This window comes from Zootermopsis nevadensis, unplaced genomic scaffold (assembly GCF_977971745.1).
Source record: "Zootermopsis nevadensis isolate Lab colony 2312 unplaced genomic scaffold, Znev_1.0 Znev_ptg000022l, whole genome shotgun sequence".
Lineage (NCBI taxonomy): Eukaryota > Metazoa > Arthropoda > Insecta > Blattodea > Termopsidae > Zootermopsis > Zootermopsis nevadensis.
In genome coordinates this window covers 9,210,185-9,498,542 of record NW_028259154.1, presented here as the reverse complement: position 1 = coordinate 9,498,542, position 288,358 = coordinate 9,210,185, and the positions used below count along the sequence as shown (strand labels likewise).

The 288,358-nt window shown below is 37.1% G+C and overlaps 8 protein-coding genes and 3 long non-coding RNA genes across 30 annotated transcripts; 6 read left to right on the top strand and 5 right to left on the bottom strand.

Moving 5' to 3' along the window:
- Window positions 1-63,989: 63,989 nt before the first annotated feature.
- On the top strand, window positions 63,990-76,055 carry LOC110832689 (protein amalgam). The gene is made up of 11 exons (XM_022069930.2): window positions 63,990-64,130; window positions 66,886-66,987; window positions 67,149-67,361; window positions 68,203-68,324; window positions 69,276-69,417; window positions 70,846-70,943; window positions 71,469-71,643; window positions 72,503-72,630; window positions 72,900-73,095; window positions 73,858-73,920; window positions 75,277-76,055. The coding sequence occupies exons 1-11, from the start codon at window positions 64,082-64,084 to the stop codon at window positions 75,375-75,377; spliced, it is 1,389 nt and encodes a 462-aa protein (XP_021925622.1). The 5' UTR covers window positions 63,990-64,081; the 3' UTR covers window positions 75,378-76,055.
- On the bottom strand, window positions 72,900-77,014 carry LOC110832690 (uncharacterized). Its single transcript, XR_002544012.2, has 2 exons — window positions 76,749-77,014; window positions 72,900-75,957 (listed from the first exon to the last, which is right to left on the bottom strand). It is a non-coding gene; the product is annotated as an uncharacterized LOC110832690 (long non-coding RNA).
- Window positions 77,015-82,593: 5,579 nt separating this feature from the next.
- On the bottom strand, window positions 82,594-98,776 carry LOC110832686 (serine/threonine-protein kinase Nek7). 5 transcript variants are annotated; one of them, XR_002544010.2, is made up of 8 exons: window positions 98,113-98,327; window positions 96,598-96,838; window positions 94,183-94,402; window positions 92,951-93,153; window positions 92,305-92,418; window positions 90,639-90,822; window positions 90,117-90,313; window positions 82,594-83,165 (listed from the first exon to the last, which is right to left on the bottom strand). XR_002544010.2 is itself a non-coding variant. In XM_022069925.2 (7 exons), exons 2-6 carry the CDS (start codon window positions 96,826-96,828, stop codon window positions 90,655-90,657), a joined length of 936 nt encoding a protein of 311 aa, XP_021925617.1. In that variant the 5' UTR covers window positions 96,829-96,838; window positions 98,556-98,776; the 3' UTR covers window positions 90,002-90,313; window positions 90,639-90,654. The 5 variants fall into 5 exon arrangements, 3 of the variants coding, with proteins under 3 accessions (XP_021925617.1, XP_021925620.1, XP_021925616.1); XR_002544009.2 differs by lacking the exon at window positions 82,594-83,165 and adding an exon at window positions 84,443-84,962; XM_022069925.2 differs by lacking the exons at window positions 82,594-83,165; window positions 98,113-98,327 and adding an exon at window positions 98,556-98,776 and having other exon boundaries at window positions 90,002-90,313.
- A 2,261-nt stretch (window positions 98,777-101,037) lies between these two features.
- On the top strand, window positions 101,038-105,552 carry LOC110832687 (uncharacterized). The gene is made up of 3 exons (XM_022069929.2): window positions 101,038-101,464; window positions 103,379-104,057; window positions 105,208-105,552. Exons 1-3 carry the CDS (start codon window positions 101,361-101,363, stop codon window positions 105,424-105,426), a joined length of 1,002 nt encoding a protein of 333 aa, XP_021925621.2. The 5' UTR covers window positions 101,038-101,360; the 3' UTR covers window positions 105,427-105,552.
- Window positions 105,553-108,654: 3,102 nt separating this feature from the next.
- LOC110832685 (uncharacterized) lies at window positions 108,655-220,480 on the bottom strand. Of its 5 annotated transcripts, XM_087353562.1 has the most exons (26): window positions 220,388-220,480; window positions 219,741-219,882; window positions 218,497-218,573; window positions 201,469-201,543; window positions 160,446-160,536; window positions 157,684-157,814; window positions 155,067-155,259; window positions 153,840-153,922; window positions 152,818-152,952; window positions 151,876-151,993; window positions 150,082-150,171; window positions 149,384-149,508; window positions 149,063-149,194; window positions 148,010-148,120; window positions 147,188-147,328; window positions 143,006-143,144; window positions 138,893-142,074; window positions 138,054-138,182; window positions 136,576-136,769; window positions 135,801-135,964; window positions 135,271-135,374; window positions 134,285-134,384; window positions 115,342-115,423; window positions 112,571-112,766; window positions 111,810-111,917; window positions 108,655-110,517 (listed from the first exon to the last, which is right to left on the bottom strand). In XM_087353562.1, the coding sequence occupies exons 2-26, from the start codon at window positions 219,829-219,831 to the stop codon at window positions 110,377-110,379; spliced, it is 6,132 nt and encodes a 2,043-aa protein (XP_087209688.1). In that variant the 5' UTR covers window positions 219,832-219,882; window positions 220,388-220,480; the 3' UTR covers window positions 108,655-110,376. The 5 variants fall into 5 exon arrangements, with proteins under 5 accessions (XP_087209688.1, XP_087209687.1, XP_087209689.1 ...); XM_087353561.1 differs by lacking the exon at window positions 220,388-220,480 and having other exon boundaries at window positions 219,741-220,087; XM_087353563.1 differs by lacking the exons at window positions 149,063-149,194; window positions 220,388-220,480 and having other exon boundaries at window positions 219,741-220,087.
- Window positions 162,691-170,732, top strand: LOC110832688 (uncharacterized). Its single transcript, XR_002544011.2, has 3 exons — window positions 162,691-162,824; window positions 167,016-167,090; window positions 168,520-170,732. It is a non-coding gene; the product is annotated as an uncharacterized LOC110832688 (long non-coding RNA).
- On the top strand, window positions 220,239-230,540 carry LOC110832169 (uncharacterized). Of its 3 annotated transcripts, none has more exons than XM_022068953.2 (4): window positions 220,239-220,371; window positions 221,496-222,331; window positions 228,140-228,812; window positions 229,749-230,540. In XM_022068953.2, exons 3-4 carry the CDS (start codon window positions 228,228-228,230, stop codon window positions 229,965-229,967), a joined length of 804 nt encoding a protein of 267 aa, XP_021924645.1. In that variant the 5' UTR covers window positions 220,239-220,371; window positions 221,496-222,331; window positions 228,140-228,227; the 3' UTR covers window positions 229,968-230,540. The 3 variants fall into 3 exon arrangements, with proteins under 3 accessions (XP_021924645.1, XP_087209702.1, XP_021924643.2); XM_087353576.1 differs by lacking the exon at window positions 220,239-220,371 and adding an exon at window positions 220,593-220,972; XM_022068951.2 differs by lacking the exons at window positions 220,239-220,371; window positions 221,496-222,331 and adding an exon at window positions 222,357-222,781.
- A 6,278-nt stretch (window positions 230,541-236,818) lies between these two features.
- Noc1 (Nucleolar complex protein 1) lies at window positions 236,819-272,083 on the bottom strand. Of its 10 annotated transcripts, none has more exons than XM_087353568.1 (16): window positions 271,676-272,083; window positions 261,410-261,537; window positions 260,651-260,759; window positions 260,187-260,378; window positions 259,229-259,512; window positions 256,423-256,568; window positions 255,461-255,596; window positions 250,993-251,195; window positions 248,809-248,956; window positions 246,768-246,935; window positions 243,828-244,098; window positions 241,587-241,824; window positions 240,800-240,978; window positions 239,480-239,706; window positions 238,288-238,429; window positions 236,819-237,222 (listed from the first exon to the last, which is right to left on the bottom strand). In XM_087353568.1, exons 1-16 carry the CDS (start codon window positions 271,713-271,715, stop codon window positions 237,071-237,073), a joined length of 2,763 nt encoding a protein of 920 aa, XP_087209694.1. In that variant the 5' UTR covers window positions 271,716-272,083; the 3' UTR covers window positions 236,819-237,070. The 10 variants fall into 10 exon arrangements, with proteins under 10 accessions (XP_087209694.1, XP_087209692.1, XP_087209696.1 ...); XM_087353566.1 differs by having other exon boundaries at window positions 239,477-239,706; window positions 271,676-272,082; XM_087353570.1 differs by lacking the exon at window positions 271,676-272,083 and adding an exon at window positions 266,825-267,013 and having other exon boundaries at window positions 239,477-239,706.
- Window positions 263,787-265,296, top strand: LOC147872999 (uncharacterized). The gene is made up of 2 exons (XR_015536418.1): window positions 263,787-264,523; window positions 264,952-265,296. It is a non-coding gene; the product is annotated as an uncharacterized LOC147872999 (long non-coding RNA).
- LOC110832163 (zinc finger Y-chromosomal protein) lies at window positions 267,068-269,857 on the top strand. Its single transcript, XM_022068929.2, has 5 exons — window positions 267,068-267,494; window positions 267,609-267,751; window positions 267,960-268,082; window positions 268,707-268,804; window positions 269,056-269,857. The coding sequence occupies exons 2-5, from the start codon at window positions 267,614-267,616 to the stop codon at window positions 269,783-269,785; spliced, it is 1,089 nt and encodes a 362-aa protein (XP_021924621.1). The 5' UTR covers window positions 267,068-267,494; window positions 267,609-267,613; the 3' UTR covers window positions 269,786-269,857.
- A 1,734-nt stretch (window positions 272,084-273,817) lies between the features above and the next one.
- Window positions 273,818-287,951, bottom strand: LOC110832164 (uncharacterized). The gene is made up of 6 exons (XM_087354063.1): window positions 287,383-287,951; window positions 284,642-284,730; window positions 281,378-282,287; window positions 277,816-277,971; window positions 276,271-276,359; window positions 273,818-274,738 (listed from the first exon to the last, which is right to left on the bottom strand). The coding sequence occupies exons 1-6, from the start codon at window positions 287,515-287,517 to the stop codon at window positions 273,889-273,891; spliced, it is 2,229 nt and encodes a 742-aa protein (XP_087210189.1). The 5' UTR covers window positions 287,518-287,951; the 3' UTR covers window positions 273,818-273,888.
- Between the last annotated feature and the right edge of the window lie 407 nt (window positions 287,952-288,358).

The following is a 288,358-nucleotide window of genomic DNA, read 5'->3' as shown; positions in this document are numbered from 1 at the left end:
ACTGATGCTTGAAAAAGGTACAACAGCAAACATTCAATTCTCTCTCATTTCCTGCTTGAATTTCTTGAGTGGTCCTGTTCTGCACATATTCAGCATTCTCTCCAGCCAGGAATCACACAGAATGGGGGAAAAAAATTACAAGCGAAAATCAAATATTCAATCCGGTCAATTTAATTAAAATTCTTGCTGTTCGTGTCCGTGCATCTGAGGCAATTTCTATTCTATTTCCTTTGTACCAACATTCGATAAAAATATTTTCGGCTGGCTTCAGTGCATCAGTTTTGTTTTACACAAGTCCCATTCACAATACGACGGCTACTATCGGTGTATGCATTAGACAGTTAAAATATCTATAAGCGATGCTGTGTCGTTAACTGAATAACATTTCGTTGCAAATTTGGTTTATGCATAGTACACAGTGTTATGTTATTTAGACCAGGGTGGCTCAACTATTTTCCTCGCTAGGACCTGAATAGTTTTCCTGTTGGACCCAAGGGCCAAAAACCCCTACTGTCATTAATTTTGCATTGTCGTTAACCCTAATGATACTTATTCAGAAATGACAAATTACGATTGCATATGCTGAAATATAAATTTCATTTAAATGTGCACAAACTACTATGGAGTTGTATATTATTTTAAATTTGCTCCTGAAACAGATTGTATCTCTCATAATTTACCTGGAAAACCTATATAAATTATTTGAACTCCGCTACTTTAACAGCTTGTATCTGATACAATAACAATTTATTCGAGCAGAACGTAAATCTTATGCTTTTATAAAGTCAATGGCTTTAGTGAGAGCACTTACCAGAATGTTCTTTTACCAGTGACGGAATATCAACTTCGAAAAAAATGGGTTTGTACTAACTAGTAATAAATTAACAAACACTTTCGCGGGCCGCCAGTTGGACCACGCTGATTTATACCATCAATACAACATACAATTTCGTCTCTTCCTTGCCATGAAGTTCCCCTGCGCCGAAGAAACAAAGAAGGCAAAGAATCAAACAGGAAGTACAGAATCGTCACTTCCTAGAATCCTGATTGTTACCACTCAGACAATTTAACGTCACGTTTTCCTTTAGTCTTTTATAGCTAAAGCTTAAAAAAGAAGCTGTTTGTTTCTACAGATCAAGCCCCACAAATTTTTGAACTTCCTAAAACACCAAACTGAATCAGTAACTAGTGGCCACACATGAAGATTGTTTGAGGGTGATAGGAAGAAATCTCGGCAGAAATAAGAATTCCACAAGCAGCTCATAGGGTTCCAATAACTAAGAGAATAAAAGTAATGATTCCGAAAAATACAGCAACGGTAGCAGAACGCCATGAGCCAAGAGTAGGCCTTCATATTCTTGGGTAAGTTAAAATCTCGTCAGAGCCTATCACAGCACCAGCATCGCTGGTAGTACTTCCTCATTCATCCTAGATTAGTTGTAAAAAAAGATCGATGGTGAGAATTTAAAAAAATTCAATGTCAAAGAACAGTAAGACTTTCAATGATGATTCACTCAACTGTGTTTCAGAAGGGATTGAAATTTTATTTATGCGCAAGATGGATTCTCGTGGTGCATAACGCATCGTTCATGTCTTCTAGCGGAGAAATGCCATAATTTCTATCTCTGGCTCTGACGAGTCTTGAGTATGCATCGAGAGGGAGAAGGACCAAGATTTCCCCACGGGTATATTCCACAAGTTGTGACGTTAGGCATGCATTGTTTCTGAAGTTCTGTTGCCTCATTTCGGTGATGTAGCCGACAACTTTTGACAGTATCCGCTGCATCCCTTCTTGCAGCAGCTAGAACACTTGCTTCTGTATCAAAATTCTTCCAGACTTTGATATTTCAGAAACTACTGTAATTCTTTACTGCTACACCACTAAGAAACTTCAGAGAGACATTCTGACAACTTCTGACTGTGTATCCAAACAATTTTTAAGACAATTCTAGTTCTTCACGACAATAAGTATAATTTTGTAGGAATCTATCCGAATATCCATAACCTTCTACCCAGTTTGTGTTCTTGATACACTGTTACATGTCACCAGGACAATTCTGTAGCCCGAAATTACTAATGACATAATAAGATAACATTAGACGACTTTCACAGCTTTGCAACCAAGGGTCGAAAAGTTATTTTCTGGAAATGGTACGTCACACAACTGAAAACATTATAATACGAACGCCAGTAATATCTGTTAATGGTAAGAACTGTATGGTAAGAACTGTATGGTAAGAACTGTATGGTAAGAACTGTAGAGTATAATGCCAAATTTTAAAAAATTGTATATCGTAGTCGCCACGGTGGTCTAGCGGTTAGAACGCTGACCTTGTAATCCTGGGGTCTCGGGTTCGATTCCCGGCGGTGCCCGAATTTATAACTTGTGTTGGGCAAGGCTGTGGTCTAGGCAACAAGGAGTTTTCCTCCGGGGGCTTCCCCGGTTTCTCCGTGGCATCCCAACAATTACTCCATTCACACACAGAAGAAGGCAATGGCAAACCACTTCTGGATCATCTGCCAAGAACGTATATGAACAGGTCCCAGTCCGAGAAAAGGATGGAAGGATCCTGTTCATATGGACCTGTCGTCAGACAGAACACTAAATAATAATAATAATAATAATAATATCGTAGTACTCTTTTGTGAGCCTTGCTCAGGATTTAGTACAGATATTTCATTGATGTTTTTACTATGTAATCTTCGATTTAGATTGTATGTATCTGCAACTTACATATCGTACTCTGTAAAATAAGATTAAAGTAAAAATAAATGCTTGTATCAATAACATCCACTTCACAAAACAAAATAACACATTTACTAACGTCTGACAGTATCAGTTCTAAGCTATCTTATGGGTTGTTGCGCCGTGTAGTCTGGTAGAAGTTTACCAACGATTCACAGGTCCTTGCTGCCTCCATTATCAGGGCTATCTTACTTGTGACTGCAAACAACGAGCAGGGCTTAAATGACGAAGCTTTATTCCAAACACTGTGAATCAAATATGTCACAACTTGCATTGGACGTTCAGGAACGATATTATGTATTACTTAACAAGTAACGTAAAAAGATAATTAAATCTGACAATCGATTTAGGGCGAACTCCATTTTCTGTAAAATTTTATTGGACTTGTCCATCGTCTAAATCACAAATTAAATTACGTTTTCGAAGTTCGGTTCTGTTCCGTACAGCTGTGAGGTTAGGTCAACCAGGGGGCTCAACAGATAGGATTTTTGTCCTTTTCCTTATTTTACCTGAAGACGGACGCATAATCCAGCTTTCGAAACGTCAGAAACCTTCAGACTTCGCCAAATTACACATTGCGCCACGTTCCAAATCGCTATTAAAATATAGTTTCTCACAGTTCGAACACGTCCACATTAAATAAACGTATTGCTACAGACTATGTACATTCCTGTATCTGTCAATATTTGTTCAGGCCGTACGTCTGATACCCCTGGTTCAAAACGCTCACGATATGCGCCAGAGGTAATCGAAAAGCAATATGACGACGGTCGTCATAAAAAAAGGATGATGTAAAGAGAGACCATTAACAAACAATTCATCACGACAGTTCTGAGCACACAACTGAGCAGTCCAGGTGGCGAGTTAATGACGTCAGGCAGCGACTAGCAACAAACAGTTTATATTATGAATGGCAATTATATATTGGCATGTGCCCCATCGCTGGAAGTACAGCAGGCAGATGTTTGGTTCTTGCGTTCTCAAACAATTATATCCCAGTTGCAACGAATTAGGTGGTAAGATCACAAATGGTGAGTAATTCTATATTTTCTTATATGCATATTATATTTTATACTATTCCAATCCAAACAACATTGATTACGAGATACTGAATACGATAATTCAAGTGTACATTTTTAACTCAATGTATAGTGACTTTAAAGTTAAAATTATTTACACTTAATTTTAATTTAATATGGTACGACGTCACAACAACTTAGTAATAAAATAACAATTCACATGTTGTAGTCTGAAGAAGGGCAACTTCGTCCGAAACATATCAAAGTAGATCAGATGACATTAAATAAGTGATGGGCTAATTACGTGCATTTATATGTAAATTAAACTATATCTAACGACGGTAACTAATACACATTAGAACCTAACTACATGACGTTAGAAAAGCTTATATGGCGAAGAGTACAAATTATGAGGTTCCTTACTACGAAATGTTCTCTACTCTGTTCATACGTTCTGTCTTTTATGTTCAAATATTTTCCTCAGCACTTTGTAATTAACGATCAAAAATAAAATTATTTTTTACAACTTTTCCTGTAACAGCGGACAGATTTAAAAAAAAATCCTTGAATCGCTTCGGAGAGCCGAGAGGTCCCTTTCCGCACGTATGCGCTCTATAGTACGATGATGGCAACTGTTCTGCGGATTGAGAAACGGGAAGAGTTGGAATCTACACGATCCATAACGGATTTACGTTCACACAAAAGAACATTCATGTAGGCCTACTGACACGGTGCGTGGTTTTGTATTCACTAACTGCTTTTCCATCCATCCAATGGCTCTACAGCCCACATCGGGCCTTGGTCTCCTCAATTTTCTGCCTCCATGAAGATCTATTATTTGCGGCCATTTTCAAATTTCGACATTGGATCAGATCGGCAGCATCCCGTTTCACAGCATCTTCCCACCTTCCTCTAGGTCTTCCCACCGTTCTTGTCCTTCAAACTTAGCATTCAGGACTTTCTTAAGGGTTCTTATGCCATCCATCCTTTGAACATGCCCCGCCCATTGCAGTCTTTTTAATTTATGCACGTTACAAGATCTGGATCTTTATATAACGCATATAACTCCTGGTTACTAACTGTTTTTACACAATGAAATTCCCAAAACTGTTTATCTTTAAAGTTTAGTTAAAAATATATATATAAGAGTAACTGTATTATAAACGGTGATGTTAGTGGAATAAGTAATTATGACATTAACATGACGTCACCATACGTGAACAGAGAAAGTTGTTTCGGATAGGAAGGAACTTGTTTATTTATTACTCTTCATGTTTGGACGGAGAAGAGATGAAACGGGTCACGACTGTACAACATGGCAAAGCCTTCCATTTACAAATTCAAATATTTGTACATCACGAACACAGGATGTCTCAACATTTTTATTCTTTTTCTCATAAGAGAATCAGACATACCATCTGTTTCTATTCTTCATTATCCGTAACTCCACAGACACGCAAGTGATTGAGTCCCTTACCTCTCTTCAAGACTCAAAACAAACGAATGCTGACTTTTTTCAGTATGAAAATATCCACCTTCAAACGAACTTGATCCTACACCTTTAATTCCACCAAATTCTGTGACAAAGGCAACACTCGAAATCCAAACAAATTTCTATGATAGTGGAGCGGAACCAACTGAGTCAAAGACGCAGTTTCTGTTCCTCGTATTTACATATTATTCGACCTGACTTCTCAGAGGGTGATTTTTTTTATTGCATGCCATTACCCCACAAGCTGTACCAACAGAATTTCACATTTCACCCTTCTGCCGGGATAGCTCAGTCAGTATAGTGACTAGCTACGGGCTGGACGACCGGGGTTCGATCCCCGACTGGGGCAGAGGATTTTTCCTCTAGCCTCTGCGTCCAGACCGGCTCTGGGGCCCACCCAGCCTCCTCTACAATGGGTACCGGGGTCCTTTCCCGGGGGTAAAGCCGGCCGGGGCGTGATGCTGACCACTCACCCCCATCTAGTGCCGAGGTCAAGGAAGAGAGGAGCTATACCTCCACTCACCCCAAACGCCTACATGGCGTACAGTGGGACAAACTTTACTTTACTTTACCACATGCTATATCACAAGTGAGCTTCTTTTCCGAGTATAGACATAATTTTTAAAGAATCATCACATACTGTACCCGGAGGATCTTCAACACGCGTATCAATCATGTAAATAAATCCCAATGGAGCATACTGCATCAGTAGAAGTAAAATTCCTATTAAATATTAAAATATTACTATAATTAACATTTAAATATTTAAAATAAATTAAAATGATGTTCTCTATCGAAATGTTCGATTTACATTAGAACATCACTTTTCACACGACATGTTTCAGTTCCAAATGAACTATCTTCAGGTGTATAAATTATATAAACTTAAATATAATTTCTTAAATGCAACTTTTAGTCAGATGTTTATCAGATATCAAAATGATGTTTTCTTCCAGATTTTATTTTAATATCGTATTCGAAGTTGTTCTGTATATGTACGTCGTGCTTAACATGATTTAAATGTTAATTATAGTAATATTTTAATATTTCATAGGAATTTTATTGTGATTAGACTGACAAGATTTAAACAAATATATATTTATCACAATATGACGCAACTTTATCATCTCAGTAGAAGTAAGTTAAAGTCATAAGAGTAAATAATTTTGGTAAAAGCTGTACCAGCCACATCTTCTATTTAGCGCATTCAGTATGCCTACCACGCTCTAGAGTTGGCGCTCCATTACGAGACATCCTCTGCGTCGCAACGTCTACCGTCAGATCACAGACTACCAAAAATCTTCCAAGAGAGAGCTTCACTAAACCATCCTACTTCTAAAGAACGGCTTTACAATTAAAACGTTTCCAAATACCAGTCACGCGGTCAAGGTTATGTACGATGCAATGGCATGCCTGTTCACTTAGTTCTCGTTAGGAGCGCTGTCTGTTCAAATAAGTAAACACTATGCTTAAAAACGAATTCCCATTCTGTATAAAAAGTAGTTATGAGTTTGCTAGCCTTCTGCACATGCTTCTCAGCGCAACAGCACTACCAGTCTTTTTAAGAGTCATTAAATGTTTAAACCGAAACAGTTGACAGAATATTCATTCATCTCTAATCAAGTTCTGATGAATGATATAATGTCTGTTTCTGTATTCGAAATTCTAAGGAATGTTTATTATTTAATACTTATAGACAAAAGTAGGAAGGAAAAAATACTCTTCCAAGTAGGTCTGAGTAAGTCTAAGCACAAACTTTTAAAAGTTCTTGTATGCCAAATGTCGCTAAAGACGTTTTGTTATATTTCTTGAAATTCAGTGTTACTGATATCCCAGTAAACATGGTTTAAAAATCGTATTTCGTCCAGATGTTAGCTTCTTGGGGGGGGGGGGGGGGGTTACTGAGGAGGTGAAAGTTGAGTGGACGGGATAGTTTAATGGATGCTGATCCTTGATTGACTGTTTGTTTGTTGGTGGCTTCCTTATCATTGGGTTTGTCACTTGCCAGTCAGTCGCTCAACTGTTTACGACATTAGATCATCTACTGACGTAATGTAGTGTCAAAAGAAGTAATAGAATAGTGACTATGAACCATAAAACTGGATAGAAGATTTGGTCCTGGTGTGATTCCGTAAACCAGCATGTGCAAACTATGATCCGTAAAAGAAATTGTTTGTCATCCATGAACCGGTAACTGCTCATGTCAAATGCATCTTTTCTTTTTAATTTTTTTTAGCAGCAGTTTTGATCCTCGTGTGTTTCGCTGCAGAAGCTCACACTCTTTGTTTCGCACTGTCTCTTTATTTGCAGTGACTATAAAGAAACCAGGGGTTCGGCTACGACAGGCCGAATTCCAAAGGCCATAACAATAACATGAAAGGCGGTGTCAGGTGTTCTCGACAACTTCTCTGGTCTTTAAAGACTCTCAAAATGCGAAGTGGGTTCGGTCCATTCTCCACAGCTAATTTACAGTTATGATAAAATAACAATGCCTTGTCTTCAGTCCTTACCGCCTTTCTGGAAAGTTTTGGGGGGATACAAAATTTACTATCCATTCTGTTCCTTGTCTGTGTGACAAATCCTTTATACTTCTGCGAGAAATTAGTTTCCATAGTAACCATAAAATACGTCAATGGTAATGATTAAGGCTGAGAAAGCAGATGACTGACACTTTTTATTTTCCTTTCAGAAGGGTTTGAATTTAAAACTCAGTTTTTCGTGAACTTTAAAGCACAACCAGTGGTTTTTTCCAGGTACTTTACGTCAAATAAGAGACCTAACATGGTTATTTGAATGCAACAAACTAATCAATTGGTGTAGTATTGAGAAGAGTTGAAATCCATATTCCATGACTACAGAAACAACCTCTCTTCCCATATTTACTGCACAATCTGAAATAGATATTGAGACAGCTCCACTTTTTGACACGCCACATTTCACTTACGTTAATTTTTTTTATGTAAGTACACGCATCTGTGTAAACTAGTTTAACATCTGAATTATTCCAAATCGAAGCGGAGTGAATTAAGAAGTACGCGTTAAATAATCAACAGGACATCTGCGACCAGTCAGACATATCAGTGCCAGATATCGCTTTAACGGTAATTTTAAACATTCCTACTGACCATCCAATAAGATCAATTAAATAATTTAATAAATTCAAACGTAAAATTTATTACAAATAATATAACCGTATGTAGGATTTGAGGTTATCACGGTGGTGAGTCTGAAGATGGCTGTCTTCTTGGTTGTTTCGCCTTGAAGTCTGGTAGAACTTTACCTCCATCATCAGGTCAGGTAGCATGGACCTCTGAAACGTCGGTAAACTTCTACCAGACTACACGGCGCAACGACCCAGAAGACAGGCCGTAGCCTGCAACACTCAGTATAAGAAATTCAAACTGGTCCATAACAGATTTTTGTATTTTCCAATGCAGCCAGCGCTCTGAAAATAATTTCCACCCTCACTTCACCTTTTTCTCTCATCCGTGAAATATATTCTACACTACTTCACTACAATGTTGAAATTAATCAAATACAGTACCACTTTACGTGACGCTTTGTAGACACAGGGACGAATCCTAGTTTTTAGGGGTTGTGGTTCCATTATTCTCGCAGCCTGGTTTCAGTCTGTCATGCACTGCCCTGTAAACACCACTGTGATCAGTGGAAAATATTTTTAGTGGCCGAGAGTGAAATAAGCCGGGTGACGTAGGCAAGAAGTGAGCGGGATAAACTAAGACGAGAAGCCGCCACATTCCAGCGCACTGACCATGCCCTCTTGTCACCTCATCAATTTCTCATGAAGGAATTCTTCTGTAGCTCCTGCCATCTGTTTCCAAACACACCGGGTTGGGTCGTGGACCTCCCATCAGCTCCTGGAAGGGTCCGAGATCTAACACATCTCCATTGTTAAAATCAGGGCCGTACAAATCTTTGTATTATCTGTGGTACAAATCTCCTCAAGTCCCTTAATTTGCACCAGCTGTGGGTAAAATACGGCTGACGGGCCAAAATATTAAATTCGATCTATTGTAATCGTCAAATTAACACGAAGCCTTGCCGCTGTAGTCTCGATACATAACAAGGAGGATGTATTTCGCTCGCAAAAAAAAAGTAATGTGGGTAAGACCGTGATATTAATATCGACGGTGCAGGGACACAGAAAACTATACCATATGCAATAGGGACCAGATTACTTGATAGCTGAGCTCCCTCGTGCTGTGGATAGTTGCACTCGGAACGGCCTGGTCGGTGCACTGAACGGCCGGGTAGAAAAAGCGTGGAGGTGCGCGCGCAGTGCTTATCACCTTGCCCTTCACCCCCGCGCTAAGTACTCGCAAGTAATCTGGTCCTTACTATACTCACAGCCATCACATGACAGAGGGCCTTACGCGAGTTTAATGTGTAGTGAACATAACAACGAGCCTTCTTATTAATCATGCAAGTCGTTATTCAAACTTCAGCAAACTGAACTAAATATCCAGGCGTGTTAAAGGATCAATACCGACAACGCTTGAGTGTACAGGCATACCTCGTTTTATTGCGCTTCGCAGATATTGCTGTTTTCTTTTTACAAATTCAAGGTTTGTGGCAACCCTGCGTCGAGCAAGTCTATCGGCGCCATTTCTCCAACAGCATGCGCTCACTTCGTGTCTCTGTGTCACATTTTGGTAATTCTCGCATTGTTTCTTAAGACATAATGCCATTGCACATTTAAAAGACTACAGTATAGTGTAAACATAACTTTTATATGCACTGGGAAACCAAAAAAATCGTGTGATTTGCTTTATTGCGGTGGTCTGGAACCGAACCCGCGATACTTCCGAGGTATACCTGTAGATAGTTGAATGCAGCAAAATAAACCTGAAGAAGGCCAACTTCACAGAAAAACTAAAGCGGCCACTGAGTCACAGGAAGCTTACTGACAGCGAGTGTATACAGTACAAATTTCAAAACAGAACCCCAAGTGGATACTGACACAAAGTTCTGGCAAGATCTGCAGCGGAAGAAGAAACTGGGTCAGGCAGACGATGTCTATTTCAGACATGATGAACGAGTGCCAGGGAGATCTAGCCCGCTAACAATCATCACCAGAAATAACCCACACTGACCACGTTGCTTTGTAACGACAGGGGTGGGGCAAGGGAGTGACCAAGAGGAAATTCATACTTTGTCAATGTCTGGACTCGTAAAATAAACACTGGAATAAATGACTGCAGAACACCAAAAAAGGTGGTCGTCTTGTAACGCCAACAAATCAAAAAACTTTATTAGGACATATGTTTACAATACCAGCGGTAAGTAAAAATGGAAATGTTTTTAGTACTGATACCACTACAGACTACAGACCGAGCAGGTAAACAATCTGAAATATGTATGTTATTTCAGAACTATACTAGTGACTACGAAAAAAAATTAGCTTCAAAAAGATAAACAATTACAATCTATTACTTCACGTTCCGAGTAAACACGATACACCTAAATATTCATGGCAGATGCATGTTAAAATTTCTGTACAGAAATAAGACTTCAGGATTGGGCGGAAGTTCCACTCCCCGATCTGTCCCAGGGATACGTAGACGCAATTGCAACACATTCCTAAGACACGCTGTAGCCTAGAACACCTTTTGTACTGTTCCCTCGTACGTAGTTGCCCACTGCAGGAAGTAGGAGCTGACGATAAAAGTCGAGTATGAATTACTGCCACACATTTTCAACTTGACGTTACTTCATAAGGAGGATGACAAGACGCATGTCCTCCGGATAGAAAATAGTACAGCAATCACGGCGTGTGACGCAGCTCCAGGGCACTGAACTGATTAACGCCGAAGTCTGCCGGTCCCCTGTCGTGTGTTACTACTCAGCAGAAATGTGGCCTCTGCACAAAGTGCAAGACTGAAATACATTATTGTCCGTCCGCATGTGTAATCTGCACGTAGATTCAACGGATTTCAATATTTTGGTATTGTAGGGAAGGTGTTGAGATATCTACAGTAAAAGCCACGGGGGTGAATTCATAATTTGGGGCAAACTAACCAGAAAATTGCTGTCCTTTTTCTGCATCGAGTACAAAAAGAACTTGAAAGCTCACAACAACTGCTCATGGTTCAAACAATACATGGCAATGAATACAGATCTCATTAACATGTACAGCTTCTGTAAGGAACGATTTCGAAAGAATTAATTTTTAATTACGTGAAAAGAAAATCAATTTCTGTGCAGTGTGGAATTTGAGTGATGTTGACTTTCCCTGAATAGATTAATTCTGTGTCTGCAAAAAATTAAGATCAAAGTCAATAAGGTATGCACAAATGGAAAAAAATGCATTTACAGAGATGAGTATTCCAACTGGAGTACCTTGTATCTTTCACTGCGGATTCGTCTGGTAGAAGACACCAACAGGGAACTGCTGTGAACAGGGTAATGAACCCGCGAGGTCCTTAAAAGACTGGGAAATTCCCTCAACTGAGCGGCCACTAGTTTCTCATAAAGTTAGTAATTTTGAAGCTTTTACCCCAAAAGAAGGTTCAACATATTATGATCAAAACTGTACCAATAACCCCTCAAGTTCAGAAGAGAACAAGAGGGGTTGAAAAAAAGACCCAGTCTCTAGCATTAATTTCTCTGTGGCTGTCACACAATTCACCCCCTACCCTTCACCATTAGCTTCCTACATCCTCTTAGCACATGACGCGACTTAATATGACTCACGCGAGGGTAGAGGCTGACTCAGACATTTGGGATCAGAGTTCGAGACCACGAGAAACACATGGTCACCAGTCGCGGGAAATCGTTCATCTTAAATGGAAGTCAAAATATTTGGAATAATTAAGTGTTCAGTTATAAGAACGCTAGTTTGTTTAGTATCGAAGTATTTTCTTGAGCAGATACTGAGAAATTCCTTGATTTTGTGCACCTCGAAGGTCACTACCGTGTTCACAAAGCGTGATCGTTGGACTCTATTCTTAGCTGACTGAACAGTCTTATCTTCACAGGATGTTATTCTAATTATATTTTCTGACGTTCTGTGAAATAGTTGATCTATACACAAATATAGTATTATATTGGACACTGTCCATTATCTGAGGTATATTTAGTATACAAGGCATTTCAAAAATTGGCTCTCGAGGTCTACAAGGGCCGAAATTTTAGAATTTTAACAGACCCGGCCAAAAAAACAGCCCAGCAGTGTCACGAGCAAGTGGGCTATGAACAACTTATTTCTTCTTTGTTAAAGAAAGTGGACTGAGAAAACCCGAAACTAAACTTCATCTGTGCTCCCAGGTCCGGTCGTCTGGTCTCCACGGACCCATTCCTAGGTCCGTGCAGATCTTCATTTGGCTCTACTCCCGTCTTCAGATGATAGTTGTCATTATAATTACAGATGTTTCTTGCTTTATTTTGATATTACTGACGACAGCTGGGATCAAACCCGGGACCTTCTGAAAACCAGGATAGAACGCTCACGACTAATGGTCTAGTGAAAACCGACCACGGGAAAGCACAACTCCCGAAACGTCAGTGTATCGAACATACCTCAGACATATAATACACAACGTCCAACGATATTAATGGCAATAGTTTACAATAAATGACGTACTTCATTCAAAACCCGACACGTTTGACCTTTAGCGGCAATCATCAAGAATTATCAGCATATTTTATAATTGTAATATGTATTTTTGCTATTAAGGTATAAACCGACGGTACATACATCATAACAGTAGAGTAATCTAAGACATTAACATACTTAAAGTTCATTATTTCCCGAGTCAAAACTCCTTAAGTAGACCACTACCTTTTATACATACATCCTTCCTAATCCACAATTCACAATCATTTTCCTATTAGACGTTATATAAACTTCGCAGCTGAATAGCGTTGTTAAAAAAACACGATTTATTTCTCCATCAATTCAAGTCATGTACCATAGTGATTCGTCAGTTTGAAACAAAAGCTCTGAATCTTCAATAACAAGGAGCGTGCCTCTCGGCTCATTTGTTTCGCCTTTTTATTTAAAAAGCTGAATGTCTGTACGGAGCAGCTGCAGACCCCAAGCTACAGTCCCTATCACTGCTGTATAAATACACCCTCATTAATGGGTCCTTCCCCAGCGTTCTATTATGATATAACCACGCGAGCTATCACAAGGCAGCTTCACTATAGCACTAATTAGACTGAACAAGCTTGAATCAGAGGTCGTGACTGTAGATTTTTGACAAGAACAACTGAAAACAAGCCGCAATAAACACATCGAACGTGCTGGTACAAAAACTTTACCTTTTAAACCTTTTTCATAAAGTTCTACTTGCGTTCAATAACATAATAATCCTATACGATTTCATCTACTCAATAATACCTACACAATTCTAAACGATTTCTTGAATCAGGTCTTTTCTTTACTGAAATGTTCAGTTTTTCAGCTGGTCAACACATTCCTTGATGGTTGTCTTCTGGGGTGTAGCGCCGTGTAGTCTGGTAGAAGTTCGCCAACATTTCAGAGGTCCTTGCTGCCCTGTGGATGGAGGCAGCAAGGATCTCTCAAACGTCGGTAAACTTCTACCAGACTACACGGCGCTGCACCCCAGAAAACAGCCATCTTCGTGCTAACCGCCGTGAATACCTCGAATCCTACTTGATACATTCCCTGATTTTATACAAACAAAAGGTTCGCTACTCTGATCACAGACGCCTGAAGCTGATATCTATCCAAATTCAGCTGAAACACACCCTGTACCTGTTATGACCAGTACTAATGATTATCAATTTATAACGCCGTCTTCCCCTGATGTTTCCCGATCAAAATTTCGAAGAGGAAACTTGTATCTTATGTAGTGCGCCTCTAATATGGAGTGAAAAAATAACGGGGAGACGAAACGCGACAACACTAATTAACGGTAGGTAGTCGCTTGGTTTAGATGACGCTGTATTCCAGTAGTGCTTGCTGAGGTCAGTTTTGTTCGTCATTGGTAGTCGATGTAACGTTTCATCACAAACACATTTCATGCAAGCAGTGGTGAAATGCAGAATTTAAAAATTCAAGAATGACAAGTCAGCATGTGAATTCTCGAACTAAGGTGATCAGAATCATTAATGTAACGTACCTTAACAATTTGCACTAAATTCCAAAGATGGACAAATAGAATTATTTTGGTATCTCATGTAAGTCACCATATTTTGCAGCGAACGCAATTTCTTTATGACCAATATATTTCAAACAAAAACTGTATAACACACTTTAACATAGGGGTGTTCTCAATTTTCATTTTCCCCCTGCGCCCTATACGTCCCACCCATCTCATCCTCCACGATTATCAAAGCCATATCCAACAAAATTATTTCCGACACATTTGACAGGTGCCTATATACTTCGGGTATCAAAACTGTAGTCTGAACAAGACTGGAGTACTTCCAACACGAGATGCACCAGTGAAAGGACGTGGCCTGTGTGAACAAGAGGCAGCTGAAATAACATCACCAAGAGATAGGAAACATGGCCGACGGATTGTCTTCTTTCGTACTTACAAAAACAACTCACAGGTCTGCTGTGGATTCAGTCTGCAATTTCGGTGGGAAAATTAAAACGGCTACATGGATTATCGATGAGCCGGGATAGCTCAGTCAGTATAGTGACTAGCTACGGGTTGGACGGCCGGAGTTCGATCCCTGACGGGGGCAGAGGATTTTTCCTCTAGCCTCTGGGGCCCACCCAGCCTCCTCTACAATGGGTACCGGGGTCCTTTCCCGGGGGTAAAGCCGGCCGCGGCGTGATGCTGACCACTCACCCCCATCTAGTGCCGAGGTCAAGAAAGAGAGGAGCTATACCCCCTCTCCCCCCAAGCGCCTACATGGCGTATAGAGGGACAGCTTTACTTTTTTACATGGATTATTGAGATGAGGGTAAAATTTTGTTAAATAAGGTGACATAATTTGTAGAATGGGAGGTGGATGGAAATGGCTCTGAACGGTGTCAAATGGATGCCTTCGTATTCGCGTTGTCGGAGCTTCGAGCTCTTTGTTGGAAAGCTGGTTATAGTTATTTATTTGCTACAGCAGTAAGGCTTTGAAGCCAAAGCTAACGTAAATAATTCCAAAAGAAATTCAGTGTCTACTTCAAAGAAAATGTAACGCGTCTCCATTACAAAAATTCCATTTTGGCTACATATCATCACATGAAACCCCATAATACATTCTACTGCTAAAACGTAAATTTATTAATTGTTAACGCAAGTGGAACTGGGTTTTAGAGGATTGAAGCAGTCACCAATCAGTTTTAAAGGATTAATCACACGTTAACTTAAATCTTAGTTTATATGTGCCTATACTGATCAGCTAAGACGTGAATCGAGGTCGGATGAATGTTTTGCTCAGCTACACAAAACTCAATTGCGACACTGCACTGAGTTCGCATTGTCTACGGCTGTTTGAAAACAATGTTATAGGAAGAACATTTGTAACCAGAAAAATTAAGCTATCGGGAATACGCAAAGGAAATTGCATAATAAAGGACTTCCCTAAAGTGCTATCTTCACCAGAGCGATCAAATCAAAGACGATGTGGAGGATCATATAGCATGTAAGGAAGATATCAAAAAAAGGATTCAGCATTTTCTTCAGAAAACCTCAAAGGAACACTTAAAGACGAGAGGATGTTGAAATAAATCTTAAAAAGCAGTCTCCAATTACGTACGCAGTTTGTGAATGTGATAACAACACCTCCGTATTCCCTAAGCTCATGTCTCTGACAACCCAACAATTATCAACTTTTCCTTAAACTCAAGCAGCAAAAGTTCAATTGTTTCAACTTCTCCATTCCAGTGGCAATTCTTATTAAACGTTGAAAGGTCTGCTGTCGCGTGCTCCTATATTCTGAATATCTTCACACGACAAACACAAACATTAACGGAATATTTTATCTCATTACATGCGCCTTGGGGCCTTTAAGTTTTTTTCGGAGACAAGTCATTAAAATAATGTTTATTTATCAGTGCTTGTGAGATTTATGCGCACAAGGAACAGAGCATTATGTAAACATGATCATCTACTACAGAGGTAATATTAACCCTTTAAAGCAGAAGCTCGAGCAAATAAAATTTAATAATTCAGTCCGTACCGCAAAGAAAATACCACACTCTGTCATTACAAAATCAACTGGTTAACGCTATTTTGGGAAATAATCTCTGTTTAAACTGAGAATCATATGAAACCATCAAATAAAAACACATACTTTACTGACTTGACTGTTAAAGCAGGTTGAACATAAAGTTACCACTGGGCTTCAAAGGGTCAACGAATTTAAAACAGAGCATAAAAGTGTGTTCCAAAGGACAGACACATCACCCACGCTAACCTATTCCCAAATCCTTATAAGTTCACTTACTTTAGTAAGTGAACAGTTTTCGTTTAAAACCGAAAGGTTACATTTACAGATTTAGTTCTTTTGACCTGAATAGGGACATAACAAGTAAAGAATATCGCCTCAGGAACCCCCACACCGCTTATTAAAAACAAACAAAGGGGAACCAACAAGAAGAATTGGGAATACAAAAATAATTTAATAAAAATTTCAGCTTAAACTAAAGACTACGAAGCAAGATAAAAATAAGGAAATCTAGAAACGAATGATAGTTTTATCCGCACTGAACTATAAACACGTTAAACAGTTAACAAGAATTGGGCGTACTGATGTTTTCTTACAATTTATAGCGTACTGACGAGCCATACGAAGAAAGAAGAATTTTATTTCTTTCGCAGTATTTATAGACAATGGACGTACATACAGTCCGCTACTATAATCTTGATACTTGCGGAAGGAGAAATGATAGTTTCAGTCTTTAAAGATTCGGACTTCCTGCATTCCTTATAAGTGTCAAGATTACAGTCGTGTACTGTACGTAGTTACGGGTCTGCGGTTAAGCACAATATTTACCTAACCTACAGATAGAGGGACAAATAGGATACAGAAAATTGCATAAAAACGCTTTAGAAGTGTATTTCGTAATCTTTCTCATATGTGCACTTCAATATAATATTAATAAAACTACTTTATTTATTTTATTTAGTGTTCTGTCTGACGACAGGTCGGTATGAACAGGATCCTTCCATCCTTTTCTCGGACTGGGACCTGTTCACAGACGTACGTTCTTGGCAGATGATCCAGAAGTGGTTTGCCATTGCCTTCTTCTGTGTGTGAATGGAGTAGTTGTTGGGATGCCACGGAGGAAAACTCCGTGTTGCCTAGACCACGGCCTTGCCCAACACAAGTTATAAATTCGGGCACCGCCGGGAATCGAACCCAAGACCCCAGGATTATAAGGCCAGCGTTCTAACCGCTAGAACACCGTGGCTATATCAAATCAAAATTTATATCAAGTAGCACAAATCTAATACGTGATAAATGTATATCAAACCAGGGCTGTGGAGTCGGAAGCAATTAATAATGCCTTGTAACTTTGGCTCCGGTACCTTAAGAGTACAAACTGTCTGCAAATCAACCGATTTCTGCAATAACCATTAGACGTATATTTAAATATAGGTTATAAGTCTAAAAAGTAGCCTGATGATTCACGTGGTGGTGATGAAATCTCTTATGGTGCCATTTACCATTTTAGTAGGTTTAACCTTATTAATACAATTATGAGCCTTTATGTAGGAGTCTGGGTCGGAGGTTTCAGTACCGACTCCACAGCCCTGTATCAAACTAAACGCAAAAGCTGAAGTCAAGACTTACATACTCATATTTTGTTTACTTAACGACACTGTTAAAAGCTCAGAGTATACAGCGTGAGATTAAATGATTAATGAGTAATGAATTGGAAAGGATGTTGAAGGACGCGATGTAGTCTAATGTGAAGTTGTACCCCGGCTAATGCGTTGATAGAGCAGTGTTCCACAACCTTTTTCGTCGCGGTACACCCGAGTTTGTCAAAGACAAGGTACAGTCCACAGATCAGGAGAAAATCCCTGCTAGGAATTCGATATACGCGCATGCGCAACATTTCGCGGTGAGTGACGACCCATCCTAAAAGCATTCGTTCCACAACCACTGAACGAACAACAGACGACAGGCTTTCATGTGTTCTAATGGGTACAGCTTTAAGATTACCTCACAGCGGCACAGTGATTTAATCTAGAATATTATCGCAACACCCACAGAACACATTAGAGGTCCACTCACTACACGCTACTCTTAACTGCTTGATGTTTTCAGTCTGTGTAGTAGCGTAAAACTCTGACGTATCACACTTCCCACCAATAGCAGCCCTCAAGTAACATTCCCCCCGCACCGCACCAGAAACGACTTCCCTCAGCAGGGTTTTTCTCGTGATCTGTGGACAGTACTGCCTTTTTTAACTATAACGTGGCTACAACTTCTTATAAAAATTCGCGGCACACATGAAATCTCGCGGTGGCACATCGGTTTCAAGACACTGTAATACAGTAAGGAAAGCTAGAAAAACTTTATAAGATAACCGGTCCAGTAGCCTAAATATCAGCCCAGGACGTCTCTCGACACAAAGAAGTGCTAACCACTCGACCTTGACGTTAGGTGTGAAGTAAAATAATCCACTTGTATATCTAAGTGTAGTTGGAAGGATAATAAAAATGGACCTTAGAGAAATTTAGCAAGAAGGTGTGGATGGTATTCATAAGACTCAGAACAGGGTCCCACGGCAGGATCTTATGAACACAGTAATAAAATTTAAGATTCCATGAAAGGAGAGAGCACTTCTTGATCAGCTGAGCTTCCTATAAAGACACTCATCTATGGGCTTGGTTGTTAGTGGTGATCCATATCACTCAATATACACACTGACGTAGAGTTCACTGAACATTAACGGCTCAGCACGGGAAATGTCTAAGTTAAATAATTTGCCACAGAGCAGCATCGCTAGCAATAACATACATCTTCACGAGTCCCCGAAGAAACAAATAATCAAGACTTCTGGCACCCTAAGCGTTTCATCAACTAAACATCCTTTTCCTCATCTCTCACCATCTGCCACTTTACCTCGAAACACGAGGATCTTATGCAACGTTAAGTGCTGGTTGATGGTGTACCAGAAGCAAATTAGGGCAGTCTGACACAGCTACTTAAACCGACTTTATTTATGAACTCTAAAATTAATCGAACCGCATAATCTATTAATTATTTAAACCCGACACCTAAACAAAATACTATTAATCTTTCTAACATGATTTCTCACGCAATAATACTGGCCAGTTCTAATATAAAAGACTTTAAGTGTTAAAAACATTTCTTCTTTTTCGTTTTAAATTGTGGTTTCGCAGTTCATTAAAGAAAGTTGATATTTATGAGATGATAATGTTGCGTCATATTGTGTTGAATATATACTTGTTCAATTTTATCAGTCCAATCACAATAAAATATTATTATTAAATATTAAAATTATTACAATAACATTTAAATATTTAAAATATTAAAATGATGCTCTCTATCGAAATGTTCGATTTTCATTAGAGCATCATCTTTTACACTACATGTTTCGGTTCTAAATCAACCATCTTCAGGTGTATAATCCATATAAACTCAAATGTAATATCCTAAGTGCAATCCTTCGTCAGATGTCCATTAAATATCAGAAAGTTTTCTGGTCTGGAAGAGGAAAACTTTCTGATATTTTTGATATTTCGATAGAGAGCATCATTTTAATATTTTAAATATTCAAATGTTAATTGTAATAATTTTAATATTTAATAATAATATTTTATTGTGATTGGACTGATAAAATTGAACAAAGTTGATATTTGTTAAAAATACAAGCGCCCGCATCCAGGGAATAGAATATCACACATTCCTACCAGTACCTAACTTTAATGTTGCGATGAGATAGCCTATGTCTCTGTGGAAATGGGCCGCTAATGGGCCCATTTTCCATCCGCCCGTGATACATGAGAAAGTACGAACAGCTGTGTAATGATATTCCTGAGGAAAACCGAAGGACTCGGAAAGAAACCTATCCTAGAGCCACTATCTTAATCACAAATCACACAAGGTCTGCTCTGGAAGCAAACCCGGGCCTCAGCGGTAAAAAGCCGCCAATACTTTACTGAACTTTCTTCCCAAGCGTGAAAGGAGGGTCTGTGACAATAAACATACGAAATCCATTCCAAGTCTGTGGCGTGGCCAGAAAGTGCCAAAATAGGGTACGTCCAATTGCCGGTTTAATGATCTCCTTGTTTATATGCTCACTGACATACATTTTGCGAGAAGAAACAGACATCGCACTGGCTTTCTCTTTCTTTACAAACATTTGATTTGACACCTGACTGGTCCACATGGATCAGTAGTAAACGCAACAGTGTTTATATTTCGGAAAAGATTTTAAGATTTTTTTTCAGACACAGTATTGATCCAAATTTACGCACATGGTAAATACAAAACCAATTTAAAACATAAAAAAACATTGCATGCCTATCTGTATAACAAGCAAGTGTTGGTCGGTGATCATTTGTTGTTTAAAGTTTTTAACTTTAAGTGTCGTCACATTAATAAAGAAACATGAACTACGAAAAACTTTTCGCAGTGTACCCGGCTAAAAAAAGTGACAGTGGAACCATGGTTCCGGAGAATTTGACGTAAATACGTCTATACGGAAAGAAAGTTTATATATTGGCTTTATTCTAAATATTTCCTTTATACATGCTTTACAATTGAGTAAAGTTTGATTAAGGCTTTGCTTAATCAACTTGAATTAGTTACGCTTAAAATGGGTCTGTGGTAGCTGAATATAATGTAAAGTAAAGTAATGTAATGTAACGTATTATTTATATTTAGTGTTCTGTCTGACGACAGGTCCATATGAACAGGATTCTTCCATCCTTTTCTCGGACTGGGACCTGTTCATATACGTTCTTGGCAGATGATCCAGAAGTGGTTTGCCATTGCCTTCTTCTGTGTGTGAATGGAGTAATTGTTGGGATGCCCCGGAGGGAAACTCCGTGTTGCCTAAACCACGGCCTTGCCCAACGCAAGTTATAAATTCGGGGACCGCCGGGAATCGAACCAGAGACCCCAGGATTACAAGGCCAGCGTTCTAACCGCTAGACGTAAGGTAATGTAATGAAATGTTTTATAGGTAACAACAATGCCGATTAAAGACGACGTTCCCTAGGTAACCATTGTTATCGGATCTTACAGATTTTCCTGTAACTTTTTCGTTCCACTCTTTTGCCAAATGACCCTTCCTTATAGACGTATTTACGTCAAATATGCAGAACGATATGACTATGCAAGAAATACAACAGAGTTCACTGTTCAAGCGCCAACACCAATCAGCTGATCGGGAAGAAGAACACGAAAACTGGTTTGGCTTCCAGCAGCATTACGTCACAAAAGCAATGGCATTTAACTGGTCTCGGAGTAACGTAGAAAACTGTTACAACAGGATGTGTCTGAAGCATTCACAGGTACCGTAAATTGTACGGATAAATACGCCCTGACTCAAACAGCAGTCTGCAGTCTGGCACTTTCACAAAACAGAAGGATTTGTGGTTCTGGCGGCGGTGAGTAGGAAGATGCTGTCTTCTGGGTTGTAGCGCCGTGCAGTCTGGTAGAAGTTTACCAGAGTTTCAGATGTCCTTGCTGCCTCCGTCATCAGGGCGATCTGGATGATAAAGGCAGCAAGGACCTCTGAAACGTCGGTAAACTTCTACCGGACTACACGGCGCTACAACCCAGAAGACAGCCATTATTTACAAACCCTTTCTCAATCATACACTAATGCTGTTTACTTTGATTCTAATGTAATTATATTTGGCAGTACTGGTCACGTTTTCAATAACGTCAAATTAATTTCTACCTATAACGTAAATAATTTTAAGTAATCACACATTCCCAAACGCATGAACAGGCTGGCATTGCGACCTGGAATTAAGAAAGATTTTTCTGAAGTTATATGTTTGGAAGCTAAACATGGTCAGTGGGAAAGCCAGAAAGAAGGAGGATCGAAGCATTTGAAATGCGGTGCTATAGAAGGGTGTTGAAAATTAAGTGGACTGATAAAGTACGAAATGAGCTGGTCTTAGACAGGATAGGCGAAGGAAGAAGTCTGTGGAAAAATCTTACGAGAAGAATAGATAGGATGGTGGGACACATTTTGAGACATCTAGGATTGGTTAATTTGGTAATGGAAGGAACAGTTGAAGGGGAGACAAAGATTGGAATATGTGACGCAGATTTTTGAGGATGTGGGCTGCAAGAAATATGTGGAAATGAAGAGATTGACGCAAGATGGGCGAAAATGGAGGACCGCATCAAACCAGTCGAAAGGCTGATGACAAACAACAATAAACAGAATCACACCATATTCTTCAAATCCCCACAAGATACGAATCGATTCTTTTTCATCCCCTCCACCATGTCTCCACGCATTGGCCTTTCAATGCTCTTATATGGGCTTCGTAACTCCATAGAGCAGAATGGATCTTAAGAAACTAATTGTGGCTCAGCTGTTCTACAAATTCCCTCCTTTTATTAAACCCGAAGGTTCAGTGTGTAAACAGAACCTTGATATTAGTTCCTGTCCTGTACCAAATCCGAATCATTTTTCTTTAACATCCAATTTACTATTATCCTCCCATCAACTCCTATATCACCTTCAGGTTTCCCAACTAAACTGCTAAACAACATTTTGTAGTCTCTCTCTTTATAAGTTGTAAATAAAGCAGCAACAAGCAAACACTATCTCAGTTACTGTTGAAAATTTTCAGGGATAATAAAAGTAAAAAGTAAAGCCGTCCCACTATACGCCATGTAGGCGCTTGGGGGGAGAGAAGTATAACTCCTACTCGTTCTTGACCTCGGCACTAGATGGGGTGAGTGGTCGGCATCACGCCCCGGCCGGCTTTACCCCCGGGAAAGGACCCCGGTACCCATTGTAGAGGAGGCTGGGTGGGCCCCAGAGCCGGTCTGGACGCAGAGGCTAGAGGAAAAAATCCTCTGCCCCCGTCGGGGATCGAACACCGGTCGTCCACTCAGTAGCCAGTTACTATACTTACTGAGCTATCCCGGCTCATTTCAGGGAAAATACTGATTATTAAGAAATACAATTCGAATTCAGACTGTCTACAATCAATGTCAATCACCCAGAAGGATGAAAGAGGATTAGACCTACGGGTTCAAATCACGTTAAAATGTCCGGTATAAATTACTTTTTCTTCTTAGAAACCTATTTGTGGACCGATGTTAAAGTCCATACATCTCATGCTGAGTTTTCTTTCTTTCTGTAGCGAGGGCAGAACCAATTTTCCGAAGTCTGAGAAGCCGCTAGAGTATTTTGGGAGGCATTGTCTACAAAGCCATATTTTTCACTCAACAAAACATACGCTGTTTTGGGAGGTACTTCTGACAGCTGCAGTGTTATATTGTCTATTGAAAAATTTACAGTCATTTGGCACAAGGCCACGATGTGTCTTGTCAAAAGAAAGGGAAAACTATGTTCTACTTGTCTTTACAGATATAGCAACTTACCACTGCCTGTACCTGCCTCAAAATTCTCTTTCTCTCACCAGTCTCTCATCTTTTCGTCTTGTACGTTTGTAATTATGTGCTCTCTGACCACCTGTTTCCCCCCCACCAATTCTACCCTCATGGTCTCTCCACCATTTGCAATTGTCTTCATCAACTGTCATCATCTATATTTAAAATGGAATAATATAAAAAAAATCGAAAGTGCTTTCAAATTGGGAGTTCAAATCGTAGTTCATAATATAGGGCAACTCTTCTGGAACACACTGCTAGTGTCAATCAACCCCTCTTTACTCTCATTTAGACAAATCCAGTCCACACCCAACCGCCCCTTATCTTAAGATCAATTTAAATTCCATCCGAAGATGGCTGTCTTCTGAGTTGCTGCTCCCGTGTAGTTTGGTAGAAGTTTGCCGACGTTTCAGAGTTCCTTGGTGCCTCCATCATAGCTTCTACCAGACTACATGTCGCAACAACCCAGAAGACAGCCATCTTCAGACTCACCACCATGAAAACTTCAAATACTTCAATTTTACCCGCCGCTCCATCTCTTTAAGGCCAAAGTGACCATTCTCGGGTTGCATAGACTTTAAAGCGTCCTAGTTAACAGCTGAAGAATACAAATTTTTATGTGAAGCTTTCATGGCGGCTGTTCCACCCTAACCTGCACACACGTACTCCACAGCACCCTGCTATTTAATGGTCTTACGTTACAAGCATTAACCGAATTTAATCTGCTGTTATCTCTTCGAAAATTCAATTTTCTGAACAACAAAAATTATTCGTTTCGACAAAAAGGAGTTCGGATTCAATTTATTTTTATTTTTCTTCAAATTATACTACAAATTCGACCCACTGAAACAAAAATCTGGCAGCTAGAAACGCTTTAAACACAAACGTAACACGATATATCATTCATAAATCAGAACTAGAGACTGATTATTCCACTTTTGTAGCGACAACGTTTTAACTGAAAAACAGGTTTTATCGGCGATTAAAATAAAAACATCATGCATTAGGAAGAATGCGGTAGAAGCCTATTACCGTCCTAACATTCACCCGATGACAACTACGAGGAAAGTCAGTCTGTCCAGCCGGGAACCAGGTCAAGATTCGAACGAAGCACCTACAGATACACGTCTACCTATCGCTACAACCGCTAGCGGCAAAGTAATAGCGGGTCGTGTTACTGGAGCTTTTACGATGCCTGCAGGACGTATCGCCTACCTCGAATGACCCAATTCGGATGCCTTGGGAAGAAAAATCCGTTCTGGCAGGCCACAAATGCCTGCAAATTCTGTTCATACCCCCAAAGAAATTAAATTACTCTTAACAATGTTCGAAGAAAATATATTTAATTGCCGTAACACATACATACCAAATTAAATCAGTGGACTTGCTCAGTTTTATAATGAGTTAATTCTAACCTACAAAAGCCGGAGTTATGGATTTCATTAAAGCAGAATTTGTCTCATACATAATTTCAAAAGAACTGTATTATTCCTAGTGAGTGTTTTATTTGGGTTAATATTATTCTTAATTTAAACTTGCCTTTTTCAGCTAGCAGACACATTAATAACGAAATCAGGAACAGCATCTTGGTTGAAAAGCGCGCCATTATTACACTTGACATAAAATTGTTTTCCTATATACACAAAATCACAAATTTTTCACCACTTCAACAAAGAAACTACCTATATTTTAGCCCCAAAATTCGATATCGGGCCCACACGAGAGTTCTAACAGCACAACCCACCACCTACGAAGCACAAACCTGACTGCAGGAAGGAGTCACCATTACCGGACGAGCAGCATGGCTTTACCAGACCGAACAAGGCGCATGCGGCCCGCGCAGTGTTACGTCACTCATGTGTTACGTCACAGACACATCAAACCGACGTTTATTATTTTGAATTATTCGGTGAGAGTATCGAATGATTATCGATAAATATTCGCTTCAGGGTTTGTGAGAACACGGGAAAAATATGGTCACAGATACAAAAAAAAATCTGTTGCGCATTCATAAACACCTGTTCGTTTCCTTCCCAAACTTGTCCATACCTAGGGCCATATTCATCCCCTCTTACTGACTTACAATTTACTGAAATTCATGGCAATTTATAAAAACGTAACAAGCTGGCTGCTGAACACAAATTTACATTACTCAAAAACTATATTTAGAATATTGACACTGCTATTGCCTGAGTAAACTTTAAGATCAGGATTAATGTGTTGTTGATTCGGCCCATAAAATTATCTCCAGCCTCCTTTACTTACTACCTTATATTTGAATATAAAAAGTTACAAACCAGATTAATATTTCTCATAAAGTAAGGAGCTTCGGAACACTCCCAAACAACCATTTAGAAGATTTTATCTCAAAACTTTTCAAATAAGCAGCTACAGAGATCAGAAACTGCGAATTTATGTGTGCTGATAATTCTCAGCTGTTTATTCTCCTCCTGAGTGGTAGAGATGCGTATTCCTGAGGGATCTAAGAGGAACTGCAGTCATGGATGACGTGATATTCGTGATAAGAAATGTATCAGAAGAAAACATATGCAAACAAAAATATCTAGCACCTACCCTAACCTTGACCGAGTAAAATCATGTCACTACAAAAAAAGTGGCTTTATTTTATGGCATAATTTGATAACAGTATCTCCTAAAATTTAATGATGAAGAGAAATATGTGTAAACAAAGTTGTCATGGAACCGATACAAAGGAAACCAAACTAACAAAACATGACATGACCTAACCTAACCTAACATATCCGACACTATAAAATATGACGTACATTCGGTGTCGTTATATAAATCACAAATAAAATAAAACAGCCTAATTGATCCTAAAAAGACAACGTTCAAACATCCCATATTAAAGCAACATACAAGGTTGAACAGAGTCGCAAAAGAGTGAAGAATAAGAATATCAGGACTACGACGTCATTACAGATGCAGAAGCTCTGGAAATCAGAAATGCTTTGTCGAATACGATTCAGAGCGGAGAAGAAGAACATAGAAATAAAAATGTACGTTGGCGTCAAAGTTAGAGTGGATGACGATGTTACGAGGATATCGTGGCACAATTTCATGCATACATATGTGAAAAAAAGATGTAATCTAATTCAAAGTCACATTATCCTACACTAATCCCATGTAGGATACCTTTACCTTAACCTAACCTAACCCAAACCAAACTGGGAACATAGCTGAAAGCTACGAGGCGCGTCCCAAAAGTAAGTTTCCCTGGGGCCGTTTACAGAAACAAAACACAATTTCATGGAAATATTTATTGCAACAGATACAGCAAGTGTCCAGCTATTTTTCAACATATTCGCCACCGGAATTGAGACATTTGTCATACTGTGGGACCAACTTTTGAATACCTGTGTCGTAGAAGTCTGCCGCCTGGGATTGGAACCACTGTGTGACAACCATCTCCGCCTCTCAGTCATTTTCAAAACGCTGACGCTGACCGGACAGGAATTTCTTGAGGTGTAGGAAAAGATGGAAATCACTGGGAGCGAGGTCTGGGCTGTAGGGTGAATGATTAAACACCTCCCAGCTGAACTCCTGCAGGAGACTTGCTGTCCGTCGAGCCGTGTGCGGCCTAGCGTTATCACTGACCGCACTTCACAGTCGGCGGGAGCTGGAATAAGAACCTCCATTTTCAACAGCTGCAACGATGCTACTGTGATAACGCGGGAAGTGCCGTTAGTGCATGCGCCATGCTACGTCATTGCTCTATCACGTACGCACAGTCGCTTCGCGCAATATAAGGTTTGCTAGCTGTGGGACGAGTGGGAAACTTACTTTTGGGACGCGCCTCGTATATTTACTGATGTATACTCTTGCTAACAGACGACTGTTTTGTAAAATATATTTTAGAATAAGACGTAAAAGCAGGGTCCAGAAATAACTATAAAATACTACACCAAAACCTAATCCGATTCTGGCGTCGAAAATTTCTCTGACGGTGTCCACTGAATGACATTATGAGGCCAGTGATAATACATGGGTTTAATGACAGACACGTATGCTTTTACGTGTTTAAATTAAGTCAATCTGATTAAATTTAAAGGCACTATATCCCACGCTATAGGAGCCGGGATAGCTCAGTCAGTATAGTGACTAGCTACAGGCTGGACAACCGGGGTTCGATCCCCGACGGGGGCAGAGGATTTTTCCTTTAGCCTCTGCGTCCAGACCGGCTCTGGGGCCCACCCAGCCTCCTCTACAATGGGTACCGGGGTCCTTTCCCGGGGGTAAAGCCGGCCGGGGCGTGATGCTGACCACTCACCCCCATCTAGTGCCGAGGTCAAGGAAGAGAGGAGCTATACCTCCACTCACCCCAAACGCCTACATGGCGTATAGTGGGACAAACTTTACTTTTTATCCCACGCTATAAATATGCACACTCAGTATTATGATTAAAATCATTCTTGGGAGGGCTGTTGACACCGAATTCCTTTCCAGTACTGGAGAAGCAACACTTTGCCTATCAGAACATCAGACATAATGAAATTAGCAAGGTGTTAACTAAGCAACGGTACGCATACATTTATAAAGTGTTTAATCTATTTAGGACAGATATTGGCGGTAAGTTGTGATAAGTGGCATTCAGGATTTTGGAAGTTCTTTATTACAACAGTCCGGTCATTACGAATTAACTTTTCGACTTATTACACCCGATACCTTTTCTCATTGTAATATATTTGGAAGTGCCTGAGGTAAAGTTGGTAATCGGCTTCCTTAGATGTTGGTAGTATTTCGTAGGATTTGCGGGTAAGTTGAAATAGCTAAGTATTTCAAATTTAGAAGATTGTCAGTTTGTAGATCCCCACTTAATGGTACCTGCACCTTGTCGTGGTGGTGGGGCTTGAGTACCTCAGTGACCACAAGAGCTATGCTGGCGGTAGCATTGCTACTGGTAGGGCCTCCCTAGCCAGATTGGTAGAGGGGGAGAGGTCAGACTAAGACGGGTACCCTGGTCCTTCAGGTTGGGGGTTGGTCGCAAGGCTAACAACCTTGCATCGTAAAAAAGAATAAAGTTGAGAATAATTTGATGAATGAAGCCGGACTGTCCTCACGAAGACGAACATTAGCTAGGAACCAGGATAAAAATTTGGTACTACATATTGGAACATGGAATGTGCGCACTCTGCTACAAGTAGGAGCGATGAATGGCATAGCTGATGAAATTATAAAATATAGAATGGAAATTGTCGCTATACAAGAAATTAGATAGAAAAATAAGGGAGTAATAAATAAGGCAAACTTCTCCATATATTATTCTGGGAAAGACGATAGGCAAGGAGAATGTGGAGTAGGATTTATTGTTACCAGGCAAATGCGTAAGGCTGTGCTGGCCTTTACGCCAGTAAGTGAAAGAATATGTACACTTAGAGTAAAAGGGAAACTCCATAATATAACACTTGTTAATGTCTATGCACCAACCGAGGGGACAGAAGAGGTGGCAGTAGATGGTTTCTATGATGAATTGCAGTCTGTATGTGATAAAATTTCGAAACATGACATGATAATAGTACTTGGTGATTATAATGCAAAGCTTGGGAAAGAAGAAGTCTATGTCAAACTATTTGGAAGGAATAGTCTACATGAAGAAACCAATAATAATGGCCTAAGGGTAGCACAATTTGCAGCTGCAAATAATTTAAGGGTCATGAGCACATACTTCCCAAGGAAAGATATTCATAAGGGTACTTGGAAAATTCCTGGAACAAATAATTTTAATCAAATAGATCATATATTGGTATCTAGGAGATGGGCGACAGATGTAGAAAATGTGCGCACATTCCGAGGGGCAAATTCTGACTCGGACCATTATTTAGTTGGGTTTAGAATGAAGCAAAAAATATGTATGGTTATGAAAGGGAAAATGGAAAGAATTAAAAGGTGGAATGTAGACAAATTAGAAGATAGGGGTACAGTACAGGAGTATCAATGTAATTTAAACTTAGAATTACAAAAGATAGAAAAAGGGCCTGATATTGAAGATGAATGGAACTGCATAAAGAATGCCATTTTAAATACAGCACATATAACTGTTGGAGAGACAAGACGATCAAAAAATGAAGATTGGTATGATGATGAATGTAGATCGGTCGTGGAACAGAAGAAGCAAGCTAGAATGAAATGTTTACAGCGAAATATGAGAGCTAATAGAAATCTTTATAATGAAAAACGGATATTGGCCACCAGAATATGTAGAAAGAAGAAAAGAGAAATGTTAGGAAGAAAGATCGACAGTATGATAGAACACCATCGTAGAAATGAGAGTAGAAAATTTCATAAGGAGCTTAAAGAAGTAACACAAGAATACAGACCGAAAGCTGTAGCATGTAAAGATAGTCAAGGAAATCTATTGACAGAGAACCGTGATATTGTTAATAGATGGAAAGAGTATTTTAGTGGTATCCTGAACGGAAATATAATTGAGACAGGGCAGCCAACATATTATACTGTGGATAATTACATTGAAGATCCTACGTTTGAAGAAGTGCAAAAAGTAATCAAATGTCTGAAAAATGGTAAAGCACCCGGAAGTGATGGGATTACTGCTGAACTACTAAAAAAAGGGGGAGTCAAGTTATGGGAGAGAATACATTATCTGATATTGTTGATCTGGAAAGAAGAAAAGATTCCAGAGGAATGGACCCTAGGAGTAATACAACCTATACATAAAAAAGGAGATAAAATGGAGTGTACCAATTATAGAGGAATTACACTTCTGAATGTAATATATAAAATCTTGTCAAGTACTCTATATAATAGATTGGTTGTATATGTAGAAGAGATGTTAGGAGAGTATCAGTGTGGCTTTAGAGCAGATAGATCAACGATAGACCAGATATTTGTATTGAGACAGATTCAAGAGAAAGCCTATGAATATAACATTGACTTAAATCATTTATATGTGGACTTCAGACAAGCATTTGATAGTCTCAATAGGGACCAAATGTTAAATGATATTCTCCTATTAGGGATACCATCTAAATACGTCAGGCTCATCAGAGCGACGTTGAAAGACTCCAAGGCTGTAGTAAGAGTAGATGGTGAGCTAACTAAACCATTTAATGTCAATATGGGAGTTAGACAAGGAGATGCTCTCTCGACAATGCTCTTTAACCTGACGCTGGAAGCATCTATTCGGAAACTTGAGATCTCAGGACATATAGGCATCAAATCAATACACGTGAGTGCATATGCAGATGATATAGCTATTATTAGCAGGAATAAAGCTGCACTGGAAGAAACAGTATTAAAATTGATAGAAGAAACAGAATTAAGGGGGCTAAAAATAAATCAATCGAAAACAAAATATATGAAAGTTACAAGAGCAGCAAGAAATGTCACAAATAAATTGAGAATAGGACATTATAATTTTGAACATGTGCAGAATTTTAATTACCTGGGTTCACAGATTAATACTATAAATTCAGTAACTAATGAAATTAAAGCACGTATTGTGAATGGTAATAGGTGTTACTATGCCTATCAGAATTTAATGAAGTCTAAAATACTGGGGAGGGAACTTAAACTGAGAATCTATAAAGTTCTGATAAGACCAGTAGTCACATATGGATGTGAAGCCTGGACATTAACTAGCTTTGATGAGCAACAACTTAGAATATTTGAAAGCAAAATATTGCGGAAAATCTATGGTCCAATACAGAATAGTGATGGCTCCTGGAGAATTAGGATGAATCATGAACTAGATTGTATCATACAGGGAGCAGATATCGTGAGGCTAATCAAAAGCAAAAGGTTAGCCTGGCTTGGCCATGTTGCAAGAATGGAAGGAAACAGGGTAACTAGAAGAGTGATGGAATGGAGACCGAATGGGAAGAAGGATGAGAGGGAGACCACGGAAACGGTGGATAGACGACGTGGAGGAGGATGTGAGGACGATGGGAGTAAGGGGGTGGAGAAGAATTGTGGATGATAGGACAGAATGGAAAAAATTCATCGAACAAGCTAAGACCCACACAGGGTTATAACGCTATAAGAAGAAGAAGAAGTCAGTTTGTAGATACTAATATGAAGAGTTTTATTCAATCTTCAAGACAAGATAAAGTAAAGTTGAACAGTAGGTTACTCAAAGTTAACGCTATAATTTCATGACCACCTGATGATGTGCCTTGGGGTAATGAAACTTATATATGATATCAAATAAGGTGGGGGTTTTTGGTGGGGTGAATGATCAATAGTCACAGCGAACCCACTCATGAGGATTGATCTCATTACAGGAAATCATAAAGGAAAGTTGTTTAATCACCACAAGAGGCAATATCAATTCCAGACCTAACATTAGCAACTACAACAAACACACACATGTGAAGGCGCTTTCATATTGCATCTGCTTAATATCAATATGTGGAATAGGGACCTCTGTTACACCATTCCATAGACTGAGACTGTTCCGTAGCTTATTTGAACAGACTGTATCAACTTAAGAGACTAACTTATACACTGTCGCACAAGATGTGAGAATGAATTTTAGTATTGAGTCAAGCACGATTCCGTGGTTAAGTCTTGTAAGAGACTTCTGAAAATATCGACGTACGAGGTGCGATCGGAAAGTTTCAAGACTGCGCCTATAAAAACCCGTACACTTATCTCAGGTATTAAATTCATCCATCACCCTCGAAGTAGTTCTCCTGGGAGTGAACACAACGATCCCAGCGCCGCTGCCAAGCCTGAAAGCATCCCTGGAAATCTTTCTTTGTCAGCCTGTCAAGCACCATCTGCGATTCTGCCTGAATCTCTTCTATCGTCTCAAATCTCCTTCCCTTTAGCTGAATTTTTATCTTTGGGAAGAGGAAGAAGTCACACGGAGCTAAATCCGGCGAATAAGGAGGGTGCGGGATGACGGCCATGGTGTTTGAGGCCAAAAACTGCCGAACTTTGAGGGCGGTGTGCGCTGGCGCGTTGTCATGATGCGTCGCATGTGGAGTTCTTCCTTTAGAATCAGCTGACAGGTCCCATAGCCTATCCCAACAATGTCGCACAAGTCGTTGATGGTACGACGTCGATCTTCGTGAATGGCCTGCCGAATCTTCGTAACATTTTCGGGCGTTGTGCTCGAAGATGGTCGTCCAGAACGCTCGTCATCATCGACAGAGGTTCGGCCATTTTTAAAACGTGAATGCCACACAAAAGTTTGTGCAAGACCCATTGCGGACTCCCCAAATGCTTGCTTTAGCATTTCATAGGTTTCCGTAGCCGTTTTGGCGAGTCTTTGGCAAGAGATTCAGGCAGAATCACAGATGGTGCTTGACAGGCTGACAAAGAAAGATTTCCAGGGATGCTTCCAGGCTTGGCAGCGGCGCTGGGATCGTTGTGTTCACTCCCAGGGGAACTACTTCGAGGGTGATGGATTAATTTAATACCTGAGATAAGTGTACGGGTTTTTATACGCGCAGTCTTGAAACCTTCCGATCGCACCTCGTACTGACGAAATCATTAGGATAGCTTAGCTTGTTCTCTGACACAGATTTGGAACGAGCACTTCATAAATATGGGTCAAATTACATATGACTACAGATGAGTTAACCATTTAAGGCCCAATTGCATTTTGTATTAATATTTATGGATTTTGTATGATTCTCAGCTTAAACAAAGGTTATTCCACTGAACAGCGTCAACCAGTTTATCTCTGTTACGGTTACGTGTGGTGTTTTCTTTGCGGTACGGACTGAATTCTTAAATATTAATTAGACTAGCTTCGGCTTAAAAGGGTTTCTGTGCCGATAAATATCTGTGTTTACAGAGCAATGATTTGATAGTGCACACATTACATTTAATTCTGTAATAAGATTATTAAATGTATCCTTTATTCCTCGCCATAAATTCATAATCCATTACTTACAGCTACGTAGTGGACCGCGTGACTTTCGCGCCACCAGACAGTGATATTAATGAGGCAATTTGCTGTAATCGCTGCGAAAATTCCAAAAATCATTAATGAAGACATGCACCAGTGGATGCAACACCTAGTGACAGATTTGCTCTCATACACGAAACTTTGTTTGTTTGTAACAGATCTCTGCAGAAAGTATAAAATAAAAGCATAACAGGGAGTTCAGATTTTCCGTCTCCAAAAATATTTAACGGATTTTGACGAAACTTGGTACTGGAGGGGGAAAATATAACAAAAACTGTCCCGATATAAACTCAGATTGAGATGAAGATGAAGTCGAGATTTGTTTTTAAAAAACTCGTAATAAGTTACAATGTTAGAAGCTAATATTCTGGTAGCATAACCCGAATTTTCAGCATCGCTAATACGAAAGCTTACAATTCGACACAATCCTGACCCGTCCTTATGACCAACTTCCCTAAGATCCACCTTAATGTTATCCTACAACCTCCTCTACTTTTCAAGTGGGCATGTCTGAATAAATTTTTAATAATCACGGTGGTGAGCATAAAAATGGCAGTCTTCTGGGATGTTCTCTTCATAACCCTGATGATGGTTGCAGCAAGCACCTCTCACTGCTGCACGAAGATTATAAAATTATTTATTGCATTGCGTTACAAGAATCATCAGAGAATTACGTGACAAGCAACTCGGAAGGAAACGTCTAGCGATGTCTAGACTCTAGTTAACACGCAGCAACCACACCCAGTCGTAGAAGGCTGAATATCACACCAGTAGACCATTTCTTGGCGTGACACTACGAAATTCTTGTATTGAAAACTGCTGGAAAGAACTGCTAGGTTAGAACCGTACCTCCCAGGAAGGAAGCTACTAGCGAGATCCTTACGGGGTTATGTAACTACTGAACGTTCTCAACAAGGGAAATGATCTAGATAGGTTGTCTTGTAGATGAACTAGCTTCGTTATCTGTTTTTTTATATTCTTTAAAGTTTTACAATTATATTAGTGTTCCCTAGGTGGATTATTTGTTTTTATTTATATTTCTTCATTTTTTGCTCTGTATTAATATTGTTTCTATTTTGGGTTTGCCTGTACTTGGCAGTTACATTTAATACTGTACATGTATAAGTTTAGTTAATCCGTTTGTTTACTATTATCCATTATTATTTCATTATTATTGTATGTATTATCTGTGTTTGCCTGTTATTGGCTTCTTGCTGTTGGCAAACACGTAAATAATTGAATTGAATTGAATTGAATTGAATTGAATAACCACAAACTTACCAACACAGGCCCTGCAACATGGGAATTTTACTATCTTTCTTCGTATTCTAATTACATCATCATATCTATTTATCACCTGACTGTCTCTCTATTTCTGTCCATAACACTTGTTGGTTGAACAGAAAGTTTATTTTAACTGATCTTAATTCAAGCATTGTGTTGTGTTTGAACAGTTTTGTTGGGCGAGAGATGTGAGATGTGATATTTTAAAAAGACTCTACAGGTGTTTCAGAAGGCAGTCGGCACAATGCATGAAAAATGTTAAGTACCTCCTGAGTGCACTTTCACTTATGACGTCACCCATCACAAATATAGCAAATCACACATCTAATACCATACTTATAAGTCGATGAAGTGTGCCTACCCTGTAAGGTCTCTTACGCGAGCGCTAACTGCAAATTGCCTGGCAGATGTTTAATGCGTCACGTGAACATTGTCCAGTGCTAAGGCACCCTGAGAGGAGTTAAAACCTAAGAGGGGAGAAGTAACAAGAGAGAAACGTACAATTGTGCTCATTCGAGTAAACAATTCAAGGAGGGTGAGATGGCACATGTAGCATGCACAGGTGAGACAAGAAATGTGCACAAAATTTTAGTCAGAAAACCTAGAGGAAAAACTTTGGAGGCCTAAGTTTATATGTTGCCTAAGGATAATATTAAAATGGGTATTAAAGGAGTACGGGTGGGGCTGAAGATCACGTAAAGATATGCAATCACCTCTTTGGCCAGTCCCAGAAGCTCTACGACAAAATGGCGCGAGCAGTCTTAGGAATTGTAGGTTACAATCCCGATTTGGAAAGAGCTATTTTCTGAGTGTTTTTCAACACCACAAATCTTTCTCTTCTTTATCACAATAACCCTCCTCAAACCTGAAGTACTGTAATGGGCAATATCTTCTCCCACCCAAATATAAAAGACGGAATGACATGAACAGAAAGCAGTTCCTGAGACAGCAATTGATCCTTGCTAGAATTCTGACAGCGAAATATCGGGCGAAACATCCAGAATGAATAAGGCGTACAAGAAAAACAACACAACATTTACATAAAGAAATCTTAAGGAAAAGGACCACTTTGGAAGATTATATTAAAGCTGAACTTAACATTCAAACAGAACAATTACTTATGAGTGATGTTCATGATGATGATCGTAACTTAGGTTAAATCGTCCTGAGGAAGGACCCCATGACCGCGTATGGGAGACAGCGTTAACGCTATATCATTTGATGTGAGGCTTGATGAGACCCTCAGGCGGTCTGAACATGACAGCAAAGAGAAAACTGTCCTTTTGCCAGGAATCGAAGTTAGCTAATTATCCCGCCGGTCGGTTAGTTTAATCGATAGTTACCGGTAACTAGTTAGTACTTCCTGTTAGAGGGCCATCATAACCGAATTGTGGTATAAGCTTGCACAGGTCTCATTCTGACATCAGTCCGCAAACACCGAGTAACTTTCAGTCATTTGTGGTGTGCAGATGATGAAATTCTACTTTATTAAAAATGCCACCGAAACAGTTCCATAAATCATTTCCTGACGTTTGAAATATGAGGCACGGAAGTGAACTAAGGTCATAACGACTTCTTGCCAACATTTTATTTCCCCAGAAAAGCAGGGCGACAAACTATACTTTGGTTTTAACCAGTCATCACTCAATTTCATTCCCTTGAAGCCGAAGATAATCTAAATACTATTAAGCTAATCAGTTCAAGTCTCAAAGAAAATAAGTTGTTAATTAGTCAAGCAGGTTGTACATATAAATGCCACTGGGCTTTAAAGGAATAAAGTTACATTAAAGTAATGAAGTAACAAGCTTAAAGGAACTTGCAGCATCTTCCTTCTGAACCCGATGGAAAACAAGTTTACTCAACAACGCCAATTCTGCTGTCAAGCTGCCTGCCCGATCTGTACTGTGGATACATCTTCAGATGCAAAGCTGGATGAAGAGCCCAGGGTCTAGCAGCTGAGGAGTTTACTACCACGCCCATAATATGCCTCCACGTGTGGGTGTCTAGGCACACTTGCAAATTATTTTGCAATTTTAGTATTGAAGATTTCCGTCTTCTGGGTTGTTGCGCTGTGTATATTCATCGCCCTGATGACGGAGGCAGTATGAACTCTGAAACGTTGGTTAACATCGGCCAGACTACACAGCGCAACAACCCAGAAGACAGAAATCTTCATACTCTGATGACGGAGGCAGTATGACCTCTGAAACGTCGGTAAACATCTACCAGACTACACAGCGCAACAACCCAGAAGACGGAAATCTTCATACTCATCGCCCTGATGACGGAGGCAGTATGACCTCTGAAACGTCGGTTAACATCGACCACACTACACAGCGCAACAACCCAGAAGACAGAAATCTTCAGACTCATCGCCCTGATGACGGAGGCAGTATGACCTCTGAAACGTTGGTTAACATCGACCAGACTACACAGCGCAACAACCCAGAAGACAGATCTTCATACTCTGATGACGGAGGCAGTATGACCTCTGAAACGTCGGTAAACATCTACCAGACTACACAGCGCAACAACCCAGAAGACGGAAATCTTCATACTCATCGCCCTGATGACGGAGGCAGTATGACCTCTGAAACGTCGGTAAACATCGACCAGACTTCACAGGGCAACAACCCAGAAGACGGAAATCTTCATACTCACCGCTGTGAGAACCTTAAGTCTTACAATTTTAGTATTATCTTCCCATTTTCGCTTAGACCTATCTACAAGAGACCTATTCCTTTGAGAGTTCTCAAACAAAACAATGGCGCATTCTGTCGGGTTTGTGTTACAAAGGCCATCAGCAAATGCACTCACGACGAATGCAAATTGACTTCCCATTAATATGAAGTCACCAACATAAGAATGCAAGATGAATCACTAATGATACAAGAAAATGATTGCATATGAAGAACATAGCCAGCAAATATAAAGTCCTAATTCGTCCTTGAAGTGTCCGGTTCTCATGCTAAGTACTGATATTGTGAAATACAAACTAAGTTGCACTTCCCAATGGAACAACACAAATAATACTCACGTCTGGGGACCTCATAAACGTGTAATAGTAATAATAATGGTGATGATGATAATAATAAATTAAGGGGTAAAGATAGAGAAGATTATTTATTGTGAACACATCCCGAGGGCAGTTGAGACAAGTCAGGATAACCAAAGAACTATTTTGTAAAATCAACAAATTAGAACAGATAGAACTATTTCAAATAACATCCAGATATTATAATCCGAAACAAAAATGTAACTTGTCTCTTAATTGATATAGCAATACCAACCGATATAAATGTAATTAAGAAGGAAGCGGGGAAGAACTTCAAATACAAGGACCTTCTTATTGAAATACAACAAATGTGCAAAGTGAAAGCAAAAGTAATTCCAATAATTACAGGAGCAACTGGAACTGTCTCCAAGTCACTCAAGAAATATTTGGCCAACATCCCCGGGCGATCACGACATTAGAGAACTTCACAAAACCGTCATTCTAGGAACATCATACAACATTCGACAGACGGTCATGTAAAATATTTTTACCTCACGCGAAATCTGTTTAATGCATGTGAAACGTATTAAAACACAAAATGTATTTCAGAAATAGCTGCTGCACTATGTATCTCAGGGGCAATGTTTGTCTCGGGTTCATAGAAGTAAATATCCTATAAAATGGTGAATAAATGGAATAATAATAATAATAATAATGTGTGGGCGCCGGTCACCCGAAACCACTCCAAGCGACGATAAGTCAAAATCTGCTTGCAATCAAATTAATTAAATAATTAAGAGACCAGAAAAAGAAATCTAAAAAAAAATTACGAACAACAGACATGGCTGATGGAATAAAAATATTCACTTTCACTGGAGAAAAATATACATAAATGCAAGAACATCGAACCCTACGTATGTTCCCAGACAGTATATGGCAACAAGACTTTAACTTCTGAATCTTAGAATGGGCTTTAAAGCATTCACTCAATTTCTCCTTATGAAGACAGAAAATCGGTTCACGTCTCCAGAAATTTCGAGCCCGCTCAATCCAATCCACCATCTATATCCCATAACCTACGTTCCTCTTGCTGTGTCGGTCCTGGTGTAAATTTCATATATGATAAATTTCAAGTTGAATACATTCTTCATTCACTATATTTAATGCAAGCAGATCAATCCTTTGATACAGAATAAGATACAAAATACCGCTAGAATAAGTATTCATTTTGAATCTACGTGACCCAGTTCAATCCAATCTTCTATGTGTGATCCTGTTCAATTCAATATACATCCTGGCAAATTATTTCATCACAAACAGGAAAGAAGAAAGTATAAAGAGAGAGAAAGAAAGACAGAAATGAATGAAGACATGGAGTAGTGAGGTAATCAGAGAAAGGACATTCAATAGCACATAGAAAAAAATGAGGCAAGGACGCAGTTTTATACGACATGACGTCATTTTATATCAGTGACGCCATTGAGGAAGGAAACATCAGCAGGAGACGATGGAATTTCATGTGACTTAATTTGTTTCGATTTGAAAATATCCCGTTGTATTACAAGACACAGCACATTGTTCGATACATGAGTGCTACAAGGGAAGATGTCGCATTTGTCTTGGGGTCGATCCTGAGGCGGTGAAGTCGCCAAACTGGTTTCCGACTGTCGCAGTTTAGTCGACAAGTGAATGTGGTCAGTGACCTTCACCTAAAGTCATGTAATTATTCGAAAATTGTGCATACAGAATAGTATCAGACCAAACGCGGTGGCCGTCTGGGCTTGGGCCTTGTTCTTTTGTACACAGGGGCCGTGGGTTCGAATCCCACTCAAGCCATGGATGTTCGTCCGCGTTTTTCTGTGTTATGCTGTGCTGTGTACAGTTAGAGGCCTTGAGACGGGCTGATCACTCGTCCAAGGAGTCCTACCAATTGTCTAAATAGATCAAGAAACTTCCGAAAGGAGGTCCTTATGCTCCACATTAAGAATTAAATTCAGTAGACGTCATAATTTTCAAAACCTGGCCCGTTGCGGTTAACTCTATAACTTTTGCAGATAAAAATTGTTTTGTTAATGACTGAAGCTCAATGTCTGAGGTCGGAATATATTCTGATTGAAGTAAACTGACGAAACATCAGCTTAAAAGATTATAAGATTCGATTTTGTATGGTACTTAAGGGGAAAATAAAGATTTGAATGGGAATTAGTATTCGAACCAAGTACCTAAGACATCCATAACAGTTTGACACCAACAAAAGACAGTGGACATGTGAACTCCATTGGAGTACCCAACATCTTAAACGCATACTTTGCAGTAACATTGCGGAAGAGAAACCCTCAACTTTTTAATAAAACATTTTGAATCATCCAGTTTATACAGCGTCAAAGTTACAGATTATGAACTATGAACTGGAAACGGTTTAGGAGGAAGCTGTCGTAGACTGTTTCAAGATCCTATCTTAGAATTTTACGATAGAAACTGAAGAAAACCAGAAATGGTCTCAGTGAGATAAACGGCCCCGGTCGATAAAAGAACATGATACATGAAGACTTGAGGTTCTCACTACGGTGAGTATGAAGATTTCTGTCTTCTGGGTTGTTGCGCTGTGTAGTCTGGTCGATGTTTACCAACGTTTCAGAGGTCATAATGCCTCCATCATCAGCGCGATGAGTATGAAGATTTCTGTCTTCTGGGTTGTTGCGCTGTGTAGTCTGGTCGATGTTTACCAACGTTTCAGAGGTCATACTGCCTCCGTCATCAGGGCGATGAGTATGAAGATTTCTGTCTTCTGGGTTGTTGCGCTGTGTAGTCTGGTCGATGTTTACCAACGTTTCAGAGGTCATACTGCCTCCGTCATCAGGGCGATGAGTATGAAGATTTCTGTCTTCTGGGTTGTTACGCTGTGTAGTCTGGTCGATGTTTACCAACGTTTCAGAGGTCATAATGCCTCCATCATCAGCGCGATGAGTATGAAGATTTCTGTCTTCTGGGTTGTTGCGCTGTGTAGTCTGGTCGATGTTAACCAACGTTTCAGAGGTCATACTGCCTCCGTCATCAGAGTATGAAGATTTGTCTTCTGGGTTGTTGCGCTGTGTAGTCTGGTCGATGTTAACCAACGTTTCAGAGGTCATACTGCCTCCGTCATCAGAGTATGAAGATTTGTCTTCTGGGTTGTTGCGCTGTGTAGTCTGGTCGATGTTAACGAACGTTTCAGAGGTCATACTGCCTCCATCATCAGCGCGATGAATCTTCATACTCACCATCGCCCTGATGACGGAGGCAGTATGACCTCTGAAACGTTGGTAAACATCGACCAGACTACACAGCGCAACAACCCAGAAGACGGAAATCTTCATACTCTGATGACGGAAGCAGTATGACCTCTGAAACGTTGGTTAACATCGACCAGACTACACAGCGCAACAACCCAGAAGACGGAAATCTTCATGATACATGAAGTTCATGAGGAGTTTCGTGACCAGTTCAATTATAATCCATAGTGAGGACAGCGTAGTAGAGAAATTAGGAGACAGACCAATGCAGCTTCCAGAGTTTCACACAAGAGCGCTTGGGAGTTTGTTTCAAACACAAATAAATACTAAGACAAATATATAGAATTCGTACCCAGAACTTTCTATCTGGGACGAAAAATATTACTGGAATGTGATATCAAAATCAGAGCGACGTATACGAAGAGGTTGCGATATTCGTCAGTGACTTAAAGATCAGTATAAAGGATGACATCATTCAACTGACATTTTCTCTAAATGGAAAATACAAACTCAACGTAGCAAAGAATTACAACGTTTCAGAGGTCATACTGCCTCCGTCATCAGGGCGATGAGTATGAAGATTTCTGTCTTCTGGGTTGTTGCGCTGTGTAGTCTGGTCGATGTTTACCAACGTTTCAGAGGTCATACTGCCTCCGTCATCAGGGCGATGAGTATGAAGATTTCTGTCTTCTGGGTTGTTGCGCTGTGTAGTCTGGTCGATGTTTACCAACGTTTCAGAGGTCATAATGCCTCCATCATCAGCGCGATGAGTATGAAGATTTCTGTCTTCTGGGTTGTTGCGCTGTGTAGTCTGGTCGATGTTAACCAACGTTTCAGAGGTCATACTGCCTCCGTCATCAGAGTATGAAGATTTGTCTTCTGGGTTGTTGCGCTGTGTAGTCTGGTCGATGTTAACCAACGTTTCAGAGGTCATACTGCCTCCGTCATCAGAGTATGAAGATTTGTCTTCTGGGTTGTTGCGCTGTGTAGTCTGGTCGATGTTAACCAACGTTTCAGAGGTCATACTGCCTCCGTCATCAGAGTATGAAGATTTGTCTTCTGGGTTGTTGCGCTGTGTAGTCTGGTCGATGTTAACCAACGTTTCAGAGGTCATACTGCCTCCATCATCAGCGCGATGAGTATGAAGATTTCTGTCTTCTGGGTTGTTGCGCTGTGTAGTCTGGTCGATGTTAACGAACGTTTCAGAGGTCATACTGCCTCCATCATCAGCGCGATGAATCTTCATACTCACCATCGCCCTGATGACGGAGGCAGTATGACCTCTGAAACGTTGGTAAACATCGACCAGACTACACAGCGCAACAACCCAGAAGACGGAAATCTTCATACTCTGATGACGGAAGCAGTATGACCTCTGAAACGTTGGTTAACATCGACCAGACTACACAGCGCAACAACCCAGAAGACGGAAATCTTCATGATACATGAAGTTCATGAGGAGTTTCGTGACCAGTTCAATTATAATCCATAGTGAGGACAGCGTAGTAGAGAAATTAGGAGACAGACCAATGCAGCTTCCAGAGTTTCACACAAGAGCGCTTGGGAGTTTGTTTCAAACACAAATAAATACTAAGACAAATATATAGAATTCGTACCCAGAACTTTCTATCTGGGACGAAAAATATTACTGGAATGTGATATCAAAATCAGAGCGACGTATACGAAGAGGTTGCGATATTCGTCAGTGACTTAAAGATCAGTATAAAGGATGACATCATTCAACTGACATTTTCTCTAAATGGAAAATACAAACTCAACGTAGCAAAGAATTACATCATTCCTAAAGAATGACTATAATTCTATATAAATATATAATGAGTAATGACATTACAAATCCAGTACGAAATGTGTAGGTTAAGTACACTCTTCATGGTTGCAAGGATTTAATTAACTGTGTTGCATTTCAATGACGTAACACTTTTGCTTGTCGAAGGCAAACCAGTCACAGAACTTATTGTTAAAAAGATATAGCCATTTGCTTCTCTTGATTACATTTTAGAAAATCCTGTGACTAAAAGAGCATACTGGTTTCCAGGGTTCGATTCCTGACTGGGATTTTGTGAGCTGTCTTGTATTGGGGTTTTGTGCATCCAAGAAGCTGCATCTAATGTACAGGACCGAGACAAAACAGTAACGAAAAAAAGGAAATAAAAAAATAAAAAAATGAAAGATAACAGGAAAAAAATAAGATAAAGGAAGAAGTTAACATTGAAGAAAGAAACAGAACACAACAAGTTAGGAATGAGGAAAAGCACGTACGATACATTCGGAATCAGATGTCATATTTAGAAAGCAAAATAGAGAGAGTAAGATAGTTTCGGGTGGTATTCAAACCCACGATCCCATAGTCCAAAGCAGCACACGCTGTCTGTCAGATGCCTTAAAATACAGGCTACTACCAAGACTGACTCATGTTTCCTAGATTTATTTAACGTAGATTTTTAAAATGGCTGTGTTGTAAAGTACAGAACGCAGTAACTGAATCGTTAACGATGAAAAGAAAATAATGTAGAAGAAAACGGTCACAACGGTGAGAAACACAAATAAACCTCAGTCAGTTGCCGACCTCCGGGTTGAGATTTGAACCTGGCTGCTCCCGAAAATGCGTGAAGGTAGTTTGGGGTCACACTGTAGCGTAGTTGCTAATTAAACCGTCTCCCACGGACGCGGTGACGGTGGGCATTGTGGTACCCGGAACGTTCCACTTCCTGGGGACGTACGCCCCACGCGATTTCACACAGCGGAAAGAAACCGCCCCCATTCAGCGTGGTGGCTTACGCCTAGAGTGGTGGAACGCAACCCAGAAGACATGGATTCAGCCCAGTCGATACCGGATACTTACAACTGGGTTAAAAGAGGACACAGGATGACTCAGTAACACGTAGACCGTGGTTCGATTCCCTGCAGGAATAAAACTTTTCCTTGTACCGATATTATGTTGGACGCAGTCCACTCAGGTTGTTGTATATTTTATATAAACGTTTCTTGTTTTAAAAGCTTTAAGATTTGGTTGTTCTGTTGTCTTTTGTTGACTGATGTCTTTCAACATTGGTGACCGTGGCTGGGATCAAACCCGAAAACTTTGAAATACGATGTATTCAAATGTTTGCTTTTCTTATCAATCTTTCTTGCCCGAAAGCTTTCTATGCCAACATCATACTCGGAGAACTAAATTGTCCCTAAACAAAACATCTTCACCGGAACTCAAAACCAAGACAGTTTTCGGGTTTGTGACCTTGGTTTCTGTAATGTCCTCGCCGAAACAAACCAACTTGAAACCTGTCTCAAACCGTCGAATGTTGAACTGACCCGTCGGCTTTCACGAAAAATTTCCCCGCAAGGCTGCAAGTTCCCACCTCTAGTGTAATGTTGTTCAATGTTTTCAGCCATGTAATGTGAGGTTGTCACAGATAATGTTCTCCGAAACGTTGATATATCTGTCTACGAGTCCACGTTGTTGTGTAAGATATTGTTTGTCAATACAACACGAAACCAAGTACTGATCTCAGGAAATGTAATGATATGCAAACAGGTGTTCGGCGTTAGCTTGAGGAGACAATGGAGAGTTCTTGGCATTCCACAACCCCCCCCCCCCCCCCGGTCCCATCCTCAGATCACCCGTTTCTATGACTCCTGCGTCTGCTATTATCTACAGCTAGAAACAATGAACATTGTTTAGAAGACAAAATTTCCCTCGCAATAACAGGGAATGTAATATGAGAGACTGAACTGGAAACCTCGATTCCACTTTGACACTCCCTGGGATAATAATTATAACTATAAAAAAATAGCATTTTATTTTCTTCTCTGGTTGCTGAACCTACCAGTGACTCTCAATTACTGTGCCGCGAGCATTTTCTAAGTGCGCATTGAGTCTTTGAACAGAAGAATAATTATATAAAATTAACTTACTAACTTGCTAGGTGGCTTACGGAACCCGAAGGTTCAACACCGAATTAACCAAAGCCCTCCACCGGACCCTGTCCTGGGCCAACAAAATCCAGTCTCCTTCAACTCCTATCTCCCATAGATCCCGCCTGACATTATCCTCCCATCTATGTCTAGGTCTCCCCAGCGGTCTCTTCCCCTCAGGCTTCCCAACCAATACCCAGTGCACACCTCTTGTCCTATCCATGCGCGCTACATGCCCCACCCATCTCATTCTTCTCGACTTAATCACCCTGACAATATTGGGGGAGGAGTACAGATTTTTAAGCTCGTCATTATGCAGTTTTCTCCACGCCCCATCGTCTTCTCTCCTAGACCCAAATATCCTCCTCAACACCCTGTTCTCAAACACCTGCTATCTGTGTTCCTCCCTCTGAGTGAGAGCCCATGTTTTACACCCATACAAAACAACAGCCAAAATTACTGTTTTGTATACTTTAATTTTCAGGTTCTTAGAAAATTATATCAAATTAAGTACGCAAAATTAAAAATATCAAATAACTGTTAATATCACATTAGTATCCGTAAATGAGTTTCTTTTTTAAACATAACAACAAATTTATATTTTAAATCTGTTAGGAAAAATTTGTGATAACAATAGTATCAGGTACTTTTTTGCAACAATGGCAAAAAGGTTCGTCATCTCCTTCCTCGCCGCAAATTTTTTTTTAAAAAATAGACTCCATTTGTTGACAAACTGTAGATATCTACATCTGTGAACGCGAGGTTCTGTGTAGCTCTGTTCTCAGTTGTGATGAGTGTAGTGATTGCCCTTTTTCGAAAATAATTTCCATTGAGAAAAGAATCTTTACTAGTGCCCTTAAAAGTGCACAGAGTTGTTAAAAGCAAACGTGACGGTGAAAAATGCGAAAGACCGGGATCCAGTAAAAAAATTAAAATATAAAAATTCAATAACTCGCCACAAATGAAATTCTGAAAAAATAACCAGCCTCCTATCGAATAGGTACCGGGGTCCTTTCCCGGGGGTAAAGCCGGCCGGGGGCGTGATGCTGACCACTCACCCCCATCTAGTGCCGAGGTCAAGAATGAGTAGGAGTTATACCTCCTCTCCCCCCAAGCGCCTACATGGCTTATAGTGGGACGGCTTTACACAATCAAGGATCTGAATTTTATCTCTCCACAAACACAGGAACAATTCGTCATATCCCTAAGTCAACACCTTGGATTTCACATAGCCCAGTCTTCCACGGAGCGGGACAGTTGGTTGCTCACGTAGCGAGGGAGTTCAAAGGAACTTCAAAGGGGCACACCCCGTCCTGCATGTCTTGGTGATGTCACTAATCGTGCCCAAAATACCTACTATCATCACCAGCCTGACGTGTCAAAAGCAATGCATTGCTCAGCTATTTAACATGGCCAGCAGATGTGTCAACGTGCGTGTCTTATCGACATCTTCATAAAAGAGTTGTAGAGGAGTGGACACAGGTTATTAAATCAGTAATAATGGTACCCGAAAGTTCAAATCAAAAGCCCACCATAGGAGATGGTTTTATCCAACCCACAATTTCACAATCTATTCGCTACTCTAAAATACGTTTTATACCATCCTTCTATTTCATTCTCGCTATAGCGGATGATGTAAAAGAGATTTCAGAGACACAATTATGCATGTATTCCTTACTTTTACATCAGACCTACATGTCCAGTCTATTGAAACACCTGTATTTAATTATCTTAATACTGTAATGTGGTCTGTACAAACAATCAAGTAAATATTTCGTAATATTCCCTACTTAATTACTTCACATCTAGTACAAATAACAAGGGAATTATCAACGCATTGTACAGTACACACGAACTATTCCTATTTTGTAAAAATCCACAATCAGAATGATAAAAGAGACACCAGGGACGTCGTGGCTTGGAAACGGTGGCGAATCTGGAAAGAACTTTATTTACATTTACTGTTCCAACAGGTCTCCCCAAGAACCTTCTCAGTACTGTATTAGAACTCTGTATCAACCTACATATTGTGCACCATCTAATAATAACGTTAGTAGAAACATATAACTAACTAACTAGATGGCTTAAGGAACCCGAAGGTTCATCACCGAATTAACCAAAGCCCTCCACCAGACCCTGTTCTGGGCTAACAAAATCCAGCCTCCTTCAACTCCTATCTCCCATAGATCCCGCCTGACATTATCCTCCCATCTACGTCTAGGTCTCCCCCGCGGTCTCTTCCCTTCAGGTTTCCCAACCATTACCCGGTGCACACCTCTTGTCCCATCCATGCGCGCTACATGCCCCGCCCATCTCATTCTTCTCGACTTAATCACCCTGACAATATTGGGGGAGCAGTACAGATTTATAAGCTTGTCATTAGTAGAAACATACAGTTTTTAAAATAAAATAGCACTTCGAATATACCAGACGCTGTGTTCGTGATTCCATTGAAACCTATCCTAGTGGCGAAAATGTAACACTACTGGGTGCTTAATTACAAATCAATTCACCCTTCACTCTAAGAATGAGACCACGTTTCACAGATGACCATAAAATAAACTCACAATCAAAATAAGTGTCATTACATATGAATGAGTGGCCTACGTACATATTTTGTTAACATTTTGTTACTCTGCGTGATGAAAGGTAGTTACGTAATAACAGAAGACAAATGTGTTACTGTTGTCAGTATCTGGCAGTAATTATTACTCTTAGCAACTGTTAGGCTAGTGACGAACGTCAAATCAAAAACTAGGACGCGACTTAATGTTGAGGAATTTTTAGGGATGTATGCAAATGACAAAACACTGAAATTAATCTTGATAGTAAAAGTATTACCAGTGTCAAACATCCCACTTTTAAATAAGTTTAAGTAAATTACTGAGTAATCTAATGTGTGACTTGTTTGAAATAATATTAGATTGCCGAATAGCATTTTTAATAACTACTCTAATTTAGGCCTATAACGTTCTGGCCTTCTAGTCGATAGGAGATGGTGAATGTGGCCCGAGATGGAGAATGTTGAGAACCCCTGTCTCACAGCGTGGAAAAATGAGAAATGTCTTCTTCCTCCATCACCAGGGCGACAACGAAGGCAGCAAGTTACTACCGAAACGTCGGTAAACTTCTACCAAACTACACGGAGCTACAACTCAGAAGACAGCATTTCTCCGAATCCGTTTAGTTTTCTACAACAGCTTTCAGTTCGTGAATCCCTTCGCCGATCTAATCCTTTAAAAGATCGAGCCAAATCACATGGGTCGAAGTTTAGACATCCCTGACACCGGCCGGCGACTTGGTCGTCATTCTTCGAACGCGAACGAACGCCGGGGAATTGACAAAAATTGAAACTTGTTGAGATGCCACAGCGGAACGTGAGCTTCAAGCAAAGAGGAGCGAGGTGTGCCGTAGGCCACCCACCTTACACGTCACTCAACATCAGGTTTATCCCAATGGCTAAACTTGGGTTATCTGTCCTAAGACGTCCAACATCTAAATCATCAAAATCACTATCACCATCATATTCTTATTCTTCTTATTAGCAAAAAGGTTGACAAAGCATCTGGCTTACAACCAGTGTGGACTGCAACTCTGAATTTTAATTCGCTAATCAAAGAACATGAATTTGTGATTTTCTAACATCGTCGTTACCCTACGTATATACCGACGTCCATGTACAATGTATGGTGGTCACTTAAATAGCTGAAATAACGTTTAGAATTATTTAAATAGCAATACTGAAGGGTAGCATTGAATAAAGTGCTGTAGTTACTTGTGAAATGCAGTGTTCCGTAGTAAAAAAAAGTAAAGCTGTCCCACTATACGCCATGTAGGCGCTTGGGGTGAGAGGTGGTATAGCTCCTCTCTTCCTTGACCTTGGCACTAGATGGGGTGAGTGGTCAGCATCACGCCCCGGCCGGCTTTACCTCCGGGAAAGGACCCCGGTACCCATTGTAGAGGAGGCTGGGTGGGCCCCAGAGCCGGTCTGGACGCAGAGGCTAGAGGAAAAATCCTCTGCCCCCGTCGGGGATCGAACCCCGGTCGTCCAGCCCGTAGCTAGTCACTATACTGACTAAGCTATCCCGGCTCCAGTGTTCCGTAGTAAAGGAAACAAATTAAATGAATCCTCCCACTACAAAATCAGAATGGGTTTACCGTCAAGTTACAGCCATATAATATAAAGATTTCGATACATCTGTTTTGAATAAATGCTCTCTTAATTACAACGAAAAGTGTCGTGTATTTATACTTTGCTCGACGAATCAGAACAATATTTACTTAGAATCTAACCAAACAGGCAACCAAAGCTTTTGATATCAGTCAGTACGCATTTAATAACTTGATATTATCGCTAAGGATTTTAATGATATCTGCTGTGGAAATTACACCACAGGCGAGCACTGCAAATTATTTTTATTTAACATTCTACAGTCCAACAACGGCTATATTCTGCGCATGCGCGTCACCGATGCAAGTACAGTCCACGACTGTAATCTTGAGACTTGCGGGGTGAGGAATTGGGGTGAAGGAGGAAAGCGTCTGCCTTTAAAGCTTCGGACTCCCTGCATTCCTTGCAAGTATCAAGATTACAGTCGTGGACTATACACGTAACTTTGCCTAACTTTCGCGTGACGTTACAAAAGTCACGTGCGACCTTCGGAAAGTGAAGATGTCACTCTAAGACCGTGACACAACATAAAATTGGACTGCGAAGTTAAAATTTACACAAAGAAATTCAAACAAAAATCATTGGCTGTGTTAAAAGTCAACGTTTTAAAACTACAGCAGCAAAGATGTTCTTCATTTGTTTCGTATGAGTGACAGTGAGACAATGCTAATTACTGCTAACTACTCGCTTGTACCGCTAATTCATTAAGCAAAGAGGTTCATCTAAGAAAAAGGCTTTCTATTAAAAAACATAAAGTAAAAGTAAAGTAAAGTTTGTCCCGCTATGCGCCATGTAGGCGTTTGGGGGGAGAGAGGGTATAGCTCCTCTCTTCCTTGACCCCGGCACTAGATGGGGGTGAGTGGTCAGCATCACGCCCGGCCGGCTTTACCCCCGGGAAAGGACCCCGGTACCCATTGGATTGGAGGCTGGGTGGGCCCCAGAGCCGGTCTGGACGCAGTGGCTAGAGGAAAAATCCTCTGCCCCCGTCGGGGATCGAACCCCGGTCGCCCAGTCCGTAGCCAGTCACTATACTGACTGAGCTACGCCGGCTCCGATTAAAAAACATAAGTAAACAAAAATGAAGAACAAAGAAAGTACAGAAACAAACAGCAAATCACGCGTAACACTACAAAATATATTCGGAAGCATGCAGAATAGCGAATCGTCTCAAGATTTGAAGAGGCGACTGCCACTTAGATTTACAAGCACGACGTTTTTTTCAGTCCTGAGGTGGAAACCCGGCCACACCCTGTTTAGCACGGAATCGATCCGGTTTGTGCAGGTCATATGAACGGCCACTAAGACTGAATGCCTTCTCGAAGGTATCACCACCTTGTCGAAGGCAATCTGCCGGGTGAGGAGGCTTGCGTGCTCAAATGACCCTTAGGGCTATGCCGGCCTGAGCTTCGGCTCATGGTAGGGTCACCCAAGCCGGACAGGTCTAAGGAGATGCGCTAGACTAAGAGTGATACCCTGGTCCTCCAGGTTGGGGGTTGGGTGTGGGGCTAACAACCTTTCACCTTTAAAAAAAAATATGTGTTACGAAAAAATCAACCAAGCCTCGGATCAGGACGGACTCTTTGGCACGACCACGGCAATTGAAAAAGGACATGAGATTTGGTACCTGGAACATTAGGAGCCTCTATAGGGCTGGGGCACTGAAATCAGTGTGTAGGGAATTAGGGAATTATAAGTTAGACTTAGTGGCAGTGCAGGAAGTGCGATGGGAGGGGGAGGGCACGATCCCAGTGGACAATTTTACATTTTTCTATGGAAAGGGGAATGACAATCATCAGCTAGGGACGGGTTTTTTTGTTCATAGCAGAATTAGGGCAGCAGTTAAGAGAGTAGAATTTGTTAGTGACAGGTTGTCTTACGTAATTTTGGAAGGACGTTGGTGCGACATCATTGTCCTTAATGTTCATGCCCCAACTGAAGACAAAAGCGATGATATCAAGGATAGCTTTTATGAAGAATTGGAATCAGTATTTGATACATTTGGCAAGTATCACATGAAAATTCTGCTAGGAGATTTCAATGCAAAAATTGGGAGGGAGGATGTCTTCAAACCCACAATAGGCAGCGAGAGTCTCCATGCACTTAGTAATGATAATGGCGTCAGAGCAGTGACCTTCGCTACGTCAAAAGATTTAATTGTAAAAAGTACAAAATTTCCACACCGTGATGTTCATAAATACACTTGGACTTCCCCAGATGGCAGAACACACAATCAAATAGATCATGTTTTAGTAGATAAGAGAAGGCAGACAAATGTAATTGATGTGAGATCATTCAGAGGAGCAGATTGCGACACTGATCATTATCTGGTGGTAGCAAAAGTGAGGGAGCGGCTTTCAGTAAGTAGACGAACTAAACAAAATTTTGACACAGAAAGATTTGATTTGAAAAAATTAAGTGAGGGAGAGGCAAAGGAACAATATCAAGTTGAAATTTCGAATAGGTTTCAAATTTTAGAGACAAATGAGGATAATGAAAGTGTGGACATCAACAGGGAGTGGGAAAATGTCAGAAACTGCATCAAAATTTCAGCAAAAGAGAAACTAGGATACTACAGGAGAAAGCAAAATAAACCGTGGTTTGATGAAGAATGTTCAAAATTAATAGATCGAAGGAAGCAAACAAAATTTCAATGGTTGCAGAACCCAAACAAAACAAATGCGGATAATCTATGTAACGTGAGACGTGAGGCTAGTAGAACCTTTAGGACTAAGAAAAGGGAATACCTGAAGGGCAAAATTGCTGAACTTGAGACAAATAATAAGGAAAAAAACATCAGAGACCTGTACAGAGGCATTAATAACTTTAAGAAAGGATATCAACCCCAGACCAATTTGGTAAAGGATGATAGTGGCAATTTGCTTGCAGATCCAATAAAAATTGTGAATAGGTGGAAAGATTTCTTTAGCGAGCTCTTAAATGTTCATGATACTGGTGATATTAGACAGATTAAAATGCATACAGCTGAACTGTTGGTGCCAGAACCTAGCTTAGATGAAGTGGAACTAGCCATTGGGAAGTTGAAAAGTTATAAATCTCCAGGAATTGATCAGATTCCGGCCGAATTAATTAAAGCAGGTGGCAAAGGGTTGCATATGAGGATCCATAAGCTTATTCAGTTAATTTGGGATAAGGAAGAGATGCCACATCAATGGAAGGAATCCATAATTATTCCTATTTATAAGAAGGGGGACAAGACTGAGTGTGGTAATTACCGAGGAATATCGCTGCTATCAACCTCATACAAAATTCTATCCAACATTCTTTTGGCAAGATTAACCCCATATGCGAATGAAACTATTGGGGATCATCAGTGTGGGTTCAGACGAAACAGATCAACGATTGATCAGATCTTTTGCATTCGTCAGATACTAGAGAAAAAATGGGAGTTCGGTGGGACTGTACATCAGTTATTTATAGATTTCAAAAAAGCCTATGACTCTGTGAAGAGAGAAGTGCTATATAATATTCTTATTGAATTTGGTATACCAAAGAAGCTAGTGGGTCTAATAAAAATGTGCTTAAATGAAACCTGCAGCAAAATTCGAGTAGGTAAATATGTATCTGAGACATTCCTCATCAAGAACGGTCTAAAACAAGGAGATGCTTTGTCTCCCTTGCTCTTTAACTTTGCGCTAGAATACGCCATCAGGAAGGTCCAAGGTAGGCAGGAGGGTTTGCAATTGAACGGGACACATCAGCTATTGGCATATGCTGATGATGTTAATTTATTGGGGGACGATATAAATACAATAAAGAGGAACGCAGAAGTTTTACTAGAGGCTGGTAGACAAGTGGGGCTGGAAGTAAATTCAGAAAAAACTAAGTACATGTTAGTATCTCGTCATCAGAAGACAGGCGGGCAAAATTATCTTAGGGTAGCTAATAAATCCTTTGAAAGGGTTACAAAGTTCAAATATTTGGGAACAACAATAACAAATCAAAATGATACTTGTGAGGAAGTTAGGAGGAGACTAAATTCCGGAAATGCTTGCTACTTCTCAGTCCAAAATATTTTGTCTTCCCGTCTGATTTCTAAGAACCTGAAAATTAAAGTATACAAAACAATAATCTTGCCTGTTGTTTTGTATGGGTGCGAAACATGGTCTCTCACTCAGAGGGAGGAACACAGATTGCAGGTGTTTGAGAATCGGGTGTTGAGGAGGATATTTGGGCCTAGGAGGGAAGACGATGGGGCGTGGAGAAAACTGCACAATGACGAGCTTAAAAATCTGTACTGCTCCCCCAGTATTGTGAGGGTGATTAAGTCGAGAAGGGTGAGATGGGCGGGACATGTAGCGCGCATGGATGGGACAAGAGGTGTGCACCGGGTACTGGTTGGGAAACCTGAAGGGAAGAGACCGCTGGGGAGACCTAGACGTAGATGGGAGGATAATCTCAGGCGGGATCTATGGGAGATAGGAGTTGAAGGAAACTGGATTTTGTTGGCCCAGGACAGGGTCCGGTGGAGGGCTTTGGTTAATTCGGTGATGAACCTTCGGGTTCGGTAAGCCATCTAGTTAGTTAGTTAGTTAAGTCTTCGACTCTCTCAATATGCAGTAAAGATAAAATACTTGCATCCTGAATAAACAGGACCGTTGATTTTAGGGTAAAATACACAGAAATTATTCCTATAATAAAGTGATATGTAGATTTTAACGCAGCGCGAAAAGAAAGTTATCGATGAATTTTAAAGGTGCGTTCGAGTAATTACTGTCCACAGACCAGGGGAAAAGCCCTTCGGGGTGAAGACATTTCTTGGGCGGTGCAGGGGGAATGTTACTTATCAGCTGGACTAGAGAGCTGCTATTGGTGGGAAGTGTAACACGTCAGAGACTGAAAACATCAAGCAGTTAAGAGTAGTGTGTAGTGAGTGCACCTCTAATGTGTTCTGCGGGTGTTGCGATAATATTCTAGATTAAATCGCTGTGCCACTGTGAGGTAATCTTAAACCTGTACCCATTAGAACACATGAAAGCCTGTCGTCTGTTGTTCGCTCAGTGGTTGTGGAACGAATGCTTTTAGGATCGGTCGTCACTCACCGCGAAATCTTGCGTATGCGCGTATAACGAATTCCTAACAGGGCTTTTCTCCTGGTCTGTGAACTGTATTCTCTTTGCAAAACATGATCTGTTGATTTAATCGAAATATAAAGAAAATCCCTCCAGTAATTCTACCCTCATGTTGCGTCCTCTGTCTTACATCCAAATACTCCCTTCAATACTTTTTCCACTTTTCTTGGTGCGATGAAAATACACGTTCTAGTATTTTGGGTATGTATACTGCATTTTGTGGACTGTTACTTCCACGTAATTGATCTGGACTACTAGACTTTACGACCAGGATTCTTAGCCCCTGGCCGCATGTAACCAACCACAAAGGCTGTCCTTTGTCGTCTACCGATGCTGGAAGGCAGCCTCCTCTGACCACAACTTAGGACGCGTCGTAGTAGTGATAGGGAGTCTTCTATTTCGTTCACGATGTCCACCGAGTGAATGAGACAGAGGAGGGGACTGGAGGAAAATATCGATCAAAATGAGCCGACGGTTAGGAAACTTTAACCACCAACCACGATTCTAATGGCAATAAACGTGTTTGATGCAACCCAGCGAAGAGTTTCTGCATTGACCAGAAACGGTTCATCAGACGAGGTAGTGGCGATTTGTTTGGCACGGGAGAATCGGGAAATAAACTCGTAAGGTCGACAATAAATACTCGTTACGCTTGTGAAGAAGACATCTTTGCACATTGACTGTTAAAACACAACTGACGGACTAGCGCGAGCAGGTTACAACATGATGTGATCTGCTTGGGCAATTGTAGTCACAACGGTATGTGTGCTTATTAATCCAATCGAATTGCAACTATCAATACATGTTTTAACATGGATTGCGTAACTTCTAGATTATCCTGTACGATACATAGGCAATTGGTCTGAAGCCAGGAAGAGGCCAGAATTGTAGAGCGAAATATCTGGCACTTCATAGTCATCCTGAACGAAGTACATTTACTTATTAGAACTTATGAAGCCTTTTGTCTGTTGTTCCTTCAGTGGTTGTGGAACGAATGCTTTTAGGTTGGCTAGTAGCAGCTCGTCACTCACCGCGAAATCTTGCGCATGAGCGTATATCGCATTCCTATCAGAGCTTTTCTCCTGATCTGTGGACTGTACGTATTATGTCGCTACACATGAATCTATGCTTTTGCACTGCCGGTGATAACCGTTCTGACTTCTAAGAGGGTAAATAGGTCACATCCTGAGAGTTTAATTGCTGTGGGGTATGAGATCGCGTGTCGGGAGAAGCAAGTGGATCAGGGCGTGGGAACAAGCTTTTCACATCTTGGGGAACGTCACTCTATACGAAGCAGGACTGCAGAGGCCAGCAGCCCTGCTTTGTATTCGAGAGATCCACGGTAGATTCTCTGCCTATAAAAATAGTGCATAAAGACAGAATTCATGGAACAAATTACGATTTAACTTATGGCTGACGTAATTGGTTCGTCGTGGGGTAAACGCGCTCTTCTCTTCAGAATACCTACATCCCCCCTCCCATCACTGGCACAGTTACAGTTTTAGATCTGACCAAGTATCATCACCATTCTCGAAAAATTACATGCTGTTCTATTTCGGGATCACAGGCATTTCATTTCCGTCTCAGCCCCCAGCCCCACATGACCCAGAACGTTCGCGACACCTCGCGCCATTTTACCTAAACGCCTGTCTCTGCTGGTCCAACAGATGGCAACACTATGACATTCTTATACTATTGTATGACCACCAAAACTAAAGACCGTCTAGTCCCCTAGCAACTCTCTTTTCAGAACGAAGTATACAGCAGTAACAACGACTATAAATGACACTGGCAATATTCAAGAAATATAATATTTATCTCTCTGTTCCTTGTACCTATGCCATCGTCCTAGTACCTGGGAAGACATCAGTGACTGAATTCAGAAATTTATGTTTCCGTGATCCCCTAGGGATTCAGTGGGCAGATACTCGCAGTACACGTCATTATGAAATAGTTTTATTATTTATTTATTTAGTGTTCTGTCTGCCGACAGGTCCATATGAACAGGATCCTTCCATCCTTTTCTCGGACTGGGACCTGTTCATATACGTTCTTGGCAGATGATCCAGAAGTGGTTTGCCATTGCCTTCTTCTGTGTGTGAATGGAGTAATTGTTGGGATGCCACGGAGAAACCGGGGAAGCCCCCGGAGGAAGACTCCGTGTTGCCTAGACCACGGCCTTGCCCAACACAAGTTATAAATTCGGGGACCGCTGGGAATCGAACCCGAGACCCCAGAATTACAACGCCAGCGTTCTAACCGCTAGACCACCGTGGCTACTATGAAATAGTTTACAGAATATTTATGTCTTTATACTGTATAACCGAAAATTGATTTTATCACATGAGACGAATCGTGGTTCGGGATCAGCATAACAGACCCAAGCCTATAAAAGTAATCTATAAAACTAAAAGTAAATAACCATCAACTAACAAACCCATAACAAAAAATTTGAAATTTCAAGAACGCTAGTATTTTAGCCACCATTAGAGGACATAATGAGTCAGTCCGCAGCGCAAATATTTCCTTAAATATATATTAACATCATCCCCGTGACCTGTTCATGGTCTTCCAAGTCGTCACTTTTCAAAAGTAAATTCGTGCAAACCACCACGTTCATTCATGTTAATTTCATACGAACCACGTTTTACATCCAAGACACCCAGGCCAGAAATTAATTATAAACAGGAGATGAAAGACGCTGGTATAAAGCAGCACCATATTGTGCGCTTTATTGCCATCTGTGGGCGCGTTGATGAACTCCGTAAGTAAAATATTCACATACAGATGCCGTACTATCCAACAACGACAATTCAGTTTACGAAGTAATTTCAAACAATTTACTTCAATCATACAAATTACAATAGCTCTTCCGTACTGTAATCCGTCATTAACGATAACTACAGGACATACTTTTTGGCCTACTTTCTTTCAATGAGAGGTCCAATTTTTAAAGAAGAATAAATTATAATACCGACCTTCTAAACACACACACCCCCGCCGTTCTAGCTTTTCTGACCCGTTCTTATTTCTTAGGCATTGGCGCCAAAGATGAATTTACATTTGGGCCAATCTGTCAAAAATCAATTCCCTTGGCAAATTTTGTGTATCAGACGAATGGTTTTAAGCTGTTTATTTTTTTTTATTCCAGAATTCCCATGTCCTCTCTTTTCCGTCGAAAGTGTTTCTGTATGATTAAAGGTGTTTGTAGAAATATTATCGATAATTTGCATTTACTAAATGCCAAATTCTACATTGAATATATTTAAACATGCGAAACACAAAAGAGGAAGCAATATCCAGACGCCGATATATAAATTACAAAAAGTGTGTGGTACTGACATTAACACTATACAGGGTGATTCAAAAGGTTAGGGCCAAACTGAAGGAGCGTATAGAGGGACTCAGAGAGAACAACTTTCGAATGGGAATCCATGTCCTCCGAAGTTATCCTGAGTCAGTCGAGGCCATTGAAGGTAGGGACGTCTGATAACATACCGCTGAAATAATCGTACTTTGATATTCTCCTACTAACTTAATTTTGTTTTTATTGATGTAAAACAAGCATGTCAAACTCGCGGGCCAAAACGAATATTTTTGCGGCCCAGCCAATATAACGATATGTAAGAAACGTTTTAATAAAAAATTCGTAACTTAATTTGAAGGCAAAATTCAGTGAAGTTGGCGTGCCTGGATTTTACAAATATTTACCTGCCAGGTTTGAAAATACTAGAAAATTCGCATATGAAATTATTTCCATGTTTGGAAGTACTTATCGGTGTGAGCAGTTATTTACAATTATGAAAGGAAATAAGTCTCCTGTCAGATCCAGAATTACTGACATTCACCTTGGATCAGTTTTGAAAATAATCACTGCGAACAAGATTTCCCCCGAAGTAGGAAAGATAGTAGCAGAGAAGAGATGTCAAGTGTCAGGAAGAAAACATTAATTTTATCGTTGTTCTTGTTCTTTTTTTTATACTATACTTTTCGAAATAAACCTACGTTTCTATGAAAATTGAAGTTTTCTTTTTCTTTCCGGCCCACATAAACTTAAACCTTGTTTATTTGGCCCGTGTTAGCCTTTGAGTTTGACATGCTTGATGTAAAAGTATTACTTTAGCAATCTTACAAACCAAATTATTACATTGTTTTCAAACCGACAAACAACATTAATCTGCGGACACGTAAACAAATATAAAAAATACATCTTGCACAGAAAGTCGATAAAAACGTGGACGGAACTCACTAATGACAGGTCTACTGAAGGACGTTTGTGGACACGGGAATTATCCCTTCGGGTTCACAAAACAAGTACTGTTTTAATGGAATCCTTTGTAATTTGTTAATTGGAAGGGAAGTTACGATGTCTATAATCTGTTCGTGTATAATCAGCCTAGACCATCACCCGGTCATGGGTCGAAAGAGTATCTCTCGAATACGACGTACGAGTGAAACACATTAAGTTATGAGACCAGGTATTGTCGAATTTGACCAAAAAATTGATATAGTAGAAGCCAACTACAATCTTTCTAGGTCTATTAAGCGCATAATGTTGGTACCCTCGCATCAGTTTTAATTGCAGTTGACGGTGACGAGATATTTTTTCAAAGCCAATTGAGGCTTTTTAAATAGGAAAGGTCACGGGGGTCACGTTTGAGCACTGTTTTTGAAAGAGAGAGTAAGGAATGGAAGACGGCGGGCAAAATTAACGTTTGTAAAAAGTAAAGAGTTTGGGTTTCAAGAACTGAGGTTCAGGCACTGCGCCTCGAAAGTTCAACTGCTAGATGAACATCGGATATGTGCGCTGAGAGACGAGTTTTATTAAGAGTTTATCTTATAAAATCGTGTACAATGTTTTACAAGCACGTGCATCGATATCCACATTAGTGAAAGTAAACGATTTACGTCGAGATGATGTTAACACTTCTGATTCGTGTTCATAATTTCCCCCGAGTTCAATTATCGAGCCAGAAACAGGATATTTCGAGGAAGATTCATATTTTAAAACACAACTACGATCATATATAGATTTTATAATTATGTATTGTACTTACTTTCTAGGTTTACGTATTATCCAGACACATATCAGCGTCGTCATATTGATAAACAAAACGAATAAATAAATAAATAAATAAAAACATTTGTTATCGCTCATCGCGTATACAACCTACAACATTGTGAGTACAGATAGACATCCTTCTAAATTCTCCAGTATAAAAATACATAAATTACTTCGTGTAAAATTATTTCTACTGCTAGTGTACCAAATAAGTATAATACGCGTTTTTTCGATGTTTATGGATAGAGAAAATTCTCCACTTACATTATATATATATATATCCACATGCAACATAAAATGTCTGACCTAAAACACCGGCATCCTCGGTGGTAATAGATAATTAATAGAGTAATTGCTTATTTGACGTTAATGACCTAAATGGGCCCCTTTTCAAATCCTGTAAAATTTCTATATAGCAGTTGTTCTCAACCTTTTCGCTGACGTACCACTAATTCTAACTTGTCACATTCAATGTACCACTAACCAAATGCGTTCATCGAAAAACTTATTTATGTTAATATAACTTTTGATTTTCTTACTTAGTTCGCGTGCCACCAGTGGTACCCGTACCATAGGTTGAGAAACGCTGTTATAGAACATACATCGTCTGTCCTAAAGCACTCTTGTGTATAAAAGTCTACACGCCTTTAGTGACAGCAAGCAAATGACTAATTTTCGTTTTAAGCCTTCGCTTATGAATTATCTTCGATGTCCTACCAACTTCTTTTCTTAGGATGTACAGCTCATACCGAACAAAAAAAATTGATAATCAGTGTCCAACACTGCCGCAGTTATTTTGGTGAAAACGTCAATCGTGTATAGTATATTGAAATTAAACAATTTTTTTTTGAATCGTTTAATTTATTTGCAACTTACATTTATTGAATACAGGGTAGTGATATGAGAAGTAGAATACATATGGCTCTGAAATTATTTGAATACCTCTTGCAAATGTCAAATCTATACAAGTTTTCCCTTGCGTGGTTGGTTTGTCCAAATCATTCACTAGTTCAAGTTTAAAGAATTTCTGAAGGTATGCACGTAAGAGTTCTAAATTTTCGTCACTCTCTTTGGAATTTTGTGCTCTACGCATTCGTGCCCGATTTTTGTAATTCTGGTTTTACTTTGCCCTCATATATCGCGACATTTTAAGAAAATCGGGAAATTTTCAAACTTTTTCAAATTCACAGCCTCGTATCTTTTTGAGTTTTTGAGATACACATTTGTAGGCCAGGATGAGTTCTAACATATACACTCCTCTTCAAAACAACACTTGGTTCACTCGGATCGGATAATTAGTCTCTGAGATATGATCCATTTTATGGACACGTGTCGAATCCGGAAAGTCGAAAATCGTGGGTTCACTTTGCGCGTGCGCAGTTCGCGACGTCCGGCCGCCACGAATATCGGAGCGGTACTGGCACAAACTTTCATCCTTCCTCTTTAAAACGAGACTAAGATGGCGGCGCTATGTCTATTTTTAGCCGAGTTATTGAAGTTTGAAATTACTTCGACAGAAACTGTCGCTCATTTGGGCGCGACTGCCTCGATTTTAAAGACGTTTTCACGTCAAAAGCCTATTTACTTGCTGATGGATATGATTAGTTTCATTAGTTTACATTAAATACGCACTCCAAGACTTACAAAACAGCTACTCTGCGATATGCAACTGGTACGGACTGGGTCTAATTTGCATCGTTTTCGTACAGCTATGTGAAAAGAACACAAATTCTATAATATAAAACGCCAACATACGCTAATGAATGTGGGAGTACATTGAGTCACTCCCAGGTGTGGTCGAGCAACGCACCGGACACCACACACACACACACACAAAACATAGTAGCGAAACGTCCTTCGCTCTGAATAAAACTGAGTTAATCTCATTTACTATAAAAAGACACGCTTCAGCACTGCTCATCTGTTCGTTCAGTGGCGATGACGTATCTTGGGTCAGCATTTGGCCTGATTCACTTCCTGTAATTCTTTCCTCTCTTCGCCCCTGACACTACTTACTGAACAACGCGTTAGTACGTGCGTAAAAAATGCCTCTTCATACATCACATTGATTTGACGTTCACCTAGGCCTGTCGCCAACAAAAATTCTTGCCTCTACAAGAAACCGAACCTCAGACGTCAGACCAGTCGCTGTAGTGCATAAGCTGTTCCGGTTCATTAGATTGTATTCGGTATAAAGCTCTAATATCGAATTTAATTGAAATAAATTCAGCACAAAAACGAAATATAGGCATATTGACGAACAGACTGCTTCAAGATGAATTCCGAGGTATGCAGACAGGAGGCATGAGAGAAACTGTTGAACTTTAATGCTCGTAAAATGGTTGAAATACAACACCCACATCGTCGTGAGGCTTTTACGTCTTCTGATAAAAGAACATGAATCCAAATAAACTGGCCTTGACCACATTCATTTTGTTCCATCCGTCATACACCCGGCGCTGTTTACACCGAAATATGAGTTTCAAATGAATTAACGATTCTGTAAACAAGTAATTATATCCTAAATAAGCAGCAAAAATTGTGATATTGTTTAATACTAGAGCAGAACGCTCCCTTCGGAGCTCCTCGGGGGGTTGGTCAAGTTTTTAAAACGCAACCAACTCCCCCTTCGGGGGGGGGGGGGGGTTGAGTTTTAAAAACTTGAGTAAGACACTAACCCCCCCCCCCCCCGAATGGGGGGTTAGTTTAGTGTCTTACTCAAGTCATTTGTTTACTCGGCATTGTTGTGTTGGTACAACAATGCCGAGTAAACAAATACGAGGTGCGATCGGAAAGTTTCAAGACTGTGTCAATAGAGGGCGAACTGGATGTAGTACGAGCTTCTGCCGCTAAGGGGTGCGGCCTACATTCATAGTGAATCAGTGTGCCAGCCGGCATCATCGAATTAGAATTTGTTTCTTAGTTACGGGCGTTTTGGTAGTGCATTACACCGACCCTCCTGCGATTTCGGAATGGCGTGTGCATCAAATTTTGCCAAAGACTCGCCAAAACGGCTACGGAAAGCTATGAAATGCTAAAGCAAGCATTTGGGGAGTCCGCAATGGGTCGTGCACAAACTTTTGTGTGGCATTCACGTTTTAAAAATGGCCGAACCTCTGTCGATGATGACGAGCGTTCTGGACGACCATCTTCGAGCACAACGCCCGAAAATGTTACGAAGATTCGGCAGGCCATTCACGAAGATCGACGTCGTACCATCAACGACTTATGCGACATTGTTGGGATAGGTTATGGGACCTGTCAGCTGATTCTAAAGGAAGAACTCCACATGCGACGCATCGCAGCCAAGTTTGTGCCAAGGCTCCTGTCTGAGGACCAGAAGCAGAATCGACTTCTCGTTTGTCAGGAGCTCAAAGATCTTGCAAGAACCGACCCCAACTTCCTTTCTAAGCTTCCTCTTCCCAAAGATGAAAATTCAGCTAAAGGGAAGGAGATTTGAGACGATAGAAGAGATTCAGGCAGAATCGCAGATGGTGCTTGACAGGCTGACAAAGAAATATTTCCAGGGATGCTTCCAGGCTTGGCAGCGGCGCTGGGATCGTTGTGTTCACTCCCAGGGGAACTACTTCGAGGGTGATGGATGAATTTAATACCTGAGATAAGTGTACGGTTTTTTTTATATATACGCGCAGTCTGTAAACTTTCCGATCGCACCTCGTATAATGTAACATTGTTTGATGACGTCAATTTTTGATAGACGACAAATCACGAATTTTTATAGTATAAGAGAAGCTGTGTAACTGAAAACAACAATAATAAAAATATTGAAAGAATAAAATCAGGAAATATCTGTTGGTATTTATTAGTTTAAAAACTTATACCATTCGTCTATTTCTAAAAATATCAAAGATCAGTATATTTAAAGCGATAATATTGTCAGTAGCTACGTATGGTTATGAAACATGCAGGTCATACGTACATTAAGCTTAAAAGTGTTTGAAAACAGTGTTTACGAATACATTTGGACATTAAACAGATGAATAAACGAGTAATTTGAACCAAGCACTTCATCCAATATTTATACACCTCACTAGCATTGTTATGAAAGTACAGTCATAGATGCACATGTGGTCTGGTTGAGACATAAATGCATAAACAAATTTTGATTGGGAAATATCTATAGGCGGTGGATGGAACTGGCTCAGGACTGCGTCTAGTGGTGGGCTTTGGTATTAGAAGTTGGCTCCTCAACTATGTAGTTGTTTGCAGTAAGTTACTTAGTTATATTTTTAAAATGTAGGGAAATTTTTTGACGGAAACAACGAAACCACTACAGCCATGACAATTTACAACGGGACGGATCGAACACAAATCTCTAAGGCAAGAATCGGGTCTGAAAGCGCGAACCGTGAAGTTAGATGAACACAAAATGGTATTACAGAATTGAATGGTCCCTCATTCACGGCTGCGTATGTAAGATCTAGAGGCATCTGCCTCCAACATACCCCCACTACTTTGTTACAATAAATGATGTCCTCCGAGGCTGCAGAGTGCCAGCGCCTCAGTCTTCATCCGACGATCATCCATGTGAGTGAGATATACCGCGAAAAGTTCACGGTGTCGATCGTAAAAGGGTTTTGTGCTGAATTCCAAGATGTACAGATTGGAAATTACACTCGCCGGTATTCTACTGTTATCGTCAGGTAAGTTAGGAACATAAAACTAAGCAAAGTATTTGAAACTGAAAGACAAAAAGTAAAATAAGATTGAAGAAACCGCATTATGCATATTTCACAGTTGGTTAAAAGAATTTTAGTGCAATTGAAACGTACAGACTTAGCTCTTTAAAACCCAACGGTACCCCCACCTGCTTTAACCACCAACATCTCTTAATTTTGTATTCATGCGTTTCTTACTATTCTCACTGTAAACAACAGGGGGGGTATGATTTTTTCCTATCCTCTGCGTTCAGGCCGTCTTTGGGGACCAGAGTCCTTTCCCGGGGGTAAAGCACAGCCGGGGCGTGACGCTGACAACTCACCCCATCTAGTGCAGAAGTCAAGAATGAGTAGGAGCTATACTATCTCTCCCCCCAAGCGCCTACATGGCGTATAGTGGGTCAGCTTTAATTTTTACTTTTATTATCCCTGAAAATTTTCAACAGTAACTGAGATAGTGTTTGTTTGCTGCTACTTTATTTACAACTTATAAAGAGAGAGAATACAAAATGTTGTTTATTTAAAACAATCCGTATAAATTCTTTAAATCAAGTGACGAAGGACTGGTCGACCAGGGTTTCGATTCCCGAAATGAGTAGTAATTGTTTTCTTTGCCATCACTTCAAAGCAGGCTCTGGGAACCATCTATCCTATCCAGTGAGTACCGCGGACTTTCTACCAGACCATAAATCTTACCACTCAAATAAATATATATGGAGTTTTACCTTCACGCTCCCTATACGCCGTTATATCATGGTGTTTAAGCAAAGGACCATCTTTATATTTTCTACGTTTTGCCTGAAACCTTTTCACAAAGCCTTTAGAAACAATGCTGCATTCCTAAGAAAATAAAACCTCGTTGTTGTTGTTGTTGTTGCTGCTGCAGGGACTTTGATTTGTTTAAACAAAAATTGTAACACTCAGTTACTTTCTACAATAATCTAACTCAGTGGTATTCAACCTTGGGTACGCGAAGACATCTTATAGGGTACGTGAAATTTAAAAAAAAAATTAGTTTATGATAAACACTAAATAATCAGTAATGTAATTTATTTTAGATGTAGATTATATACTATGTATAACTTGCATTATACACCAACGACTTTGGGGGTACAAAGTTGAAGAGAAATTATATCTGGGGGTACGCGAACAAAAAAGGTTGAATACCACTGATCTAACTTACTTAATTTATCTAAATCATTATTACAAATATACTGCTGTATTCAGTAGCAATTTGTCTTTGTGTATCAAATGTCCTATGCAATTGTGTAATTTTTTATTTTTCTTTGTTGGCATTTTGTATTTATTATTGTCGTTCTCTCTTGTGCTGTATCGGCAATTGACCTTCTGCCTCTTGATACAGCACACTAATAATAAAGAATTTAATTGAATTATTAATCCAATGTGCATTCTTCGGCAGTTGAATAAAAATTACAATATTAAATTAAACTCAAAATTCCAAAAATATTATAATTTTTAGGCTGCTCTGTTTTGGTTATCCCTGTAGATAAATTGTTTCATGTGTCTTTAACGTAACTGCTACTTCCATTGTTGCTGCTTCATTAACAAATACGACTCCATCTTCTGTTCCCCTATCAAAGATGATTATTTCAGTGAGTGCCTTCTATTGAGAAATAGCTCTCTTTTGTGTCACTGTAAACTTCCATTCTCAGTGGCTGATATGGGGTTCTATTACCCAATAAGTTGACCCACAAAAAAGAGAAGTCATTTGTAATGGTCTTATAATAAAATGTATATGAAGAGCCAGGATCTAGGGGGCTCTGGAGAGTATGCATAATAGTCTTCAGTGGATTATGGGACAAGAAGGGAATTTAATGATTCTGTAATTATGAAAAAACAAGTGCAACTAACTTACTAACAAAATGATAAATTCTTCTAATTAACTGCCACACATTGAGTGGTCATTCAGCTGCAGGAAGCATGTGGGTCAATTTATAGTTGCTTCATGTTGAAGTTAGGGTCTTAGATGGGGTATTATATGTCATTAATAGAAAAAAAAAAACTTTGTTGTAACCCTTAATAATCTGATAATTGTAGTGGTCTCTGTAACAGCCTATGTAATTTACTGTGAGAAGTCAGTCACATTTTCAAGTTAAGTCTTTAAAGAAATGAACTTCCAAACCAGACACGTAATACCAGACTTTAACGAGACTCATTTAGGTAATCAACATTTTTTATAGCTACTGCTACTACTGCTTCAAACAACACATAAATTTCGTATCTGTGATTGAATTGAAATAGGTGTTTGAAAAGTAACTAAATCAAAATTACCGACTTCATTGTCTTCCCTGGAAAACTGATAATCTCAGATGTTATTAATTATTTTGTTAATAAAAAGGGGTAAAAACAACTTTTGGTAATTCAGATATAATCCCTGCTTTATCATCAATGTGGTTATTTAAAAAGGAAGAAATTTTTTTTAAAAGCTCAGCCATAACACATTACACCGAGCCATTCCAATCATAAATTTCACACCATTTCATTAAGATCCATTTTAGTATTACCCCCTATTCTAACTGCCCATCTTTGTAAAAACAAACAAAACACTCACGAACGAAGAAATTAACTGAATCCAAACAACTTTCCTGGTACAAAACTGCTGAATCAGAATCATGCAGTATGTGATTCAACACATGACAACACACCAGTATTGACTGTCCAGTTATTTAACTGTCAGACCTTACAAAAAATAACTAAATGCCTGTTGTATTAATTACAGGACTATGCTCTGCAAGAGAGCCTTATTTCAGAAGTGTTCCAACCACAGTGAAGACATCTGAGAATGATACCGTTTTACTACCTTGCTACGTAAACAATTTGGGTAGGTGTAATTATTATCTATAAGACTGTCTGTATATGTGTCAATACGCGTGTGTGAATATTACCACACATAAAGTCCTGAATTGATAAGAGTTATTCACAGTCCTTACATTTAACGCTAATTTCCTCAGGTTTTAAATTACCAACTATTGACTTACCCAGGTTATAATTCTGTGCGATGGTGGTGGGAGAATCAACTGGTGGCAGATTCAAGTAATCCCAGGCTTTTGTCACCACCACGAATCAAAATGCTGCCCAACAACACGTTGCAAGTGTCAGACCTCCAAACTGAGGATACCGGAGAGTACAAGTGTCAGATAGTTCGACCAGAACCTTGGGGTCCTATCCAACAGGTTCATGCAATTGAGGTTCTGTGTAAGTAGAAGAAAAGTTTCATTTAACCGTCATGTAAAAAAAAGTTATGTTGACTGATACACAACAAAAACAAATTTGCCTCACAAACTTTTGTGTAGATACAACATGGATGGTTGACACCCAATATCAAAAATATGGAATAGAAAATGAGTTCTATGAAATTAATTCAATAAGTGAGAAGACTTTTCACAAAATATTTCCTATAGTTTAAAAGCAATAAATATACATTCAGTAACATGAGAAAAAAGTGTGTGCGCATGCGTGCACGCACACACACATACAGTGAAAGGTAATAACTTGAAAAATTTACAGTCCAAGGGGGGGGGGGGGGACAAACACTGGGAAGAAAAGAAGAAAAATAAAAAGCACTGCCGCTCAACACTTACTGGTAGAAACTGATAGCTTAGCTTTGTTGTAGCAAAAATTCATTATGCATACTTAAAAAGGTGTATTCATTTTTTTAAATTCATTAATCCAACATGTGTAAAACTAATAGTTTCAGTACCCATCACCAAATTGCATGCTCCAAAGCCACAGAAGGACTTGGACACCCCCCCCCCCCCCCACAACTGCACTCTGTTGGCTATGTCACCAGCACAGTGTTGTTAATTTTGCTATGCTGCAAGTTCTGAGCTGACTTGCCTAAGCTCTGCTTGTGTTGCAATGATGAATGATTTTACTGTGACCTTGAAGTATGTAATTTGGTGAATGGCTACTACAGTGTAAAATTTAACGAGTTGTTGTGGGTGATGGAATAGCATGCTTGCGAGAGTAGCAATTTCCATTCTCAGAGTGAATGCATGGGTTAAACAGGAATCATGAAATTTGTGTTGTATTTCAGATCCACCATCAGTAACTACCATCCCTGAAGATGGTCTTTTGGAGGTGCAACTAGGGGAAGAAGTGCTTATGGGCTGTAAAGCTTCAGGGGTACCACACCCCATTGTAACATGGTCTAATGAGGTAAAAATGATGGAAACAGGAATGACACTTCTGAGTCTCTTTTGCAATAGTCACTGATTTCTGGAATTGATCCCATGAACTTAACATATTCTCACAAAAAAATGATCAGGAAGAAAACGCAGTAGTATTTTCTGTTAGTGACGATCCATCAACCAAAACTGCCATCCTGTTCCAAAAACGTTTGGTAAAAGCTGTCCTATTTTGTTTCACTTAACACATATCTAATTTAGTACTTTCAAAATACATTAATTTGGACCACTAAATTTATATTTTAAAGGCTGAATATCTGTGCTCAATGGGCTATTCATTACAAAATAACTGTAAGCAATAACACCTATAATTTACAATTGGGAATGAATATTTCATACACAAATATAAAACAGAAGCCAATACAAAGTAATCTAAGCATATTTTAAATTTCTTCTAATAAAATGTTGTCTCCCCCAGGGTGATGAACGTAGACAAACGACATTCATGCTTTGCCCCTCTTTGAGGTAAATTTAAGAGAAGAGTATGTCGATTTATAGTATCTTAAACACTATTTTACTTATTATTAAAATATGTTCATGACTTTTCTTCAGTGCAATATAATATTTATAAATATAACTATACTTCACATACATAAATAAATTACATTAACTAGTTATCTAGCTAAACTAAATTAAACTAAACTAATTCTGTGGCAGTAGAATTCAAATATTAAACACTATTAATAAAGAAACCTGGTATGTAATGTCACCCTCAACTAATTCAATTTATATTGTGCCAACACAATATTTCACATCCATACAAAACAAAAGGCAAAATAAACTTTGATCAATTCCACCAGTAAAATAACTGCTTTCTAAAACAGAATTTTTTTGGTGGCAAAAATGCCCAAAGACTTAAAAGAGAAATATGAAAGAAAACAGCATTGGAGACATTGCTATACAAAGTTGTTTCTGTCTGCAGGGAGAAGAGATGCAACTTTTGGACAACCGGCCTATGCTGCGATTTCAGGCACATACCAGGCACTTGGCTGGACTGTACAAATGCATAGCTATGAATGGGGTTGGTAGCCCTGCAACAGCTACCATACACCTCAGAATATTCTGTTAGTAAAAGTTAAAAAACTGTGGGTTAATTATGTGAAGTTGATAGCAGTCATGCAAGACACTCTACAAACACACTAAAATATGTGAACATAACTAATATAAGAGGGAAACATATTTTCTAAATACGTTCTTTGTGAGAACTTCACTGACTTTCATGTTCACTTACCGCAGATACAAACACACAGCTCCAAAGCCAATCACACTACAGACATCACTGCTCAGTCATAAATTATTTTTATTCTATTTTATTCAAAATTCAGAATATTTAAAAATGCCATAGATTTTAATGAGATTTGTATTCCATTTTGGATACCAATTATCTGCATGGTTAGCCATTTATGAGTCAGTGATAAGACTGTGATATGAGCTTCATGCAATGTACTGTTACTATATTGAAATTGTTAAGTAAAACTGTCCTGCTATATGCCATGGAAGAGCTAGGGGAGACGGGGTATAGCTCCTACTTGTTTTTGACCTCAGCAGTAGGTGGGGAGAGTGGTCAGGATCACGTCCTAGCCCTTCTCTCTGGAACCCACTGCATACGAGGCTAGAAGAAAAATCCTTTGCCCTTGCCAGAGATTGAACCCTGGTCATCAAGTCTGTAGTTAGACACTACTGACTGAGCTACCCTGGTCCCCATACTGAAATAGTATGTACCATAAATAAAACAATAAAGAACTTTTTGTACAAATCCCCAGTCATAACTTTTATTCAAATCTGATAAGTAATTTCAAGGATCAAAAATGCACAGGAATAAAATATTCCTTTACATATAAAGTTATACACTCTGTGCAACGAATACATAAAAATATTTTATTATATTCTGTAAGAAATTTACAGCCATTCACATCATCAAATATTTCACTTTGTTATGGAATCTGAATGTTTACAACTCGACCATATTCTTAGCCAAGTGAGATTCGAGGTTCTTGCAGTGGTAAAGATGACATTGTTGATCTTCTGGGTTGTGATGACATATTCTGGACTTGTAAGTAGACGTTTCAAAGAAACATACTACTATCTCCATCCTTAGGGCCAAAGATCGCTTCTACCTACAAGCCCACATGGCATCAAGACAAAGAATAACAACACTGTCATATCCTCGGCCACTTTAATGAGGTTCACATATTCATAGCCTGCTTCTCCATTATCTATTTAACCCTTTTAATTATTAATTTTTTACCATAAAGAGCTGCCTTTATACATTATCACTGTAACTTAAAAAATTGAATTTAGGGGAAGCTAAAAATGCTGTTATTTCAAGAGATAGTAAGACATTCTCAGTCAGAATGTTCAAGTTTTAAAGTGACGTATCTCATTTGTAACATATATAGGTATTAGTATTATGTTTAAAAACTTCAACTCATGTATAAAAAATTCCTCTCTCAGACAACAGCTTGGTTAATATAATATTAATACCCTTTCAGTTCCTCCTGAGATAGAAGTGGAACGAGCATGGGTCCATGCTGCACCAGGTGTCAGATCAGAGTTATCGTGTAATGTCCTTGCTGATCCTGATGCTAAGGTTAGTGTCATGTCTCTTAACTAGTTGGTTTTTCTATTACACTGTCTTCATACCTGTCTTCTCTTCAGCTTTTCTGATTAAAATTTTACATACATTTATGATTTTCCCCATACATGCATAACCCTTCCATCTTCTCATTCTTGATTTAATCAGCTGAACTATATTAGGCGAAGAGTTCAGATAAAATTCCACATTAGTAATTTTCTCCACTGTACCGTTATTTCCTATTTCCCAAGCTCAAATACTTTCCTCACAACTTTTTTCTTAAACACCCTCAGTGTAAGAATAAGAAATTACATTTTATATCCACACAAAACCACAGGTAAAATTATAGTTTTATATACTTTAATCTTCATGTTTTTAGATAGGAGACAGAAAGAAAAAGAATTCTAAACTGAATGGTAGCAAACACTTCTCAGGTGAACCTATTTTAAATTTTGTTGCATCTACTACCGCTAATTAACTTCAAATCTCTTGACAACATATGATATAATAAAGCTTATATAGATATATTGATTATTTCAGGTGATGTGGCTGAAAAATGACATTCCAGTGATCACCAGTACACGTGTAGTAGAGCTGTCAACAAACAACAAACATACCCTTCTATTCCGCACCGTCCATCCATTAGACTTTGGGTACTTCAAATGTCGAGCCACAAATGCACTTGGTGCCAATGAACAAGTCATACAATTGTCAGGTAATTGGCTTAGTTTAATATACTTTCAAAAAACTGGAAGAAGTATTATCACCCTTTCAAGTCCCTCTTGGGAAGACAAAGTTTGAAATTACAGGTATCGGTGGAATTTGGAATCAGAAAACATAACTCCCATTAAAGTCTACAATTTCAAACATTATCAATATGGTTAAAACTTAAAAAAAATACAAATACACATATTTTTCTAACAAAGCTGCATGATATTGCTTTGGAACAAACAACTATATGTTCAAAACCTGAATCAGTTTATGGTTTCTTCATGCTTTAAATTTTACCCTCAATTGGAACATGCTTCATCCTCCTTGGATAAAATACCTTCCTGGGAATTTATTTTCAAATTCTTATTTAAATTACAGTAGATTCTGGTTAATTGGGTCATTGGTTAATCGGGGTAGCCGTTTATTTGGGACAAATCTTAAACAACAAACCTTTTTAACTCTTTACATGGAACTTCGCATAATTGGGGCAGCAGCTTAATTGGGCCAAAGTGTCCTAGTCCAGAGGTGTCCCAATTAACCAGAATCCACTTTATTCCCTCAAAGCATGGGGCTGAAGGAAAGTTTTCTTTTTAAGTATGAGTTTTTCTTGTGAGAGTGATATGACAAATAAACTAAACATTAGATAAAGACAGCCATCTTCAGACACACTGCCATGAAAACCTAAAATCCTACATCAGAATTAGATACAGGTCATACAGAAGACTTGTTTTCTTCACACACTGATATCATGAAACTAATATTTTATGATAAATGGCGATATTTATTTTTAATGTTAGAAAAACAGTATTTACAAGGATACCATATGAGCTGGCTGGACACTAATAAGAGAAATGCAATTTCAGGTGTTTCAAACACAGCAGTGTTTAAGAATGAGTCAGGTGTATCATCAGAAACAAACTACACTCTGGTATGGGAAGTTGACAGCTATTCGCCCATCATAGAGTACAATCTGCTGTTCCGGAGATATTTTGTAAGGCAACGATACATTGTAATAAATGCTGACATTAAATATCTGCATGAGACACTTTCAAAGCTGCAAATTCATGAACATTGTTATCATAGTTACTCTCAGTAAACTACTCTTCAATAAAGAGATTAATGCAGTACACAATTTACTATGTTATGAGATAATGAATAATATTTTAGTGTGTTGCCACATGAAAAAAGTTGATTAAAGCACTGATTTACCTGATGGTCATTTTGTTTTCTCTAATGTTACTGTGATTCTGTTCCTTGTAGCCACACACAAAAGGACACAACTGGGCAAAATTGGTCATTCCAGCAGACAGCTCTTCACCAGGACCTATCCACAGCAAATCCTACACTCTCACTGGGCTTTCCATTGCTACTATCTATGAGGCAGTAATTACTTCAAGAAATAGGTTTGGCTGGAGCAAGCCATCAGCGATACTGAGATTTGGTACTAAGGGAGCTGGTGGGTATAATTTCAGTGCATGAAAACTGGTGTACTCATTTTAGACCACTTTTCTTATCTGTAGACATTTCTGTAGTAACTCTGCAGAGTACCTATTAGGCTCACCCTGGCCCTCTGCCTATGCGTAAGACATCTCAAGAATGGTTGGAGAGATCTTAATAAAATTCAGAATGGGCAATGTGCCATTTGAGGCCAGTCCAACCTCATACTTTGCAGTTTCCTACAATTTGTAACATCACAAATGTTAAAAAGGCATGACATGGGAGTACAGTACTCTGTGATGATGACATCATGAGTCTGAATATGATGAGAACTGGTTTTTAGCATAACCTAGAAATAATGAATGATTCTTAAACAAATGATAATTCCTGAATAAATTAAAGAACCCATACTTTCACCTCTTATTTTACAGTCCCCTTGATTATTGACCACCAACTGTGGCAATTCAGAAAACTCACATAAACATATACTGCAGCAGACTAGAGGTCACTCACCAATTTGTCTGCTTCTTAATAAAATCTGTCAAGTTCTGTCTTTCAGAATTCTAAACGATGCATTGCAACAAGTATCAAAATCCTTTTACAGTTTCTTTGCATTACATTAACAAGTTTGTGAAATACAGGTCTAATATGTTCCTCCAGAGAAGAAACTTCAGACATAGAAATAAAGAATTGTATATAAACAAAGGCTATTTATTTATGTCAGTGCTTACTTTGGATCAAAATACTGTTTGAGTCTCACAGTGATTCCTATCTGTTACAGACTTTGGATACAATAAACATGTACTTCCAACAGGATCAAAGTCTGAAGATAACATTAACAGAGGTAAGGTTTAATGCAGATTAAAGATCTTTGTATAATTTCTATATTCTAATGTTTCAAACCCCATTTCAGTAAAACCCGGTTTATAATTTTGGGTATTAATCCCTTGTGACACCATAAATTATAAGCCTGAGGCTGTTCTCATTGTAACCTAATTACAGGTTTTTACTTTTAATTGTAGAATTAAACAATAAGCAGTTCACAAAGAAACAAACAAATGAACCATGGAAGTTACTGAGTTTTAATACTACAGCAAACAACTTATATGCATTTAATGTTGTTTTTATGCCACATAATTTTCTAAGTTTTGTAGAGAGGCATAGTTTGTACCTTATATTTTAAGCGGAGGGACTCAGGACTCCCTTCCCTTTAAGCTACACTGCCAATATTTCACATTACTGTCATTAAAATCATCAGGGCGGTGTCCTGGCACTCAGGAAAGCAACAGGTGTTACCCTCATCCATTCTGGCTTATAACTGTATACTTACTGGTTGTGCAGCTACAGGAAAAGAGAGAGATGAAAATGAAATTAATCCTAAGGAGATTAATTTTAAAAGTTCAACTGTAACTACATACGAAACAAAGAGAAACTTCTGAAAATGTAATGATGAATTTGCAGACATCAAAATGACAAGAAATTTCTTAATTAACTAAATAACTATCAAGAATAAATAATATCTGAGACTCACAATTTAGTAAAATCAGTATTTTCTATGACAACCATGATATTTAATATTATGTCATACATTTAATGACATTTATGGGCAGCCCTCAACAAATTTTATACATATCTAGGCCCCTAATTACTTGCAGGCAATAGTTATAAATAAACAACGCTTTCACACAAATTTGGCAAAATCTATATTTTAATCATTACTATTTACCAGAGTGTAATATGGAATAAAATGTAGCAAACTCAGATTTTTGATAAAGACTCAAGTAAACACCAGAGCAGTGTTCAGTCTATTTCTGAAGCAATTTATATATAATACTGTAAAAGTCTAATGGGAGACTCAATAATACATGTACAGATTTTCTTTGATAAAATATAACAATAAATCAGGCCAATCATAACATGCTAATACATTTTTCTGCCAACTGATAATACAGTTTGAACAGAATGGCTTCCAGTTTCAAAATACCTGTAACTATGATAACAGAACTGCAAGAAGGCCTATAAAACACAAATTTCAAAATACTTAAACACATATGCACAAAAAAGTTTAGAATACTGCTGAAAAACTAGATGCTAATATAAAGAATTTTGTGTCACAAAGACCTTCAACCTATTTGTTGGTTTTTCATTAACCACCACTAGACTTTGATTCATTTACATATGAGAAAATTTTATTTTTCAGCTGAGTTAGCTGCCATCCTGCGACAGCCAAACTTGGGAACACCTACACAGTCTTCATTTATTTTTACAATGTTATTCTTGATCATACTACTTCATGTATAAAGATTGTATTCTATTGTACTCATGACTGGTTATCAAATAACAAGGAAATATTAAATGGCTTCTTTATACAAGAGTGAGTCAAAAATTATCTGCACTCTGGCTGTAGAATTTATTTTAATCAACTTTTAGAAAAGACAAACACATCATTTTTCGACACAATCTCCTTGCTTTTCAATACACTTTGTCCATCTGTCAACTAGCTTTTGTATTCCCTTATCAAAAAAATGTTTTAGGCTGAGCTGCAAGCCACGAATGCACCGCTGTCTTCAATTCTTCATCAGAGGTGAATCTTCGTTCTCAAAGGGCTGTTTTCAGGGGACCATTCATGGCCGACACTTGTGCGACTTTCCTTGAATTTCTCTATACATTCATACACACTTCTTCGCGACAAAACACTTTCTCCATACTGTGCACAAAGTCTTCGATAAATATCGGCACCAGGCACACCCTCAGACCACAATAAACGCATCACTGCACCCTGCTCTTCTTTCGTGCAAATCACAAGTGGGGCATCCAATTTTTCTCGCACCGTAGTTACAAATGAACTGACGTAACACGTTCACACCTGCACAGCAGAGACCTTGAACAGAAAGTGCTGATGAGACAGAAGTTTTAATATAACCGGAGTGCGGATAATTCTTGACTCACCCTCGTATATGGCTAGCTAATTTCATTTAATGTCACTGGAATTTTTCGCTGTCAATGCTGTGGGATCTTGTAATTAGATACACAGATGTCTGAAGTAAATCCGGAAGGGCAAACTCTGACTTGCAACATTATAAAACATTATACATAAAAATATGATCTTTCTTCCACCAGTTACAGACGCATTTCTGATATCTATGGCATAATTGTTTGCCTGAGCATCACAGTTAAGTCCTGACAATAAATGATCTGAAGCTTTCACAGTGAATAAGCATAATAATTCTTCTTGGGTTACAAGCCATGTCAGGTGGTTCAAAGGGGAAAACACCGACGTTTTGGGAAATTAAAAGCAGTCGAGATGAAATTTCTGATTTTCATGAAGTCTGGTAAATGTTTCCAAACTTGTGAAGGAAGACACACTGGGGGAAACAAGCCTTCATTTCCTTACATGATAAAAAAGTACGCTAATCTAAATAAAATAAAGAAAGTTGGGAATACAGAATGGTGTAAGGCAAACAGATTGTGACCATGACGATGGAAGCGATACCTTCTTCCAAAATGTTAGAAACAATCCATAAGACCATAATGGATATCTTCACAGCCATAACCTCTAATTTCAGATGATCCTTTTTGTTATTGATATCGATACTTCATAACTGTTGTAATAGTCTTCAATTTCCCTTAATGGACTAATTATGGACTTGCTTATAATTAGAGATTACTCACGTCAAGAAGTACATTCAAACTGCTCTTCCATTTTCATACACAATGTATACAACGCACTTAATAGAAAATAGCTTACACTACTGCCAACAGGGGTAATCCCTCATTCATCAAAGGTTTCTTTACATTACCGGCGATTTTTGCAAAACAAAAAAAGTTGTTTTCGGAAACGCAAAAACTGCGATTGTAAACTCAAAATTGTTTCACCAAATGCAGATAATGTACCGATTCACAGACCACAAATTCAAAACACTATTTCAAAGTTTAATATTTACTTGCTTATAAGCACCAGACAACGAAACTACGGTTTCCAGCTTCTTCAGCAATCCATCGGGATCTCGTAACGCACCAAACTATTGGCGTCTGGTTCAATATGAATTCAAATTTAAATCAGAGAAGTAGTGATCTCCATTCCCTTATTTTATCAGTCGCCTTCTTCTGCAGTTTCTCTGACGATGCTGTAGAACGTCAGAAAACAACAGAGAATCGTAAAATGAGTAGAGAATTAACCTGTCTGATGGAAGTAAATTGTTATCATAGCCCTTATAAGTCGCATAAAAAAGTGGTGGTTTAATTTTTATTAGTTCTGTGTTCTTACGTTTGAAAAACTTATTTCCAAGTAATCCGAGGACGATGAAATATAAAATATCAAAATTAATTTTTGCTGAGCTAGAAATTTACTTTGATTACAAAATTTACACATTTCGTTTACGATTAGGTGTTAACTAGAATCAGAAGTATTTTTAACTGTCAAAAAGATACTTGTATTTCCTCATATAACGGGAAGGTCTCAGTCTCTTGCACACACGGTCTTTGCCTGTCGTCTGCCTCAATCGGTCTCTGCCGGACACGGACTTTCCAAAGACCGAGACCGAGTCCGGCAGAGAAGATTCTAGTAGGAAACTGGTGGGGAGAATTTTGAAAAAATTCAGAAAACCGAAAAATGCTGGAAATTGCCTAAAATGCGCACAAAATTAATAAAAATTGAAAATTTCAACTTCAAATTTTTTTTAAAAATATTTCGAAAATTTTTGGTTTTGTGGGATTTTTAGACAATTTCCAGCATTTTTTGATTTTTCGAAAATTTTGAATTTTTATTCTTCAAAATTCTCCCCACCAGTTTCCCGCCGGAACCTCTCTCTGCCGGACCCGGTTTCTGTGGTGACGGGCGAGGTCTCTGCCGGACTCGGTCTCTACATGATCTGGACTCTATGAATCCGTCTGGAAAGCTGGTTGCAGTGGGTGCATGGTCTGAGGCATGGGTTTTGTGCACTTGGACAATGAGACCGTAGGTTCAAATCCTACTCAAGGCATGGATCTTTGTCTACGTCTTTCTGTGTTGTGTTGTCCCATGTAAAGATATAGACCTCGTGAGGGGCTGATCACTCATCAAAGGAGTCATACCAAATGCCTAATAGATCAAGAAACCTCCAAAAGAGGCAGCCAAGAACCAAATGTGTTGCAGAGATACAGGGAAAAGAAAGATATACCCACTATATGTTTCAGCAATATGAAATCTTCAGGTGCTCGCATGCATTTAATGTCACCAAAGTAAATTTACCAAATGACCAAAACTCTGCAACACGAATTCAAAGTAACTGATAACCAAAAAAATCTTGTTTGAAGCAATTAATTTATAGCAAATCTGAACTAAAAGAAGCAAGTTTAAAAGCATCAAGCCAACGACACAATGTAGGAGGGCTTCTAAACACAAACTACTTACCTAATTAGATTAACGTATTTCTAGTAAATTAATTATATCCAGTGTATGTTTACTCACCTTGAGGATTGCTATGCCAGTAATTAAAAAACACAAACAGCATCCTTTCATATCTTCACTCTTCATCAGCATATAACAAACAATCATCATTGATGGACGATAGATTACCAATTCACAGATCAAAAATTAATGGCGAATCCCACTCCTGCCATCTAATCACAATCTCGAAATAACACAAAGATGAGAGGTGCCGGTAGCTGAACCTGCTCTGTCATAACATCAGGGGGAAACTAATGCATCATGGATGTATTTCAGTCATATAATTGTGTAAAGCATGCATTTCTCAGCTGCTTATATTGTTTTGTTCTACACGTTTGTAAATGCATTTCGGAGGTGGGTGGGAATTCTTTTCGGTTTCGATTTTTGCATAAAACATTACACCTTAAGATATGAACTGCCAGCGAGGAAATGTTAAATGGTCCCTGCCCCAGAACGATAGGACAGATTTAAAAATAAAAGACGGACAGGAAACGTTTTAAAATTACGCAGGTTAATAAAATTGAAATTGTGAATGTATCTGTAAAATGTAAGGCTATATTAGAATCGAAGATCAAATACAAGAATGCAACTAAGAAATGTACCAAATGTAGCCTAAAAAATGCTGAAATGCGGAACGTTTGCAAAAGCTGTTGGAACGTAGAGGAAATTGTTAAGTAAAACTGCTCTGACCAAGGAAAGTTGAACAAGGAATTACAGTTCATCAAGGATATATCAGAAAGAAAGAGAGGGGCTCTTTCTTCGTTATACATCTCAAAACAGAAAGAAGAGTGGTTAGTTTTTTGTGCAAATTATAGAAGTACGAAGCATGACTAACTATATTTGTTTCTTCCACCATTACTATCGAGGATGCGTATGAGAATTCGTTTACTTCACCTTCCATGCCCTACAGTGTTCTGTAGGTTCTTTAATCGTTTGCAGTTTTAATGTAACAAACAACATTAAAAATGCCTCAGAAGTTCTTTGCTTAGTGTAAACCCTATTTCCCATGTAACAGAAATTGTGATAAAGCAGATTAAAATGAAGAGTTGCCTGGCCCTCCAGTACGATAGAATTCATGCATTGGGTGTCTCATACGAAAATGAAGCTCTGCCCCCTTTAGAATTTCCAAACACATGACAATTTATGCTAAATATGGGCTAACTTGTTCTGGAATAATGATACGAAATATGGGCAAAATAGAAACCTGTACAATATTTAGTAACAAGTTTTCAGACTGGTATGCATGTTTGAACCATTTATCTTGGGTCCGAAATCATATTCCGATTGAATGACAGGTTAGGAAGTGACTTTTGTGATCAGGAAGGCAGGAAAAGCCTTAACACATTTCTTGGCTTCACACTTGTTGGTGTTGATAACAGAATGCATGAAATATATTCACATAAACACTGAAAGGGTCCAGATTCCATGTACTGATTAAGTTTCATTCCTTTAATGTTGCATGAATGACCCTAATGCTCCTCTTAAAGTTCATGTCATCATGAGTTTCAAATATCCATAGCTGCATAACCTTTAAGAATGAGACCATGTTCATATGACATTTGACTGGGAATGATGACAGAAATTAGATCCTGAAGCATTGGCATGATGCTGCCAGGTTTTAAATTCTTGCTAGAGTTGCATGGCACATATAAAAAGTGTGAACTGTGACTGCTTATACACACTACAACAAAAATAAAGCACTTACAATTTTCAGAGTCTGAAATAAATTAGTAATACCTTTATACAGCCTACCAAATTCCTAATGCAACCGTAAAGATGGAGGCAGCATGCTGCTCTGAAACATTGTAAGTGGCATAAGATTGCTCAGTGTGACAACATGAAACCATAAAATGAAAATGTAGTGGCTTTAAAATATTCTTTATGTAGAACATTGTGAAACTAGTTTTAAGGATGTTAAAATTAATCAGAATATAACTTTATTAAGCGTGGACACTGCTAACTGCCCTAAAAGTGCTGAAACATGTACGTAGTCAGCAATGTTAACATTTTAATAATTTTGTCTCAACATTTGATACCAAGAAGAAATTTCTGCTAGCATTCCTAAGATATGATGGTGGTAAAAAATGGCATGTGATGATATGCATAAATATTAAAAGGTTTTGTTGTACTCAAAACATGTGCATCACAAATAGTCGAATAATATCATACTTTAAGGATCCAGTGCAAAAGAATGTGATTTCTTTTTAACAGACTATTGAAACACTACAAAAACATGTTTAAAAATTCAAATTCTTACTTAAACCTCAATGAGGCATTCATTTTCACATAACAATGAAACTAATTATTAAAGTCATGCTATTCTTCCTCCCATACATTGAGTGATATTTTTACGCATGAAGAAACAATTTCAGTCAAACCTGGGGCCACCACATTTTTTCATTGGATCCTTCAACTGCAAGAGATGAACAGCTGAACACTTGAAGGGGACTACAGTGACAACATAAAACTTTTCTGAGATGGTTCTGGCAATGAATTAAAGAAACCCAGACGCACTGAAAAGTCCTTACGGCAACATTCCAATATACAGATAGACACAAACAGGATTCTGTTGTCTTACAAGAGGAGTGGGAAAATCCATCATTGCCGTCACATATGGCAGATAATGGTTTATGAATTTTTTGTGCTCAATTCAAGATTGTTCTTCACTCACAAAAATTCAGATTAGTATTCATACATTAATATTTTTTGAAAATGTGCATCAAGGTGCTTCAGTTGTAAAGTGAATTAGAAAAAACAATAATTTAATTGACTGGGACATGGGAATAAGAATAGGTAATTTAGACACCAATCACAAGAAACAAACAGGAAACAGAAGGGAGAAATGTTCGTTAAGGTGACATAATTTTAAGCAGTAGAGAGAGAAAAGGTAGCGGCATGATAAATAGTAAAAGACAAGATACATCATTAAGCTAGCAAGACAGAAGGTAACAAATGCTTATGAAACAATAAATTGAAGGATAACAATCCCTTGATGGTTAAAGGGAATACAATTAATGGGACACAGGTAAGAATTGAGAAAATAAATGCTACTAAAATCATAATCATTCTGATTGTGGAAAACAGAAGTTAACAGAAATTCAAGATTATCAGAAGATACACTATGTTGTATCTTGTGAAGTGTAAATATCATCATTTCTAGGAGATGATATATTAGAGAGAAAAAAATATATTGTAGATCTCAACAGTCCAGTTCAGAGATGTGGCTGCACAAAGTAATGTTAATGTAAGTAAATGTAAAGATGTCCTCATGCTTAATTAACCTTCATCAAGGCTTACGTTCTGCCTGACTGGCCATGTATTGCACTAAACCACAGCTAAATCATAAATTCCAAAGTTAAAGACTGTCCAGCAGCCCTATTAATTAGGGTTTAAACCCCTCTTCCAGAACTACGTATAACAGGTTAATCACCACATGACAATGTATGGGGGATGGAGGTACAGCACCACACAATCCTAAATTTGGAACTAGGTAGATGAGTGATCAGCTTTATGCTCTGGCCAGTTGGGAAAGACCATAAGATACTGATCCATTCTATAGGAGGCTAAAAGAAGTCCAGAATCAGCCTGGATGTGACGACAAACAGAAAATTCCCTGCCTTTGCCAGGAATCAATCCTTGGTCTTTATAATAGTATGAAAGTCAGTCTTTTAGCACAACTGTAAACTAATCTAGGAATTCTGTAAATATTGTTAAAGGATTTGGTTCTTATTTCATTTTTAAAAACTCACAGGGTCCGGTGGAGGGCTTTGGTTAACTCGGTGATGAACCTTCGGGTTCGGTAAGCCATCTAGTTAGTTAGTTAGTCTGTGAGTCAATGCCACATTATAAGCTAGGTGTTTAAATTTTAGGCAAGATGAAACTGCATGTCACTCCCGTTGGTTCAGTCAATTCTGAAGGGCAATTTCAGCACACGGAATCATTACTACCACCCAAGACTTCGAGATATTACCACACTACGTACTGTGCTCTATTCAAATATGTGGAAATGGTGTGGATCAACAAAATCAAAAAACAGCACAAAGAACACAATATCAGTAAATGTATATATTAGAAATAACAAAGAGGATACAAAACAGACAATAAAAAAATAAACACAAGAGCGATGTCCGCTGTATAGAACAACAGAGCCACAGCTTCGTAAAGGAATATAACTTACCACAGCGGACGTCCCCACCGGTGGACCACCTACACAGGGCTAACACCCCAAAGCCAAACCAAATTTAGATGGAAAAAGCTGAACTAGAATTTCTAAGATGTATGTGGGGCGAAAGCCTGCACAGAAGTGGTCTTCAAAGTTACAGGGTAACACAGTCCCAAAGAGTGGATGGGAAAGGTAGAGGGCTGGGGGCAAGGACAAATGTGCATGGCCATTAGGTCCCATTCACAAAGATAGTAGGTAGATAGTCGCTTCATTAGCCGTAACCTTTTGGTTATGGCTACCCATGGCACTCATGCTGCAACCAGGATGATGGAAACACGAGTGATCAGGCATGGTTCCTCCTAGAACAGTTCTCAGAGACCAGGTCCCAACAAAGGAAGCATGCTGGGGAAGGATCTGGGTGGTAATGCCCCACTGTAGTGTTGGTATCATACACCTATTCACATTGTAGCTTCCTGGTTATATCACAAAATGCACTGACCTAAAACAAAGTGTTCTGTGTCAGCAAAATTTATCTGAATAAAGAAGTGGTCATATTCCTTTCTTGCTCTAAATCTCCTGTTTGGAGTACTCTAGTTATTCCCCAATGAACATTTGGTTACTACTTCAAGTCAGTCTCACATTTGGAAGGTATTTGATTCAAGCCATGTTTGGAGATTGCTTTTATCACTTAAATTTTGTTCCTATTTCCAGAAGAATTCCAGTATATTACCAAATTTAAAATAGGCAACAGCAACTACCATGTATCTTTCTATGCAAAATGTAAAAATCAGGCTGCCACATCTTATTTGGCACTACATAAGCACTGCCTACACTTGAAGATTCATAAAACAGACCTATGTCCACTTCTGATTTGTTTCCTGTCTATCCATGCACTGTCCAGACAAGACATTTCATGATTTCCTAGGCTGTCTGTCGTTACAGACTTTCTGTTAGTGGTTGTGAGGTTGTAGGTTATTACATTTGGTCTTAACATTTCAGCTGTAACTTTGCTTCTAGGTGAACAGTGAACTAATATGCACAAATGGAAACTGGTTCATCAATCTCAGAAAAACAAAAGATTTAGGGTGTACATTTACTGTATATATGTACATACATATTTGGGATGTGATAGGTTAAGTTGCTCCACATGCGACCATACAGCCCCAGGAAGCATTTAATTATTCACATTATACACAATTAAATAACTATTTCAATTGACAATGCAAACCTATTGTTAATAATAAGAAATGTAAGAAGGTCCTGCTCCTAGGCAGTAGTCATTGTGACTACGTGAACGTCTTCACTCAGTCCTAAGAGATGAATATATGGTTACAAATATATTCAAACCCAATGTTACACTTGGCAATGTTGCTGGGGAACTAGAAACACGAAGCAAAGATTTCACTAAGGATGATCATGTAATTATAGTGGGAGGACCAGGAAATAGCCTTGACAGGGACCTAAATTACAAGATTGAAAATGATATGGACAACATTGCTAGGAACAGCTTACACACTAATGTTGGTTTTGTTGGCCTTCTCGAGTGTCATGACAGGCCTCATATGAGCAAGTGGATGAAGAGTGCAAATGTGAGACTCGAGTCTGTGCTTTGGTATGCGGACAGATCACACATTGGATTAATTGATGTATCATCTCTGAATAGGTAAGACCACACCAGACATGGATTGCACCTTAATTCAAGGAGTAAAGAGAAGTTTATGCAACTCACTGCCAGTGAGATTAGGTGCAAATCAAATACTGGTAAGATTCCTGTAATCACTGGTGTAAGATCTAGGCCTTTATTAGGTTAAAGCCCAAATTTATCACTAAATACCTGAAAGATATCCAAGTCACTGTAGATAAGCCAGTTCCAAATTTAGATCAATCAAAATAAAAATTTAGTGGTGTATCATAAGAACATTGGAGGACTTTCAAACAAAATTGATGAATTATCATTGTACATAAATAATACATATTCACCCCACATTCTATGTTTGACTGAATGTCTGTCATTTCATCTCATTTGTCTGAATATATATTTCACATCTTAAAACGTTGCTGACACATAATGAAGTATGAATTATACAGTAACACAAATAAAAGTAAAGCTGTCCAACTATAAGCCATGTAAGCGCTGGAGGGTATAGCTCCTACTCATTCTTGACCTCTGCATGAGATGGGGTGAGTGGTCAGGATCATGCCCTGGCTGCGCTTTACCCTGGGAAAGGACCCCTGTGCCCATTGGATAGTAGAGTGGGTGGGCCCCAGAGCTGACACACTGCTTTGCAAAACTTTCCTAAACATGAATTTAAATAAAGTACAATACAAGTGCATCACAAACTTTACATTTTCCTACAAATAAAGCTATTGGGCCAGTTGTTACTTCGCTTCCATTTATGGATAAAACAAATAAGAGAAAAAAACGCAATAATTTAAGATTTGAGACTTTCCCGGCGAGTACAATCAATAAAATATGAGTAACATGTATTTGTATGCATGAAAATGTTAATTATCAGCTGTGTGCAAGACAGATTACCCCAAATTCTTCCAAACACCTTTCCCCACTCTAAAAAATGGCGATCTGATCCAACTGACCAATCAGTATAATAGTAGCTGCGTGTACAGAGCATTGGCACCAGCCGCGATTTGTCGCTCTCTGTTAACGAGTGTAAACATAACGTAATGGAAATATAAACCGATAGTAAAGCAATAACATAAAATAATTTACTTGGTTTCATAGTTCTTCACGGTCCTTAAAAGAAAACTGGATAGAAATTCATATTCTGCGCATTTACTTTTAATTAATCAGGTTAGTGGGTTTATATTTTCAATACGCTGGGTTGGTTAACCACTTTGGGCTTAAAACATCGTGTGGCATTGACAATGTGTTCAGCACACTTGGTCTTTAACATAACACCGTTACATAACATAGAAAACACCCCTGATTGTTCTCATCACAGTTTGTATTACGGGGATGAGAAATTCGCGAACTGTATGCACACATATTTTGAAACAGTGGACACATATAGTACATTCTATGATGAGAAAAACATCGCCTACTTGCTTTCTCCCCCAAATGCTTCTTGACCCTAATTTCAGGAAATAAATTATAAAACAAATAAGTTATACATGCGTAAGTACGGTAATATTTAGGAATTGCTAAGTCTGCATGAAATATAATGCATGTGGTAAAAGAGTTCATGCAGTGTTAGACCTGAAATTCAAAGCAAGTGAATGCTTGTTAATATTCCTGCAGTGCTGGGCCGAATTCAATATATATGTGCACACCTTAGAAGAAAATTATTTTTGCATAGATGGCTGTCTGCAAACCTTGGTTTTAATACTGGGTAAACTCTCTCCTCTACATCAAACATATGTGAATTCAAGTTCAAGTAAAATTTCTAACTAAACTATCTCCATGGAGCAGTCCTTCTTAAGCTGTAAGTACACTCAGCTGGTCAAAAAATTCCCTGCATTTCATTGAACCTACAGGTTCACAACAGCATGTTGTAAGTCCCTCTCCTGAGTTCAAACCCCCCACACTATTTCTCTAAGATCCGTTTTAATATTATCCCATCTATACAACAGTAATCGGAAAACTTTGAGATGTATTGAAAATATGATAATTACTTTATGACTGTGTATTTGCTGTTGAAGTTATGCAGTGTCAAATGTAATACAGTAAAAAGGTTGTGACTGACAAATCAGATGGCATGTAGTAGGAAGAATTGACAATAATAATATAATTCAGTCAGGACAGCGAGACCATAATGAGGATTTCAACCAGATGTTACTCTGTGCCAAGCTATTCACTGCATGTACAAGTAAAATGTCTACAATGTAAATCACAGTACATTTGCAAAGCTACTACACAGTCTGCAAATGCAAAGGACACACAATTTGATGAATGTAAATTTCCTGCAACTAGAATGAGGTGTCTAAAACAAGAAACATTTATCCAGGTTTTGCTGTAGGGTTACAAAGGCCATAGCAAATGGTAGGATCATGACAAATTATGAAATGCTCTATGCTTTAAAGAACTACAATAAATTACTTCTGGTAAACTAAATCAACAACACACCTTTGTTTGGACCATAAGATCTGTCACTGACAACTTACATACATAAAAAAGTACAAAACTGAACACAATGTTACAGTGATTTGAAGAACTACTTCCAGTTAACTACTGGGTGAATTCTGCAAGGTGATCCAAATACTTTAAGCCATTAGCTTACGCATGTCAAGTCACTATATGCAGACAGAAAATCAGTGTTGAATATGTACATATGCGAGATAAGATTCTTTCTTATAACAACAAAATCCATTAACAGATTGCATGATGAGTTTTATACTGTTACAAAAAATAGAGTATAAGCTTACTGCTGAGTAAGTAAAGTTAATTCTTTGATCATTACAGTTTTATAGAAGAAAGTGAGACATGTAGTTAAAATGTTTTTAAACAAATCCACACAGAAATAAACAGGACAATCACAAGTCAGTGGATAATGATTGTACATGATACCTAATCAAAACAGTATTCTTGACCTCTGGAAGTCACAGGTGCTTGTCATACATAAATTCTACATATTATTTATCCCTTTTCATTTAATCACTATGATGAGGTTTAAAATACAACACCAAATGTGACTTCATGATATTCCGTTTGGTAACAAGAACAAATTTACCTTTTCTAACAAGACTTCAACCTTTCTGGATTGAACTGTAATGGAAACTTCATCCAATAACAAGGTCTGGAATGTGTGGACCTTTACCTCACCTCTGCATATCATCATCATACAGGGCTTACAAATGGACAATTTTACCTTTACTAACCAAAATCTAAATTTTCTGAATTGGTTTATGACACAGACTTTCAAAAAAAAAAAAATATAAATATAAAAATAACCTATCAGATAGAATATAGAGTAAGCAAACCAACAACTATTAACACTATAATAAGACACTGTTGCCATATGCGTTTCGACCTCAAGAGGTCATCATCAGTGGCATTGGGGAAATTAATACATTTAATCAAATGGTTCAAACTGGATTCCGAATTAAAAATGAAAAGGTATTTGACAAAATTTTTTGAAGTGATACTGCACTAGATGCTGTTATTCACAGGAGTAAAACTTGCACTTAGCTAAGTGCAAGTTTTACTCCTGTGAATAACTCCGGGTATTGGTTGGGAAGCTTGAGGGGAAGAGACCGCTGGGGAGACCTAGACGTAGATGGGAGGATAATGTCAGGCGGGATCTATGGGAGATAGGAGATGAAGGAGACTGGATTTTGTTGGCCCAGAACAGGGTCCGATGGAGGCTTTGGTTAATTCAGTGATGAACCTTCAGGTTCGGTAAGCCATCTAGTTAGTTAGTTATTGTTTTTATATATGTACACGTTTCATTTGTTTTAGTATCTACAGCTGGCTATTTGAAATAACTGATCCAGATAAATGTTTCTTATTTATGCATATATTTTACACCTTAAATTAACACTCGCAGTGTTTCAAACACGTATTGTACATGTAAGTGAAATAGTGGAAACTTCTAAATTATAAAAAGTTTTTGTTCACATGACATATCCGACGACAGCCAACTTCATACTTGTCTCCATGAGGACCTGAAATCTCACTTGTTAACTCTCTGTCTGCTTGTTAAATCAAACTTTAACCAAACTATGAATATTTTCTTATCATTAAAAACTTGTGGTAATTCAACATAGCTTACACATGAAAACATTTGGGTGGTGGTGGTATAATGGATGACACAAAGACAACAAAAATATTTACAGTATGCGACTGTAATCTTGAGACTTGCAAAGAATGCAAGAAGTCTGAAGCATTAAAGGCAGACTCTATCTTTCCTCTTTCCTTCTTCACCCCACTTCCTCACCCCGCAAGTCACCAGATTACAGTCGCAGACTTATACCTCTTAATATCTAAAGAGTGAAGAGATGCAATAAGACCAAAACTAAAGTTGTTGGAAATAGTATCAGCTTCTCAATTCTATTGATATTTTATGAGAATTTTAAAGGAAAAAGTCATTCTAACAATTTTGTTAAAAAAATTAGAAATCTTAGTAGAAGATTGGATTCATTGATGAAGGATCCCCTGATACTTGCTTTTGACAATATTAAAATTTGGAGATTACATTTTTAATTTTGTTGTGGTGATACCCCACTAGAAATATAAGGCATGAGTCACCACTAATCAAAACCCAGTTTACATCCCATTCATAATCTGAAACTTAGAATGAACATTGAAATCAAGATCATTCTTACATTTGAGGAAGATGACTAATATGGGCACCATATCACTAACCAGAAGAAACAACAAAAGTTAATGTGCTCTTCCTTTTTGGGCTGAACCTGAATAGCAACCTTTAAAGCTTTTGGGAACAAACCCCATTCTGCTGTCCCAAGCTTGGTCTCTTCCTCCACACCCTCCCATCCTACATGTACAAGTAAATTCCAAGCAATGATAGTATGGTGCTCTCAGACATTAATAACATTTCTCTTCTAATTTTCCACAGAGGTGTCAGAAATGTGAACATTAAATATATACAGGGCTAGTCTAAATGATGTTCCCGATTTGAAAGACATGCTACTCACGTTTAATGAAATTCAGATGCACAAAATTGGTACCGATGGAAAGAGAAACTCTCCAAGTTTTATTTCAGTACATCACAGGAGTTCAATGTGAGCCCCCTTGGTAACTTGGCACACATCCAGCCTGTAGTTGAGTTCCTCCCAGACATGTTGAAGCATATCATGATCGATTGCTGCAATGGCTACAGCTCCTTTTCTTAAATTCAGAATACCACTTCCGAATTGTATGCCCACTGGGTGGATCTGCTGTAAACTTGGTTCAGAAATGCCGCTGCACACTAATAACAGACCGGTGAACATGGAAATCCAGGACACAAAAGGCTCCCCTGTATTTGATGGCAGCCATTTTCTCTCATATCGCCCCAGGCGGCAAACAGTGTTACTACGCAGCCGCGAAGTATACAAACATACACTTGGAGAGTTTCTCTTTCCATCGGTACCAATTTTGTGCATCTGAATTTCATTAAATGTGAGTAACATGTGTTTCAAAAAAGAAGTGTAACAGAGAAGAGGGACTTCACACATAATAGAACACTAATCACAGCAGACATGTTAAACCTTAATAAAATAATCTTCGCTTTTCTCTTCACACCATTCTACCACTTAGCTATCAAAGATAATGCAGAAGCCTGAATAGTGCTGAATAATATGTGGATTTAGGAACTGACGGATGCATTGGAGATTATGATGCAAGGATAACTGGCTCCATTATTAACATGACTTACAAAATTGTGACTGTATATTTAAACATTTATTGAACTGATAAAATCCTTTAATAAACTAAATGAATAAACAACTCTAGTATCACTTCTAGCAAGGCACATATTACCCATTTATAACTCACCTTCTCTTCATATTCGTAGTAGATGCATGATATGGAATGACTGACTTTCAATTCATTTCACACGTGCTGCATTCAAATTTACACGTGCATTCAAATTATTCTGAAGTAGGAAACTGTTTAAATAATGCTTCCTTGAGCAACTTCAGTGTTGTACAGTTCAAAACTTGAGGTTATCTGCTGTCTCAATTCACATTACACTGGAAGACAGATAATGACAAAATACAAGATAAGCAGTTGATCAGTTAGGTTCACCCAAAAATAGCAAAGCCAAAATAATATTCACAATACAATTATAAATGTTAAATTCATGTTTATTATCATTCAATTCGGAACCTTTTGTTGTTGCTTTAACGATTCTTTTGTTTACGGAAATTACAAGTGATCTCTTTGCTTGTGTTATTTGTACCAAGGAAAATTTATAAAAAGTAAACTGTTACCATAATGATAATTACTGTAACTGATAAACATCTGGGAAAGAGAGAATGAATAGTTTAAAAAATGATTAGAAAACTGACAACTTACCTTCATTCTGAGTCAGTCAATCATGGTGTCTGAACATGGCCTTCTGGTGCTCATGTGCCATCGATACAGCACTACCAGTTACCTGATTGCGGGCATGCATCTCACGTGCAACTCCATACACGTAGCTGATGTCAGGTCGCCTAGCTGGCTCAGCATTTATACAAGCACCCACCAGGTCTCGTAACTGTAGAGAAAAGTCAGAAATCATATCAACCAGCAGTGTCCTGAATTATGTGATACCTGAGGGAAGATCTCTAGCATCTACAGCATAGGAAGCTAGGTGGGCTTCAGAGCCAGCATGGACATGGTGACAAAGAGAAAAGTCTGTCTGCCAACGTTAAATGCTAGTTCCCTAGGCAGTCACTATACTGAATCTGCTATCCAATCTTTATTAGTCACAGACAGTTACATGTTTGTCTCTGTGACTGACAGAAGGTAAATAAATGTCAAATTACAAGGGCTTCAGAAATTGTGACAAACCGAAAATTTAGTCACAAATCTAAAGCCTTAAAAGTACTCAACTGTGACCACAGGTAAGTACTGTAACTTTCACTGCCAACTTATAACACTGATTTAAACAAAGTGAACAGAAGGATTTTTGTATCTTAAACGATACAGCAACTTTAAATTAAAAAAATAGCAGAACCTAATTTTATTAAATATATATATAAAATATATAGTGAGTGGTTTACAGCCCTTTGGCCTTTTCCCACATCCTAGTCACATAGGATTTTTTGCCTTTCTGAGAAGCAGGTGGCAAGCCTGCTGCCTCCATATAATTTCTACTCAATCCTGATTTGTCTGCTAGAGCAATCTAGTAGTAAATCAGATGAGACAAGAAGTAAAGCCAGCGGTCCCATGTCGTAGATTTACGGCATATAACAGAACATCACGAGCATGAAAGAAATGCTTCAAAACCAAAATTCAGCGGCCAATGTTTCTAACCCACGTCTCTTCTGATTTTATTAATAAACTTTTATAAAATAAAATTTTATTTACAAAAACATTCTTAAACTACAGATATGAAAATAATATAAAGACAAATATTGACAGTAGCATGCTGCAAAGAAATAATACTTATTGTTGCCTCCATTCCCCTTTATATCTGCATGGTTTTCCTTTACCTTTGTGGAGAACTGGTGGCAGCTTCTGTTCCCAATGAACATAATAAACTAAAATAAAAACTATTACTTAAAATGAAGTACATGTTTATAGCATTCAATACCAGATATAGTTAGTTGCTCATAAAGCTTTGCATCCTACAGTAAAATGCAGCCTATGATCTATAAATATAAAAGATAATGGGAAAGTTCATTTTGGGTGAGCAAGCAAAACCGCACGGAAGGCCTGCAATCACTGCCAGTGCAAGTGAACTCTGAATTGGCTAGTCAGTTAATTTCAGTTCATGTTTGTTTCTCTAACTCCCTACCCACTTGAGAAGCAACATTCAACAATCAACATCATTTCAGAATGTTGATGATTGTAACAGTGAATAATCTGTTTTTAAAAGGTTATATATATATTAATTTGTCTGATTTGATTCTAGGGGTGCGTCTTATGCAAGGGAATGTTTTATACACCAGAAAATATGGTAGTTAACACAGAAAGATTTTAGTTACAAAATAGAAACATATGTTACCATGAGATCCATTAGAGAACCACCTACCTCTTGTGAGTAGATATCAGCTGGGAGAGGCGGATAGTCACATTGCTCTATCTTCATGCAGAGAGTGTACAGATTCATCTTCTCCCCATAGAATGGCGACTGTAGAGCAGCCATCTGTCACAAATAAAATGAAATACTCATAAACTATGATCAATAAAACACATCAATATCAATGCATATGTGGGGGGATAAGAACAGCAAGTAAATGCAAAGAAAATGTAAGTATACATTCATGTCTCTTCACCAGAAAGCAAAGCAGTATCAAAGATGTTAACAAATGTGATTACATTTTCTTGGGGAATCAGCTGTGTCAATTCATAGTAAAGATTGTCATTTCAGAGACTGCCTCCAAAACACTGTAAACTTTTGCTCTGAATTGGAATGGTTAATCATTTCAGATGATTTAATCACAAGTGAGGAAAGACAGGATGAAGATACAAAAGAAGTACTTATGGAAGGGCAGAAATTAAAAGAGAAGGCTTTATGACAGGACAGGTTGACCCATGCTGAGACAAATGTCAATAGATGATGAAGAGAATGACCACTCAAAATAAGGCTAAGATGTCAGAACAGTCTAATCCATGGAGAGGAGAAGTGGCAGAAATGAACAACATATTTAACTTCATAAAGTGCAACTTGTGCCTACCTCATAAAGCAGGCAGCCAAGTGACCATATGTCACTTTTAAAGTTGTAACCATGCTCATGTATTCGCTCTGGACTCATATAGTAAGGCGTACCAACTAAAGAATGCGCTGCTGTTGTCTTTGAGCTGAAAAACCGTCCAAGTCCAAGATCACCCAGCTTCACAACCCCCTGAGCAGTGATGAACACATTTGCTGGCTTTATATCTGCAACAACATATCACTTCAGTGCTTCCCTTGTAACATAAAGATTCCTGATCTCAGTTTGCTGAAGTAGTTTACAAACTTCAGAAAGAGACCCCAAGTACACAGCCTAAGGCCATCCTGAGACCTTTTACAGTTTATATTCTTACTTGGTTAATTACAGTTGAAGAATACAGTTTTACATTTACTTCAGTATGATTACCAAAGTGATTTGTAAGATTTCTGACAAACGTACAAAAGTGTCAAAGAGTAAATTGATTTCTGGATTATTTAATGGTGTGCTGTTAACTGCAGAGGTTATTTTATATGAAACAATACTGAAAATAATAATGAATGAAGAGTAGATTAGGATATGAAAGGAGGTGGTCATAGTCTCTTTGAAGGTGCCACCTCAGTATTCACTAAACCCCATCATGACTGATGCTTGATGTTCAAACTGAGCACATGTCTGGAGTATTACTGCACACCATTAGTATTCATAAGTAGTCCACTATAAATCTTGGTGGGAAAACCTGCTCTCCTAAGTTGTGATCGCTTTCCTTATTCCCTTCAGGAAATCTATAGCGAAACTTCATTAAATATGTCATAACATATTTGTCCTGCACCTTTACCAACTGCTTATTCATCATCCTGTTCCTTCTCAATGATGTTGTATAAAGTAAAGCTGTCCCCACTAAATGCCATGAGGGCGCTTGGGGCAAAAGACACATAGCTTCTACTCATTCTTGATCTCAGCACTAGATGGGGGTGAGCGGTCAGCATCACAGCCCAGCCACACTTTACCCATGGGGAAAGGACCCCTAGAACCCACTAGATAGGAGAGTGGGTGGGTCCCAAAGGCAATCTAGATGTAGAGCCTCTAGAAAAATCCTTTTGCACCTACTGAAGATCAAACCACAGTTATCTAGTTCATATTTTAACACTTTACTGACAAAGCTATCTGGCTCATAGCATTATATAACTTTCACAAGTAAAGAAACAAACCAGTAAACAAGCCATTGCTGGTGGTGGTAATAGTCTGTATCAGCTTACCTCGATGCATTATTCTCTTGGAATGCATATGCTCCAAAGCACTACATAGCTGCACAAAGTACTTCCATATTGTCCGTTCTGGGATGAGTCTCCGCTGCTTGCGGAAGTGTTTGATCATACGAGACAGGTCTCCAGCATCTGCTAACTCCAATACAATATTCAGTTCATTGTCTTCAATGAATGATGAGATATATCTTATTATATTTGGGTGGTTCAGTTGCTAAGGAATAAGAAAATATGAACATATCAACAACACAAGAAAGAAATGCATATAATACAAGTAAATCCTTGAACATAATACAAATAAACATGTAAGAAATTACATCATAAGAAAGAAATGTACACAATACCAGGAAATTAAATAATCCTTAATGTCCATATGTCTTTCATGAACAGAACTAATTTATTTCAGAACTTTGAATAGCCTCAGATTTAAAATAAAAATGAAAAACAGTATGTAGCATGTTTATGACATGCTTTACCAGGGATCCCATCAGACCAATCTTTCAACATTTTCCCAATTTCCTTTACATTGTTCTACAGATTATGTTACTGATGACATACATTTTTCTTTATTATTCCTGTATTTACCTCAAGAACACAACACAACACATTAATCTCTTATGAATCCTCCTTATGACTCAAGTATTGCTCCCATATCATAAATGCTTTATAAATTCAGCTCTTCACTATAAATGGTTTGAAAATGTGATTTATGAAACAAATGCTTTTGAAAAAACTGACTGATTTCACACAGATCATTTTTCTAATGCTGTTTCAAGAAATAATCACTGTTTATACTTAGAATCATATGAACTACATAAAAAATGCATGTTGATTGTTAAAGCAGATGGGGCATGTAGTTACCATTAGACAGATAGGAAATCCAATGGACCAATTAAAAGATTACATATTAGTTATGTAACACACTGCTTCACCAACAGCAAAACTCTGACACGTGATAAAAATGCAATGTCATCAAACTTTAATTGGAATGTAAATGAACAACAAAAAGAAACCCTGCAATAAAGTTCACAACCAAGCAGAAAGTTATCTTGAAATCAGTCTGCATAAAACTTCTAAATGTAAAATAAGCAAGTCATAACATAAACTAATCCAAAATTTGAAAATTTATCAAACTGCAATAACAAGTAAAACAAAGCTTCATAATGACATTAGTCACTTGCCTTACTAATTTCCAAATTTGTAGCCAAAAGAAAACATTGTTTTAATTCATTTTTGTGGCGTGTGAACATAAAGTAATGTAGGTGAGCCATTTTTCAACAAACTTTATAACAAAAAAGAATTTTCTTCATGTAAACAGCTTCATTATTATCAAAAGCCATTTCAGACTGGTTAAATGTTTTGTGTTATGTGATATACCTGAAATTTTCACTTCCATCCACCGTCAAGCTTGCTGTATTTTAAAGAAAACCTGTCTGAATCTGAGTCTGTTTTATACTTTTAAGAGTCACTGTAAGACTCATCAACAGAAATGTCTTCCACTTCACCACTATAACTGTCAGAGTTGCTTTTGTGTTCCACAATCGAAACAATAACTTGAAAATAATGATGATAAGCCAATACTATATAACTCATACCTGATTACTTGCAAACATGAAGGTATGAAGACAAGCATTATGACAAAGATAAAACAAATCTACCAGAGGTAGTATCTGTCAATGAATTACTGAATACGAGTTCCATCTGGTGAGAAACTCAAATTTTTTGCTAGGAATAAAAGAAATTCCAACTGCTGTGAGATAAAATTGGTTAATAAATTTAGAGTAAAAATTTTAATCAGAGTCAGTTCAGGAAAATAAGGGAAGGGGTTATCATATGAATATAGGAAACTTTTATTACTTTACACTTAAAAAACATGGCCATATAATTTCTTTCAAAAAAAAACACACACACACACACAAAGAATGATTACTGGTATTTTGTATATTGTTTCTTTGAAGGATTATCTACATAGCAAATTATCTGAAGATGACAAACTTCTAAGGAAAACATCTGGCCCTAAAAGAGCCAAAATATAAAATATAACTTATTGTTTTATACGATTTCATTCCGGTCTAACTAACTACATGGCTTACAGAACCTCAAGGTTCATCACCGAATTAACCAATGCCCTCCACCGCACCCTGTACTGGGACAACAAAATCCAGTCTCCTTTATCTCTTACCTCCCATAGATCCCGCCTGAGATTATCCTTCCATCTGCATCAATGTTCCCCAGCGGTCTTTTCCCCCAAGGTTTCCCAACCAATACCCGGTGCATACCTCTTGCCCCATCTATGCGTGCCACATGCCCTGCCCATCTAACTCTTGACCATTACAGTCTTCTTGAGATAATTAAATAAATAAATTACAACTGACAGGACATGTTCCTCCAATACGGGAAAAGACCTACCTGCAGTAAGTTGATTTCTTTCATGCAATCAAGACGTGCTTTGGCATCCATCATTTCAAATATCTGCACCTTCTTAAGCGCAACAACTGCGCCATCCGCTCGGCAACGAGCACGATATACTACACTGAACTGACCCTTGCCAATTTTCTTCTCCACATCAAAGATGGTCAATGACTGATATACAGATGCACCCAAGTTGGCTGTCAAGGCCAAGATTTCTGCTTCACTCATGTTACACAGTCTGTAAAAGAAGAGTATGGAAGTCTAAGATGTATGAAGCACATTTTTAAGGGTATCAAACTTTACTATTAACCTGATCTGCTTGTGGTGCATCCTAGTTCCTATATCAGGATGGTCCAAGACAGCATCCTAAAACTATATGCTCTAGTATTAACATGTCCTAATGTATGTAATTTGTTTTTTTCTTTGTGGGTTGTTTATTGTTTAATTCCGCATTTAAAAGTGTAAAGCTACCATTAAATAACAATGAGAACAGCCTTATATTATAATTCATGTTTACTTATTTAAAAATGAAACAATATGCCAGAAATAGAATGCCCCAGCACTCTTATTTTTAAGATTATACCCCTGGTTAAAATCCACCATTGGACACAACCCTGAGCCAGTTTTATTCATCTTCAAAATCCACTCCTTGATACACATCTTCATGTCCTCCTGCTTCCTTCTCAGGCTTCAAAATGGTCACTTTCTGAGAAGTTCCCCCACCAACAAAATTCTACATGTATTTCCCCCATATCCTTTGTAACCTTTTTGGTTTCACTATCATAACAATACTTGGTGACCTGAATAAATCACAAACTCCCTTTCCATGTAACATTTTCCATTTTCCCACTATCATCTCATCAATATATTTTCTATCACATTTTATGTTCTTCTCTCAAAGTAAGAGCCCAAAATGACCAAACTGAAGCATGCAGTTATTTCAGAAATGCAAAGTAATGGCACAAGTTCAAAGAGGAAGTAATCATGAAGTAGGGAGTAATGATTATGCTCTTTCTCTGTTTGAACTTCCTGGTTCTTCTATGCCAGACCTGTCAAGGCCAGGTTTAGCCTCATATTCCAGTGTTTCAATGCTCCTTAAAACATTTCTACCTAATAAAAACATTCTGACTTAAAAACATTTTACTCTTATTATCCAGTTACTAAATCCAGATTTTCTTTCTTGTCAGCAAACATATTATTTATTTCTGGATTAGCTAACAAAGCTCTTCAATTGCTAAGATTATACAGTGTCTAATTTTGAAACAAAAAGTGAATACAGAATTACAAAGATGTGGGAAAAAGTGGTTATGGCTCAATTTAAGGTACCACCCTGGCATTTACCTGAACAACTGGGGGCAATCTGTATATAGACTGAGATTTGTATGAGACCTTCTAAACATGGTGTGCTAACCACTTCATGATATTTGATGCCAGTACATAGTCATTTATCAAAACCTGCTAAAGGCCAGAATCATAAACTCGTTCAATCCTGTTTATATCCTAACAACTTACATCATAGTATACTTAAACCAAAATCCGGATCTGACCCGATGAATAAGATGCTTTCTTTCAGATCCTACTGAGATTCAAAGCTTTTCAAATTTTGTTAATTCCATCTTAAATAACACTTTATTTTCAGTTGCAATTATATTTATAATCTTTCGCCAATCGAACATCACTGGATAATTTACATAAGCCTACACTTTCCGTGCTTCTGACATTCACATTCGTATACGAATATCAAATGTCAGAAGCACGTGACGATAAATAACCATTCAAATGAAATAAAATTGTTTCCCTCAGTAAGATATCTACACACAAGGCTGTGTTCTCTTTACATGAAAATATGGAATTTAAAACAAAATATTTAATTATTACAAACATGACACATTCCTACATAACCAAATGCACATGACAAATCCTATTATTTCAAATTATAGAGCTAAAAAGCATACCAGTACTCCGCAGAACCGTTATGACTGTCAACCGTGCGTGATCAATATCATCACAAGGAAAGGCACATTCCAGGGAGGTGCAACAACTATAAATACAAATCAATAATTTCACATAGCTAACGCTCTTTACCGACACCCAGTCTACCATCATTTTCAAACAAAGTCCCACACCCAATGCCGAAATGACTGCCTAGCACGTGGCACTACGGAAGTATGGTCAGCATTCCATTACCAATGGAAATTTCCGTACGTTAAACCAAGAAGCTGACTGTAACAAACCAGTGGGAGGGTAACCTGCTTGTAGAATATTAAATTTAGTCTCATGGTATCCAAATATAATTTCTAAAAGCGAATCTGTAGTGAATGAAATGGTCTTTTAGAGTAGAGATGAAAGCATAAAGTCTGGAATAAGTCATTAGAAAAGAGACTGAAACAGCAGAGAATACTAAATTTTCCCTTTGGGGGGGGGGGGGGCATTGAAGCAGAGGCCATTTTATTTATGGCAGAAGCACACTTTCATGTTGTCAGGGTCTATGGTTCATGGATGCCAAATTAAAATAATAAACTTCAATTTTTGGGATCGGAATGGTCTTTTTATGACTTATTTATTCACTGTTTTTGGAAGTTTTTTCAATAGCTTGCACAATACAAAAAACATATTTGCAAAAATCTAGCTTTCAAAACAAATTCGCATTCAAGCATGACAGTGAACGCTGTCATGTATTTTGTAAGCAGATTCATGAAGTTACTCTGTATCTGTCTGTATAGGTCTTGTTGAAAGCTGTCACATAATACATCTGTGCTGTAGATAACGTGTAACAGCATTCCATTTACTCAATAAAATATTCTCGGCAATTAACAGCGTTAAATGGTTACACGAAGAGACAAACGTTTCGGGAATCATGACATCAGAACTCTGATCATAGGGACAGATATGGTTCTCGAAACGTTGAACTCTTCGTGTAACTATTTGACGCGGCTGATTGCCATATATTTTATTGAGACAAGTTACCTTGAAAGTTTCAAATCATATACCACTCTACTTAGCTCATAACCAACTTCAGTTCAAAGTTCTTCACAACATGTATGCAATTGGACAACCCTTCACTTTAGAAGCCATGCATTTTACCAGTTTTTAAATATTAGGTGTACATAATAGCTTGAAACATATTAGGGCAGCAGTGTAGTTACATCATTATTATGGCACTCTTTGACATTGTCTTACCTGGCCTCCCAGATTTCAGGATGCTTTAAGCAAATTGCCTTCCATAGCTTTGCCATTAATTACACATCTTTTCATTCATCAAAGCACCCTTTTTACTTGTTACTAAGCACAAGACGTATCCTAGGTTAAATATAGGTTTTGAAGAAAAATTAATTGTGGAAGTTGAAACAAACAAATTCCTTGGCTTACAAGTCGACAATACCTTAAATTGGAAGAAACACATTGAGCATATTGTTCCCAAATTAAGGTCTGCATGCTTTGCCATGAGAACAGTCGTACCACTCATGACAATAGATACTTTAAAGCTAGTTTACTTTGCTTACTTTCACTCTGTAGTGTCATATGGATTAATCTTTTGGGGAAATTCAACAGACAGTAATAAAGTTTTTTTACATGCAAAAGAAAATAATTAGAATAATGGCCGGTGTCAAAAGCAGGGTTTCTTGTAGAAAATTATTTCGTAAATTTAATATACTTCCACTTGCAAGTGAATTTATACTCTGCTTGCTATCATTTGTGGTGGAAAACATGGTTAAATTTAAAAGAAATACAGATGTACATAATTTAAATACAAGACATAAACATGATCTCTATGTGCCAAATGCTAACTTTACTAAATATCAGAAAGGAGTGTACTATACAGGTATCAAGTTATTTAATCTTTCACCAACAATTAAAAGTCTAAATTATGATATAAAGATATTCAAGCCTGCATTGAAAGATTACCTCTTTACTCACTCCTTCTATTCTGTATATGATTTCATCTCTGCTGAAAATGTTTAAGCTTTATATCAATAATCTACGTATATGTAAAGCAAGTTTTGTATTTATATTTAAAATTCTGAGGTTTATGCATATTAATTTGTAAAATTATTTTTCATACTTGAATTGCAGAATCTGAAATTTATGTACATTGATATGTGAAATACATTCTTGTACTTGTGTTGAAAGTTCTGAAGTGTATGTATATTGTATGAAATGACATGTTCTACATCCTTTGGTTGAGTCCTAAGAAGGATCTATGAAATGTAAATAAACTCTACTCTACTCTACTCTACTCTGCATTCTGCATCATTTCAAAGGATTACTTATTTTTGGTTTTGCCATTGTTCATTGCTGAAGTACATCCTGTTGCATGTTATATCTGCACAAGAGAAATGTCCTTCAAAAATGACGGGATTATGTAAGTGTACATAAACATGTTTATTGAAAATCAAACAAAGCAGCATATAAAAATTAAAATCATTACTTATCCTTGCTTAATTAAAGATCATAACATGATTTAATGTAGTACATGTACATAGTAGGCCATGGATGAACAGTCTTTTGTTTCAGTATACTATTTCAACAATGCAGCATAAACAAAGTAATTATTTCAACAATGCAGCACAAAGTAATTATTTCAACAATGCAGCATAAACAAAGTAATTATTTCATTTCCATAGTTGTGTGTGAGCTTGTTTATTGTTCTGACTGATCTCAGTTTGATGTAGAATCATTCTTTACCAACAAGAACTTTTACAGTGACATAAAAGTACAAAAGAATTTTGAATACGTGATAATTATTGAACTTGGTCACCATGAAGAAAGTTTTTATATTAATGTTTCTTGGATCTTTTGCATGTATGCAACAGTATGTTGAATCACGACCCCTTAATGTCCAACACAATCCAGAAGAAAATGAGTAAGTATAGTAATTTGAAATAAAAACATCAAAGTCTTGTTAAATATTAAAATATTTCATATTCAGTTGTTTCACACACAACCACCATACAAATATTATAAATGGAATGTTTATGGAATGGACCAAGGAACCAATTATAAATAATTTGTAAGTAATTAAATTAAAACCATGTGGTAAGAACAGAGACAATTCATAAAGTCTGTGATACTGTTGTATTTTATTCTTAGAACAAAGTATTAAATACCTAAGAATGTATGCCTTAAATACAATTCATTTCAGCCTGACCACAATAATATGCTTACACTATATTTTGGTTCAGAACAGTCATCTAAATATCATACTTGATTTATATTAAGTTTCTGCAGAGGTGTTATTGTAATTATAACATTTTCTTCACTACAGGCTCAAATGTATTTTTGATTTCATTTTTGTTTAAAAAGAAGCACAGATCTCATTGGTGTTATACATCTAATAAAATATTAATAGATATATTACTTTTCCTTATATCTGTGTTTATTACGTTCACATAATCAGTTTGTATAACCACTGAATTAATTCTTTAAAACCCAGTGGAAACTACATGTGCCACCTACTTTAAATGTGCATTTTTTTATTTGAGTCTTGTATGACTGTGTATAAGCAGCATTAACCAGTTGATTTTTGTAAAAATAAAATAGTGTTTTCTTTTTGGTAGACTGAATTCTTAAACATTATTTAAACAAGCTTCAGCTTCAAAGTACCAATGGAGGTGCAAAATGGAAATAATGCATTTTAAAAATTTGAAATATATACCTACACTCACTGGATGTGGTATGAGAAAACATTTGGAGCCAAAGAAATTTTTTTTGGATTGATCAATGTTTTGCATTAACATAATGTACAATCCAAGGCTATACAGTGAAACCTCTATCCATCGTTCCCGGAACTATCGTTTTCCCGGATGCATCGTCCGTTTTGTTCGGTCCCGAATACATCCCATATAAAATAATGTTACATTTTCCCGCTTCTATCGTTCCTCGAACTATCGTTTTATCGCATCGATCGTTCAAAAATCTTAGTCCCGGCCCACAATTTTCCCGCAATGATCGTTTCTGAGAATTTAAAATGCTGGGTTTAGAGATAAATTAATACCGAAAGACGCATAATGTTTTTGGAATACACAGTAGCGGTAACCTGTTATGTCGCCCAACCAGCACATTCTTTTGGAATGAGGGTCAGCGGTGCAGGGGTGATAGTTGGAGTGAATGGCGGTGCTCATTGTCAGAAATTTTACGATTTTAATTAGGGTGCACACATATTTCGTTCCAGCGATGCCAGATGGCATGTGCAGTGTGAATTTCTTCACAAATGCTTTTATTATAAGTACAAAGGAAAGGCTGGCGGCACTTTTCATTCTTCTGGTTCATCTCGTTTCCAGCGGTTCAGGGTCTTCTACAGCTACGTTTCGTTGAGTTCGGCAGTAATAGTATTTCCATTCTTCCTGTTATTGTCCGCAAAGGGGGTTGGAGCGGTGAGGAAGAGGAAGACGACTAATGCGAGCCCGAAGCTTTGCCGAGTTTTGCCGAAGCGCACGCTGCATTGGCGAAAGTGAAGTCGTTCTTTTATGCGCTTAATATTAGTGAACGTGACGAAGAAAACATTTTGAACGTGGAAAGTGCTCTGTTTGGTCTAAAACGTAAAGTTTCAACAAACCAGTTGTCCATTAAAGACTTTTTTGGTAAAAAGAAGTAACTTTGAAAGAGAAACATTGTTTTTTTTTAAATGTTTAATGCTTTCCCGCATCTATCGTTTTCCCGCATTCATCGTTTTTATTTCCCACCCCCGCCGAAAACGATGCATCGAGGTTTCACTGTAAATAAAAATATATAGCATATGTAGACAATTAGAAGTAACTTTTCACATTCTTGTTTTCAGAGTAAATAAACTTACCGACTACAAATATATTTCTAATCAACAACGTGCCTCTTTAAAGTCAATACTTGGATTTGAAGAGTATCTTGCAGATAGAATGATGAGAGAAAGTGTGTGGAGATCACAAAAGAAATATCCCAAAATTAAACATTTTCCAAATACTCAGATATCTGAAAGAAGCAAACCTGATGACACCATATATGTGCATAATGATAAAAATGAACAGAACTCTTTTTCTCATGAAGACACACCCCAATCAGATGATCTCAGGAATTATACTACTCATAGCGAACATGAAGAAATTCTGGGACATAATGATAATACTGAAGGCAAAAAGGCAATTAATCATCCAGATAATGGGGTAAAAGGAATTCTGAATCAAGTATCATCCCCAATAGTGATCAAAAATGACACAAGAATTAACAAACATGACCATAACTTTCATTCTTCTGAAAGTGAAAATGATAAAGTAAGAAGAATCACAAACCTGACAGATGCACACACTGAAGCTTTAAAAGATAACATAAAAAGAGAGCTTGGCATGGAGCAATTTATAAAAGATATTAACAGCAAAGCATATGATAATGATGTGCATCACACTAATCAAGATCTACAAAATTTAGGACATCTACATGAAGAATCATCTTCTCATGATTATGGTGAAGGGCAAAGCAAAGCTTCAGTAAGTATAAACAATTCAGTAGCATCTCTAATTAATAACACTGTACACAAAAATAGAAACCTGTAAACTGCCTACTGAGATGAAGGAAACTCACAAACTGTACTAAATCATGCAAAATGAATATGTTTTCATTATCACAGCAGTGTGTTCAATAGGCAGACAATTTTCTAGGCTTCTCTCAAAATCATAATCTCTAGATGTTATTCTACCTCTTCACCTCATGAGTTTTTTTGTTTTGTTAGCCATTACTTCCACATATTTCTCTAGCCTTTTATGTTATCCCAATAATGTTGTTTTTCCTGAGCATGTGGCAAAGTTCAGATATATGAGAAGGTTCATAACAAATCAAAATTACATTAATGAAGAAATGAGCAGAATGAATTTGCTACCATGCAGCTTAGAATCTTTTTACTTCCAGTATATTACCTAAAAATGCAAATAAAGATAAATGACACAAAACTATAATTTTACCTACTGTCTTGTACAGGAGTGAAACTTGGTCTCCTACATAAAGGGGAGGGGGACATAGATTGAGAATATTACAAAACAGGGTGTAGTGGAAAATATTTGGAACTAGGAGAGAACAGGAAATTGGAGAAAACTACAAAATGAGGAGCTCTGTAATTTGTACTCTTACCAAATTAAATTGGGGTTAGCAAATGACAGACTATGAGCTCCATGGGGCATGAAGTCAAACAGTAGGGGAAGGTAAAAGAAAAAACACACACAAAAAACATTAATCTGAAAACCTGAAGGAAATTAACCACACGAGACCTAGATGGGAGGATAATATTAATATGGTTCTTAAAGAACAGGATGTGAGATTGTAGACTAAACTGAAATGGGTTGAGACAAGGTCAAATGGCAGGCTCTTGTAAACACAGCAACAAACCTTCAGGTTCTATAAAAGGCAAGGAATATGACTAGTTACACAACTGTTAGCTTTTGAAGGATTCTGCTCCATGGAGTTACCATAAACCATTCTTACATGGTTTTTATAGTGTATACATTTTGCACATTTTATTGATATCTGCAGTCCATGGTGAATTTAAAAACATTTTATTTAAAACTGCTTCACTTAGGCCTATATTTCTGGTAATTTTTCAATATTCAACACTGAATATCATCTTTATTTTTATTCTGTTCATAGGACAACACAGAAACCAAGAGATGCAACTGCATAAATGGAAATGATAAACTAAAACATCCATCACGTACCGTCAGAATAGAGTTACCAGAGGACTGGATACCATCATTTCTTAAAAAGAATGAGACTGAGCCTGATGATGTACACAAGTATGATGGTGTGTTTGGTGGTTTAACTCATTCAAATTACAATAAAGACGTACCACGAATAAAGCGTGTGTAGTGAAAATGAACTCAAGAAAATTTTCAGACAAATGATAACAGGTCTATCTGTTCATGAAGTCCATGGCAAGGAAACAATTGTAATAAAGAAATTTAAGATTATATGTGAATAAAACTGTAAATAGTATTACTGTCTATACGTTTTTATTGAATTTTATGTCCAAATGAGTGGGATTCAATTTCACAATGTGTTCAAGCAGCACAAGACTGTATGCACCCTAGAAAATGTGGCTACTGCAACTGGAATAGATATAATTCAGAATCCCTAGTTTCATGATGGCAAATCTATATTATATGAACAAGAGATGGGGAAAGAATGAGTAAATTTTAAGGCCTACCTTAGTAAGAATATATTTGAAAAGACTTTCTTATTCAAATATCCCATATTTAGGTGGGTCCATCAACAAGGCACAGTGCATCCTCAGGATGTGAACAGAGGAACTGCCTCAAGTTGTGGAGGTTAGCTATGTATATATTGAATAAGCAGTCGCGGACAGCCGATAAGGGGTAGTCCTCCAGTTTGGGGGTTGGGCATAGGGCTAACCCCCCTCACATTTCATGCAAGAACAAGAGCTAGCCAATAAGGATAGGATAGAGTTGAAGATGGACCACATTGAAGAAGCCATTAAATCAACTAAATTAATCACCAGGACCTGGTAGAACCCATCCAGTATTAAGAAGGTAAGGACCACGTATAGAAATATTAAAAAAAATCTGTATGAAACATGTCTTAAAGGTGAAGATATCCCGACAGAACGGAGGATCTCACACACACAACCCCATCCACAAAAAAGGACCCGGAAGACTTCTGGGGGATAGCAGTTATACCTACAGCAGCCTGAATATACTCACAAATTCAGAGAAATATTAAAAACAAACAATCACACGGACAAGCAGAACTCGGAGCGGGCCAATCCATTATCAATAACCAAAAAATAGCTCTCGAGAAACATGTGCAGAGAAAAACACATATAGCAATTATCGATCTGAAAAAAGTGTACGATTGCGTCCCGATAATACAGCTATGGAAATAAATGCAACAAATGGACATAAGAGTCACTCTAATATACGTTACTATAAAGATAACTCCACAAAAATAAAATTCTTATAACACTTACAAGGCCATTTTACACAACGAAAGGCCTTAGGCAAGGCTACTCTTTTTCACCCACTCTATTTAAAACATATTTAGAGGGCACTACAAGGGTAGACACAGAAATGCAGCGGATGATCAAGCTGTGATCGCAGATGATTATGATTTGGGCTATACGAGTCAAAAAATTAAGGAAAAATACGAAAGAACAGGGCTAAATATGAACAAGTGCGAATATCTTATACGAATAAGTCAATGTAACAACTTGCCTTTGGACAATGGAATGATATAAGGTGTTGAAAAATGCTTATATCTAGTGGCGACTTTTAATAATCATAAAATATTAGTGACAAGAAACAGGAAAGAAATATTAAATACAGGAAACCTATTGGAATGAGAAACTCGCTCCTTAGGGAAAAGGGCATAAAAAATGAAACAAAGAATTTATGTAAAAGCATAGTTCAAAGAGCAATGATTCATGGTGCAGAAATCTTAGTAACTGAAATGAGTTATAAATCTAGACGTGAGATTTAGAAATGAAGAGAGAAAAGAAATTAAGGGCATGGAGCAGAACATACCTGACAAAATTAAAAAAGAAAACAATTGGTATGGTTTGGGAACACAAAGCGGATGGCCAAGAAAATACGTAAGTGTGTACAGCCGGAGCAAAGGCGGCCTAGTAGTACGAGAGACGAGCCAATTTAACATCTAAAGACAGCGATGTAGAAACCAGTCATGAGTCAAGTAAAAATTTCGAATAGGTTTGCAATCCTAGAAAACGTTGAAAAGAACACGGAAGTGGATGTCAATAAGGCCTCAGAAAATATACGGGATAACAAGGCCAGCTGTAGTGTAGGAAACCAAAAAATTGTGAAATAATGCATAATCTGACGAAGAATGCTCCATCTTCATAATACGGATGAAGCTGATTAGATTACAATAGCTGCAGGTCCGTACTCGAACAAACAGGGAAATGCATGTCAGTGTAAGGTGCGAAACCAGCAGAACTTTGATGAATAAAAAGGAGGAGCATATCAAAGACCAGACAGGGGAAACAAACACACCCGGGACACATTTGATTAAGGATGAAAATGAGGATTTTCTAGCGGACTCACACAGTAACATAGACAGATGTTAAGATTACTATAGTAAGTTACTAAATGTTCACATAGCTGATCAATTTAATGAGCCTGGAGTACATACAGGAGAGCCCCTCATCCCAGTCCCAAGCCTTACCCAAGTTGAAATTACCATTGGAAAATTAAAAGGTTTATAAATCTCCAAGCATCGGCTCAATTCAGAGCATCTAATCCACGCAGGTGGTAGGGCACTGCACCTAGAAATACACAAACTAATAGTCTCGATTTGGAACCAGTAAGTACTACCACAGCAGTGGAAAGAATAAATTGTCTCTATCCATAAAACTGACGAGGTATCTCTTTGTCGTCATACAAAATTTTATCCAGCATTCTTCTGGTATGGTTAATGATGGCGACAATCAGTGTGGATTCCACCGTAAAAGGTCAACTACTGATCAGATCTTTTGCATTCGACAAATACTAGAGAAAAAGTTGGTGTATAACGGATCAGTACACAAACTATTTGTGGACTTTAGAAAGGCATATGACTCCGCTAGAAGTGAGGTACTGTATGGCATTTTGAACTTGGAATACCAAATAAATTTGTTAGGTTAATCAAGATGTGATGGTTGGGTTATCTAGTAGAGATCGTAAAGGTAAACTTGTTGGATACATTCCCAGTGCACAATGGCCTAAGACAGGGAGATACTTTATCCCCAATGCTTTTTTTAAATTTTGCCTTAACACACTGCATCAGGAAGGGCTCGAACTGAATGGTCTGTACCAGGTACTTGCCTATTCTGATGATGTCAATCTGTTGGGGGATGGTGTGGGTACCATAACCAAGAATGCAGAAACTCTCCTACAGGCTAACAAGGAAATAGGCCTAGAAGTAAATGTAGACAAAAGTAAATACATGGGCATAATACAGGATCAACATCAGCAACAACGGCGGAACGTAAGTATAAGTAACACATCATTTGAAATAGTTTCAAAATATAAGTATCTGGGAACAATAACAAATAAAAATGAGGTCTATGATGAAATTACAGTAAAATACATTCAGAAAACGCTTGTTTTTATTCAGTTCAAAAGCTGTTATCATTCTGTTTGCTAACCATAACACTAAAGATCAGAATATATATATATAGTATGGTTGTTAAACATGGTCTCTTACCTTGAAGCAAGAACACAGTTTACAAGTGTTTGAAAACGGTGCTCAGGAGGATATTTGGACCTGGGAGGGATGGAATAAGTGGGGAATTTAGAATGCATGAGGAGAAGCTGCGTGAATTTTACAGGTCACCTAGCATAGTGAGGATAGTGAAATCTATGAAACTCCAATGGGCTGGACAAGTGGCACTCATGGGGGAAGAAAGGGGTGCATACAAAGTTTTGGTGGGAGACCCTTCTGGAAAACGACCACTAGGCAGACCAAGATGGAGATGGGAGGATAATATCAGGATGGATCTTAGGGAGGTGGACTGAGGATGGTAAATGGATGGAGTTGGCTCAGGATCGTGCAAGGTGGCGGGCCTCGGTGTTGGACCTGCAGGTTCTGCTACCAGGGAGGAAGTTAGTTAGTTACTATTCCAATAACATTTACACACTCAATAGTACACATATTACATAACAAAGCACCTCTCTGTTTGCCTATCTTCCTATGTAACAGAGGACATGTACAGTTTGGTAAGCTACAAACTTCTTAAACACTACAATAAAAATGACTTTACACTTCTGCTATCACTTCAGTTATCATTTACGAATGACTTTATGAAATTCAGAACTTTAATTTATGAACTCTGTTATTGCTTCATCTGGCATGAAGTTAATATGCCGACAGTATTTAAAACATGTGAAAACAATAAACACATACCCATGTGATACCAAATATCTACAGACACTCATAAAATACACCAACAGCGATGTCCATTCTTACAAATAAAGTTTGTTGCTCGCTTTCGAACTGCATAAGCTATCAGATCTCATTAAAGACAATACTTTTTCCTTTCTCATACACTGTATACTAAATAACAAAATAATACAGGTAATTTAGTGATTACACTAGCAAGATTTTGGGATATACTTTAGGGAAGTGCTGATACATCACATTCCAACATACTGAAAAACTGGTAACATTTTTTTTTTTGGGGGGGGGGAGAGAGAGAGAGAGAAATCCAGGTCACTGTGGAATCCAATTTGTAGTCTGTTTCAAATAAAGCTGATCAATATATCCTCTTATCAGCAAGGTGTTTAAAAGCCAAAATGTTGCATGCTTCCATCACCAAGTTGTATTCTCACGGACATCTTCACGCAACTATCAGGGTTACCATTCTGCAGCTACGAATACTGTTGCTTGGTATTTAATGAGAAGATCACATTGCAAGTCTGTGTATGAACATATAAAGGACACTGTTACTGTTTACATTAATAAGATGTTAAAAGCATATAGAAAATTTCAAGTGCTGTCTCTTTCCGGCCCTTTCTTTTTCATCATACATACATATTTATTTCATTATTTCCTCCCTAGTAACAAATCACTTAAGTGACAATTTCAGATACTGTAACAGCATTCCAGTCTACTATTATGCCTCTACACACACTTTATGAAATCATTTTTGGTCTATTCACAGTATAATGAATAAATAATATCAGACTGCATTTATTAAATTTGATACTTATTTTATTACATATTCATATATATCTGTGCAGCTTTTGAATAAGCAACTGTTGTTCATAATGGAGGTTTTTGGGAACAGGGCTACAGACACCCTGGATGTCAGCTGTCCTTTAAGACATCCTTGAGGATACTGCTGCTGTTCCGGCTCAATGGAAATTGGGTGAATGTTGGAAGATGTACTTCAGACAACAAGAGAGGTGACCGACGCTGTGAACTACCAGCAGAACTCAAAGGGGAATCCTGTGACAAACAAAAGTGGAATTTCACTTCAATGCACTGTACTAAATTTTGTGTAAGGTTGACACTTTTTGAGAAATCCAAAAGTTACATTTCGGCTTCATGCACAGCACGACTATAAATGACCAGTACCCAATAAAACCCCACTTGCTTGACACATTTTAGTGTTGATCCACAATACCAAATTTCATCAAAATTTACTACATTGGTTTGGAGACGAACTAAGTAGATGGACAACTGTGCACTCTGTTCAAAAATCACAGTCAACCCTCAATAACATGAACAATGACCTTCTGGAAAATCTATTGATATTCAGATCACACAAAACATACTAAATGAAGGAAAAACGGACTATAACATTTTGTTTATAGTTCACAAAATCCAAACAAACAAAATTACTAAGAGTCTAGACAAATGGTGGGTCAGAGGTGAGGATGAAGGTTAGAAATTGAGATCAAATCTATTAATTTTAATTTTGACAACCATAATTTCTTCCTTACACTTGACTGCTGGAGATGGCCTGCCACTGCAGATTCTATCTTCCTTACAATTTATGACATACTTGATCATTACTAAAGCAGCCTAATTAAGTTAACACCATGAAGCAGAGAGCATGTTGAGAAGCCAACATTTGCTAAGCCAATAAACAAATTCTCTACCTTTTTATGGACTCTTGAAGATGCAATACTGTCTTCACAAGAGCCAGAATAATCAAGTCCAATAAATTTTAATATTATCCTCCCACACATGCCTGGGTCTCTCAAATGGTCTCCCCCTTCAGATTTTCCAATAAAAATTTCATATACATTTCTAATCTTCCCCATGCACACTGTATGACTCATCCATCTCATTGTCATTTATTTGTGCACTGTAACAATATTTGCTGAAGAGAAAAACATAAAACTGGCTGCTGAAATAAAGGGATCTTTAGTGCATTCTATAAATAGGAGCTACAGGAAAGGTGGATGTAAAAGCAAAAGGTTGAGTGATGAGAGATAAGGTAATTAAAAATAGTACCAGTATTAAGGGCACTGCAAAAGTTGAAAACTCATGTAAATGCACAGGCAGTAGAATGTAGCAGACAAAACATATATTGCTGATGTAGATTGTAATGTTATTTAGACTTGTAAGTAGACATCAGCATTTCAGAGGAATATACAACCTCTATTTTTTGGGCAGAAGATGGGATGTTGGTATCTGCTTACAAATCTGCATAGCATCACATTACAACCCAGAAGATCAACACTGAAATCTTCAATGCCATGAGAACCTCACATCACAAAACATATACTCACTGATCTGCTATTAACCTGGGCTACTTCTTGCACTTCTGGTAATAGGCGCAGTTGTGGCTGAGGCCGTGATTCATTCTCAAGAAATCGTACAAAAGCTTCTGACAAAGACTGCAAAAGAACAGTTCATGCTTACAAATTAACAATTTCATGAAGATGGAAGGACTTCTACACTTCACCAATTTTAATGGTATCACTGGGGTAATTTATTTGGAAGTTTCAGAAGATAGCTACGTCTGCCTACATCTGTGTGTATAAATATAAATATAAATAAAGGAATTTACTCTGTAAGGTCTGTCAAATCAAACCTATTCCTAGCATTAGGCACTGAAGGCAATAGAAATTATTATATTAATAAAACAGGGCAGAACTTTCAACACCAGAGGTAGGTAAAGAGCAAAACATTAACAATAAACCATAAAATGTTGAAGCTGTATGAAATGGAAAAATTAACAGAAAAACACATTTCAGGAAATAATATCAAAACAGAATATAAAAAGAAAGGAGAATAAACATTCTTCATTAACTACACTGTTTGTTGTCCAAGTTCACACTAAGCACCTACTCCTGGTGATTGTTTCTGAAAGTAACTGACTTCCTTAATAATGGCAGGAGACACAGGGTTGGTGGTGCTTTCATCACTAGAATAGTACAGAGAGACAAACCTTTGGTAACACAAAGACAGATATGTGCTCTTTCAACAGTCTAAATCACTCTTCCTCACAAGAGCCTAAAACATTAACTACAATAACTTTGTTATGTACCTGCATGTTGGTGGGGCCTTTACCCGGGTGTAGGAGACTCTTGAACCAGCCAGACGGTGATGAACCTGCCTCCAGTCCTACTCTGTCACGCTCTTCCTGATTAAAGTCCAATACAGTTGCCACAATGTGCAACACCTGACTGCGAGTGTTTGGTGTAGCTGTGAAGTACCCCAGAACCAGATTCTTCACAAGATACCTGCACCATTCACAAGCATAGCTGTAGCACAAGTATCCCATACTCTGTATTTCATACTCCAAAAGATTAGTATGCTGAATACCTCAATAAATACTCATCCACAGTAACTGAAAAATTGTACCTGGTGGTCAAAAGTAATTAGATCATCTTTTACAAATAAATATATCAAATTTATTTCATGATTGCTGTCACTGGTGGTTTGTAGTTGTGGGATTTTAATTTTTTCTACTCTGTTGTAAGAATATTATTTGGAAACTCCATTGTCTGAGGCCTGTTTGAAAAAAACTTACACTTAGAATCATACGAAACACATGAATATAAAACGCAGCAAAGATACTGATTGTTAAAGCAAGTGGTACATATAGTTACCACTAGGCATTAGAGTTCAATAATGATTACAAACTAACATATATTTATGCATACACACATATGCGAGGATGTTGGACAAACAAGTTCTGAGGATGTGACTGGATTCAGCTGGATCAGGTACAGTCAAATGACAGACTTTTACATTCTCATAAAAATTAACTAATTCATAACATTTTCCTTCATCACACTCGGCATACCTCCAGCCAGTTCACAATGTATGCATCACCTAAAATGTTCCCCCTGCCCCGGATAAATCTTTATATAACTTATCAAAGACATTTTTGACCAATGTCCTAAGCCACTATTTAATATTCTTTCCATTTTTCTTAATAACACCACAATATGGTGGACTGGTTGATTTACCCTCCTGACTTCATTATCACCACACAGCCACCAATCATAACTCACTTCAGATGAATGCTGGAATATTATCTTCAAGTAGATCACAAATGTCTCTTTTGATACACCTAATGACTGATAATTATATAATGTCCCCATCTCATATGATGGTATACAACCTCTGCTAAATAATATAAAAACAATCAAACTTGTTATGTCTAAATATTTTCAGAACAGCTCATTTATCAGACACTTTCTATTCACATTAAATACGAGGCGCGTCCACAAAGTAAGTTTCCCACTCGTCCCACAGCTAGCAAACCTTATATTGCGCGAAGCGACTGTGCGTACGTGATAGAGCAATGACGTAGCATGGCGCATGCACTAACGGTACTTCCCGCGTTCTCACAGTAGCATCATTGCAGCTGTTGAAGATGGAGGTTCTTATTCCAGCTCCCGCCGACTGTGAAGTGCGGTCAGTGATAAAGTTTTTGAATGCACAGAGCATAGCGCCGATCGAAATTCATCGTCAGCTGTGCCGGGTCTATGGGCCGGTATTGTCTTCCTGCACGATAACGCTAGGCCGCACACGGCTCGACGGACAGCAAGTCTCCTGCAGGAGTTCAGCTGGGAGGTGTTTAATCATTCACCCTACAGCCCGGACCTCGCTCCCAGTGATTTCCATCTTTTCCTACACCTCAAGAAATTCCTGTCCGGTCCGGTCAGCGTCAGCGTTTTGAGAATGACAGAGAGGCGGAGATGGTTGTCACACAGTGGTTCAAATCCCAGGCGGCAGACTTCTACGACACAGGTATTCAAAAGTTGGTCCCACGGTATGACAAATGTCTCAATTCCGGTGGCGAATATGTCGAAAAATAGCTGGACACTTGCTGTATCTGTTGCAATAAATATTTCCATGAAATTGTTTTGTTTCTGTAAACGGCCCCAAGGAAACTTACTTTGTGGACGAGCCTCGTAGCTTGCTACTTTCAAAAATAATATAAAAGAAACTTTGTATAAGTGCTGTGGCAATGTTTCATCTTAATTTTTCATTATTCATTCTTACCACTCATGTAATTACTGATACTTAACACTATACCATCACACAGAGTCAAGAAATTGCAGATAAAATGAAAAATGTCTTCCAACCCAGCAATAAACTTAAATACAAGAAATACATTGTGACTGGAATGTCTTCATGTTCTCAAAGGGAGATAAAGTAAATAATAATGGAGAATTATTATACAACATCCACACAGAATGCCCCCTTCAGTGTTCTGGGCCTTCTATGAACCAAACACTTGTAAAATATAATTAATGTTTAATTATTACATGCAGAACTCCACAATTGTTTCCAAAATGAGTCACATTTACTGACCAGTTTTTAGGTATTCAATGATGCTATTTAAGACTTAAAACTCAACATTGTCATAATTGATTGCCTGAGAGAATTTTATATTATTTAAGGATGCTATTTTAGAGGTCATGTATGAGTGAATGATAAGCAGGTATGGCATATTCATTATTTAAGCATTCACCTGGAAATATAAGGACAAGGAAGAAAACCTAAGTTAGGATACCTGATAACCCAGTCAAGATTTTAACCTGACACATCTTGAGCACACTCTTGCGCCCACCCAGCCTCCTATCCAATGGGTACCAGGGTTCTTTCCTGAGGGTAAAGTGCAACCAGGGCATGATGCTGACCACTCACCCCCATCTAGTGCAGAGGTCAAGAATGAGTAGGAATTATACCTCCTCAACCCCCAAGTGACCTACATGGCATCTTTAGCACTGCCACTGAACACCTGCTTGGTCAAAATTATACAAACAACATATAAATGTGAGGACACAGTGCTGACCTCACCTGTCAACTTTTCCCTCTGCACTGAGACTTGCAGATTGAACTCTGGTCTCAGTTTCTTGCAGCTGGCTGCTTAGTTGGGCAACTGTAACAAAATTTGATATAATAAATTACTGTTCTGTAAAACTTCAAACACTGAAGAGCCACTACATATGTATGACACAGATATAGCTTTGTATATATATCTGCCAATCCATATATACATAAGAAGTTTCATTTCTGAGCTGAGGCTGTTTCCATTTACACATATATGAAGGATGGGGTTTTGTGACATTCACAAACTCTACAATACTGGATCAGGTTAATGAGACTGATAGTTTCAAGTATCACAGTAGCAGTCACTGCTTTAATTAAATTTCATTGTAAGTAAGGTTAGATGTTTGTGACAGACAAAATTTCAGTGAACTCCATCAATATACTTGAAACATTTTTGTTTACTTATTTTAAAATATTATTTCTCATTTCCACAAATCAATAATTCCAAATATAATTACACTTAGTAAATATAACAATTCTTATTAGGAATGTAGCGATTAAAACAGCCTGATATCTAAACTCTAGAAAATATATACAAATTAACAATGTAACAAACTTGCTAAAAATATAACTTTATAATACACACCAGCTCTGATGAATGAAAACTGTTTAACACAGGAACAGAAAGGGAAAATAAAAAATTAAAAAACTTAACAATTTGCTTGAAGGTACTTTGTTTTATTTTTTAATACTGTTCTTCCTAGAATTTACCCTAGACTGAACATTGTTGTCACTAATGGAAAAGAATTAAGTATAACACTGGTAAAGTAATTTAATGAACTAATTGAAAAATTAATGAAAGAAATGTACTGCACATATTTATTTGAACTTGTGTTAAACAAGAACCCATTTGAAATGTAAAAAGTATTCAGCATTTACTACAGAAACAAATTGCTCTATACTTGAATGTACAGATGCTTCTATTGAACCACAACACTACAAACACATCAGAAACCTTCAACACCAAATACAATTATGTGGTGTGTGGATGTGGTGCAAAAGTTTATGTTAAATAATAATGGTATTGATGTATGTGGAGTAACCAAGATATACAAAAGAATTTTTATTCTGACCTTACAGAACATATGTACATCTGTCTGTCCCCTTACATAACTGTAACATCTTGTTCAAAAAATAATAGTCAGGTAAGAATATACAGTATTTTGTAGGTTAGATGATTTCCATTTGCAGATTATAGCCAATAACAACATATTGTTTCAATTAATTAATGAAGTGTGTGTAAAATGCTTTCATTCAGTGGTCTCCATTCCTGTGTTTTCATCTCACTGCTGTGCAAACACATCCCCTTTCATACTACAAAACTAATCTATGTCCATAACTTCTTTTTAATTTTCTTGTTTTCTTGTGCATGGTAACCATTTATGCATATCCATAAGCAATCCATGTCCACCACTGTTTTGTTTCCTGGAAAGTGTTTAGTGCATCAAGCAATCATTATATAGCACCACGGTAGTAAATAAAATAATATTGGGGAACACAAAAACATACTTGTAAGACTGTCGTAATAAGTCAGAATTTCTATTATGTATGTCTATAATTCATGTTAAGGAAAACAACACAAAGAATTAGTATTTTCATTAGTACCTAATAAAAAGCTAATGTTTCTTGTTTATTTAAGAGTTATTTAATAGCATTGTCAGTAGTTTATATTATAAAATGTCAAATAAGAGGAAGACTGACAATTTTTCTACCATAATGCAGCCAATCCCAATGCAGAATATGTTTCCTTTTCAAATTCATCATGCATCTAGAAAAATGGTTACCCATTCTGAATAACAGAATCATCGCAGAATACAGTCTTGCAATAAGGGATTTAGAGACTTTTAATACAGGAGATCTCAATGTATGCATTAATACAGACATAAGATTCTATGTGCACTGTGATGAAATTTCTAGTACATCTATTGTTTCTTAATTAAATTAATGATGCCCTCTCAACCATCCAGATTATAGCGTTAATAAAAGGAGAATTCAGGAAGGCTGGAAAAGTGGTTGTCATATTTAAAGCATTCACCTGGAAAGACTAAGAAAAACCACAAAATTTTACAATGACAGTTTTCAAGCTGAAAACAAAATCCAGGGCAGCCTGAATATGCAGCAGGAGTAATAGCCACTTAAACTGCAATGTTCAGTCTCCTCAGCATAGTGCTGATTAAACTTCATCAGAGTCCAAGACCCAAGTCTACAATTTATTTGCTATATATTATGCCAGAAGGAATAGGGTGTAACATACTCAAACCAGTCAAACTCTTTTAAAATATCTTACAATTTAATGTAGTGGATAAATCTACAGGGTCAGGGATTCGCATGCTCCATGTCAACAAATGTCATACCTAATACATTAACAAACCATTTATACATTTGTTTCCATAAGCTGTCGCACGGGTGCATAAAACAGCAATTTCGTCATGCAAGCTTTGTTCAAACTGAAACCAGCAAATGGGATTAATTTGGTCACTGGGATATGGAGAAGTATAAACTGAGAGACAGAATTACTGTCAATTATTTACAAAGGAAAATATTACAGATAACAGAGAAAATAAATTCCATGTACAGAACATCAAAAATTATATATTTCCTAAAGTATGAACCATACAGGGAAAATAAACATAGGAATGGCAAGAAAGAGATGGAAACCAAAAGAGGCCATAAACTTACTGCATAATGAAAAACAAGACTAGGTTAGTCTGGATTAATTATATTTGTTTCAGCTGCTAAATAAATACCTTAAAGATATGGTAACTATGTGCAGGAAGTGAAGACCAGATAGTACCATGTGTGAACTAAATGTCAGTTTGAATTTCAGACCAGAGATCAACTATCCTGCCTGAGGTTCTGTGCTTTGCCTCATCCCTGCAGACAAATTCTGGGGCATTATTACCACTTCCTTCCACAGCACATCCAATGCATCATTCAGAACCATCCTACTATTCAATACTATACAACACATGCAAATTATTTAATAAATAAAGAAAAATAATAATGGTTACAGATTTTATAAATAATTATTTTGGGATGTGTAGATTTATTCCCTTAACGGATGAAGCCTTCACCTTTGTCAAACCATCACATATGTAAATTTTGGAAACGTTTCAGATAATGTTTTTGATTTGTCTATGGTTTATTTAAAGATAATGTTACTACCTAAGACTGTATAGCATCAGATGATAGGACGTTAACTGAATAATGATTTGAAAATGTTATGGACGGACACATTCATGGCCTAATTTAAAGTACGATCATAGTATCTGCCTGGTGGGACCAAGGAAAAACACAGAAAATACAATCTCCCTTTTCTGCAAAGAAGGAAAATGTAATGAGAAAGATACATTGTGAAACCATCCAACTTCGATCAATACAATCTGGTACTAAGAGAAATCAGTAGAACCAATAGAACTGTCATCTGGATAAACAAGACAAAAAAACAATAAGTGGTATTATTACTGAGGATATGTCAAGTATAACTGTCAACAGAAGAATAAACCACAAAATACATGCAATACCATGGTTATCACAGCTGTTTTATACACACCACAAATGAGTCAATCCGCAGAAGTGGCACTCCCTCAGTCCTCCAACATACGTAACTTATGTCTATAACACCACTGAATGGCTCTGAGTCATTACTTCCAGCTGGCGGGTGAACAGTCGAGCATGAACGGCAAGGCGGAAGTATGACACAAGCACTGGGTGGTTTAGTAAGCTCACCAGTACCTGATGTAATACTCACGCCTTGACGCCCGCCACAAGCATCAAGGCTCCATGCGAGGGGAACATTCACTACCTGATGCATGCAGCTAATCATTCAAACCAAACCTGCAGTTGTGTTGCTGCTGCCTGCCACTTTCAATCTTCTTAGCTACAGTACTCATAACACATAATGCATTCATGACTCTTTTAACAAAATATAAAAAATACCTCATGCAGCACAGAACATTCTAACTTCTCTAATTTATTACAGAGAGATGCAATGAATTAAAATACTATATTTTGCACAAATAAGCATAAATTTTAGTCATATTTAATTTCATCTACTACATCTAAATAAACCCTATGGACATCAGAGATGTTAGTGCATACCTCTCATAATTATGCAATTAATATGTATTACAAACACAAAATATATCTTCACTGAATGTACAGGTACTAAAGAAAATTATGATAAAAATAAATATAATGTGAGTACAACATACAAGTGAATAGATCAATAACAAGTAACTTCAACAAATAAAATTTAAGTTGCACAACACAACAAATAAATTTAAATTAAAAAATATGAAAATTAAACAAAGAAAGATGGTAATTTATGAGACTCCTTTTAATGACTTCAAATTTTGGCAGAACAGGAAATAAACTTAAGAGAACAGCAATAAACTAATATGAACAAGAAAGATGTGAAGAAAATGGACAATAAAAATATATAAACACTATCTCACAACTGCAAAACAAAGAGAACTCCAGCAACAGAGACTAGTTTTCACATTACAACTGACTTACTCCCCCTGACCTCAATGCAGTAATCTATGTTCACACCCAGGACAGTTCCAGTGGGATTTGTGGTAGACAGTGCTACTGGAACAGCATTTCTCAGAGTTCTTAAATGCTGGCACCAATATAATTCCAACACTGTTTTATTTTCACAAATAATGGGCTTGTTAGTGGCTGCAGTTTCATTGTGATATACTGTCTCACTCCATCACACCAATAAGCAAACTTATCCTTGATACTGGTGGCTGATAGGTGTTCAAGAAATGTATTACTACAGAAGTCAAAGATTTATCATTATTACCATAAAAGGCAACCACTGGGCCCTTCCCAAGCCAGTTTAATAGAGAGGACATTTCTGCAATAAATTCCCCTCGGTTTCATAAGCATTTCCAAGGCCACCGTGGAACAAACAAAACTAAACTAGTGTTAAACATACAAGATGCAGACTGAAATAAACTTACAAGATATAAAAAAATTGTCAGCTTACCATCTTATGTAGCTGTTTTAGCAATGTTCATTTCAGGTAAAAAAAATTACAGTAAAACAATGGTACTAATTAAATGAACTGAATTAAGACAGAGATCATTAAACTGAACACTAAGGACATGAAATAACCAAATAACAAACATCTAAATGGCATGGCACCTCCTTAGTTTGGCCAACATGTCTAAAAGACCAATTTCCCTAAGTTACATTTTTTTTTTGGAATCTGAAAAGGCACATATTCTTTAATGACTTCACACTTTCATAGATGTAATTTGCCTATAGAAATGATGATTTAATCTTATCATGGAGTACTTACCATGACTACTTACTAATGGAGTACAATAATTTTAGAATTCCAGAGGCTCCACTAAAAATGATTTAGAAAACTTCGGCATAAAAACAGAAATCTGAAATCCAATGGAATACACATAGTCTCCCACTTCAATGACTCTGACATTCTCTGACATCAAGGACTCCACATTAAGAGCAAAACCAACTTAGTATTTGTGCAATTAACAATGCAATGCACATTTGAGACAAAAGAGACCTATAAATTTAGGGGGTTATGGAACCACTTACTGATATGTGATAGCAATGACATTGATTAATACTTCATGTCTGATTAAATCTCATATTTGTAACCCTCCTTTCTTGGTTAAAAAAATCTGGGCATCTTGCCTTTGGTCAGGAATGTTACCAGAATTTTATAACAATCTGTATACGGCAGAACTATCCATTTTTTTCCAGGATTTCTAAGCCACAAATATGTCCTGAAAACCGGGACTACATGTCACAGTATAAATGAGGAAATCCCAAATGATATCTACTACATTTACCTGGCAAGAGAATTGTAAGACGTATTTAGCCACTCGATTAAGAATAATTTCATATTCCACTCTGGGAGTAAAGAATTTTATTAAATATATTATGTGGAAGCCAAATTTATTTATTTCAGGACAACAGAAAAAGTTGTAACTTAACAAAGACAAAAATGTTACTACAAAACAGAACTACATCAATCCTCTGGAACCCTAAACACATGCTTAGTTAACGCTAAAAAACTTTTAATTCAGAACACATTCATATACATGCAATACCAAAACCTTGTTATATTCCTCATTATGAAGCAACGGAACAGCCATACTGTCCACAAATGTTAACAAGATGAAACCTGCGTGAATATGTACGACCACCCCTCAATTACTAAAGAAAGTTAAGAAGAAAAACTGTGCAAAATGAGAACTACTGTGTTGAAGAAACATATCAAACATAGTAGAACCTTGTTATACTTTCAAGACCCCAACTTCTTTCCTTTATGCTAAAACTACATGTTTGTGACAACGGTGAGTCATCATAAACATGGGATTGAGTGGGGGAAACACCCCCCCCCCCCCAACTGATTGACAGAAACAAGTAGTTTCTGAAACATTGTGTTTGAAAACATTAAAGATGATGGTCAATGTCCAAAATAACAAATTATTTTTTTTAAGCTCTAGTTTGGCACTAATTATTGGCTGTTGTTCCAAATACTCGATAACAGTTGTAGAAAAGTTCTCACATTATCAGTTTGACCTTGACTACAAATTTAATTGTCTTCACACAACAGCACAGTTATGACAGCATGAAATATCCAGTTTTATCTGAAATGATTCACATTACAGCACAAAATCTATGACCATCTAATTAATATTAAACGGTACATAAAAAATCAATGTCCAAAAGAAGAGAAACAAGGGGTTTCACATAAATATAAGCTAGGTTAAATGGCAACTTGATAACAAAGCAATAACCACATCACCTAAACTTAATATTGAACATACATATTTCCTTACTAGTCCACAGAGGTGAGATAAGCAGAGAATTAAACATAATATTTATGTGGGTTGGCCTGAGACACTGTTGTGAACACAATGTGAAACAGTAGAAGAAAGAGTTTTTCCACTTCAGAGCAGTTTCAAAAAATTTTATCTGTATTTTTTAAATTTATGTACATCAATATTTTATGTACATTTATTGGAAATAACTTAGGAAGAAGATGAATATTTTGTTACAAAAGTTAAACTTCAGTAGAAATATTACACTGAACAGCCCCTTCTTCCTCACACTATATTAATATATATATATATATATAAGTTGTTCCAAGAAAAAGTTATAGATCATATTTTAAGCCAGTTACCACGTTTTGTGTTATATATTACGCATCACAAACCTATTTTAAAAATTAGATAAAAAGTCAGATTTGAATTTCATACAAAATAAGAACAATGACGAAGTGATATGGACTAAAATTAAATTTTTCTGACAATTTCTAGTCCCTGCTTTCCATACTGAATGTCAATGAACTTCATTACGTAGCTTGGGAGTTGAAAAAACATGATGAACGTATAAAAATATAAATGTTATATTATTCTACAATACTAGATCAACTCTTAATATTATTTAACACAGATACTAATAATGAGTAACGAACAGAAAGATGAGGAAATAAGTAGCTGGGGTAAATATAATAATACAAAACTACATTTCAATCTACCTACATGTCATAATCCCAACCCACATAATGTTCAAATTTCAAGATTGGGGTTCTCACTTGGAAAGATTTATACATTATTTACAAGGTAACATCAATCTGAGCTACAATTTAAAGAACTTTGTTTCAGTAAAAAGGCAAAGTCTTACAAATTTCCATTAATTTGCACTAATGAACAGTATGGGTGTCCCTATTTCTTCACAGTTTATAACTGTGTGTGATTCTCTAAATGTTTGCAACAACAGTTGAATCATTATAAGAATACTATGTTGGACATTGTCTATTGTCTGTCTGCAATATCTAATACACAACGTTTCAAGAGTTGGCTCTGCTCTTGCCTTCAACTGATTGGTTGTCATTATACTGACAGATTTCCAACTGCTTTCTTTTTAATTATTCTCAGTGAAAGTGACTGGGATCAAACCTAAGACTTTTTTAATAGTCTAATATGATAACCATCAGACCACTGAAGTTGGTTGATCCAAACCACTTCACAACAAATAATTAAAAATAAAGTGATTAGAAATGCCAGTAAAATGACCTGAATAATGGAACAAAGACAACTCTCGAAACGTTGTGTATATCAAGAATATCTCAGAGATTGGACACAAACAAGAAATCTCTAACATCATCAGACATCTACATTTCAAGCACAAATCATGTCTTACATTGCAAGCTATCATCTACTTAACAGTTGTAGTACTGTACAAGTAAAAATTATCCCAATTTTGATTCAACAGTGTGAGAATGTCACTCTTTCAAATTAACACAAAACTCATACTGACAAGACCACAAAAACACATACATTTATATATATATCTATTTCTTGTAACATCAAGTTTAGATATTTTACAAAAGAAAGTTTCCATTAAATTCATAGTAATTATTCAGAAATGTAGTTGCTGACAGCCTTGGTATACTTTTGTTGTTTCCAATTTGAATCCTTAATTACTACCATGGCATTTCTATTACTATTATTATTTGTTTTAGAAAAACTGAATTGGAAGAAAACATGTCTATGTTCTACATTTCCATTACTAATAAATCCATATTTCCATGATATCAAATATTTTACTGTCTTCCTCCAAAAGGTAGTGTATGTAGTATGGTGTAACATAACAATTAATTCTGAGGTGGCAACTTAGCAATTAGCAGAACAAAAAATGTAGCAATTAACAAATATAAGATACATTAATAATACGACAATTAGTTTATACATGTACCTATTTGTTAAAAATATGTTATCACAAACAGGTAAATTTCAATGCATTTACACCTCTCCTTACAATAAAAGAGAGTGTAAGTATTGCCACCATCTGCAATAGGGGTTCTCAACTCATGGCCTGCAAGCCACAAGCAGCTCTCCAATGTATTTTTTGCCACCCACATACATTTTTCTAAGACCTACCGTGTTCATCTGTGTGTAAAGAAACAGTTCATCAATATCACAGAAAATGTCCTATTAATGTTGTCAGAATCAGAATGTGTCTTACTGCTAAATATTGGCAAAAGAAATTAGAGTGGATGTTGAAAGACTACTCAGATGTCTCACTAATGACAGAGTTTGTTATATAAAATTAATGAGAAATATATGAACCTGTTTAAAATAGCAAGGTATAACAGTTAATAAATGGCCATAAATTGGCCTGATGTTAAAAGTTGCCTGAGAGTTGATAAACTAGCATGAATGTTGCCTTTGGCCTTTAAAAGGTTGAGAACCCCTGATCTAAAATTATGAACGAAATATAATAATTTTTTATAAATCAGAGAGTAACTGCAAAATTATATTAACTCTGCAGTCAACTTATGCTGAACAACTAATGGTTGGTGCTGTGGCAAACACAACGTAGTTATTTAAATGGGAGTTAATCAGAATGATCTTGGTTGTACTACCCAAACATATTAAATTTCAATGTTGAAAGAATAAACAATTTCAAGACCTTGCAAAGTGGGAAAGAAGAGGTCGCATAGCTAGTGCTGAGTGTAATGTCACTGATAGGCATTTACATTCTTCCTTGTAGACTATCTGGCACCAGCAAGATCAAATAACAGAACTATTTACCTCTCCTCACAGCTTATAAGCTAATCTTTTGAGATTTTGTATTGGAATAGTCAGCAATCCTGACAAATTTAAAATTAAAAACAAAAACATATTTAACAATTTAACAACTGTTCAGTGGGTTCCTCTGTTCAAAATTTGGAAAATGAAGTTCAAATCCAATGTTGGACATAGTATTACTGGGACAACCCATTCTACAAGTGCCTGAGCCCTGCAGGTCCCAACTTTTCGTTGGCTTCATCTATAGACATTTTAGGTAGGACTCCTTGGATAGGGATTGGCCTGTCACAAAAGGCCTCTACCTGTACAAAGGACAGCACAACACAGAAAAGCGCGGACAAACATCCATGGCTTGAGTGGGATTCGAACCCATGGTCCCAGTGACCAAGTGGCACAAGGCCCACGCCTCAGACTGCAAGGCCACTGTGACCCCCTGGACATAGTATTAGAGTTTTGAAATATACAGTAAATAAACTGGACTTGATAGAGTGTTGTATGTAAAACACAAACTTCAAACGGATTAGAAGTCAGACAGCACAGTGAACTAGGAATCAGTTCTCTGACCACTGTGGGGTAGACTGGCGTGCCTTGCATCACATGTAGGCTGGCTATGAGGTTGCACATGAAACCCCACATGGCAATCTGAGTTAGTACAGATCACTCACAGTTACCACATGAGATTACACCAGCAACACCACCACATATATTTTAATATCCTGGAAATGAATGCCACACCTCTTTGTTAACTCTTTTGATTTGAAATTTATGAGTTATTATTTATAAAACACATCCAAACACAACTTCTCTAGCTATATCTTTATAAATTATTAAAGGAAGTATAACTACTAAATACTATATAACTATAAACCTACTAAGTGTCCATTACAAAGCATAACTTGGTATAAAATGAATCTACCTTGAGCTCTAAATACGGCTCAATAATGGAACACCTTTAAAGGGACCTCATTAAAATTCCATCTCACTTACACTATCGTGTTATATTGAATCCATAGACCACATTCTAGTGACAAAATTAAGTTGTACACTGGTGGCTGTGTGTCTATGTGTCTGTGAAAATGTAAGTGCATGCATGTGAGTGGTGGTGGAGGAAGAGGTGTTGTTGGGCCTATGATCAATGCTCTGTTTGCATTCTCATTCTTTATGTTGCAGAGACCTACAGACCTTCTTAAGAAAGGAGCATTTTAATTCTTTTCTTGTTAAGCATTAGGCCAAGTTTAGACTTTCAGACTAAAGACGTTCATCCATTCATAGATTTTCAGTAAACTTAGAGAAGTTACTGAAACAATAGAGAAAATTACTAAATACCAAGACACCTACATCTAATATCTGCATGGACTTTAGCAATTCTACTCCCACGTTCAATTCACAAAACAGGATAAAATTACCTTCGTATCTCCAAGTTAACATTGAGGTGGTACTTTTAAAATATGCTATGACTATTTCCACATCCTTCCAAATTAATATTTTGTGACAATTTTTACACTTGACACTACATACATGTATATATCATTAAACAAACTACAATATTCAGAAACTACTGACTGTATAAATTAATTTGTATCAATTGAAAATCCTTCAAAGGCCACTGCTGAAGACAACTAAATTAGACTATCTTTGATTAAAATTATTTAAAAGCCACACAGATGATTCACGAGTCCAATGAGGCTTGTAGTTTATCAATCCATGACAGAAAGAAAGGGCTGAACTGTGACAGGGTTAAATATAACTAAAATAACAGTTCCTAAACATCGCACTACTAACTTAAAGAAGATTAAATGATATGCTTATCTATTCACAACCAGAAGAATCACATTAAAAATTAAATTATATAAAAATGTAAAAACTAACTAGTACAATTTTAAACTGCATATTTATAACGCTCTTTTGAAAGCAAGAAGGGTTTCATTTTTAAGAACAAAATACAAAAACATAACTAAGGAAACTGTAAATGAAAAAAAGTGGCTAACAATAACATCCATCACTTTACACATCAAATCACATGACAAGGTATACAATAAACAATCTCTTTGTTCCCCTCATTCATGTACCACACACACATACACACACCTAATACAATAAAGGCAAGGCAGGAAGGGTCAAAACAATTACAAGCATCAAATGGCAGTCTTTCCATGCATGTTCCATAGTGTGTACGTATATATATATATATATATATATATATATAAACACATCCACAAAGCTGACTGACAAATAGAAAGGTATAGAAATAAATATTCTACTACCATAATTACTTTACTCAGTTTAAACTGCAGTTCAACCCCATATATCAGGACTTCATATGACAGTCAAGTGGCTAGAACTAGTTTTGTATTTTGAAGTATTTGGTTCCATTCTCTGTCCAGATGATAACTACCCTAACTTGAGGTGTATCATGATTATCCTCAGCCCCTCCACGCAAATGTTGGGATAGTACCTTAAATTAATTAAACCATGAGTACATCTTCCACGTAATTTCAAATGCATCATTCTCTATCATCCAATCATTTATCATTATATAATCTGAGATAATGAAAGTGATGTCAAATAAATAAATCCTCAGTCCCCCTGATGTAAATTCCAAGACTACCTTAAAAGAAGCCAAGATCACTTAATTCCACATACTTTCCAATTTATCATTCACCAATCATCCTATCATTAGAGACTATATTAACCTATGCAACTGAAAAAGGATTTTTTAGTAAACCTAGAATGAATAATGAAGAATCCATATATCAGGAATTACCACAATGTTACACCAAATGTAAAAACTTGCTGAACTGTGTGCAAGGATGGTAAAGGTAAACATAATGAATGGCAAACTTAATTTCATTTACAGTCCCTTCCTTTAAAAATCATACAGATTACAATCAAAATGGATAGGGATATATATAAACAAAACTCTGAAGCTGGCTACAATGGCAACCTATTGACCCAGTTCCTCCTTTTTAGGAACATGATCTTATTAGGTACTTTGATGATAATAACAAATGTACAGTATTTTAATTTCAGTGAATTTCTTTACATAGTAAACAAACTATGTGTCAAATAGGAATCAAAGCTCTAATATTTCTTTCTGACATCAAAGACACACAATTCATAGCATTGTAGGACACCTCAAGAAGTTGTACAAAATGACTTAACAGTCTCTCATTAATTCAACATAGTGCCTCCAGATTACAAACAGGTGGATGTCTCAAGTTTATGCTGGATTTGGCCCTCATCCAATACACATTAGAATACCCTACACTCTATGCCAAAAGTACATTTGCAAACAATAATTAGTCACATGTTAGTTGCTCCATGGCACACAAAACACAAATTTAAAAACTGTTTCATGAAAGTCAATCATCTGAAGATGAGAATATATCATCCATATATTGAAATACTTCACTACAACTGTCATATGAAATATAGAATTTCTACAAATTAAATCCCCAGTTACAATTACATAAAAAAAACTTTTCATGTTGGTCATTTCCAGGTATGTCTGAAAGTGACTGAGGATGTAGAAAACAAGAAATAGTTTAAATGCATTATACTCCCACAAGAAAGGTTTACACGTACAATTTGAATTATGCACAGTTAACATACTAAATTTTCTGACCTACAGAATCAGACATCCTTGTCAAGAATATGTTGAGAGCCAGTGCCAGTTGAAAAGTAGATTCTTTATGTTCTACACCTTGTTACATTCTAATGGATATAAGACTGGGTAAACTAAAGGGCTATTCTCGATATGGTAATGGTGGGAGAAACTTGTGCCCCTTCTGGGAGTCAATCCTGGGTAAAGAATCTCACAACCAGTCAATTTTCTGAGATACACTGGTCTAAGACATATCTAAATTATAAAATGGTGTCATATTTTTAAACCAGTAATATATGACTTATTTCATGCTGGTGTGAAAATTCAATTTAGAATATGCATATTTTTTCATAACCAGAGAATAATGTTTTATAGCATGAAATTTTTTTGTTTTTATTTCCTTTCAGTGACTGAATATGACCATTTTTAAACTCTCTCTATGCTGTTTCAATTTTAATGCCATATGAAGCCTTCAATTATTCAATGGATGATAAACCCGCAACTTTAAGAATCCAATATTTAAGTGGATCCTCAATAATCAGGGTGAAAGGGTGTGCAATGGATTCGTCTGGCTCTGGATACGATACAGCAGCAGACTCATCTGAATGTAGTAATGAATCTTCAGATTTTGTAAATGAAGGAAATTTCCTGATTAGCTGAGTGACTATCAGCTTCTCAAGAAGGACTCTGCTCCACAGAGTTAGTTTTCTAGATGTGCTACTCTCAAAATAACTGGCACTACAGAGGGACTGTCATAAGTATAAATGTAGAAAGGGTGAAAAAAATGAAAGGAAGACAAAGTTTGAAATTAAAGGTTAACAGTGTATAAATTGACAGTTTTATGGCAGTCCACTAAAAATGTGGTCAATTTAAGAGCTAATAAACATACACATATGTGACAAACTTCACAGGTTTCACCGTGCAATTCTACAGTAAATATCAATGTGAGTTATTTGCATTTGTTACGAAGTCCTTTGGAGGGAGGTGATAACGTACATTAACCAGTTATGATTGGTAGCTGCTTGTTTCAATGTCCTCATTTTCACATGCAGGCATGCTTGTACTCTTCCACACACAAGCAGTGATAACTGTCAAGCTGAAATTGCTGGATAAAAGCCTGATATCAACAAGCAACCTGGGTGATTTTAATCATGCAACCCCAGTATTTACCAGCTGATATTTGACCATAAACCAGCTATTTACTGTTCTACCAGTGGCATCCCTTGAGAGCTACATAATGCTACAATTCAGTATCAATTCAATCAATCAATAATTGTAAAGTAAATACATCTATAAAGAAAATTAAGAGGATAACACTTTCCTGTTTTGAAGATTTCAGGTGTGTGTTAAAATATGCATTTTAAATCAAAATAAAGTGGATGGAGTTTCCATTCATGTTCTATATAATATTAGTCCTATCATGCACAAGTAACAGACATTAGCAAGATAAATATTTTATTACATGTACATATCCTTTGTTTTTGGAAGGAGGCAGGGAAACAAGGGGTAAGATATTTTGAACCATTCTTTACAACAGAATCTTGTACCACAAGATGACAACAGGACTACTGCGAATAATGTAAAGAATACCTATGAAATACGACTAGAAGCTTTTATGCCAACTAAACTTTATAAAATCTTCTGAAACACTAGGCATTTGCCCAACATTGACGTTGTTTGTAGCCTGAGAATATTTTACTGAATACCTTCTGCATACTCCTTCCATCAAGTATGACCTTAATTTTCATTAATACAGTCACACCCACTGCAACTAATTTTTAAAATTAACCTTTTTTAAAGATGATTGGCTTCTGGGATCTTGCTCTGTGTAATCTGATAAAAACAGACTGACATTTCAGAGATACTTACTGCCACCATCATCAAGTACCTCATGATGGAGGTAGTAAACACCTCTGAAATTTCAGTCCATTTCTACAAGACTGCAAGGCATATGACAGTCATCTTCATACTTGTAGCAATGAAAACCTGAAATCCCCAATTAACCACTTTTAAACTTAGTATGAAGTTTTCAGTCCCTACATCAACAAGCTGCGAGTATGTAACTATGTTCTAGTTAATGCCTCCAGTTACAATCTGTACAACCTTCCAAGTCTCTGCATGCTTGGCATGGATAAAGAGCCTATTTCTGAGATCTGGACTTTGATACCCCATCTGTATAATAATAAGGCATTGTTTGTCACACGAAACCTACAGTTTAATGTGAACACCAAACAACAAAGGGTCTCTCATTCCTCAGCTGCAAACTTCTACCTCTGTCATACATAAAGAAAAAAACGTATGTAGAAATATTTGCATGGATCTAGCCATTATTGATTCAAAAACACTAAGCACTAATTCCAGTGCCTAATCCCAGACTAATACAGCCTCCACAAACAAAATATTCAATACATCTACATTTTAAGGTATTACAGTTCATTATGCAACCTTCATAGTTTGTTCGTGACAAACAGGTAGCTTCTCCCACCCTCTTAACTTTTGTGACTAAAATGTGTGAATCAGCTGCTTCAGGCTGGTGAAGCTAACTGATGCAAAGGTGGACAAACCAAAATTCATCGGCCATGTGCAGTCAGAATATGTTTCTTCAAGGACAATGGAGTGTTTCAATATTGCACTATGTCCCTCTGCTATTAACAAAACCACTCAACTAAATGATTGTTACATGAACATGAAGTTCAACCCTCAACAGATGTTCTCAATTATTGGATATGTAAGCTTTTAACATATAGTTTTGCCATCATAACATTACTGCATGGGTGATATGACTAAAATCACAGCTCAAATTTTTATGGTGCTAGTGTAGTTTCAACAAAATATTAGAACTCAAACTGTATAAATATGGTTCTCACGGGTCTTGCATTTAATCTACTTACCAAAAGCATCTCAATAAATATGCCATAACAGTTTCTGCAATGCAGGGCACGTCATGCTAATGTGTTTGCTTTGTTACTGGTGCAAAATAGTGAGGAAAACACTTAAGGTTTGCTGAATATGTTTCATGTAAAAAATCAACAGTAATTTAAATTTTAATCCCAGTTTTATAATGTAACAACAAATGTGTGTGTCCAAAATTTTCATAAACACAGTTAAAAGTGGCCCAGATCAGAGTCTGTTTTCTTTTGAATTTTATTCAGCAATCTTTTCTGGCGTGTATAGAATAGTGAAAATCAGCCGGTGCACAGGGTTCATCCAGTACCTATGGCTTTAGCACTGTAAATGTTAATTGCAAACACACCTAAAAAGTACAAACTGTGTATGTGAATACTACGTTTATGCACCTTAGTGTACTGACTTCAGAATATCAAATTTTTGTACTGTAGTACAAAGTTGTATAAAATCTACCAATGCAATAATCAAATTAGGACATACATTATAGGTTTCACAACACAAAAACAGATCTGTAGCAGACAACAGAAGCAAACGAATGACACTATGGCACACTTTAATCATTACATATTTTATGGAAAAATTTCTCCATTAATTGATGCGAAGTCCAGACCAAGGTAACTACTACATGATTTTATCCAAACATCGACTGGGATGAAGCAACTGAGGAAGAGATATAATGGTAGGATTTGGAGTAAATGGTTTTATAAATCTGTCCTCTTGTAGACAGACAAATACCACCTAATTACAAGACCTTATCAAGCCTCATATAAAATATGTAAAAATATAACTTTAATTATAACTTATAATTAAGAAACAATGCTACTTCAAATCAACAAACACAAATGTTTAAACACTCTGAATATTAAAATGAGAGACCAAGGTCCAAATGGTAAAGTTAGTTTCATATATTTTAAGAGAACATAAATTTCTATGGTTGTAATATAATTTATCCATTGTTCGTAACGGGTGGATTTCTTTCTAACATGTCATTACATTGTGTGAACCTTCTGTTTATTATATATGAAATCTTTATGACAGCATAAATTGTACTTTTACAATATATACCATATTATAACGATTTATTTCACATCCCACTGTCAGACTAATTACGTATCCATGGAATGAAATAAAGATGTGTTTAAAAAAGTTTATGTTAATGTCCCTAACTGATCTATATCCCCAAATCCAAGTTCCATAAAAGCAGTGTCCATCCCACAACTCTGGTACATAGAAAAATATACTGGGGGGGGGGGGGGGGGGGAAGTAATTGTAAGAAACACATTTACTGCTGTTAATAAAATGTGTAATCGGTGAAGGAATTTACTACATGACTTCACAAAGATGGCACATTAAACACACCAATAACTTTCAAAGTCCACCATGTTTGTAATGTTCGCTTGTTTCTCATAGCATGCAACTTCACGTGACAGAGGCAGCAAATTACAAGCGTAATACACAATGGAGAAGGGGGAAAAACCACATGAAAACTGTAAAATACAGCAATACACATACCACCTATGAAACACATAAAAACTGACTACAAATATTAATATTTTAGCCAAGACTACACTTTAAAATTTTTGTGCTAATACCCAACAGAAGAACTCGCTATTATTTAAGATCCAGAATTAAATCAAACATTTGTGGCATCATAACAAGTTATATCTTAACATGTGGAGGGCTTTGGTTAATTCGGCGATGAACCTTCGGGTTCGGTAAGCCATCTAGTTAGTTAGTTATATCTTAACACAGATATGGTTACTCATTCAAGTAACAAAATTCTGCCACTACTGACTTATGAAATATTTAAAACAATACAATTTTTATGTTCATGACTCATCACCAGAATTCAGCATAAAATCATAATATAAAAATAGTTAATATGGTAAACTATTTGAAGATTTGGTAAATTTCAATATTTGGAAACAGTATCAAATAAAAATTGCAGTTTGTATGAAATGGGAAAAGTTTCATGTGAGAGATGCTTGCTACAACAGAGTTCAGAATCTTTTGTCTTCCCATCTCTTATTCAACAACACAAAACCTAAAACATACAAAACTATATTTTTACCTGTTTTGAATGGATCCTTCAACAGACAGGAAAAAATTCATTGAGAGTCATTAGAGAAGAGGATGCTATGGAAAATATTTTGATCTAATACAGTGAAAGTAATAAGAGGCTGGAGAAAACTGTGCAACAAAGAGATTCCTAATTTGTACTTTTTGTCAAAGATTATTATAATGATCAAATCAAGGAGCATGAGATGGAAAGGCATGTAGCAGAGAAATCCATACAAAATTTTGGTCTGAAAACACAATGGAAGAAACTACTTGCGAAAACTAGGCACAGATGGGAGAATAATTATAAAATGAATCATGAAGAAATAGTACATGAAGATGGACTAGGTTCATCTGGCCTATTCATCCCAAAGTATCTGTGTGGTAATCAACTATATAAGGTTAAGTGACTTCAGTAATATTATTAAGACTCGTTTATATTCTAGTTTCATAAAAATGCATGAACACAATCAGTTTTTCAGTACTATGTTTCACAAGAATAACTCACAGAACTCAAACTTAGACAAGGTAAGGCTGGCATTTAACAACAAATACATGTACCTACTACAGCCTGATTCAAGGATACCGAAACACAGATTACAGAGTTCCTATGTTGTTATCTGATAGCAGTTTTACAGATTTTTCCCCCCCTCCATAAAAGGGTTTCATGAATAGTGATTCCTTTAACCCTGATCTGGTATGAGGTATACAATGTAACAAGTTTAATTAATAAAACAAATGTAAATTTCATTCTTACCTTCTTCCTTCAGATCAGTAATTATTTCTGACTTCTTATCCAGTTGCTCTCCCAGTCGAGCGGCAGCGCTAAGACCGTCTTTTGCTGCTTGTAACTGAACCTAAACACCGAAGGTTAAATAAACAAAAGTATAAAAATTATACAAAATTAGTATACATTGTATTTATCCCTATTAAAATGTGTCAAAACTAGGCCAGTGACCCTTAACAGCCATAAATCAGCAAGACGTTTTAGATGTTTCATGTCTTGTATTGTTAAGGTGCCATTAATGGCAGTCTGTGCCTATGAAGTCACTATCCATGTTGGAATGTTCAATGGTATTAGTTTGAACTTGCAATATTGTTCTAATGGTTGTTTTCTGGTGCTCACATGCCTTTAAAGTAAATAAGAAGCCTCATCAATAAGATCATTTGGGAACATACATACATGTTCTGAAAAAAACAAAAACATTTAATCGGACTTCTAATATGGCCCAAAAATAGATTTCCTCAAGAAACATTAGTGGTGAAAGAAAACATTTCATGAAAAAACTGTTCAGCCAAAGTACGTTTCTTGAAGTGTACAAATGGGCTGTGACAACTGCATCTTTGCGAGAGATTTAATGTTCTCATGGCAATGATGATGTCGATATTGGTCTTATGGGCTATATGTCATATGGTGTTACATGCTAGAAGACCAACTTTAACAACAAAGAGACCATTACTTTGCACTTAAACTGCAACTCAAATCTACCTATAACTTGTATTAATGTTGACTGTAATATTACTGAACTTCAATTAGGTATGACGTTCCATGCAACATTCCTCTGGAATCATGGAATCAATCAATGCTGATTATTTAAAACAGATTTACTGTCCTTCCCAATATTTCTTTTATTTTCCTCATGGCACATGTATATATATATCCCTAAGAAACACGTTCATTAACCTGGCAATAATTCTGCAAGACATCTGGAAGTGGAATAGAATTTATGAACAGACTCTTACTTTGAGTGCAAGTATTTCATCACACAGTACATCGTGCCGTCGATGTGCTTCTTGAAGCTGTTGCTGCAGTCTCTCTGTTGCTGAATCTATTTCCCTCTCTTTATCTGCCAACACACAATTATGATTACATATTTCATTGCTGCAACAGTATAGCCCAGCCACATTATAACAGATGTTGAAGTTCTAAATTAACCCTTTCTGAGCCACAATGTATCATGTATATAGCCTAATATACCCTCACAGAGCACAACACAAATATTTGTCACTTAAGATTCAAAAAGAACTATGCATCAAAAATCTGAAAAGCTATTGTTGCCTGTAAGATAATCTGCTTAATTTTTCATTATTTACAATGCAGCCACCCCATCCCAAACCTCTGTCATCCCAATTGGCTTTGTGCCAGTAATGATGCAGAAACCAAAATACACAATGGGAAATAAAGTTTAGAGAAAACAGAGTACTTATTTACTAGAACTGTAGCTAGCAGTCTACATCTTACTGGCTGCATGATGGAAATGATTAGCCCTCACCTTTCTGGAACTGTTCCAGTACGATCTGTAGATTATGTAGTGCCGCAGAGTGATGGTGAATTTGATCCTCAGCAGCTGACAATTTCTGCTGGATGTCATCTCTCTGCTGAGCAATTAGCCGAGCCTGGCCCTGTAGGGACTCCACATGCTGATTGGCCCTGATACTGGTAAAATATCATAAACAAAAAACTCAGTACCCAAAATTAATTCATGCTAATCTCCACCTCAACATGCTCCACAAAGCCATATCAGGTCTGTGGAAAATGTTATGTAATACTGAAAACAGGTCAGTGTCAAGATAGTCACATAGGTTCAGGCTTCTGAAAACAGAATTGTACATGACAACATTTTTATGTTTAATCAACGCCAGATGGGTCACTCTGATTTTCCTTTTCAGCTGTAGGAAAAGTGAACTAAATGGTGATGAAATGGGTTTACACTTGACTCTGCCTGTCATCTTTCATAGCTCAATGGTTATCCTTGAATTCCCTTCATCCAACTAACTCTCACTCAGTCTTCCTTCTTCCTGACGGCATCCACTCCAGCACTTGTTTCGGTCATCTGTTATCTGCCATTCTTTAGACATGTATAAAACATATTGTTTGCTTTAAATTCACCAAAAACAGAAGTTTGTAAACCCTTTTCTCAAAAATAAAATTTAGGCTTTTGTCATGATATTCATGTTAGCAATTTCAAAAAACCCATTTCCACTGCCAATAATTTTTTTCTTTCTTAAAACATAATTACAACCCCAAATTATAAATAATGTACTAACCTTGCAGATGTGTATGCTGTAGAGGAATTCTTGATTCTCTCTTCAGCTTGTGCCAATTTGTTCTGTAGGTCCTTCACCTGCTCCTCACTTTTCAGGGCTTCTTGGGTATAACCCTCCTCTACTGCCACCAGATGAAGCCGTAACCTCTCAAGCTTCTTCAAAAGCGCACTCTCCTTTTCATATTGTTCTTGTACCTGATAAATAAACATGATTCTACAGTAACAGAGAGCTATTAACCCTCTTCTGAGTGCTGTAATTACTTGATTGCAAGCCAACATTTTGTCTGATTTCATAACTTTTCAAAATGCCACTCAGTTTAGACCTTGTAATTCTCTGGAATTGACACAACAGATAGTAAAGATAGAGCAGTGTACATTGCCATGATAGCAGTACCAGTGTATCCACAAACTAGAAAAGCAATGAGAATATTCAATGTCACAAATCAACAAATACAATTATGCAAACACACTAATTACATCAAACAAGAATCAAATAATAATATATTGCAATATAAGTACCACTGCATTCCACACCAGGCATGGTATCATACATGACAGCAAATTAAAACCCACCTGGACTGATGAGAAAAGACTGGTATATGTGGAAATGAATTTAAAAATAGACACCTTATTACAATCCCTTGACCACACAAGAAGTTGGATTCTGTAGGGTTCTGACGATGGTGTGATACAGTCGGGTTTATTGGGTTTTTGGACTTTGTCCATCGTTCAAGGTTAAAATGTGCATAATGTTTAAAAAAATGGACCCGTCTCAATCACTGGACCAGTATAGCAGTGACTGAGATTAACTGTTTCTCAGAGACACAGCAGAGTAGGTGCCCCTGCCCCACATACCTGAAGATGAAAATGGATTCAGTTTTCGAAACGTTGTGTACATTTTAATCTTGGACGATGGACAAAGTCCAAAAACCCAATAAACACGCAAAAAGTGTTTTAATAATAATGATGACAATTATAAAAAACAGAATTACAAATTTCATTCACCACTAATAAAAAAAATAAGAAAGAACTTATTGAAAGAATAAGATATGACAGCACCCCCAAAATAATAAATAAAGTCTTTAGAAAGATACCAAAGAAGACAGATTCTAAAGTGTAGTCTAGGATAAGTACATTCCAAAAATTATTAAATTCCCCTCTTACTGCAAAGTAATACTACAGCTAATGCCAGAATTTCTTGACTGTTCTTTAAAAACTTAAGAACACTTATAACAGAAATACCTATGAATAGAATACAAACACAAAGGACTGAAAATAATATATTTTGCATGTTAAGATCACTAAGTATGCATAATTGAAAAACAAGCCTCTAAGCCAAAGGCAGAGAAATCCTGGGCCAAGATTTGAACCTGGGACCTTCTGAATGTGAAGGAGTAGTGCTAATCACTAAACAATAAAATATGGTCCTTCAGATAAACGCTAATGATACCACAATGTAGGAAGAAGTCAGCATATCACCTCATTTTGCAAGTACTTGTTTCGGATCTGCTCTTGCAGAAGACTGTCTGTCACACGCTTGCATTCAGCCTGTAATGTTTCTAGCTGCGCCTGAATATCCTCAGATAATGAAACAAGCACATTCCCTTCCTGTAAAGACACAAAAGAGTACACAGATTACTTAGAAGCAGCACTTCTATAAATGGGGTATAAAAGGAAGTAAAGAAAAGCTGTCCCACTATGCGCCACGTAGGCGACTGGCGATATAGCTCCTAGTCAATCTTGACCTTGGCACTAGATGGGGGTGAGTGGTCAGCATCACACCCCAGCTGCGCTTTACCGCCAGGAGAGGGCCCCAGCCCATTAGATAGGAGGCTGGGTGGGCCCCAGAGCTGGTCTGGACACAGAATCCAGAGGAAAAATCCTCTGCCTCCGTTGGGGATCGAACCCCCATCATTCAGTCTCTAAACAGTCACTATACTGACTGAGCTATGCCAGCTCATAATCATGGGATATAATGTTCAGAAACGATAAAGAAAAGGTTTTAAATTGACTGATTAAACTTATTTCTATAAATATTAAAATTTAACAAACATGTTATTCTATCACTGCTACAAATCTTAAAATTAAAACTAATAAAAATATGCCAGTATAATGACAACCGATCATCTGACGATGCTAGTTGAACCAGCACCTAAAATGTTATGTATATGAAATAATCTGACAGTGGACAATGTCTACTACAGTTGTTGTGTAATGAACCAACCATTTTTAACTAACCTTGAGAAAAGTGAAATAAACATGATAAAGTACATCATACAATGATCAGTGATGATTTATGACCTGACATTGCTACTCACCTTGTTCTGTGAAGGAGAGACTGGTTCAGCATGTTTGTGTCGAGATATAAGAATTAACTGATTCTGCAGGTCTGTGACTTGTGAATGCAGTATCTGGATCTTGTTTTCCCTTACTTGCTGTTCTTCTGCATGCCTCTGAACAAGCTCAGACATTCTCCATGCAGCATCAGCATCAGTAGCTGAATTCATCTGTCCCATTTCCAGCTGCTGAATTCTCAGATTTGCAGCAGTCAAATCAGTCTGCATGTTAAGCACCAACTTCTGTTTCTCCTCATACTGGTGAGCCAGTTTGGTATGTTGGTGTCTTATCTCTTCTAGCTTCTTCATCTCCTGGCTTAGTAAACCACTTAGTCGCTGAATTTCACTGTGGTACTGAACACTTTCTTGATGCTTCACTTGCACAGTTCTTATTAACTCTGCTCTCTCACTGTTAAGTCTGCCTAGTTGTTCAGAGACAGCCTCTTTAAATTTCATGAACTCTTCATCGTTAGAATTTGACTCATGACGACGTAAGAGGGTTTCTTTATTTTGATTCAAAGCTTCAATTTCCATATCTTTATCCATTATGATCTTTGAGAGATTTGCAATCGTTTCCTTAGCCATTTGTACTGCTTCATTACCCTCCTGATGGTTCACAGCAACTGGTACCTGATCTGAAATAATTTGCAGAAACCGACTGTTGTCTGCTTTAAGTTTAATATTTTCATGTGTCTTCTTGTCCAGATCAGATAAAAGTTTCTGTTGCTCACTCTGTAAACTTTGGATCTGCTGTTCCGTTGCTTTCATCACTTCCTGAGTGTTAAATGTTTCACTTTCCTCAGGGTTTCCACTATCTGCTTTCTGAGTAGTGACTTCACTCTTAAGCACTTTATGCATTGTTTCCATTTTCTTGTAGTCATCCTCAAGTTGCAACTTAGCTGTCACAACTTTATTCAGTTCTTGTTCAACAGCTACTAACGTTTGTCTCAACTCATTCAATTCCAGTTTCAAACTGTCTTGTTTTCGAAGCTTTCCCTCTACAGCAAGCAACCTCTTACATTCTGTCTCCAGCTGGCATTTTGCTGACATAACTTCACTCAACTCCTGTTGGAGACCAAAGTTCAAGTCTTTCTGCCTGACAAAATCTTTCTCTAGATTCTTAAACTTCTCCTCAGCAGTATGCATCATCTGGCACTTTGTTTCTAATTCAGTTTTGTCATGCAGTACATCCACAAGTCGCTGTTCTGCATCTGTTGCTCTCTCTTTTACCTCTTTCTCTATATCTTCTAGATTATGAAGTCTGTCTTTCAAGTCTGCACACTGCTGTTCCAATGATAATTTGTCAGTCAGTAACTGATTAGAGTTCTGTTCCATTTCTTCCGACAACTTCTTCAGTTGTTCTAATTCCCTGTGTAGATGTTCTTGATTTTGTACTTGAGTCTGAATCAAATATAGTCTTTTACACTCTTGTTCCAGCTCGTCTCGCACTTGCAGTGCCTCATTCAATTGTCTCTCAGATGCCTCGGCCATTTGCTTCCATCTGTCTACTTCAACAGCTGTGGCCTGAAGACCCAATCTTTCATAGTCTATCTCTGCTCTGGCAGAATGGAGTCTTTCAATCTCTTGTTCTAATTCCAGCTTCACTTTCTTCAAATTCAGTATTTCCACACCCTTGGCATTAAGTTCAGAAAGAAGATCTTCATACATACTCTCTGAATTTGACTTGTCACTAATAGCATGCATGAGGTTTTGCTCAATCAGTGTCTTTTCATCTTCCAATTTAGAAATTTCTTTCAACTTTTCATTGAGCTCTTCACGCACACAACCTAATTCCTTTTGCAATGATACTCTACTATTCAGTACTTCGCTTAATCGAGTGTCTGTATCAACCAACTGTACTTTCACAATGTCCAGGTTCTCCTTACAATATTTTAGTTGTTGATTCAAGTCTTGAGAATGCTGCTCATATTCAGAGATCTTCAGTGAGGCATCTTCCAGCTGCCTTGTTTTAGCTGTCAACTGTGCCTGAAAAACAATGCAGGCCTCTTTTGCTTCTCGTGTTTCAAAAAGCTGCTGCTGGTGCTGCAAGTGCTCATGAGAATTCAAATCTTCAACCTTCTTCTGTAATTCCTTTACCTCATCTTCTAATTTAGACTTCTCCAAATTGCAGAGAAGCAACTGGTCTTGTGTGTATTTTACTGTATTCAACAAGGCTTCTTTCTGGTTCTGCATATCTTCCTGGTCAAGTAACCTTTCACGTAGCTGTGTAATCTCTTCCTGCAACTCCTCTAGTGTCCTCTGCCTTGAGAAAACTTCATGTAACCTCTCTACCTCTTCCTCTAGACAAGATTTTGCTGCCAAAGCTTCTTGTAACTGTCCATCAGCACTAGTTGCAGCCTCCTGCCATTTGCTGACCTCTGTCTGCAGATTCTCTTGGTTCCGTTGCATCGCATCTGCAGCCTGCATCTTTCTTACAAGTACCTGGCATTCTTCCCTCAGTCCCTTTGCATCAGCCTCAAGGTTTGATCTGGCCTCTCTCAGCACCTCTATCTCATTCTCCAACATCAACATTTTTTGCTCCATTGCTTCTGTCTCCTCACTATTTTCAGGAATGGGGGCCAAAGCCTCACCACCACCACTACCCTTACTCACCATTAACTCTTCTATAAGTGTTTCAACATTGCCCTTCAGCATTCTGCACTCACAGTCCAGCTCATTGGCCGTCCTGTTACGTTGCTCACACATGTGCTTTGCTTCTCGCAACTCCTTCATGAGCTCCGCTATTTTACGTTCCAGTGTGTCTCTTTGCCACTTGGATTCTACACACATCTTGACTAAAGCTTCTACTGTCCCTAGGGGAACGACATCATCTTTAACGTTGTTGTTAAAGCCAAAATAGCATTCTGGTATTTCAAATGTTATAAGCTTCAAAATCTTCTCTTGAAACTCTACCTCAAAATTCTGTCTGCATTCTGTGCAAACCTCATCACTGTTTTGAATATCTTTGCATGGTTCAGTCTGGGTTCCTTTGTATGACTCTGCAGGAATCAAACATTCTGTTCCTACATCAATCTTTACAAAGTTTTCACTTCTCACTGTACACCCATGTTCCTCAAAACCAGGTATCTGCTTGAGGGTTGCTAATTCACACTGCAGTGTTTCATACTGATTCAGAAGTGACTGCTTTACTTTGAGCAACTGATCTGGAAAATATTAAGCACAGACAGTAAGGAGTCACATAACATGTAAATAAATTTGCATTATTTTTGGTTCATATACTTCTGCATAAAGAGATAATAAATATGACATCTAAAATGAATGTTTCATTTTTTATCTTCACCTTTCTTACCACTGTGTGGACAATATGTACAAACAGCAGAGAACGAATATTTATTTTGCAACAAATAAACCAATTTTCATACTGAATTGTTCAGAATTTTTAGCACATGATCAAAAATGCAACCTTCATTTAGTTCTTTAATGGCTTACAGAAAAATATACTACATGAGAATCAATATCTCATATGAGAGGAAAGATGAATATCTGACAAAGTTAAATATAACACCAAAAATGTATGTAAATATTCACTAATATATTCAAATGTAAGTTAGACAAATAACAATCAATTTACAATTGTAAACTACAGCATTTTTACACAATAATTAGGCACATTTTACTTTCTAAACACACTTCCGATTTCTTGTTGAAGATTAACATTAATGTTTTCAAACCTAAAAAGTTAATTTGGTACTTTTCTCAAATACAAATCAATGGATGGTACATGGCACTACTTGATCAGTTATACAAAGACAAAAATCAGTCATGTCAATATGACTCCAATTAATAACATGTAAAATTCTTAACTCTTATTTCAAAGTATACCCATACAAAATATACCAATGTTTATTTCAAAAGACATATTTACTTAATTCTTTTACTCTAAGACATCATACACACCTCCCAAAGTTATATACAAAACTTTGAAGTATGTTCTAATTCAAATGATTTTACGTAGAAATGCCAGCATAAGCAATATTCATAAATATACATTACTGAAACTGTGGCCATTATCATGTTACACATGTTTAAAGCTCCTTTACCTGAAGATAACCTTGCAGGTACAAGACTACTAACCAATTGCATCCTGATGCTGCTCATCCAACTCTTCCATGCTCTTGGTCAGCCCTGCATTCTCCTCTTGAGATTTCGCAAGCTGAGATTCCAAATCCTGAACTATCTTGGCCATAGCCTCCACCTCAGATGACAGAAAAATCTGTAAAGGAAAACAGTTCACTACTGAAATAGTGTATGTTCACACAGATCCATATATGACAGTTACTGCAAGATTCTTATGCACTATATTCAGTCTAATGAATAAAAAATTGATAAAGGTCTCTTCCTTTTGAATAGCCTTACATGTTGGTGTGCTTCATGTAACAGCACATGTGAAAATTACAGAGTCATGGCTGATTCAAAGCATCAGAAATAATGTACAAAGCACACCTTTGACTTTAGAAGATGAGTCACACCAAATGTTGAGAATTATCAAACATTTTGGGAAACATTAGTTGCCACCTTCAGGGTAAATGAGCAATGGATGGAAATTTTTGGAAGCTGTATATATGGCATGCAGTAGGTGGCAAGTTGTATTTCATGGTGCTGATTGGTAGTGGAAAAACTATACATGTGAACATAATTTGATGAAAACAGTTCTGACATTCACCAAGAGATACAGAGTTAACACTTTGATCAGCATAGCTTGCAGTCCAGACATAATTCAAAGCCCCAGATACAAGAAAAGTGTTAACTGCTCAATCACTAATTTCATAAACATCTTGAGTCTATAAATGTTTTGAACAAACTTATATTTTATTTAGAATGTTTACTTTTAATAGACACAAATATATTCAAAGTAACAACAATTCATTGATTTTTATTCTTAGCAAATGTCTATTTGTATGCTTCACAAAGCGAGCACTACACATTTCTAACAACATACACTTCACATCATGACAAAACTAAAACAGTTAAACTTATTCTTGAGAGCACTTGACTGAGAAAGAAAACATGATGCACAAAGGGAGGTGTTACATTTTGTAAACAGAACAATAATAATCTGAAGCAAAATCTGGTAACACTTGTCCAAATGAATTGCTTCACTGCTATTTTACAGACAAAACAAATACAATACTGACCAGTGAAAAAAGAGAAATGGAAATCGTGACTTCATCAATGGTGGCAGCACAGGAAAGAAATATTGATAGCAAAGTAGTACGACTGCTGTACAAGAAAGGTGACAAAACCAGTATGACAAATTACAGGCCAATTTCACTTAAAACTACTTTTTCTAAAGTGCTTGAGAAGATTATGTACAATAGATCAAGTCATCATATGCATACAAACAACATATTATCCCAGAAGAATTTGGCTTCAGGAAAGGTGTATCCACTGAAGATGCAGCTTTCAAACTAACAGACAATGTGCTAAAATCTGTTAACCAAAAATGCATGTTGAAGGAATTTTCTGTGATTTAGCAAAAACTTTTGACTGTGTAAATCATGAAAGTTTGTTGGATAAATACATTTTTATGGCATTCAAGGAATAGGAGCGCAATGGTTCAGATCCTATTTAACAGATAGAAAACAAAAGGTCGAAGTAAAAGCACCTAAAAACAAATGAAATTTGTTCTCAAAATGGGGAACAATAAAACATGGAGTTCCCCAAGGGTCAATTTCAGGGCCCTTGCTTTTTATAATATACATAAATGACCTTCCTCCAACAATAAAAACAATAATACTTTAACAGAACCCATAATATTTGCTGATGACACAAGTGTCATAATTTCTAATAAAAATTTTGATGATTTCTATTCAACATCAAACATAGTTCTGTCTCATATGAGTAAATGGTTTACTGCTAACAAGCTGGCCCTAAATCTAGATAAAACGAATATAATAAAATTTATAACAAAAAACTCACCACAATACGCTTAAGTATTGGTTATAATGGTAAGTATATACAAGAGTAAATAAATACAAAATTCTTGGGTTTGCAAATTGATAATCACCTAAATTGAACAAATCATATTGATAAACTGATATCTAAGTTAAGTGGTGCATGTTACACAGTTAGATCTCTGTTGCATGTCAGTAACACTGACACACTCAGATCAGTATATTTTGCCTATTTTCACGCTATAATGAAGTATGGAATAATTTTTTGGGGTAATTCATCAAACAGTAAAAAAAATTCACTTTACAGAAGAAAATTAATAGATTATTGGTTGGTGTAAAACCTAGAAATTCATGTAGAAGTCTATTTAAGAGATTAGAGATCTTAGCTGTACCTTGTGAATACATATTCTCATAATTAACTTTATTGTAAATAACCAAGAACTCTTTAAAACTAATTCTGCTGTACACCATGTCAACACAAGGAATAACAATCAGCTTCATAGACCAATTGCCAACCTCTCATGTTTTCAGAAGAGTGCATTTAATGCAGGAATCAAAATTTTCAATAGCCCACCATCAAGTCTCACAAGTCTTGTAAATAAGGAGCAATTTAAGGTAGCATTAAAAAGATACTTAATTACACACTCCTTTTACTCTGTCAATGAATTTATGTTATTTACAAATAAGTGATAAACTTTCTTCTGTGTGTAATGGGTAGATCTATAGGGTGTCCATAAAAAACCTTTACAACTTCAACGCTAAATAAAAAAATAATGAGACAAGATAACTGGATATTTTTTGCATGTTAAACGTCTCTCAAAGTTTTTAACAGAATTTTGTTTAGTGTTAATAACATAACTTTTGTTAATTGCAGGTGTGCATGTCGACTGACATTTAACATTACAGGAAATGGCTACTCCACAGGAGAAGGCACAATGTGTATCCTGGTTTATTGAGACAAGATCAGGACCAAATATGGAAGGGAACCGCCATCAAGACCCACAATTCGTGAGTGTCACAGGAAATTTATGGAGGCTAGCAGTGTTCTGCAGCAAAAAGGCAGTGGCTGACCAAGCACAAGCGTAGCGGATATTGAACGTGTGCATGGTGCATTTGTTCGTAGCCCTGGAAAGTCCATTCGCACCTCCGCCAGACAATTGGAGTTGCCACGTTTGACCATCCACAAAGTTCCGCACAAGAATCTGAGACTGTACGCATACAAAGTGCAGGTGGTGCAAGCTCTTGAGCCAGATCATGAGCCACGCCACACAGTTGCTGTCGAAATGCTGGCTCGAATTGGCATCGAGGAAGGCTTCCTTGAGCGTCTTCTCTTTAGTGACAAAGCAATGTTCCATGTGTCGGGGTTATTTAACAGGCACACCGTAAGGATATGAGCATCCGAAAACCCCCATGCGGCCAGAGAACTTTTGCGCGATAGCCCGAAAGTTAACATGTGGTGCGGACTCATGTGTGACCGAATAATTGGGCCATTCTTCTTCGCCGAAAAAACAATCACAGCCAGTGTATCTGGACATGCTGACGGAATTTGCTGTCCCATAATTGGAGGACATTCGACAACATGTCATCTTCCAGCAGGATGGAGCAACACCCCACAGGGGCTTGGCGGTTCGTAGTTACCTTAACGAACAGTTTCCTGATAGGTGGATTGGGAGAGATGGTCCAATACCGTGGCCACCTTGTCGTTCGCCCAACAAAGCGAACATGGAGGGAAATCGAGTATTGGCTTGATGTGCTGCGTGCAACTAAGGGCGCACATGTAGAGGTGTATTGACTTACGTGCATAAAACTTTGAGAGACACTGTTTAATAAGCAACAAACCCCATACAGTTATCTTGACTCATTAATTTTCTATCAAGTCTTGAAGTTGTAAAGGTTTTTTATGGACACTGTGTATTTGTAGCTTATCATTTCTTTAGCTGAACCCTGTTTTATATTATGTGAAATTTATATAATAGTATGAATTGTACTTTATATGTTTTGTATTATTATTATGACTTTTTCCACATCCTACTGTCATCTGACTGTCTTATGGATCCATGGAATGTAAATAAATTATTATTATTATTAGCATTTACTTGTGAATTATTATTCAATATATGAACTGATTTATTATTATTATGGTACATTTATATATTTAGTTTCATTTGTTTGTTTTTGTATTTATAATGTATTACTTTTATTATTATTGAAATGAATGTAATTATTATATTTTATTTTATCGTGTACTGTTGTTCACTGCTTGGCTGTTATTGGCGTTATCTGGCTGTTGTCAAGCACTTAAATAAATGAATTTAATTTAATTATAAAGATACTCTATCCTAAAAGCTGCAGACAGGTATACCTTTCCTTGATGAAGCTGTTCTTTATCTTCCTGGACCTGCATCAACTGAACACTCAGCTCTTCTACCCTGTCCTGCAGCACCAAGTGTTCTTCAGATCTGCCATTTTGAACAAATGCCTGCTTCTTTGCCTCCATCAATCCCTGGGGCATAACAAGGGATAAGTTAGCTCAGAATACACTTACAAACCTGCATAAATACATTCTTAATAACATTTTATAAAATATTTATAGGACTGTCAGTAAAATTTTAAACTCAAACCAATCTTACATTAAAAATTGACAGTGGAACCATGTTTCCGGAGAATCTGACGTAAATATGTCTCTGTATAAAGGATATACATGCTTTACAATTGAGTAAATAGTTTGATTAAGACATTGCTTATTTAACTTCAATTAGTTATGCTTAAGATGGGTCTGTGGTAGCTGAATGTAATGTATTGTAATGTAATAATTCTTATAAAAGTACTTGTGATTTTCTAAAACATTTTTAACAGTACAATATTATCTACTCTACGACACACTTCTTCTACAAGCGATTCACAGCTCAGCTCTTTCCGCAATAACGGATTGTTGACGGTAGTAATATAACACAACAATGCAGAGTAAACATATGATGTAACAATTAGTTTCTTAGGTAACAACAATGCACGCAAGCTGACCACTGTCAGTCCATATTTACACATTGTTGGTATGGATCTTTCACATCTTCGTTACGCTCTTTTGCCGAAAGACCCTTCCGTATAGACGTATTTACGTCAAAAAAAATCAGCTGTTAAAACTTGTACAAAAGAGATAAAAGCAACTGAAAAAACACACACAAACCTTCTGTGCAGTAACAAGACTTAATTCTTCTTCTTTTTCTTTCAACTGTTCCTTCAAATCAGATAAATGCTGTTCCAGCACCTTCTTTTCCACAGTCCAGTCAGACTTCATCTACAAAGATAAAAGTTGTTAGTCAGAATAATATAATTTTGTACCTCTAAAATATAATACTGAATATTATCACCTCTTAAAAAGAAAAGAGCCACTGGTAGTAGCAGAAACATGTAAATCTCATACCAAAGGAGGAAACATCATGTCTTGATTTGAAAAGCTGTGGGTTCAACATCTCAAACTGCAAGATTTAAATGCATCAAATGATTTTAAACTGTTCAATTTGTAAAAAATTGTTAATGAGCTCATCAAGTTTATCCATTTGCAGGAAAACCTACTGAGATGCCAATGATTATAGAAAAACATTATTAAATACTTTAATCACAGACACAAGTAGATTACAAGTTGATATGAAATCACTACAAAGGTGGTTGGTTTACAAAACACTGTACATAGAACCACAGAGAATAAAGAGTCTGAAGATTACTATAGAATATGAAGAGAAAAACAAGGAGATACAATCCAAAACCAGGACATTAGAAAAATCTGGCAACAACACATCAAAAATTGATAAAATGAAGGATACAACGGCATGGGACTGTGATATATATGGATAATGAACAATTTTTTTCAGAGTTTCACATATGAAAATGTTGAATAAATCATCACTTGGGAAATGAAGGCTGTGGTGGAGAGATTAAGTTTGGGAAGCTACCCAAAAGTAGAAAAAGTGTGGATACATATAAGGGTAGTTATGGGAGGGCAGAGAAGACAAAAAATGGCTTGGTTATAGGATGACTCATTCTAGTAGAAATATTGGTGAGTTGTTATTGTTTTTGATGGTTGCAGTATTATTAAACAATGATGTACTGCTTTTAAACTATTAAAAAACCACTATTGGTGCTGACAAATAATACTGGATGACTGGTTTCAGCAGTTTCCATGAAGCCCTTAGTTTTAAGTATTTATTTCTTCATTCCCCAAGGAAAAGGTGCTGCTTACCGCTTCAAAGCATTCTATGTCTCTCTCATACATTTCAGCTTTCATTTGAAGCTGGGATATCTGAGAATCCAACTTCTGTTTCAGTAGTGAAAATTCTGATATTTCCGATTTTAAGGACTCTGTCTCGAAATCCTGAAAACATAATAATGCATAACAAAGGGTGGGACATCCTTACAAAACGATTAATTGAAAGAAAAAGAGAAAAGCACTTACCAGGACAAGCACTGAAAAACATTTACTGCTACTGTCAGTGCTTTTCTCAAATGATACTTTTCTCTTTCTCAAATCATGTACGGTTTTGCTGTGTAAGGATATACTCACATCTGTCTTCTTGCTACTGGTATCCGAATATTTAGAGTTAAGGTCCATGTTATCTCCACAAAGCAATTTCTTTTCATCATCCCCAAAATGGAAATCAGCCTTACTATTAGATTCATAACTGTTTCCTGCAACAATTTAAGAACAGCGTTACTCAACCAATTAATGAAATTATAAGAATTACTTATAACTTTATATTTAACCAAAAATCTCCATGTCCACTACAGTTACATGACTGTGAGTCATTACTACCTCAAAAGAACAGAAATATATGATTTACGTTGCATTGAAAAACAAAAAATCCAGTTTTCCTTATTTTAGTCTAAGCCAAATGGCCATTGTTGAAGAAATTTCCAAATCAAAAATTCTGTATTGATAAGGATAATCCAACAAGGCACTCTGATATAAGAAATGTTGAAGTTTTTGGTCAATTACCAGAGCTGTTGGTCAGTCAGCAGGTTAAATAAATGAAGTTTGTCACATCATTTCTTTGTAACATGCAAGATTTCAAGGCAATCACTTATCAGACATTCAGTAAAAATCTGACTTTCCTCTACATTAACGTACACAAGTGATTTATTGGCTGCACCAATAAAGACGGTGGGATGTAATTAAAGGTAAGTATATGTATTGGTTTCACTGAAGATGCATTACTGTAACAGATTCAAATCGGAAATTTATTACAAAGACATCAAACCAACCTTTCAGAGTTTCTGTATTCCCGGCCAATTCTAGCTGAGCATTTCTTAACTTCAAAACTTGGTTTTCAAGTTCCAAAGCCTTTAACACACCTGAAAACCCAATTAACAACATTAACATTAAAAAAATCATAAAATAAAACACAAAGTTTACAAAAGAATGGAACTATTTACATCCAGTCTATAAAATTAATATTTAAGAATCTCCTCCTGAAATAGCTTGGACCTTGAAAGTCGTTAAATATATTCGGATGGTAATGCCAGAAGTATTATAACATTACAAACCCTTTTATTTCTGTAAGGCTTAATAAAGAATGAGATGGACGAGAGACACAGAACACATGGGAAGAAATAAGAAATTAATAGAAGATTTTGCTTGGAAACACCCAGCAGAAAAGACAAGTTGGGTGACCTATAATACAAATATATACACAATGCAAAAATGTGAACTGGGTAGGACTAGGTAATGATACAATCCATGGGCTTTTGTAAGCATGGCTCTATAATGGGAGCATATGTTCAGAGTTGTTAATCAGCACACCAAGAAAGACCCTGAACCTTACAAAAATGAAACATTTTGCATACATGTATTGTATCTCTTGAAGACTTTTAAATATTCTCTTGCTGTCTGTCAGTAATAAGCAGGGGGAAATTCTTTCATCAAGAAACATCAATGATGGAAAAGCAATATCAGGGCAAGTAGAATCGCAGCATGTTGGCTGACTACCTATCACTGGCATTGATAAGGGATGTCCTAGAGACAGTAAATCCACATTTAATTTTCAATTCACACAAACTTTGTGGGTAATAGACAAATTCTGAGGTAATTCAAAAATGTGGCACAAAAAAACAAGGTGCACTAACTTCTGTACGTGACAAAAAGAATTAATTTCTATCAGCAAGGTAGGAGCAACCATAAATGCCTATGGCAGACAGCATCAACAAAATAGTAAAGCCCAAAAGGCTCAGAAAGGATGCAGGTACTGATCTATTGCGTGTATTAACTTAGAATTTCCAAGGAGAAAATAAAGGATTCTGTTATGTTAACTAGCCTTGTGTGCTGAATCTTGGACCTTCTGGACACACAATTCTTGTTCAGTTAAAATATATACAAATTCCTTTAATTTCATATTACGAACTGTAAAGTATCGAAGTGAGGCATATTTCAGTGAAAACTTCCAGACAAAAGTTTTACCATTTGCAACTAGAATGACATTACAAAAATAACTCACCCTGTCACAGGAAAATTAATTTCTACATGCCTGAAGCATAAAATAAAAAATCTAGGATGGAAGTCTGAGAGAGTGGCAAATTGCAGAGTTCCTTACACAGCTTTCTCAGTACCATTTTGGATATGACAAATCTCATACTGGACAGCACTTTTTTGTGATGGGCAGGATCACCCATTTCCAAAGTCTGCAAATTTTAGTTTCTGTTTCAAACTCTCAAGCTACATAAACATTGTCCCACACATCCTTTGAAATTCTAATCCTTTCAAATACATTTATTTTGACATATATTGCAGTGTTCAAATTATTATGTTTGAATTTAAAATATTAATAGTATGTTGATTTTCCAAATGGACTAAATCCAACAGCACATGACAAGCCATTAATGCCTTCTTGTTTTAAGATTGCCAAGTTTGTTGGATTAACTCCATCAGACTGGCACATTATTTCTGAAAATGTTGCACCGAGTCTCACAAAGTATATGAAAATGTTAACGAGTTTCTTTCATCAGCTTGCGTGTTGGCAATCAATTACTAGCAACAGATCAGTGGTTTGTGACTATGCTCACCATGAATAATCTCCTGCTGTTCTGGATCACCCAGTTTGTGGATGATAGCTAAAATATCTGCAGTCAAGTGTTTGCCATCTAACTGCAGCTTCTTCATGTTCATCTCTACCTCTCGGCTCTACAAAATACAAATACTGCAATGTTATATACTCAGCCTACCTCCAGCAATCAGAACAAAGATATTTTTTGATGATGTATGTCTTCTGGATTATAGCACCATACAATATGGTAGAAATGTTGGTGAAGTTCTACCAGACTACATGACACTACAACCCAGCACACACCCACCTTCATATTTATCGCTGTGAGAGAGTAAATTTGTCATCCCTACGAAAATGCACAGTTAGTTGGAAGAATGGTCTAGTTGAGAGTTGTGTGTGAACTGGTAAATATCCCACATAAAAACTTACTCATAAGCTTATTAACAAGAGTGGACAGATATACTCTGATCTGGAGAAAACATATTTTGTAGATGTATTATTTTCAATTTAGCATGGTTTTATGGCTTTCATATTAATGTCATGCACATACAAATATTTTGATGCTGAGCTCATCACAAGACGCACACCATACACACAACCATATATTATTATTTCTTGCTTTTAAGTAAATGCAATACTTTAAGATATTTATATTTCTGAGAAACATGAAAGTTTGATTTCAACTTCATGTTAAGAGTATTTACACTGGTCTCAAATAAACCAAAACCACCAAACAAACTTTGGTGTAAACAATACCAAATTTAACCAAGATTTATTCAGTAGATGGAGAGATGAAACATATAAAACCATACCACTATACTTTATATAATACTTTGTGCACAGAATGTAAAAGTGATATTACAAACACTTATCAATTCCTGACAAAATCATAACAAGGAATTATTGTTTCCACGAGTTTCTTTTGCACATGTACAAGCTGAAAAATTAACTAAAGAAGTACCTTTTCTCCCATTTGGATGATCCGATTCACCATATCCTGACGAGCCCTGAGCAACTCGGTCTTCTGAACTCCAGATTCCTGCAGCAGCTGCCATCTAGTCTGCTCTACTTCCCCTCGGATTTCACTCGTGTTCATCTAAGAATAACATATAATAATCAATTTCTTCTGAACCAACTCCATGGTGTAGAGTCCTGGTCAAGAAATATCCTGCTCTTTATGAAACCTGAAGATTCATTCATTATCATGTGGATCCTAGACTGAGCAAGATTTGTCTTCATCCAGTCCACAGCCTCACTCCAAATTTCTTAAAATACAATTTAATACTACTCTGACATCTACAAGGAAATGGTTTGCATAACCAAAGTTGCAATGGAACATATTTTCTCCATCATCAAGGCTGAAATGAGGGGTGTTGTACAAGTAGATGGTTCATACATGAACACAAGATAGATTGATTGGATAGATGGACATGGCAGTTGCATGAAATCTGTATTCAGCATTTGGATTGATGGTAATAACTAGGAGAGCACTGGAGGTAAGCAAGTCAAATTTTATATGAACATAGATCATAAACATATGAATTAATACACGAACTAGTCATCAGTAACTATCAGTAAATCAACAGTCACTAACATTACAACAGTTCAAAACAGTGAGATTACATCCAAAGTCCTACAATTTCTTCCTAAAAACATAACAGATAAAAATTATAGTAATAATATTCTGCAACATTTACACTTGCAAAGAATAATAAAGAAATGTGACCCAGGTGGAAACAGATGATATGACTATCTACACCCAAGCCCAGAATGCTAACTCATAATATATTTACTACATTATACCCTTACAATACCTTCTCATAGTGGTACAGATGTCAAATATGGTCTTCTGTCTTGTGACACTGGAGTCTTTTAGGTAGTTACCAACAAGTCGGAGGAACTATCACCTCCATGTCTACAGTGTGACAAGCCAAAAGATAACTTACACTCAGCTGTAATCTATTAAATTGTTATGCTAAGTACCTGTGAGTCACTGAGGTGTTCCAACATCTGCTGATGTACTTTCAGCAATTCTTTCTCAAGTTCCTCAATCCTGCATTCAGCAGCTGTGGACAATGTCAAGCAGTGAATTCAACAATAAACAAGACACCTCACCTCTTACTGTGCTATGAACAACGTATCTCTCACATAGCAACATTGGCCACATGCACCAACATATTCTAATGTTCAGTAATGTTACTGAAAATATATTTATCTTGCCCTCTCATTCACAGTTCAAGCTATATACTGATTTCTTTTACGACTGAAAATTACAAGGGTAGATCAGATAGGTACTTTCACAAATGGATTTCAGACAAGTCTTAATTTAGATATGAACAGTGAACATGGCAACATAAACAAGGGGGGCAGAGGTTCACATGGTATTCAATATCTGGCGGTAGCTGCCCACAGAAAGCCGCAACAACTGTTTCAAGCAACAAGGGTAGGGGTCCAGACACACAGATTCTCCAAGATGGCATAAACAAACACGTATACGAGCAGGATAAGTATCTCAATGTGCAAATGTAAATGACAATTATGTTAGACTCCAATATGGACTACAATCCTGAGTGTAGTATGCTGGTTTGATGTTACAGCTTTGTGAAATAAATTCCTATCTGCTCTCGTATATCTAACTGACCACGTGTACATACAAAGAAGTGAAAAAGCCCTGTGCCTCAGCACCATGCAATAAATACATGTAGACAGCATGAAGTTATAATATCATTCTTATTAATCTCAGCACCATGTATCCAGTAACCACTGGATAGAAGACTGGGTGAGACCAACAGCTGGTGTGGACATGAAGACAAAGAGAAAATGTCCAGCCACTTTACAGACTGCATTAACCCAGATCAGCACATACAAATAAATAAAAGACAGCATTCTAAGACAACCACAATGGAGGTGCAAAAATGTGTCTGCAAAATCTGTCACACAAAAACTTGAGAATAACAGAATGCTTCTTCATTAAGTTTTATACTGGAGAATATTAATCAAATACGTCCACACATTCCAATTTTGGTTAAAATCAGATAATAATATAAATGGAAAAAAAATATATTATGATCGAAAGAATAAATCAAAATGGTTCAAGAAACAACTTCAATGTAACTGTTAATTCTACAGAATAAGCATAACAATCCTATGTTCCAAAGAAATTGCAATAAATTTGGGCATATACGTGAAACACACAGACAAGCACAGTACCATTTAACTGTTCTTTTAACACTCCTGTATTCTCATCTCTTGTCTGTGCCAGCTGATCAGTGGTAGCTCTCAACTGGCTGTGAAGTTGTTCAAGTTCACTCAATTCAGATGCTGTTCGCTTCTCTGACTCATTCTCAAGCTGTCTCGATAGCCTCTGCACTTGCTGCTCCAAGTAAGTGCATCTTGTGCTGATCTAAACACAGAAAAATTAACTACTTAAAAACTTGAATCGTCCAGAATTCAATGGACTTTACCATGATGTCATAACATCTGTACAACAAAAAAATTAAATATTTCTTTCATGTAATTTTGTCCTGTCTTGGAAAGAAGAAGAAGAAAAGTGTAATGGAATCCTTCACAGCCAGATCATGTATCAGTATCAGACAGGTCTTTGTTTACCTGAGGTACTTACTGCTAGACAAGAAATACTGCACTATACACATCAATCATACTTACTTATGACCAAAACTATAAATACACTATATATTACTAATACACATTTTCAGCTTTTTATTTCCTTCATTCTCTGTTTCCCATTTACTTAGTTCAGCAGTACATAAAAATATTCTGCATAAACAATATTTTGTTGACAACTGGGTTTAATTCTTTCTTATTCCCGATAAGAATGATACTTTTCAGATATATTCCAAGAACAGAAAACAATAAAGATTCAAGCTTACTATTTTCTGTTTATTCTTGCTTTTACTTTCTGTTTTCATATTAAACAATTTCCACTTATCACAAGTAGCATTATACAAATTTATCTGTCCATATTCTCACGACCTGAAGTAATATTTAATCCAGGTTACATTTTAGATGTTTTACTGCTCGTATCATTCAGACATTAAATACCAAAGGTGTGCAGCATGTATGCGTCAGTCACTGGTACATGGAATTCTATTAACAATCAGTAGTTACTAACTACAAATAACTCCTATTCTGAACCCATGTTATTACACAAATTCAACAGAATACCACAAATGATCAAATGCAGTTTCCTTACTAGTGCCAGTCTACAGCTTAATTTATACCAGTCTGCAAATGAAAAGCACAATTACTTTACATGTATATTTCATAATCATAGATATTTTTCATCTTCTATTCCTATTACTGGGACGAAATAGTTTGCACTGAACATTGCTAGTCTTTTGCAAGGAATTCTTCAGGGGTAAATAAATTACAATTATCTTTATTCCATTATATATCCACCTGATTAATCTAATACAGTAAAACCTCTCTAAGTTGGACACTTGGGGTTCCACGAAAATGTGTGCAACTTACAGAGGTGTCCAAGATAGATGGAAAGACAAAAATCAGATTGTGGTCTAATGACAATATAATCTATTTACTTACATACACTAACTGCTGTAGGCTTACTTGAATTAAGAATTAATGACAGTAGTATTGATAATAATCTTTTGAAGCCCACTCCCATGCATTGCACATTACACCCCAGCCTCAATAACATTTTCTAAAGTTAATTCCACCGATTTTCGCTTCCCCATCGCAAAAAGAAAATTTCCATTTCTGTTAACACAGTCTGAACTCAAATGCAAGCGCAGAACTGATGGAGTTAAAACTGTGTCTTCTGCAATACTGTAGTCCAGTTAAGGGTTCAGCAAAAGAATAGTTAAACACTTGCGATGCATTCCGATGGGTTCAGTGTCCATAATATAATCCTCTGGAGGAGGCATTCATCAGTCAGAAATTCAAAATAACAAAATATGTAACTGAAAAAGTTTCCCTGAAAAGCATCAAAGATAAGTGCATGAACCTGTCCAACTTACAACAAAAGGGGAGTTCAAGTTCCATAATAAAGGGGTATCCAAGATATATGGTATTGTGGACATGTAAAATTATAGGATATTCACCGGTTCCAATTAAAAATGTCCAATATAAAGTGGTGTCCAACTTGAGGGGTTTTAATATGCCACATAAGACACTAAATTTTACACTGTAAATAAACATGTATAGATATGCTAGTAATATTTAGATTTATATGCTATTATTCGCACCACAGAATGTAAATCAGACTAGAAAGGCTCAGCCCCAGTATGCCCACTGTTGTTTTGTTACTGGCCCATAAATCCTAAAATGTTGGTTACCTCTGCTCCAATGGATCCTAACCAGAGCCACCACTCAGGACCATGAATTCATCTCCTTTTATAAGTATTCCAACCATACATTTTACACCATTCTTGCTTACCCTATCCAAGCTACATGTTCAATTCTTTTCAGAATTCTTGATTTAATGAAGTCAACAATAATAGGTAATGATTGCAATCATGAAGATTCAACATAATTTTCTCCTGCACCATTCTGTTTGTGTTCGAAATGTAAATGTAGAACTATAAGAAGAAACATTCATACAATATGGACCATACTGATCAATGAAACTCAAATGTTATGTAATATCTGATCCATAAAATTAGATCTGAACCAATACAACTATAAGAAATCAATGTTAAACAATGTAGCATATAGTGGATATTAGCACACCACAATCAAGCTGCATATACAAAATTGATTGATTCCAGTTAATCTTTTGGACATGGTCCCCAAATTAAATAAATATAATTTCTTTACTTTAAATAAGTTGAAAACTAATTCAACTTACATGCTGTTTCTCAGTTTGGAGGCTTTCAAGCTGTTCCTTTAACAACAATACAAGTTGTGATTTCTCTTTCAATTCTTGTTTTGCACTTTGTAATACATCCAGAACTTCATTAGGACTGTCTGGAGCTGCATCTGTAATGAGTCAAATCTTTCGTTATGAACATATAAATTAATTTTTAATGAGCAAACAAAGATAGATAATACAGAAAAGAAACCCATTAGGCTAATTAATTGTGTTTTACCAAATGTCTGTGTGCATTTCTTATTTCCCACACTCAAATTATACAACTAGTCTTTGATCCAAATACCACACAGGGAAGGTACAGATTAGGATTCAGAGTAGCAAAATATAGTGTCTGACTACAAACTGGGCTATCAGGGTTCAATCCCCAGCAGGGGTAAATAATTTATCTTCCAGCCTCTGCATCCAGAATGGCTCTGGTGCCTGCCCAATAGGTACCAGGGGCCTCCCCCCCAGAGACAAGTGCAGCAAGAATGTAATGCTGACCACTAAACCTCATATAAAGTTCAGGTCAAGAATAAGGAGCTTCCCCCCACCCCCTCCATTCCATGTAGTGGGCAGCTCTACTAAAAGTATATATCATAAACCACAACCAGTCAACTTTATAACTACAGAGAGAGCCCCCAGTATGAGAACAGTACGTTTATTTTGGCCCAAAGCCAGTCTGGCCAAGGTGGTGGGAAGATATCTAGTTGGGGAATCAAACCCTGGTTACCCAGTCCATAGTCAAGCTTGCCAAGCTCATTAACATACATCAATTACTACAGCATAACAAATGAGAATTTGCAATTAATGCCACTGGAGGGCTCTGTCATCTATTCTAATAAAAAATTATGAATATAAAAGTTTAATTATTTACAAAAGATTAGATTTCTCCATACATTTTTTTAATTTTTATACGACCCGTCCTTCAGTGCCTGAGCATCTGCGGGTCCCAACTTTTCATAGATTTGATCTTAGATAATTGGTAGGACTCCTTGGACGAGTGATCGGCCTGTCACAAGGCCTCTACCTGTACACAGGACAGCATAACACAGAAAGACGTGGACAAATATCCATGCCTTGAGTGGGATTCGAGCCCACGATCCCAGTGACCAAGTGGCACAAGGCCCACTCCTCAGGCCATGCAGCCACTGTGACAGCTCTCCATGCATTGTTATCAGCATTATTGCCACTTTAAAATGGCTTATTCTACTTGTTGGTATTATTAAGGAAAACCATGATGATGTAACCTTCATTGACACACGTGAAAAACTGGGTTTCAAACGTTTTGAAACATTCATATGACAAGATATACGAACAGCACAAGTAACTTACCATCCATGCAAAGTTTCCTTTAAGAACCTAGTCTAAAATGATCAATTATTTAAGAACATAAGTTCTAACTTGCCATACATTAAAGAAGGTCATGTGTACATATTTCCTCCTTGAGTCAACAACATTATTTAAACAGAAAGTTATGTTCTACACAAGTGCTGAGCTCGAAGGTGGCCGACTGAATGTCAAATAAGCAGCAGTATTCTACGTAACAATTTCACATCTTTTTCAATGCAATTTCTTTTCAGACAACGCACACAGTTTCACAATTCACAATATTATACAATGTATTTATTCCATACAAACACACTTTACTACATAACAGACATGCTGAAGAAAGTGCACCCAGTACATAACAAATAAAGATCAGAAAATGGTGGAAACCCCCACCCCCCAAACCTCAAACACACTTACAAAAACTTCCAGTCAGATTATGTAGGATTTTAAACTCTTTACAGTTCTAGCTGTACACAAACCCCATGACACAAAGTGCATTTAAATTAAGTAGAAAAGAGTTAAGATAAAGATTTTATCAATATATCAAGTAAATTTTGTAAAATAACTACTTACATGGCAATATAATTCAATCAACAATCTTTATCAATTAAACTATCATTATTGGTATAGAATATTTAGCCTGTCCATAGGGAAAAGTTGATATGGTATGTGTTTAGTTTTTCTGTGGATAAGTAACTAAATAACCTAACATATTATTGACTGTTTAGTATAATGTACCTCTTGTATAATAATTTATACACATGTGCAAAAACAGACTGAAATAGAAATACCTCCACTAAAATCTGAAGGAATTTAAAAAACATATTCCAAATAGAAGCAAAATTGTGATTGATAAAACTTTTTAGGATAAGTAAATTTGTAAATATAAAATATTATAAAGAGAAAAAGGGCATAAATAAAAAACAGGTGATTTTTTTTGGAAATTATACAAATTGTAAACAATGTTATGAAACCAAATTTAGTTCAAAGGCAATCCCGATTTAAATTAGCAACCCATCATAATTATATGGCTATGAATCTGAACACTGAAACAAAGGGATATAAAAATATCAGACAGCGGAGATGAAATTCATAAGATGCACAGCAGGATACAGTTTATATAAGACCACTGAAGAAATTAGGATATTTTAGAAGATTTTGATATGCACTGAATAAAAACAGCACAGTACGAACTAAACTGATTACAACATGTCGGAAGGGAGAAAAAATATTAGACACCCAAAATGACATGACTACTAATCAGTCAGACGATTCTGATGTAGATGACCATTAAAGAGACTACTAGTCCATTACAATGTTGAATCTAAAACAGGTCAGTTATTGGCCTAACTTTTTGGTCATAGAAAGAAAAATAAGCAGCAGCATTAACTGCGTATCTTGCATACAAACTGCTTGTTCAACAATACCTGGACTGTGAAGTTCCACATTGGCAAATTTTGGTAGTTTGTCCTGAATCTGTAAATACTGTGATGCCACATTTTTGCAAGCAGCAGTGTCCTGAAAACAAAGGAAACATTTTTAAATAAAAAATAAGATCGGAATAGACGCATAATCATGGCGAACAGGTATGTGGAAAAAGGCAAATTTTCAAGGTCTCTGCACAAAGGGCATAAAATGAAAACATATGGAGACTATCTTTAGCAATGTTTCATCTCAAAAATTACCTGTTGGATACCAACTGAAACTGGTATCAGTGGGTCAAAGATTAAACAATGCTGGTCCATACCAGCCCAATACAACCCCTACTTTACAGTAAGATCAAATGAGAACATATCAGTTTTCTCAAATACATTATATATTTTCATATAAATAACCGACAGGTCTCATTAAGGTCCATAAATTTTATTCAGAATAATATTTGATATGGCGAAGATTTAACTAAATAAAGAGAGAAACAGTTTGACTCTACGTGTGTATAATTTTGTAATTGTATATAGGATTTTCTTTCTCAACCACTGAACTCTAACTTCCTGTATCACTACAGTAATAATCACCAACGTTATACGAGTCCAATACACCTACACTTTTATCTAGACCGAATTTTTACAGTCAAATGGGGCAAATACATTAATCCCTCTGTAGGAGGCCCAAGGGGGTCATAGGACTTGACATGTTTGTCATCAGTCTTTCGACTGGTTTGATGCGGTCCTCCATTTTCGCCCATCTTGCGTCAATCTCTTCATTTCCACATATTTCTTGCAGCCCACATCCTCAAAAATCTGCGTCACATATTCCAATCTTTGTCTCCCCTTCAACTGTTCCTTCCATTACCAAATTAACCAATCCTAGATGTCTCAAAATGTGTCCCACCATCCTATCTCTTCTTCTAGTAAGATTTTTCCACAGACTTCTTCATTCGCCTATCCTATCTAAGACCAGCTCATTTCGTACTTTCGTACTTACAGCATAGGAAATACGAAGACAACTCTACAATACCACGGCTGACAGTGATCAACACTCAGCAGCGCAAAGCAGTCTTATCGGTGGTCGTAAGACATCAACAATAAGGGGAAAGTAAAATGAAGTTCACGTTGCACGAATACTGTGATTTGTACTTATTTGATCCCTGGTGCTTGTGGTAACTGGGCCTACGCTGCAGCCATAGCTTATGCAGAAAGGTATCCAGCACGCACTCATCCAGACATTCATACGTTTCCAAAGAATGTCAAGAGTTGTCCGTGCAATATACGGAACAAGATTTACACTCCTCAAGGCCTTGTCAACGCAGCTACCACCTTTTACTGACGTAACACTTTATATTAGAAGTTGTGTGCTTGTAAGGTATGATCATGACTGTGTTGTCTTGAACGATTTGCTGTGATCGCGCTTTGCTTCTAGATGACCAAGGCACGCCAGGGGTTCTCGTCCTTTTTCAGACCACAACCACGATGATTCACGTTTATAAAATGTAATTTCGTACTGTTATACAATTCATACAAAAGTGAACAAATAAACATTTTAGGAGAAAAACAAATTATGAAAGTGACAGGAAAAATTATAAATTATTGCTCTGTAACGGATAAACAGGAATATAAACTAGTGGAAACGTCTTTGAAAAGGGAAGAAGATAAATAACACTTAACTACTGGAACTGACAAGCGTGAAGTACACTACAGTAACATCACAAAAACACAGTATTTATTGCATTTCATCATATGCATGAACACGTCAAGATATTTGCAACCAAAGCTTTATTTAAAAAAAAAAAAACGCATGGGCCTACGAAATCAGGGGTTCACTACTTACCAAAATGTGTGAAGTATTTCTAAATTCATTTGAATTAAAAACGTCCATGATGCGCCAGATGAGACACTTGGGAGTACAGTATAGCGTTCTTAGCCGGCTGGGTTGGTGCTACAACTAGATTAATTAATTACACTTTACTTCTTTTAATTGGCCACACGTTGTGGCCCCTTACGTACGAGAAAACCACAATATTTTTTTTAACAGACAACTGTTGATGTAACTTTTAAAATGAACATAAAACCACAAACACTGGCTTAACTACACTCACCTAAGTTGGTACCTCAATTTCTCGAAACTCCTAATTGGAGAACGTACGGCGTGGCAACTCGTCGGGTCCGATAACATTTTTTAGCAACGGAATTGAAGCGCTACGTCATCGACTGTCTGCACAAAGAAGACCTTACATGTTGCAGTAATGAATTATTATTTACTGTGTCTTGTCACGTGATGTGGTGAACAAATGGCGGGCACTCTTTATCAACAAACCAGCGGGTGTTGCAGCCAACCGACCACGGTTGGATATTGTGCGAGGAATTCAGGTATGGGAACAAAGTCGTGACGCACTACGCACTTCAGTTTTTTCAGACGAGCACGCTGCATGCGTTAAAACCCGTTACCTCGTAGGAAACGTGCGTATTTCATACATTAACTTAACACCTTCATTAACGTATGTAATGAGCCGAACATTATACACTCTTACTAGTAACTTCTGAGAATACCTTGTTAGTTATTCCACGACGTAACTGAGGGGCGTTCAAAAATAACGAGATATTCACGAGGTATTTCACATATTAACCGAGGTTAGCTAAGCTTAAGTTAAGTTACGTCAGGTTAGAATAATTACATTATCACAATAAACAATACAACTGAAGCGGAATGAAAATTAATAAGCAGAGATAACCTAACGCGGGCATCGTAAGCAACATATTTTCTCACTTTGCCTACCTAAAATGCAAAAACCACAATTTCATTTTAAATATTACCTGTTATCGATTAGTTATTTTATGGATTACCTAGCTGAAGTATATAAACATGTTCTTGCCTCAAATGGAACATTATATGGAAGTGACTTGGTATTCTATGAAACAACGAATTATATACTTCTGCGGCAACACATGCATTTCTGATTTCACCAATGTGCTACATGTCCAATAGTTGCTCCAACAATATTTGGCGGGGAAAAAAATACGCTCGTCTTCATTCAGTTGTCTCGAGCCTACTGTGCTAGCTCAATACTGTTTGTCCTCAGCACCCTGTCCACAAACACATTCAATTTACAGTGCGTTCACTGATAAAGTTGAAAGCGATTGTCACTTCCCAGCTCCCGACAGGAAATGTTTAAAAAAGAGAAGTTGATTTTATTGTTTTTATGGAGCGATACTTGTATTGGCGGTGAGTCATGCAGTTCCAGAAGTCACAGCTGCGATCAACTTAGCAGTGAACGCACTGCATATGAGATAATGTGAATATTCACGGTGGCAAAAATGTCGTTTGTGATCGTTTGGGCCGTGACGTCGTGCAGTCTTGTCGAAGAAACATCGCCTCCATCTCTAAGACAGAAGGAAAAGCATCACGAACAGTCTTTAGCCTGCGGATTTATAGTTGTTAGCGAGATGCTCGCAACGGCAGGCAATAATTAAGTTGGGTCGCCGAGAAATTTTTAATGAGGAAAACCACAAAATATCAGGATTTCCGGCCTCGGAGTCGATAACTGAACCAAATACGCGTTAACGAAGGAATACTTACGACTCAAACTTATCGTTCGATCCGATAAAAAGTCGTTGACAAGGATCGTCATTACATGTTTTACAATTATCTCTTAAGAGTGAATGCGTATGAGTTCTCAGTATTAGAGGTTGATCAGTCAAAAGGCCCTATCAAATTGCATTTAGCGCAGCTTGTGAATTCTGTGAATTGTTCACCCATTATCTATTTTGCAGGAACCGAATTGTAAACAGTTCTTAGGTATCACACCAGTGGATGGGTGTATGGATAGTGTTCTGTCGACACTGCATTCTCAGAAAGGAAGAAAAGTAAAATAAGACAAAAAATAAAAAGGAATTCCAAAAGAAAAGAAAAAAAAAGGAAAGGAAGAAAATATACTCTAGAATCTACTGAAACTGATATTGACACAAGTTTGAGACGAAGACTGTTGGAATTCAGGTTGGGGGACCTTTTACGTGATCTTCCTCGGACCCTCCAAAAAATTAAAACAAGCTACGACAACTCTCTGCTATGCTACACGCCTTTCTATTCGTCACTCACAATCAACATGTCACATCTCATCCGAATTTACGTAACTTAAGCACTTGATACAGCGTGATAAATTAAACCAATAACCAACCAATTACTGAAGTCAAAGCCTAATAACAACTGCTGGACAAGTTGCTTGTGACTCTCCACAAAGAAAAAAGTTCTAAAAGTTTCGGTGGGGAAAGGGGAGGGGGATTTGAAGACTGGCTAGACATTAACGCCATTCCAACCTAAATACAGCGGATTCCGGTTAAATGGGACACATCGGGACCAGAACACTTGGGGCCCAATTATGCGGTTGCCACAATTATGCGAAGTTTCACGTGAGGAGTTAAAAAGGTTTGTTCTTTAAGATTTGTCCCAAATAATCGGCTGCCCCGATTAACCGATGACCCAATTAACCGTAATCTACTGTATACTGACGGAGAACACATCTTTGAGACATTACATGCCTCATTAGAATCAGATAATTTTTAGCAGACACACAACTGTTTTGTTTAGGTGATGAAATCACTAAAGTGCAGATACTTAGAATGTGTGGGGCTTTGTGTCCATATTTCTTGTACACCTTTGACACATTTACCATTTATATCAAAGATATAAGAGATGAGCGAAAAGCCCAAAAATAAACTATATGAAAGACGTTCAGTCCTGAATAATAAGATTATGCGATATGGGGTTAAGCTACCGGGTTTACAATTTATGAACCTGCGGTCGTGCTTACATTGCATTATCGGCCGCTGCTGTTGACGTAGGCGGGTTTTGTACGCGTGAGTCACGGGCGAGATAGTTTCGGTGCCGCTAGTAACAGCGAACTACATTAATACATGTTATTACATTAATTGTTCTTCCCTTAAATCACAAAAGATGTTCAAAGTGACTTACTTCCTTGTGCTTGCAAGCTAGCTTCACATCTCGTTAACATGTTTCGAAATACTCGACGAAGCTCTTCTTGGGAAATTGTCGAATATTTTCTTTTTGCGATTTAAGGTAAAAACAATTAATGTAATAACATGTATTAATGTAGTTCGCTGTTACTAGTGGCACCGAAACTGATTCGCCCGTGACTCACGCGTACAAAACCCGCCTACGTCAACAGCAGCGGCCGATAATGCAATGTAAGCACGACCGCAGGCTCATAAATTGTAAACCCGGTATTACTCCTGCACCAAAAACGTTATTTAAAAAATACCTACATTATCAACCACTGTGGTTCTAGAATTCGAAGGTGTAACGCCACTAATAGGAAGGCCGCCATTAGACTTTGCCATGAACCAGTTCCATCCACACCCATTCCTTGCATTCTGCTTTCCTTTGATCTTGTTTAATATTATCCTAAACCAAGTGTCCGTCTTCTAACAGGTTTCTCCACCAACCTTCCGTACGATACATTTGTAGTTCATCGCAACCTCCTTAATTTCAATATCCTAACATTACCGATCTGTATAAATCCCGATGTTCCTCGAAAAACAAAATAATTCCCAATGTACTTACTCTGTTTATAAACACTCAAATGTATGTCCTACCCTAAAACATGTTTCAAAGCACACTGGTGTTTCGGAACGCATGAGCGTCACAGGCAAAAGGAAGTAATACTTACCCATCAACGTGTCTCCCATAAGAAGAACAATTACGGTTTTCTGCCTTCATGAAATAACTCAAGGTTGTTAGCTGTTCCCTCATTACAACCGCCACACGCACCTGCGAGGCCAACAGATGACATACGACCTACTGAACTTCCCGTTCTACTCACGAGGCAGAAGTTTACAGACGTTTCAGAGGTCTTCATCGCCCTGATGACGGAGGCAGCAAGGACTTCTAAAACGTCGGTAAACTTCTACCAGACTGCAAGTCGCAACGACCCAGAAGACAGCCATCTTCACTGTAATGGTAGTTTATAAACTAGAAAATTGGTTACGGGTAGCATTACAGCCGTGACTCCATCACAAGTGGATCTCTTCATACGGATGCCACCGACTTTCCAGATACATGTAACTACCACAGTTGGCAAAACTGGTTAAGACAGAAATGAGGAATATTGTCATCAAATTGATGGCTGGCAAAAAGTGACAAATAATTTTCACTAGAAATTTTGAGGAAAATGTAAGCATTATTCTAGGGAAAATGCTATTATAGTTTAAACCACAAGCAGACTTTTGGGGTGAAATTGCATATCACTTAGCAAATCAGCTCAACAGTCACGGTTTGCTGCAGCCAATAGCTGAAGGTCGTCTCGTAAGCAACAAATGCAAGTCCCGCTGGTAGATAACGGCGTTTACAAACTGCCCGTCCTTTACAAACGACAAATTAAATAGAGATATTTAATAATATATGAGAAGAATCGAGATATGTACTCAAAAAGTGGCAAATATGTATGATATGGAACAACTGGCAATTCTAAATCATTTAGTCCAAATTAAAATGCGTCACCTAAGCTAAGGATTCTCCCGTTTCAAATGCGTTTTTTTAACCACTAGGAATCGTCGTGCCAACTGGAAATATCCCAGGTGAGAAGCCAATACTTCTCGTTCTACAGTCGTCAAAGAACAAAGGTAGGCAATGGTGATGGCAGTTTGTTTAATTCTCTGTGAGGGACTCCGGAATCAGAGAGCATCCTGAAGAAATACAACTTAACGTGCATGATTAGTATAACGGGTATAAAATCAGTACTGAATAATGATTTCATGTTTACTTGCGCTCACAGGAGACATTTAATGGGCGTGGACTTCGTACAGAAAGCTGTGGTTACGTTAACACACAACACGGACAAATGAAAGTGGTGAGAAAGGGATACGGGAGAAACGATGGATGTAGATAAAGAAATACAAAAAATTGTCATTTACTTAGCTGGTAGATATATTGCCACTTGTTTATAGGAATCGAAGGTTCATTACCTAGTTCAAAGACGCTAGCCACTGGGCCCATCTTGAGGAACAGTCTCCATAATATTTCTCGAACATCCGCTGAAATATTATCTTCCCACTGACGCCAGGTTTCTTGGCTAGTAGGCTGTACGGACTTCGGTGGCTATCTTCTGGGTTACAATGTCGTATAGTCTGGCAGAGGCTGATTACATCACCCTGATGATGGAGATAACAAGGACCTCTGAAACGTCGGCTAACTTCTACCACACTACACGGCAATGCAACCTAGAAGACAGCCAGCCATGTTCATACTCACCGCCGTGAAAACCTCAAACCTTCCTTGTATGCATTTATCATCCGTCATTCGTGCTGCATGTCTCACCCATCTCATTATGATTTGAACACCGTAATTAAAGGTCTGCTCGAGTTACACAAAAGGCGGAAATTTACTGACCAGGAAAATACTGTGGAGGAAACGGACGTGGCCAATTTCAATTTACCAATCAAGCATTCGCTTGCTACAATGGAAGGAAACCAACAAAAGCAGTGGATGCTTTGGCCGAGAGTAAAATCGGGGACTTACTTTAATTCCTGTCTTAATTCTGTATTTTATAATGAAAGTAAAACGATATGTTTTCATGACGAGTAATCCACAAATCATTTCCGAATCAACTATTACGTTTATGTAAATCGGTATTAACGTCATATCGTGTTTGTAATTTAATCCCTTTCCATCAGAAATACTAGTCATGGCTGGCCTATAAAAATACACAGCCGGCAAGTAACGGCAGTCTAGCACAGGGGTGTCAACCTTTTCCAGACCTGAGGTCCCGTTCATTTCTTATCTACGCACGGGCCGCAAATTTAAAAACAACGGAAACTCCTTGAAACGACATGACACTTTCTCTAAAATAAAAATCCATTAAGAAGGCCAATTGTTTCAAACCGATTAACGTATTACACAATAATATTCTTTAACAAAATCAGACATGTTTCTGTTTGAGCAATCTTTTAACAAAACGTTTAATTTCTCTTAATGCGATTCGTATCCATCCTTCCAACTGTTCATCTGTGAGACGCATCCCAGTTCTTATCCGACGCGCCTTCTTGTTATCAGGTAAAAGTACTTCACAACAGAATGACAGTAACAAATATCAACGCGAAATACGAAAACGACAGCGGGTTGATAATGGCTGATCAAGAAATTTCATCCAAGTGAACGGCGCCATACCTCCATACTACAGTACCGCCACCATGATGGCAACCAGAGAGTCTTCCACACTCGCAACACCAACTCCAGCGGACTCAATCGAATACACAACCGTGGGAACTTCTGTGCGTTTAACATAGTAAGCAACAGGTTGCAAAACCGACCGCAGAGCGCGTAATAAAAATACCACAACTTGCTTATGTTCGGGGAACCTTGCGCTGTAGTGTTATCGCTCCATCGATTGTATCACAAATCGAATGCTGTCCTTTGCAATCCAATTCATAATGAATTAAACTCCCTACAAATACATGTCTGTGACTTGACTGGTACGTCTTCATTACCCAAGAAAAACATAATTACAAGGAGACATTTCAATTGGATTTCATATAACAGCATTCATGTGTGTTATTTTTTCATGACGTCGATGTGAAATGCTTTGCGCGGCCGCCACACTAGAAACGGCTGACTTTGTAGGGGGTTCTGTGGTGATAAACTCTTTCCCTCAAATTTTCTCCCCCTTTTTCCAGTTCTGTACAGACTCCTCATGTTTGGTGCTCGACACGGTAATAGGAAGACACAAGAATGCGGCAAACAAACCAAACTAATGACGAATAAAAGCACACACCTAGCTGCACTATATTTTGTCGAAAAATCGTCAGGGCAGCCTAACCATAAATGGGAAAATTAGGTGGAAATATGTGGATAAGATTCAACTAGCTCAAAACACGACGAACCCACACGTGAAAATTGATATTTTTTGACATGCCGGATAACCCTAACTATTCAAAGATGGACGATCCTGTGACACAGTTGCGTGGTATTCCACGGCAATCGCGAGGCATAATTTATTAGCCGCATCATGGCACACATGCAAATAATGGCCAACGATTCATCTGACGTAAGACAAAATATTCGACCCAAATTCAGTTAATGCGAAAAACATTAAATTCGCACTATTTATTTCCTCGCAATATCTCACGAGAAGTTGCTTTCTATTCGCTCACATGTAATATCTCATATTTAATATTATTTAACCCTTTAAACCCAAAGTTCACCTGAACATAATAAGAATTCAGTCCGTACCGCGAAGAAAACACTAAACTTCACCATTACAAAGGTTAAACGATTAACGCTGTTTAAAGAAATGGTTGTTAGATCAGGTGGTACATATATTTACATACATACCAGTGGACTGTAACGGGTTAAAGCTCCACCACACATTTCTCTAATATGTTGTGTCAACTCTTGCCAACAGGAGAATAAAACTTCCCGTTCTACAGGAGATTAATATTTTTTTTTATTGGGTGAATGAGTTTTTGGATCTCAAATGGAACTCTGATTCATGCCATCAGTTATGTTACAACAGCAACTGGCCACATAACTGCTAACACAAATATTGAAATAAATTATTTACCTAACAACAGGAGTCTAGTGATCATTTTCTGTCTGCACACTGCCAGTAAGTAAACAGATTAATGATGGTAAACTGCCGTTTAATTCGTAGTTCTTCACTTCAAGCCCACCTAAGAAATTTATCAATACATTTTGTTTAACTAGTATAAAAGTAACCAATGTGACGTTTTAAACTAAATAAGGTATTATTTAACATTTCGGCGCCAACCCCTCATGAACTACAAAATCAGTCGGTTAATGACGTTAAACTAATTCCATTCAGCAGAATCCTTTATTCACAAGAACCCACCACTGGTCCTTACAGTGAACCAAATAAATTCAATCGGCACCATAACACCCCATTAATTTAAGATCCGTTTAATGTTATCATTCACATGAACCAAGATTTACAAAGCGATGTCTTCCTTTTAGGGTTTCCGGTTAAAACCTCATTTGAATTTCTCAACTCTCCCAGATTAATAAAACAGGAAAATATTGTTTATTCAAAGTACTAACCTAAAACCATAAATAAAATACAAGGTAAAAACTTACCGCACGCAAAAGGAGGTACCACTGTGATTTAGACAAAAGAGTGTGGGATACTACAAAGATGTTCGCCACATAATTACGAAACAACAGGTGTGATAAAAAAAATACGAGTAAGCAACCAAAAAGCAGTAGCATTTTGTGTTTCGTTTCTTCTGACTACCAAATATGTACGAATACCATCATCAACTTCCAACACATCACAGTGAATAAACGTCGTTGTGTCTAATAAAGTTCACAAACTGTGTGTGTGTGTGTGTAACAATTGTCAATGTAACGCGAAGGTTCAAAAACCGCCACTTCCAAAGACTCTAGACAACTCCACGTTCCCACAACTTTCCTTGTCCGGCCAATAACCACTCAGCTACTTCCCTTCAAGCTGCCGTTTCCCCACCAAAACGTCCTGTGCATGTCTGACTTTATTGATGAACATTAGGTTATGATCTGCCACAGTCATGCACTTGATTACGTTATTAGTGTAAACGGTACACGTATCGTCGTACTGATGCGCAACGCTAGAAGCACAGCTTCCAACAAATTCATTAACTCGGTCGCAGATGGAGTAAGCAGCCAGTCTCACGTTCCCGCCATGGTAATTCCTGGTACGGACAACCTATAGGCTTAAGCCGTTCAAGTTACTAAAACTAATAACTGTTATTAGCGTAAATGTATGGCACCCAATTGCAACTATAAACACATGCTCGGCAAATTTATTTGGGTATCATTATCATGGTTATCCTCAGTCCATCGAAGATTGTCTGCATAACATTAAAATAAGTCACGGCTGCTTCCTTCTACACAATTCTTCAGCATTCATAATAATCTCGCTCGACACAATTACCGGCTGGCTGGCTAGGAAGATGGGTAAGTTCGATTACGTAAACATATAATGTTGTAATCAGTAACTTAGATACAACCAGGAAAAAAAAACTCGCTCTAGGATCAGAAAGTTTCAACACCGCCTAGACCAGCGTAGCACTGGTGGTACGTGAGTCAATGCTGAGTGGTAGGCGAAGTTAGAAAAGAAAAAGATAATATTAACATAAATAAGTTTTCCCTGAAAGCATTTAGTTAATGGTACAGAGTGTGTTAAATTATAATTAGTGGTACGCCAGCGAAAAAGGGGCCAGAACCCCTGGCCTAGACGAATGGCCGCCATTAAACACATCCTCAGCAAAATCAATCTCATTTTCAACTTCAAAACCTATAACCCCCTTGAATATTTTACTCAGATCGGTCCTGGGCCTTCCGACAGAACATTTCCAAAGTTCCCTTACAAAATAATATTTGATTCCCCCAACCGTCACAAGTACTTCAGAACATTAACTACACCGAAGAAATTTTAACCGAGACCGGATATGTGGTTGAAAACAAGTCTTACTTTCCAGTAGCGGCATATGATGAAGCAACCAACACAAAGTACCAAATGTAAATGAATAAAAGAACCAAGTCATACAAAACTTGGGTAATATTTACCTTCTCCGTCCCCAGCTACATGTATGTTGCGCCACTCTATTACAACCAATGACACTGGACTGAAGATGACGACACGGCGACATTTTCCACGTAATCATGCATTCATAACTAACGTTCACTCACACACCCGACCGTCACAGCAGTCAGGGCGCGACTGGGCCCGCATCACACGCACAAACGCACAACCTCATGGCAGGTGCGTCCTCATGCGCCTGCACGAAGCCCACCCGCTTATCACGAGGGTTGCTGACTTGTGGCGTGGTAGATATGAGTAGAGGAGGGAGGGGCTATGCTGGGAACAGCGCTCCCTTTGGAAATTACGTAATCTCCCTGATACTGGAAACTCCTTTTTAGAGGGGCGTGAATATGATATGATACTGCTCGAATTTACAACACGCTATGGTTCTATGGGACACTATTTTCAATGCCGCCACCACAACAACAAATCTTAAGTTAATGTTTTCACACACTGGGCTGCAACGTTCGAAACAATTCTTCCACAAGAATAAATCAAAAACAAGTTTCCTTGTTCGATCGAAAGTTTTAGGTCGTATTTATCACTACGTAATCCTTCATCACTGAAGTTGGAGGCAGCATGTTCCAACAAAACGTCGGTATCTACAGCCCAGATGACCAACATAGACAATGCGCTTCTTTTATGCAGGTCTTTGCCTGCCAGTCTTGTCCGTCAACTTGACGGTTTTAAATTAAAGCTGGCATTCGAAGATCCACGATAAAAGTTGTCGGGCGAATTTAATTTTAGAGAATTCCGGTAAATAAAACCTACGTTTCACACGAAGCACCTTACAAATATTCCGAAAACGGCTCAGCGCACAAAAAATATTACATGACATAAAACAGAGACCTTTTTAGGATCAAAAAGTTTTACTCATCAAAAAAAAAAATATTCAAAAATTTTCCAGCATGGTAAATATTTAACTAAACAAAAGAACAAATACGTTCTATGCGCATTGCAATATCTGTTGGGCAGCTAAGCGACAACAGACTTGTACCTGCATTAAATTAACATCTGGGCGATGGCGAATGCAAAATGGCAAAGAACGGCATGACACTCCGGTGGCTGTCACAAGCCTTTCGCATCTCCTGTTCAAGCTGTGGGGTTAGAAACAGATTATTTTACTCCATAAAGTCTGGGCCCCCAAATTAACGACAAAGTTCTGTGACCTATCGGAATATCTTGCTGTACTCAAATCCATTCTCAGAAGACCCACCAGTGACCTTCATAGAAGCCTAAGTGTTAAGGAAAAAACGTTTCGGTGTACACTTTGAACTCTTACTTAAATCAGCAGAGTTAATGACAAACTATACAGGATAACGCTTAACAGCCTGTTCTTAAAATGTTCAAGGTCATATAACATTAATGCCTGTTAAACACAACAGCTTCCACAAGTCCACCTGCACAATCACATAACGCACAAAGTCAGACCAGCGATTCCTTAAACTGTATCTAGTAGATGTGCAGATTTCCTGTAATGTCGTGTTTATAAAACGTGGCTGTGCATGCTAGTGTTAAGTGTTGCACCTGGACAGTCAGTACAACGCCTCTCTGTACCATCTAGCTCCAGCTCCTGACCTTAAGAGCAATGTTCTATTCTAAATTGTGGATGGACTTCAGTACACATCGCGGCAACATCACCGGGACAGTCTCTGAATTATTTATTATTTTATATTTTATTTAGTGTTCTGTCTGACGACAGGTCCATATGAACAGGATCCTTCCTTCCTTTTCTCGGACTGGGACCTGTTCATATACGTTCTTGGCAGATGATCCAGAAGTGGTTTGCCATTGCCTTCTTCTGTGTGTGAATGGAGTAATTGTTGGGATGCCACGGAGAAACCGGGGAAGCCCCCGGAGGAAAACTCCGTGTTGCCTAGACCACGGCCTTGCCCAACACAAGTTATAAATTCGGGTACCGCCGGGAATCTAACCCGAGACCCCAGGATTACAAGGCCAGCGTTCTAACCGCTAGACCAGGTCTCCAAGGTGAGGAGCCTCTAGTCGATAGACTAATGTAGGTAGGGTTTCTCTGAATTAGTTGGCATAATCTCCCATTTTCATTTATTAGTGGTTGTTCACAATGTCGATACACCAATTTTACTTGAAAAACTTTGAGAGGTCATTTCTAGGAGTGAAGAATACTACGAAATGTGAAATATCCGACCTAACTGCATATTAACATTGGATGTGTTGAATTCTAAGAATCTCGGAGACCGATTATTTCAAACATCAAATCGCTTTTTCTTTTGATCTGTTTATTAGGTCCACGTCTTCCTTCCGTTCTTTGTTAGTTCTTTCTTCTCTTTTCCGTTCTTTCTTTGGATATTCCGCAACTAAACGGCGATCGAGATAAATCGCTTTTTTAACAGCACACTGTTTCAGCTTTATTTTACAGAACATTCATAAACATATATTTTGGCCTCTCAAACTATAAAGGCCAACATGACATCATCCTGGCTCAAACTTTATTATGCAACCCCACAAAACTGTGCTTCTGTACAAAAGCGCTTGGTAAAATATACGAGAATTTAAGACAGCATTTTCTACGAATAATGTACGACTATTAACAGTAAAGAACATGCAGAATATCATGAAAACAGATGAACTGACTGGTTCGATAAATACCTTAATAAAATATTTACTTAAAAAACAGAATCTGTATAAATAAATTCCCAACATGACCTCAAATAAGTTCAAATAATTATTCCGACTACTGTAGTATATCAACTGTTATTACTACGTGGAAGCTAGACAGAAGAATCAAATTTCAATATTCTTCTCTTAGAATAAATCATCCAAGTGTCTTGAAACGTCGGTAAACTTCTACCAGACTACACGGCGCAACAACCCAGAAGAAAGCCATCTTCAGACTCACAAATCCTACAAAATAAAAATTAAACATATTCTGGCAAAATAATTAAACTGCAGTTGGAAATAGCTTATATTTATACGCAATCACCGTGACATGTAATACACTCAGACCAAAAATCCACAAGCTTACAGATTTCGTAAGAATAAAATATTTCAGGCAAGACTTTGAGCACGTTGTTCAATGACTGATGTTAATTTCGAATGCAAATTACCCTTGGATTTTTACGTAGTGATTATTTTCCCAAAAATTAAAAAAAAATATAATTTTTTCCTAGCTCAATAACAATTCTTGTAATAACGTTTCATTGGTTTCTTAATAGCGTGGTAGATCCCTCCTGGATAGCACCCCCTCCCCAAATGCCCCCACTCCACTGTTCTCGTTCCAATCACTTCTCACTGCCTGATCTGTAAAGGGCCTTCCGACCCCCCCCCCCCCAATTACTCTCTATCTTGACTGAAGTTTTCTGTGCTTTTCCTTAGTTGTAAGGTAAATGTCAGGGTTAATTAAAATTTGCCCCCTACCAGCCTACCCAAATTATGTACGTCTTCAGCCAAAATGATCGCAAAATGAACGCAGAAGCCAATCCAAAGCAGTCCCAAACCTTTTGGGTTAACCTCCCAGACATCCAACTAATCAAAAACAATTTTTTTTCGTAAAGGACAAATTGCCTGATGTGATCATTCCTCTATCTTAGCAACAGCCCCTAGTCTGAACATTTCAATCCCGCTAACATAAGCATATCCCAAATTATAGTTTTAAAAGGCACCGATTACCAACTCCAGCCAAACCATTCCTGCGTACGAAAAGTACACATGAATGGTTTGACCTAGCATGGGGCGATGTATCGTGCTTGTTTATTCCCAGAGGCCTATGTTACAGCTATTAAGACCTGTGTTATGGCGTTATGGTCACATAACGTAACAAAATAGCTGTCGACCACGTGTTAAATACACGTGATTTAAAGGTAAGATTCCGAAACAGGACATGGAGGACAATTCAACAAGAAATCTAGAATGTACTACAGATATAAACGATATTAATACAAGTTAAAAAATACACGATCTGCGAAGAAAAAGGAGAGAAATTGACTGAATAAATACACACATTTTTGAAAATTAATAATTTTTAACAAGCAATGATACAGTATTATAATTTAAAAACGCAAGTCTATTATAAAGTACAGTAAAGGTTTAAATCCAAGTTCTAATCTACACTTGTTGGAATGAAGTTATTTTGAAAATTGTATTAATTTAAATTTCATGCAAAATGAACTGAAACCTGTCGCGAAGACAAGAATTTGAGTCTGTTAAAAGTGATGACACGAGAGAAAAAAGTGAGTTTAGGGCCTCAAGAACATTCAGTTTCTGGCTTCTTATTCTGTCGTTTGGAAGTATGTGAGGGCATTCATTATTGAGAATTGGGCCTAGGAACTACAAGCAGCAACAGGATCGATTGTAACGTCGTAAACAATTCAAGAGTCTCTGCGTCTTGGTTCGTTCGATATCGCCACAACATGGGGATGGGGGTCACTGTCGCCATAATCATTACAAAATAACTATCGAAGTCGGTGTACCTACAAACAGCAGTGGAAATTCAATTTAATTATTTAATTTAACGTACCGACAAGAAAAATAATAAGCCAACAAATAAGTATACGAATCTGGGACAAGAAATTACGTAGCCTATAAGCGACATGGAGGTGGGTGATAATTAAACCAATCACAACATATGTAACACCAAGTACACTATCAGAACTACTTGTCAGAAGAAAATTTGTTCTTCTGGATACATTCCATAAGATAATCTCTAACTTTATCAGATATTTTATCTTGTAAATAAAATAACAGGCCTTATTATACCGTGTTCCTGTCAAAATTCCTATCACATGTCTATAGACGACGGTGTAAAGCTGAGAAAATAATGATAATCAGTGAGAATAATACACTGCCTAACAACATAGTCCAAATATTAATAACACTCACCAATAAATAGTAACAATTAAATAATAATAACTAACTAACTAGATGGCTTACCGAACCCGAAGGTTCATCACCGACTTAACCAAAGCCCTCCACCGGCAGCTCGGTCGAAAGATCGGTATGAAAGAACTCTGTATTTCGCGAATACGTTTACAAATAAAAATATAACTTACTTACTCGATGGCTTAGGAAACCTTAATGTTCATCACCGAATTAACTAAAGGTCTCCACCGGTTCCAGTCCTGGGCCAGCAATTACAGTCGCCTTCAACTCCTATCTCCCATAGATCCCGCCTGACATTATCCTCCCATCTACGTCTAGGTCTCCCCAGCGGTCTCTTCCCTTAGGCTTCCCAACCAATACCCGGTGCTCACCTCTTGTCCCATCCATGCGCGCTACATGCCCCACCCATCTCATTCTTCTCGACTTAATCATCCTGACAATATTGGGGGAGGAGTACAGATTTTTAAGCTCATCATTATGCAGTTTCCTCCAGACCCCATCGTCTTATCTCTTAGGCCCAAATATCCTCCTCAACACCCGATTCTCAAACACCTGCAATCTGTGTTCCTTCCTCTGAGTGAGAGACCATGTTTCACACCCATACAAAACAACAGGCAAAATTATTGTTTTGTATATTTTAATCTTCAGGTTCTTAGAAATCAGACGGGAAGACAAAATATTTTGAACTGAGAAGTAGCAAGCATTTCTGGAGTTTAGTCTCCTCCTAACTTCCTCGTGAATATCATTTCGATTTGTTATTGTTGTTCCCAGATATTTGAACTTCAAATAACAATAACAGCAGCATTAATACGAACGGTGACGAAAGCCGATTTGTATGACGATTCTGCAAAAATTGTTTTTAGTACTTAAAACCATTTGCCCTAGTTACTTGAAAATAATCTTAAAACCTCCATAGGCGAACTGTTGCAGAGCATTATGAAAGTATGCCAACGAAATGTCTGATTTCAGGGAAATGAAGTGGACTAAAGTAAACACATGTGCAGTCAAAATTGGAGTTATTCGAAGGACAACAAACTTATGGACGTTTTTCAAAATCAGCCCTTAAAAAAGCAAATAATATAAAATATAAATTTCGTTAATATCTAAGATTCCGGTACCATGCGAACAAAGACGCATGTATCCTAAAGATATCACAACTTAAAAATCTTGTCATTATGAAATATACAATTTTTATTTCAAAGAAAAAATCGACAAGGCCAATAGGCTACAGGAAAAATAATTTCCGGCTCCGTTTTGTGTGATACGTGCGTTTAGTTTTGTAACACTGGACATGAATGTTCAATAAACAAACATCAAGGCCAATGTGATATACAAACAGTAAAGAACGCTTTTGAAATCATAAAGTCTGCACTTATATGAACTAATAACACAGACTTCTTATATTTATTCTTCACTTAATTTCTAAATCAGCATAATTCTTGTTTCTTATTTGTTTTCAGACATTTAAATTCTGAAATACGAGATATTTACACAAAATATAAGAACTGTACAGTACCTGACTCCTTACCTGGAAACCGTGGGAATTACAGATTTTCTAATTTTAAATCTTTATGCACAGAAATTTTAATACAGACAAAATAAAAAAATAATTTTTTTGTTGATGTATGTATGCTCAATCTACTAAATTATACTTTTTGTTAAGGCAAGCTTTATATACGAAATTATACAAAACAAAAATTATTCTGTTTTCAGATGCATACGAATTTTATACATCCAAAGTACCTCCTAATTAATATCTTCTATCTGTAAATGATTACGTCTTAAAGACTGGGGAAAAGCACGGATTTTAGGTACTTCCGGCTTTTAGAATGCGGATAGGACACTGCGCTTAAAGGAGGAAACTTATTAAGACTGCACTTGTGTACGAACAGATGGTGAATGATCTGCAATGACAAAGCACGTTTTACCTTATGAGCCTTCCACTGTGCCAAACCTCACAAGCCGTCACTGCATTATTTATTTTCACGCACTTAAAAAAACCAATATTTCAAGCATTTAACAGACTGCCACGTGGAGCTGTAAAAATAGCAATTCTTATACAACACGACCTTCAAAACAAAGAATTTTAATTGCCCTTTGCGGGTTTTAAACTATTTCAGTCCTCTGATTTTTGCATTCAAACTGCGTTCCAATCGGTGATATATCTTCTCACTATCATCCATGTCAACCGAGTCCATCTTCAAGGCAACAAAAAAGTAACTTCCTTTGTGCCAAAGCACCAAGCTATGAACATCTGGACCAATTAACATTCCCAACCAAATGAAACGACAAACAACCCTGTTCTCACGGAAGACCACATACATTCATCCCTTTATTTCTTCATAACATCAATGGATTGTAAAATTAATTCCTCATCTTCATCTGAAGACAGGGTAGGAAGCCATAGCACAACAAATTTCTGTTACTCACGAACAATAAAAATATATATACAGGGTGATTCAAAAGGTTAGAGCCAAACTGAAGGAGCGTGTAGAGGGACTCAGAGAGAACAACTTTCGAATAGGAATCCATGTCCTCCGAAGTTATCCTGAGTCAGTCGAGGCCATTGAAGGTAGGGAGGTCTGATAACATACCGCTGAAATAACCGTACTTTGATATTCTCCTACTAACTTAATTTTGTTTTTTATAAATGCGCAAGGATTACATTAGCAATCTTACAAACCAAATTTACAACAGGTGTTCAAAGTGGCGTCCTCCACATTCAATGCAGGCATTGCATCGGCGAACGAAACTCTGGCGCACCCTTTCAAATGCCTCAGGAGTCTCACGGACCACGTCAGATGCAGCAAGTATTCTGGCCAAAAGTTGTTCTGGGTCGTACACTGGTGTCTCGTAAACGAGGCTCTTGACATGCCCCCAAAAGTAATAATCGAGAGGTGTCAAGTCTGGGGAGTGGTCTGGCCATTTAACAGGCCCTCCTCTCCCTATCCAACGCCCGGGATAAAAGTGCGATTCAAAATTAAGCCAGTAGGAGAATAGCAAAGTACGATGATTTGAGCGGTATGTTATCAGACTCCACTAACTTCAATGGCCTCGATGACTCAGGATAACTTCGGAGGACATGGATTCCTATTCGAAAGTTGTTCTCTCTGAGTCCCTCTATACGCTCCTTCAGTTTGGCCCTAACCTTTTGAACCACTCTTTATATACAGAGTGAGTCAGAAGTATGTTTACAGACTTCGTGTGAGTGTTCCTGGATCAAAAATAAGAAGAAATGTTCCTATGAACATGGGGTCGCAAATGTTTCATTTTCCAAATAATAGCCAAAAATAAGTTTCAGTGTATGCATCTATTGCCAAGTACAAGGACAGGGATGTTTCTTTATAACAGATGCTCAAAGGTTGCTCCTCCATTCTCCACACATGCCCGAGCACGACGTATCTAAGACTGACGAATTCGTTCGTACACACCAGGGTTTCATCGAATCATCTGGCATGCATTCTGCACACGTTCCCATAGGTCGTCATCATTGTTTATGGGTGTTGCATAAACGACGGACCCCACAGATAAACGTCCAATGGAGTCAGGTCCGGTGACCTCGGTGGCCATGCTAGTGGGCCACCACGCCCAATCCATGGCTGAGGGTACTGTTCATTGAGATGATATCTGACGCGATGGGAGAAGTGTGTTGGGGCTCCGTCGTACATAAACCACATTTGTCTTCTTGTATTCAGTGGTACATCTTCAAGGAGACGTGGCAAGTGTCTTCTTAAGAATCAGCGATATGAAGGTCCTCTTAGACGCGATGGATGCATGTGTGGACCAATAAGCATGTCGCCAACAATTCCTGTCCAAACGTTAATTGAAAATCTTTGCTGGAAGCTGGATTCACTTTGACATAAAGTCATTCGTTGAAACTTATTTTTGGTTATTATTTCGAAAATGAAACACATGCGACCTAATGTTCATAGGAATATTTTTTCTTATTTTTGATTCTGGAACAAGAACACGAAGTTTGTAAACATACTTCTGACTCATCCTGTATATATGTATGTATTTACGTACATTATATGAGCGTAAGGGCAAACAATCTCAAAAAAATATTTTAATGGAACAATAATTTGTAGATGTAGGCCTACAACGTTGAAATAGCTTAACTACGAAAAGTTACATCGTTCTGTTGTTCATACCGTACGAAATTTAGTAAAACAACATGAAAATTATTGTGGTATTAATAACTGGTTAATAAAAATTACTTTACATCACAACTGTTTGTATGCTAACAAACAACGACACCTTCAGAATAAACTCAGTTGTGTGGACTAATACAGCTTACTTCCGTTTTCACTCTTTTAAGTTAAAACAAATAATGTCGCTTATTGTCCACGAGATTCTTTTCTGCGGCCCTCGACAAAGATATGCATAGCCAATGCGAAGTGTGCCGATCCCTGGTAGAGGAAGTGCTGATGGATGCCGGAGCCGGTCTGGATGTGGTAATAACAAGATTCTAAACGTCCCTATCGAGAACAGAACTCGAGCTATCTTGTTCGTAATTCGTAACTGTACACATATTTTAGAATTCTACCCATGTCTTCAAAATTAAGGTATTATATATTTGTCTTTGTAGACGATGGGGTCTGGAGAAAACTACATAATGACTAACTTAAAAATGTATACTCCACCCCCAATATTGTCAGGGTGATTAAGTGGAGAAGAATGAGATGGGCGGGGATGTAGCGCGCATGGATCGGACAAGAGGTGTGCACCGGGTATTGGTTGGGAAGCCTGAGGGGAAGAGACCACTGGGGAGACCTAGACGTAGATGGGAGGATAATGTCAGGCGGGATCTATGGGAAATAAGAGTTGAAGGCGACTGTAATTGCTGGCCCAGGACTGGAACCGGTGGAGACCTTTAGTTAATTCGGTGATGAACCTTCAGGTTTCCTAAGCCATCGAGTAAGTAAGTTATATTTTTATTTGTAAACGTATTCGCGAAATACAGAGTTCTTTCATACCGATCTTACGACCGACTGCTGATATCATATTGTTTGTAGATCCTGGTTACAGTATGGAATCAGATGGGTAATAGCGACCTATAGTATTTAAGTATAGGCTAGGTTTCCTTTTAGTAAAGAAGGTCCCCTAACTGACGATGGGGAGTGGGGTGTAGACATGATAACCTCCGGTATACTGGGCGCAAATTATTTACAAGCCTGAGCCAAGTCATAGTAAGGGTGGAAATGAAAATGAAGAGGTTAAAGGGCGGGGAGAGCAAGACGCCTTGTGCACTTCAGCTTCCCTAACCTCCCCGTACCTCGGCTGGCTGGCCGGAAAACGTATCGGTCAACGAAGCTCGGAGATATCTTGCGACAAGTCCATCGATTCCCGTAAAACGACAAGATTGACGGGTTACAAAGCTTGATAAATATGACGGAAAAAAGAAAAATATACCCGTGCTAGGAACTTGACTGAGGTCATCCACCCAGAAAAAAGTGTTTACTTCATTTTCAGGCATCTTCAACATTTCGCTTAGAAGAAGAAAGCGGAAAACCTACGTCTTGATCCAAATAGCTAGCTTTTGTCATTGTATTCAAACACTGAAGACGCTAAGTGGATATACAAGGACTGCATACATGCATCCATGAAAAATGCAAATAAAAGTTACAGAGCTAATGAACATTATTATAAAAACCTATCGGGGCAGCTGTCATTGGCCTTCGTGGCCCCATTCTGAACTTCCTTGTTCATTACGTATGTCCATTTCCCATCCTGTATTAACAACACGGCATGACAATATGACGCGTAAGGGACGTCCAAAATATTCCAAATTTGCTTCGGCAGTGAAAACAATCGACAGGAACATTGTGAGTCCACGAGCCTATTATCGGACGAATGACGACTGGTGTTATGCGACCTTTTAAAATAAATAAAGCAACATATAATGTCCGACCGTCTGCCTAACAATTGCATCTGCCATACCGTCTGTTTTCATGCCATAAATGTTGATATTAGGGGTCCAATCACCTCTACTATAATTTATCATAATAAGTAGTTTAACTTTCCTGAATATTCTCACACCTTTGATACCATACAAAATTCCAGTATCGAACTCACACCTACGTTCTGGCCATAATCACTTGAAACAATTAATTGTATCTTAGAATGTTAATAGTAATGATGTCACATTTACCAGAAACGACCAGGCAATGTATGAAATTTAAGATAAAAACAAGGGAAAAAAGCGAAAAAATCGAACCTCGACCACACAGCCCGCAGTCTACCAGTATACAGACTATGAATAGCTATTTATAAAAACCTTTAACACAGAAATACGATTTCAAAATTGTTCCGTTGAGGCGTTGAGAGAGTTTCCAATAGCTCCAAGGACACCTACATATTTCTGTTGTAAGGCCAGCATAAAAAAGTATTAGAATCAAAAATTCAAAACTGATTCTGTACAATATTTAAAAACAGTTCTGGTTTTAAAGAATTAAAAACAGATTTTTTGTCAAAACAAAAATACTGATTTTATTTAGGTTACGTAGAATTTGGTGATTCGCATTCGAGACGTCCCAGGTTCAAACATCGACCCGGAGATCGGCTATCCGAACCGATCGTTTTTCGTGACCTCCATCAATCCTTTCGAGCAAATACGCTAACAATTCTTCAAGCTAAGCCATTACGGCTTGCGTTCACAGCCTTTCCAAGTAACGGTGTATGGCGAATAAAATAAAGCTCCAAGCATTCATAACCTCCTAGGTATACTGACGTATGGCAGCTTCCCGCTCCGGCCATTTTACCTCTGGAGAAGTACCGGATTCCTGTACAACCTCTTAAAGAAATATAAAGCCTCAACATAATATTAAAAATAAATCGATTTGGGGTACACAGTTTCATGGGTTCACGAACCACATTACTAGCAACTAATTCTATGGTATAGAGCAGTGGTATTCAACCTGGGGTACGCAGAAGACATCTTAGGGGGTACGTGAAAAAAAAAAAAATATTATTTTATGATGAACACTGAATAATCAGTAATGTAATTGATTTTAGATGTAGATTATATACTATGTATAACTTGAATTATACACCAACAACTTTGGGGGGTACAAAGTTGAAGAGAAATTATATCTGGGGGTACGCGAACAAAAAAGGTTGAATACCACTGGTATAGAGTTTTTCTTTAAAAAAAATAAAAAGGTGAAATTCCTAATTTTATAGGAACTCCAAGATTCATTACTGCGTTCCGAAAATGACCACGCGACGAAAACAGTAAGTGTAAAACGTCTTCGCCTTGACTTCAACCGGCACAGTAATAGGTCACGGAATTACGGAAAGGACAAGGCGGGGAGCAAGACGCCTAATGCACTATCTCTTCCCGTCCCTCCCCGTACCTCGGATGACTAACAACCAACTTGTAACGATCAACGAAACATGGAGGTATCTTGCGACAAATATATTAAATTTTTAGAATATTTAGGAACAATGGCAAAAAGCGATATCGTATCGTTTCTTATTCGACGAAAGCCGGGCAAATTACCTCTGAGAGAGGTTCACGCCATGTTCCTACAATATAACATCAATCAGGCTGGATATTTTGAAAACTTTGTTTGCGTCGTGTGATTGTGGACTACGTATGCCACGTGCCTGTCCTTTGTTCGTCTGTTAACCAGCTCCCACCGACACCGCCAGACAATTATTTTTATGGCTGTGGTATCAATGACGCGAAATACATTGGCACCAGAAAGTCACTTTTTCACCGCTGTCAAATGCGCCACGAAGTTAACGGTGGTCATTTTGAACACCTATACTAGATTCGCTAACTCACTATGGTTTAGTTTATTACAATGTTTTTATTTCATTCATTTAATGTGTGTATATATATCTTTTTGGAACATTCTGTAGATGGGCACTCGGGAGTCGCTTGCACATTGGAACCAGCAGTGATCAAACGTAATAGCGTTATTAAAAACGCTCCTCTGTGCGTGTGTAGTGATTATCATATTAGATGTAGTCTACAGCGTGTTTATTTTTGTACATTTATTGAATTAGCGTTATTTTCGCTTTAAGTGAATACATTAATTCACAAAAAAAATGTATTCAAGATTATCATTCTATTATTTGTACGTATTTATTTACCTCCTCATTTAAACACAATAAGGAACGCAAAAACGTTATTATCCATTATCTGCCCACCTGCAAAAAGACTGGTCACCCCTGGTTTGATGTCAACCGTGAACTAAACAAAATGTGTTAGCCTTCACATACCCGCCTTTTCGTTTGAATTAAACACAAATTCTCCACCAATGAAAGAACTGTCTCAGTGCAATGTATGCAACACACTCGACAACACCGTGTTCTCGAAATAAAATGTAATGTGGTAAAATAAAACAAGCAAGGGTTCTTATAACCGGTTACAAACGAGGAACGTCATAACTGGTTCAATTGGCAATTACAACTTGCATTACCTTCATTACTCACGTCAACTTAATATTTTCTTACAAAAGACTGACAGCACAAAAAGTGTGGTCGGTGTTGTTCGCCACATCGCCTCCTGTGTCGTTATTCTGTGCGGCCAAGTGCCAATCTGTTTCTCGTCAGTTATACTGGGGACCTACCACATAAAACGCGGTCCATACAAAGCCTGGACTGCTGACTGCAAATCGGCCCTTTTAAGGGTGTTACATAAAAGAAATGCAAAAGATGGAAATAAATGCCTTTCATACGCCAAATCCTTCAAGTCTGTGGAAGGCTGGTTTCTTACCCACGTAAAGATGATTTGCTCTTGCCACCAGACTCTCATAAGTTCGGTCGGTGATAACAAAACCAAGACGAGAACTTTCTTATTTAATTCATTCACCTACTTAAATATTTAAAAGACGTTTAATATTTTGTTCCAGACTCTTATACTTACTTTAATAACGTACGAACGACATTCCAACATAAATATTTTTCGTAATAATTATTCAATTCAACTAGATCTGCAACACACACCCCGCAACACCCACAAGCTCCAAAATTAGCAGCCCAAAATGAATAAAAAGGATAGGGAAGAAGGTAAATAAGAATATTCCACAATAACTCGTATAATTTTAACGAAAAAGTAATTGGTAGCAAGAACTCAATATCTGCACAAGGTATCAATTCATAAACCTTCCTAAAATTATGAGAATGAACGGATAGTTTGACCATATAAATGGAGGTGGGGACGTTACACTATGAACCATTACGTGACGAAGTCGATACATCCAGAAAAACAAAAATTTTCAATAATCTGCGAGCTTTTGAATTGTTGTAGAAAGCGCCAAACACAACCCGGGATACCATTTCCCATCATTTTTGAATTCTGTAAAGGTCCTCTTGCAACTCTTTCTTTTACAGTCGGTGAACTCTTCAGAGTTCCAATACATCAAATGCGAAGAGGTGTAATTCCAACATGTACGAAGCGTCTCACAACAAAAAAAAAAAGCTGTCAATCAGCTGGGCCATTTGTTCAACCGGAAAGTGTTAGTTGTTGAATAGTGGCAGTGGTTTCTCTTCTTATTCGTCTGTACTTCACCACTAATTTTGGACGTGTCTCTCTCTCTGCATTCATTCTGTGGTAAGCACGTACAACACAACAGTGCGCTTTATCTGCATTAAGTTAAGCAGTAACGTATATAAGACTCATCTGAACTTCGTTAAAACCAGATTATACTGCAGTTCGTTTTTCAAAGTCGTGTAGTCGCTTCCCTTCCCCAGGGAAGCCGTTAACGCGCCATAATGACTTCTATTGTCGTGCGATACCATGCACAGGAAACGGTTGCATCAATGTCGGAAGTCTCGACCAAGGGCGTCTTGCATATTTCTTTTCTTTACCGCCCCGTCACCCTTCCTCCAACACTTTTGCTCAGCTGATACTGTAGGCCACACGTGCTTCTGCGTGTGACAAAGTCCCCTTGTGGAATTTCAATGCATCGGCCCTGGCGCCAGGAGTTCTGAATCAAGGATGTGACCGGCTTCAATTTTCGTGTTTTTTTTCCGGATCCGTTCTGATGCTATGTGATCCCAGTCTTCAATTTGCATGACAACCAATCAAATGCAAACGGTACGAGAAGTATTAGTGGAATGAATCACACAACCCCACAAATGTGTAAAGATCTTCAGGAACTAGAGAACGGCATTCCAGTAAAGATGAGATGTGATATCAATAAAGTCGCGTACGGAGAAGTGCTGTTACTGTTCCTTAACCTTGTCCCTCATCCGGTGTCGTTTCATAGAACTGTTGTTTCTGTTTTTAATACTAAAATAAATATATTATTCTTTGCAGCGATAACGATTTGGAGAGTCATGTTCGCATCTGTTACATAAATAATGTTAAATGTTACAATTATAGACGCTGCTTAAGTTCTTTCTGTACATACGACTTGGGGTAAGTGCACATTTATTGGAACAGCGCGCTGTGGCCAACAACTCACGGACCAACGCTGAGGCGAACATTCTTTCGTGTGTTATGTGACACTCAGCTGCAGTTATCGTTGTGTCACAATTATCAAGTATGAATTTGTTTGTTCGTGAATGTTGAGAACAACTGTCTGCATATTTATGGTGTAGCAGGCATACAAAATATCAGGCAAAGAGAAAGTATTAGAACGATTAACATCTCTACTACATAGTAGGATTTGTGGTTTTCACGGCGGTGAGTACGAAGGCGGCCATCTTCTGGGTTGTAGTGCCGTGTACACAAACAAGCAACTATCCTAATTCAGTTTCTAGGTCTCTGTCCTCACACGCACTGTCCCTTCGAGCCGTTCTGGTCCCCAAGACCTCGGCTCGTAGCACCCCACCGGACACACGCTGGTTCCTCAGCCGCCACGGTCCACGAACCCGGTGTTCCACAGACGCAGCCTTCCGACCTCAGATCAGGTGAGACTACCAGCTGAATTTAAGCACAGTACTAGGCGGAGGAAAAGAAACTAACAAGGATTCCCCCAAGCGGCGAGCGAACAGGGAGGAGCCCAGCACCGAATCCCGCGCGGAGACGTCGTGTGAGTGAGGTCCCACTCTCCCGGGGCGCGGTCTCCCTTGAACGGGGCCATCGCCCGCAGAGGATGCCAGGACCGCGGCCGCTCCGGGGTGGGGACTCACCTCAGAGTCGTATTCCTTGATTGTGGAGCACTAAGAGGGCGGTAAACTCCATCTAAGGCTAAATATGACCACGAGATCGATAGCGAACAAGTACCGTGAGGGAAAGTTGGAAAGAACTTTGAAGAGAGAGTGCGTGGACCGTGGCGGCTGAGGAACCAGCGGGTGTCCGGTGGGTGCTACGGGCCGAGGGCTCTGTGTCACGTGTAGAGACAGACCTAGAATCTGAATTAGGATAGTTGCCTGTGTGTGTAGACTCTGTAAACTGATCTATTCGTCGCTCGACCTCCGGGCATGGCCTTCTGCAGAGAGCGTCGGCGTCACAATACGTATCAAAATCTCAAGATGGCCGAGTACTGCAGCCAACACTTGAAACACAAAGCTCTCGACCTCCAATGGACTACACAACAGAAGTGTTTAAGTGCCGACACACAGTCATGGGCGTTTGTTACAATGGAGGGAAAAGGAATGCACGTAAAAGTACTAATCGAATCACCCAAAATTAAGAATTTGGTGTCACGTGGCAGAGATTAGGATATGACTTTTGCACATGGCTGTACGTGATAAGTACCAAAGCACGATAGAAAAAGATAGAACAATTAAGAAACATTACAAAAATAAAGAAAGGATGCGGAGAAAGAGAAGCACGGAAGACGGGGAGGAAAATAACAAAAAATAAAAGTAAAAAAGACAGATACAAAGAAAAAACGCTGGTAACATAAAAGGAAGAAATATATTACTAAAAAGGAAAGAACGATAAAATTAAAGACGACAGAATGAAAGCAAGAAACGGGAACAAAGGAAAAAGAAACCAAGGAAAGAAGAAGAAGAAGCAAGACTTAAATTAATAAAAGTCTTTGCTAACTATCAAAGTAATTAACTCTGGTAATACTGGTATCAACTTCAGGTTTAACACTAAAGCTCCTCAAAAGAAATGATCTTGAACCAGTTCACCTCCGTCTACGCTGTTATCATCATGACAATCACTAATGTTATCATCACCATCTACACACCAGTAATAGCTGAGTAAGTCAAGTTTCGAATCCCAACAAGGATCTGCCAATGCGACGTCTTTTTCCAAATCAGTGGAACAAAAAATAATACCCAAGGTGTTACAGGAAGGCTCCACGCTTTTCATTTCAAACACATAAAGTCGGCAAGAAACAAAGGCTCGAGCATCGTTGTAGCCATGTAACACGTTGATAACAATTTTGTAACGAGTTAAGAAAGCATAAACCTGACAACAAAGCGGCACTCTGGATTTAAGTATTGCAAAGACCGTCAAGGCTTTGTTAGCATTTGTACTCCTATTATCCGCATCACTTATCTAACACAGCTATCAAGATATCAGGCAGTTTCGTCTGTTCTGATTCTGAAACATTCCGTTGGACATTCGGCAGAACGCCTTGGACGGAACATCGTCCCATCGAAAAGGCTCAACGTACACATGACTACAAAACAGCGAAACACGAAAATAATCCACGCTCCGCACAGGATTCAAACCAACGATTCCAATGTTACAGCGGCCTCAGATCATACACATCGAAAACAAAATGGTCACACACACACACATACATTTATTATTATTAGATTTACTGGAGAAATATTGTATTTATTTACAGTAATGTCCCGATTATCCGACCTTCACTTTTATTCAACATGCCGTGTCGGAACGGTCCATTTTACCAATAGTAAACCCAACACGTAACGGGATGAATCTCACTCCCCCACCACAAACGCACCTTCTGCATTTTAAACTCAGCTGCAAAGACGTACTACTGTTCAGGAGATGGCTTGACCTTGCCACAAAGAAAAGGAAGGAGACTCAGAATAAGATACCCATTAATAACTTCTTAAAATTCATTTACAAATTTACATTACGTCAAATACTATCTTTCGTTATGAAATTTTTTCGTAGTTCAATAATATCGTAAAGTGAGTTGATATTTACCCTCATTATTAGTCTTCCGTATTATCCGAAACTTTCGATTATCCGACCGTCCTTCGGCCCGTTTAGGTAAAATATTCAGAAGTACACTGAATTATTATTATTATTGAATTATTACTTAAATTTATTTTTATAAATAAAGGAAAAAGGAAGAAAAACGCCAGAGAGAAATAAAGAAGGAAAGAAAGAATATCGATACACGACCAACGATTAATGAAAATGGCAGGTGAACAGCACTAATTTTTCTTGCTGAAACAGTTCTGTGCGTCTTGCCGAATTCACTAGTTTAGAAATTAGTTTCTTTGTATTTTTATAATGAATTAACACAAAGAAAAGCGTTTAAAATTTGTAGATCTGAAAATGTATAATTTAATAGTTGAAGTTTCAACAAGAAATGTGGAATGGTAAATAGTGTACGATTTCCCCATTTCGCAGCAGCCAGAAAACTCGATCGTGTATAAAAAACATGTAGCAAATCTTAACGCTCCTGTGTAAAGTGTCGTTAACATTGTCCTATCTAAACTAAAACAGCTCGACAATTTTTCGGAATTTTTTGTTTACAAAACCAGTTTTATTCAAACCGGTTTATCCGATCCTAAGTTACTTCATGCAGACAGACTGACGGACCGATTTTAAAAGACGCTCCACAGGGTTGCGAACGTCCAAAATCCGGTCTCGTAAAACACGGACGTTCGGAGTCTCTCCCACTTCCCCTGAGCCTTATCGGCATGAGAAAAGGGGGTACGCAAGTTGACTGCTAGACGAGTTTGGACATCCCCTATATATATCAGTGCACATATGTAAGCCAACTCCAAGGTTGTTGACTTGAAGCAACACAATCACTGAGCTTCTTTGTAGATAAGGAGGAACGTGTTCGCACGGCGTTCTCTGCTTCTAGCCTCGCACAGGGAAACGTGTAATCGATTAATCGACCCTGCATTTCTTTATTCACACACCGTATTCTGTCCTTTCACGTTCCACAGTTTTGTTTTTGGTACAGATGGAGACATAATTATGTGGTACACTTCAAGAACAACGATCATAATTAAACAAAATTACAAAGCTTTTGTAAGAACCAGAAATAAACAATGTACACATACCACTTCCCCCCCCCCCCCAATGAATAAAACAATTGCTGAATATAAACAATACAACCATGTGAGCCATATAGCCATATCGAAAGTGAGCCTCTGATTAGGCCACACGCCTCACATTCCTGCCAGAGAAGTTGCCGCTACAAAACGGCGTTTCGCAAACACGACTTCCTGCCTCAAACAATGCCCTGATAATGGAGGCATTAAGAACCTCTGAAACTTCTCTTAGTTCCTGCCAGACTACAGAACGAACGATCCCAAAAGACAATCATATTTATTTCCTTCAATGTTCTCCGTCTTTCGGTCTGTCTGGCGTGGATGGTACGCCATCAAGTTCATGGCATGAACTGATCTTCATGTTTTCAGACAGAATTAAACAAAAGATCCTGATATGAACAGTAATACGCATTTCCGGAAAGTTATATTAATTTCTAAACAAAAATCATTTCGATCTGTTACTATAGTTTATATAGCCACGGTGGTCTAGCGGTTATAACGCTGGCCTTGTAATCCTGGGGTCTCGGGTTCGATTCCCGGCGGTGCCCGAATTTATAACTTGTGTTGGGCAAGGCATCACGGAGTTTTCCTCCGGGGGCTTCCCGGTTTCTCCGTGGCATCCCAATAATTACTCCATTCACACACAGAAGAAGGCAATGGCAAACCACTTCTGGATCATCTGCCAAGAACGTATATGAACAGGTCCCAGTCCGAGAAAAGGATGGAAGGATCCTGTTCATATGGACCTGTCGTCAGACAGAACACTAAATAAAATAATAAACTATAGTTTCTAAGGGCTAAAACTTGCTACAATTATTAGTACATCAAAAGCGTAATGCTTTCGATCAATGTTCCGTGGCAGTCTGTAGCAAACAGTAGAATTACAACAGTACAATACTTATTTAATAACCGGGCTGTTGCAGTACACATAAGTCTTTATGAAACCGATCAACAATAACAGTGAAACCATGAACTGAGTACTGCATCAACTGCTATGATTATTCACAGCCACGATTTAATGGAAATACATGTTCCTTGAATGGTTACTTTTACTGCAATGCCGTATCCCTGTATTGTGCTTAAGTTAAACAACGCCACTTTAATTCGACAAAATACACATAGCTGTAAAATACTGGCAATGATTCAAACGTGTCTGCAGCAACATCAGACACCTGGGAGACCTAGGAAAAGTGACGTGTTATGACTAGTGCGTTAGCCAGTAGGCATTTTTCTCTTATTCATATTCCGACCGACTGTCAGATACAGCCAGTCTGCTGTCCAATGAATACCAGTGTTTATTTACCCAGGATAACGCGGCTAGAATTACAAGCTTAATTTCCTTCTAGCACCAAAATACATAATGAGCAAGGACGCCTGGGGTATACACGTAATTCGGGCGGCAGAAACAAGAAATATATACAGAATGTTGGAGGTGGAAGTTGTTGAAAGCACGTAACTTGGAAGACAGAGAATATGAACAGGTAATGATCAACTGGTGTAGGAAACGATAATATGCACTTTAAACTACGTTATTAGGGTGTAATGAAGACGTGGAGATATGATACTAGTGGAAATATATCTCTAACTCTAGTAGTTTAACTACCGTGGAAGAACCACCCAAGAGATCCCAGAGCTCATCTGAATGGGAAGCCAGAAACGGGTTTTACTATTACGCTAAGTCTTGGAGTGAAAAACCAAAGAGTAGATTCAAATACTGATGACTCACGTTACAAACGGGGGTTGAGTCTCAGCGAATCGCCGCGTATAATAAACACGCGTAAAACGAGAAACGTATTACAATCGTCACAGCTCGGAGATGCATCACATTCCGTGACAAGCCTGGAGAAGGTTCGACGCAGGTATGTGGCTTTAACACTTGGCCGCGGATGGGATACTGATGCTCGTCATAATACTGAAATAAAGCAGCATATGGAGAGAAGAAAAAAAAAACGCGGACAGTAAAAGCGCGTATAACGAGATTCACCTGCACTTTCAAATTGTGAATACGACAGTAGGTTTTCGTGTGGCACAGTTGGAATGTCGTGGTTCTATTATACCATATAGTTCCTGCTTTCATGTCATTCTAGACACAGTAATAAGGCTTTGTTACAAATAACTCACTCGTAACCTCGCACCTGAACAAACAAAGGATCACGATAACCCCACCAACCAGTTGATACGACGGGAAACAACATCCATGCTCTTATACCTGTAACGTGTACCCTCCTCTTCTCTTCTCACCCTTCTACCTGAGACAAGGACCGATTTATACATAAAAAATAGAATACCGGTTCTCAAACTGAAATTTCCGACTCCAGTTGAAAAATCGGGATAAGAGAGCAAATATCAACTTCGTTTCCGAGAATTTCTCCTTCCAGACAGAGAATTCCACGAAGCTGAAACTTTACACTGTGTTTCAAAAATACTGTTCTTCTTAAAAGGAGAAGAAACTACTATAATAACAACTTCAACAACTCGACAAAAGAAATTAAACAAGAAGCGACATATTCTAAAACAAACATGCAAAGGAGCAATACTAACGCATTCAATGTGGAAAACACTATGAGAACACACGGAAAGAAAGAGATAATGAAGAAAGGATGTAAATAGAAAGACGGAAAATGGAAAATGAAAAAAAAAAAAAACGAAACAGGAAAAACACACAAGAAAGCGAAAGAGTGAATGAATGACAGAAAGAACAAAGGACGAAAGCCAGAAAAATAAAGACACAGAACAAGCAACAAGTGTCTTTAACACCTGCTCTCTCCAGCAGCGTGATTCATTTCTAGACGCGATGCAGCAGTTCACGTGTCTGGACACTCACGAGTAACGAACTGACTTGGAGATGCCAACGGAATTCGAACTCATGAGCCAAGGCGGCAGTATACATGACAGGGGTGAACAAACCTTTGAACTACATTTCATCGACTCAACATAGCCGGCCAACTTACGCGTTCATCTCTGCAGGACACTGGATTAAAAAGCCGCCCCTAAATTTAATCAAAATCAATCATGAAACAACGTATACAGCTGACATGCTAACTGGATGCAAGGAAGATGACCGATCAGTACAGAATATTTCGCACGCAAATTCGTGTCTTCATACACCGCGCTTTCAATGACAAAGTTGAACGCAACTGTCACTTCCCGGCTCCAGGAAAGGTAAGTTGATTTTATTGTTTTATAGACCGATATTTGACTCGTATCGGGAAAACCTGAAAGCGCTTGGCGGTGAATCATGCAGTTCCAGCCGGGAAGTAACAGTTAGGTACAACTTAATCAGCGAACGCACAATATTTCTTTGGCAAACAAGTAACAGATCTGATGATAGCTACTTTTCTCAGTTGAGGCTTTCAGCCACTTACTGTCCACAACCCTACTTCTAATTTACTCCAATGCCTAATTATTTTCAGACAACTTTATCTACAATAAGTTACAGGCCACACTGTCTTTCCTTTTTATCTTAAGACTGAGACATTCTCTGTAATCAATGAAGTCTGTACATTTTTTTATCAAGATAGACTGTTCAATGATAATACTTTCCCGTAAGGAGTCAAGACCATCGTAATGTCATAAAGGGCTAGAAAGTTCAAATTTAAGATGTTCACGGCAGTGTGTGAGATTCTGGGTTGTGACGCCGTGAAGTCTTTCACTCACCATGTACAATAATGTTTAAACCTTTCTTTTACACGAGTGTCGAGGGAAAATAGCTTGGAGACTAAACACAAAAAGTACATAGACGAACAACTTCACTCACAACCGGTAGAGGGATCAGTATTTTAAATCAAGAAGGGCAAGGCAACCAGGGTATATATATATATATATATATATATATATATATATATATATATATATATATAACAAAAGACAAACAGGGCATGCGTGGAACATTTCTGACGGAAAACCTCACTGCAGAAGATAGCTTGCGAAACATAAGTGTTAATGCATCATAACAAAGATATCAGTTATGTGAATGTGAGGATAGTTAAAGATAGGACACAACGCAGGGCTTTTGTGATGACGGTGGCTCAAGATTTGTAATAAAAGCAAATCTTTTGATCAGCTCAGTAACTGTCAATATTTACTAATGACCCTTAACTAGACCACATAACTTCACAGCTGTACCTTTATAAAACACCGCAGGAGTGATTAAACGAAGGAGAATGATATGGGCAGAGAGTTAAGCACGCACGAGGAAACAAAGAAACGTTTCAAAATTTTAGTTAGGAAACCTCATAAGACGACACCGTCAGGTAAATACTAGTAACAATAATTTATACACTTTTCACATCAATCCGTAAAGGCGACTGAGTCATGAATGATTCAATTTAATGGAAAACAAAAACAAATAATTGAAGACATAAATAAATACAGAGTCTGGTCTGGAAATGCGAAAAGACGACTTGAAATGCCCAGTACGAATTCAAATATAATATTAGGATGGATGTTTAGAGATTTAGATTGTCAAGATGCGATCTGAAATGAATCAACCCAGAAGAGATTTCACTGGCAGGCTTATGCAACAACGACGAATTTCTGGTTCAATAACTGCAGGGAATCAACTTTCCAAAGGAAAACCAATTTAAGCGAGTTAGTTACCACGCGGGGCGTGCTTGGCAACATATTGCACCAACAGATGGAGGCTTGAAAATCTCGTATCTCCTGCAATATTAAACCCTCCTGTTGACTTTGCACCTCAGTCATACATTATTAGTTCTAAAGGAAGCCACGATCACACAACGTGTTATCTTATCTTGAAGGTACCGGCATTGACAAAGAATGATGAAAGAAATAATCGGAAATGTCAATTAAACAAGATTATGCGCGGGGGAAATGGTTTATCGCCATTATTATTTCATGTGGGCAAAGCCATATTACGGAAGATAGGTGTTAAATGGGGCAAACCTCTACGTCCAGATAATACAAGCGATTCCGTATTAGACACACACACTTAAGTGGTGAGTTCATGTGAACATGTGTCCGCAAATTCTTAGTTTACAATTTACAGCAATTCTTACATGATGCAATTTGACGGACAAAAACAGATGGCGCGAACTGCACTACCCTTCCTCTGAATATCATGACCATGTCAGATATACGGATGAAGACTATAGTGAGAGTAACTGTTAAAGACACAGCAGGGCTAGACAGACAGTACCACCTACTTACTGCACAGCACACTGTCCGTCAACAACATCTCGTGCACATAATGCTCTGCGTACGAAGTTTCAATAATAATAATAATGCCACCACTGTACTGTAGGCAATTTGACGTACAACCGCGCAATGTGCGTACGTCTATTGCTACGCTCTCCAGGCGCTTTGTGCGTCAAATTTCAGCACCTAAGAAGAGCCCCAATTTGAAAACCAAAGATCTGCGGACCCACGTTTGTATGATATTAAATCGTTGTTTTTGGACGTAAAATTCATCACTAAAAACTGTACGTCATAGAATCACCCTGAAGATGGCTGTCTTATGGGTTGTTGTGCCGTGTAGTCTGGTAGAAGTTTACAGACGTTTAAGAGGTCCTTGCTGTCTCCATCATCAGGGCGATGTTTCGTCTGAAACGTCGGTAAACTTCTTCCAGACTACACGGAGCAACAACCTAGAAGACAGCCATCTTCAGACTCACCGCCGTGAAAACTTCAAATCTTACATAGAATCACCCTGTATGGACCCACAAGTGAAAATTTGAGAAGACAGAAGAGAGATTAACTGAATATACGTAAAACAGCATTTGCGTTGATATTATGCACACTTGCCCTCTAACCATCTGCTAAAAATTTCACTGGGTCGTATTATTTTAACAAATCTTCATTTCTGTTAATATTTTAGTAGAAGCTACCATACAAATCTGGATATTAGATTGAAGTTAAATTTCTAAGTTGCCACAGCAACGAACGATTAATACACCGACAGATTTTGTGTTTAGAAACTATTACAAAAGTTTAGTAAAACTCTAGTGTTTATTTATTCTCGGTTCATTTAACAATGATTATAGAATAATGACTTTAATGTAAACGGAAGTGGTCGTGGCCTAATTTAAAGTACCATTACGGAATTTGCCTTAAGGGACTAAGGAAACCACAAAAAAAGTCAGGACAGCTGGTCTCCGTGTAGAGATCTGAAAATGGGCCTTGCCGAATAAGAAGTAAAATTTGTAACTAATCGACAGCGATGTTCTGTAACTGATGTTTTTTCTGCAATTTTACCTTTCAGAATATGAATATGAGAAGAAATAAGGTACAATACAGTCCCGATTATCCGACCTAAACGGAACCGAAGGACGGTCGGATAATCGAAAATGTTGGATAATACGGAAGTCTAATAAAAAAAAACTAGGGAAAATATCAGTTCAGTTTATGATATTAATAAATTAAGAATAAAATACGACATCAAATTAAAAATCCCACAAACAAAAATAGTATCCAACAACGTAAATTTCTAAATGAAAGAATTATTTTTTAAAAAAAATTATTAATGGGTATTTGCTTTCGAGCATCGGATAAAACGGCGAAATAATTAATTACGACTAATTATGAAGAATGTGGAAGTAACAGGTCGTTGTCTATTAAACCCGTATAAATCCCTAGGATCTGGAACACTGCTTGAATAAGAGAAGAATGTTTGTAATAACCCGCGTCGCTTTGCGTTTCGACGAAGTCAAATGCGTCCTGCTAGCATATGCTTGGAAGAACAAAGGAAACAACGCACCTTACAATCACGGCTGGTCACAGGGACAAGATCGAACTCAAGATGTAATAAACAGTGAGGTTAGGTTAGGTTTTCACAGAGCAGTACGCAACGACCGAAGACAACCACCAAAGACTACAACAGACGGCCTCAGCTCCACGTGTGTCAGTAAGAAACCTCACCGGTGTCCGCGAGAACACACTTGATTTGTACAACAGACCTACGTATGGGGACAACTCCTAATTTAGATTGTCATAGACAGTCGATTAAAGAAATCTTCCTAACGAGAACGATTCTGCAAATCAGCCTGCCACAGTTATCAACTAGGCCGGGCGTCTCGCAAACAGAAAACGCGGTGATTCAACGGACACAAAATTTGGCGTATGGGCTACGAAAGAATGCATGTTTGCTTGCTCTGGGTTGGAAGGTGTGCCGTTTCCAGCGATAACGCGATTCAAACACACTACGAAACTATTTATATTTGCAGAAGGAGGAGGGGCCAACGGAAATGGTATAGCAACGACCAAAAAGCTGCCACCATAATCCCATCGGACACTCCTCCCCATCCTGCCTGAAGAAACTAAGGGCTTACGAGAATTACATAACGACGATCTTCATAATCTGTTTATATCGTTAGAGCGATTAAACCAAGGCCGATGAGACATGAGTGTGCAGCACGCATGGGAAAAATTATAAATGATTACAAGAATTTTTGTCGGAAACTGCAAATGAAGATACAGTTTGGGATAATCTAGCGCAAATCATAAGATAAACTTTCTTAATAAATCTCTAATTACACCCAAAATTAGTTCAGCGACAGCGGCTTCAATACACGGAAATGGTGAAGCGAATAGCCTCTGTCTCCTCTAAAAATAAGTAACTTCAATTTTAATGTCTTGCTACATCGATGTCTCCTACCGACACACCTTAAGAAGCACGCGTACTGTGTGATCTTCCGTTCTTTGCACAAAGAGAACGCATACAGAACATGCGACAAGTCCGTATATTCGTCCGTCCACGCGTTATATCTCCGAAACTGCAGAAGTCCTCCACAACTTTGAAACCAATGCGACGGCCATATTCTGGGTTACCATTAAATCATTTGCCTCCAGTTGGCTCCTTTCTGCTGTGAAACGCTGCAGTGGCGAGTTCCACGTAAAATGGGACATTCTGTACTGCTACTATTATTATTACAAGGATATGGACTGAGATCTTCTAGCTCGTGGCATCAATGTCTTGCAGGTGAATATCAAGGTTTGTCCGAAATGTTTCGGAGAAACAATGTTGACCTCGAACAAGACTACAGAGTGTTAGAGCCCAGAAGACCAAAGACGTTTTCACCGTCATGGAAATCACAAATCTTGTAATATATAAGGATTTCGATTATATTTGATATTGGACGTCTATACTTGAAAGTTTCAGGGAGAATTTAATTTTGGAACATCGCTGGAATATTACCCTAACTTTCCCTGATGTTGAAATCAAACTTCATTGAATATCCCTTTCTATTTTGTCATATTTGGTACATCAGGGCTTGCTAGTATGGTTCTGCAGTGCTGAGACCAACACCATCTGCTTGCCCTCATGAGGGAACACAGCTGCCATTGACACAGCTGACACATGCAGATCTCAATAGGCTGTTGGCCTTAGACTTTTATTCCCTACTCTAAAGACTCATTTAACAGAATTTCACTTTACGATGCATACCTTCAATGAGCTGACGATTATCACCTGACCAAGAAATTTGTTATGGAATCTGAAAGAACTATTATCGTCACAACTTTTCACGAAAGGAATAATAAAGCAAATAGGTAAATACAAATATTTAAGAAAAGTATTGGAAAATAATGCCAAGGAATCCATATTTGACAATACCATACAAAATACGTGGATACATGTGTGACAATGACAAAAGACGAATAACCGATTAAGAAACAAACTTCAAGGACATGTACAAGTTAGAAGATTTCCGTCTTCTGGGTTGTTGCGCTGTGTAGTCTGGTCGATGTTAACCAACGTTTCAGAGGTCATACTGCCTCCGTCATCAGGCCCTGATGATGGAGGCAGTATGACCTCTGAAACGTTGGTAAACATCGACCAGACTACACAGCGCAACAACCCAGAAGACGGAAATCTTCATACTCACCGCTGTGAGAACCTCAAGTCTTACATGTACAAGTTAAACGGAGGAACACATACTGGAATATGTGATATACCTAAATTTTGAATATATTATCATACATGGAGGGAAAAAACGTGCAAATGTCATGAAAGTAACGGAACACAGCGAAAGAAGCTCCTATTTCTTTTTCGGGAGGTTCCGAGTTAAAATATCGGCTCGGAGACAGACTATCATGACTGAGAGTTTTTGTGGTATTCCTCACACACTCCACCCACGTAAAATACGGCAGCAATTGATTTCAGAATAAGTTTGTCCATTTCTTTAAATGTTTTCATCAGTCTTTTAGTGAAGGTACGTCCCCAAAAATAAACAGACCAAACAAACCTATAAGTAGACCTTCAATTATATCGCAGAAATGTACCTGATAAGCTTGGATAATATCATCGAGACTTACAATTATTTTGGAATATCGTTTGAATTATATCAGTAACTCCATTATACCATAAGATATCGGGAAAATTTATCATGGTTCTACGTTAATACGTATTTTACATACGACTACATTAAAAAGTGTATTAATCAATTCATCCACATACAATGATTCTAATTTTTTAAATTTTAAGTAATTACAGTTTAAAATTTGTAGATATCACCAATGTCCCTTGCATGACCAACACACAAATGAAATTTACATAAAACTTCCAACTTTACTGATTGTCTATTACAATTATTCAATATATTTAAAATAGGTCACCACAGCAGAAATATTAACAAGTAAAGAGACACCACTTTCATTTCATATAATTTTTGAGCTTTACATACGAGCACAAGGACTACAAATAAAAATCTTCCTTAACACTGTTATGGTATAAACCCGATCTACGCCAAAATGGGCAAATAATGAATTCTTCATTGTTTCCTGCTGCCTCGAACAAAATCACGTGATATAAAACCGTAAAAGCAGCTATAAAATGCACGAAACGGGGAATGAACCTGCTTTTAGCGTTCAAAATACATGTACAGAAAATCAGCTATCGATTTTTTTTCTTTTAGTGTTCTGTCTGACGACAGGTCCATATGAACAGGATCCTTCCATCCTTTTCTCGGACTGGGACCTGTTCATATACGTTCTTGGCAGATGATCCAGAAGTGGTTTGCCATTGCCTTCTTCTGTGTGTGAATGGAGTAATTGTTGGGATGCCACAGAGAAACCGGGGAAGCCCCCGGAGGAAGACTCCGTGTTGCCTAGACCACGGCCTTGCCCAACACAAGTTATAAATTCGGGCACCGCAGGGAATCGAACCCGAGACCCCAGGATTACAAGGCCAGCGTTCTAACCGCTAGACCACCTCATCCTATTATTATTTAGTGTTCTGTCTGACGACAGGTCCATATGAACAGGATCCTTCCATCCTTTTCTCGGACTGGGACCTGTTCATATACGTTCTTGGCAGATGATCCAGAAGTGGTTTGCCATTGCCTTATTCTGTGTGTGAATGGAGTAATTGTTGGGATGCCACGGAGAAACCGGGGAAGCCCCCGGAGGAAAACTCCGTGTTGCCTAGACCACGGCCTTGCCCAACAAAAGTTATAAATAGGAGAAAATAAATAATAAATCGTGAACCTTACCGTATTTTGTGCTATTCCTTCATCTACAATCAGCTGCCTCTCCAACTCTGTATTTCGCTGTCGGAGTTCAGTGATCTGGAAACGAGATGTACGTAGTTAATTTCACCTGCAGAAACACGTGGGCGAGGGTGGGGGTGGGGGTTTGGAGGAGGTCATTTGCCGGAATGGAGCCCTTGATATCGGGACGTACAACGCCTTTTCATTTCTTACATAATGGATTTCAAGTTGACTCAAATGAATTGATTATTCACGAATGCCAGTACATTAAATAAATCAAAACCAATACAAACAAACATAACCTAAATTTTCATAGTGGCATTTCCTTCACTCGAGATGCAAAATGATGGTTATGCAACCATGACCTGATCTGGAATTCTGTTGTGGAGTACTCAAGTTCCAAAAGTATTCTCCGAAATTTGTTTATCGTTCCTTGGTCTTGGTGTTAATTTACTGTAAATACAGAAGAGCTACTGGCAGGGATAACAACATAATTATATACAGGGTGATTCAAAAGGTTAGGGCCAAACTGAAGGAGCGTATAGAGGGACTCAGAGAGAACAACTTTCGAATAGGAATCCATGTCCTCCGAAGTTATCCTGAGTCAGTCGAGGCCATTGAAGTTAGGGAGGTCTGATAACACACCGCTCAAATCATCGTACTTTGGTTTGTAAGATTGCTAATGTAATCCTTGCACATTTATAAAATGAACAAAATTAAGCTAGTAGGAGAATATCAAAGTACGATGAGTGCAACTTAATTTCAGCAAGACGGTGCACCTCCTCACTTCCATACAGATGTCAGAGCATGTTTGGATCTCCACTTCCCAGGTCGGTGGATTAGGTGAGCAGGTCCAATCGCTTGGCCACCTCGTTCACCGGATCTCACACAAGCAGATTTTTTTCCTGTGGGGATATATTAAGGATCACGTTTACCACCCACCCTTACCCAACGATCTTAGAGAATTACGGAAGAGGATTCGTTTGTTCGAACCACAACACACATTGTGCTCTTTCATCGCCACTATAAGTCTCCATTTTTTTCCCCGCATTTCACAAGCGTTCTCAGCGGCAATGTGAAGAACTACAACAAACAAACGAAACTTGAGGTTACGCTCTACAGACACCTGCTGATATCAGCACATTTTGGCTGCAGGTAACACGGTTACAGTTCACCAAAGTTGTACAGCTACTTTTGACTTACCCTGTATTACAATTCATTTTATGAATGAGGATGCGACGATGTGAACTTGATCCATGACGCTCAAGAAGGAACCAATGACGGTATATTGTAAAAAGTATAATGGACTGTTTGATCCCATAAATGACGGGTAATTTCTTGACAAACTAAGCGACTGACAGCTTCTCAAGGATTCTGTTCCATCGAGTTAAGATAGAACCGGATTTATTAAATTAAGTAACAAATTAGTTCAGCTTCAAGTAAGACGTATGTTTTGCATACTGATACGGTTCAAAACAAAATTCACCTGACCGGTGGAACTTAACGCACCAAATTTAATCTAAATCAGCTAAGTGACCAACTTCACTACTTATTTGTATCCCCTTTTTCACGAAAGAGGATAAAGGGACCCAGTTACAGAAGTATAACCATAATATCTAGTATGGAGGAAACGCTACTACGTGTTGGAAGTGTAGCTAAACAAATTAATAAACAAACTATATATTGTTAATGCCACAAAACAACACAAATAATAACACTTATACGCAATGTAATGAACTTACTGCGTGTATAAACTACACATAATTTTATTCCGGTAAAACCTTGCATGTACCCGCATAATGGGGCCAGCTTTCATTCGTGCAATGAAGTGGGCTAAATTACAAAACAATGGGCATTATTTTGACAAGCAAGCGTGTGGCCGAATAAATAGGCGATGACCTCTCCCTGACATCGTTGTTGGTTCAAGGTTTTTGGGTGGGGGGGGGGGAATTTTCATTAACAGTCATATTTAACCCTCTAAACCAGGATAGCTAGTAGAATGTTTCTCTTCGTCACAGCGTCCTAAGTTATGGAAAGACCTACTGGACGGAGGGGTGAGAGGTCTTCCTCCAGAGGTAAAGGCGAGGGAGTGGTAAGGCTGACCGCTCCAGCCTCATGACAGACTGCTCACATGTTACTGCGGGGTAATTCGACAAATGGTTATATTTTTTATAGATTTTACTACCGGAATGCTCATCACAGGCCTGATCATTCGACATTTATCTTCGAATATGAAAGAAAAATACTATTATATTTAATATTATTATTCCTAGTCCACTCACCCTCATCTAGTGCCGAGGTCAAGAATGAGTAGGAGCTATATCTCTCTCCCCCCAAGCGCCTACATGGCGTATAGCGGGACAGCTTTACTTTTTTTACTCAAATATATTCACCGAGACTTGAATTCAGGGCAGTTTTCGGGTTTCTGACCTGAGTTCCTGTAATATTCTCCTCGAAACGAACAATCGTGGCTACGTTCTCAATCGTACCTAGTTTCTAAGATACATAAACCACCCTCACCGAGTTTCGAAGCCAGGACATTTTCGGATTTCTGAACTCAAAGTCTCTTTCCGGTTCCAAGGATAAGCATGCCAAGTATGGTGAAAATAGGTGAAACCGTTCTCGAGCTACAAGCAAATATACACACAATTTCAACTGTATATATAAGATAGAATACGAACTAAAGAATACAATTTCTACAGCATCATCATGCTACCCACATATAAATCTTCAACATTCGTACGAGCGATATACGATGTCCTGAATTTTACATCAGAAAACATGGCACGAAGCAGTGGTTAGAACGCCGGCTTCATATTGGAGAGCACCCAGGTTCAAATCACATCTATGGACATCTGACTTTTCTCGTGGTTTTACTCTGTCATTTCCGACAAACGTCAATTTCCTTCCATACTCTTCCCAATGTATAGTTCGACACTAAATAACTTAAGCATTCGACAAAATGTCGTTGAGACTAAACAATGCACGCACGAGATGAACAGGAGGACGGGTGTAACAAGCAAAATATTTCCTGTAAGAAGCTTCGTTTTGTAACTTGATTTTTGGGCAGTAGATGTGAGTTGTTACTTACACGGAGGTTATATGAAACCCACCTGCGGGCGACTACAAGAAATCTATTTGGTCTCACCACGTGTCATCGTAAACACAAAGACATGCATCGCACCGATTCACCGAATGTTGGAAAACGTTTTCTGTAGTCAGATGGCACAAAGCAATCTCGCAAAGCCTGTCGCACTTTCAGACGGGCGTCTACTATTTTATGGGCATAGATATTTTTAAAAACCAAATGTTTGGTGGGTCCCTGTCACCACGGCATGGCGCGTCCTCCGGTTCCGGATTTAGGAACAGCCTCCAGTTATGTATGTTAGCTGCGAATATATTGAATAAGCAGTCGCGGACAGCCGACGAGAGGTGGTCCTCCAGCTTGGGGGTTGGGCGTGAAAAAGAAACTGTATTGTTACGAATAATTATACCAAGCTGGGTTTTGTTGGCACAGGACAGGGACCGGTGGAGGGCTTTGGTTAACTCGGTGACGAACCTTCAGGTAGTTAGTTAGATATTTTTTTAAAAAAATATTAAACTTCTATTCGGTCAATTCTTCAGGAAAATGGAAGCCAATGGATCAGCCTGTACGGATAGATAAAATGAACTAAACTATCTCTTCTCGGAGACCAGTTAAAGTTCTGGGTCAGAGATGAAGCCCATTCGTCAGTATCGACAGTCTGATAATGTGCTACGGTCAGGGCTGTTTTATTAGCTGGTAAACAATCTGCTCCAGTATCATTTCGTCTACCACAAATCTCAAAGGCAAGTGACGCAAACCAACGTCTACCTGCCCGGCTATAGTACGGCGTTTATGAAATATAAAATTTAAAACGCGCCTAAAAATCTGCAATCCAAAATGCAAATATAAACGAAACAATCAATGAACTCATGTTCATAGAGTGATTCTGAGAGAGACCGAATGGAAAATAAAGTTTAGTCAATCTCTGGCGTAGTGAAGAAGTTGCAGGTAGTTGAAAACAGAGAACGTACATGACTATTGTGAGGAGTCATTGTAACACGGCATGTGACATTTAAATGGTGACACGTTTACAAACGCATCTACTAATAAGAGTTAAGAGCGCGGCTTATAAGACTTTACCATTCCCAACCGTAAGATGCACCAAGCCAAAACGTTTTAAGTACAGCAGTCCCGATAATCCGACCTAAACGAGACCGAAGGACAACCGAACAACACGGAAGACCAATGAAAAAGACGAGGGTATATATCAATTCAATTTATGATATTAAATTACGAATAAAATGCAACACGCTATCAAACAAAAACAGTACTTACACAATGTAAATTTCTAAACGAAAAAGTTTCTTTTAAGAAATTTGTGAGTATTCGGATAACGGAAGGTATGACAAAGGGATTCTACTGTACTTATTTAATAAAGTGAGAAAACTACAGAGATCAAGCAGATTGGAAATCAAATGTACGACGAAGGAGTTACCGCTGAGTTAAACAGCAGGGTTAAGAGAGACAGTTTTCGTTATTATCTTGCTGTAACCGACATGTTGATCCAACGTAAATGGTGAATTTTTTGATCCAATATTTGTTCAGTGATAAAACTACAATAATTAAGAGACGAGATAAACTTAGCAATCCTTTCCCGAAAAAAAACACATTAAAATGGTGGTTCCATATCTGACAACGAAACAAGTTAGGGAAAGGTAAAGAACATAAAGTAGTCCCTGTTGCTTAACTAATCACCGTATCATGCAGACGTATGGGTGAGTGGAGGCTCTAGCTTAGAAAATAGGGAACTCCTCTCTTGGCTGACACATTGTTCTATCCAGCCATCAATTAACACAAATAAAATTCTAAGAAAGTAAACATATCAAACGTTGGACATAAGCTGTATGTTGAAACCGCATGTTTCGAAGGGATATTACAAGCTTCCTGTAAGAGTAAGTTATTTCCAACATTGGCTTGTTAGATTTATCTATTATAAGGTTCTACCAATGTAGTCGTAACAAATCTTCACAGATTGGATTCAAGATCTATCTTAATTTTACCTAGCTACAAATCGAAAGACTAAAATTATACAGAATTTGAGATTTTCACGGAGGAGAGTCTGAAGATGGCTGTCTTCTGGGTTGTTACGTCATGTAAACTGGTAGAAGTTTACCGACGTTTCAGAGGTCCTTGTTGCCTCCATCACCAGGGCGATGAGTAACTCTGAAACGTCGGTAAACTTCTACCAGTTTACACGGCGTAACAACCCAGAAGACAGCCATCTTCCCTAAAATTATAAATTTACATGTTGTTCGTGTGTATGTTAAAACTGGTCTCTGACTGTACAGAAAGAACACAGATCGAGTGTTTTTGTGAACGGAGTTCTGAGGAACATGAGACCTAGTAAAAGTCAGAGCTGCAGAAAATTCGACTACATAATAAGAAACATAATGTGTAATCCTAACCAAATATCAAGGCGGATAAGATACGATGAAACGAGAAATGCATATACATTGGCCAGAAAACTTCTTGAGTGGAAAGCTGACAATCAGTTGGATGGTAGGGGTATTGGCCGTCAGTGTAGATTGTTAATATTAATTTCTAATAATCTAATCACTGTATTGTTGAAACTGGATGTCAGGTAACTGAAAAAGTTCTACGATCACTTAGGCACAAATAGGGAGATAATATTAAAACTGATTAAATTTGGCTGGTTCAACGGTGTCTGTAAAAAAAATTAACAAATCTCAGGGTTCTAAAACAAAACATTTCCTGACCGACTGAAGTACTATAAATCATTCACAAAGGACCCTGAGCCATGGACTTCGTAGGTTCCCACAATATGATCAAGGAAGGTCGATCAGTAAAATAACGTAAGATAAACGTAGTGGAGTTTGCACAATGGAAATTCTGGAAGTAAGAGCTGCCTCCAGTTTATTCCTATGAACGAAAACAAATACAACACAGCACGAAACCTAATGTGACAAGTTTCCATTTATTCTGACTCAACATTAATCGTTCGCATACTCGCCGTTTAGGTGCTTTTAAGCACAAACAAAATTAAACACATTTTAAAACGCCTGAACGCGATATAATCTTCCCAAAAATCAAATTTAACGTTCTTGAATGACAAGTTATAACCACAAAAACAAAGTCTGCAATAAAATTGAGTTCTAATTTATAGGTTTTAGACAAATATAAACGTTGCATATTTTTGTGCTTAAAGAGAATTAAATAAATAAATAAACGAACCTCAAGTTGAAAATTTGGCACTGTTGTCAAATTGGAATCAGTAATACTGGTATTAAATTGTTTAAAATCTTACCAGTTTTTTTTAAAAATCTTCAAAATGGATTGAAAGATATCAATCGAGGACACATGCTGTGACGTATGCCGCATTAAACACGTTTTCTTTTCGAAAAAACAACGCCATCTTCAAAGCGGAACCATCTTACTATACTCAAACCTACAATGAACACCCCTAAACCAGTTCCTTATCACCAGGCACTGCTCTACAAATTCTTAACTTTCAAAAGCCTAGAACTTTCGCTCGGATGATTATCTTTACTGTGAAACGGAAGTTCAACTCGAGGAAGGAAGTGCACAAACAATAACCACCTCCCCCCTCCAACAACTGCACTATCTGTGACGTCAAAGGCAATACGCAAGAAGTTTTACTAATACCGTCATTTAGATGTCGTACTCCACCCAAAGCACACACCTGCGTCAGGATGGCCAAACTTTCTCCTAAAATATGCCACATCAGATAACCCCTTTCTACCCTACAAACTTTCTGAATTTTTTTTTCTGTCGAACAGTAGTTATAAACCAACGATCCGCCGACCTTAATCGATAAGCACACAATTCTTACTGACTCACTGAAGGAAGTGACTACGAACCGAACGATCGGGGTTAGATTCCCGAAAGGCGCCGTGAACACTTCTGCGTTCATCGCAGTGTCTTGTATGACCCACAGGCCTTCCTTGCCTTCCATAATGTGAATCTGTGAAATCGGGGGCCAAAGCATCAAGTTCAACATTAATCGGCGAGCAAAACTTAGAACCTTAGAAATGAGTGTGGTTTTTACATTTGTTATTCAGTGTTCTAGTGGCCCTTGATGGTACAATTCGTTTCTCTGTGCAATGAACTTCTATTTCAAGCCCATCATTTGTTATAAGGGCTTAAAAATACAGAAAAACAAAGAACATCAAAGCTTCAGGTACAATAGATATATTGTGGAAATGTTTCCATTTCTATGGAAATTCGTTACATATCAATGTAATACACTGAAAAGGAGACTGAGTTTGATAGCAGAGCAGAATAGTTCCGTTACTGAAAAACCTCTGCTGGTCGGAATAAAAATTTCTCCTGCGCCACGTTTACACTACTTGCCACAGGCTGTGTCGCGTTGTAAAGAACTAACTGTACTTTCCAAACACATTCTTTGTTACCTTTTACACTGCGTTGGCCTTGATGTTCATTTATTGCAGAAGCGTATCTTCTTATCAAATATAATAAACAACAAAATGGCATGTAACTAATTTACAAATTTCATGGAGAAGAGTACTTCTTGCGGAGCCGTTAGTCGCTTAGACAGTCAAGAAAATACATGACTTTTATGTAATCAAAAGGTTCACAAGAACCAGCCACTGGATCCTATATAGAGTCAGCTGAATCAAATCGAAATCCTCACATTACATTTCTTTAAGATTTGTTTCAACACTACCCTCTCATGTACACCTAGGTCTCCCAAATGTTCTCTTCTCTCATAATGATGTAAGGTGCAGAGTACAAAATATGAAAGCTCTTATCACACAATTATGCTTTTCAGTTTAATTTTTTGTTTCTGAAGTGTACACTTCTCAAAAGCCTTCCCCAGCAAAATTCTGTCTGTATTCATTCCAGTCTTCCCCATCATAGTCATATGAATACCCCAACACAGCCTTCTAATGACAAACTGTGTATGAGAAAATTAAAATTCAGACTTTTTAAACTATCTGATTCCTTGTAAAAACATTCAGTTCCATCAGGCAGTAAGTAACAACTGGGTGACTGACAGAAGACACAGATGAGAAATGGATACAAAGTTTGGTCATACATTTCGTAATGCAGCATCCCATTGTGTTTTTAGCACATGTTTCGTCAAAGCATCGTCACTTCTACATAAATTCACAGCACTTATCATTACAGTACACTGATGTACCTTTAAGTGAAGTAATTCGTCAACAAACTACATCTTTTGGTTACATATATAAAATCATCAACCACAATTTCAATAAAAGTAATAATATGTTAGATTAAATCCCCATATAAAACTGCTGTGTAGTTTCTGTTGTTGGTGTCTTATGTGACCTGTGTTGCACGAAAATGATGGCGCTCTGATGAATGGTTTGGTCACAAAACCTGAAGAGAAGAAACCACTTCAAAGAACTAGGCATGGACAGGGAGATGTTTAAATGAATCTTAAAGAAGAGTTTGTCAGGACGTGGACAGCATTTATCTGGCTCACAAAAGGGTCAACTGGCATGTTCTTGTATACATGGTAACACACTTTCACATTCCATAAAATGTGTGAAATTTCTAGACAAACTCAGTGACTTATAGCTCGATAAAGAATTAGTTGGTTACATATACACATGCTACATAATTTAAATGTGAAATTTAAAATTACATTTGCTGTTATTACTTTATGAGAAGAAATAACAAATCTGGAGCAACAGACTAAATTTCCCATGCCTCATCATTTGATCATTCCTAAGAAACGTTATCACCCGATATTAGCTTATGGGCACCACGGTGGGAACAAATTGCTTAATATCTACATGACCAAATGCCAAACCCTGAGTGCACATCAAACAAAAACACAATATTGCACATTGAATACAGATGGCAGGCGTGTTTATACAATGACACAACCAATCAAAATGTAGGAGGTAAGATACTAACGGTTATGTTTGAGTTTCAAACTGATACTGGTGTGTATTTAGAGCAAACACCAGTATATTGGGGTAAACAGTTTCAATACCAGGTGCTATGTAATACACAGCATGTTGCATAAAGTGGTAATATAACACCATTTTCACAAAAATCACTTTCAAATGCAAAACATGTCCAATGGAAACCTCTACTAGTGAGTAGTGAAGAAGATAAAACAGCAATTTCTTGGCTTCAGAACTTAAAATGTTTGCACTTGTATAAGAATTACAGCTGAAGATAATTAGCTCCATGGTACAGGGTCTTTCTTGAAAAGTCAAAAGTTACTCAGTTGGTCAAGATGTTCTCTGCTTTTACTAAACCTGAAGATGAATTACAATGTTCATGACAGCCCACCAATGGGTCTTATCCTGAGCTAGCTTAATCCTGTCCACACTCAGCCACTTTAAAATTTATTTTAATATTATCATCCAATATATGCTCATGTCTCCCTAGAGGTACTTTTCCTTCAGTGTTTTCAACTAAATCTGTATATACATATATAACTTCCTCCACATATGCTACATGCCTTGCACATCTCATCCTTCTTTAATTAATCAACAATGGGTTAAAAAGTACAAATTATAAATCCTATTACTGTGCAACTTTCTTCGGTCCTTTATTACTTCACCCATCTGAGCACCTTTTCTCAAATATCATCTACCTATAAAACAGCCTGCATTTTCTAAGGGGTGCATCAATAGTTTAAGTGCTCTGTATCATAAGTAAAAGATCCTGAATGGTGAAAAAGTTATTGAAATATGTAATACATCCTTCAAGATTAGCAAGATCTTGCAATTATCTCTTCAACAGATTCCTGAATTAGCAATGACTTTCAGCTGTGAACCATGGCACTGTCACTCTAAAAATGATATTGTTAACATGTGAGACAATCAGACTCAGTAAATGTATGTCTTGTTGTAGCCATTCTGTCTGAAAGTCTTCTTGTGATGTTGGATTTGTCAATCTAGGCTGACTGAATCAGAAACAACCTTGGCCTGTTACAAGAATATAGAAAGAACAGCACATTTCTGTGACAAGTAATGATCACAGCTGTAATAAAAGTACATGTGTGTGTGTACGGGATTTCTGTAGACCAAATGCCCCAATAAGCTCTCAGGTTTCCATTTTACCAACAAATCAAAAAATGATAGTGAACTGTCTTCCTTCATCTCCATTTTGAATGTGATGTTTGGATGCTGCTGAAGCGCAACTGGAACTTCTCTAATTCGTCCCTGCCATGGGACCAGGCTACAAAGGTGTTGTCAATATAACTGAACCAATGGGCTGGTTTCAGTGGAGCTGCACTTAGTGCCTGGTGCTCAAAATTATCCATGCAGAAATCAGCCACATCTGGAGCAAGTGCTGAATACATGACAACCCCATCTTCCTGGTCACAGAAATGTCCAAGAGACAGTAAGTTTATGTCAGACCTTTCCAGAACAGGTTTATGGTTTCAAAATGCTGACCCAGTGATTATAAAGTATTCTTCACTGGAACCTTCGTGAACAAAAAAACCACATAACTGACCATAATATCAAAATTATCCAAGTTTATGTTGTGGAGTTTCCACATGAAAGCCTCTGAGTTTCTTCAATGCTGTTCATAGAGACACTATTGGACTCAACATTACAGTTTTTGTGGGGCTGTTGAGAGTATTTTTTACCATCTTTCTATAAATGCAAACACATACTCTTTCAGTTACTTCTATTTCACACATAGTTTCAACCTGCCAGTTTGTGAAATTCAGTAACCCCAGGAAACCAACAATTACCCCTACTATCTTTCCTTAGATTCTAATTTTACAATTGAACAATGAGTATCAGTCACAAGAGACTTCTGGTTCTCACAGTAATGAGCATGAAGATGATCATCTTCTGGAATGTTGCACTGCATAGTCTGGTACATACTGACTGACATGTCAGAGGGCTTACTGCCTCCATCATCAGGGTGAGAAGACCTCACTCACTCATCACTCTGATGATCGAAGCAGTAAGATCCTGTAAAACATGAGTAAGAAACACATTACACACACAGTTTACATGGCCATCATTAAGTAAGCCAGTGTGTACAAGTGTTAAAGTGGCAGCAGTGGCTGTACTAAAACGTTTTATACATATGCAAGGGATTTATAAAAAGAGCTGGTCAGAACAAGTACTTAAAAACTATCCATCAATTTATTTTATACCACAGTTATGACAAAACTGTTCTAACAGTACAAAATTTAAATTAACAATAATTTATAACAACCAGAGTTTTTATTTATAAACAGTGAAAATATATAATTAAATAAGATGAGTAGAATAATGAGCTAGAGTTCCTATAAAGACCTGAAAGCAGTGTAAATTACACTATCAAATTCATGTTCATATGAATGCATATTATTTATTCTACAGTAATATTTTCTGCTCCAGAAATTCCTGTAGTAAACAACACTACCTTGTAAGCACACACAAAAGCTTCCACTGCATTATTCCCTGAATCATATGTCAATGACCTCAAACCTTTTGTGTTACTGACTTGTATAGGGAATGTATGCTGCTTGCATGGGAACTACTAAGATAACTAGACAGAGGGAAAGAGAGAGAGAAAACTGACCCTGTGCCTAAGCACCACACCATGAGAGCACATAAGAGGCATGGAGGTAAAGGTCCATATACTGTAGATTAGACACTTTTTTGGATCCAAAGAATCATTCTGGTCAATTAACAAACCCTGAAAAAATACTGGTATTTGTTCCATAGGGGGCCAGATGTAACTTATGTAACAACATACTTGGAGATTATCCAGATCAAACACAGGATAAAAAATGACTATTCTGACTGAGGGTTTTTGTACTTTTTCTTGGTAAAATGATAGAAAAGTACCTTAAAACAGGTTATGGCTGCTTCCATCCACACCACTCCCAAGTCATCCATTAATAATCAACCTCACATCTCAATCTCTGCTACACAATCTTAGCAGTTAACTAGCTTATACAGTACTTTAATATATCCTATGAATCTATCAAAAACTAATTATCCACAGTCACAGTGAGTGAACTGAAATCATTGGTGCTCTATTACATAGAATACATTTTTGAAGTTAAAACAATGTTTTACATCCCACATTGTGGCCATTGTGATAAAAATAAGGTATTCAACTTCACACAGAACTTGCCACAACAGCATGCTGCAGTGGTATCAAGTGAACTACCAGGAAATGAGTTAGTCACAATGCAGAACACAGCCATTCCATGCTAGCAGGTGGGTTCCAAGCTAATGGAACTCCCTTCATTAAATTAAAAATTTGCCAGAACATGACTTCTAATCACATGATATGCTGTCTTTTCACTTGTTAGCTTGTCATGTGTGTGCTGTAATAATATCAGGGGTTATTTATTAAGATGAAAGAATTATAACATGATGGGTTCAAAGTACTTGAGAAAAGGCAGCATTCCCTATTTCAGGACACTATCCAGGAATTTAATTGGAACAACTGAGAAAAATCATAAGAGACCTCTCAGACAGGATACCTAGCACCTCAGCAAAGACTCAAACTGGGTACTTTCTGAATATAAGTTAGCTGCATTACTGCTTGAACTAATCTTCTCACCATATTCTCATTTAACAAACCACTCTTCAAAACGGATCTCAAAGCAATAAATAAAATTAAAATATGTTGCTTTAGAAAACAAATGTGTAAAGTTTTAAGTGTCCAACAACATTTTTTATTTTGCTTATTAGACCCAGCATTAACACGATATAAATTAAACTGAACTGAATTGAATTAAATTATATTAACCCAATATAACCAAACCTATTTCTCTGCATTAAACTTACTGTATATTACCATCTTTGCATATGAATAAACAGCCACTGATTTTTTTTGGGGGGGGGGGGGGTACCATCCGGTCGGAGCCGACCCCTGGTGACATTATGAACAAGTTCCCTCTTATAGGGACCTGTTCATATGTTTCCTCAGCAAATGATCCAGAAGTGGTTTGCCATTGCCTTCTTCTGTGTTTAAATGATGATGAGAATGGAGTAATTGTTGGGATGCCACGGAGAAACCGGAGAAGCCCCGGAGGAAAACTCCGTGATACCTGGACCACGGCCTTGCCCAACACAAGTTATAAATCCGGACACAACCGGGAATCGAACCCGGGACCCCACTGGACCACAGTGGCGGTCCTGATATTGTTACAACACAGTAAATATTCTCTGAAACCAGTAAACTATTATGATTTCACGACCACAGACTCTGCTGGAATTGTGTTGATTCTGAAACCCTCAATATAAGTAAAGCTGCAATATGGCTTGCAAACAAGAAATACAGTTAGCATTATTATCATAAGAATAACCATTCTAGTATATGTACACTTCAATGATTCATTTGATATTTGCAACAAATTTTCCTTATGCTAGATGTTCCTTCCCACACTTCAAAGAACAAGGCCTGACTTGTATATAAAGTTCAAACAAGCTTTAGCAGTTCCAAGTAGCTCCAGTCACAAAGTAAATAAAGACAGAGGGTCGGGTGGGGATGAGAATAATCTGGAATATGTTTGCATCCTTACTACAAACAATATTCTGCTCCGCCAATCAGCACCATGAAATCCACCTCCCCTCCTACTGCCTGCCCTATATAACATTACCAAAACTGTCCAAACATTTCAGATTAATGATGAAGAAGACAAATGTCAAAAACTGGATTATTTTCAACATTTGACATGACTCACCCCAAGTTAAAGCTGTACATTGATGTCCAGCCATGAAAATCTAAGGACAAGAGTGTTATCATCCTTTACAGAAGCTTAATGTTTGTTATGATTCATTAAATGTGCAATTTTCCCCACAAAGTCAACAAGTTGCACCATGAAAATCAATTACTTCGGTATGAATTTATGGGCTTCCACGCCACTACACGACATCTCATTTTCACACTTCTTAATTTCCTACAATATATAATATCAATATGGCAGTCATTTGAACTTCTAAGGTTGAAGCAAAATTACAACAGTGGACACAAGGACATGAAACATGGTATAGTGACAGATCTTCAAAAAACAACAACTTTTGTTGCAGTACTCGCTTTTTGCTGAATGTAAAACAAGGCAGCATCTTAAATCTATATTTTGCCCCCAATTAGATGCCAGAAACTAATGAAACATCGAAGTTAGATATGCAAATTTTTATAAATTCAGATCATACGAGGGGCGTATACAAATGATTTAGACTAAGCTGAATTATGTGATCCTTGATGGTGGTGGCTTCCAGGTTACACTTTGGCCCGTTCCACATAATCTCCCTGGAGGTCGATGCACCGTTGCCATCTCTCTGGCAATTTCCGTATTGCCTCACGAAACCATTGTTTGGGGGTGTCTCGTACCCACTCCCTGACAGCATCATGTAAGGAGTCACTATCAGGGAATCGGTGACCACGCAGGGGATCAGTTCCGACACTCCTTGAATCATTTGCGGAGTTCTTGATGTTCTGGGACGACCACTGCTGGATCCCTTTTTCACTGTTTCGTTGTACCATGTAAAGCCCGTCACCCAATTGAACACAGTTGCACGTGCAGTCATTGGGGTTCACTGTGATCCCACACCCGCCCTATTCCCCCGACCTGGCACCAAGTGACTATGCCCTCTTCCGTGAGATGAAGAATCCCCTGCGTTGTCACCAATTCCCCGATAGTGACGCCTTACATGATTCTGTCAGGGAGTGGGTACGAGACACCCCCAAACAATGGTTTCGTGAGGCAATACGGAAATTGCCAGAGAGATGACAATGGTGCATCGACCTCCAGGGAGAATATGTGGAATGGACCCAAAGTGTAACCTGGGAGCCACCATCATCAAGGATCACATAATTCAGGTTAGTCTAAATAATTTGTATGCGCCCCTCGTACATTGCCTACAAATATTCTATAAAGATTCTTTCTGTGTTAAAAGTTACAAAAATAGTGAAAGAAATGAGTGGTAGGTGCCATAAGCTTTAGATCTTCCAATGCATCTATTAGTCCTACTTAACAAAATATATTACACTATAAACCATAAACACATTTAATTTTTAAAATGGCTTAATTTATTTCTCCGCTTCATCTTTGCTTCTTTACACATATACTTTGCTCTTTCAAGACCATATATCTTCAACGTCTTCATCTGTACTTCTGTATCTACATCACTTGATGAGACTAGTACAGGCATGTGGTGGCTTAAAAATATGTCCACTTCTATTTTGAAGACCTAATTCTATACATTAATGCTTTTACTTAGGGAGTTAAATAAATACACCTTCTAATTCAACATCATAATTAGCATTCAAAATGTCAAAATAGTTTCTCTCACAAAAATCTAATAACCTATTCCCCTCTAAATAGGATTTAAGGTTGTCATGGTGGTGAACATGACAATGGTTGTCTGCAGGATTGTAGTGCTGTGTAGTATGATACAAGGTTTTACTGACATTTCAGAGGTACTTGCTGTCCTGGTGATAAAGGCAGCAAGGACCTCTAAAAAATTGGTAAACTTCTACCAGACGACACAGCGGAACAACCCAGATGACAGCCATCTTCATATTACCCTCTTGAATAAACACATTGTCTTTACTGTGTCTATTATAATAAAATATATTAAAACACTTTGGTTGTATAAGCATGGTTCACTGCCATTTAAAAACCCCTTCCATTAAAATATCCCAGGGCCAGAAACTTAGTCACTGGACTTAGTAACTGTCTATCTGCTACTCCTAGTACAACAGTCACCGTCTGTCAACACCTGACTGCATGAGTGTGCTGTTCATGTAAAGCAGAAAAAATTAAAACACATTCTAAAGGTGGCAACTGTTATACCAAGAAATGCAAATGAGGCTAGGGTGGCAGCTATAATGGGGCATGACAGAGTCTGTGTTTGGTGAAAGTCCGGATTCACGTGATCAGTTTAGTGTTGGTGTATCATTTGCAAGAATCTGGCTTCAGCTGTCACCAATATATTTTTACATTTAATTTACTTCCTAAACTTGCAAAGATAATGCTGCAATAAACTGTATTACTCTCCAACACAAAAAAAAAGGTCAATTTCTGCTAACTCTGACAGGCTATATTAGGCTAGTATCTCTTACGCAGGTTATGCATAGAGGAAACCAATTTCAAGAAATCAGATTCATAAAACTAGAAACTGTAATTCTATTGAAAAATGCAGTTGTTTTCAACTGGAGGTCATGCACAGTCACATTAAAAGATTATTGTGCATCTGCTGTTTGTTTATTTCTTTACGGTTCATTTAACAACACTTTCAGAAACTAGACCAAGAAATGTCAGATGTGAATAATGAATTGGAAAGATTGTAGAAGGAGGCAGTGGTGGCCTAATTCAATGTGCTATCCTGACATTTGACTGGGGATACTGATGAAAATCACACACACAAAAACAAATTTAGTCAGGATAGCCAGTTTCTGAGCTGAGATTCATAACAACCTATATTTGAAGGGTGTGTTTTTGGCACAGCAGCCATTCAAAGTTTATATGTAAACTAGAGTTTTTAATGTTGGCATAATTAAAAACAACAGAAAGGAACAAACAGACTTAATGGCAAATTTGATATGCATGTAACACTGTGTGTGTTCCAAAATCCAAACTAGGTAAAAATTAGAGGCAAATAAACATCTCATATATATCTTAATTTTGTTATAATGGTATAATTTGTTTAGGCCATATACATATATATATATATGTGGTTCATTTAAGTACACTGTCAGTAGCTCAGACTACACAGCATCAAATGATAAGATTATTGAAGAATCTTTAACTGGAAATGGTATAGTAGAAGTCATGGTTCAATATTTGTCTGTGGAAAACCATAAAAAAAAAATCAGTCAGGAAAACTGGTCTCCAGGCTGAGATTTAAACACAAGATCTCCTGAATATATACATGGGTTCTTGAACTAAAGTAAATTAAACTGAGTTACAATGTAAAAAAGAAATCTGAGGAACCATGTATTGGTTCTTCTAAATTCTGAACAATATTATGAAGTAAACAATCTGTACTCACTTCCAAGTTCTGAGAAACACACAATTCTTCCAATTCTTGTACTTTCTTCTTTGATTCAGCTAACTCTAAACTTGTATCTGCAGAAAAGGGACAAGAGAAATATTACAAAACTTTTTCACAAAATAAAAATAAATCTCCAGACTAATTAGGCACCTACACTAAACTGGACAAAAAAATTAGAAACAAATACTGGCAACAGCAAAGCAGCAAGTATTTAGAATTCAGAAACCAAGATTTAGTTCAATTACAAACAACATACACTTTTAATCAAGATTTTTAATTCTATAAAATGTGATTAGACAACATTGCTGCCAGAAGAAATGATATATCAACATATGATTGGTCCAAGTCATAAAACATAAAAAGACTTTGTTTAATGTTACATGGAACTATAAATCTTCTCTTAATGTTAAAACTTTAAATACTGTGTAGTGTATTAGAATATAGAGTATGCAAACCAACAACTATTAACACTATAATAAGACAAGCGGCAATAGTGTCTTATTATAGTGTTAATAGTTGTTGGTTTACTTACTCTATATTCTCTTAATGCAATTCACTATTTCTGAATTCTGGTAATTTTTACTGAAATAAAATGCCTTATCACAGCTTTTTTCAATTTTCTAAAAAGGATATGTAGAAAATGACTTCACATTAAGGTTTTTAGGATGACAGTCCAATTACACAATTATTTATTATAGTTTTAATGTTTATTAAGAATCCACTACATGTTTTGACATTAACTGGTCATCGTCGAGTGGTACTCTTCAAGTGTTTGAAACTAATATACGTGACTAATATTTTGTATACACATTTTCTGTTGTTTACCTCACCATGTACAAGTCCATTTCACGGTAAAGTTAATTTAACATATATATTTAAGGATAGTAGCCTTTTCTTTTTCTCAACATACTTACATTATCTATTTCTATGCAATTTACATCACTGACACTGCATTTCTAATTATACTAAATGTGATATAACTTTGTACTGAAACTTCAAAATTCTTAATTGTCCTTCATTGCTGATAAACTGTAACCTACGTACTCAACCAGTTTAATGTAAAAGCAGGAAATGTCAGCCAACCTGTCATCTCTAACCTATACAATTGAGTCCAACTATGTAACCTTACTATGTCTTTGAAACCAAAAACATTCCTTACATAAAAGTACCACATAATATGGCCTAGATATGATAACAGTAATATTTCTATGAAATTCTGCTAATAAAATAAAAGAAATTACCATGACTTTCATCTCTTCCTTCCGACAAAACCTCTTTCGTAAAACTCGTAATCTGTCCTTTCAACGTCGAAAGTCCTCCTAGCCATGCCATTTCAAAATGATCTAGGTAAAAATTCGCACTAATTCTGCACTATATTGGGGGCTTTAGAGAAAGAAGAAAATTCATTTTTTACTGCATAATAAAATGTATAATATTGTAACACATGCCAACACATCAAACAGCAAACTTACACGCCCCGCCCACGCTATCAACGGTATGAAACTGAGATAATAATGATACGATTTATTTTAGACATATAATTTAAACTTTACAAAATGTAAGACAGTTTCTTCCAACAACGTAACTAGTTTAACTTAATTACTTTTCGAATTTTTGTTGGAAAATGGTGATATGTACATACTGGTTTATTATATTAATCTATATACAGTATTTCCCTTTAAATATTTCCATTCACAAAGAATTTTTAGACTATAGTCGACATTTTTTTACTCATGAAACTTTTGTAACATATGAGGAGGTAATGTTTATTTTAAACAGTTTCATTAACATATACCAAAACTTGGTTAGAGGGCACACATTACACTGGCTTTGATAAGGACGAATTTTAAACTTCCCTATTAGACTGAACAGGTCAGTATTCCATTACCAGGCGTTTATTAATGGAAATTTGCGTACGCTAAACCAAGAAGTTGACTAACAAAACAGACTATGACATGCCACTAGAATGCTAAATTTAGTCTTGTGGGGTGAAAATATAATTACTAAAAGCGAATGTGTTCTGTTATCGGAGCAGAGGCAAAGACGATAACACGGAAAATTAGTAGTAAATAGACTGGGCTTTTGGAAAAGTTGTGCAAGAAAACACTTCGAGATAAAGTCGGAAATTAGTCATTACAGAACAGACTGGAGGAGAAAATACCATAATAGCACAATGTGGGGAGTTGGGCTCAAAGAAGAAGCACACTTTCATCTCTTGCATGTCATCTGTGCCTCCATGGTCCATGACAATTATCGAAAATAAAAACTTCAATTGATTGGGGGGGGGGGTGCGCGGGGGGAAATGTAATGAGATTTTAATCAGTATTAGGAAGCGTTTTATCAATACCTTGCGCAAAAAGAAAAATGTCTTCGAAAACACCTACCTTTCAAAATAAATTTGCATACAAGCGTTAAGCATTATTGTGACAACAAACACTGCTATGCATTTCGTAATTACGTTTGTGCATTCTGTGTAGGTCTTGATGAAAGCAGATTTATAAATTATGAATGTGCTATAGATAACATGTAACATCACTCTGTTTCACTTAAAACTAACTTCAAAGTTCTTGACAAAATGTATAACTGGATTACCATTCACTTTGGACTCCATGAATTTTACCACAGTCCTTAGATAATAGACCTACATTATAGTGTAAAGTATATTAAGGCAGCATCATAGTTACATCTTGAATTTCATTGCAATGATAACACTTTGACACAGTTACCTTATTTGGCTTCCCACATTTCAGTTTAAGCAAACTGCCTTCCATAGCTAAGCCATTAATTACACATCATTTTGTTCATTAAAACATCCTTTCACTAACCTGTGGTGCAGTCAAAAAGGTTTTCAGAAATATACCATGTTCAATCATTCAATCTATCTGTGCATTGGGTAACATCACATAAAGCAAAAATGGAAAAGAAAAGGGAAGATATTAGTAATGTATTCCTATGTTGTATGTGTTGTATCAAAAGCACCAGTCTTTGTTTGACAGACTCACCATTTATGCTGCAACACCCAAAGGAAACTGCAAAACAAGTCTTCAGTGCCTCAAAGTTCATCACGTGTCTTGTTCTACACATGAAACAAGTATAATTTGACCAACTTCATCTGCATTTTGGCCATGTTTTTTTTTCACACCAGAAGTGTGGATAATACCAAGACTCACTTCCTTGGGTTTGATTGCAGAATTTCGTCCACATTGAATGCAGTGTAGTTTACTAAAACGCTTCTGTTGCCAAGAACTCATTTGTGATAAAATGGCTGCATCACATGAATGTGTGACTGGTATTAAAATAGGATACAATTAGTTCCTTATATGTTAGTAACATTAAACTGTTTTCCCATCACTTGATGTTTCATTGACAGAAGATACTTGAATCTGCATTTTGCATCATTTCAAAGGATTGCTTAATTTTGGTTTTGAAACTGTTCATTGTTGCAATACATCATGTTGAACTAAAAAATTGTCCTCCAGCAATGGTACTTAATGATACCTGCACTTTGTCATAGTCGTGGGGCTTGAGTACCTCAGTGATCCCAAGAGCTATGCTGGCGGTAGCATAGCTACTGGTAGGGCCTCCCTAGCCAGATTGGTCGAGGGGGAGAGGTCAGACTAAGACAGGTACCCTGGTCCTCCAGGTTGGGGGTTGGTCACAAGGCTAACAACCTTGCACTGTAAAAAGGAGGATGTTTCGAAACCTCAATCAAAGCCTCGGACAGACGGATGTAACAGAGGACCGAATGGAAGAGGAGAATTGAGGAGGCCATGGACTGAATACAGACCGGAGAGCAATAGAAGAAGAAGAAGAAATGATGGGAAAACCTTAGGTACTACATAATTAATAAAAAATCTAACAAAGCAGCATACAAAAATTAAAAATAATTTCATATCTTTGCTTAAACATGACTTAATGTAGTGAAACATCAGTTTGCTGCATTGTATATAAGTACATGTACATAGTAGACCATGGATGAATAAACAGTGTTTTGTTTCAGTATATTTTTTCAACAATGCAACATAACACAGTTTATAGCAGTTCCATGGATATGTGTGTTTGTTTATTGTATTGTTTGATCTCAGTGAGAAGTTGAAGTCTTCTTTACAAATAGGAATTTTATAGTGACATACATAAAAGAATATTGAATATATGATAATTGCTAAACTTTTATCACCATGAGGAAAGTTTTTATATTCATATTGCTTGCATCGTTTGTGTGTCTGCAACAGTATGTTGAATCACGCCCCCATACTGTCCATCAAAATCCAGAAGAAAATGAGTAAGTAGTGTAATTTAAACTAAAAACATTGGAGTCTTATTATATACTAAATTATTTCATATACATAGATATTTTAGACATAACAACCACATGAATTATAAATGGAATGTTTATGGAATACACCAAGGAACCACTATAATTTATTTGTAACTGAAATTAAATAATGAGCATGTAGATTAAAACAGAATTTTTTTTAAATTCCATAGATCCTTCATAGCCCCAAGCCAAGGATGTAGAACATGTAATAGCACAAATACAATACTTGTTTCTAATACAAATATAAATTACATAGTAATGACAGTAATTTACAGTCAACTACAGTTTTACCACAAAAATAATTACACAGGAAAGCATACACACTATTGCTTACATGTATTTATAATACGTGAGAATTTCTGGTTGAGGTAAACTATTTTATGGAGTAGGCGTAAGATAGGAGATTTACTGAGTTTAGTGTTTGGCACATGAATGTGGTAAGGAGGGTGACAGTTCATCAAGTCTGTGATGCTGTTGTATTTTCCTCTTAGAGCAAGACCTAAGAATGTCTGTTTTACATACAATTCCTTTCAGCCCAACTGATTTTATTTTTTTATTTTTATTTACAAGTTCCAAGAATCCAATAGTGGATATAGAACACGTCACAAACTCAAGTATAAAAACATAAAATACATACATTAAAAAATTACATCTAGACAAGCAGCGTACTAAATTCAAGACAATATAATTAGTATTTTTATTACAATAGTTATCCAATTAAGTACTCATCCACAGTGTAAAACGAGTGAGTAATTAAGAAATGCCTTAATGCAACCTTAAACTTTTTAAAATTATTTGAGGTATTCTTAACCTCTGTGGGTAATTTATTAAATATCTTTATACCCGCATAGTGAACTCCTTTCTGATAAATAGTTAAATTGGCTTGGGGTAGATACAAATTTTGTCTCTGTCTAGTATCAATAGTATGAGAGTCAATGTTTGATGGAAAAAGAGTTTTGTTTTGTAATACAAACAATAATAAAGAAAATATATATTGTGATGCCAACGGTAAGATATCTAATTCTTTGAAAATATTTCTACACGATACTCTATTGCTACATCCCATCATTGTTCTAATTGCCTTTTTCTGAAGGAGAAAAATAGTGTAACTACTAGATGAATTTCCCCAGAAAATGATGCCATAGCTCATTAAGGAATGAAAGAAAGCATAATAAATTGTCTTTAGTACTGAAATAGACATATATGGTTTCATATTTCTAATTACATAGCAAGCCTTGCTCAATTTTTTACTAAGTAGATCAATATGATTCTTCCAAGTTAATGCACCATCAATCATAATTCCCAAGAATTTAGTACAGAAGATATTATTAATGAATTTATTATTATAACTTATTGTGACAGTATCTGACATTTTTCTCTTAATTTTAAAATTAATATAATGTGTCTTATTAAAGTTTAGTGATAATCTGTTCATTCTAAACCATCTATTTATATTTTCAAATGTTGCATGAATGTGTTTATTAAAGTCGTTTGTATTAGAATGAGAAAATAGGATGCTAGTATCATCAGCAAAAATTATAGGTGTAGCAAATTTAGTTATTATACTGGGTAAATCATTTATGTATAAAAGAAACAACAAAGGTCCCAATATAGACCCTTGTGGAACTCCATATCTAACTTTAAGCCAATCCGAGGCTGTATTGTTACTGTCATTAGTATGTAATACTGTTCTAATGTATCTATTATTTAAGTAAGATTCATAAAGTGCGTGATCTTTCCCATTGATACCATAAAATTTAAGCTTAAATAACAAAATTTCATGATCAACACAATCAAAAGCTTTTTCCAAATCACAGAAGATGCCTCCCACTATTTGTTTGTTATTCATGGCATTTAAAATCTCTGTAGTCAATTTATAGATTGCATTATCTGTTTTTAATCCTTTCCTAAATCCATATTGTTCAGTACTTAAAATATTGTATTTATTGAGATGATCCAAAATTCTGGAGTACATTATAGTTTCAAATATTTTTGAAAAAGATGTTAAAAGTGATATAGGTCTATAATTAGACACATCATATATATCACCATTCTTATATAATGGTTTTATTAATGCATATTTTAATCTATCCGGATATACTCCTCTCCTTAACATTTTATTGCATATATAATTTATAGGTGAACTTATAAACTTATTTTTAAAATCATAGGTGGTATCTCATCATATCTATGCGAATTTTTTAGTTTAAGGGATTTTATTATTTTTTTTATTTCTTTGTTCGTACAGCATTTGGAATTCATATTTGGGTATGGATTAGAAAAAGCTTGGTTCATGAAATGAATATAATTTTCATCATCATTAATATCATTTGCAATTACGGGATTATTAATATCTTGTAGTTTTATTTTCTCTGCAATGTTAACAAAATAATTATTAAATTTTTCAGCAATAGTTTGTTGGTTATTGAACTTCTTACCATCAATTTTTAGTGTTTTTATTTCAACTCTATTTGTATTTCTACCTGCTTCTTTATTTATAATACCCCAAGTAGTTTTAATTTTATTATCAGAATTTAGAATGCATTTATCATACTCCATTCTTTTTGCCTCTTTTATAACTGTGGTCAATATTTTAGAGTAATTTCTGTAATTAGTTTTAAGAGTAGGATCCTTATTATTCCTTAATTTATTACAAAGTTCTCGTTTATGTTTACAGGACATTAATATTCCTGGTGTAATCCAAGAATTATTTTTCTGTTTACATTTTATCTGTGTCAAAGGGAAGCTGGAATAGTAAATTTTTAAGAAAATATTTAAAAATGTGTTAAAACTATTATTAATATAATTTTCATCAAAAACTAATTCCCATGTTTCCTGACTTAGTTTTAATTGAAAATCTGTTATAGTATCGTTATTTATTAACCGTTTTATATAAGTATGATATCCTTTTCCCTGTTCCTGTGCCTTATGAAGTATTAATACTTGGGCATCATGATCTGATAGACCATTTATAGAGGGGTATATCTCATATTTTCCAAAACTGTTTATATCAATGAAAAAATTATCAATTACAGTGCATGAGGAGATGCCAACTCTAGTGGGGAATGTTACAATACTAGTAAGATTATATGATTGTAGGACAGCATCAAGTTGCTTCTTTCTGTTATCATCATTTAAATAATTTACATTTATATCACCACATATAATTATATTGTATCTCTCATGATATAATTTCTGTAGAATCATATCTAATCTTTCCAGGAAGTTTGTAAAATTACCCATAGGAGATCTGTAAATAGTTAGTATACAATTTTTTTTTGTTCCTGGTAAGTTCTTAGTCAGCTGAATTGCACACGCTTCGATGTCCTTGTCTACAGTAAATTCTTCTAAATTTATGGTCTTAAATTTTAAATTTCTATATACAAATATACTTACACCTCCTTTTTGAAAAAAATTCCTACAATATTTAGCACCTAATGAGTAGTCATTTAAATGTATCAGTTGAAGTTCTGAATCTCCAAGATGATGTTCAGACAAGCACATAATATGTGGTAGATCATGTAGTAAGTGACAATAAAGTTCATTAATTTTATTTCTAAATCCTCTAATATTCTGATGGAAGACTTTCAAAAATGTATTTAATATAACCTGACTCGAAATATTTGCTATAGTACTATCAACTTCACTTACATTAGTATTCATTTGGATCTTTTGAAGAATTACATTATCACTTGGTATGACACTCAAACTGTCTTTTAAGATAACTGGTCGGTTTGTATTATCATTGCCTGTAAATCTATTTTTACTAACTGTATAATTAACATTTAAATTTGCCATAGCTTGATTGACACTATATGGACCTTCATCTGATCACAGTAATGTGGTTACTTTATATTATGTGTCAGAAAAATCATCTTGATATCAACAGTTTCTGCAGAGTTGTTCTTATTTTAAAATATTCTTCACCACAGACTGAATCATATTTTTGAATCATAAATTTTTGTTGTTGAAAACTTACATAAGAATTTTGCCATTTGTGTTCATAAAGGAAGAAGTGTCTGCAGATATTAAATTAAATTATCGTGGTACCTTGGATCTTGAAATGCTTTCATGCCCAGAACAATAAGTACAAATATTCTACAAAATACCAATCATAAACAGTCTGAAAGCTGAATAAAAGTCTCTGCATCACATCAATTCTATCTATTAAGAATAACTGGAAATGTTTTCACAAAGTAAAATTCATGTCTTTCTCATGTACAATAATTACTATTACTCCATCTAATGCCAGTCTTCAAAGTCTACATATACACAAAAGAATGTCAGGCCTTTTTAAATATAAGTATTAATAGAAAATGGCTACTGTGACTGTTATACAGTATTCAGAAATTAAAAAAGTGAAAATTATGTTGAACTAGATCATTCAAATGAAGATAATTTAGTACTATCAGTATTATAAATTATATGAAGTAGTAGCAGTGGTATGTTATATAATTGTGATGGCAGTCTCATGACTGCACTCAAAATATCTTTCATTTGTCAAACCAAGTCTACAGGCATTTTAGGGAATTATTTCACTATTATTACTACCTGACTATTAAAATAAACTAACCATCCTACTGACTATCTTAGCACTTTCACAAATGATTTTCTTCCAAATCTCAACTGACTATGAAAGATCAACGTGTGTAAGAATGCTGAAAGATTAGTACCTAGTGTGAGTTCATGCTGGTAGAAAGTAGACATTTTGAGTGTTTGCTGTACAAGGTATTGTCTGTCTAAATGATTCCATTTAACTCATATGAAACTTCAGTTTTCTGTTAAAAAGGAGGGTTCTAACTGGTGTTGTGTACCTAATGAATTATTACACTGCACTAATTCACACATATAATATGTTTCCTTATAACTGTGCTTTTTATTACCTTTGCAACATCAATTTGTTAAGCACTGATTAATCCTTTAAAGCCCAATGGACATGTGCAACCTGCTTTAAATGTGCAATTTTTGTATTTATGAATCTTGTATGATTCTGTGTGTAAACAGCATTAATCAGATGACCTTTGTAAAGATAAAATATAGTGTTTTCTTTTTCATACAGACTGAATTCTTAAATATTACTTAAACAAACTTCAGCTTAAAAGTACCTATGGAGGTGCAAAATGGGAAAGAATACATTTGGAAAATATGAAATATATACCGTCACTCACTGGATGTGATATGAGAAAACATTTGGAGCCAAAGAAAAAACTTTTTGGATTGATCATTGTTTTATATTAACATAACATACAATCCAGGGCTATAAATAATAATATATGGCATAAGTAGATAATTAAAAGCATCTGATCACGTTCTTGTTTTCAGGGTAAATAAACCTACTGACTACGTTTCTAATCGGCAACGCACCTTTTTAAAGTTAATACCTGGATTTCAAGAGTCTCTTGCAGATAGAATGATGAGAGAAAGTATGTGGGGATCACACAAGAAATATCCCAAAATTAAATATTATTCAAATACTCCGATATCTGAAAGAAGCAATCCTGATGACACCATATATGTGTATAATGATAAAAATGAACAGAATTATTTTTCTCATGAAGACACACCCCAATCAGATGATCTGAGGAATTATAATACTCACAGAAACCATGAAGAAATTCTGGGAAGTAATGATAATACTGAAGGCAAAAAGGCAATTAATCATCCAGATAATGGGGTAAAAGGAATTCTGAATCAAGTATCATCCCCAATAGTGATCAAAGATGACACAAGAATTAACAAACATGGCCATAACTTTCATTCTTCTGAAAGTGAAAATGATAAACTAAGAAGAATCACAAACCTGATAGATGCACACACTGAAGCTTTAAAAGATAACATAAAAAGAGAGCTTGGCATGGAGAAATTTATAAAAGATATTAACAGCAAAGCATATGATAATGATGTGCATGACACTAATCAACATTTACAGAATTTAGGCCATGGACATGAAGAATCATCTTCTCATGATTATGGTGAAGGGCAAAGCAAAGCTTCAGTAAGTATAAACAATTCAGTAGCATCTCTAATTAATAACACTGTAAGAAAAAACAGAAACCTGTGATCTGCCTATTGAGATGAAGAAAACTCGCACACTGTAGTAAATCATGCAAAATGAACATGTTTTCATTATCACAGCAGTGTGTTCAGTAGGCAGACAATTTTTTGGGCTTCTCTTGAAATCATATTCTCTAGATCAGGGGTCCTCACCCTTTTTCCCTGGCATACCACTAATTATAATATAACACACTAAATGTACCACTAACCAAATGCATTCAGGGAAAACTTATTTATGTTAATATTATCTTTTGATTTTCTTACTTAGTTCACAAACCACTCAACATTGGCTTAGGAGAGAAGTAACAGGAAACAGGAGAAAACTACAAAATGAGGAGCTTTGTAATTTGTACTTTTACCAAATTAAATTGGGGTTAGCAAATGATAGATTATGAGCTGCATGGGGCATGGGGCATGAAGTCAAACAGGAAGGGAAGGGGAAAGAAAAAACACACAAAAAACATTAATCTGAAAACCTGAAGGAAAGAAACCACACGAAACCTAGATGGGAGGATAATATTAATATGGTTCTTAAAGAGCAGGATGTGAGGTTGTAGACTAAACTGAAATGGGTTAAGACAAGGTCAAATATCAGGCTCTTGTAAACAAAGCAACAAACCTTCAGGTTCTATAAAAGGCAAGGAATTTGACTAGTTAAGCAACTGTTAGCTTTTCAAGGATTCTGCTCCATGGAGTTACCATAAACCATTCTTACATGGTTTTCATAGTGTATAAATTTTGCATATTTTATTAATATCTGCAGTCCATGCTGAATTTAAAAACATTCTATTTAAAATTGCGTCACTTAGGCCCATATTTCTGGTGATTTTTCAATATTCAACATTGAATATCATGTTTACTTTTATTCTGTTCATAGGACAACAAAGAAACCAAGAGATGCAACTGCATAAATGAAAATGATAAACTACAACATCCATCACGTACCATCAGAATGGAGTTACCAGAGAACTGGATACCATCATTTCTTAAAAAGAATGAGACTGAGCCTGATGATGTACACAAGTATGATGGTGTGTTTGGTGGTTTAACTCATTCAAATTACAATGAAGACGTACCACGAATAAAGCGTGTGTAGTGGAAATAAACTCCAGGAAAGTTGCAAACAGACAACAGAATGTTTGGAAGATAACTGTCTTTTGGGTTGCAGTACCTAATAGTCTGGTATAAGTTTACCAAAGTTTCAGAGGTCCTTGCTGCTGTGACTATTCTCAAAAATGCAGTAATGAGTAGCCTTCCCATAGAGGATTTGAAGTTCTCATGGCAGTAAGTGCAAAGATGGCTGTCTTCTGGGTTGAGGGCTGATGATGAAGGCAGCTACAATCTCTGAAACAGTGATAAACTTCTACCAGACTACAACCCAGAAGACAGCTATCTTCATACTCTCTATCATGAGAACCTCAGATCCTACTTATGGGAAGGCTACTCATCACTGAGTTTGGAGATTCAAATTGCACAGACAATGGAGACAGCAACAATATCTGAGATGTTGGTAAACGTCTTTCAAACTACACAGCACTACATCCAAGAAGACAGTCATCTTCATCTTCACCTCCATGAGAACCTTAAATCCTAACAGAAGATTTATCTGTTTGTGAAATACATGGCAAGAGAACACAAAATGTATGATAAATAAAACTGTAAATAGTAATACTGTCTACACAACTTTTTTATTGTATTATACCTCACTGCAACCTTCACTGGTTATCTTCAGGAGCATATTAGGTGTAGAGTTGCATTTAAAGTAAATCTAATTACTGAAAAGTTGTAAGATTTGAGGTTTTACTGAAAAGTTCTCTTCTGCCTCAGCATTATGCCATGAGAGTATATAGGAGGCTCAGACAGAGCTCCCACTGCATCCTCAATTTCATCAGCTAAGAACATGTGATGAAGAGTACAATCGGGCAGGTGAATAGACATATTAGAGTTTAGTCAGAAAACCTGGTAGAAGAGTAGCTTTCCTGTTTTGTATTTGGGAGTTCCCAGGTTCAAATTCTGACCCATAGACTTGCTATCCTGACCCAAGGTTGTTGTGGCTTTCCTTGGTCCCTCCAGGCAAATGCCAGATGGTACCTTACATTAGGCCATGACTGCTTCCTTCTGCAGCCTTTCCAATTCATTACTCACTTTTATATCTGACGCTGTACAGTCTGGATACTGAAAGCATCATTTAATAGACTATAAATTCAACTGGGTCAAGATAGAGTCCAGTGATGGGCTTTTGTAAACAGTGTAATAAATTGTTGGGTTCTGTAGAAAGTAGGGAAAATCTTAAACCAGTTATGTATTAGTTTTTCATGAAAAGACAGGCTCATTGGTATAAGCCTCTTAATTATCGAAAAGTCTAGATTCTGGAGATGATTAAAGTGTCATAATTAATGTACATAATTGCATATTAATATTGTGTCATTTTCTTAACAATCTGATATTTAAATATAATCAGTGCAAAATATTACTTTGGCTCAAAAGGACTTTAAAATCAGTGACAAAATACTCAACTAAAGCACATCCAGTTTCCAATATACAGTGCATTTTGAACATTATAAAATACTATAAATATGTCAGTCATAATTCCATATACCCAGGTCTGTAACACAATAATACTAAAATTTCCTTTAAAATATGAAGGGTGTTCAGTAGTAACATCCAGGATGTAAAGTAAACCTGTCCTGCTACATAACATGTAGATGTTTTGGAGGAAAGGAGGCATAGCTCCTACTCATTCTTAACCTTAACACACATCTCAAGATGTTTATTGTGTTGCCAACCACTTGGGATTTTTAGCACCACTTGCTTGGAACAGAAGTGGACTTCTGCCCCAAATGCTAAAAGTAGCCTTACGCTACTTGGGTAGAAAATATATTTAGGGATTTACTTAATCTTTGACCTCGCATCAAAATTTTCCTGCTCTAGCTGAATTCTGTTTATTACCAACAAAGAGTTACATTTAGGAGCAAGCCAGGGAAACCAGGTTGAGCGGATGTTGTAAGTCTCTCTCTCTCTTTCATGAGAAAGGGGTGGTTCTTCACACTGAGCCCGGACCTTTACACCAATGGAAATTATATCATTCTTGGTTGGAGCATCTATATCGAAGGTACCAAAAGCATGAAAGTGACTGATTGACTGAGATATCTTATAAATTTATGATTTACTTCTGTAACCTTATTATTGAACGACTATCAATAAATAGTGATGACTTCCTCAAAACTTCCAATCTGAGTTATCATTGGCTGTGCAAACCAGGCAGTTAACACGACCTGAGATAAGAGTCCACCCACTGATGAGCTAGGACCTAGTATCATACACCCTGAGACACCCACATCGCCCTTGGGAGGAGACAGCCGAATACCCACCCTAAGACGACTACAGCTCCACAGGGTTATGATCAGTGGACGATTACGTGTCCAACAGGACATTTAATGCATTCAGGAACCCAATCTAAATACTTACAAGTTACAGGCATCATTAATCAAATCTTTAAACCCTCTAAAACCCCAACACAAACTAGATTGAAAATATATAAAACCTTGGCCATACCTACACTTCTTTACGGAAGTGAAACCTGGATAATGAAACAACGCAACAAATCAAGAATTACAGCAGCAGAGATGAAGTTTTTAAGAAAAACAGCCAAATACACATGGAGAGATCATGAAAGAAATGATGTCATCCACAAAGACCTACAAACAGAGCCAATATTGGAAATAATCCACAGATATAGAAGTAACTGGATCCAACATGTACGAAGAATGGACAAGGACAGATTGCCACATCAAATTTTGAAACATAAACCAATAGGAAAAAGAAACAAAGGACGCCCTATAAAAAGATTCCTGGATGACTGAGGCTGGAACGGGTCACAAGGCCCAAAATCCTTGACAGCTAGATGATGATGATGAGAAGGAACCCAACAAAGAGAATTACCTATGCATCCAAAAATGCTGTGAACATTTTTCTCCACGTCTAAAGTTTCTGTTGCATTGTCACCACCAATGAAACATGGGTTTGTCACTTCATCCCAACACCGAAGTAGTGAAAACACATACCATTCACCCAAAAGAAAAACTTCAGGACATTTCAGACTGGGGAAGTTACCACTAATGGCATTCTAGAATGTACAGAGTATTCTCCTGGAGTTCCTGGGCTACAGAGCAAAAATTAATGCAGATCACTACTGTAAGATTTGAGGTTTTCACAGTGGTGAGTATGAAGATTTCTGTCTTCTGGGTTGTTGCGCCGTGTAGTCTGGTCGATGCATCGACCAGACTACACGGCACAACCACCCAGAAGACAGAAATCTTCAGATCACTACTGTATGACACTGCGGTACATGAAGGATAATATCCAGATGAAACACCAGTCTTCTCATACAGAAAGTGATCCTTAGCCACACATTCACTCTAACACAGCAATGCAATGCAATTTCTTTAGCAGATTCTGTGTGAATAAGTACCTTGCCCATCCAACTTACAGCCCTGACCTTACCCACAGTAATACAAACCCCATCATACTACAGAAGGACAGTAATACAGTGAAGCCCATTGAGTGCCAGAGTGTGCAGACAATGAGCCTTACTTTCAGACCTGCAGAAGTGAATTACATGTTCTATTAATACAAATGTCTCAATCCTTCTGGCTATTATGTGGAGATATAAAGGGTTTGTCCATCAAAAAGTACTGGGCTGGACATCTTTGTGGTAGAAGTACTTCAGAAGAAAAAAAGTTCTATTTCAGTACTTACTATTTCAAATTTAAAAAATATAATTAAATGACATTCGGATACAAACATTTTTTGTATTACTATACCTAACAGTTCCATACTATTAATATACCACTATATATAGTTGATAAATGAATCATAGTATTATCTGGTACAGTATCAAAAAAATCAGTAGAATATATATGTTCTTTACCATCTGGCGCCACTCCCATACCACCCATTATAGCACTCTGTTGCCAAAAATTCCTAGTAGAACAGTATTTCATTACTGGAAGTACTTTAAAAAATAATGGTCTAGCAACTGATGCATATTTCTTTCTGTTAAAAAAACTATGCTTCTTGCGAATTCGTAATGGGCGACGACGAAATCTCAACGACCTCTTCACCCCAAACAACCTCTTTCTCCCTAAGATGTACCTTCTCCTCCAAGACATCCTCCTCCCTGTACGTATTCCATACCTCCTGCGCCTCCACAACATTTAACCTACGCTTAAAAGCCTCATTATACTCTGGCATACTATTAGAAATAAATATTACAATACCGCTAAAACTGATAACCCTCCTTGATTTACATTTGACATCAACAGGAAAGCATTTTCCCTCAACAAGCCGCTTGATCTGCCACAAATTACAGTGAAACCTCTATCCATCGTTCCCGGAACTATCGTTTTCCCGGATGCATCGTCCGTTTTGTTCGGTCCCGAATACATCCCATATAAAATAATGTTACATTTTCCCGCTTCTATCGTTTTATCGCATCGATCGTTCAAAAATCTTAGTCCCGGCCCACAATTTTCCCGCAATGATCGTTTCTGAGAATTTAAAATGCTGGGTTTAGAGATAAATTAATACCGAAAGACGCACAATGTTTTTGGAATAAACAGTAGCGGTAACCTGTTATGTCGCCCAACCAGCACAGATTCTTTTGGAATGAGGGGTCAGCGGTGCAGGCGTGATAGTTGGAGTGAATGGCGGTGCCCATTGTCAGAAATTTTACGATTTTAATTTGGGTGCACTCATATTTCGTTCCAGCGATGTCAGATGGCATGTGCAGTTTGAATTTCTTGACAAATGCTTTTATTATAAGTACAAAGGAAAGGCGAGCGAAACTTTTTCATTCTTCTGGTTCATATCGTGTCTTCTACAGCTACGTTTCGTTGAGTTCAGCAGTAATAGTACTTCCATTTTTCCTGTTATAGTCCGCGAAGGTTGAGGGAGCGGTGAGGAAGAGGGAGAAACGACGAATGCGAGCCCGAACTTTGCCGAAGCACACGCTGCATTGGCAAAAGTGAAGTCGTTCTTTTATGCGCATAATATTAGTGAACGTGACGAAGAAAACATTTTGAACGTGGAAAGGGCTCTGTTTGGCCTAAAACGTAAAGTTTCGACAAACCAGTTGTCCATTAAAGACTTTTTTGGTAAAAAGAAGTAACTTTGAAAGAGAAACATTGTTTTTTTTTAAATTTTTAATGCTTTCCCGCATCTATCGTTTTCCCGCATTCATCGTTTTTATTTCCCACCCCTGCCGAAAACGATGCATCACGGTTTCACTGTACTTCAAAATACGTCCCATTCAAATTCCTCAAAAAGGACAACTCTCTGGTCAGTGAGATCACTTCCGAAAAAACTCCCACTGACGGGATAAAACACATCTGCCAGATTACTATCAACCAACCAACCTCTCAATAAGATAACTCTTTCCAACACCTCCAATTCCATGAAGGTACAAAGTTTTCTTATAATCTCCATCTGAGGAAATAACCCTATTCCACCACAGGGCAACCTCCATAGGCCAACCAAGGTTGATCCCCTCCATTCTATGAAAAACTTTCTGACCTCTAACCATACACATTCTGACTTCATTGTGAAATTCCTGTAGGAATTTAGCTTTCTGTAAATGTTCAACCACAAATGGGTCTGAGTACCTAAAAGACTCCGTCTTCCTAGCCCAAAAGTGCAGCCGGCAATAGAACAACAACTGATCAACTGAAAAATTGAAGTACGCTTCACTATCCTCTTTTGTGACATATTTTAACCAATTTCTTGCTGATCTACAAGGCTCTATATTAATACTACCTTCAAACCAATCTAAATAATTACGTACAAACAAACAATCACAATCATTATAAAACTTCAAATACATATGTAAATGATAATTATCTGTAGTTTTATGTTTCTCAATACCAACACAAAATGTTTCCAAATTATCAAAGTAATTGACAATATCTTGTCTTATATTACTGTAATTATCAACTGGTGTAAGAGTCACTGCATACGACTTTCCACGTCAAACACTCATTCCTCACTGAAATTATTCTAAGTCCGACAATCCCGTATGCACATCTTAGTCTCTTTAGGACGTGCGTGTCTGAAACCAGAAACTCTTAACTATATGTCGTCATAACAAGGCCACATCATAAGTAACTTGTAAATAATTATTGTTTTGAGAGTGGGTGAACATTCCTACATTATGCTACATAGCTTGTAAATGGCAAATAATGTCACAAAGTCTTGTCATGTTAAGCAGTATAACTACATAGTTTAGAGCATTTCATGTTGCCAATTTGCAAAATTCCATCCAATTCCATACACATAAATATATTTCAGTTCTCACTTATTAATGAAGGAGTGAATAGGGTATTTCATTGTATTTACAAGATGAAGATGCTGTCTTCTCTTATATTGAAAAGAATATGGCTAGAGGGTTCTGAGGATATTATGACCTTAGGTGGAGGGAGTGACGGGGGCTGGAGAAAACTGCATAAATGATAACCTTCATAATTTGCATCTTCACCAATTACTATGATGACCAAACAAGGGAGGAACAGATGGGCAAAACATATAGCATACATTCGAGCTCTTCAAGTTATGCATCCTTCTGTGATGTTGCACTGTGTAGTCTGGTAAAAGTTTACCAATGTTTCAGACGTCCTTGCTGCCTCCCTGAATCACTGGTAAACTTCTACCAAACTACATGACGCTACAACCCAGAAGTCAGCCCATATTCAGAATTACCACTCTGAAAACCTAGAATCCTATTATGCATATGAATTCTATGATTACACTTCAGCATAAGACATTGTTGTTAGGACTGAGTTCAAAACGTGTTTGGCATTAGTGTCCTTCATAGTGTAAACAGTTTTGTTTGTATGCATATTTTATATTCCAATACAATACACAGTATGCAAGGTTTTAAGACAAGCAAGGGCATTTAAAATAGCCACTGATTTATTTAATGTAATTTATGTACATGTTTCTCCCACTTCATGATTTATGACTTTCAATCACATAGAATAAAAGTGTTTACACAGGTGACTTGCTATTATTCTCTTCTGGGTTATACTGCTGTAGTCTGGTAGAAGGTAACCTTCTACTAGACTACATGGCACTACAACTCAGAAGACAGCCATCTTCAGACTCACAGCTGTGCAAACCTCAAAACTCTCATCTTATTCTCTGTCACTACTTCTTTCTTCGTTTTGTTATCTTCTCATTCCATTTTCCAAGTGAATAACCATCCAACTTCCTCTTGTTTTTGTTACTTTTCCCTGAACGCTTTCCTCCTCTGCTAAACCAGAAATCTCGTTCAGTCTCCCATTTCAACTGCTTTTCACCTGAAAACAATGAAAGTAATTCCCTTACAATCTTAAATTAGGTGCTGTGAAGTTAAAATAATTTTAGTGTAGTACAACATTAAAAGAGAGCAGAACCATTGAACTTTGTAATTGGAAACCAACAGATGGAGAATGTGGAGCATTTAAAGTACTTGGGAAGCATAGTCACGACGGACACCCTATGCACCAAGGAAGTAAAAGCAAGGATAGCCATGGCCAAGGCAGCTTTCGTCAAGAAGAGGATACTTCTCACTAGCAAGTTGGGCTTGGAGATGAAGAAGAAACTAGTGAAGTGTTACGTATGGAGTGTCGCGGTGTATGGAGCAGAGACTTGGACACTCAGGAAGAAGGAACAGAAATACCTGGAGAGTTTTGAAATGTGGTGTTGGAGAAGAATAGAGAAGATCAGGTGGACGGATCGAGTGACCAACGAAGAAGTATTGAGGAGAGTCAACGAGCAAAGAAGCATTCTGCAGGCGATTACACGAAGGAAAGCTAACTGGCTGGGACATATTATGAGAAGGAATGGGTTACTGAGTGATATCATCGAAGGCCAGGTTGAAGGAAAGCGAGGACTGGGAAGAAGACTGATACAGCTGACCGACGACCTTAAACAAGGAAAGAAGATGACGGAATTAAAGCGAGAAGCCGAGAATAGGGACAACTGGAGAGCTCTTTTTGGGCAGAGCAATGGACCTGTCGTAAGACAGAACACTTAATAATAATAAACAACATTAAAGCAAGTACTGTTATGTTCTAGGCCACAGAATGTAAATTGACTACATTTAACACCTTACTGTACTGGCGGCCAACTTTGTATCTGCAGATGTAAGACTTTCATCAGGATGTAAGAATAAATTTTGAATCACAGAGATAGCACAAACAGATAATTTTCTAACCATGTGATATTAGAAAAAAACCCTCAATTTCTGGAACACAAACTGGATCCGCTACTTGTGCAAAGGCGCTACATAATGTTCAAACTGGATTTCTCAGCAGTATAAAGCTGGAATAGTGGCCACTGTACTGAATTCGTTTTTCAGCCTAAACATGATCAGAGTTTACCTGCATTATCTCTATTCGAAAGAGCAGATGATCCTGACATTCTGAGACCAGAGGCTCCTGCACTGTCCAGCATCTCCGAAAATTCTTCAGCAGAAACAAAAATATCATTGGCTTTTCCATGCCCTTTCTTGTTCTGACCCTCCTGGAAATAAATCAAAAGTATGCTTTGAATAATAACTGCCTCCATGCTTCAGCATATTCTTGGAGTATTGGACATTAATTAACCTGGTCCCTGTTCTACTCCATTATGCAGCTTGCACCATCAGTAACAAGAGATTACTTTGGACATTATCGTAAACCAAATATTCCAATCAGATCTTCAAAATCTAGTACTTCAACATCCATTTAGTATTATGTTTCCACTTATGCTCATGTCTCCAAAGTGGTTTACTGACAAACATTATTGTTTCCTCCATGTATGCTAAACAAAATTTCTACAGCCTCTTGTCACTTCATCCCTTTTAAGTTCATATATTCTCCTCAGCACCCTATTCTCAAACACCTCAAGCTGTGTTTTCCCCTTAATGTTAGAGACACAATACAAAACAAGAGGTAAGATTATAGTTTTTGTGTAACTAATTACATGGAAGAGCCCTTCTTGAGGAGCTGACAGTCATTATAATACTACAGAAATTGGAATCAATTATTGAAAGACAGAGTTCTGGTAAGATTCAAATTATTAAAGAGGAATGAAGACAAATAGGAAGACTTCTTAAAAGATGGGAAGTATTAAAGAAAGAAGCTTCACTTTAACATATCTATAAAGGAACTGGGTACATTTATGATCTTTTTTAAATTCCTCAGAAAAATATATTTTTGTAAGTAAAATTTCAGGAACTACAGACATTTCAAGAGTCTCAAGTTGTATAGAAGTGCTGTCAATAAAATATATTCCCAGGCAAATTACAAACTTCTAATTTATCACACATATGAGACAATCTACCATCTCTGACTGATACTAAGTCTAGAGAGGCATCTTGAAACATGTTTACACACTGGTAATATTTTTTAACTTGTCTGTAAAGTACCTGAGTGATGTGCATTATCCCACTGTATCACTTTATTTTTATGTTGTAATGCTACTGTTTTTTCTAAAAGTCAGACATGCCTTTAGTGCTGTATAAACAGTATGGTAAACATTACAGACACCAAACCATAAAATAAATAAATAATGACTAAAAATACAAACCACCTTATGCTTCTGCTTCTTTTTTAGCTTAGAAACCTCATCAGTATCACTGAGGTCCATATCACTTCCAGAATCATCAAAAACAATATCTTCTGCATCATCCAAATCATCATCACTAATGATGTCATCATCTCCAGAAGAATCATTCTGCTGAAAATCTATTTCACCTTCTTCTTCTTCTTCATCATCATATTCTTCTTCTTCTCCTCCTCCTTCATCATCTTCTGGATCTGCAAAAGGATATTTTAAATTCTAACCCATTTATAGATGAGTCATATAAGATCTGGTGCATGAGCCCTTACATTTACTCCCAGACCTGCCAAGTGCTAGATCAGATAAGAACGGAGTAACAGTGAAATGGGACACTGCTTGGAGTTAATATACTGATCAATTCAAAGTCCTATGGCCAAATTCAGGAGTCTATTGAGGAGATAATTTGGAGTAGAAAAAATAAACAAAGAGTTGTCCAGTCTGTCACCACTTCAGAGCTACGGTGTTTCAAATACTCAGTTTGTGTGGTGTAACATTCATAATGTCATAAGGCAGAGCTCATATTACATCAGCTTGTGGCTCACATTATTTGCAATGGCAAAGTAACAGTCCCCACTACATGATCTGACACTTGTGTTAAACATAATGAAAAATTCAAACTTAAAAATGCTAAAGAATTTGAATATTTGCTTCTCATTCACTGTAAATAAAAGTAAGGAATAAAAATACACGTAAAAAATAAAATGTATATATGAATGGACAATTACTTCATTTTCTCAAAAAAGTAGCTAAACATCAAAACTCGACAATGGTGATAAACACAATTTATTTACAATTTCAGATCCAAATTATATCTCTAATAACTCCAAAAGTTTGGCCATAGTACTGATCACCTGGTACTTAACTGATAACTAAAAAATATAGCTCATATTATTTAAAAACTGAAAGATATAACATGCAGGTTGTTAGTGATAACTGTAGAAATCTGCAGGTGGTTCTACCATTACTTTTGAACTTTCTGTCACCAGCAATATCAGCGTGGTAGCCATGCAACCTTCTACAGTGGGAGCAACACAAGCATCATTAAATGTTAGGTTCCCAAGCCTCTGAATAATATGGAACTTATACCAAGGTATTCTTTAAAGGGAATGTAATATAATATGATTGTATTAAATACTTTACTCTGTTTCTAGTTATCCATGAAGTACCACAACTTCATACATGGCATTTGTACAGAGACATGTTACAAATATATTGATTAGCAGTACATGTTCAGAGCCATAAAATCCACAAAGGTAACATCAAATATGTTTAACAGATGTTTAAACAAACCTTCATTTTGTTTGGAAGTAGAACTTCCCAGACCTTCTGCAAAGTCTAGACATTCCTCTTTGTCACTCAACAAGCTGTCCAACATCTCATGAAACTCCTCACTATCTACACTAGATGCATCACTCCTAGCATCCTCATCTTTCTTCTTTCCATTCCTGATTCTCTTCTTATGCAAGTATCTGCAATATCATTCACATTACTCATATGGGAGAAACAAGAAAAGTAAACAGAATTTTGCTGGGATAGCCTCTTGAAAAGTCATGACAAAAAATTAAGATGTTTTCTTATAGGATATGAAGATGTTAGCTGCACTGAAAAGTTACAGGATCATGTCCAATGGAGAGTTTGTGATTTAGAAGCAATGGATAATTGATTTTTTGGTTATTTAACAATGCTGTTGGTAAGGATGTAGGGGGAACTGGTCATGATGCATTTCAAGGTACTCTCCAAGCCTTTACAGGGAGAGATTGAGAAGATATATAAAAACCAATCAGAAAAGCCAGTACCCTAGATGAGATCTGAAAACAGTCCTCAACAAAGCAAATATTTGGTGTATGTGTGAACTCCACAGGACAAGGAAAGTAAAAAATGTTCAGGTAAGTTCATACTCCATGTAGCATCACAATGTATGTTACATTCATACTCATCAAAGGCTTAATTTAAATGGTAGTGCATATCCTCTGATTTGCACAATACATTTTTGTACGATTTACACATCTGTAATTTTCCTACCAAATTATCTGGCCCTTACAGGTCTGTATTCTTTGCCCAATCACTTCACACTAACCTGTACATGAAGAGCTCATCAATTGGGATTTTGGATTCATCTTCATTGAGGTAGCTAGCACTGTCAACACGCAGAGACCTGATGCCTGAAGGAATGTATGTTTTCTTACGTGAAAACTTGGAGTTCCTAATCACCTCTTCTTTGATATTCTTTTTTGGATTTTTAAATACAAATCGATCTAGAAACCTTGGAAGAGTAAAGTCTTGGAGAGGATCCCCTGGGTACTTAATGACCTCACCTGCAAAAGAAAAATGAAATTAACTTCAAAATGACTTTGGTTAACAGATGCAACATCACTCATTTGTGTTATAAGTTTTGAAATACAACAATAAAACAATTTTAAACCAACTGAATTTGATCCACATTATAGGAACCCAATTTCCTTAAGACCCACTTCAAAGCATTAATGTTTTCACAACATTCTGTATGCTCAGTTCATCCTAACACATTTGTCTTAACAGAGATAAAAAACTAGTAAAAATCTTTGTACACTGGTATGAGCATGTAAAGTAAATGGTCAGATACTTTCAGGCAATGAACTTGTAAGGCTTGATTGTTAAATAACTGGATGAATCTGTCAAACACAAAACTGCCACTAAATTTTAGTGAAAGTGGTCTGAATTTATACATGCATCCCATTACCTCTGCCATGCTTGGAAATACTACTGGATATTATTTTTGTAACATTCTTTCAGCACTGTCATCACGTTGCTCTTAATATCATCCGAAGACTCAAAATCAGATCCTTTCAAGCAGACTTTTAGTTTTTGGAACATGACAGACAATCAAGACAAGGAAGTTTCAATACCAATTAAGTGTTTCTTGGACAAAAGTTGTTTTTCAAATGAACTGTGGGAAGACACTGAGTTATGATGCAAAATCCACTATTCCAGATAAGGATCTGCTCTTTTCAATGAATATGGTGTGACACATATTTCAAAACTTGAAGGCAGAATATTTTGGAGAACAAATTCATAAAAATAATTCTCTTCTTGCTTAAAATCAGTATCGTCTTCATATTTAATTCTGACACTAAAGCATGTCTCATTCTCAAAGACTTTTTAATTTTATTTCTGACCCACATCTCACCATGTCACTATCTTGTGAAAATTCTCTTTCCCAATGTTTTGAACCAGCACAGGAACTTTTCATATCATTTTCAAACACTTCATTCATGGGAACATTTCTGGTCAAAATTATCTATATTCCTGTTCAATTCTCCATCTTCTTAACAGTTAATTGACATGTAAGTTCAAGTTTCCAGGTGGAAGGATATTTTGTTGTCTGTAATGTCTTTTCTTCCATCTTGAAGGAACTACTTTGTCACCTTTTTATGGATTTCCAATTCAGAATTACTTCTGAAATTATGAAAATGTTTGACATATGGTAGAATCCTTGGATGGGTGATCAATTAGATGCTAGGCCTCTACTTACACATAACAGCACAACTCAGAAAGATATGGACAGACATCCATGCCTCAAGTGGGATTCAAACCCACAATTCCAGTGTCCGAATAATCAAAGTACCACAAATTTGACCACATGATCACTGACTGGCTGAAAATAACTCAAACCAAACAAAAAAACTCTCAATAAATTCTGGGTAACTTATTTAAATGTCAATGGGTTTTCTTCATTTTTGCTAAAAACTACAATGACTCTCCATTTTAACACTTTATAAATTTTGACACAAAACAAAAACAAAAAAGGGGGGGCACAATGAGCCAATAAAACACTTACTGCAACCATATAACATACTGAATCCCAAAGACCATTTGATGAGGTACTGAATCATATGGTCACATGATCAACACATACCAACTCATAAGAGTTACCAGTAGGTACACAAAACAGTTCAGTTAACTATCATACCTTGGAAAGAGACAAATGATAAAAATAACTACTTCTAGTGTATGGAAAGATCCAATGTGCATGTGTTCATGTGCGTGTAAACATGCATGCATGCACACACACAAGTAGACAAAGTTTCTTCTGAAGATGAGAACAGTAAGCAAATAAAATGTGGCAAATTTTTTCTAACACAATGCATGAGTAAAATGCTACACAGCCTATTCATAAAAGCAAACAGATCAGGAAAAAACCCCTTAATGTTCCTCATAATGAGATTTTACCTCATTTGGTGTTTTAATCCATCTGCCAAAGAAACCTTAATGTTATGAGACTGAGACTGTATTATAACTCTTCACTAAGGACACATTTCTTACAATATTTAGCTCTAACCTTGCAGGATCTTGTTAGCAAACAGTGTGACAGTTGGATGGAAATGCTGACTCAGTTTCAAAAGTTCTGTGTAAGCACAGTGCTCTCCACCAGCAAACAATGGGTTTCTCTGAAATGGGTTGTAAGCAGCTGTCTTCTTCTGCATACCATTTCCAGACCTTGCATTCTGACAATGAAACCAGGTAGGGGCAGACGCCACAACAGTAACATTATCGTTGCTCTTCTCCTCAGAACCTATTCCATCCTGAGAGGTTCCAAGTTCTTCATGCTCCTGAAACAGAAACCACCGACAATTTGATTGGCTATATAATCTCACATCCCTTTCTTTAGTTTCAAAACCAAGAAGACAATGTAAGATTCATTATTTAATACCTTAAGAATTTCATGAGTTATGTTGTTTCAGGTTAGAGATGGTAGTACAGGGTTTACACTTTATGAGGCTGTGGTCGTGCTTGGATTGCGTGGTTGGCCACATCAATGTGGGTGGGAGTTGTGCGCGTTCTTCCGGTGGGTCAATAACGAATCAGTTTAAGTGCCGCTAGTAAGAGCAAACTATGAATATTTCTCGTCACTAACACATGTTATTACATTAATTGTTCTTACCTTAAATCACAAAAGATGTTCAAAGTGACTTCCTTGTGCTTGCAGGCAAGATTCACATCTCGTTAATACGTTTTGAAATACCCGACGAAGCTCTTCGTGGGAAATTGCCGAAATCAATTGTTGAATATTTTCTTTAAGCTCTTTTGCAGTGTGCAGATAAATTGTGAACATTATGTAAATTTAATACTCAGACCCTTTTCCCAAAAAATGACCGATGAAGAAAAGACTTATGGTTTCTTCATGCAAGACAATGCTACAGCTCACAGCTGATCGGCCGATATTAGCATTAAGAGAAGTGTTTGGTGAACAAGTTATCGATCAGTGGCCTCTGCGTTCTCCAGACTTAAACCTGTGCGATTTTTACCTGTGGGGCATGCTGAAGAACAAAGTTTATGTAAACAATCCGCATACTGCAGAAGAACTTAAAGAAAATATTCAACAATTGATTTCGGCAATTTCCCAAGAAGAGCTTTGTCGAGTATTTTGAAACATGTTAACGAGATGTGAAGCTTGCCTGCAAGCACAAGGAAGTCACTTTGAACATCTTTTGTGATTTAAGGTAAGAACAATTAATGTAATAACATGCATTAGTGATGAGAAATATTTGTAGTTTGCTGTTACTAGCCGCACGAAACTGATTCGCTGGTGACCCACCAGAAGAACGCGCACAACTCCCGCCCACATCAACAGAGCGCCAGCCGACCACGCAATCCAAGCACGACCGCAGCCTCATAAATTGTAGACCTGGTATAACAAATACTGAATTTCTTTCTGTTTAACTTAACACAAAATTTAAAATGACAACTTTCCATAAAGTCATCAAATACTGACATACAGGGTACATATATATAAATTATCTTTACAACTTTACTTGTAAATAAAACCTTTATAAAGACAAAGAGAGACAGTTTGTGTGTCATCTGTGAGAGAAACTCTTAAAGTTTCACAGAGTTCCCTGTAGTGGTAGTACCCATTGTTTTCCACTGCACTGCATCTGTCTTTGTTAATCAAGTCAGTCACCATGAACCCACAGGAAAAGCCACAGAGGCGTATCAAAATGAAATTGGATACACAGGTCCAAAGATTTTTAGAACAAAGTATCACAAGACACCACCATCAACATTATTGATACATGTCTGGTACAAACAGTTTCAAGAGACCAAAGTGTTTTTCACAAGAAAGGTACAGGGCATTCACATGTCTGACAAAAATGTCGAAAGGATATGCAGAATCTCTGTCTGCAGTCCATGTACGTCGACACGAGCTGCAGCATAAGAGTTGCAAATGTCACACTGGGCAGTGCATCGGGTGTTACAAAAACGTTTGAGTCTGTATGCTTACAAGTTGTAAGTGGTGCAGATAATTAAGCCAGATGCTAGGGTAGCCCATAAGGAACTTGCTGAGACCATGCTTGAGAAACTGGATGAAGACAATAAATTCCAAAAGAAACTAGCATTCTCTGACAAGGCTATATTCCATATTTCAGGAAAGGTAAAAAAACAGAATGTACACATCTGGCGATCATAACACCCTCATGTTATAGTGTAGCACATTAGAGACAACCCCAAAGATAATAAATGTGGCCTGTTGCACGATCATTTGACTGAACCCTTCTTCTTTGCTGAAACAACTGTGACATTCAGCAAATACCTGGATAATGCTGCAAAACTTTATCTATCCACAGTTACAAGAACTGCAACCTGGGATGTTCTTCCAGTGAGATGGAACACCAGCACACTGGAGCTTGACTGTGCATGCATCGCTTAATCAGTATTTCCCAAGTCAATGGATTGGTCAGGCTGGTCCCATCTCTTGGCTGGCCAGATCACAAGATATCACACCCTGTCATTTCTTTATATGGGGATAAGTAAAAGACTGTGTGTACGGAACTCTGGTGGATGACATAAACAATTTGAAGGACAGAATTGTAGCTGTTATTGCAACAGTTGACAATGACATGCTGCAGCATACATGGACGAATCTTGAATATCATTTGGACATTGTACATGTGACATATGGTGCCCATGTTGAATGTGTGTAATGTTCAGAACAAACTCTATAAGTTTCTCTTGCAGGTGATGCTCAAACATTGAGTATATATCTTTTCATAAAGATTTTATTCACAAGCTGTAAAAAATAATTTATGTATACCTTATACATAAAAAATAATAAGAAACCTATAAACTTTCAAATTTGGAACATTGCAAAAATCTGTTCTCTACACTTCTTCTGCTTGGTGCTAGAGCCACAACCTTGAAGACCATGACTTACATCTTCACCATAAAAAAACCTTAAACTTTAGGTCCAATGAAATGTCTGGAAAACAACAACACATACCTCAAGCTTGATGTCTTCATAATGCTCATCATCATCATCATCATCGTCATCATTAGTAAAGCCTGTAGACACTATATTGAGTGCTAGAAGACTTTCCTTCTTATGGGTCAACTGTGAGGTCATGTATAATATACCACACACGAGCGACACTGGCAAATATCCACAGATCTGGGAAGGAAAAATTTTAGAAAACAAAATTCAGTGAAACTTGAATGTGGTGTATATCTATAGAGAATTTAATTGTTCAACAATCAGTCAATTCCTTTCATTTATGTTTATCTTTTCATCTATTTAAAGACACTTTAATACCTACATAGTTTACAGTAAAATCCCATCTTCATTGCGAGAACCTTATATCTTTATCACCATAAGAACCGCAAATATTTAATCTGTTTAGTGTTAATAAATCCTTTGAAAGTGTGACAAAGTTCAAACATTTGGGAACAACAATAACAAATCAAAATGATACTCATGAGGAAATTAGGAGACTAAATTCCGGAAGTGCTTGCTACTTTTCAGTTCAAAATATTTTGTCTTCCCGTCAGATTTCTAACAACCTAAAGATTAAAATACATAAAACAATAATTTTTCCTGTTGTTTTTTATGGGTGCAAAACATGGTCACTCACTCTAAGGGAGGAACACAGATTGCAGGTGTTTGAGAATAGGGTGTTGAGGAGGATATTTGGGCCTAGGAAAGAAGACGATGGGGTACGGAGAAAACTGCATAATGAGGAGCTTAAAAATCTGTACTCCTCCCCCAGTATTGTCAGGGTGATTAAGTCGAGAAGAATGAGATGGGCAAGGCATGTGGCGCGCATGGATGGGACAAGAGGTGTGCACCAGGTGTTGGTTGGGAAGCCTGAGGGGAAGAGACCGCTGGGGAGACCTAGGCGTAGATGGGAGGACAATATCAAGCGGTATCTATGGGAAATAGGAGTTGAAGGAGACTGGATTTTGTTGGCCCAGGACAGGGTCTGGTGGAGGGCTTTGGTTAATTCGGTGATGAACCTTCGGGTTCCGTAAGCAGTCTAGTTACTTAGTGTTAATGGTATTCCTACAATTAACATTGAATTTATGTACTAACAGCCCCAATATCTTAATAACTTGGCCCTAACAATTTCAATTTAGTGTTAAAATACAATGTTTCCACAAATAAAGTAACACTAGTGCTTGTTATATTACTTCACATAAAACAAATAATTTATGTAAGATCTGAGGTTTTCACAGTGGTGAGTATGAAGATTTCTGTCTTATGGGTTGTTGCGCTGTGTAGTCTGGTCAATGTTAATCAACGTTTCAGAGGTCATACTGCCTCCGTCATCAGGTGTTGGCTGACATCGACCAGACTACACAGCGCAACAACCCAGAAGACAGAAATCTTCAACAAATAATTTGTTCAAGGTTTTGTGTGTGAATGTGGACAGATTTTCCAAAACTTCTGATCACCTGTTGCCAATGAAACTGACTATACAAAGAAAACAGTTCCTTTGTATTTCATTCAATCCATCCTTATGAGTGAAAGACAACAACAAAGACTGTTACCAATCTTTGTAACAAAGAGCAATAGGCACATAACAACAGTATGAAAAGTATGCCACTTTTGGCCATTCTTATGGTTTGGTCTAAAGTGTGACCTTATAACTATGCAAATGTAATAGAAAAGAAACTACTATGGGGAAAGAAAAAGAAACTATGGTTCCTTTCTTGAAAACCTATTAACTGGATAGTGTTTAACAATAATATGTTTGAGAAAGTAACAAGGTAAATTAAAAAAGCTATATTTTTGTTACAAATGAACCTATGTAGAGACTATCTTGTTTTGTTTTCTGAGAGAATATAAGAGGGCATGATATTTTCCATGACGGACCATTAACACAAATTACTGTGTAAATTTCACACTAAGTTTTTCATAATGGAATCTGAGAAAGGAAGTGCATGAATTTCCAGTTAATAATGGGATATATCAAATTATGATAAAAATCCTTCTTTTCCCTTCAAATATCATTGAGTAATGTGCATGAAGAAAGAATCAAACTTACTTGAAACAATCTCTTAAAGAACACCCTCACCCTGTGGATGTCACCATCTTTCTTTAAAGCCTTGAACAGAAGACTGAGAAACAATGCTTGATGTGATGAGGTCGCTAACTTGGGGTCCAGCAGCTTCTTGTAGAGGGTAGAGTAGAACCTAGTTCATGGAATATTAAAACCATTTCATAACGCACATTTCATTCGTATTTCTTAAACATTAATCAAATCAAATGCATTATAGTGGACCACTGTAAAACAAATTTAATTTGTCCCATGAAAGCCTTCATTATATAAATTTGACAAATATGTGTTAAAGGCCTACTTAATTCTAAGATCATCATGAGTTAACCTGTATGACCTCAAAAGAGTTTAAAATTTTGTCAAATAAACATTATAAGAACATGGTAAATGACTTAAATTAACAGAAACATAAAGCCTGAAAGACAGCTCTTTCCACAATCAAAACACAGCAAACAATGTAAACAAAGGCAATCAAACTTTGACACATATAAATGGGTATCAATGATTGACTGAAGCCTGCTGAGTCCAATTAGGAGCATCATGATTGAAAACTGCATGACTTTGTAAGCAATTCATTATGCAGTAAAAAATAATTATGAAAGTCAATGGGGCCTATAAGAAGCAATTCATCAAGAGAAAGGTCGTTATACGATGACTTCGTTATGTGGGGGTCCACTGTAAATCCATGACCAGACACAATCCCGAGCCAATGTCAATCCACACAACTTATTTCCCCAACATCAATCTTATCATCATGTTCCCATCGACACCTAAGTTACCATTTTATAACAGGTTTCTCCATGAGGATTCTGTAAACATTTCTGTTACCACCATCTGAACTACCTGTCCAACCAACTTGATTTCAATACACTAACAGTGATATGAGATGCTATGACAAACCTGCTCACCCATCTTAGAAACCTAAGAAAACAGAGCAACATTGCTCCAAGTTGCCAAAATAAAAGTGCAAATAGAATTCAGACTACTACAAGTAGGGAATGGGCAAAACCTTGAAGAAGGATAAATTAGTCTAATTTCATTTGAAACTAAAAATCATGTGAATATCTGTAGAGCATAACCTCAAGTTTCGTTTGTTTGTTGTAGTTCTTCACATTGCCGGTGAGAGTGCTTGTGAATTGTGTAAAACAAAATGGAGACTTATAGTGGCGAGGAAAGAGCACAATGTGTGTTCTGGTTCGATTGTAACCCAATTTCAGTAAGACGGTGCACCTCCTCACTTCCATACAGATGTCAGAGCATGTTTGGATCTCCACTTCCCAGGTTGGTGGATTAGGTGAGCAGGTCCAATCGCTTGGCCACCTCATTCACCGGATCTCACACAAGCAGATTTTTTCCTGTGGGGATACATTAAGGATCACGTGTACCACCCATCCTTACCCAACGATCTTAGAGAATTACGGAAGAGGATTCGTTTGTTCGAACCAGAACACACATTGTGCTCTTTCCTTGCCACTATAAGTCTCCATTTTGTTTTCCACAATTCACAAGCACTCTCAGTGGCAATGTGAAGAACTACAACAAACATACGAAACTTAAGGTTATGCTCTACAGACATCTGCTGATGTCAGCAAATTTTGGCTGCAGGTAACACGGCTACAGTTTTCCGAAGGTGTGCAGCTACTTTTGACTTATCCTGTATAATACAAAAGGACTGAAAGGTTTATAGACAAACAATGGCCAATTACAGTGGCAAAACTGATGACTTCTGATTACATTTTAACCTAATTATCATCCATGTGTCATGGCTTATGCACAAGAGCTAGCTGGCATTCTGAATCAATTATCTAGCACACAGTTCCCTATTAGAGGTCTAAATCCCTTATTCCAATAAAATAAAGGTTAAGCTACTAATCTAAAGCTTTTGTCATCAGATAAAGTTAACGTTTCCCAAAATATTGTAAAGTGCACCCTGAATTGCTACATTTTATATATTTTATAACTGCACTGCATAGTGTGTACCAGAGAAGAGAAAAATTCACATTTAGCCAAAATGTGTTTTCACCATTACTTGAGAGAAAAACTGTGTTGGGCAGCAGACAGCAGAAACACGAAAGGGCAAGACAAACTGACTTTTTATTATGCTGCTAAATCATGACAATGGAAGATAAGCTATTTAGTACAAATGTAATCATGAAAGAGTTAATGTATTACCTGTCAGACACGGAGTTGGCAAAGTCTGCCACTTGGAACAGCAAGGTAAGTGTGTGTAGGCTCACATTAAAACTGGCATAATGCACCACTCTGTACATGGTGTCTATATGTTCCAACATCTTCTCCATCTCTTGCTTTGCATATGGGTATGCCCTGTTCACTCCAGTCAGCAGAGCAGTCATCATTCGTGAATCGATTTCACCCTACAATCACATCTTTCACATAATTCAAACTCAATTATAAGCATGCCTTTTAACACTCCAAGACCTAGAAAAGTACACCCATTTTCATGAAACTACAGAATGTACACAGAGCTCAGAACGACCAGGCTGCTAAAGTAACATAATATGTCATCTGTAGGAAAGTTACCGAACCTTTCAGTAGTCCAGTAATACAAAATATCCCAAGTAAAATGCAACCCCATCTACTACACACAAACAACTTCATGCATAACATGACAAAACCAATGGCAATGTTGTATTCTTGAAACCAAATTCCACTGTTGCAGCTGTTTGAAATTGGTATGGATGTAATTTCAGCTGTTTTGTTGATTTATAAATATTCTTTAGTATATGGCCTAGTGCATGGGAGCATTATTACCTGCAGCCAGCTAGCCTTTATTTCCATTTTAATATCATTGAGGTTAGTTACCAGGTATTCAACCTTTTAATATTTCTGGACACTTATTTCAATCTCCTTTGGTGTGTTATCATTATCCTTTCTATGAATCAAACATTTTGTTTTGGTTATGTTTATTGAAAGTCCTAGTTGAGTTGCCATATCTTCTACTATCTATGTAATATATCTTACTGCTCATCCTAAAATCACTATGTCATCTGCATTAGCTAGGCACTGTCTTGTTCTATTGAAGATTGTGTCTCCTGGGTTTGTGTTAACATTTCTGATAACCTTTTCCATGGACAGATTAAACAAGAGTGTAGATGTGAATCTCCCTCCCTCAATCAAGTTACTGTTTGGAAACTTGGGGACATCTTTCCTTGGATTTCTACCTTATTATTAGTGTTCTCTAAAGTCATATTGACCAGCCTTACCAATTTGTATGGCACCCCAAATTCTTTCATTATTTCTATTAACTGTCCTCTGTTGATGTTGTTGTATGCCTGTTTATAGTCTACATAAAGCTGGTGGATATCTGCATTTTACAGGTCTTTTCTAGTATTATTCTTAAGCCAAAGATTTGCTCTGTAGTAGACTGGCCTTGTCGGAAGCCACATTGATATTCCCCAAGAATTTCTTCCACGTATGGCTCCATAACTTTTGCCCAATAGATTTGTAAAGATTTTGTATGTAACATTTGGAAGCGAGATTCCTCGATAATTACTGCATTCTAGTTTACTACCCTTTTTATGTCTTAGGAAAATTAAGGCTGTACTCCACTCCTGTGGCATCTGTTCTATCATCTCCTAGACTTCTTCAATCAGGTGGTGGATCTTTCACTGCAGCATACTGCCTCCATGTTTGATTAGTTCTGCCGTTATTAAATCTACACCCGGTGCCGTTGTTCTTACACCACCAATTATTAACCCCTGCTTACTCTTGCACATGGAGGTTCTGGGTTAAAAGACATCCCTTATTTTTTTAAATTAGAAAGCCTGGTCAATTATTTTACTTATTAATACTTACCCTCTTCTCTTTCATTATTCTTCAGAAAATCTGACAGTTTTTATTATCTAACCATCCTTCAGTCCCATTTAGGTCAGATAATTGGAACTTTACCATAAAACTTATTTAATAAGTAAAGTTAGCCTCATAGCATCACATCCAGATGCATACTGCGATACCGAGTCTGCAGTTTTGAATGGGACTCATGTTTGTATGTGTATCTTAACAACTATTAAACTGATCGATCAATGTTCATTCAGACATTATTGATGAAGGAATTACATAAAACATACACAGCTGATAAACATCAAAGGGTATCATGTTCATACCAACCTTAATGAAAACCCATCAATTCATTTCTAATATGACTTCAGCAAAATATTTTCCCTATTCTAAAGCCCTTTCAAACACTGTAATCAAGATATCTTAAAATAAAAATATTTTTATAAATTAAATTTCCAGTTTTATGGAACTACATAATATCCAACATCAATTTCACAGCCATGTATGTGTTGATATAATTCAACTTTCCTTCATACGTATAAAGTATTCTCTTTAAAATCTCCTACTATGCAAACTCAAAAATTGTACCACAGGAAACATTACAAGTCTCCTGATAGTCAAAAAGAAATTACCACCATGTCTAAATCACATCTCCTCAAACTTTCTTTCAGCTGTCTTCCTGTACATTTTAAAGAATTTATTAACCTTTTCAGTGAAAATCACACTGTTCATATTAACATTGTCTTCAAGTATGGTAAAATGTGGTTACCAACACTGATCAGGCCATGACGGGGAGATGATAGTAAGGCTTCATGTATTCTTTCAATTTCTGCACTATATTGGATACCTCAGCTTCACACTTCAACAGTTTAATGCCAGGAAAACAGCTTCCAGTACCTATACGACAGGTAAACATCAGAGTGGATCTGGATATGGTGTCAAGGAGAAAAGTCCCTGACACTGCCAGCATTCAAACTTCAATCATCCAGCCTGTACATGCCACTTTACTGACTAAAAAACTGCACAAACAATTTATGTTAAGATAGTGTAATTGCGTCATATTGTGAATATTATAACAATTATTTATTTTAATCCGTCTTATCACAATATTTAAAATTTCTTATAATTAAGATAATAAAATATCATTGTAGGAGTGATTGTCCTACATCTTTGGTATGTTTTATTTTAGATTTACTTTTATTTTTATATTATTTTTATTTTTACTATATTTTATTGCTACTTTCTAACTACAATTTATATATTTTGCATTTTATTCTCTAAATTCTTTTATAAATACTTTCAAATTCTTTAGTGTTTCTTTCAATCTTCTACTTACAGACCGATATGTACATCCAATAAAATTTAAGAAAAAACATCTCCGCCCAAAAATGAAAAACAAACGCAATGAAAACATCACCAAATGGAATCATATTTGAGTTTTAAGTTCGTAGATATTTTAGGCTCGATGCACACAAGCGAGAAAATGTCGCGCGAGCTCGCAGCGAGGAAACCCGTGACAGTGCACACGTAGCGTCATCGCTGCGAGTTCGCCGAAAAACTCCCACCCGTACTAGATTGGATGGCAACCTAAATGGATGTGTACAGAAGAAAACGTGTAGTTTTGCCTATTTCGTTTATGAATACATCCTTAAAAAACGGAATAGGAAGTTTAAGGTTTACATGCGTCATGTTTGTGTTTTTGATTAAAATATATAATAAAATTCAGGTCAATACACAAAACTTTATTTGGATGTTAAAATTTAAATGTTAAAATTTAAAATTTTAAATTTGCGCCATTCATCACTATAAGGATGTTACATTAGAGCACTTTCATTCATTTCACAACATGTTTCGATGTAATACATCATCTTCAGGTGTTGTTTTTTAAAACTATTTTATATTATAATGCATGCCTTTCAATATATATATTGAATTGAATATATTGAAAGGCATGCATTATAATATAAAATAGTTTTAAAGAACAACACCTGAAGATGATGTATTACATCGAAACATGTTGTGAAATGAATGAAAGTGCTCTAATGTAACATCCTTATAGTGATGAATGGCGCAAATTTAAAATTTTAAATTTTAACATTTAAATTTTAAATTTTAACATCCAAATAAAGTTTTGTGTATTGACCTGAATTTTATTATATATTTTAAGGAATAGGAAGTATTGGACACACCCGTTGGTTAGTTCACGGCTGTTAAAAGGGGCGTTCGTGACAATGTTTATAGATTTAAGAGAAGATGAAAGTAAATTTCATAATTATTGTCGTATGAGTATAAAGTCAAAGCAGCAAAACTGGATGCATCCAACAAAAGTAAAGATTCTGCGATGAGGCTTGCAATACCTCTAGAAATGCTGGTTGTGACTCTGAGCAGTTGCGAGGGTTGCGAAGCACGTGTGCACTGCCCAATGCTTTCACACAGTCTGCTGCTTCGCGGCGATCGGCGAACTCGCTGCGAAGCAGCAGTGGTCGGCGAGCGCAAATTACTCGCCGCGTCCTCGCGGCGTCACTGCCATAGTGTGCATTGCTCCATTGCTTCACATGTACTGCTAAAACGCGCGAGAAAATGACGCGGCGAGCTCGCGAAAATAACTCGCTCGTGTGCATCGAGCCTTACACCTGATGATGGTTTTATAAAAACTGAAACATGTTGTGTAAAATGTTCCAAGATGTAAATCGATCAATCGATATGGAACATCAATGATATTTTATTATCTTAATTATAAGAAATTTTAAATATTGTGATAAGACGGATTAAAATAAATAATTTATGTTAAGTATATAAAGCAGTATTCATAAGTGAACAAACAAACGTGACTAGCGTTTACCTTTTTAACACATGCTTTAAAGAAAGAGAAGTAGATATGAATGAGACTCCTGGCTAGCTCAGCTTCATCATTAGACAACAGGAAATGTGATAGAAAGCATATCCCATAGTACTGTGCTTTACGGCTAATGTTGGGCCTGAAACAGTTTGAACATATTGTGAGGAGTTGCACACTAATATAATCAGTTGTTAACAAGATACATAATATATAAGAAATGGAAGTATAATACATAACTGTATTGAACATAATGAAGAAACAGAATATAAAAGAGACATCTAACAAATATACATTTTATGTAAAAAGAGATTTAAAAATAAAATAGTGAGTGTAAAATCATGACAATCTCTAATTTTTCTTACACTAAGTTAAGAAAAGAGGGGGGAGGAAAGCAAAAGACATTTTAATTCAGTTAAGTATGGTACTGTGTATATAAGCCACCATAGCTCAGTTAGTATAGTAACTGGCTATGGAATGGACGGCCGGGGTTTGATCCCTAACGGGGGCAGAGGATTTTTCCGCTAGCCTCTGTGTCTACACTGGTTCTGGGGCCTAACCAGCCTCCTATCTAATGGGTACTGGGGCCCTTTCCTGGTGGTAAAGCGCAGCTGGGGCGTGATTCTGACCACTCACCCTGAAGTCAAGAACGAGTAGGAGCTATACCTTCCCCCCACCAAGTGCCTACATGGCATATAGTGGGACAGCTTAAATTACTTTTACTTTTATAGTATTGTACATAATGTAGAATCAATTTATAGTAAGTGAACTATAATGAGATGATAAGAAGGAACAAACCTAGACTAAACCCCTCATGTAGTTGTCTCCAATAATTCTGAACAGACAGAAGAATAACATACAAGGCAGTCATAGTCCACAATTATTTTAGTTAGTTTAATTAGTTTAATACAGAAGAGTTTTTCATTCAGTGTAACATGGTCACTGACAGGGTTACAAGATTCATTTACCTGAACAGTAACTTCTCAGTTTCTCCCATGACTACAAACTTCATGTTAGGGTGAACCTGCAACAACTGGATCAGACTATAGATGGCTTTTGATGCAACCTTCTGGCTTGGATCCCCAAGCTTGTTAACAAGATTTCTAAGAAGAAGCTGAAACAAAAGCAATATGAATTCCGAGTTTCTCTAGACCTCTTCTTAAGCACTGTTCATACTTCAGAAACAAATGTCCAGTCAGCATTTTGTGTATGTCCATCCGTCCAACATTCTATGAATCAGTCAAGCCCTCATAATAGCACGCCATATTTTTACAAAATTGTATATGGGAAATTCATAACATAATGTGTATTATAATTTAGTCTATACTGATCATAAAATAAGTAAACAAACAACTATTAATACTATAAAAAGACACTAATGCAATAGTGTATTTTTAAAGTGTTAATAGTTGTTTGTTTACTTATTTTATATTCTAATACACTACACGGTATGCAAAGTTTTAAGACTATACTGATCAATTAGAAATGCTACTCAATAAACTTATAGTACCCAGTAGCACACTGTGTGGTTTGCCTACATCACTAATTTGTGAGTAGAAGAAAAACACACATACAATGTAAACCAAAGACATTACTGAGGCAATAAGTTACAGGTAGCCCTCGATTTGCGCCGATTTTGAAAACAGCAAGTCAAAAAGTGAAAAAAATATATTTTACTATTATTTATAACGTTTTACAATGTATCTCGTACTAATTCTTATACTAAATCGTAATTCTTACATTGCTAATTTTGAATAAAATTTATAAATACATTCATCTCTGCAATTACGTATGTTTCGTTAACGCGAATTTGCTCCAATAAGATCGATGAATCGGTAAAAGCTGTTTGTGAAATGCAAACTTTTGCATATGTGAGTTTGCTCTTATGCAATTTCATTCCTGGCGCTTTAAACATTCAAAGGACTAATTTAATCTCTGTGGAGGTACCAGGGTTATTTTTACTACGCGATTTTCTATAGGTTGGCGTCTTACATGAATGCAACTATCGCATAACAGCAGAGATGACTGTACACATCAATCACATGAACGAATCGCAGTCAATCACGGGGACAAACGAATTGCCGATTGTAAGTGTATAAAATATAATTTTTAATTCCCTTTATTTTATTTACGTTATTTCAGAGCTTTAAATGTAATGTCATTATATTACTCATCAATGTTTGGGTGCTGGAAAAATGATTTACATTATAAACGAGTTTCAATTTACGCCGACTCATCCAGGAATGCATCCCCGGTGTAAATTGAGGGCTACCTGTACAAAGTACTGTTGCCAATAAATAATGTTCATGGTATGGACAGTATAAACTTCCTTGCCTGCTATCCCTCCCACTCTTCTGATTCTTTACTATTTACTTCTAATGGATCTGGACTTCACAGATTTGCCCCAACTACTATACATTATAGTTTTCCTCAGTCCTTCCAGACAAAGCAGACAGGAATATGAGCAAACCATTAAACACCTGTACACACAATATAACACAAAGTCTTTTCTATATCATATTAAGTATCCACCACATAAAGTTTTACATGAAAGTTAAAGACATATTTCATGCAGTGTAAAGTTTATTAACATGATAAGCAAATTCTTTATGAAATTTAAGTTAGTAATTTTATAAATGTAAAATAACCCTTCACTGCAAGCAACTACGATGCTGGATCACCTGTCAACAAAGCCAGTTCTACTGGTACACCAGCAGTTTGCACTATTTTGTGGTAAAACAATGAATAGCAAACAACCTACATAGGTTCAAAAAATTACACATGGTAGCCACATGAACTATTTAGCAACAACTACATGCTCAAAGTTTGTTTTTTAAAGATTTTTTTCCTTACTATAGGTGTCTGTCTGTCTGATCTACTGATCTAAGTCAGATACAGTAGTCTGGACAAAACACTGGGAAATGGCCAGCTGTGGAAACTGGAGTGAATGTGTCGACTACTGCAAGTGCTACAGGTCTTTTATTCAAAACCAGCTAGTTTCAAAACTTGCAAATATGAGAAATATCAGGCCTATGTTACATTGTATGCCCCCTCTGACAATCATTCTCCTCAATATATTACAATCTTCAAGGGAAAAATGGAAATCTATGATAGGCATCTGCCTGGAAAGACTGAGAAGAACCAAAAAATATTTCAGTAAAAATTGCTGGTAACCCTGTCAAGATTTTAGAGTAAGCAAACCAACAACTATTAACACTATAATAAGACACTATTGCCATACGCGTTTCGACCTCAAGAGGTCATCATCAGTGGCATCGGGGAAATTAATACAAGATTTGAACCAGGTATATTCCTGACACAAGTCTAGAATATTACTGCTGGGACTAGAGGGACTATGGAAAACCAAGATAACAAACTGTAAGTCAGTCTCCTGATTGGGATACTAACCAGGAAGTTTCTCACACATAGCTGGAATGCTAACCACTGTAATGTTACATTCAAGATTCAACACTTTGTCATGGAGACATTCATAAGAAGGAGGTTGATTCTATAAATGTCTGTGACAATGACTAATATTGAATTATGTCATCACACAAGATGTCTAAGTGTCTTCTGGTAACAAATTGTAATTATACTAACGGATCATATTTATTGACTTTACTTTCTGTCCATAAAATTGCAACTAATCACCTACAGACAGAAGCAGAGCCAACCCCAGATACATCATGCATATTAAAAATACATCAGATAATAGACAATGTCCAGCAGCATTGCATTTTGAAATACTGGTTTATGCAGTGCACGTTCACTTACTGCTTCTTGTTCGGGACTTCCTGCCAGAAGTTTATATGTAGCTGTTATTGCTTTCTCCTTGTTCCGTTCTACAGAGTCTTGGGAAACTGTGTTCAGTGCCACAATAAAACCACAATACAATTTTTTTAGTTGATCTTCATAATACCAGTGAATGAGACGTGACTTCCTGCTGACATGGTTACCAGAACTGTACTTGTCTAGAAGTGCGAGGGGGCACTTTTCAAATTCTCTAAGTTTCCGATCTGGTCGTAGCAAATCTGACAAGAACAGCTCTGTCAGAGTATCTGCAGCAAACAAATGCATGGCAATCACAAATACAACACTAAGAATAAGCATCAGAATTATGAAAATCTTTATGCCCAGAAGTTTCATCAAATTAACTTCATTGTCTTGTAGCAAGTGATAAAGTGGTACACAATCAATGAAACAATTATGTGGTCCAATATATGACACAAAATGACTATTTTTATGGACTTGTAAAATTTGTGTTACACAATCAAGAAAACAACAACTTATTTCTAAAATTAACAGTTAATACTTATAAGATGGCAGCTATTATGAAAACTTATTCCCACCATTTCATAAAATTTTCTACATAATGGTTGAATTTTTAAGCTCATATAAATTGTTCTACAAATGTTTTGTCTTGATTATTATGTATAGAATGATCAAGCCCAAAGAATGATGAATTGGAAGATATGGAAAGAAGCAGTTGTGGCTAATTTAAGATATCATCCCAGCATCTGCATTGAAGACTGAGGAAAACCATGAAGAAACTAGGATAACTAGTCTCTGGGATGACATTTGAACCCAGCATCTTCTGAACATGAAACACCAGTGCTAACCACTCAGCTGCAACATTTGGTGGCATACAAAATCAATTTCTTTTCATACTATACCAAACATTTTGATAGAGCGCAGAAATTGCCTCAGCCATACATTATAAGTTGGTTCTTACCTAAAACCATGGTACATTCCTTCTTCTTATTAACTTTCACCATACTGACAAGATTCCGAAGTAATGCAAGTGTGTGGACTGGAGAGTCTTGAATGGCAATAGTATGAGAAGCAACTCTGTCGGCTACTGTTCCTTTATTCATAATGGTGTAAATCCAGTTGTAATCTGACTTCAGTCGACTCTCCGAGACTTCTGAAACAGCAATACTTCTAACCTAAGTTTCTGCATGCTCTGGAAAGCAACATGCCATGTTTTTAAAGTTATACATAGGGAACATAAAGATAAACATCCATGTAGTCTAGATCTCAAGTTAAATGAAGTGGAAAGGCCAGCTTTACATCTCATCATTTATCCCCTGAAAAAAGAGCCCCTGACACCCACTAGAGCTCATTTTATTACAGTTTCTGAGTAGAAGAGTTCTAAGTTTAGTTCCAACTAAGTAGAGGGAACTATTATTTACTTACTAGTATTGTAAGATGCAGATTCTTGCTCCTGAATTTTCTGAGCTTCACATCTCAGTTTATCAATTTGGTCCATTGACAGCTGTGGAAATTCTCCCTCCTCATCTTGAAACTGAAGTAAAGAAAAATTATTTGGATGACCAAACCAAGGAGAATGAGATGGGCAGAACACACGTAAATGGGAGTGATATGAAATGCGTACAAAATTTTAGTACAAAAACCTGAAATTAGGAGGTTAGAAAAGTGTGGCCACTGGCATGGTCTTATAAATGCAACAAAGAACATTTGGATCCCTTAAGAGGTGGAGAGTTCAACTAGCTGAGTGACTATTAGCTTCTCAGGAAGGACTATGCTCCATGAACTGAGAGTGGTACTGTATTTCACATTACACTTTTGGTGGAGGTCTGATAATCTATAAAACTCTTCTACTTACTTACACAGCCTTAAATACAAGCATTCTGGTATGTTCCTAAGATTATGTAGTATGTGAATGTCTCCAGTATTATATTATTTACAAAGACCAAGTAATGTCTATGATCTGCCATACATTTCAGTCATACACATGCAAATGATTCCAAATACTCACTATTCTTAACCAACAGTTTGGAAACATATCACAAAACAAACAGTATCTAAGAATACCTAGAATTTGGCTGCCTAGCTTTTTAATCAATTAAACACACAAGAAATTCCATCATTGACATCCATTATTATTTCTATGCATGGCAAACAGCAAACAAAAGGGACAAAAAGTTAACTTACCACATTGTACCACTTTTTGCTGATATCACCATCACCTGCATACTTTTCAGATTGACCAGCCAAATAGTTTTGCTTTTGTCCAGGGTGTGTTTTGCCCATTTTCTTCATTTTAAACTGCTTCATTGTATCTAAGTAAGTAACAAAAACATTTTTTAACAAAACAAAACATATACACATAAGAAAGAAATTATAGTTTCAGCCAATATTTAAAGAGTCACCAAAACTGTTACATTTAACTGTTATCTAATATCAAGTAAGCATTTTAAAAAAAATATATATGAAGTTAATGTTACCAACTAAAATCACCACCACTACCAAATATCATCATTATTATTACAACATATATTAACCCTTCAGATCCAAGTGATACCTACTTGTACCATCTGCTTTAAAATCAGTACCACACTGCATTTTGTATTTATGGATCTTGTATGCTTCTCAGATTAAACAGTAATTATTTACTTGAATAGCATCAACCAGATGATCTTCGTAATTTCTCTGTGGTACTACTGTTTCAATTACTGTCAACTATAATAATGGGGTTGTGGTTCCGACTACATTCTTAAATATTATTTAGATGAGCTTCAGCTTCAAAGGGCTAAATTATAATAATACAGTTTGCTCCATGCATTTGCTCATCACTAATCTGCTTTAGGCCTGCATAGGAACCAGCTTCCCTGGCCAAGAATTATTAGTTACTAGTCTCATGTTTATTTTTTTCACATAAGTTAGGTTATGGTACAGATCACCTAATAAAACCAAAATTCCCAGCAGGTAGTATGACACATTATAGCCGGTAGCATGCAAGTGGTCTCTGGACAAACCTAAAGGGAATTATATGAACAACACTTCCACTAATAAAGCTCTCCACAATGAGGAAATACGTATTTCTTTAGATTTCTGAATGTGAACTTCAGAATGTTGCAACTTGTTCAAGTGCTGTGAAGCATGCCTGAAGGCTGTTGGGTGTCACACCCAGCAGTTCATATTTTAATGTACAAGTATGGATAGCATTTTTGTATTAATTATTGTGTTTGTATTGAGTATTCCATTTGTATTACGTTTCACAACCATGGGTTGTACTGTTAGGGATCTATGGAATGTAAATAAATCCTATTCTATTCTAGATTGATATGAAAGCCGGCAGCGCTTTTAGAAATAATACCTTGGATATTACATCAAGCCACACAATAACCTACCATCATGCGATACCATGCGCCTCGAACACGATGCATTAACCTCCAAAATAAATTTAAAATTTTCTTTTCACAACACCTATACAGTACTTATAGATTTAGCTACTTAATATTATAAAATATGCCCCTCATTCTTGTCAGGTTCAGAATAATTTAATATCAAGAATTCTTCTCGCACAGAACTTCAAAAACACAAACTCCATTCACAACACAAAATTCCGAACTGGTTTATCACAGAATAACTTACATGCATCACAAAACTAACGTATCACTCACCCTCATAGCGTGTTAAAAACAAAAGAGAATGCTACTACCAGTACACTTTCAGAATACAGTAAATAACGAAAGCGTAAAAGAAAGTTTGGCTGAATCTGAGAAAAAGCAAAGACAAGTTGCTTATATGCAATCAAGTTAGGACAAGGAACCATCATTACCATCACAAAACGAATGGTATAATTTCTCCACACAAGAAGATGAAGCTACACGAAGGGCTTGGAGAGCTGCCTATCAACGCAGACGAAGGGAAAAGGCACGTTTGCAGCAGGATGCTGAATTACGCCGTAGACGACGAGCCACAGAACCCGAGGACCAGCACCAACCACTTACAGAATTTTTACAGCGACGTATACTTAAACACTATGAAAAATCTGAAGGAGAACGTAATCATCTGCAGGTCCGCCAAGAACTTCGACAAAAAACTTTCACTTCTACTGCCACATTTGCTACTCACATTGACAGTAGTGAATACCATAGATAGACAAAGCTAAGAAACTACAGATCAGGCATAAATCATACTTGTGTGGGAAACGGTTTTTGCAGTCTGGTCAGTTTAAATTACATACTGTGGAGAAGAATCACGTGTGCCATCTGTGCCACAAACAATTTTTTTCAAGTAAATGCACGAAATAAACATTACACGATCCACAGCGGAGAGAAACGACGTGCATAATATTTGTAATGATTCACAAGACCTTGGAACCTTAAAACACACTTGCTTATACACTCAGGGGAGAAACCGTTCCAGTGTAACATTTGCTGTAAACGGTTCTCACAACGTGTTGTTCTCACTACCTAACAGTTCACCCTCAGGAGGGGAGGGGGGTACCATTTTGATGATAAACGGTTCTCACAGCAACCTGCCTTTGATGACCCTTAATACTGTCCATACTGGAGCTAAACCATATGAATGTGACACTTGTGGCAAGAGATTTTCAATACGTAGTTCTATTCAAAAACATACTTCTGAACATATGAGTGTGAAGCCACATCTAATGGTTTCTGCAGTAAGAGATGGTGACTGACATTAAAAGACCTCATTATTAGCCATCCACGAGAGAAGCCATATATGTGTAGCGAGTGTGATAAACTATTTTCACACCAGCAAGAATTAAAAAAGAATTTTAATTCACACAAGGAATATATAAATGGTTATGACTACAAGCTATAACAAAATAAAAATTGACTTAGAAGCAGACTACATGCAATAGTAAATGTGTTTAAGGTAGCAAGATTTCACACTCACATAATGTACAGTTTAGTTTAAGCAATGTTTATAGTTTATCACACAGGCTAGGCCTCCCAATCTTAGTGTTTCCAATAAAATTTCTTTGTGTTGTGGAATAACTTCATATCAAGTGCATAATCCAAGCATGAGATCTGCACCTGTTAGCTTCTAGACATGGTGAAAGGAAATAAATGATTTAAATTGTTTTCAATGAATATGGCAGATGTGAACCAATTCTCAGAATGACAGACCATGATTTCATGTTGAAGGACATGGCTTCATATCCTATGCCTGGAACGACTAATGAAAACCACAAAAATATCAATTTTTCTGGTCTCTGGGCTGAGAGTTTGTCTGAAACCTTACGAACATGAAACAGAAGCACTGACCATTCAATCATGATGATGTTCAAAGGTAAATATTTATGTCTTAATTGTCATGCCATGCTTAATTTTACAAACATATCACTATAAAATCTGTGCAATGTAAATTCTTCAAAATCAGAATTTCTAAACCAACACTTATCTCATTATACCAATATCATGTGAATTTGTTTACCATGAAACTAACAACCAAATTACTATATCTGAAACATACTGATCCTAGTCTGTGAGATCCAAAATGTTAATTTTCAATCATAAATTCACAGCTTAGAACAAATAACAAGAATAACAAAAACATGGCCTTCTTTAGCAATATCACATTACTAAAAACATTACCTGCTTGTGCACATTTAATAAAGCCTCTGTGGATGGAAATTTGTCTTTTCATCCTAACTGAAGTCATGCAATTGTGGAAAGGATCAAGTGGAACCTAACTGGTCAGGCTTAATTTATTTTCAGAGTATCACTGAAATGCAGAAGATGCATGTGATCTATACAGTGATTGGACTTAACACATATATAATGAACTAACCCAACAGATCACAAAATTAAAATTTGTTACAGAAATGTAAATGTATGCTTAAATACAAGCTAATGAACATTTATTTTACTTCAGTAATGCCTCTAAAGTATTGTGCAAGGAAAATATACTTATAGAAGGTTGAATGAAGTAAACACAATAGAAAGAAGACAGCTGGGAGAAGACAAATGGATAAATATGACGAGGTGGCAACTAGAATGTGAGAAATTGCCATAAAGGCTGTAAAACACTTGTTATAATAATAATAAAGAATACAAAAGTGATGAATGTTTAACAGTAATTGGATAGTTTTATGAAGCAGCTTTTATGCTGTTCAAACCATCTTAATTTGTATATATATCATCTTTAATATAAACGTATATGTTATAAATAAAACAGTTCAGTAGAATTTTATAACTTATGATTAACATTCATTATTAACCTTTTGTTTGTACATGACAAATAACAGTTCGGTTGGTAGCAGCCAACAAATAATAATAATAATTGTATCTTGGCTTTATTAACTAGAATTGAGTAAAAGGCACGTAAAATCATGATCATAACCATCCATCAAAGTAACAGACTTAATTACTGTCATTATAGAAGTAGTTTAACATATCAACATTAACAATGAATTACTGTGAAAGCTTAAAATCAATTATAATGTCAGTGACAAGCAAGAACCAATCACTGAGAATTTGTATGTAAAAAATAAATAAAATGAGACTGACATTGCTAATGATGGAAATAATCATGAGACAGACTACTATTGGTATCTGTACAAACTTTTTACTAGGTTGTGTTTCTTGGCTCCTGGATCATTTAAAATTTTGAACCTTTAGGTATCATTTAGTTGAAATAAGAAAAAATAAATTTCTGGCTGGTACCATACCCTGAAAACTGAACATTACTAATTCTGAATCCAATCATTGGACATGATCCTGTGTCATCCACCTCCCATTCTCAAAAAAATATTTTATTCATACTGACAATGGTTACATTAAAAAAACAGTATTTCCAAACAACTGAATATATCTGCCACCTTACAGTGCAACATTATACATTTTTAATTTACTTGTAATTAATTTAACGGGGCTTCAAGTTGCTCATAGATTAATGAATAGCAGGATGATTTGTAAATGATAAATTGAAATGAATGTAGAAGGAAGCAGTCATGATATAACTTATGGTGCTATCCAGACAATTGCTGATACTGAAGACAACCATGGAAAATGTCAGAGAGAAAAGTCAGTTTCTAAACTCAACAGAAAGAAGGAATGTTACCTATTCAACCATGGTGTTTTTCACTTCATGCAAAAAGAATAGGACATACACTATTTCTAAAATTCCCCATATTTACAAGCAAGAAATAAACCACTTTCTTATGCACTCCCATTGTAATATTCTTCTTTAGAAACTAAAGAAAAGTATCAGTATTCAGTGTTACCAAATTTTCAAATCTTTCATTTTACACCTTCTACAGATAACACAATAGTGACACAAAACAGCATAAAAATAAATGACACTATACTGTCTAAGCTACTGACAGCATTGTTAAAATGGAAAACAGTAGAATTAAAGTAATTTATATGAAAAAATGACCCAACAGGTTCAAAATGAACATTACAATTCTTGAAAACCACGTCTGTTAGATATCTGAAGCAGTGTTTTAGGTTCAAGTCACTCTTTTACAAAATCAAAAGTACTGGCAATTTCTCTTTCTTTCCCAACGAAGTCAATGAACAGTTTTCATGGCCATTCTACTGCCTTGGGGCACGTACAATAATCTCCATTTTATCGAACTGTACTTACCATATTAACGTGTATACGTCTCTACCACAATCATGATGCAGTTTTTATGGCTATGAATAATTAGCGACTGACGCAAAAACATACACTGATCTACTTTGCAAACTGCAGGAAAATTAAGACTCGCCTAGCCAAGAATATCAATATAACCCATGGAAGTTATCATCCAGTAAAGTCGAAGTATGATCAAGTTGCACAAGCAGACTTGAAAGTGATGGCATAAATGTATACGCAAAACGTTTTGTCACCCGTGATATTAAAATTGTGACACGGCTTCGTAATAACGACAGTGATAATTACGAAGTGATTTTTAAGTTTCGGTATTTAAAACTTCTTGAAACTCACAAAGAATATTTATATGGAATGTTGCTGTGAAATTGTATGTGACAATGTATCAATCAAACACAGCGTGACTTAAGTCATCTAATTTACTACTCAGGTTATGCGTTGAAGGGCGCGCGCGCGTGTGTAGCTCAGGTTGTGTATGGTAATCATCCAATTCCCGGAAAGTTTGTTAATAATGAAAAACACGGGAAAATCTTGTCTCTTACTGATTCTCGGTCTAACGTGGTGTTGGTCATAATGTTGCCATGCACACATCTGCTAGTGTGGGATTTCTAAAATACATCCATCTTCCAAACATACCGACAGAAGGACCATTGACCACGCAGACGTAATTGAGATTGACTAAGCATTAATTCTTAAAACTAAATGTGGTAACTAAGCACTTTTTAAGAACATTTTTTAAACAGCGTATGTACTGTTGATCACAGAGATTGTTTTTCAGCAAACATGGATGAAGTTAAGATGGAAAATGACATAGAAAATTGTTTTCCTTGTACAACTTCAACAGCTGCATCGAAACTAATTCATGTAGAACAAGAGAGTGATGAGGAGATGCACATCCCATTTACGTTTGTTGATGTGAATGTGAGTTGAGATGTCTTGGATCATTTACTCAATAAATTTAACTTACAATACATTTTCAGTTTGGTCACACATGTACTTATCTTTGATATGTTCCTTATTAAGTCCTATTACTGATTACTTAGGCATAACTCATATATTATTACTAAAACTGTAAGATCTTTTCATTCTCCATGTCAGTTATATTAGTGTGAATATCATTATTTTATAGGGGGCTACAGACTTAGACCTTGACCTGGATGTAGACTCCCATGAAGCATCTTCATTTGCTGATATAAATGAGGAAGATGGACTGATCTCTCTCAACTTTGCTACAGTGAAGATTGAGGATAAGGTTGGTTGTATATTCCCTCTATGCTTCAGCCATTTCCCTACAAATTCTCCCAAACCTGCTACAATTAGATAACAGAGGCTTGCACCATAAGTGATGTCACAGCAGCACAGAATATTTTTTGCATTTACCTTTAACTTTTCTACACATACATCATAAGGTAGTCATGCCTGTCAGCATGTATTGTCTCTTATAGTACTTGGTGATTTTAATTTATTCTGTATTCATCATCTACAACGAAGACTCACGCAGACTTAATTTTATTTTTGTATAATGTATCCCAGACTTTACATGAAACTGAAATTAAACTTTTAGAAGTATTTCCATTAACAGATCGTAATCTAGAGAATTGGTATATGGCATAAACTATGGATTTTGATAAGATTCACAAATTTTGACACATTTATAGAAATATTTAACAAATTAAAGGAAGTAATAATAAGTGCAGTGTAATATTGTGCTTTGAAATTGTGGTTTCCATACCGTTGCTTAGCTTTACAATAGTTAATTTGTATCTACACTCTATGAACCAAACTCACAAAGAGAATGTTAAAAACATGTGGAGTACAGATTTGAACTGCTATTTTTTCTCTCCAGAAGGCAAATGACACATTTGTTTCATTGCAGGAAGAACAGCTAGCTGGTAAAGTAGTGTTCAAGACAGAAGATGAACTGGTAGAAGAGCCAGAATTTGAAATGGATTTGGAAAGTGTTGACACTATGAGGTGTGTTCACCATCCATGTTTCTGTAACTGTTGGTACCATATTAAATGAAACCAACTGATCAGTTTTAGTGACTTGCCATATTCATAATGAGTTTTGAAGGAGCAGAAATGCTTCTGGTGCAGGCATACAGAGTTATTTAATTTCCTACTATGCATCCAGTTGAATAAGTAAAAGAAGCTAAAAAATGAATCAATAAAATGATTTCAAATGTATTTTTCTTGCAGTGTATAATATCTGCTTCTCTTTACAGGAGAATTGCAACATTCCACTGCAGGGTGTGTAATAAAGGCTTTATGCATAGGACAGACCTCAAAACACATTCACGTACTCACACAGGATGGGTGAATTATACCAAAGTGCATTTGTCTCATACGTCACACCTTTTAGACCATTCATATTGTATTACAGGATCAAAGACTGAATTATGTCATTTGTGTAACAAAAAGTTCACGAAACTTCAAGAACATTACCGCACCCACACAGGAGAGAAACCTTATAAGTGTGAAAAGTGTGGCAGAGAGTTCTCAATAAGAGGATCTTTGAAACGGCATTACACTGTTCACACAGGTGAAAAACGTCATCAGTGTAATATATGCTTTAAACGGCTGAGTACTAAGCGTTCTCTTAGTAACCATATACTTCTGCATGAGAAGAGACTTTATGAATGTCATACTTGCCATGTTAAATTCACAAGGTTAAAGACCCTGAATATACATACACGCTTATATTGTGGAGAGAAGCACCGCAAAACTAACAGTCTTTCAGGTAAGAACAAATTAAAATCCATTCGAAAGAAACGTGTTCGTTGTGAGATATGTTTCAAGACATTTTCTAACAAGGGTAACTTGTTTCAACATTACCGTGTTCATAAGAAAGAACCTTGTAACCTCAAGACAGGAAAAACATTTAAGTGTGAAGTGTGTTCTAAGCAGTTCTTAAGTGCTAGTACTTTGAAACGACATTCCCATATGCACACCTGAAGAACATTATGCCATAATACATTCTGTAGTACCTAACTGTAATCTTTAATAAAGCTACTTATCTTCCCATGATATGACACTGTACCTCACATAAATGCTATCTTCTTATAGTGCTCATTAGAATACCAGGGTTTTATGGCATTGGACAAAGTATTTCCTGTCATAACTTGATTTCGGTTTTTATCTGCCAAATATTCCACCAGTGCCTTATAATCATCACTCTCCAAAAGGTGTGTGATTTGTTCAATTAGGTAACATGTTATCACAGGCTTGCTCCTCAGTTGGGGCTGGACTTAAAGATGTTAATTAGTTTATGACTTTATAGGTGGTGATTAGATATTATAGTAAGTTATGAAAATCTGCAATACCACTTGTAAGAAATTCCCATTAATGGGACAGAAATTTTGATAGAATGCACCATGCATCTCCAACTGCTCTACACAAGAAAATGGGTTCAGGTATCAACTAATAACAAAACTTGAGAGTTATTAATGTGAAAATAAGGTGTGTAATAGATAAATTCATAATATATCTTTTAAAAAAATGATTTTATTGCAGTGGAAAGCAACTTAAATGTATTTAAACTTTCATATCTGTCTCAAGTAGCCTTTATTGTACTGAATTTAAACAGCCACTGTACCCTTCACTGGCTGGATTTACTTCTGGGCATTTTAATAAAAAAGAAGCAGCCTTACAAAAATCATACATGTCTTATAAACCATTATGTCTAAAATTATGAAATTAAAACAAAAGAAAAGAAATCATCCCAGATTTTTTTCCCTTTCTTAATACTTTGTTACTGCTTATGTGACTAGCAAACAGTCACTGCATTTGTACACCAGTGAGGACATCGGGTTGTGAACTATAAGTTCAGTTTTGTATAGTAATGCTCAAAATGTGGATACACAATTTAACTTCACACATTGCACAACTGAACCCAGTTTGTGTAACCTTTCTGCAAGCAGAACACACGACACAGCCTCTACCCTTTGTTAGGCTACTGTGAGTCATGGTTGGACTCGCCATTCTAATTTTGTAGCTGCAAGTTAGTCTCCCTCTCATGGCAGTTTGAGGATGCATCTCTCTTCCACCTTTCAGAAGATTTCTAACAAAGAGTCTAACTCTCCTTATTTCCACTGCATGAAACAATGAACTTCAGAAGTATAAAGACTACCGTTTTTTAAGTATTTATCTAAAGCGTAAACTGGAAAAGCAGAAAGATTTACAGAAATGGATTTATAGCTGGTGCTCATTCAGATGCATATGAGGAAGGTTGCAGTTTTGAAGATAATGGCATAGAAGCAAAAGAACTACAGTGTGAACAAGACAAGGCAGTGCTGGTGAGAAGTAAAATTAAGGACCTTCACAACATATAGAAAGTAGCAGAGATGTCACAGATTTAGTTGGCATGATAGAAGCCTGAGGAAATATAAGGCTCTGACAATCAACAAGGAGTCATAGTCACTGAATTTTGTCAAGCTGTATTTCAAAGCAGTTATACACTGTTGGGGAAGAGCACTGTGTTGGGAAGAAGCCAAACTGGGAACTTCAATAAAGTACAGGAAGCAACAGGAATGTCCAAAGATTTAGTGCTCATTAGAGAGGCCAGAGAAGAAGTGAGGATCCAACATTGAGTCAAGTCCACTGAGCATTGTCAAACACTATGGAGAACAGGCCTATGTCAGTAAGAAGTGAAACTGGACATTTTTGCAATGTGCAGGAAGTGGCAGGGACGTTCATGGATTTACTGGGTATGAGATTAAGCGAAGCTCTGACTACTCATAAGGCGTGAAGTCCACTGAGTGCTGTCACTCCTCATCCCTATTCTCTTGGAAGCGCTACTTATTGTGTGATATAAAAAAATCATCATGATGTGTAACATTGACATACCTGAGTGGTATCTTGGTCTGTTGCATTTGGAACATAACATGGTATGGGATAGACATTAGTCTTCTCTTTAATCTTTCACATATATGTAGTATGAAAGTTTCTTCAAGGCTCCAGTTGTGCAAAATTAGTCTTGAATCAAGCTACCACAATACTGTAACAAAGAACATAACCTATTGAGACTTTGCACAACAAAAGTTCTTTTCTATGTACAACCACTATGTAAGGGCTACTATTGATTTATATAATTCCTTATAATGACTGAAGCACCATTGTATTTGTTGCGTTGTTGATAAGTATAACATGTCTACAGTATAAACATCATTATATATATGCAGGTTTTTTCAGTTAGATTTTTTCACATAATAGGCACTACTTTCTGGTAGCAACAGCATTTGAAATGTGCAGACATATGAAAGACTGGATTTCACACTTATTACTTAATGTATAAAAATACACTTTATGCACCATAAATATAAACATTTTGGCTGGAATGCTGACTATGAAATTTTATACTTGTGGCAACAATCACAGAGTTTCAAATTTGTGTACATCTGACTGATATGAATGTAGCTTTACTGTGAATGTGAAGTTCCAGGAATTTTGCTACAGGTTAATGGATGAGAGCATGGGAAGCATTGTGGATGGTTGAATAACAACATTTATTTAGCATGTGTACTCTTGCATGACATATTGTAGTTCCTTAGTCCACATGGAGGAACTTTGTTCATTGTCAACGAAATAAATTTTATCTTCCTATACTAATATTAAGTATTGTAAGCCCAATCTGATTGTCATTTGTTCATCATTCTTAATTGCTGAATATGCCACATTCCAGGTTTGTGCCCCACACGAATAATCCGTCCTTATCATACTAGTTCAGAGGGCCTAATACCATAATCTGCACTTTTACCAAACAATGTGTGCACATACCTCAAATTCTGCCTTTACTGCAACAGATGCCATCTAGTACACTGGTCAAGTTGATCTTGTTGAATGGGTGCATCTGATGAAAGAGTTCCAATGTCTAAATCAGGTTCCATCTGCTCATGTTCATGATGTGATGCATGTATTCATATTACATCTTATTCTAGAGAAAACCAATTTATTTCATGTAATTGGACTATTGTCATATTACATCTCTTCATATTTACAGTATTGTGTCAACCATGATATAAATCTCACCTGAACACTGAACATGAAAGGAGCATGTCCCTAAAATATGTTGATACATACCTATTTGACTAAATAGTGTAACAGCCCTGAAAACCACTGTGCAAACTTCAAATACATTGTCTAATGTTGGATTTTAAGTATGGATCAAGGTCACTTGACTTTCTAAAACAGGTGACACTGACCTAAGAGGGACATAGAAAGGGAGGAAAAAGCATTATTTGCACAAGTACTTAAATTAAACCCTTAAGTGTGAGATCATGCCTTTCCATTCATGTTTGTCCCCTTAAACTATTCAACAGACTCAAAGTTCAAATACAATCTTACAATTCTTTTTAAAAATGATTCTCTGTAATAGAAAAGAAAAAGTGAAGCCTACTACAACTTGATTCAGACCTCTTATTATTGACAACAATTCATGTAACATAAATCTTAACTCTAAATTGAAAACTGAATAAATATCAAATACTCAATGGAAATTTAAACACTGCACAAGAAGAACTGCATTATAGTAGCACGGTAAAATGTTCTGACATTAATACAAGTAAAATGACAATCACTAAAAGTTTAAACTTATATTGTGTAAATATGATATAGAATAGTTTTCTTTTATTTCAAATGGCATGGTTCACAAGACAGCATTACATTCACCATTTCAAGGGATCTTATTCTTATCACGTATGTCTTAACATTAGAAAATTGTTTTTAAACAAGAGAACAGTGATTTTGGTACTAGAGCAATTTAAGGGAAGCTGTTTGTTTATTACTTCAAGGCACGTTACAAGTTATGTTATAAAGCAACAAATAAGAAGGTGATAGTGAAAACTAACAGGATGTGGAAGGGAAAGCTCATCTTCTTATGGTATTATCTCAGAGTTTGCCTGAAGAAACTCAGGAGACTCAGGAAATTGTGTCTTAATTTCAAGAACTGAACCCAAATTCTCCTGAATATGAATCAGCAGTACACACAACTCAACTGCAATTTCTGGTGTTATATTTACTAAATATAATATGACTTTGATACATATGTACTATATACATAATTAAAAACCAAGAATAATCTCTCCCTTGTGATCATCAGAATGCTGAGATGCAATATGGTCCTTTACAGATTGTGAGTCCACATACGTTTTGGTGCAATAAATGCAAGCATAAGGTTTGTCACTGGGGTGTGTGGCAATGTGTCTCTGCAAATTGCCACGTAATGCAAATCTCTTCTGGCATATGTCACACTCGTAGGGTTTGTCTCCTGTGTGAAGTTTCTGATGATTTATGAGTGAATGACGGTGTCGGAAATGTTTATTGCATACATCACATTTGAACGGTTTCTCACCGGTATGAAGCGTCTGATGGCTAGCCAAAGCATGACGCAGGGCGAACCCTTTGCCACAAACCGTACACTGAAATGGTTTTTCCCTTGTGTGCACCAACATGTGCGTTTTTAAGTTCCCGGCATGATTGAAACTTCGATTACATATCTCACACACATGCGGTCTTATTCCACTGTGAATCATGTAGTGAGTTTTCAGTGTGCTTGCATGAAAGAACTTCTTTTTGCACAATTCACACTCATGACTCTTCACTCCTTTGTGTTTCACAGCATGTAGCCTTAGATTAGAGGCCTGCAAGAAGCTTTTCCCACATATTTCGCACAAATAAGGTTTTCCATCAATATGCACCATGCAGTGAGTCTTCAGTAAGTTAGGATGGTAGAAACTTTGGCCACAAACATCACATGAAAATGTCCTTGGTTTGTGTTTGTATGAATGTTTCTGAAGACCAGCAAATGTTGGGAAAGAATTGCCACATTCTGAACACTTGTGTGGCCTCTCACTTAGACAGTTTCCAGCACCAGTTGGTAATATGGCAATCTGACTTGACAACTGTTGTGAACTGTGGCAAATTCAAAATATTTATTCATATCTCATACCAAGATGTATAAAGCATGCACATAAGTGAAAACATAACTGTAAATAACAACATATGACAAGGTAAAAAAATTAAATTAAATCCGTGGCGTAACAGCTCTAGAGAGCCAAAGCCGACTAGCTTGACTGCTGGCCTCACGTTCACATGCCTAAGCAGAGGTGAACGATCATGAAATCAAAATTAATTATGACAATAAAATAAGATTAACTTTGTGAATTGGGTATAAGAACAATAAATCATGATGCTAAAGAAATAGTTTGTTGCGAATTAGGGAACTCTCTATCAAGATCTAAGCATACTGTATCCTTGAAGGAAATAAAATATGGACTAGGGAATAATGTTTACAGCAGATGAATATTCCCATTATCCTTTTGTTTGTTAGATGTCTCACAAATTACAGTAAAATACTTAAAATTTCAACATTTCTGTGATTCAAACTTCATGTTACAAATACATATGTTATGAGAATATAAAATGACATATGAATATTAGCAAGTAATTTACATGAATGTAAGAAGTACCACTGTGCAGAGAAAGTGTAACAAAATCAAAACCTTGTGTGAGCAAATAGGGAAATATATACAATATTAAATGAGTAAGCCTTGAATGCAGAATAATTTTTGTAGCATGCCTTTATCTGTCACAGGAAATGCCATCTAGCAAATCCCAGATGGAGGACAAAGAAAGAAAGAAAGAAAAAAAAAACCCTATATGGTTAGTATTCAACTGATAACTGAATAAACTATGTTCAGCTTGTTCAACAATACTATTCTCAGGAGCACCATAAACACGAGCTACAACTCACACTAGTCCAAAAATGACTAAAAATAAAAATTATAAAGACAAATGTAAAATTTATAGTGTTCTAGCTACTCTCTGTACAACATGAATGTTGCACAGTTGTGTTCCTCCAAGAATAAAAACAAAATACAAGCAGCCCTCACTCTTACAGATAGTTATGTTCCAAGACAAGAGTTTATAAAGCAAGTTGTAATTTCTCATAAATGCAAAGTTATAGATTGGGGTTACATTAGCAAATTACAAATCAACAATTCTATTGCTTGACATTAAACACAAGCAATGGAAATATTACAGTATTACATATGCTGTAAAAATTCTTTTTTTTTAACAGAGACATGTCATGTAAACAATGATGGGAAAATAAATATTTTCCCTCTTATCCCAGTCATTATTATTACCACAAAATTGTTAACAAACAGCAACATCTTTCATAAATGTCACTGAAGTAAAACATAATAAAACTGACTCATGTACTTGTGATTTCTTTGACTGACTGGGTGATGTTATGTCTTTTGTGTTTTTGTTAGCATGTGTTCAGAATATTTCAGATTAGCATGTTCATGTTTCGAAGAAGAGCCAAGAGGAGGGTACATGTTTCATTAAAAAGTTCATATGAGTGAAATTCCAAATTTGTCAAGTGAGGACTGACTGTACATTATTTATATTACATAACATAAAATAAAAACTATACCAACCCAACTCCATCCACATGTACACGATGCTCTTCAAAGTCTATTTCAATGTCTGGTTCTACTTTTACTTCAACAACTTCCTGAGGATTAACCTAAAATGAGAAAACCACAAATCCAACTAATGCTGCATACACACATAGGATACACAGCTATTGCAAAGATTTTTACTTTTAAGCTGCTTTATGCAATTTACAGCCAGTGTCATACTATGAACTTTACATATTATCTGACAGGTAATATAAATTATGCAAACCAAGTACCTTTTAATTTTTTTTACTGATATACTAACACACATTCCAGTCCTCACAGAACCATGATCAGTGTAGATGCTTTAAAGTTGGTTCAAAATACAAATCTATGTCATAGTCACTAGAGCAGGGTGTGGCTCCATACATTATGATGAGAGAAGGACAAAATGGGTCTTTACAAAGATGACACATTTTGGGTCACATTAGTGGCCCATTCATTTGACCCATTCACTTGATCACATCAGTGGCTATATTATGTTGTGGGGTCAGGTTTTTATATAATTACTGGTTATATAACTGAAAATTCACCGTATCATTATTCTGGCACCACATATCTAATGTTTTCAGCTTGGTGAATGGGTCTACAAAAATTCTAAAAAATGTAAAAAGAAATATTTTACCTAAATTAAAAATTAACAGTCAATAAAGTTATAGAGCCATAATTATATATGTAATAAAGTTTGCTGATCACATTGGCTGCACAGTCTAGAATGTGGGTTCAAATCCTGCTGTCCTGTGTATGTAGAGACCTTGTGACAAGTTGAAACCTATCCAAGGAGTCCTACCAAATTTCGAAAGACAAGGTTTTGAAACCTCAAAATTAAAAACATGCAGCCAAAGTTCTTCAAGGGATAAGTAATATAGTTCTCAAATAATTATCTTTCTCTAACAATCCTATGTTTTGTATCCAAAACAACTTTTAGTTTAGAATGCAGTCACAACTACCAGTGAGTTACTGAGGCCTCCACTGATGGTTGGTACTTGCTGCCTCCATGGTCCGGCACTCGGCACCCTGATGATGGAGACAGCAAGAACCTATGAAATACTGGTTAACTTCTAGCAGACTACATAGTGCTACAACCAAGAAGAAAGCCATCTTCATGTTTGCCACCATGAGAACCTCAAAACCTATTTTATTATTTTTGTTAAATGGGCATTTCTTGCATCTATGGGATATGCATAAAAGCATTATTGGATCCAGACTCCCCACAACTTGGAGCACTGTAACAGTCTGCCAATCACACACAAAGTTGATTTTAACAAAAAAGAAGTACCAGGAAAAAGTGTGTTCTTGGGTAACCTAACATTACTAGACAGGGAAGGATCACCCATGCCCCATCAAAAACCATGCCCTAATGTGGCACTGGCATGGTTGGAGAACCACAGCAAAATGTTAACAAAAAATAATGCCTAACATTATCAAAGGGACATACACTTCACACACTTAAAATAAACCCAAGGTTTTTTCACAAACGTCCAGCACGAATTAGGATCAAGTTCATAGATTGTATGTCCTCACCTCAACTTCTACCTTAACTTCAGCGAAAGCGAATGGTTCTGCTACTCTGTCTTCTTCAGCTGTAAGTTCCAGATCATTTATATGAGACTCGTATGTCTCACTGTCTGAATCAGGTTCCATTTTTATAGCATCCATGTTGTTGTCACATATATCGTACTATACTGTAAAATTAAACGTATGTAGAGCCGTCAAAAAATTATATAAAACAAATGTACCTCTGCACATATGGGTAATCTTCAGCTTACTGTAGCAATTAAAAATAAGGCAAGTCTGACACTGTTCAATGATTTAATAATCTTGAACAGATGGATTTAGACTGTAGCGAAATTTAAATACTTACCTTAAAGCTTGTATTTTCATTGACACAACACAATACTGCACGCTTACATTTACTCGTTACTTACATCACTAGCAGAATTCGGAATAACAACGGCATAAGTACACTTGTCACCGTGTTCAGAAGTTGTTCCGAACATTTGAATGCTTTGTCCTAAGTTAATTAAAGAATCATTAAGTACATCAACTAAAATACGCAACCCATGCTCAATTATCTTTTATACAATATGAAGAAACCACAATCACAAGTGACATGCAATCTAGGAAGCCAAGAGGTCGCCTGTATATATAGAAATAGCATAATAAAATCGTTATTCAAATATTTTTTACATTAATGAACTACAGAGTTTATATAACGTTAAATGAGCTAAACTAAATTATGAATGAACGATCCCAAAGGTACCGTCGCGATCTATATTAACGTACCATTCACTGGAAATATCCCCAAACTGCCTCATGAATGGTGGCAACCCATGGGCTTACATATATCCTTCTTTCCTGGAAACGGTAAACTAATGAGACAAAGTAAAGAAAGTAAAGCTGTCCCACAAAAGAACATATAGGTGCTTGGGGGGGGGGGGGAGGTAGAGTTCCTACTCATTCTTAACCTTGGCACTAGATAGGGGTGAGTCAGCATCACACCTCAGCCATGCCTTACCTCTAGGAAAGGACCCTATTACCCATTGGATAGGGGCTGGGTGGGTCCCAGGACCAGTCTGAATGCAGAGGCTAGAGGATAAATCCTCTTCCCTGTTGGGGATCAAACTCCAGTTGTCCAGTTCAAACTAATGCGGCATAACCGAAAAAGATGTTAAAAAGTTAATTGATAAAAAGGGCAACTACAGTGGAGCTAATAAAAAGGAATACAAACCTACCAAAGAGAAGCGAGTAAGCATGGGAACAGAGAAAATAAGCTCAATTCCAAAAGAAACAGAGAAACACCCAGTATTATTTAACCATCACTCTCAACTAGAAAGTGCCTACCCCCATTTAGTGCCATAAGGAATGACAAAACCTGAAATGTTATGGATCAATAGTAGGAACAAGAAATGCCTTTGCTGGAAGAGTAAGAGCAGCAGAGAAATTGGCCTGGCTTTTTATGTGGGTAAACTTGATGCTGGAATAGCATAGGACATCACCACATTTCTGCAGGAAAATAAAACAGAGGATGTAAAAAATTGTGAAGAGCTGAACACAAGAGGAAAGAGTAAACATACAGAATAGGAATCCCACATAAATATTGTAATGTAAAAGGTACAAATTCTGATCTCAAGGAATGATCTTCCATCTGTTTCAGTTCTGATAAGACAAATCATGAGCCCCAACCAAGGAAGTGGTTTGAATGACAATGATTAATAACTGGAACACTGGAGGAATGTCAACTATCTTTGCACTACTGAGAGAAAACATAACACATGGCTTCACTTTCATCACAGGAGACTGGAAAGTAGAGAACCATTACACCACACATGTGAGTGCCCCTATGGGAAGTACTAAACATATCTTAGCCATTTCATGAAGCCACAGCTATCACCCTTTGAAACTGTACATGAAAATGTCAGCATTCTGACAGTAAAAAGCAAAATATGTACATATATGTGTGTATACTTTCAACCCAATTTTTTGAAAATGGATATAACTGCTGCAATCAACAATTATGTCTTATGTTCTTTCCTCAGTAGAAGAAACTGTTATCACAGTGATTTAATCATGGAGAATGAGATGGTCAAGGCATGAAGCAAACATGGGAGTGGTAAGAAATGCACACATCATTTTAGTTGCAAGATTAAAAGGAAGAGACACCTGGGAGTCCTAGATGTAGGTTAAGAATAGCATTAACATGTGTTTTAAATAAAAAGGGTCTGAACTGGGGGTATGGACTGGATTTATCTGGCTCAGGAAAACATAGTGAGGAGGCCTCTTCTGAATATGACAATGAAATTTAGATCCATAAAAGGCTGGAAATTTTATATGTTGAACAATTTCCAGCCCCTCAAAAAGGACATGGAGTTAGTTAAGAAACCATAATTTACAACCATGCATATAGTATGTTTTTAATACTGTAACAGACCGACAAGGCCTAAAAAACTGCAAAATAATTGCCTTGTACATATGAAGTGTACTGGAACAAAGTGAAGATGAAACAGCTTTTCACCTAAAACATATGGAGAAATTTAAAGACATTGTTCCTCTCCTAATTTCACTGCATATTAGTTATTATCTATTCACACAACTTCTTGGACTGATAATCCAATCAATAAATTCCATCTATTTTTGCCATCAAGACAATTTTCTGGAATTACACATTTATGTTATAAACAAAAACATAAATATGCTAAACAGGTATCAGTGACAGTTCTAAAGTACCATAACTCAGAAATGCTTATATATAATTTGTAAACAAAAGTTTATCCTAAATATGGCAGTGATACATACCACAAAAATGCTGGTTACCACCTATATGACTATACAATATCATTACTCAGAGGACCACAGTCACAGAAGCTCATATATTGACATTTCAGACATTACATGGAGAAATATACTTATCTGTTAGGATTTTATTTAACAGTATACAATGGTTCAGACCACCCAAATTTTAACACAGAAATCACACAACATACCAAGTCAAAGAATGAACTGAAATGATTGGCACTTGCAGCCCAATCTCAAATTCATAATAGAAATTGAAGTGGCTACACACATATAATTTACTTTCTAAAGGCACATAAAAACTTCATGGCAACACTGAGCTCCAGTTTACATATAACCAAGTATTAAAAGGACACACACATATATAGTACATAATACAATAGTTATTTTTTAAATGCTTTTGTATTGCAATATGCAGATTCATTCCTAGCTTATTATTTCTTTGTCCTTTTACACACTACAAGTTTTCTGAGTTGTGAAGATTGAAGCAGTATGTTCTTCCAAAATGCTGGTATCCATCCACATGCCAACATAACATAAAAACCCAGAACATCACCACTGATATATTTACCTCTTGAGAATCTCAAATGTCATTACAAGCTTAATTCACATAGAAGAGCAATTTGTTTTTAATCTAAAGAATTCCATTGGAATGACATACTCTGAACTATCCATCTCTCCATACAATTTTATACACAGGTCTGTGAGAAAGCAAATTGGGAAATATTACACCGCATGATTACTTATGAAGTATATAAGCTGTAAGGAAAGATATGTACAACACAGTTACCTACAAGCCAACAACAATCTCTCCCTTGTGGTCATCAGAATGCTTCTCTAATGCCTCCTGATTTGGAAACTGTTCGTCACACTCATTACATTTATAGTGTTTGTTATCGACATGAGAAGCAACGTGTTCTTTCAAGGACTGTGTGTCAGGGTATCTTTTCGAACAAAAAGTACAGTTGTAGGGTTTCTCACTCATGTGCATAACAATGTGCTTTTGGAGATTGCCACGTAAAGCAAATTTTTTCCTGCATATGTCACACTCGTATGGTCTATCTCCAGTGTGAAGTTTCTGGTGATTAATAAGAGCCTGACGATGACGAAACTGCTTACTGCATACGTCACATTTGTACGGCTTTTCTCCAGTATGGAGTGTCTGATGACTAGATAAGGCATGACGCAAGGCAAAACTCTTACCACAAACAGTACACTGAAATGGTTTTTCCCTTGTGTGCACCAACATGTGCGTTTTTAGATTACCAGCCTGAGTAAATCTTCGATTGCAGATCTCACACACATGTGGTCTCACACCACTGTGAATCATGTAATGAGTTTTAAGTGTATCTGCATGGAAGAACTTCTTTTTGCACATTTTACACTCATGACTCTTCTCCCCTTTATGTTTGACAGAATGTAACCTTAAATTAGAGGCCTGCAAAAAGCTTTTTCCACATATTTCACATAAATAAGGTTTTCCATCTGTGTGTACCAGTTTGTGTGTCTTCAGCAAGTTGGGATGATAGAAACTCTGGCCACAAATATCACATGAAAATAACTTTGGTTTATGCTTATATGCATGTTTCTGCACACCAGCAAAAGTTGGGAAAGATTTTCCACATTCTGAACATTTATGTGGCCACTCACTTGGACAATTCCCTATACCACCTGCAGCATACTGACTTGATACATCCTGTGAACTGTAGGAAATACATAAATATTTAATCATATCAAACTTGAGAGCAAGGGCATGTAGGATGGAGGAAACAAATGCACACATAAATTTAGTGGGGGGGGGAAATGCTGAAAATCTCTTGGAAGACCAAGAAGAAAATGGAGAAAAAAACATCCTTTAGTGTATAACAGTAATTGCTGACAAGTAGAAAGACTGACCTGCACAGCAGTTATTAAAGATTAAAGCAATATAAGCAGACCAGGTCATAAGGATATGTTATGCACTGAACTGGATCAGCAACCTGTACATTCTGAGCAACAGAATTATAGTGCTCTAAATTATCTAAGTCTCAAAATGGAACTGAAGTAAGCATAATTATTATTATATCATGTCTATTATATACAGGTGACTTCAGAAGTATCCAGTCACATCAGAACCCTGATGATGGAAACAGAGTTGGTTCCCGAAATGTCGGTTTACTACGGTAACCAGTTGACACGGCTGATTGCCCGAGAAGATTTTATTGATTGTACTCACTGCGAAAGTCTCAAATCCTATATAATTCCAGTTATTCATAATTTCCATCTGTTTGCCTGTATGCATTTTTCTCCACCTTCCATTAACCCTTTTAAGCCAAAGCTTGTCTAGATAATATTTAAAAATTCAGTCCATATTGCAAAGAAAATAGAACTCTTCACCATTACAAAGACCAATTGGTTAATGATCTTTAAGGAAATAACACGTTTACCATGTAAAAAATATGAACACTTAAATACTAACTGCACAGTTACTGATTGTTGATACAGGTGGGACATAAAGTTACCCAGTCGGCTCTAAAAGGCTAATTAAAACTAGCTATGCCACATATATGTTACAGAGACACCTCTACGGTATATCTACCTAATTTGAAGAGAAACATGAATAAATCTTCTGATGTGTGTGACTTGGTTCTATAGTTAATTGAAGGTGAAGACTATATACTTAATTTCAGCACACATATTCACTGGTATGTAAGTGGTTAGCATTAACCATTTTTATATCCATGAATATGCTTATTCAAGTGAAGGACAGTCTTCACCTTCAATTTGCCATGGAACATAGTTACACATATCAGAAAGGTCATCAAGATTTATTCATATTTCTCTTCATATTAGGCAGACATATTTGTGCCTTAGCAGGTTTTAATTGACGTTGATCTTCTGTGTAGTAATGACATATGAACTTGTAGGTAGATACTCATTCACAAAAGTTATAGGCAGTATGTTCCTCTGGAATGTTCTCATCTACCTACAACTCCACATTATTTTTCCCAGAAGACAACATAGGGATTTTCACCTCCACAAGAACATCAACAAAGAAAATTAATGGCCAATGGTAAGATAAAGACACTACATATTCCTGAGAATGAGGGTGAAATGTAAATTAGAAGTGTGAATCTATTGATTCAATTTCTTAGCAAAAATTAAAATGTATATTTTTAAAAGATAATATTTTATGGAATAGAGACATGGACATGTATTAAGAGAGAGGAAGGAAAACAAGTAGCTGAGATGAAATTCCTAAGGGCAATAGCGGGACAAACCAAGAGAAATAGAATTATAAACACATACATTATGAGAGTGCTGAAGACAGATGAAACACAAAAACAGAACCAAATCAAGGAAAGTAGATTGAGATTATATTAATGAATGAACATAAAATACCAGGAAGATTATTGGAAATGAAAAGATAGTGGAAGAAGACCCAGGGGTAAATCATGCATACAATGGATATAGCATATTAAGAGATGTGTAGACAGAACAGAGAAATCACATTCTGTGGAACAATTCAATGCGTAAACATTTTGTTCCTAATTGATATGTGGAAACTTATAAGCAAAAGGAGAAAGTGTGACTAGTCAGCATATATAATATTAAATTATACGTACTATCCTTCAGTGTAGAACTTTTGTAAACGTATACTAATGGGAACTATGAATTCAACCATTTGTTGGGTTATTAAAAATATTATAACATAGCACTTTCCTGTCAAGTCATTGGATAAATAGTCACAAGATTTAACTTGTTCACGTTTCCTTACAAGATGTGTGCTAGTATCCTGCTACTATTTAGGACCCAGTTAATATTTACACAAAGCTTCTATTTTACTACTTTTCAAACAGTGGTATTCTTGCAGCCACTAAATTTCAACAGTACAGTTTAATTCATTGTACGAAACCTAATAAAAGAAAAAGAAAATTTGAACATATACCTGCATAAAGTTTCTGTTGATAGAAATATAGCATTAGCGCTAAATAACATATCAAGAAAGTTTCTTACAGGGAAATTAAAATAATAAGATAATAATAAGTGTATATACCACTAAAGTAACTATACGCACCCAATGCCATCCACACCAGCATCATGGTCCTCAAAATCTATTCCAATATCTGGCTCAACTTTTACTTCTACAACTTCCTGAGGATCAAGCTAGAATGAGACAACCACAAATCAACACTCCAACCCATACTGAATTTTTGGGTTAATGTGTCTAAACAAATATAAAAGGTATCTGCTACTACCTTTAATCTTGTTTATGCAGCTTTTAGTCATATTAAGCTGTCAACTTCTCATTACACATTCCAATTTCCCCAATTCTAAAATAACCACTCACTAAACTATATATATATACAATAAAACACAAAATCTGAAAAATTTCATAATACAGTGGATATCAGTTCATTGGGACACATCAGGACTAGAACACTTTGGTCCAATTAAGCAGCTGCCCCAATTATGCAAAGTTCCACGTAAAGAGCTAGAATGGTTTGTTATTTTCCATGTTCACAAAAGCTCACCACCTTCAGTGACATTCTACAAGTTTTTATAAAAACAAAGATTTACACCACATTCTAAGCAACACTTTTTACACAGTCTATAATTTGCTCACCAAGCCATGATATAATGTATGTGCAAATGATTATGAATAATGGTGTTAACATCCCACACCATGATTTACTAAATCTATCACATTGATATTACAATTGTAATAAATTAAAAAGCACAATTCTGTATTATCCTCAAATGGCATAGAATTCATAACAAACTTCATAAAGTTTCATCCGACCATCCATAAGTTATTACATGCCAAAAGTATTTCACTACAGGATATGACCAACATTAAGTTCATTTCCCACAACAAGAATTGAAAATTAAAAATAAAAAGTCAACTTGGTTCTAATGTGATCTCCTCCTTTCTATTAAAAATATGACTGAACCCCTACAAAGTATCAAAAATGCATCAATCAGGAACAGCATCTTACCCTTCTGCTTAAAAATGTTTGCAGTGAATCCTGTCCTTAAAATGGGTCAACTGTGGAAGTAAATACCTACTGACGAATTACCTTAGTTCCTGGAATATCAAGGTTTTGGAAAACACATCAAAACAGCTGGCAAATTTTACTGACAATATAATACTCTTAGAAATTCAGATTCTGGTTTTAGAAAACACAAATCAACACAGAACGCAACAGTTTCAGATGATGTAGTTGTATAACTGGGTAACAGATTATACAATAATTCTGTTCATTTAGATCTGCAAAAAACATCTGATTTTATTACACATAAAATACTACTCAGTAAGTCCTACAAAACTTATTAAGCCTTACCTTACAAACAGTAGACATTATGTACAAATAACTCAAAAAGTAAAGATTCAAAAGCTTACCTCTCTAAAAATTTACTCATCAAATATGGAGTCCTCCCAGGGCTATGTACTTGGTCTTATATTTTTCAACATGTCAGTGATATGTCAAAATTAAACAAAGTCAGGAAAATTATGTATGTGGATGATACTTCAATTCCAAATGTGGGGGAAAATGTAGAGGAACTAGAAACATTTGTGTCTATTAATACAAATAAGGCAATTCACTATTTTGAACAAACAACTCATATAGTAATTTGAATACACAAACTGGATGTTCTGTATGTAGTCTATTATGGGATATTTACTCATTTATTTCATATATATAAAACTGCTGTTTGGAAGGCAGTACCAAGGAAAATTTTATACTGAAAAATGTGGCAGTATTGCAGGCTTAAGCCTGACTCCTGTGAGGACAGTTTTATTAGATAAAAAATTATCAGGTGCATAACTACATAACTATGACTAGCCTTTACTACCATCAAGTTGTGCACAAGCTGAAAACTCCAATAGCTGGTTGAACACTACAGGATGTAATTTTTATAACAAGTTCCCTAAATATATTAAATGGACAATAAATAACTACCTTTGTAAAAATAAGCTAAAGGAGCTTCACATAAAACATTGCTGCTATTTGCTTGAGAAGTACATGAAAGTTTACTCCAATTTTACAGAGTTCTGATATTTTCTCACATTATGTGTTTTTTTTGCAATTCTGCTTTCTTTCATCTGATCCATCTTAATATATTGCATTAATCTCAACTTCTTGTAATATTTGACTTGTCCAATATAAAATGCATACTAATCCACTGGAGAAATAAAATAATAAACAAATATTTTATACAACATGACATTTAAACAAGTGAACATTTTTTCAAATAGGCAAAGCTTTAATTAGGGAATTTTTCCATCTCCACATAATTTCAAGCTATCACTGCAATGAACAGCCCACCACCCACAAAAATCATTAAATAAGTACTAATTTAAACAAAAAAGTTGGTAAACTTATAGATTATAGTGCAGTGCGCCAAGCTAATGAACACTTGTGTAGACTCAGAAACTGCTTTGGAACATGGTCACAACATATACTGTAGTTGGGGCAAATCTGTGTGCTCAAGATTCATTAGAAATAAAGATGGGGTAACAGATAAGGAACCATCCAGTGTCCAGACTGTAAATACCATTTCCCAGTGACAGTACTTTGTAACTCAACGTCTCTTTTCCTATGTCAATAATGTCTCTGGTTTACATAGTATATGCATTTATTTTCCTTCTACCAGCAAGTCGGTGACGTAAGCAAAAAGATACAGATTCGTCCCGACGGCTAGAGTATTCTAATCAATATGGTTATAGGTAAATAATGGAAACCGTAAGGTTATGTCAAAGAGTGTCGGGTAGCCAATGTGCAGTGTTTGTATTTAAATATTCCGTGCCCTCACCTCAACTTCTACCTTTACTGCAGCAAACGCAAATGGTTGCGGTACTCTATCTTCTTCAGAGTTATCTTCCTGCTCATTGCCAAGCGACTCTGGTGTCTCACCATCTGAATCGGGCTCGACCTTAATTGCGTCCATGTTGGCTATTTGTCATTAGTGCATTATTATGCTTTATAGGCTATTTCGCGTATTTGTGAAGCTGCCATGTTATATTTCATTAAATTGTTTATCAATTGCACATTCAAGCGTTGCATTCGAAGGTAAATAAACAACTTATATTTAAAACAGGTAACGCAACTAAATGAATACACAATCCACGATGATAGGCAATATACCAACAATATTTTAGCTGGCTATAACAATAATCTCTGGGTATGACTGTGTTGGTAACTGATGATTAAGGAATAAGATCTAGAAAGCCAAGGAATAAACTTCATTAACTCTCGAAAGCTTATTGGAAAGTATATGTACCGCCTTATTTAACAATAATTAGTTTTCCGTTTCGTATGAATTTATCGGTTACATACGATTTCCCCGGTCATACAACCTAATGTACTGAATTATTGTTAATTGCTGACCTTTAATAAAAACAATATCGGCACCTTTTATACACAGAAGCTAATAAGTCAAAATCCCAGTAAAACGGGAAGTGAGGAATGTGACTGAAGAGTAAAATTATTAACTATTTAAATAATAATAATAATAATAATCCGTGCCGTAACAGCCCTCTGAGAGCCAAAGCCAACTGGCTGGCTGCTGGCCACACGTTCACATGCCTAAGCAGAGGTGAACGATCATTCAACCAGATATAGGATGACGTGTGGTCAGCACGCTGAACCCCCAGCCATTGCTAGTTTTCATGACCGGTTTACGCTACCCATTGTAGCTCCCCAATTTCCTCACGATGCTGGTTAGCTATTTAAAATAAAATGTAATTAATTTTAGTTATATAGTCTTATTGTTAACAAATCAAAAGGGC

Bases quoted from the DNA above. Each gene is read 5' to 3' on its own strand.
- LOC110832689 (XM_022069930.2), top strand. From the start codon at position 64,082: ATGTACAGATTGGAAATTACACTCGCCGGTATTCTACTGTTATCGTCA. The intron at 69,418-70,845 runs GTTAGTAAAAGT...ATACCCTTTCAG, and splicing joins CATACACCTCAGAATATTCT to TTCCTCCTGAGATAGAAGTG. The intron at 72,631-72,899 runs GTAAGGCAACGA...TGTTCCTTGTAG, and splicing joins TGCTGTTCCGGAGATATTTT to CCACACACAAAAGGACACAA.
- LOC110832686 (XM_022069924.2), bottom strand. The intron at 92,419-92,950 runs GTAGGCACAAGT...TATTTGTGACAG, and splicing joins TTGGCTGCCTGCTTTATGAG to ATGGCTGCTCTACAGTCGCC. The intron at 90,823-92,304 runs GTAGGTGGTTCT...TTTTCTCTACAG, and splicing joins CTGATATCTACTCACAAGAG to TTACGAGACCTGGTGGGTGC.
- LOC110832687 (XM_022069929.2), top strand. From the start codon at position 101,361: ATGAAGAAAGTTTTTATATTAATGTTTCTTGGATCTTTTGCATGTATG. The intron at 101,465-103,378 runs GTAAGTATAGTA...TCTTGTTTTCAG, and splicing joins CACAATCCAGAAGAAAATGA to AGTAAATAAACTTACCGACT. The intron at 104,058-105,207 runs GTAAGTATAAAC...TTCTGTTCATAG, and splicing joins AAGGGCAAAGCAAAGCTTCA to GACAACACAGAAACCAAGAG.
- LOC110832685 (XM_087353562.1), bottom strand. From the start codon at position 219,831: ATGGCATGGCTAGGAGGACTTTCGACGTTGAAAGGACAGATTACGAGT. The intron at 143,145-147,187 runs GTATACCTGTCT...TTTCCTTTACAG, and splicing joins AACAGCTTCATCAAGGAAAG to ATTTTTCTGTCATCTGAGGT. The intron at 112,767-115,341 runs GTGAGGTCAGCA...TGAATGGTGCAG, and splicing joins GCAGAGGGAAAAGTTGACAG to GTATCTTGTGAAGAATCTGG.
- LOC110832169 (XM_022068951.2), top strand. From the start codon at position 222,678: ATGAGGAAAGTTTTTATATTCATATTGCTTGCATCGTTTGTGTGTCTG. The intron at 222,782-228,139 runs GTAAGTAGTGTA...TCTTGTTTTCAG, and splicing joins CAAAATCCAGAAGAAAATGA to GGTAAATAAACCTACTGACT. The intron at 228,813-229,748 runs GTAAGTATAAAC...TTCTGTTCATAG, and splicing joins AAGGGCAAAGCAAAGCTTCA to GACAACAAAGAAACCAAGAG.
- LOC110832163 (XM_022068929.2), top strand. From the start codon at position 267,614: ATGGATGAAGTTAAGATGGAAAATGACATAGAAAATTGTTTTCCTTGT. The intron at 267,752-267,959 runs GTGAGTTGAGAT...ATTATTTTATAG, and splicing joins TTACGTTTGTTGATGTGAAT to GGGGCTACAGACTTAGACCT. The intron at 268,805-269,055 runs GTGTGTTCACCA...TTCTCTTTACAG, and splicing joins GAAAGTGTTGACACTATGAG to GAGAATTGCAACATTCCACT.
- Noc1 (XM_087353566.1), bottom strand. From the start codon at position 271,715: ATGTTATGTTCCAAATGCAACAGACCAAGATACCACTCAG. The intron at 251,196-255,460 runs GTAAACGCTAGT...ATGTGATTGTAG, and splicing joins TTAAAGCATGTGTTAAAAAG to GGTGAAATCGATTCACGAAT. The intron at 240,979-241,586 runs GTTAGTGTGAAG...ATGATATTGCAG, and splicing joins GATGAGCTCTTCATGTACAG to ATACTTGCATAAGAAGAGAA.
- LOC110832164 (XM_087354063.1), bottom strand. From the start codon at position 287,517: ATGGACGCAATTAAGGTCGAGCCCGATTCAGATGGTGAGACACCAGAG. The intron at 282,288-284,641 runs GTGCGTATAGTT...TATTTCCTACAG, and splicing joins GCTGGTGTGGATGGCATTGG to TTCACAGGATGTATCAAGTC. The intron at 274,739-276,270 runs GTTGGTATAGTT...AATTTGCCACAG, and splicing joins GTACATGTGGATGGAGTTGG to TTCACAACAGTTGTCAAGTC.